This window comes from Prorops nasuta, unplaced genomic scaffold (genome assembly GCF_024137725.1).
Source record: "Prorops nasuta isolate Cenicafe-Biocafe unplaced genomic scaffold, Cenicafe_Pnas_1.2 PNAS00005, whole genome shotgun sequence".
Lineage (NCBI taxonomy): Eukaryota > Metazoa > Arthropoda > Insecta > Hymenoptera > Bethylidae > Prorops > Prorops nasuta.
In genome coordinates this window covers 6,866,430-7,079,400 of record NW_027116802.1, presented here as the reverse complement: position 1 = coordinate 7,079,400, position 212,971 = coordinate 6,866,430, and the positions used below count along the sequence as shown (strand labels likewise).

The 212,971-nt window shown below is 35.7% G+C and overlaps 14 protein-coding genes and 1 pseudogene across 48 annotated transcripts; 7 read left to right on the top strand and 8 right to left on the bottom strand.

Annotated features, from left to right (window-relative positions):
• Positions 1 to 77,228: 77,228 nt before the first annotated feature.
• msn (serine/threonine-protein kinase msn) lies at positions 77,229 to 106,268 on the bottom strand. 16 transcript variants are annotated; one of them, XM_066727566.1, is made up of 21 exons: positions 105,306 to 106,268; positions 104,311 to 104,376; positions 96,420 to 96,476; positions 95,179 to 95,223; positions 94,810 to 95,092; positions 94,500 to 94,711; positions 94,196 to 94,424; positions 93,859 to 94,119; positions 93,584 to 93,762; positions 93,129 to 93,149; positions 92,035 to 92,220; positions 91,608 to 91,711; positions 91,057 to 91,148; positions 90,876 to 90,952; positions 89,158 to 89,979; positions 85,576 to 85,716; positions 82,294 to 82,507; positions 81,997 to 82,217; positions 81,592 to 81,909; positions 81,211 to 81,510; positions 77,229 to 81,117 (listed from the first exon to the last, which is right to left on the bottom strand). In XM_066727566.1, the coding sequence occupies exons 1-21, from the start codon at positions 105,369 to 105,371 to the stop codon at positions 81,034 to 81,036; spliced, it is 3,978 nt and encodes a 1,325-aa protein (XP_066583663.1). In that variant the 5' UTR covers positions 105,372 to 106,268; the 3' UTR covers positions 77,229 to 81,033. The 16 variants fall into 16 exon arrangements, with proteins under 16 accessions (XP_066583663.1, XP_066583667.1, XP_066583669.1 ...); XM_066727570.1 differs by having other exon boundaries at positions 82,294 to 82,462; XM_066727572.1 differs by having other exon boundaries at positions 89,158 to 89,838.
• A 444-nt stretch (positions 106,269 to 106,712) lies between these two features.
• On the bottom strand, positions 106,713 to 116,101 carry MBD-R2. 4 transcript variants are annotated; one of them, XM_066727563.1, is made up of 17 exons: positions 115,158 to 116,101; positions 113,981 to 114,500; positions 113,768 to 113,902; positions 113,624 to 113,650; positions 112,865 to 112,965; positions 112,632 to 112,717; positions 111,605 to 112,007; positions 111,396 to 111,510; positions 111,034 to 111,320; positions 110,125 to 110,826; positions 109,920 to 110,051; positions 109,707 to 109,787; positions 109,197 to 109,482; positions 108,362 to 108,499; positions 107,884 to 108,281; positions 107,564 to 107,788; positions 106,713 to 107,467 (listed from the first exon to the last, which is right to left on the bottom strand). In XM_066727563.1, exons 1-17 carry the CDS (start codon positions 115,501 to 115,503, stop codon positions 107,343 to 107,345), a joined length of 4,107 nt encoding a protein of 1,368 aa, XP_066583660.1. In that variant the 5' UTR covers positions 115,504 to 116,101; the 3' UTR covers positions 106,713 to 107,342. The 4 variants fall into 4 exon arrangements, with proteins under 4 accessions (XP_066583660.1, XP_066583659.1, XP_066583662.1 ...); XM_066727562.1 differs by having other exon boundaries at positions 107,564 to 107,818; positions 115,158 to 116,097; XM_066727565.1 differs by lacking the exon at positions 115,158 to 116,101 and adding an exon at positions 114,566 to 114,870 and having other exon boundaries at positions 107,564 to 107,818.
• A 590-nt stretch (positions 116,102 to 116,691) lies between these two features.
• On the top strand, positions 116,692 to 118,022 carry RpLP1 (Ribosomal protein LP1). The gene is made up of 4 exons (XM_066727583.1): positions 116,692 to 116,912; positions 117,203 to 117,353; positions 117,605 to 117,706; positions 117,921 to 118,022. Exons 1-4 carry the CDS (start codon positions 116,841 to 116,843, stop codon positions 117,932 to 117,934), a joined length of 339 nt encoding a protein of 112 aa, XP_066583680.1. The 5' UTR covers positions 116,692 to 116,840; the 3' UTR covers positions 117,935 to 118,022.
• A 1,902-nt stretch (positions 118,023 to 119,924) lies between these two features.
• On the top strand, positions 119,925 to 129,442 carry LOC136773954 (uncharacterized). Of its 2 annotated transcripts, XM_066727954.1 has the most exons (12): positions 119,925 to 120,167; positions 120,597 to 121,186; positions 121,495 to 121,605; positions 121,679 to 121,929; positions 122,008 to 124,226; positions 124,309 to 124,438; positions 124,536 to 125,030; positions 125,103 to 125,243; positions 126,248 to 126,939; positions 127,027 to 127,434; positions 127,520 to 127,755; positions 127,825 to 129,442. In XM_066727954.1, exons 1-12 carry the CDS (start codon positions 120,110 to 120,112, stop codon positions 128,035 to 128,037), a joined length of 5,544 nt encoding a protein of 1,847 aa, XP_066584051.1. In that variant the 5' UTR covers positions 119,925 to 120,109; the 3' UTR covers positions 128,038 to 129,442. The 2 variants fall into 2 exon arrangements, with proteins under 2 accessions (XP_066584051.1, XP_066584052.1); XM_066727955.1 differs by lacking the exon at positions 119,925 to 120,167 and having other exon boundaries at positions 121,082 to 121,186; positions 121,462 to 121,605; positions 127,825 to 129,439.
• A 539-nt stretch (positions 129,443 to 129,981) lies between these two features.
• LOC136773956 (cilia- and flagella-associated protein 410-like) lies at positions 129,982 to 136,494 on the top strand. Of its 4 annotated transcripts, XM_066727956.1 has the most exons (10): positions 129,983 to 130,587; positions 130,796 to 130,861; positions 131,183 to 131,350; positions 131,433 to 131,595; positions 131,750 to 131,821; positions 131,938 to 132,054; positions 132,218 to 132,322; positions 132,509 to 132,769; positions 132,918 to 133,007; positions 133,088 to 136,494. In XM_066727956.1, exons 1-10 carry the CDS (start codon positions 130,508 to 130,510, stop codon positions 133,196 to 133,198), a joined length of 1,233 nt encoding a protein of 410 aa, XP_066584053.1. In that variant the 5' UTR covers positions 129,983 to 130,507; the 3' UTR covers positions 133,199 to 136,494. The 4 variants fall into 4 exon arrangements, with proteins under 4 accessions (XP_066584057.1, XP_066584053.1, XP_066584054.1 ...); XM_066727957.1 differs by lacking the exon at positions 131,750 to 131,821; XM_066727958.1 differs by lacking the exon at positions 132,218 to 132,322.
• Positions 136,495 to 136,702: 208 nt separating this feature from the next.
• On the bottom strand, positions 136,703 to 140,294 carry LOC136773957 (calcium channel flower-like). 4 transcript variants are annotated; one of them, XR_010822691.1, is made up of 7 exons: positions 140,075 to 140,293; positions 139,867 to 139,987; positions 139,459 to 139,666; positions 139,283 to 139,390; positions 138,668 to 138,875; positions 138,485 to 138,523; positions 138,288 to 138,395 (listed from the first exon to the last, which is right to left on the bottom strand). XR_010822691.1 is itself a non-coding variant. In XM_066727961.1 (6 exons), exons 1-5 carry the CDS (start codon positions 140,075 to 140,077, stop codon positions 138,749 to 138,751), a joined length of 567 nt encoding a protein of 188 aa, XP_066584058.1. In that variant the 5' UTR covers positions 140,078 to 140,291; the 3' UTR covers positions 138,258 to 138,395; positions 138,713 to 138,748. The 4 variants fall into 4 exon arrangements, 2 of the variants coding, with proteins under 2 accessions (XP_066584059.1, XP_066584058.1); XM_066727961.1 differs by lacking the exon at positions 138,485 to 138,523 and having other exon boundaries at positions 138,258 to 138,395; positions 138,713 to 138,875; positions 140,075 to 140,291; XR_010822690.1 differs by lacking the exon at positions 138,485 to 138,523 and having other exon boundaries at positions 138,263 to 138,395.
• A 2,458-nt stretch (positions 140,295 to 142,752) lies between these two features.
• On the bottom strand, positions 142,753 to 156,605 carry LOC136773427 (uncharacterized). 5 transcript variants are annotated; one of them, XM_066727114.1, is made up of 10 exons: positions 156,473 to 156,605; positions 155,314 to 156,357; positions 155,027 to 155,092; positions 154,068 to 154,252; positions 151,870 to 153,758; positions 147,013 to 147,239; positions 146,798 to 146,930; positions 146,404 to 146,706; positions 146,126 to 146,285; positions 142,753 to 146,032 (listed from the first exon to the last, which is right to left on the bottom strand). In XM_066727114.1, exons 3-10 carry the CDS (start codon positions 155,027 to 155,029, stop codon positions 145,186 to 145,188), a joined length of 3,747 nt encoding a protein of 1,248 aa, XP_066583211.1. In that variant the 5' UTR covers positions 155,030 to 155,092; positions 155,314 to 156,357; positions 156,473 to 156,605; the 3' UTR covers positions 142,753 to 145,185. The 5 variants fall into 5 exon arrangements, with proteins under 5 accessions (XP_066583211.1, XP_066583212.1, XP_066583210.1 ...); XM_066727115.1 differs by having other exon boundaries at positions 155,339 to 156,357; XM_066727113.1 differs by having other exon boundaries at positions 155,354 to 156,357.
• Positions 156,606 to 156,808: 203 nt separating this feature from the next.
• Positions 156,809 to 158,201, top strand: LOC136773204 (small ribosomal subunit protein mS40-like). Of its 2 annotated transcripts, XM_066726658.1 has the most exons (6): positions 156,809 to 157,107; positions 157,196 to 157,316; positions 157,389 to 157,533; positions 157,631 to 157,728; positions 157,845 to 157,975; positions 158,048 to 158,201. In XM_066726658.1, the coding sequence occupies exons 2-6, from the start codon at positions 157,251 to 157,253 to the stop codon at positions 158,199 to 158,201; spliced, it is 594 nt and encodes a 197-aa protein (XP_066582755.1). In that variant the 5' UTR covers positions 156,809 to 157,107; positions 157,196 to 157,250. The 2 variants fall into 2 exon arrangements, with proteins under 2 accessions (XP_066582755.1, XP_066582754.1); XM_066726657.1 differs by having other exon boundaries at positions 156,809 to 157,316.
• Positions 158,202 to 158,260: 59 nt separating this feature from the next.
• Positions 158,261 to 159,779, top strand: LOC136773202 (pyridine nucleotide-disulfide oxidoreductase domain-containing protein 1 pseudogene; annotated as a pseudogene).
• A 112-nt stretch (positions 159,780 to 159,891) lies between these two features.
• LOC136773201 (kinesin-like protein KIF14) lies at positions 159,892 to 180,744 on the bottom strand. Of its 3 annotated transcripts, none has more exons than XM_066726654.1 (12): positions 180,389 to 180,744; positions 179,742 to 180,287; positions 179,114 to 179,660; positions 178,790 to 179,017; positions 178,585 to 178,713; positions 165,651 to 165,811; positions 164,243 to 164,461; positions 163,163 to 163,441; positions 162,037 to 162,109; positions 161,798 to 161,967; positions 161,235 to 161,697; positions 159,892 to 161,101 (listed from the first exon to the last, which is right to left on the bottom strand). In XM_066726654.1, exons 1-12 carry the CDS (start codon positions 180,493 to 180,495, stop codon positions 160,388 to 160,390), a joined length of 3,636 nt encoding a protein of 1,211 aa, XP_066582751.1. In that variant the 5' UTR covers positions 180,496 to 180,744; the 3' UTR covers positions 159,892 to 160,387. The 3 variants fall into 3 exon arrangements, with proteins under 3 accessions (XP_066582751.1, XP_066582752.1, XP_066582753.1); XM_066726655.1 differs by having other exon boundaries at positions 164,243 to 164,446; XM_066726656.1 differs by lacking the exons at positions 163,163 to 163,441; positions 164,243 to 164,461.
• Positions 180,745 to 182,035: 1,291 nt separating this feature from the next.
• On the top strand, positions 182,036 to 185,444 carry Uev1A (Ubiquitin-conjugating enzyme variant 1A). 2 transcript variants are annotated; one of them, XR_010822696.1, is made up of 5 exons: positions 182,036 to 182,289; positions 182,711 to 182,853; positions 182,925 to 183,050; positions 183,129 to 183,334; positions 185,043 to 185,444. XR_010822696.1 is itself a non-coding variant. In XM_066727998.1 (5 exons), the coding sequence occupies exons 2-5, from the start codon at positions 182,265 to 182,267 to the stop codon at positions 183,267 to 183,269; spliced, it is 435 nt and encodes a 144-aa protein (XP_066584095.1). In that variant the 5' UTR covers positions 182,054 to 182,140; positions 182,222 to 182,264; the 3' UTR covers positions 183,270 to 185,036. The 2 variants fall into 2 exon arrangements, 1 of the variants encoding a protein (XP_066584095.1); XM_066727998.1 differs by lacking the exon at positions 185,043 to 185,444 and having other exon boundaries at positions 182,054 to 182,140; positions 182,222 to 182,289; positions 183,129 to 185,036.
• A 141-nt stretch (positions 185,445 to 185,585) lies between these two features.
• Positions 185,586 to 187,883, bottom strand: Cyt-c1 (Cytochrome c1). The gene is made up of 8 exons (XM_066727997.1): positions 187,796 to 187,883; positions 187,160 to 187,207; positions 186,839 to 186,987; positions 186,638 to 186,770; positions 186,410 to 186,574; positions 186,223 to 186,336; positions 186,002 to 186,136; positions 185,586 to 185,943 (listed from the first exon to the last, which is right to left on the bottom strand). Exons 1-8 carry the CDS (start codon positions 187,865 to 187,867, stop codon positions 185,836 to 185,838), a joined length of 924 nt encoding a protein of 307 aa, XP_066584094.1. The 5' UTR covers positions 187,868 to 187,883; the 3' UTR covers positions 185,586 to 185,835.
• Positions 187,884 to 188,829: 946 nt separating this feature from the next.
• tral (trailer hitch) lies at positions 188,830 to 196,000 on the top strand. Of its 2 annotated transcripts, none has more exons than XM_066727792.1 (7): positions 188,830 to 189,060; positions 190,616 to 190,770; positions 190,845 to 191,142; positions 192,053 to 192,236; positions 192,323 to 192,604; positions 192,857 to 193,036; positions 193,136 to 196,000. In XM_066727792.1, exons 1-7 carry the CDS (start codon positions 188,940 to 188,942, stop codon positions 193,443 to 193,445), a joined length of 1,530 nt encoding a protein of 509 aa, XP_066583889.1. In that variant the 5' UTR covers positions 188,830 to 188,939; the 3' UTR covers positions 193,446 to 196,000. The 2 variants fall into 2 exon arrangements, with proteins under 2 accessions (XP_066583889.1, XP_066583890.1); XM_066727793.1 differs by having other exon boundaries at positions 188,831 to 189,060; positions 190,845 to 191,037.
• LOC136773823 (uncharacterized) lies at positions 195,490 to 202,360 on the bottom strand. Its single transcript, XM_066727735.1, has 19 exons — positions 202,105 to 202,360; positions 201,907 to 202,033; positions 201,651 to 201,757; positions 201,372 to 201,545; positions 201,147 to 201,292; positions 200,880 to 201,016; positions 200,687 to 200,724; positions 200,451 to 200,579; positions 199,555 to 199,650; positions 199,068 to 199,138; positions 198,760 to 198,867; positions 198,452 to 198,511; positions 198,240 to 198,373; positions 197,952 to 198,115; positions 197,731 to 197,857; positions 197,556 to 197,662; positions 197,265 to 197,438; positions 196,975 to 197,129; positions 195,490 to 196,875 (listed from the first exon to the last, which is right to left on the bottom strand). The coding sequence occupies exons 1-19, from the start codon at positions 202,195 to 202,197 to the stop codon at positions 196,641 to 196,643; spliced, it is 2,382 nt and encodes a 793-aa protein (XP_066583832.1). The 5' UTR covers positions 202,198 to 202,360; the 3' UTR covers positions 195,490 to 196,640.
• A 463-nt stretch (positions 202,361 to 202,823) lies between these two features.
• On the bottom strand, positions 202,824 to 210,237 carry LOC136773822 (uncharacterized). Its single transcript, XM_066727733.1, has 21 exons — positions 210,219 to 210,237; positions 209,909 to 210,049; positions 209,686 to 209,812; positions 209,467 to 209,573; positions 209,199 to 209,372; positions 208,969 to 209,117; positions 208,764 to 208,892; positions 208,594 to 208,698; positions 208,426 to 208,474; positions 208,093 to 208,200; positions 207,858 to 207,984; positions 207,668 to 207,774; positions 207,420 to 207,593; positions 207,182 to 207,339; positions 206,985 to 207,103; positions 205,316 to 205,413; positions 205,124 to 205,250; positions 204,896 to 205,002; positions 203,911 to 204,098; positions 203,688 to 203,828; positions 202,824 to 203,526 (listed from the first exon to the last, which is right to left on the bottom strand). The coding sequence occupies exons 2-21, from the start codon at positions 209,999 to 210,001 to the stop codon at positions 203,388 to 203,390; spliced, it is 2,526 nt and encodes an 841-aa protein (XP_066583830.1). The 5' UTR covers positions 210,002 to 210,049; positions 210,219 to 210,237; the 3' UTR covers positions 202,824 to 203,387.
• Positions 210,238 to 212,971: the final 2,734 nt, after the last annotated feature.

Below are 212,971 nucleotides of genomic sequence, written 5' to 3'. Positions count from 1 at the left end.
TCCGCGTGTGCGCATGCGCACTCGATAAACCAGCAGCGTGTGCCCTGATGCCCGGGCTCCTCTGTTCTGCCTGTTCTCTGCCTGCTTGCTCTCTGCCTGCTCTTCCACCACTGCTATCGTGTGCTTGTGCCTCCTCTCTCCTACCTACCTTCACAAATCTTTTGCCACCGCTACCACCACCACCACCACCATCACCAAAGCCGTTTCAACCTGTCTGCCTGCCAGCCTGCTGCCTGCTACATTACCTACCCCCTCCCCCCTCCCCCCCCCCTTTCACCAAACTCGTCCTTCGCATCCTTGCTCCGCTAAACCGTCTCTCCTCCACTTTTTCTTTGTCCTAAACTTTCCTCTCAATCTCTCCTTTTCTGCTCCCTCTTTATATATATATATCTGTTTATCTATCTATCCCTCTCTCTCTCTATGCATATCCTCCCCCATCCCTGTCCTATACCTGTAATCTCCTCTTTATCGAAAAAACTGGCTCTTCTCTTTTGCAACTTGCCATATATTTAACGTCCGTTCGCAGATATAATCACTTTTCAGCAAATTCTCTTTCTCTATACATTTTGTCGTAGAAATAAGACTGACACGGTAGGCATCTATGGTGTACCAGCCCTCTACCAAAGGCAATGGCATCTTTTCTTTATTTCCACACGTTTTCCAAAGTTGCCTGCATACGAATATGCTTTTAAGCGTGTGCATCGAGAAGTTTCCTTTCCGGGTAACGGCGCTCTTGGAATTTCTCTTGCAGTTTTCGTCGCGCTTCTTTGTTCTCCATTGGATCGCGTAGCCAGAGTGCCGGAGTGGAAGTTATGGCTTCGCGCTGATTTGTTTATACGCTGATGTTTCCAGAGCACACTGAGAGAGCAGATCGCCTGCACGAATCCTTCGATTCCAGCGGTTGCACTCTATTATTTCTCTAGAAACCCACCCCCACTCCCGCACACACACACACACACACACAAATTGACAAGCTATTACCATTTTATCGTTCTCCGGTCAGTCTCGGTACCCCCTTATTTCTTATATAGTATTTTTCAATTTCACTAAATTTTCTATACTTTTCCATTTATACGCCTATTATGAATCCCCCCTACGCTCTCGCTCTTTTATAATTTATTATAAATTCTCCGCTGTACACGCAACGCTCCTCCATCGCGACCACTTTAAATCGCCACTGAACGATTTTTTGTCTCGCTTCAATCGCGCCGCATTTTTCTTACAGTAGCGCTCTTTAACTAATTTACTTTTGCTAGTTTTGTTTGCTCTTTTCATTCTCGCTCGGTTCTCCCTTTTCACGATCACTGTATATATATATATACACACACACTATATATAGTACAATTGCGCCTTTTTCCTCGACTCTGCACTGGCACTCCATCTGGATCGTTTACTATACGGAGCTCGCTTTCAAAGTCTGCTCTCTTCATCGTTGCTCCACTTTCTTCTCCCCCCTCCTCTCCCCCTTTCCCTCTCTGTCTCGTGAACTCATCAAGGGGAAAAAAGGATCAATTAATCTGACAAATGTTTTTTATTCGCACGCTCAGCTATAACAATAGCAATTCTTTCCCATTTCATCCATTTCCATTCTTTTCCGGTGAGACTCGTGGCTGGTCGACCGAGTGCTTTTATTTCTTTCAGTTTCGCATCGTCTCGATCGCTTCCTCCCTCGATTGACTCTCAAACTGACTCGTCTGTTCTTCCCTGCTGACAGGGGGGAAACGAGTTTTATTACGCTGGACCGGGCGTCCCAACAGATCGGTGACGCCAATGGCGAGTGAAGACTATATAGCAGACTCTATTATCCTGCGACGAGAAACAGAGAATGAGATATATATATATATATATATACAAAGGGAGGCGGGGGTGGAAACGTCACAAACTGAATCGACCAAATATGGTTATTACATCGAAAGCTAGGAAAGAAAACTTTTCGATCTTCTCTTCTCCCGTTCTCGGCTCACCGCATTACGCCTTCTTCTTTTTCAAATTCACCCAACTGTATTACCGTTGGCATTCTGCATCTTTTTCACGTTTGCCTCAAATTTCATTTTAGATATTTTACTCCATCGACTACTTTTCGATATTACTTCGTACACGATGCTTCTTTTCATTCGCCCTAGCACGCTTCTGCCCACCCCGAAGGAAACGCGAGAATCTCGTTACGGATTTGTCCTATTTTCCAATTTTGCATGCGTTAACGTTACAGTTTTTATAAATATTTTTATTAATGCCTTTAATTTTAATACGACCATCGATCAATGTACGTATACTATACTTGATGGAGGAGTTGTGTACCTATATATAGTTAATTCTTACCAAATCGAGAAATTCATCACAAACGGAATATACGACTCGAAAAATATAATTCTTATACCATTTTGTAAAGATAAACATTTATTGAAAAGTTATAAAAAATTATAAATTCATTATATTTCGAAATCATTGCAATTAATCCTATATGACAAACTATAGCTTATCGAACATGGTACTTTTTGGCAGAAAATCTCTAATAAGGACAAAATTGTATTCCCGATTAACTGTCTGCAAAATTAAGGACTGCGCAAAAAGTATGAAATTTAATTATTACAGAAAAATTGACTCTTTATGAAATGTTCAATTTGGCAGATGTTAACCGGGCACCGTGTACATACAATTATATAGACATCCTTGCCATTGGATGAAGCAAGCAACGAACGAGCAATCTCGTCCAGTTTCGACTCGCCAGCCGTTTCTCCGTCCCAGGATTAGCCTCTTTCGAGCTTTTCCATCGACTAACGAGTCACGTCGAGTTTCTGCAGTGCCCTTGTACAGTTGGTTGAACGGTTGGCCTGCGCAAAATGACAGCTAGGTCGTCCCTGTCAACGTTTACATCGCGAGACATTTGCGTTATAACGAGGAGAATTATCCTAAAATCACAATGTAAAACGATCTCTCATTGGACGTTGCGACACGCTTATTGAAAAAACATTCGTGCTATATCGTGAAATCCATTTAGGCAGCATCCTGCTGTCGCAATATTATTTTCCCCTTGGAGAGATTCGCTCATTCGTATTAAAAATTGGCCCAATAGCGGACACATCGAATTTCGCCGGAGGTCCTGGAACTTGCTAAGGGAGCATTCACAAATCTCTCTTCTCTCTCCGTCTTGCTCGATCCTTCCACGATGGCATATACTATACTCCCCTATCCTGGCGTATTCTCCCTGCATCCTCTAGGACCACCCCCGCTGGGTAACGAGTTCCGTTACGACAGGCCGAGCACAGAATCGTCGTTTCTGACGGGCTCCTCTCTCCCTCTCCCTCTTTCTGTATATATATATAACTAGTATACCATTATATATACTATATATAGCACAAGAGAATTTAAGCTGACTGCTGGTTCGCGTGCGTTAGTTCCTACTACGTACAGAATTAAGAGCGACAGAGGCGATTGTTCCAAAAATTACAGTAAAATTTTCTTACCGGATGATACGGCAATCGCTGACGGAAATTGCTTCTCAGACGGAGCACCATTGATACGGTATATATATATATATATATATACTATATGTATAAACGCGTTATGAATAATTTATAAAATCACTCGGGAGTATCAGATATAATTCTGGAAACGGAACGCAATTGTACACGTTTTCCTTCATTGCAAAGCCTTTCGGCTGGATCGAGATTGATCTTCCATTTGTTTTTCCAACAGTCCACAATATACTGTATATATATCTATATATATATATATAGATAGATAGTAGATGGATTAAAGTTCAGCCGCATAGTGCAGTTTGGGGTGGGAAAAATCTCGCCAATGGATATTAAGATTTCAGTAGTTTCCGTTGAGCGACTTTAATGAGTTTCGGTAGCGGGAGACGAGATGAGGAATTAAGGCCGATAGGAGCGATTGTTCGGAAATTACGAGGAACCATTCTGTCGTTAACGCCTCCTGCTACCCCATATGAACCTGGCTCGCCATTAATTAAACTTGGACGTATCTGGATAAAAATGCCACCCAGTTTCGTCTTTCTTTTAAGATTCCCACGAAATGTCATCTCGAGTCATCTATATATACTGGCTGTCTAATCTATAAAGATGCGAAGACAATTTAGATGGAGCAGTTTAAGAGATTCTTTAGAAAATAACTTTATACATTTTTTTCGACAGTTAATTCTACTTAAAGAAGTTATACAAAGTTAAAAACTCTTTGATTTGAGGTTTTATATTGATGGAGCAATAAGCTGGTTCTGTTGTATCATGGTACATTTATGTTGGAGCTGCAAGCATATTTGTATAGTGACAAGAGCGTCGATGAGAGGGAATCGAACAAATTTCCTATGTATTCTATATGGAAACGTTCTCCTCGCCGGTGCACTTATGGCTATTATCTCTGCTATAAAAGCTGCGATATAAACATATGCTTATAGTTATACAGACATTCTTAAGAAACATCAATTGATATAAATATATACAGAGTGCTTTTAAATTAGAGAATCTTCAATGATTAATAACTTTTTAATTATAAGGGCCAGGTCTAAAAATATTATAAAGATTATTTTCTTAAAATTACCTTCTCTATACAGATTATTCCTGTTGACATTTTTCAACGACACGCCCTGTATAACATTTGTATATATATATATATATATATATATGAAATAAACTGCCTATATAGTTCCGTTTTCTTAACAACCGTTAAAGACCATGAAGAGCATGACATGTACCGATTCTACGAAGTGTATATAATTGCAGACAATTCTCTATTGGATAATAAAGCAATTAAAGGCAGAAGAAGAGCAAAGAAATCTTATATAGATATACATATATCAATTAATAATTTCATTTGCAGAGAAATATAGGAAAGTCACGTGCATATAATACTGAAGCTGGGTGCTAATATCCGATACTTTGCTTCAAGTAGTTTCATAACTATTTGCCATGACCCTCGGCTCTACTGAGCGCTTATTAACTTGCCTGTTAGGCGAGAATGTGCCTTCTTTCTCCCTCATCTTTTTCTCTCTCTCTCCTTTATTATATATATCCAATGGAGCGAGGTTTTGTTTAATAATTAGCGTCTTGTCACGAACGCTTCGAGCGATTGGAACCTGAGTTGAACAGTCTACGCCGACTACTGCGATAACAATCAGTGGGATATCGGAGAAAGAGAAAGAGAGAGGGTAGGAGCGAGGAAGAGAAAGGGGAAGGGGGAGGGGGAGGGGAGGGGGGGGGAGTTGAATGTAGAATATGCAATTAGAAATTTCCATGTATGTATGGAATTGGTTCGTTGACACGTTAAATAGGAAATATCGCAGTATCGGCCGATATGTATCAGACGACAGCTCGGTTACAGATCCATTCTGATCCATTCTCGATTATTCTGGCATCTTCGATACTCCAGATTTGTTAGCGAGTCCTTTGATCCAAACACGACTACCCTTCATCAGCCCTGCTCGATATAAACCCACACGTGTACAACCTTACACCATTCATTCTGTAAATTAATAGAAATTTGCTCTCGGCTCCTTCCCAACTTCAAACTTTATTCCTATCTCGTACGATTTTCGAATAATATCAACAGATTCACGTATATACAGTCTTCTGTATAATAGCAAAAGCCGCGGGAAGAAATAATTATTTACCTTGCAGTAATAGTGTACAATGTAATTATTCGAAATTGGTTAGTTGGGTAATAAATCCACGTGGACACTTAACTGCCAATTTTATAATGGTTTTAAGGATAGTTCAAAATTGCAAGTAATTACGAGCTAGTTTCGAAAGAATTTAAAGCTACTTTAAAGTTTAAAGTTTGCCTTGTGCAGCTTGGCCTGTCACGCAACCTGTATATTAAAGTCACCGTTAACGCTTAAAGCGGCTGTAAAATCTTCGCGAAACTAGCGAGGGACGCATATTGCTAACCATATCTGGAAAGTGGCGGAAATCGTTTTCTCGTCCTGACGATGGAGGGAGGGGGGGGGGGGGGGACGTTGTTTGAAAAGGGCTGAGATCAGAGAGTGTGGCAAGAGGGCTACAGCGTGGCAGAAATCTATAGCGAATCTTGCATTCACGTGCAAGTCAGTCTTATTGATATTGGCTCGCGATGCTTATACAGGAAGGACTCTGCAAAATCCACCACACAGCGTTATATATTTATACGCTCGAAGCTTTGTGCCAAATTAAACAACTATTCTGCTCAATTAACAGTAATTTCACTGAGCGACGAACCTCCTCGTGATCAATCTCCTATAGCCAAAACCGCACGATTCTATATTTATTATGATGACAAAATTCAATTAGAATTTTCTTCAACACGATCTTGCAATAATTGGAGCTTCGTTCCATATACGAGAATATAAATCTCAACGACATTCGTGCATGTGTGTACGAGTCTCCCGAAACTCGCGTTGGTGTAATACTACGTGTGCAAACCTAGAGTCTGCTTTCCTACAAACGCCTGGAGGGTTATGCAGATTCATCGCGTGCGTAAGTACGTCTATAAGACACGAATGTAAATCAAATCTGAACATATGCTCTGCTATACCTAACCTAAACTCCCCCTCTCCCCCCTCCATCTCACTCTCTCTTTGGAGCCAAACGGACTTCACCGTGTCGAGCACGCGCGCAAGAAGTTCGTTAATTACCTAATTAATAATTCGTATAATGTCCAGGCAAAGTTTGCACGAGGCAAAATCGAAATGAACTTTTGCGAAAGCACCGACAAATCGTGCTCGCAACGGTGAAACATCGTTTTCCACGATTTTTTTATTCTCCTTCCCACACGCGAAGAATCCAAAGTTCTTTGGCGTCTGAATAATTGCGCGTGAGTCGTTTAGAATTTCGAGTTTATATCGTTAAATTGGTCGATCTACCAGACTTTTTCCATGCATACCTTGATGATCAATTCGAGTCGAGTTGACTTGCGAATACGTCGATCGTTTATAATTCAACCAATATCCAATCGAAATCTCGAAACATTATTATATATAATTAAGATTTTATGATTCTTCTGTTTTTCTCATCCAAAAGGAATCGAGTTATTTGAACGTTCCAATAATCACACTCGAGACTCGTTAATAATTTAGGTATACACCAGAAATGAATAAATTGTACAAACTCTCGTGGTGATTTTCTCGATAAAATTTATCTTTAAATCAGGGTCAAAGTTATAGGATTATCCAACAGGCATATATATGTATATATAAGATGATAAGAGAAGTTTTCCATCTCGTTTGATATATGGTTATCATTGTGAGACTCGGTTGATTTGCAAGTGCGTCGCTTATAATCCAATTAATAGCTAATCGAATTCTGTTCGTAGCTGGCAACACGTTGTTCTCTTGCCACGGTGATCGGCCGGCGTGCTACAATTACGTGCCCCGTATCCCAAAGTGATTTTCCGTATAATTCTGAATGGGGAAAAAAGGAGATTGCTCTCCGGTTGTTATCTAGCCGGGTAATTTCGTTTTGTACGCGCGCGAGGCAGGCGAGCGAAATGAAACTAAAGACGTAAAATCGTGGTGAGTCAGAGATCGAAATGACCCGCATAAAGATGGAACAGTGAAAGCGTGCAGTGATATAAAATGAATGCTCGAGAGAGCGACGGTGGGGGGGGGGGGGGGGAGAGGGAGATGAATTGCTGCTTCGAGTATGGGAGGATAAGAGAGAAAGAGGGAGAGAAACGTCTTATGGGATATTTTCTAAATAATCTTTCATAAGAGTTTCGAAGCGTGAAAAGTGCGAGGGAATTTCGAACCATTGAACATTAGTCTGCGAGAGTCAAGCGACTCAAGATATTTTAACCCGACGGTTATATCTCCTTCTTTCTCTCTTGATATTGTTCTAGCATGCACGGTGTGCACGATCAAATATAAATGATAAAGGATAGCGACCCAAAGCAATTGGTTATATGGCCGACCCAGAACGTCGTGTCATTTACAAACACGGAGGAACAGAGAAATTCTCATGCTTGGGAAATGAAGGAAAAAAGAGGATAATAAGGAAAAATGGAAAGAAACAATTTTCATTAATATGAAGGTAATAAAAAATGTGCACCATGGAGAAATAATAGTAACGCGCAGTGCTAAGAAAAGCAGGAAGGGAGGAAAAAAGGGGGGAAATTTATATATATATATACATATATATATAAAATCCTGTTTTGGAAGGGGTAGCAAAGAGGAATTGCATAGAATAAAAGAAGATTGCCACCACTTGTTATTCAGCTGTTGTTTCATTTCACTCAAACGCCAGCGTCAGACTCTACTTGGCCTTAACAGAATAGTATAAAAATTGTCTGTAGGTACTGTATGTATAGATCGAAGTTGACGTGATAATGGAGGAGCTAGGGGAAGGAGGGGCGGGGGGGGGGGGGGGGGGTAAAGTTTGCGTTAATAAACGCGCAATAAAAGTAGCACGGATCGGCGGGTGGTGGTGGCGGAAAAGATAACGGAAGACGTGAAAAATGCGACACGAGATATCTCGACACGAAGACGTGTAACATGAGGATCGTACAGCGTGCTGTGGCCATATAGAAGATTCACGATCCTTGAACACTTACGTGCTCGGTGTACCTACGTACCGCACGATGGAGCACCGAAACCAGTATTTCTATATAATTTCTCCCAGAATGTTTATACATTCTTTAATAGCACGAATATATAAATCCCCCGGAGAGAGGAAAGAGCAAACAACCGGAGGAGAAAATTTGCCCCAGGGTCGATATCACCTTTGTGAGTTGTGCTATCATTTCAATCAAGCGAAATAATTAATATGGCATTAATCGATTTGTACGCCACGCTGATAAACTCTGCCACTTCGAAGTTGATCCCGTTTTATATTTGTAGCTTTCTATTAATATTTCCACGAAAATGTCCAATTGATTTTTCATATACGCGCAATTAGACTGTAAAGAGAGAGAGAGAGAGAGAGTGAGGGAGAGAGAGAAGGGGGCGAGGGTGGATTATCAAAACAAAAAAAAGGAAGAGATTGGAGAGTCCCAGAGCTCGTAAGAATTCATGATCCTTAAACACTTACGTGCCTGGTGTACGTGCTGTGACGCTGGGGCCAAAAGACTGGGGTAATTCTCATTGAAAAAAGAAACGAGTAGTATATAAGGAGTATAGAAGGGGGGATTTGGGGGGATGGTGGAGAAAATAGGAAAGCGAGGAGGAAAGAGTGAGCGTTGAGAGGAAGAGTCGAGAATAGTTTAGCGGCCAATTACTACTGGAATTTTTACGAACGATTTAACGGTCCTTACTGCTCTCGGTACGTGAACGCGCAACGCGCTCGAGCCGAGTGGAATCCTCGTGCTTATCCGTTGCTGTTTGCTTGGTTTGGCCATTGTCTCGCGTACTGTGTGGCTCGGTCAGGAAACTGGCGATGAAGAGTCGGAACGAAACATTGGCGAGAAAGTATTTGGTGGGTAAAAGGAAAACGAAGAAAGAATTAACTGAAACCCGAAGGAAATCTGGCTGGAAGGAATTTCCATGTGGAGTCTCTGCTGAGGATTTAGGAGAAGGGCCACCTGGGAACGAAGGAACGTTCTTTCTTTCCCTTTTCCTCTTATATCCCACACCACTTTACCCCACCATACCCCTTAACGTCTTATCCTATCGCGAACACGCCACATTACCGCTCCTTACATTCTTTCCCTCTGTAAACTACATATTCAAGATTTCTCCTTCAAACACGAGTCTTCTACACCTCCAAAAAATTTATCTCGCTTTCCACCCACGCCGATACTCTTTCCTCTCCGCCTGTGTACCTCGATTCTCTACCCCAATAGTCTTATCATTCCTTCCTAATTTTTACCAATATGTATTTCTTCCTCGCTTCATACTTGTCACGTTTTATTTTCAACGAAACCTCTCTCTCTCTCTCTCTCTGCTCGATTCAATTTACAACTTTTATATTTATCGAAACTCGTATCTTACTTTTCCTCGCTATACTCAAGTTTTTCACTCGTTGCTTTTTAATCCCTTTGTGATTATTCTTAACAATATCATCTTTTTCTGCCTTTGAATTGTCCATGTTTTATAATTAAGGAAATCTCTCTATTTGACCAATTATATTTATATATTTTAATTATCTTAATTTGTCGATCCCATAAAACACAAGCTTCGTTTGTAAAAAAAGGCGGCAAGTACGTAAATCGTCTAACATAATTAACATAGTAAAATAAAATATTTCAATTAAAAGAATTCTATTGAAATCTGAATGTTAGGCAAATATATATTTGTACCTTGGCAAAAGTTAAAACTTGGAAAAAAAATGAATAGATTTGCTTATATATAATATTGTTAAATATTTAATCAATTAAATTTTATCTATTAAAATGCTTTAATTTCAATTAATATATCTATTTAATTGTGTCCAGCATTACTAATAACAACCCTACGGCTATGGCTATTTTCACTAGATCCTCTTCGTCTCGAGCTTTATCATCCCGTCAGGATTAGCAACAATATATATGTTTTTCTCTCTCTTGACACATTAACCACGTGTAAAATATTCAAGGAATCCTCGGCTCTGTTTGCACAATGAAATTGATACAATAATTTATAATTATATCACGATTCGTTTCGCTCATGTAAGAAACGATAAACACGCGTGTTATTGTTTTCTTTCTTATGATTCCTCGAGGCTGCTTTCTTTGGGCTTCTCGTGGAAAACACACTTAGTCGCGGAGTAAAGTATTATTTACTTTTTCGTTGTTCCTCGGATTTCCTGTTATTCGTCAGGAACATTCGCCGCTGACTCGATGTGCAGTGGCTGGTACACATGCTGCTTGCTGTAGAATCTTGTGCATTCGAGGGCTCCGAAGTCGGCGGGAGTACAGAGCAGAGCATGGAACGACAAACGGAACCACCGAACCACGTAAGAGAGAGAGAGAGAGAGAGAGAGAGAGAGAGATGCGACAGATGCGGTGCCTTTGTCGTCCGGATTTTAAGTACAAGCAGCACGCAAGTGCGCGTTTATTTGCTTTACGTGTAGTACAGAGGAAGTGTCTATATATATATATATTATATATATATATAAAGGAATAACAACGGCGTAGCAGCAAGGGCAGTTGAGATTGCGTTCCAGGACGACCGGAGCATGCCCCAAGACCACCGAATGCACCCCCTGATGAATCGATAATTCTCATGAATAGTAAATGTTACGAATTTTCTCGTTAGTCCGCTACATCTTGTCGCTTGAAAATTTATAATGGCCGCTCTTCACTCCTCTCTCTCTCTCTCTCTCCTTCTCATTCCATTGTCACTGCTTGTCCGCTGACATTGGAAGCAGCAAAGTAATCCCCCACTCTATACAGTAATCTACGGCGAAAAAGCAGTTTTAGCTTTGTAATTATAATTATACTTTCGGCATAACGTTATCCTCAAACTGCTACGATACTGATGGTACTTGAGGAATAAACGTTCCATATTATTAGTTTGTCCCAGTTCGTATTCCAAAAGTCGTTAAAATAAAATGCTATAAAATAATGAAGTAAATTTAAATCCATTTCAAGCGGAAGCAGATTAACGAATCTGATTTTCAAGCACAACTTTCTCAAAAACTAGACAAACCATTGCGCGCCGCAGTCAAGATTATAATAACAGGTAACGTTATCACGATTACACTTTTGCATGCGTACTCTAATCACAATTCCACGTGCAAACCAGGCTACCTAATTACCCTTAAAGCACACTATTCTCTCTCTGTCTGTCTCTCTCTCTCTCTCCCCCTTTCTTTCACTTGGCTAACGTCTTAAGCGTGATCTAAAAAATATTTTTCAAAGTACCCCTATTAAATTTTATGAAGCTTTTTCAAGGAAGCTCGGATCTCCTGTTTTTATCACGATATCGTTAAGCCTAAACGCGCATACACATACACACATAACTATGGAATATTTATTTTAATTTTATACCATAGTATATACCTGTTTGATTTGCATAAAAGATTGTCAAGCCTTTCCCAATGAATCTTTTTTAATCGATGATGAAACTTGTAGTTAAGTTTGCCAATTTACACCAATTTCCTAATTAATGGTCGCACTTAAGTGTAAGTGAACTACATCGATAGACATAAATTTCGAGCTCAACCAGCCTCTCGCGCGGTATTTCCAACGAAGCCCGCAGTTCAAGAACAGTTAAAGAGCTGTAGATCGCTTTCCGAATAATATGCCGAACCTATACGTGCTATAGAAATTTTAACAATGGGACGAGTTTAAATTAAATTGAAGCTGAAATCCTCTTTCAATTTAATGTGTTGATCTTTAGCCGTTCGACAATGATGCTAAGCTTTTCTATATATATATATATATATACAATCTTTCATCAACTCTTTGCAAGAAGCAACACAAATACAGTTTATGTGACATAGCTATATATGTATATATATATATATAGGTGGTACATATATACATGTAGAGAAAGCTCTTTGAATCAAACGTCAAAGTAAATTGATAAATTGACTTATCCAATGAATAACCTCAACCGTCCTCATATTGGCTTCTTGATTAACGCTTTAATTCTCAAATGGAGGGACTCTTTCGTTCGCTGAAACGCTAAAAAACCTTTTATATTATTTCAAAAATAAACATCTGAGAAATTTAATTACTTAATGTAAATTTCAATTATCGGTTTATATATATATATAAGTATTCGGCTCTCATAGAAATAATTAAGTATCGAATTAAATACATCGCATTTGAAAAGATGGGATAATAAAAATCCTGCCATTGATACAAGTTTGGTTTCTCGAGTCGTTGACGAGAGAGGAGTTGTACGCGAGTGTAAGAGTCTGTACAGTAGCGCTAGGTCAGTTAAGCCTTTGGGGATTGAAACTTCTAATAGCTACGAAAACATTCGAACGTTTTAATACCGAGCTAATACACACTAACTTATATGAGATTTCGAAGGTACGCTCCTCGATTTTCAATCTGGATAATATGAAATTCATCGATAGCTGAGAAATAATAATTAATCGAAAGAGACCACTCGCCAGAATTTGCTCCATAAAATCTTGCCAATGTTCGAGAAAAGTTTTACGAAACTTTGACATCGACGGATTAATCTCTCAGCGTGATAAAATCTTTCCTCTACTATTATGTGAATATATATATATACATTTAAGTAAATGTATGTTAACATTTAGCAGCAATTTATTGCTTGAAGCAAGGGATGAAATGAGCAGCAAGACGATGCGATGAGACGAGTGCAACTGGTAAATACGAGCAAACTATTTGGAATTCGTGACACCTAGTTATCGAAATAGTTGGCTAAGGTCCGATGGTAGCAAATGCTGGGTTTACCTTATATCGAATAGCTTCCTATATAATCAATGTCAAATTTATCTCTCTCGTTAGAGGACCTCCTCAATTAAATTAATCCTTTGCAAGGACCATAACTATCTCTTACTATACACATACATATTCTATACGTGCTTCCGGAAATAAAACTGGTACATCCTCAACTTGTGCCAAGCCATTTATCGCATTGATTTCTTTTCTCAAGATAAGAGAGTCATATTGGCGATGCATTTGTACATTTAAAGCCATTCCGCATTTCAAGTGACTGGGTACATTTGTGACTCGATAACAATGAAATCAGTTGGAATCTACTTGAATTTTAAAGGACGCTGCGCAGTATACAGGGAAAAGAGCACTTTTTCACACAGATAGCTCGGAGTTTTAAGGCTAAGCTAGCCATGTAGCTGCGGGTGAGGCTGATCGCGCAGGGCGCAGGGGAAACCGAGGTTGGTTTGTCGTCTCCGGTCGCTTGACAATGACTCCTCTCTCCCTCCCTCGTTTCTACCCCCTCAACCACCCTCGCTCACTCCGCCTTCGATTTATCGTCGAACGTGCTGACGGATTTTCCTCGCAACTGGAAAATTCTCAGTTCAGTCACGTCGTCACAATTTTACACGCAATATTACGATTTCCATTTTCTTCTGGGGCTTAACGCTAAAAGTTTCTGTCCCCCTAATGAGCTTCCTCAGGGGAGACTCGCGTTCCGCAAAATACGCTAAATCCCTAAAGTGGGGAACATCGGAATGAGTCGGCCGGGCCTTTCAGGGCTACATCCACTGGAAATTAGTCTACTTTGGAAAAACATTAACAGATTATTTGGAACGTTCTCCCTTGTATAAGGAATGGATATGGGGTGAAAAGAGAGAGGGAGAGAGAGTGTGTGGGGAGAGAATGGGATTAGGAAACTGCGGAAGTGACGTATGGCAGTGCGGTGGTAGTGGTAGGCTGGTTAAAATGCAGAAGCCGGCATTGATACAGCGAGAGGATAAAAGGTAAGGTAGCCGTGCGGCGACAATGGGCCACGTTGAATTTCAAAGGACGAGAGGTCCTGGCTGGGATGGGCGATGAGGTCCTTTCCTGCTGGGGAGGAGATTCGAAAGAGTGGAGTGGGTTGGTGCGGTATAGTGGGTTCGGGGGATGAGGTGGAGGGGGAGGGGGGGGGGGTGGGTGAAGGGAAAGCTTTAAGGCGACTAGCGAGCACTGGTTGGCAAAGGTATATAAGGGTCTGATCGCGCTGCGAGGGAAAGCAAGCTTGGTTTGCCGTCTCCCCGTTCGCCTGACAATGAGTTCCACACTTCGATTTATCGACAGGAGCCACCCTTACCATCTCTCGCCTCCATCCTAGGCTGCTGGCCTCCGCTGCCTCCAGTTCAAACAACCTAGGGAGCTTCGCAGCCTCCACTTTCGGGGGGCGGAGACTCTCTCTTTCCCTCTCTCCCTCTCTCTTCAACCTTCGCCATCCCGACCCTTGGAATTTCGATGCGAACTCGCCGCAGGATTTAGGGGCAAAGCTCGAAGGAGCCCCGAGTTGCTCCAGCACTTGCTTCTTCCGTGCCGCGCGCGCGGTGCAGCTTCACAAATCTCTCTCTCTCTCTACTACTCCCCTCCCCCCCCCCCCCTCATCGCATCCTCCCTTTCACGTTCTCCCACCACTCTATACATCCTGTCGGCGTAACAAGTTTCGTTACAACGGGGACACGATGCTCGACCGAACTTGCGCCATTCCATCTCTCTCCAGTCTATTTCTCAATATGTATAGCTCCCTGCCACCACCATGCAGCCCATATATATATATACACCTGCACTACTGCCACCGTCGCATTGTCACGCCACACACTTTGCACCAAAACCCACCGAACTAGCCCCCAACTAACTTTACTACTTTTTGCCCCCAAAATTTACTTCTCCCCGTCCCGTTCCTTCCATATTTACTTTCTGCAGGCAAATAGGTCACTGCGCGCGAGACAACACTGGCAGGGTAAGGACAGAGATAGAAATTCAGGGAATTGCGATAAAGCGAAGCATATGCGGCAAAAGGAGCACCGCGTGCAAACCGAAAGCTCGCGATTTACCCGTCACTGTTAATAAGGCGTCACGAGTAACTTTATTTTCATCGACGTGTTCATTTTGCCCCAATATTGGAATTCAATTATAACCTTGAATATAACGTTGTACGTTCTTCAGCTTTCTATTCCGTTTCTTGCATGGTTTTATCATTTTAACTTTTTATACGTGGGAAAGATAGAAAAAGTACTTTTTCCAAATCCAGGTTGAGGCTAGTGTTGCACCACTAGTACATGTGTGTCATACTCTGTATGGTATTTCAAGCTGTCTGTGAGGCATTGGAAAAAGAGGAATTATATTTTTTAGCATAGCTGAGGGTGAATGAAAGGTCTCCCTTTCTCCCATATATACGACATCGACAGTTGCTCAAGCCGCAACACGCAGTGAGCAGCTTCACAAATCTCTCCCACTCCCCTCTTTATCCCGTCGACGTAACAAGTTTCGTTACAAGAGGGACACGATACGTGGCTGGGGAGGGAGTGTGCCATGTAGTCATGACTGTAGGCCCTGTCGCATTGAGGAGCATCTCTCACCTAGAGTCTCCCATGCCTATATATATATATATATATATATATATACCTTCCCAGCTCTCTCTCTCTCTCTCATTATATCGCAAAGCAAAAGTATTCACCGGTCAAAATCCTATTCCCTGCTTAATCCCTATTATTACACACATCTATATATATATATATATATATATATATATATATATATACACGAGAGCAAAGGCTAAGAGCTCTCATTCGTTCATTTCCATTTACAAAAGTTAAAATGTTTTCGAGGCATGCTGGAAAAAGCCAGCGCTTTGCAGGGGAATCGTATTTTCACTCTTGTTATTGGTACAGAAAAAAACATTTCGGACGAAACTCTAAAAACTTGTATTTTCGTAGGGAAAAAATCCCCGATGGAACTTGACGCTTCGATGGAGCAGGGGTGAATAATTTTTGTAAGAAAAGTTTTTGTACCATCGGTCGTAGATAGCTATATTTTTTTCGGTAGAAGGAAATTAGTCATGGAGAGCAATGTTGATAAAGTAGAGGCAGGAGAGTTATTACGATATGATTTACTGCATGCTCTTATTGTATACAAGATTATTATTTTTTGTTGTTACAGGTTTTACTGGGCAATTTTGGACGGCGGCAGGCATTTGCTTTCACCGCGACAAGGCGCGGTTTCACAAATCTTCGCTCTCCACGCGTTCCGTCGACCCGACGTAACAAGTTTCGTTACAACAGGGACACGATGCTCGGCCGAACTTTCCGAATATAAGGCCTCGCTGTATATCTATAGCGAGGACATATAGATATGTACAGAAGAGAGGTAAGGTCCTGGGAGACCAGGACGAGCGACGCAGAATGCCATTCCGGTGCGCGCGTATACGAGGAGAATTGTCGGAAAAGGGAAGCAGAAGACGTATAGTATAGCCCACTGCTGTTTGCGGAGAACGGACAAACGAGGACAAAAGACTGTGTTTCCAACGACTCTCGGAATGTACCATTGATAAAATATTTTTATATTTTCCTGACCTATAATGGCTACTTTTTTTTTCATCCGTTTCCTTCTGTCCGCACAAAGCTTCGGGCAACGATCCATCAAATGGATCATTTTGTAGCAAGAGGGCTTCCTTCCAAATGATAATATCGCTCTTTCAACGTTAATTGGTCACTCGATGTTGACTCTGAAAGTTGGTGCCTTCGGAAGGTGACTGGAATTTCTGCGAGTACAAACGTTTCTTTTGGTATAGGATTGAATTAATTGTCAGAATAATTTGTACACTGAGATAAAAATTATTTGAGTTAAATAAATCTTGCATTGATTATTTACCAATAAATATTGAATTTAATTTTCATAAATATTATTTACACCAAATAAAATTTAATTTAAACGATTTAAAGTTTATTTAATTCAAATAATATTTATCAAAAATTTAAGGTAAATATTTTCTCTTGAATATTCAATGCAGCACTTATTCTAATCAAATAATTTTTTTCTTAATGTAAGTATGGTAAAGTAAAATGCTTGGTGTGAGACAACGAAAAGAATGAGATATTTTTATATTTTCATAATCTCTATAATAGCTATTATTTTATTTGTTTTCTTTTGTCTGGAAAAAAGCTTGAGGCAATAATATATCGAATGGATTATTTTATAGTGAAAGGGCTTCTTTCGAAATGATTCTGTCAGTTTTTGAACGTTTATTGGTAGCTAGGAGTTGACTCTAAAGAAGTTGAAGTTGTACCTTGAGGAAGTGGAATAAGTAGATAGGAAAATTGACTGTGAGTAAACAGTTTTCTTGCCAAGATTAAATTTTTATCCAAAGTGCTGAGAAAAACAAATAATTTTATAAATGTTTTTCTAGTCTATTTGTATTAAAAAATTTTTCCCTTATTTATTTCAAAATTATATATATATAATTTTAATAGAAATAGTTACCCAGTTATAGTTTGTATACACATTTTGAGATGTGTTGATTATAATATAAATTAGTTTAATATTATAACACGCTATTGTTTGAATATTATATTCAATTTACCGAGCACACGCCAAAGTGTGTTGTAATAACAGTTTTAGGGAGAAATGTGTTTAACATACAGGATTGATATAGGAATTAAGGTAGTATAAAATATGTACAATATAATTGCATCTAAACATACTTATTTGTACTAAAATGAAATTTTCTGATTTGCAGAGTATATTTGTACGTTAATTAGTGGCTTGCAACTTGACCCTGAATAAGGAAAGTTAGTAGCTTGAAAAGGAGGAGTAAGTTTATGGGAAAATTGGTGTGTGAGTAAATATTTCTCTTGGTAAGGTCGAATTACGTATGCAGGATGATTGGTGGGCGAAGCTCGGTGAGATGTTTGGTACGATGCGAGGATGGAAAATGGTGAGTTGGCCAGTTTGGCAGGATAACGAAGAACGCTTCAAACTGATACCGAAATGGTATCCTTGAATAAAGCCAAAAAAATATTATTCTATTCTTCTAACCTATAAAATAACAATTTCATTAATATTCTTTTCTCTTTATTCCAAAACACAATAGCCTCCATTCCAATACGTTAATTAGTAGAAACAACTAATTTTCTCTTCATTAAAAAAAATACATGCCACTACGCTAATTGGTGATATACAGATTGACCTTGAAGAAGAAGAGTCGTTACTTGAAGGAAGTTTACGAGGAAATTGGCGAGTGAGTAAACATTCGAAGAGCTGTCGGTATATATGGTTGATTTAAACGTATGCAGGATGATTCGTAGACGGACGAGGTTCGGTGAGATGTTTGGTGCGGAACGAAGCGAAGGTATAGAGGAGGAGGTGGTGAAGGGGGGAGGGGGAGGGCGGGGTGGGGTGAGTTGTAGGAAGGGGGAAGCGGTGAGTTGGCTAGTTTGGCAGGATAATGGAGCGCGCGTCGAACGGTGCCAAAATTGTTCCTCGGTTAAGTCGAACACGGCTTGGGTCGATCCAATCGGAGGCCGTATTACGATCGCATGCTCTTCCGCTGAAGTTTGCGGAGAGACTCCGTGCTCCGTTAGGATCCATAAACTCAGGCGGACGTGTTCGACAGCGCTTCGATTGGTCGGAAGGTCGAGCTCGTGATCCGAGCTGCTGCCGGCTAGCTGATACTGTCTGGTCATCAAAACCCACTAACCAAACTGGGAGCCACCATGCAGCTACTGCGAAGAAATTTCCTGTTTACGACGGGAACCTATACAGGGTGTTTACTTTAATTCGTCCTGGAAGCTCGACACAAAAATCCGCTTATCTTCGTAACTACGGAAAATATCGATTTTTCACCCTTTACCTTTTAAAATCTAAATAAAAGACAGATTGGAAGAGGTATCTTGGAAAATTTTCGTATCTTCAACGGTTACGGAGATAAATTGAAGTTTTATACCTACTCTCTGTAGCAAATTGAAATAAACACCCTATATATATATATATATATATACTGCACAAACTGGCGAATTCTCTGCATCGTTTTTTCTCGGTACAAACATCATCCGATGCAAGTACACATGGAATTCCTTCCTCTCGACAGGCTTAATATCGTCATTACGACGTTTATAATCGAATAAAAGCTTACGCCGCTTTTTATTCTCCTCGTGCAAAGATCGAGCTCTCGTGCAGTAGCTCGATCGTACTTTCATTATCCCGATCTTGACTCGTCCAGTAATCGAAATTGTTGCTGCAACATAATAGCACGCGGCATGTAATGAAAGAGTCTGTAAAGGCCAACTGTCCCTCGGAGTACCTCGATCTCTGCCTTTCGAAGAAGTACTTGGAAAATTTTTCAAACTGTTTTCTCCTCCCCCCCCCCCCCCCCCCACACACACACATCCACACGTATATACTTCCCCTGTACCAGCAGAATTGACTTCCACCCACTTACGATAAGGAGCGAAGAGTGAAAAATCAATAAAAGACTTAACCTTTGCCCTCGATCATTATTTCACGTCGCGATAAAATCGTCTGATTCTTATCCACTCGCTTTAACGCAGGACACACGAGTTGAACTTATTCAATCGAGTATCCACAAATAAGTGAGCCGGGGTAAACAATCTTTTTGTCAAAGCGGAAAGGAGATGTTTGCTCCGTTCAAGCGCTTTTAGTTGCCGCCTTTACCGAGTAACGTACCTTATATGTAGTATATATATATATATATATATATATATATATATACATTAGACGCGTACGTGTATATACACCACAGGGTGTGTGTAAACACGTCACCATCACGGATACCCACCATAATATCAGCGCAGAAAGACATTCTTTCGTCGAAGCATTTCCTTCAGCTTGGAAATCAAATCTTCTCGCGTTCTCGACCACGTTACGCACGAGATTTTCCAATAACCGGATACTCTTATAACCGGTTTTACGATCTTTCCGACGTCAAGAAGGCGTCCTTAACTGTTTTACCGCTTCCTCCTCGTACTCGCGATGCGGGATCCGCGCTAAATCCACTGCCGAGGGATTTCGCTTATTCTCCGATCCCAAAACAACCCCTCGCAAACTCCCCCTCTATCCGCGATCCACCCAGCAACCCGCTGGCAATATATTTTACGGGAAGGAAGCTTATAAGGGGACAAATTAAAACGGAGTAAAAAGAGCGGAAAGGAACGAAGCTGCTGCTGCTTCGTCGTGCGAGAGTTTGACGCTATAATTAATTCTGGACAAAAAGCTCTCGGACGCCACTAATACCAATGCAGCCGTCGCTATGTCGCTAAATACGAAAGTGGATTCCTCTTCTCGGGCTAAAGCTTGAAGGCAGAGTTTACACGCTAAATCCTTCGCTAAAGGTATAAAGCGCCGATAAACGGAACGAATGACACAGTAATGGTACGTCAAAAACATTTAACACTCGCTAAATCGCTCGTAACACACTCCCTCCCCCCCCCCCCCTCCTACTCAATCAATATAAACGTATTCCAACTCTACTTTTCTCCATGCGAAAGTTTTTCCTTCATGAAAATCACTTTCAATTGCAAAATTACAACTGCAGCGAGTGCTTTATTGTAGTAGAGATTCGTGAAAATTATTCTAGAACATCAGCGGGGTGAAACAGGAATTTACGTAAAGAGCTTGGTGTTTGTATTTAATGGTGGGGAGGAGATTGAAGAGAATGTATATTGGACGTATTTTTTTTAATAATAATAACTGTCAGGTATTTAGCGTCGATGGAACGAAAGTGGAAGGAAATTTAATAGTGTTGTGAAAGGAAAGGTTTAATCTGCATAAAAAGTAATAAATAGAATTATAATAGTTTTGGTGGTTGTTTTGTAAAGAAAAGTCGAGGTGGAGGGTATAAAGATAATTGATCGTTTCGCACACCCCGCAGAAAGTGCTGGGCTTGAGTCTTTATGGAGTTTGTCAGTTTCAACGTATACAATGGCATATTGCTTGCCAGTAGAAACTGAATCTCGTTGTCAGACTCCGAGTGAGAGCATAAGAGTTAATTAATGGTTATTCCGAATTTCAATATACGCCAGGTGAAACTGATACCCATCGATAATTCCGCTAGTTAGAAACTTACAAGTTTCCACTTCTGATTGAATCCTCTATATCGATCTATCTCACTCGCGACTGCGATTGTGGTAATTCCAAAAACTTTCTCTACTTTATATACTCGTCCAACACACACACACACACACACATACACATATATGTGCATGCATCAAATTTATATAGACTCCCTTATCTGGTTTTTCCTAACGAGAGCCCACGACGCGTACGTCGTATACTAAATTGGCCAAGATTCCTTTATCAAGTTCTCTCATTTTCACCCCGAGCATCCAGAGCGATCGAAGAACGGATAATCGAAAAATAAACAAGGGCCTTTCGACAAACTTCTACTACTTCTAGCTTGGTAAGCACAATACCATTCATCTTTAAAAAGTTCCAACTTTTCGAGAGAATAATGAAATAAGATCCAAACAAGTTCAAAAATAGAACCACTCCTATCAACAATTGATTTCCAATTATTAGCCAAATTGGAGAAACTTCTGAAGAATTATTTCTATATTCATTATACATAAGAAAAAATTATATTTTCATCATGAGCGTATAAGTATGCATAGAGCGTCGTAACGCGCGTTATAATTAAATCATTTTATACTTTATATAATCTGTCGCGACTAAATCTACGCACATAATATTTTATTAACAGTTATATACAAATATATCATTTCTCTTCAAGATTCATGTAAACTTTAATTCATGATTAATTAGCCAGCGATATGAAAGGAATGTAATTTCTCATTGAGCATTTTGCATGAAAAAGCTAGAACTCGTTAGCTTTTCGGTCTGCGGCCGGTCTGAGTTGTTGGAATTCGAGAAGTTGGCCAAAAGTGGAGCATAAATAAGCGCGTAGTAAATGGAGATGGTGCAAAGGTGGAGTACTTAGTAGTAAGGTTGGTCGCGTTGAGTATTTGGTAAAGAGTGCCATACAGAGAGAGAGAGAGAGAGAGAAATATGAAAAATAAAGAAAGTAGAGAAAAGGTCAAGTAGTGGTTTGTTGAAGAGGCGGTGATGCGGAGCAAAGGTGAGTCGTAGGAAATGCACGTCACGATGTAGTAACAGCAGATTCGTGACAGCAGGGCTCTAGCAGACATTATCGATTTACCTGTAGTATAGGTGATGGCAGTGGGCTACCACGATTGTCCATCAAGTTTCCAGCATCGAGGGAAGGCTTGGTGTGCTCTTGGAGGATCAACTATAAAATATATATACGTATATATATATATATATCAAATGTTGAAATAGCGATAGGAGAAACGCGAGCGATTTCCGAAACACTTATCAAACGCACCGGTTACGTACGCTGTTTACATTTTACTTTTGCTTTCCTCTTCCACCATCCATATCACCTTCCCCCAATCCTCATGCCCCACTCCATCAACTCGAGTAGCTTTATCAGTGCTCGCTGCTGCACTAAATCCATGCCACGAGTCAAGGTACACACTCGTGACGGACGTAAAACCCAAAATGAACTTCCTCGCTTACGGGGATTGCTGTTTTCCCTTGCGAGAGGCCAGCCTCGTCTATGTACATGGTTTAGGCGAAAGCGTGTGCGCGAGGGAGAGAAAAAGAAAGCAGGAAAAATGATGGGAAGCGTCCTGTAGTCTGAAGAATGGATAAAGGGGAGAAGGGACGATCGAGGGAGAGGTATGAAGATGGAGGATATAGGAAATAGGTGAAGAAGAGTAAGAGACGAGATGGGACGGTACACTTGTGGTGAGCCATCGGGAGAAAAACTTATAGTGTGCATGTGTTGTATTTAGGGTTGTACGTTTGAAGCGAATGAATACTGCAAGAAAGAAATTAAAATGGAGATAGCGAGGGGAAAATGTGAGAGGAAAGAGAAAGAGTCTGGTTGATTAGTCTGCCCTCGACCATAGCTTTGGTTGTATACTAAACTCTACATATATATATATATATATACATATATACAACACTAGAGTAAAAAAATGTATGAGTTGGAAGAACACGTGGCCAGCTGAAGCGATCTCCTCATCCCCGCAGCTCATCATCGTTTCCTTCTCCCCTACTTGATACAAGTTTCATGCCCCTCCATACTTTCTTCGCTTTTACCTCCACCCCCCCCCCCTCTCTTACATCTAGGTCATTTATGAACTCGCCATTTTTTAACTCGATTTCTTTCAGGCCTTTCCACTATATTTTTCTCCACTCTTTACCACTCTAGCAATTTTTTCCCTTTTCTTAGATCTTATTCTTTGCCAAATAGGCTTAGTCCTGTCCCCTATGTCCTTTACCACCCCACCTAACGCCACGTATGTTCCAAGTCCTCCACTCTATTTTTCTACCTTTTTGCCTCCTTCCTGCAATTTCCTCAGTCCCTTATCGCGCGCGATTTTTCCCCTTTAACCAAGTCTTTCTTTGGCTCTCGCTGCGACCACCACTAATACTACTTTTCATCCCTATAGAGACTTCCCACCATTACGGCTCCTCCCCTCGCTCTCGCCACGATTTAAGCTTTTCCCATTGGCTTTCATTAACCGTTCATGGACCTACGTATACACGTAAAAATATATATAAGTATACACGTAAAATCGCATGATCCAAACGTATATAGACACGCATACATACCTATACATTAAAGGAGCAGCTCATCGATTACCATGAATATCGGTGGACAAAACGAGTGACCCAGGTAAGCGAGAGTTCTGTGCGGGGAGATCAATAGTCGAGAAACGCGGAGGGATGAAGAGGCGGGTGAAGAGGAGGAAGGTAGGAGACTAGGAGATTGCGATGGGATGAGATGAGATTCCTCGGGGAGATTTTTGGATAATCATGAGCGCAGCCGTCGCGCGTCGGGACGTCGGACCGCAGTCAGAGACGACGCTGTCAACAGGTGCGGTGACTTCCGTGGAACGGCTGCCATGCCGGCACACTTCAGCACGCCCGACGTGTTCTCGAAAGCCCGAGAAAATTATGGAAGCGCGACTACCGGAATAAATTCCACTTGGATCTCTCTTTGCAGCTAGGCTTAGCGTCAGTCGACTTACGCAAATCGCCATTCTACAAATATTACAAATTATACATTCCAATGCTATACCGGAAGGAAGGCCTGAGAACCTCCTCCTCCTCCCCCCCCCCCCCCCATCCCTCGACCCTTTGCACAAATATTTACCCAACAGTCTAGAGATAGACTTCCCTAATTGCGCTATGCAAAAGAACCATGATGCATGCACCTGCAGCTTCGACTCTCATTCTTAGAACAATTTCATCCTACGCAATAAAGATACATAAATTAAAGATATTCGTTAGAATCGATCAACAAAATGACGCTTCTTCCATTAAAACTTCTTTTTCCATATTCCACTTGATACTCTTGAAATATAAAATATACTTTCGAATAAACTGTGAAGTTACAATTCTTTTTACGGAACAATTTTATCCTGCAGCGAAGACTCCTAAATTAAAAATGTTCATTAAAATCAATTAACAAAATGACAGTTTCTCCATTAAAACTTCCTATTAATTCCATATTGTGCTTGAAACTCTTGAAATATAGAATGCCTCCAAATATTAATGATAAAGTTATAATTTTTATACATAATAAAAGATTACAATTCGAATTATTAAGACTTTTATTTCCAATTTGGACCGTTTGGCTCCTTCATCTTCACGGGTTGATGACTTTGGTTGATCGCTTTTATGAAATAACTTGTTAAAGACATTTGGACCCTTCGATCGGCCCGCTCGCATTTGTTCTCCCTGTCACTTTCACGCTGGCTGAATCCGTCGCCTCTGTTTCCCCTGCTTTAATGTACTACACACACACATATATATATATATATATAGTAAATTGAGGCGCGTACCGATATCTGGCGTGTCCTTCTGGTTCGTGCCTCGCATCCCTCTCTTCAAGCACGACAAGCCAGAGCGACCACAGACAAATGTACGCTGCTCCAGTTGTGTGGGAATCGTGGCCATGCGAACGCATCTCGTCGAAGCTTGTACATCGGTCCGAGTCTCTCTTGCAGGAGTGGGAGTGGGGGTCGTTTGTGTGAGTGCAAGGGGGGAAGCCGTTCGCGCGAGCGCATTCGAATTCGGTCTCGAGCTACGCGTTATGCTTCGTTCGACTCTCCGAGAGACTACGAACCGTGACCAACAAACTATCCACGGTTTATCACATATATATATATATATAGAATTCGTGGTTGAAGCAAGGGAGAACTAGAAGGACGAATGGGATGGTCGAAGAATAGCTGGAAGATGGTGAAATCATAGAAAATGGTACGGAATATGCGGATGCCCAGAAAGGAGGAATTCAACTGGATATATAGTGGAGAGAGAAAGAGAGAGAGAAAAAAAGAGAAAGGGAGAGAGATTCCTTCCTCCCCACTCCATACAGGAGGTAGAGGCGATTAGGAGACCAGTACTCTGCGCGGTTGTACAGTGGTCAGGATTACAATAGTACCGATGCTTTCCTTGCCTCTTAAGGGAGACCAGCTTTCGGAACCGTTCGCTACAGTATCGCTTTATCAGATGCCACAGCCTGTGTTGGGACACTTACGCCAGACCCCATCCTCCCCTCTTCCTCCCCTTTCCTCTCTCTCTCTCTCTCTCTCTCTCTGACTCTTTCTATATAAATCCTATACTATACCCTGATCTTCGACAAATCGATCCTTTATAAATTTAACTCGATCTCAAACTGAAAATACTTTGAACACTTCACCGAACGCTCTTTTTCAGTAAACTTATATCAATTGTCCAATGAATATAGCACACTGTACATTTACTTGGCTCTGGATGGCTGACGGCTGATTTGTTATTTTACTCGAGCGATACCAGCGATTCCAGAAAATGCAACCGATGCAAAATTTATATACGCTGAAGATAATTAATGCAGCGAGTTAATAATAGGTCCCTCGACCTCTCAGGCTAGACGATGCGTCACGTTTCTGATCCGATCTACGCTCTCCACGACTCCCTCTGTGGCTGCTTCGCGTACTAAATTTCTCCGTTCGTTGAACATATCGTACACATGTGTATAACGCTCAGATACGTGGAAGAGCCTCGTGACTCTGCATCCACAACTATTGAAATTGGATGCAAGTAGGGACGGAATTCTATTACACGCTGCATTATCGTGTTCGGTGACGGGTCGGTCAAACCACAGACGGAGAGGAAGAGAGAGAGAGGGGGGGGGGGGGGATATGATCATTTATGAATATTGCTGATTTGCTTTGCGTGGAATCGCTTCGACTCTATAGAAACATATAATGAAGCTTATACAGAGAGAATCTGGCCAGTCGATCGTAAAAGCCAAATAAATTTTATAAATCTGATAATAATAGTAAAACTGTTATGCAGACTCGAAAGTACTAAGGATATCATAAACGCGAATTCTATTACATGCTGAATTTCCGTGTTCCCTGACGACTCACTCGAACTATAGAGATAAAAAGAGAGGGAGAGAGAGAGAGAGAAAATAAAGGTTTGTGATTATCGATAAATCGCTTGGATTAGAAACGTATAATAAACGAAGCTTAAAGAAAATGCAACGAGTCGATCGAGAAAATCTTATAAATTGTCTAATCGAAGCTCCAAGTACAATGGCATGGTATATAGTTGAGAGGACAGGGGCTACAGTGGCAAAGCTATATAGGAGTACAATGGCGACAAGGTGGATGCTTTCGTTGCAACTCGTGGTGGTAGAGGGAAGAGGGGGGGGGGGGGCAAGAGGAAAGCAAGCTCTTCCTAAATGTCGGCCACCGGACCTTTCTATACCGTAAGGTTTATCAGACAGCGAGGCTAGCTGCTACCGAAATGGGGAAGCATTCACGAGCGTCACCCTTCGCTGATCGATCGATGTACCTATTTCACTCGGCTCGATCTACGCTCAGCTCCATTCTCCTCCTCCATTCTGCACCGTTCTGTTTTGTTCCGCTCTGTTCTGTTCTACTTCGCTCCGCTCTCCATCCAGGTGGCAGATTCACCCGCATTGCACACCAGGCCACCTTGGCTACGTTCTTCCGTAAAACCACCCCCTTGTATTCTCTTATCGCTCTCTTTCAAATTTTTCTCTCCTCCATTATTCATAAACACCACAGTAATTACTCCAATTCGATCGATACTAATTCAGATTGCCCCAATTTTACACTGGCATTCAGTTTTAATTAAAAAATAAAAACCATTGCAGGCTACAGCTTCGCTATAGAGCCCGATGTAAAGCCGATCCCTCCCTTATTCTCTTATCGCTTCTCTTCCAAAAATCTCCTCTTCTCCATTATTCACAAAAACTATGGTAATTACTCTAAATCCGTCGATAATTATTCCAACTACCCCATTTTTAAGCCGGCATTGAATTTTAAGTAGAAAATGAACATTATCAGAGATCAGCTGCTATAAAAACTGAACTGCATGCTTCTGTGAAACACACTTTATTTTTTCTTACTGTATTTAAAAAAAAAAAACTCCTTATTCTGTGTTATTCATTAAAACTATATAGTAATTTCTTTTAATCGATTGATAATTACTCAATAACTGCTCCAATTTGGATCGACATTTAGTTTTAAGTAGAAAATGAAAATCTTTGCAGACTAACTTTTATATGAATATTGCATATTTTCTGTACTTGAATCTTTTGCAATTTGAGAGATCGCAAGGTTCATTTGCAGTTATTGTTGATAGCAAATGGAGTAATAAGGTAAAATTTTAATATTTAAATATTTTGCAAAATTTCTTGTGCAGCCAGCTTTTTGGCGAATAAAAGTTTGGTGAGGTGGGGGAAAGTTAGTTTTTTCCGATTTAATTTGCTGCGAGCGCTGACAGCTTTATCCTGTGTGAAGTAGGTAAGCCGTCAATGTAGATGAAAATGGTTCTTAATTGACAAAGGCTCGAGAGAGAATAAGAAAGATTGAGTGATGAGCACTAATGAGTGTGTTAATCAGAGAGCTAGAAAGAGCTTTTTCCACTGCATTCATCGATACTGGACTGAGAAAAAAAACGTAGTTAACGTAAATAAATATATATATATATATAAATTCTTAGTTTAATAAGTAACAGATATATTGAACGAAATATAATAATTATTTAAAACCAATCAATTTTAATCCACATTTAATTAAGTCTCATTAGTCTTTAAAAGGCAAGATACTTAAAATTCGATAAAAAGCATTATAAATATATAAATTTCTTCATATTAATACAATGCTGACGGAATATTATTCTTTTATGAAAGACCTATCGAATAAATTTTTAACTGTTCACTTTAGAGCCATAACTGATTAATGGTGATTTTTTAAATAAAAAAACGTTGCGAGTGTACAGAACAAATATTGTATGAGTGCCATGCAGAGATTCATACGGCACTTTAAGGATTAATATGAAATAAATATTTGATTGAGTCGATTTAAATAAAGATTATTTGAATGAAACGATTTTTTCCTAAGTGTACAGTAGGGACAAACTACAATTGGCCCACAAACTGAGACATAAACCAACGCACACACAATTCAACTTCTCGTAATTGTAGCGTTGAAACGAAAAGCCCATAGAACGGTATCGCGAGAAACCAACGGATGTAATACGCACTTGCATTATATCTCTATGTAGGATCAACGAGCAGATAGACAATGCTATCGATGTTTTAGCCATTTCTGCTTCCTTGTCCGAAAACGAGACGACCAATGTCGTTACTTCGATAAGTATACATGTGTAATCACAAGAATATTCTAACGAATTTAGCGTACGTGTTAGAAAAATGCCAATCTAATTAGACAAACCCTTTAAAAAAATCGATTTTCGCACGCTTTAGTCTGTAGTGGAAGTAAATGGAATTTACATGAAAAATGCAATTTGCTAGCAGTGCTATTCCTTCTCACAATTTTCCCACACACAGTTTTCAGTCCTCCGTTTATTATTATTTACATAGCATTGCAACGGAATGATAATCTTCCGTGAAATGTGGTCAAGCTACCCCATTATGAAAAATGCATGATTCTTCTATTTTTCGTATTTCAATGTGAGACGTACATTACACTGCACATCGTTGACTGTATTTGAGTTTTAATCAAGACTGTTACCATTGAAGCTTCCAGTGTTATCGATGCAAACATTTTGCATTTCCACATTCATATTTGGCAAATAAAAATAGAGGACTCGTCCTGCACAATGCGATTGAGTAAATACGTAATGGTTTAGCGTTTCCCAGTGCTGCCAATCCATTGTACTTAATTGTTAACATTTACACGGTTAGTTGATGAAAACAGGCTTGGAAGCGGGTCCTAATTAGGACTGTTTATGCTTCGGGCTATGAACATGGAAATGTCAACATTGAGGTGTGCCGTGAAACGATTGAATTAGTCGCCATCTCCTATTCTAATATCTATCTACGTTATCATCGGATTAGTATATATATAGGAGCAACGAGAGCAGCAATCATTAGTAGACATTTTTTTATTCATACCTTAATCCCCAAGTATACTAATTAGACCATTTGAAAATAATCTAAGCGCGACGAAGCGAAGAATTCCTTCTTGTGCAATGTTGGACATTGATAATATTGATAAAAGCTCGCAATACTTAATACTGGCAGAGACGAAAAGTAAATATTATTGAGAGTGAGCTAAATAGATGAATGTCACACAGCTATGGTGGAAACACAATGGTGAGCTTAATAACAAGTGTGGCCAATCATCCATGAACTGTTTAACCGTCCGTGGACGGTTACTCGTTATCGCTATTGCAATTCTAATCCTTTTATGTGCTGTTGCTGGTGAACGCCTGCTATTTTCAACAGATACAGCTCGTACTCGTATAACGTCAAAATACAGCCCCGTTTCGAATTTTACACACAGCCTGACACAGATAACGCAACGAGACCGAAAGCACCTCGTAAGATCTACCTACTGCAGCTAAGATAACGCCCCCGAAAACCAAATTCTACAAGAAGCCTTTTTCTCCGCAATCGGAACGAAAGTACCGCGAAAAAAGCCCATTATTTTTCCGCGTTAAGGCCAAATGTTCCCCATTCGCCTTTTCTAAGGTGCGCGCACACACACACATTTATATATATATATATATACTGCTGAATAAACGCTTCGTCCGAGTATTATAGTATTACGCGCGATGTAATAGTATATACTGTAAATTTATATATATATATGTAAATCAATACCACGCTATAACTCCATTGACCTTTAACCCACCTTATTAAAGCACGCTATTTAACATTTTTAATAACGTCTTAAACATTGAACAGCTTCTTTGAAAGTTTCGCACCGGTCTTCTTTCCCTCTATCGAAATTAATGAAATCCACGTAAAGCCGAGAAAGTTCGCAAAGACGACCGGCTACCAGTGAAACTTATTAACACAACTCATGTTGTCGTGGGCATAAAATTTTCATATCGCAAAGTTGAAACTGCGAAAGCCTGTTATATGTCACTGCGGCCACAAAAAATGTTATGTTAGCATAAAAGTACTGTATAAAGCAAACTGAAAATACATTATATAAGAAGTAAGTACGGATGAGCGCCATTTCCGCGTCGATTCTGCAGTTCTCGACGAACGGTGCAACTAATTTTCAACGAAGCATCTGAAAAAAGAGGGGAAAGAGGGATGAGGAGAGAGAGAGGGAGAGAGAGAGAGAGGGAAGAAAAGGAATTCAACCGAGGGAAATTACCGGTGGAATTAAAATAAAGCATGAAAATGTCGATGGAACGAGTGGGACGATCCTGACGTTTGGAGACGAGGTTATTAAAACTTGGATAGTTGGTACGTGCAAACGGTCCTTCGGAATGGAACGTGATTATCGTTGTTTACGCTGCAGGGATAGAAATGGGGTGGGGGAAGGGGGGAAGGGGGGAGCGAGGGGTTAGCAATGCAAGCAACGCAGCTGGTATAGTATATACGAGTAGTGAAAGTGTATAACCAGCCAGACAAACGGAACGTGGTTTGCGTAGTCGTCTTATAAAACGACCGAATTAGTTGAATTACCCCCCTCACACCCACCTTCTAACCCTTCTCAAACTTGTATATATATACATATCTACCTATTGTATCTCCGTGGCTATTATCACCGTGAAACGTAGATTATCGGTATTAAACCGCATCCGAATGTAACGCTGAAAGACGTTACTCCTGTGACTTTACTGTTACAGCGCGCAATTGTTAGCAGCACCTATTTTCCCGGTCATAACAACTGCGAGTAAACCATACTAGCCTTTATGCAAAAGGTACATCTACCAGCTCTTTTTACAGTATTAATTAAATGCTATCCGAGCGCGCGCTCTGTAAGATTATCTTACACCAAAACCAATAAATGTGTAACGAAGGCCAAATGTTGTAATACAATATTTACAAGCATGCTTTTTTTTCATCAAGCGCGTATAACGTCACATCAATCATCGCGTTTGTCCTTGTCACTGTTTACGAGCTAGGATGTGTTATATAGAATTATTAAATCGGTAATTACCTTTCTCCCGTGTGTTTCTGTTAATAGCATATAATATCATAACGAGACTGCCGCAGTTAAAGGAGGGCGCAGAAAAAAAAACAATGTAGAGTATCGCATTCGCCCAATCTAATTACAAAGCAGCTCTAATTAACTTATGTTTCGCATTTATTGCGGCGAGTCTCTAATTTTATGAATGCATTATTTTATATATGTATATATATATATATATATATATGAGAAGTGCGCCGGAAAATGGCTCAACTAATTTTATAGCTGTTTTCTCGCATAAAAATGGAAAAATTCGATGCGTTAGAGGGGACTAAAGCTCGAAGCTCTTCCAGATGATAGCAAAATTGCGAGACTCGAAAGGACTAAAAATATCATAAACGATTTATGACGTTATATATTTACTTACCAGCTACAATGACAAAGTTCAACATCTTAGGGGAGGTAAAGAAGAGTGTAGCTTATATAATGAAGAATATTGAAACAATGAACACCGTCTCTATAGTGAAAAATAAGCTTTTCGCCAGCTACCCGATAATTATTACAATTACCTTTCTCTCGTTACCGAAGTGCAGCGATTAGGGTCATTCGGGCATTATTGCTCTCGCGCCATTGTTCCTGGAATATAGCATACCTGATGGAGATGCATTCAGTTCTATGGAATATTGATGGTTCGCGTTAAAAGTGGGATAATAAAAAAGACCATGTTTCAAGCGTGCTACGAAAAGGTTAAATGGGAAATATTGCGGAATAATTGACAAGAGGAACAATAAGGCTGGGAGTTGTCATAAATTTAACATCGAGGTGATGCAATAGCCTAATTTTAATTTGATTTTACTCCGCTGGGCATTAGTGATTCGGGGGATGAAGCCTGCGAGATAACATCTTCGAGCCAGCTCTCTTCGTGGGGGGAGGGGGGAGAATGGAATGAGTGAAAATGAAAGTTTGGCCAAAGATGCGATCTAGTCGATTGAATTGTCGATTACTTTTAGCGAGCTGGAACTTCTGTGTGGGGTGGGGGGAGGGTGGCTGAAGTTCGTGTTCGATTTCACGCATCTGTGAGAGCGATCGGGCGATAAGTCATCTACGCTCAGGCTATACTAGGATATCCTTTACGAGCGTGGCCAGGAGGAATCGATCTCGGTGAACCAGTTGCTCGTTCAGTTAACTGGTCCACCGATCGAAGCTTGACTCTCATTATACGCTTTCCTTTCACTCTGCGTCAAATCAGCTGACGCATGCAATTGCCATGAAATTAACGTAGCTCCTGCTGACCGAGAGAACTAAATGAATTATTACCAAAGGTTTTTTTATAGACGATTGAATTAGAAATATATCAACACTCTCAGTTTGTAGTAGTGCAAATAGTAGTGGACTTTTCAGAATTGGTCCATGATTGTGTGTAATTGCCAAAAAATTGACACGCTGACCAATTTGCCAAAGAGCAAAACGACTTATTCTCTGTTTTTTTTTAAATATATTTTTATCAATATCCAAGATTGGAGAATTGAAACGTCGACTCGTGTATTTGTAGTCGCGACATGGTGAATTTTCTATGATTCGCATACGCGATTATATATAATTAATCAAAATTGACACGCTGAGCAGTTTTACGAGAGAGAAAACTACACTTATTCTCTAGCTTTTCTCTCTTTATGATTACATCAACATGGACGATTGGATTCGGAATATCGACTCTTCTGTGTGTAATTGCAGCACGGTCGATTTTCCTTGATTCGTCCACGATTATTCTCAAAGTGGAAAGATGAGGAGAAGAGGGTGCGCGATGGTATAGTATGAGGGTAGGGGGATAAGGGAGGAAAGACGTAGGTTGGTGCGATTAACGAGAAGGGAGGCACGCTGCGCAACGACAGCTGGTCGCCAGGGGTTGAAAGCGGGTGGTGGCTCGGAGGAGAAGGGGAGGGGGGGGGGGTGAGGAAGTAGAAATTGGTAGAAAGGGGATACAGGGGGTTAAGAGGGTGAGCAAGCACGACGAATCAATTATGCAGCTTTCTAGGTATAACTCATGAAGCTACTATAGAGAAGACGAACGGATATCGACTACCAGCTCGATTCATCTAGCGATTTATTATACTCAAGGACATATCTGTTCTCCAAGTGGTACAAGCGAATTTCACTGAAACGCATTTGGTTGCTGAATCTATGCAGAAGCGAGCGCGCAAGCCTGGCTACTTCTCCTCCTACACCCACACACCATTCCCCCTTCTGCAATTTCCAATGGCCCTCTCCCCCTCCCACTCAGAATTGTATCTCTTCATCCTCCATCCACCACCTGCAAAATTTACATCCACCCCTCTCAACCAACTCTACAATACTATTAGAGACTCGGATGAGAATATTTTCGCGCTTCTCGCGCCAGCTATAACTTCATTGATTCGATATTTCCGTGTGAATAGACGGAGATTTTAAATGGGTCAACAAAACTTTTATATGATTGCGCCGCGCACCTTGAGAATATTCATCAAATATGCTCTTCCCATGCCAGGCTTTGAAAGGCTCGTTTATATTAAAGCGATTCCTAAAAGGGAAATGCCAGTGGCATCAATATTGACGCTAACAAATCTCGAAATAGTAAATAGAGTACGCGAACGAATGATAAGTAAACGGAATAAGAATGTTAAGTGAGGGAAGAAGACGGTCTGAACAAAGAGGGGATGAGGGATGATACGGAGAGTCGAGTAAGGGATAGAGAAGCAGTTTGAAAATGAAAGGCGAGGAACGAATGGATCGAGAGTAGGAAAGATTTTTCTAGTTTTATCCTCTAGCTGGATCTGTTTCATCGCGCTCTGGGTCTCTCCTTTTATCTTTCTTCCAAGTAGAAGCAGGAGTACGAAATAGATGCACGTGTAAGTGTATTACTATTTCGTCCAACCTTCTCCAAGGATTTAGTTTTCGAATGCCTCGACCGAACGCAGAGTTGGCCTCCAAAGGATGGAAGAGCCTACGAGATCTTGGGGTTTCTATATACGCGAGAGAAGGAATTGAAGAGGATAAAAAGCAAAAGAGGGAGGGGGGAGGGGGGTTGTGAAATGGGGTAGAGGCCAGTTGATGGCTAGACGATATCTCGGACTCTGGCAAACTTACCGGTTAGGCGAGCTCGCCGAAACTTTCCTACGTCTTACTCCCTCCCCCTCCCCCTCCTCTCTCTCTCTTTCTAGCTCTGAAACTCCTTGATAGTTAAAAGTTTGCAGGCTGGTGTTGATCTACTTCACCCACGGACGGATTAATCGTGATTCCAGCGCATGGCGAACTGCGACTTAAGGGAATCTGGCGACAGTATGAAAATTATGATGTAGTACCTGCTTAATTGAAAAGGCGAAGATACCAAGATCGAGCTAGCGAAAGAGGAGACTGAGGATTGAGGGGCTTGATATCCTTCCCTTCCTTATATACTATATATATACGTATAATATACCTTATAACACGCCGAGTGCGATCACTGAGAATATTTCCAAGAAAGCCAACGTGCGAATGAGCACACACACACACACACACAGGTGCACGCATACCTATTTACGATAAAATTATATGCATGGGAAATTCATCGGGTTTGTAGACATGGCTCTTCTAATTCTATGCTTGAGTAAACAGCGAAACTCAAAGGAGAAAGTTAAATGAGCGCTGCTCCGTATGAATTTAAGAGAACCTAACTAAGGAAATTGTCACTTAACTGCTTCGTTTCTCCCTGTATTCTCTTTTCATAACTGGAATAATGCGATAAGCGTATACATTAAGCTGACTACTTTGAAAGTTTTTCATTTATCAATTAAGTACTCAAGTAAGAAACTTGATCGTCGCTATCGTACCGATTCCTGTAAAAGAAATAAACTTTATCGTGGACAAGGCAAAGAATTTAAAGAACAAGTTGTGCGATATCTGTTCGATTTTGCGGGGTCTAGATAGAGAGAGAGAGAGAGAGAGAGAGAGAGAGAGACCGAGTTGAAACACGTATAAGGGTCTTGAAAATTCGTTGGTCCACGCGATAGTTTGGATGGACTTGTGAAAAAAGTTCCTACGAGAGTTATCAACTACAGGATATCGATGGTGGCAAAAGCACGATTGTAAATATAGCTATACACCCTGAAGCAAAAAAATCAAATGTAATTTTAAGAGTGGCTTATATAAAGGACCAATAATTAACTTTTATTTTTTCATCTTCCATGTTACTCCCCTCGTTCGATTTTGATATTTTGTGTATCCTTATACTATATTTTCATGATATTTGTTCGACTTTCGAGCTCAAAAAAGAAAGAGCAATGCAAAAGACTATATAGTTTGAGACTTGGAAAAAATGATCAACTGCGCAATATCGACAGTGACAAAAGCACAGTTGTGAATATAGCTATAAACACTTTGGAACGAACAAATCAAACTGTTACTTTCAGTACATTCGTTAAATGGACTAACATTTAAAAGAGAGTTTAATTTCTAATCACTCGTGTTAGTAATATTAACTGGATCCACCTCGTACCATACTTGCATGACATCTGGTCAAATCGTCGAGTCGAAAGCAGAAAGACGGAATAACAACGATGCGAGAAGCACGAATTTGAGACTCGAAAAAAATGATGAGCAAGAGGATATCGACAGTGACCAAAGTACGATTGTAAATATAGGCAAATGGCTCGAAGCAAACAAACCAAAATGTAATTTCCAATGAGTTGGTTAAGCGAACTATCACCAAGCAGCTGAACTAACTTTTATATTTATCACCCATGTTAGTCCCTGGTTGATATTAACTTGTGCATCCAGCTTATACCATAAATAATCTCTAATAGCTACAAGCAGCTGCCTGTATATATATAGAGATATTTACGCGCGCACGCAACGTGCATCGCCCGGAATATATTTAATAGGAATAAAGTCATTGATAATTAGAGCAGCATTAGAGCGCGCGACTATATACATATAGTTGAACTCTGGAGAAGTTTACGATTAAACTAGGCTTGTAGCAGGTCGTTACATGGAACTTTCGTCGGGATTAGCAAAAGCTCGATGATTCGTTAGGTTTGATATCGGTGCGATCGAAAACTGGTCGGGCTGAAAGTGGTAAATGTGCTGTTATCGAAAATAAGAGAGAAAGGGAAGAGGATATTTACGATAGGACCACAGTTTTCTGCAGCGAGGCTTCACGCGATGTTGCAGAACGCCGCGCCGAGCCGTGCCGAGGTGGAAGGGGTCGACTGGACGATAAAGATTATTCGCCGTACGTACGGTTTCCCGGAAACGCTCGACAAAACGTATGTCCTCCAGCTGCTCGCGGGACACGCGATGTCGTACATGCAGTAATAAACGATCCGAGAAGTGCGCAGTGAGAAATCAATAACACCGTCGCCTTTCTGCATTTTATAGTTTCGGGATCACACGTATACGTAGCACACATACGCGCGAGTAAACGCGGACATTTATGGACTTACGAGAGAGAGAGAGAGAAAGTGGGCGGACCGTGCTCGAATCCAGCTGGGCCGAGAGTTTAGCACGAGCTCCTTGCAAGTTTCTCTATATAGGAAGAAATAAAGCCTGCCTCTGGTCAACCGAGAGACGAACAGAGAGGAATCGAAGGGAGAGTCTAGAAATAAGTGAAAAAATAAATGAAAGGCCATACCACCTCTCCCTCGTGACCAAGCCTGCACGATTCGCTATTAGATTACGTAGCCCATGTGCGCGAGGAAAAAGAAAATTACAAAGAGTGTAATACATTTGTCTTTGCACGGGGAAAGACGCGGGGGGAGGGGGGAGGAATCCAATTAGTCGTATTTTCGTGGAAAAGAGACTCGCGGGGCCTATGCAAATAAATTTGCCGGAGAGAGGAGAGCACTCGTCTCTCGTGTTTTTTTTTTCTCTCTCCGTTACCTCCCATCCAACTGCTAGATTGATCCTACTGGCCTAGGTACACACACGTACGCACATACACATATAGCTATACGTTACTCTCCCTCTGTCTTTCAGTTTTTCAAGAGACTCCAGCTCTAATTTCACTCGTTACGTAGTAAAGTCGTCGTTGTCCCCTGGGACCACTCGATTCCGGGACATAAACAAGAGGATTTTCTTCCGGCCGTGCGATAATTTCTTCCGCTAAAGCGCCAGCGAGCTTCCAGGATAATGGCCGGCCGGGCCAGGCAGGACTCGCTCGGATACACGTACCGTATATACATGCAGTGGCCTCTCGGAAAATACGCCAGGATAGAGTTATGTAGGTTGCATGCCACGCCATGCCACGCCACGCCACGCCACGCACCGCCCTCCATAATCGCAACGTAGCGAGTTTAACTCTCGGTCGCTCTCCTCGCTTCATCCGATTTAACTTAACTCGACGCCCGCACGTTTATCAGACGTTCTGCTCCCGATCCCATCCGTCGCGTCGTCGGACGGACCAATCGTGGCCAAACTCTTCGATAAACTCACGCTCCGATGGATCAGCCGCGCCCCGATTATCGTCCGCGATCAAATTAGCCGACGCGTGAAAATTAGTCATCGCGCGATCATATTAGTCTCCTGAAGCAATCATTAATCCTCCGGACCCACCTGCAAGAACGATTTGCCCCGGCTAATCGCATGGAAGATTGCTCCACGGACTATATATATATATATCTATTATACCTAGCTTGCTCGATCGAAACTCGCCACCAGAGAGATATTTTAGAAAGTATAGTTTTCATTCTTTCATTCCTGATTTATTTCATGTGGATTACTCTAACTTGTCTGAATATCGAGCCAAGTTAACGACACAACGCTGGAACTATGTAAAAAGGTGGAAAATTATATAGCAGTCTTCGGTTAAGTAGAAGAGGTGAACCATAAGGGAGACACTGACATAGCTAGTTTCTCTCGGACAATTTTTTAATTTGTTTTGAAAAAGAAGCAAACGTGGGTTCTTTTTATTTTGTATTTAAGTAGAAATGAAATTTGTTGGAATTAAAAATTTTTCATATTTAAAATGTTTTATTAAATATTTTTCTGATATACCGTGAATTCTCAGATTTTATTAAAATATATATACCAGCATTCAGGGAAAGATTCGTTCTGGGTCGAATAACTCACCCGGTGCCGTTTATAGTTCCGATCGGATCGAGAAATACGAGTCTTGCTCGAATTTCTAACGATTCTTCTTCTCGGCAGACATTCTTTTGTAACAATTGTTTCGAGTATTTTGATAAGTCGAGACACATACCAAGATTGCTCTTGGTCTTTGGAAAGTATATCCTTCGTTTGCTTTCCTTAGTGAATTTCAATCAACGTTTATAATATTAGAATAAGGACGACTTTTATGTGAAGAATCAATCTATTTCTTCTTCTTAGCAGAAACAAAATAATCCTTTTAACGATTATTTCTATTATAAGTCGAGTCGTCACAAACAAGAATTCTTCTTTTTATATCCATATTAAATAAGAAAAGATTTTACGTGCATGAAAAAAAAACAATTTTTTTTCATAAGCATTCAGATAATAAGAAATGTTTAAAGTATATCGTTGTAAGTTGAATATAATGACTGGTATTCGGTAAATCGTGACTAACAATACAAATGTAAGTCAATGTTCCAGTGTAGTAACACACACTAGAACGTTTCTCTCCTAGCGGAAAGTGTTCTCCATTTGGCCCGAGTCCTCCTTTGGCGAATTTGCATGAGCATTTATTAGTTAGGGTGGATTTCATTGGGCGTTCATTAACCGTATCGTCTCGCTTGGTGGAACACTGCGGAAGGCGCGAGGGAAAGCAAGCTTCTGATTATAGCTAGGCCAAAAATTAGGCTACTAATGCAGTGCAGCTGCTCGATGCAATTTGTATGCTACGCTCATCGATCCATTGGAGCCTCAAACGCATTTGCAAAAATAAAATTTACACGCAGAGAGATGTGTCTGAGGATTATAATTATTCTCATGGCTGTGTGGGTTTTTGTATTTTATCATTTATTATTAACTGGAGATTTTATGTGGCATATATTAGCCGCATTATGACGTTACACCTGCGAATTCGCATGTACCGCGTATAGATATATAGGATGGCACAAGTAAACCATAGAATTTCCCACTCAACCGAGTCAGCCGCAATCTTTTTACTGCCGCGTAGCCGCAGTATCGATTAATGAACGTTTTAAAATATTTTTATTAACATTTTGTTGAGATTAATTTTTTCCTCGCTCAGCTTTAACGTATTCGTTCTATAAATTTATCTTTTTGATTTTTTTACTCCCCCTTCTCCTTCTCTCCCTTTAGCATGAGGAAAAGCCCGAAATACTTTAAAATATTTCCAGGAGTATAATGAAACCACAGCGGCGTGAAATAACGCTTTTACCTCTAATTATTATGACAAAATTCGAGGGGTTTCTACGAAACTCGTGTACATATATATATATATATATATATGTGTGTGTGTAGGCGCAGTAGTATAGGAATATTTTATTCGTTATTTATCAAGTAGTACAAGTCGATAATTTTGACCACTGTTCCAGACGAGTGTGCGCTCGTACAATAGTCGAGTAATTTCCTAGGGAAAATATGTTATCGTCTGGCTCAGCGAGTAACCAATGAGGGTCCTTTTACCGGTTTAATTAAGCATTTATTATACGATTTAGAACGAATTTAATTTCTCGTCCATTAGTCAAATCAGATTGGCTCTCTCGCGTCTTTGTCCCTCAAGCGAGAGATTCGTCCAGAGCGCGGCGAGCACAGCTAGCCATTCACCTTAGCTTTCATTCACCCGATTAATAATAATCCCAAACGCGCACTGCAGGGGTGTTATTAACAACGTTCGTTGATCTAATTGCGGTTAAAAGGATCGATGCAGAGATCAATACTAATTATAGCTCGTGAACAAAGTGGCATTCTATCCAAATGGGGACAATGACGATGATCAGAACAATTGCCACGATTAAATTATGGACGGACCATAATGAAATGATTCTCGCCATGAAGAGTCCTTTGCTCGGGTTATAATCCAGTAGAGATTTTACCGCGTCGACGATAAAACGTTTCAATTCGACCCTAATAGAGCGATTCCCCTGTGAAAATTCTCATAAAACATCGCGTGACGCTCTGTGCTTTATTTAAGCTGGTAATTACAAGGGGCAAATTCCATCGAGATAAATTCATATTTATATATAGTGATATTATATAATACTATATATATATATATATATATATATAGAAATTACATGGATTTTATTGAGCTATCGCTGCGTGGAAGTGTTGCAGGGGGTTAGGGATTCCATGGGAGGAAGGAGATCACAGCGTGATATCCCGTATCGAGTGAATTCTTTTTTGAAAGGCGGTCGGGCTCGAGGATGAGGAAGGAAGGGGAGGGTGGAATGAAAGCAGGGATGATCGTGACTGCGGGGGTGGAGAAAAAAAACTACTCGGATGGGAGCAAAGAGCAGAGCGTTCAGGAGCAGCACCCGCTCCGGCTGGCACCCCTTTATTTATGATCCGATTTAGGGTCGTGATTCTTGTTCATGGGCCAGGACAGGAGGGAGCTGCTAATCCCTGGACCTTCCAAGGAGAAAGGAGAAACTCGCGTCGTTTTAACGGCGCTCCATTTATTTTCCTTGAATTAGCACCCGTCCCAAGTGCCTCCAGCTCTACGACACATTCTTCTCTTAATTCCACTACGCGTCACTGCACCCATATACGCTCCCTCATTCAAACTGTCAACCCAATGACTGACTCTTGTTTCAAACGCGACGCGAACCAACAAACCATCACCGATGACGCTGCAACGCTTCAACTGCGCGACTCCGCCTATATATATATGTACGGTGTATGACGAATCGTGACGTCATAATAGAGTCTATTAAGGGATTAACCGGGTCAAAAACGAAGCTTTTATCGATTACTATATATATCAATGATGTACCAAACAGCCTGTGCGATCCGACCAATCGAACCCAATGAATATATATATATATATAGAACATGGATAGTATTAAATAATACCAAGAAGCAAATTTCCAAAAATATTTTATCAAACATCGCCAGATTTGTAACGATAAAACGTTGCAGTAATACGCGATTAACTGTTCAAACAATTGTGAAACAAGTCCAACTCTCGAAATCCTTCGTTTCCGGTTTAGAAAAAAGAGCTTTTGCAGAGCCAAAAATGAAACAACCCGAATGGATATTGAAATGGCCAATTAGAGCTCCATTAAAGGGTTACACGGGTTTGACGGATTAAAAGGAACAAGCAGTACCAACACTTTCTACAAGTATCGAACTCCATCATTGCCAATCGCTGCTAAATCGTGCTTTGCTTTTTTGTCACCTTTTTTACAGCCTGTTTTACATTGTCATTGTGAATTTACGAGAAGGGTAAGAGAGAAAATCAAGGAGAATTGCTGCGTAAATTCAAGCCTCGTAATTTGATAAAAGTCGATTAAATCCCGTTGGAAGATTTTTTATTAATGTCATCGGAATTTATTGGTAGAAAAATCGAGAGAGCTGGATGTGTGTGTGTATATATATAGATATATAAATAGACAGTTAAGATAGAAAGGGAAGGTCCTCCATCGAGTTGACAGTGTCCAATTGAGTCGCAGGGTTTGGTTGGTTGGATCGCAAATCGCAAAGGTTGAATGCAAGGAGGAAAGTAGAAACGTTTGGAGAGAGAGAGAGAGAGAGAGAGAGAGAGAGAGAGAGAGAGTTGGGCGTTTGGCGTCTGGCGTTGCAAGTCAATGACATCAGTAGAGAGGGTAAAGATATGAGCAAACGTAGTGATATAGGTAGGCGCTTTGCGGATCTATCTGAGCAAATCGTTCCAATGAGAATTGCCAAATCCCCCCTCCTCTCTTCCATCGCACATATAGACACACATTCTCCATCTCTCTCGTACTTTCTCAGCAACCTTATTGGCAAATACCGATAAATTTTATGCCGCCCTACCTAGCAAGGACCTGCACGCACATGGATTTCCTCCACTACCTTTTTCACCCTCGTATAACCAAACGCATTTAATGCCTCTTTCCTTCACCGTATATCACCTCGATTTTTAATCAACGCTCGCTACCAAATCAACCAGCCTGTCGCACGCTAAAAATACACCCTCTCACGCGAAACAAAATCAAACCGTTGCACGAATAGTTCTGTGTTGGGCTTATCTCGCAATGCGAAAATAAAACAGGCCTTTTAACCCGATGAAAGTTTTACCCAAAGCGACGTTCGCTGCTCGTTCCATTCTATTTCTGCAGCTTTTATTAAAACCGATCCAACCAATTCGACTTTCCCGGACCCACACATTCATGTTGCAATTAAAAGTCACTCATCGTGTCGTCAATTATCAATTATATAAAAACAGCAACGATGAATCAAAGGGGTGAATAAATTATACAAAATAGAACATTCTTTGGTCTTGCAACTTTTTGCGAAATTCAATTCGTACTCTGTAAACCTACAAGTTATATTTTAACTCAAATAACTATGTAAACTTGTAGCTGCTTTATACAATTTCTAACGTCTTTTCTCCCATATAAATCATGAAATTTGAATATGCGTCTCTTTCCAGAATTGTTATTGTATTAACGGAGTAGAAATTTTATGCAGTTTAATAAACAATATTTTTAAAGATAAAGTGTTTCGTATAATTACACGAATATTTATAATATAAAATATACGTATGAGAAAGTGTATATAAAAAGTAATTGGAATTATTTTCGTTAAGATAAAAGTTTTATATTTTCAAGCAATGAATCAATGTAACCATGAAAGAGGGTGGAGTCGGAGTCACATTTTCTAGAGAATAATTCGTGAGGTTGCGAATGGACGATTATATATAGTATTGGCTGTGATCCGAAAGGCAAGGTCAGCAGACAGTGTGAACAAGTGTGCACGTTTGATAGTGAGAGGGAATGAACGATATATACGACAATAGGTGGAGATCGTAATTGCGCCAAGTAGCCATGGTGAGCGTATTGTGTGTCATAACAGTGGACCGAGATGCCGAAGGGATAGAATGTAAGGTATGAAGGGGCTTACAGTGAGGTGTCCATGTCAGTAATAACGAGCCAGCGAATGCGTTGTTGGAAATGCATCGGATGCTCGAAATACGTGAACCGAACAATGGGTCACGAATGAAAAATTTCCATTATTAAGGTGTCAGAAGCGTATAAAGCAAAAACCCTGTCTGCAACTTGCAAAGAAAGTATCAAGGCGATCCAACGTCATGCAATAATCAAGCATGAATTTTCCGCTCGAAAGTTGTACTTTTTCGTGTTTCGCCCTTGTTGCGTCTACGAGCGAAAAGGAAGAATGGGAGGGGGGAGGGGGTGTATTTCAAGGTGTTAGAATAAGACGCTGTGCGACCTCATAAAATAAGGATGCTGGCCGGGCGTCAAGTAGTCAAGTCGCGAGGCATACAAGGTTAGAGACAGCGCAGTGGAAAATGCCTGTTGTGGCAGGACAGGAGTATGAGACACGTGCGAGAAAGGGGAAAGGGACTGTACCCGGTTAGGCAAGGTGCGGCTGTGCTCGTCTCTTGCTCTGTGGCTGTAACTACTTGTCAGGAGTCAAAGCGCGGACGTGGCGCGGCGAACGCGTCAAGTAGTCACGCTACGTACACGCCAGACCAAAACTTTGCCAGTATTACGCCGCCTCTCTCTCTCTCTCTCTCTCTCTCTCTCTCTCTCTCTCTCTACCCATTTCTGTATCAATCTCTTTTAATCTATCAAATCCACTCAACCACAATTATACTTTTATTCTAGTATTTCTATATAAAATCACGAATAATTTTTTAATTTCCCATTTACCGACCACCTGTTTTTTTCGCTCGTTAGTGCTTTAAAATAACGACCAACTGCATTATTAAATATCATCGAGAGACGACTGGCAAAAATTTTAAACTTTAATGACGTTTTCTCTGAAATTAGGCTGCGGGGGTGGAAATTTACTTAACTCGAGTTATTGTTGGATATCTGTTTAAATTTTTGAGAGCTTCGTTGATCGAGACTTTCAAGATATTGAAAGTTTTAAAACGGTATATTAGTATATGTCTGGAGTCGTAATTAGGATACGATAGGAGAATATAAAAAGTATGATGTTTCGATGCTCCAAGTACATGAAAGAAGGAGTATATATATAGGTATAGGTTTATACGATGTCATTGAGAAAGGATGGATTGACAGAGGAATAAATTGAGAATAGCCCGCGGTAAGAGAGAGGCATCGTTTGGCTGAACAGCTAACGCTTCTTCGCTTTTGGAAAACACACTCCTTTGCTACAAACGAAACCGCTGCGCCGTCTAAGCCTCGGGCCAATTCGCTTTGTGCCTGCTGCTCATCGATACAAAAAGTCACGTGCCCGAAAGTTGCGCGAAGAGAAATGGGAAAAAAAGCAATGCGCGCGCGTTAAGCGATCTCGACTGGAACAGATATATTCCAAACAGGCCGACGTTCATATTCAACGAAACGCCAGCTCCTACTTTCCCCAGGCAGGGAGGCCCAAAGCGACCTGCACCAACACGCTGCAACTCTTTCACCCAGTTCCCACTCGTAAAACAACATTCCCATTATATATATATATATATATAGTGTTACAAAATCACGACTCGTTGTTTAAATAACGAAAGACTTCAAAACTCCATTGTGAAACGTTCGATCGGTTGTCAAAAAAATTCTGACAAAGTTTGCAATTTCGAAAACGATCGCAAGACAATTTCTTTCGGTAAATTAGCAAAGGGGTGAATTTCTGGAGAACGGTAAATAGGGTAGTAGTGCTGCATATATACACATAGGTTTTATCACGTGGTTAGACGGTACACTCGTCAGAATCGAGCCTTCCAGGTATAATCATAGGCGAATGGCAAAAGCAGCACGAGGGAACAGCTGCGGGCTAAGAGTGGGGTCGGGGGATCTGAAAAAAGAAAAAAAAATAAGAAAAAAGAAAGGGAGGAACGAACGAAAAATCCTAGGACGTGCGAAGAAGAAAATCTAAAGTGCAGCAGGGAGTGAGGGACTGCGCGAGTAGTGGGAAAAAGGAAGGGTGAGGAGCTGGGCGCGGAGGAGAAGGGGGGGGGTAAGTAGATAAAGTAGGAAGAGCAGAAAGAAGAAAGAGGAGGAAAGGAGAAGGGGTGGGTTGTGAATCGACTAGGAGAACGAGGCAGCAGCATCGATTCGAGCATGTCGTATACATAGAGAATGCAGCGTTCCGCGTCGTGCTGTGATCCGTCAACCGGAAACGACGCAATTTACATGAGGAATCGAGGCAAGGCGTCTCTAGTGTAAGTAGCTAAGCCACAGGCACGTACGTAATTCCCCATGTACAGCACGTGATATGATGATATCGATGGGTCGATACAGCAAGTGCAGGAGCTAGCTGCGAGTCCACGAACCGACCAACCAATTGCCTTTCGTTACAAGATCCAACATGGATATAGCTCCTGATGACACTCATCAACCAAGATCGTCAACGATCGATCAGAAATTCTTCTCCTCGCCTCGTTTCCCCTTTTACGAGAACTTCTTTCTTATCGCGATATACTATATCCATCCCGAAGCTCGCACGAAAAATTCAATAACCCAACCGAAAGCAAAATAAGCGGATCCGATTTGGCCTGAAAAATATTATCGGCTGTTTCTCCCTCTTTCTGAATAAGACATCGAATACACACTGCCACTTTGCTTGATAAACGGATCGTAAAGGGTATACAGAGTTTTACTACTTGTCGCATCAAGTACTGCGATGTTAACTATTTTCTCGATATAATTAATAATTTAATTAGCAAGATTTCTGTGTTTCAGGCAGGTACTTATCGAGTTAGTTATTCTCTTATGGTAATATATTGTAATTTTGTTACGTCATATGTTGCAATAGGATAGACGAGTTTTTGAGTATCTTGTGTTATATAATTAACCGCGATATGATACGATATCCTTTACTAGACGTGCGCATGTTAGGAATTTTAAATTTTATTGCTTTCAAGTAATTTTTATAAAATACATTTAACAGGTGTAAAATTCTCTTATGGTAAGATATTTTAATTATATATAATATTGTATTTCGTGGGAGAATATATATATTTATATAGAAAAGCTTTCAACTAGCTTGATTTATATTATTAACCGTATAAATATATATATATATATATATAATATGATGAACTTTTCCTTTGTCTTTTGCGATGTTAAAAATTACTCAATTTATCGTTTTTCAACAGATTTTACTTGATACACTTAGCAGGTGAGAGATTCTGTTAAGGTAGTTTAATGTAAATTTGTAATATTATACCTTATGATAGGATAGAAAAGCTGTTGAGCGTCTAATTAGTGAATCAATCTGGCTTAGAATAAACTTACGCTCGAGGAGCTTGATTTATATTACATCTGATAACTGTGTGTGTGTGTATTATGAAGAATACAGCTTTGCCAGCAGTGATATTAGAAATTCTAGTGTCAAATCTTTTGGAGTAATTTTTTTATTCGTTAGACTCGTACATTTCAGTTAAGAGAAAATAGCTTATTACTTGCATTGGTTATATAGTAAAAGAAATCTGAGTAAATCTAGATATATAATTAAGTAAAGTTAACTATTGAACTGCATGATTCATAGGAAATTTGTACAAGTGCTGAGAAAGAAACGCATTACCGTTCTATCAGCAATGGAGACTCCGATTCGTTCTTATCCCGTCCAGTATCTCGCGCCAACTGAATAAGATACCAAATAAGATATCGAGGAGGATGGTGAAAGGAGACCGAGAGAAACGGAAAATGAGCGGATTACCAAGCTAAAAAGAATATTCGCCTCTTTGATACGTAGCTAAATATATATATATATATATATATATATATATAGAATAAAACTTAACGTAACGTTAGCTTGGCAGAACGACTCGATTACGCGCATCTTCTGCAGGCTTTACCGTAAAATCATACTTTTGCAATGACGAGCTAATGGAATCCTAGAAAGCTAATAGTCGACTGAATTGGCCAGACTGGCGCAGCAGTCAAAGGACATCAGACCGCTATTTATTCGACGGGAAGAAAATTCTGTTGAAAAACGTGAAATTTCTCGTCTCTCCACGGAATCCTCCATCTTTTTGTCTACTTACTTTTTTGTCGTCTTGACTAAGGGACGGAAAAAAGAGGAGAATTTGAGGGAGAAACCAGCAGATCATGTTGCCTCGTACATAAAAATATTGCTAGCTTTGTGGCAATGCCACTGCAGCTGCGAGCCGGATGAGAAAGTCCCGGAATGAAATAGCCGAAGACAGGTGACTGAATCAAGACAACTCTCTATTTCTCTACGAGAAATTACACTTTTATGATCCCCCGCTGGTAACTGGAAATCGAGGTCGCGCTCTTCCAAGCTTAGCTACTACTATACATTGAAAAATTCAATACCCACGTCGAGTCGCTCTTTCGATACCTCGCGCTTCGCTTTTCTTCTCCCCATTTCCGAACCCCTACTGAATAAGAAGAACCTGCGAAACATTGCTAAATCCCGTAAAGTCAACAATTTTCCTACCCCAAGAAAATTGCAAGCCTTCGACTATTTTATTATCACACGATCTCTACAGTGATACAATTTTAAATAATTCCGCCTAATTTTGCTTTACATAAGAGCGAAAGTATTTTAATAGGGTTGAAAGGTTTATATATACAATACTATAGTGCAGATTTGTGTTTAGAATGAATGCTTATGGTGCTGCACCTTGGGAATATTTGTCTTGGGTCAGCGATGCGTTAAGATTTTCACTGCGTTTTTATTCATAAGGTATATATATATATATATATATATATATATGTTATAGCGAGGGTGGATCGACGCATTGAAATTCGCCATGATATCCCGTATAGTAGACTAGGTAGCGATAGCCTGTTCACCAGTGGCCTGGCTATCCTCGCATCAGCATCACCGTCCAAGTCCATAAAAGTGCAATCTCTCGTACGAGAAAAAAGTAAGCAAGTCAGGCTTGATCCAGTCACCTATAACCGAGGATGGTTATCCTTTGGAATATCCTCGTAGGTTTTCCTGGACCGATAGCGTATAGTCGAGTTATTGCGCCTCTTCAAAGGCAATATTTTTCTGCGAGTATCGCTTTCAGCACGTCGCTACCACTATCATTGGCTTTACCCCCCTTCTGTCCTCTTACACCCCTGCCACTAGCAGCAGCAGCAGCAGCAGCAGTGCCTAGACTTCCTTCCAATTCGCATTCGTTGCAGGAGCTCCACGATTTGCCGATCGCCACATCTCGCCACTGCTTCGATTCGACTTATCTATCTACCACTACCCCCTCTCCTCCCCTTCATCGATCCACCGAATTTTCACATTCATGATATTATCCTCTATCGACAATTGCACTCCCTTCTTCTATATATGTACTACTCTCGTAGCTTGGCCGATCAAAAATGTATTTTTTCCCTTGAGAGAGAGAGAGAAAGCTGCACCTGTACCTTGGAAACTGCACTGCATCAGATGGCCTCATCCTGGATAGAAATATTACATCGGTGCAGCAACATTAATCAAATAAATTTACCACTGCCACATACCCTGTTTGTATATTTTACATGTATATATATATACATTCTCCGCTAAACTGAAAAATCTCCTGATGCTATTTAATTAATGCAATATCTCATTATCACTATATAGGTATATGTATAATCTATTTTACACAGTTACATGCATTTCCGTTTCATTTGACTTTCATTAATATCGATAAGTAGCGATCGATTATTGACTCGTTAATTAAATATGATTGGATATACTGCGAAATTTTAGTGGAGGCCTGCACGCTTGGATTTTCATCAGGATATCCGTTATTGAAGTTAATACCGGAGGGACGCATAGTTTGAGATGTACGTATGGAAAAGGGATCACCGTTCGCTCGATCGTAAATAAATATAGGAACAATGGCTGACATGGCTCTCCTACTGTAACTACCGTTCACTCTCCTCGAGCTTTATTTAAATAAAATCAACCCGGCCCAGATGTCATTTGCGGAAGCTCCGATAAAGGAACGAGTAGATTTTCACTGTTTTCTTTTGTCTACGCGTATACGCTTCACCGCCACTATAATAGCACTGTCAGAGGGGCTTTTTGCGACTGTTTTAAACAAATATTCATTGGCCCGTCCATTTTCATGAATAATATAGCGTATAGCCTTAACGGGGGTCCTTGAAGCTGGCGACACCTCCGCTTCCTGCATACAGCGAGCATTCACGTTAAAATAATGTATAACATCATGTATAAATAAAACATTGGCCGTAATAAACCGTACGTTGAATTTTTCCCCCTTTCTATGTATATATACCACTGCCACGATTTGCTCAACTTTATAGTATACGCCATAAGCGTTGTCCGACGTATCGCGTGGATTTGCTAGAGCGAAAAGGATACAAACGTTGAGTAAACATTCTCGTATTATGGCGTATCTCAATGTTTATTTCTGCAAATTTGTTGTTCTCTTGGTATGCGTTTAATATGTGTTTGGCTTCTGCAGTGTGCGTCGGAACAAACGTCTATCTCTACTACTAGATTTAGCACTTGATCAAACAAACATTACTCTCTCGTCAATATCTCTACTGGACAGTAGAGGAAAGTTGGATTGCTGATATTTTTTTGTGGTCTTTTGAAACAGCCATAAATAGTGTGTGTGTGTGAGAGAGAGAGAGAGAGAGGTAGAGAATCGGATGTGTAAACGATAAAGATGATTGCACGAAAAATTAAAATGGCAGGAAACAACGAGCGAAGGCAGGAAGGTCCGTTATATCATCAGGGTGTAGGAGAGAACTCTGGAAATTTTATTTGAAAAGACAAGCATTGGCTGTAGGAGAGCGTAATAACTGGATGATGTAACGCGCTGCGCAATCTGTCCTGCTCGATAAGGATGAGAGATGGGATAACTGGCGATAAAAAGATGGAAGCCAGTATCTCGCGCTCTGCGAGTACACACATTCATACTTACCTATTGTTTATATATATATATATATATATATACGCTAAAGCGTCCATTGCATTCCTCCGTACCGGCATGAACGTAACCGTGAAATCACGCTTTGCTCATCCGTACTGCGTAAAATTATTTATCGTCCTTCCTTTGCAGAAGATGCACCTTCGAAAAACTCGTAGAATAGAAACATTGATATAATCCGAAACAGAATGCGAGAAATTTTAGTATTTCTAACGCAAAGGGAGGAAATCAAATCTCGATGGAATATTGTCATACATATTATAAAAATATATAGTATACGTAGAAAGAATTTTTCAAAGTATTTGAACATTCGCATGGCTCAAGTTACTATAGCGAAGCCTTTAAGCGAATTCTCTACGAAGAAACGGTCTTTTCCGGCTACATTGAACATTTTTTCCTGTTTCTTGTTTGTTCCGCTTCTACTAGTGAGGATGAGGATGAGGGGGGAGGGGGGGGGATAAAAAGATGGGAAGAATGGAGCAGTACCGGCGCGACCTTTCCTCCCTGGAGAGATAGTACAGCTCTATATATGTATAATACACAACAGTTTCAACTGTTATGGCACTGCAGTATACACAAAGCCAGCAGAATGTTATTACTGGGACAGCACGCGTACACTTGTAATTTTCAACTTTTAAGCAACGATATTATCATGATTGTAGCAGCTACTTTACACGCTCGACACGCTCCATATCGCACGCGTTCAGACCCTGCCAATTACCCAACGCGACTCTGGACGTTCCAAAACTCTCCATCACGTTTTGTCCTCAACTTCGACACGACACCCTAAATACCTCGATACCAGATATGAAGTTGTAACTACGTAAATACCATTCCATGCTCAACTACTGCCAGTTTATATATATATATATATATATATAATATGCAGTAATTAGAATGAAAATTAGAGAAATTTCTTCCTCTAATTATTTACGAAATATATTATCATAGTTAAAAATGTTTTCATAAAAATTGAAAATTCTATAGTGGAGTCGGTCGCAATTTTTCAAAGCTCATTGTACCATTATAGTACATATTCCTGAAATGTTTGATCGATCATGACACAAGATCCTGAGACACTCGCAGCGAGTAGAATATAACGCGTCGACCACAGAGGACTGATTTATGCGCGCATCAGCTTTTGATATTAATCCAGCTAAAAGGGATAATGTTGAGGAATATCGCGTAACAAAATTTTCTGAAAAATAAATGTATGGTGAAGCTCGTCTCTCGCAGTGGATCCAGGCTTGAAAGGGAGAAATACAAATAAACGACGCGACGCGACGCGACGCGACGATGAGGCACATGCTGCAGGTGCTTTTCGAATAGTGATTTTGGAAATTCGGTTCGAGGGACGTGTTTTTATGGGCCATATATATATTTCAGGATAAGGATATAGACAGTCTGCAGTAATTTATCCATTGAAGTTTGCGTAACGAGAAATAACAAATTAGCGCGTAATTCCAATCCAATTATCGCGCGGAAAATGACGGTTAATAATCTCGCATTGCGCGACACAAAGCGAGTCCTGCCAAAGTTGTGCCGCGCGTTGCGTATAAACGCGCACGATCGCCGCCAATAAAATATAAACAGGGTCTCGTCGATATTCGGCCTGCAATTTTTCAGGCGCGGAGAGGGGGGTGGGGCGAGAGGGGAATTATAAAACCCCGCGTCCTGCTCGGAATCGTCGGATAAATATTCCCTTGGTCAAATTATGCTTTCAGGCTTTTACATGAAAAACAATATTTCGGCTTGGCTGCTAAAGCGAGCTGCGATATATCAAAGCTAAATATTTATTCCATCGTGGGTGATTGGTTGTTTACGGAAATAACCGATGTTACGCGTATTTTTTCGATAAATTTATTTGGCAATGCATATTTCGAGCGTGGGAGCTCTGCCAGATGTAAAGTTCTCCACCTACGAACAAATACCAGTGTGAAATATAAATGTGTGTGTTCCGAAGGTGCAATGGAAAAAAGAGCGGCTGAGTTGTGTGGTAAGATAGCGACATGGCAGAGGGGGGTGGGGGGGGGGGGACGTGTCAGTGGGTAAACTGGCGAGGAACGAGCTGTATGGTTGTTCGGTTGTTACGTCGCGTCGCGTCGATCGAAGATTAGGAGAATCGTATTGGAAAGCTAAGGGGCTAACGTCACGTGATGTAAACCGCGCGCTCACGAACGGATTAACGCGTCCTCGTTAAGCAACAATCGTGCGTGCGGTGACGTCGAATAATATTAAGTTACGAATTCCGCTGGGTAATGCCGCTTCTGCTGCTCTGTCGAAAATCGATTTCCGCGACAAACTAGTTTCGTCTCGCGTAAACCCCTTTTCAAATCCCCCCATCCCTTTCCACCAAGTTCCTCGACCAACCTCATCGAATACCAGCCGTTTCGAGGGCCCTAACCATTCGCGTCACACCCCCCTAGTATTCGAAGCTTCTTCTTGGAAGAGTATAAAGTTTTCCTCATTCGTTAATTACTGCCAGACTTCCACTTTGAAATTGCAAGATCAATAGGCATTTCTGTCTCTGATTTATCCTCGAAAGAAACAACTCACCCCCTTTTGATCAAGTCAAATTTCATTAACTCTCTCAGTTACCAGCACTTTATTCGAGTTACAATGTTACAGAAACTTGGCTTGGCCTAACCCAGTATTTTTAATTACACATATATGTAATTGTATAATGTATTATTTCTCGAGTGTATTTTCTTTCCTTGATTTATATGCTGGATTTAAGAAAAAAGGAAGAGAATTGGGCCAAAATGCTATAATTATAGGTATATATAGGTGTACTTGAGGTATTTTATTGAGAGAATTAAACTAAAAAATGTAAAACCTTAAATTCTATAAAAATTGCTGGGATCCAAGCGCGAATGTTAATTTGGATAATATTACGTTATTGACATAAATTGGGTCCTAAATTATAACGTTACATCCCTTGTTAGGAGTGTGAATACCATCAAAGTGACATGTAACTGATACATATGTAAAAAAAGTTTGTCCAAAATTTACCCATAGATAGAACGGCATTTAATGTAAACGCGTGCTTGTATTTACAGTGGAGAAAAAACAATTTGTGACTTGAAAACAAAATCTTTATTTGAATAATCGCAATTAGTTATATTACTTATGGATTTAATAAATATCTAATTCTAATACAGTAGAATTTTATTTAATAAGTAAATGTCAATCTATTTAATTAAATTTTATCATAATATCAAGTAAAGATTTATTTGAATCAACCGATGTTTCTTCTTACTCCACGGAGCGAATGGCATTTGTACAGTTTCTTTTTGAAAGACCAAGGTCTTCCTGATTCGTTAATTGCAGCCAGACGTCAACTTCGAAACTGCAAGATCACATTTCCGAGATTTCCCCTGAAAAGAGATACCCCACCTCCTCTCAACAAATTTCAGTTTCATTAATTTGGAGGACACCCTGAAGTCAACAACGTCGCTGCTTGAAAATTCCCATCCGCACCCGGAGATCCACTCGAAGATTCCTATCAGAGAGGCAGCGTGGAAAAAGAAAATTTCCTCGAGACATTTAATCGCTAGCTATTCGATGAATATCGAGCAGTCGTCATGCGAGAGCTTAACCCACCCGAGTCTAGACTCTGTCCTATCGGTAACCGACTGTGAGCGGTTTACCCGATCAAAACTAATCGTCTCGATTAACCCCACTCTTCCGTTTTCCTTTTCCACAATCTCTTAGTTTTTCCAGCTTATCTTTTTTCCATCAGTACACCCCCCCCCCCCTTATCCTCTAACCTAACTCTGCACTAATCACTTCTTTTTGCATTGCCATCCTTCCCCATTCAACCAGAAATACACTTTTCGAATCTTTACCCTCTGCGCCCTTCAATGTATCGAATTGTTTCAGTTGAACCAAAACAACTGTTGTTTATTTCGTTTGAACAAAAATACAAGAAAATTTTGGATTGTTTGGCCTATCCGTAATCGACTGTACGTGGTTAACCCATCAAAACTAATCGTTTCGATTAACCCCACTCTTCCGTTTTCCTTTTCCACAATCTCTTAGTTTTTCCAACTTTTCCTTTTTCCATCAGCACTCCCCCACTCCCTCTTTTTACCCCAAATCTACACTAATCGCTTCTTTGCTTCACCACGTACCTACCCTGCCCCATTCAACCAGGAATTGACTTTTAGGATCTCCACCCCCTCCCGTCTGAAATAAACCTACCGATTTCTACTTGACCCAAAAATGTGACGAATTTCGGGCTCATTTTTAAATGCAAAGAGTCAAACGATATATAATACAGAGAATGGAAAGAATATGCGCGCATTTTTACAAGACTATTTCTCGCGTAGATTAATAAACGTTCAGCCTCGATTTTCCCTTGAACGGTTTCAACAAACAAACAAAGCAACGTTTGTTATCGTTGATTCGTGGAATATATATCTATATATATATAAAGGAACGAGCGAATCGCTCGAGAAGGAAAATGGACGAAATTTTTCACGCGTATATCTGCATCTGCGTTGATACGAATAACCGTGGAGCGGAGCGTGAATAATTTCGCATGTAAATATAAGTGAATATCGAAGAGTGGGGAGTGAATTTGATCGAATGCCGCGCGTGGATCTCTGCTTCCTTTTTTCTCATATTGTAAATCTGGATTATCCGATATAGAGACGCGAAATAAAAATAAATATGTGTTTTGGCGGTTGGTTTTTCTAAAAAAATTTTGTCGCGCCATTAACGAATTTACAGTGGGCTATTGTGGTCAAGAGGCGCGCGGCGTAACTAGAAAATTGTCTAATTCGTTTAAATGAAAAATCCCGACGTTCGAAACAATGTATATGCGCTACAGATTGATGAATTATCAAGCTGGAGTGTATAAAGGGTATAATGGAAATTGCAAACACGAAAGCGTAGCAACGAGCGAGCTAATGCCAAAGGCGGAATAAGTGCGGCTTGCATTTGTAAATTAATATATTTAAATTAATTTATTACAACTGAATTGCATGCTCGCGCAATGAAATTTGTAATTCATGAGTATCCACGTTCGTTATTTATGGGCATACCTAGCTAGCTCGTGTTAGAAAAAGAAGAGGAGGAAGACTTTTTCAAATATCAAATAAATCCACTGTGCAGCCGATTAATAAAAAGAGGGTAAGGAAAAAGGGGTGGGTGGCTGGGTGGGGGTGGGGATAGAGAATGGGAAGGCCAGGATAAAAAGAAGAAAACCAAAGTGAAGCGTGAACGGTAGAGAGAGAGAGAGAGGTGGGGGGGGGGGGGTACGAGGAGGAGAGAAGAGTCTGGAAAAATGTTGCGTAATTACTCTCGCCGATTTGTTATAAATAAATGAGTAAATTGAAGAAAGGATAATTGAAAATAAAAACTAATCGATGAAACAAATTAATAGCGCTATACACGGCTGGCTGGCTGATGGGCATTTCCGATAACAGTCCACGACTTGAATGTTTTTGCTAAATATTTACTCGCCGTTTTAAAAGTTGATTACCGAAATAAAGAGCAGTTGTGATATAAAAACGGCAAATAAATTTCATCCACGGAACCAGCAGCAGCAGCAGCAATGGGCTATATAGCTTTGTCTGTGTAGGTTTTTGCAAGTTTTTTATTTTCAAAGAGCATAACTTTGGCACGAGGCAAGAAAGGACCACTTAAGGACTTAAGGCAGTCAAGGAATTTACTAGTTTTTTTCTTCTCGCGATCCATTATGTCGACGGGCGCGGCAAACTCGCTGCTTTTCAGGGCTTTTTGTTTCTCACAGATGTACAGCGTGCTGTGTAGTACACGCAGAGCTTGGAAAACTTTGAAAGTCGCTTCTCACGCTCCGCTGCTGTATCGCGTAATTTATCTTTGCTCGGGGCGCTCTGGTCCATCGATACGTCACTGAAATCTTTCATCAATCAGGGAAACGCGCGAGACAAAAAGTGGCTGGGCTCTCGAGAGACCTGGAAAAATCGCAATTCGACCCACCTGTCATTTATTCTTCCCACTGCAGCGAGAAGGACGTTGTAAAATTATTACCATTGTAAATGTCAATGTAAATACTCCTTCCCTATATATTTATATATTATATATATATATATATATATATATATACACACATATATATAGGATGTGTAACCCAGAAAACGAGGCAGTTTCATTTTGACTACTACTGCCGCTGCTGCTGCTGCTGTTCCGTTGTAATGTTAAAATTCTACGGTTGAGCATTCATTACATGCAAAACACTGGCCATCCTCGAAACAGTTTTGTACTCGGAACAAAAGATCGGCCAGATTAATACGCTGGCCCTCCGGATATAGAAAGCATACATTATTCGTTCGTGTAATTGCTTCACCCTCTAATCTCACAGAGCTTGATCATTATCCCTCATCCCTTTCTCCACGGACAAATTCTTTCATCGATCAATTTTAATAACGCCCTGTAAAACTTCATTTCCTCCATTTAGTGCAGTAATCGCTCCTTAATCTTATTTCCGCAGGTTTTTCGTCCTGTGCTAAGAAAACATTGGACAAGAAATTTTTAGAATTTTCATCACGGAGCTCTCCCTTGGCGGGAATCTGGTGACGAAAGAGGCAGGGGTGGTGGCTTCCGAGTGATGTGGAGAGGGGGGGGGGGGTAAAAGTGCTTTCTAATATTTCATATATCGCTCGATACTTTGGAAGATTAATTCTTCGCCCCGTTTTTCAAGCGAGATTCATTGGTAATCTCTTTCCGGATAGCAACGTATATGTATAGGCGAATCTCTAACGCACTTTAATTTCATACGGCGAACGAGTCACAGATGGTTCTCGCAGGGGACGGAGGAATCAGACCACGTACTTTCTTGTCTCTCTTCGAATCGAATATCATTTATTTCCAATAAACATCCCAACCTTTTAATTAAGAATATATTCCCTCAAAATCGACCAACTTTTACCTAAATTGCAAAAAACCCGATCAAAGTTTTTTATTATCTTTTTAACAATTATTTCTTCTCCAATTTATTCTAAAAAAGCAAAAATAAATCAGTTAGAGTTATTGTTATCAATAACAATATATTAATGATACGATCGGTGAAAGCTTCGAGTTTAATTATTGCGGATTAATTGTTTAACGTCGAGTCAGCTAAGCCAGCAAGAATCGTAGCCTCTTAATTGTATAAGTATTTTCCCTCAACATAGTCAAAAAAATGATAAATTTCACCTAATTGTGCAAAAAATTTGATCAAAGTTTTTTACTACTTTTTTAACAATTATTTCTTCCTTAGTTTATTCTAAAGAATCCATTCTCACTTTAAAAAAGAAACGAATCTGAGTTATTGTTATCAATAATAATATTAATGGTATAGGATCAATGAAAGCTTCAAGTTTAATTATTGCAGCTTTAGTCTTTAACGTGTAGCCAGCTAATCTTGCTCTTGGAAATTGTAGATGTCTCATAAAGATAAGCGGGTAAAGGGCGCGGAATCCTTTGACTGTGCCGAATATTAATTTCACCCAACTACTCAATTTAATTAGGGCAATTCATTTAGCCCCATACATAGTGCCTGTACAGCTCGTATCCAGCGAGTTCAGAATTACAATCGCAACAATCTTCCTACAGGATAGGCGCCAACTTCCTGGCACGAGGCAGCCTGCGTTAGGGGTTACGCCAGATTTTACACAGCTCTCCCCCCCCCCCCTATCCCACACCACCCCTCTTCCCTCCATTTCTATCCGCAAAATCACGCATGCGAGTCACGTCCGACTGATTCAAGAACGAATCAAGACACACGTGTGAAGCAACTACGTCTCGCACGCTGACGACTTCCGGAATTCTCCACGCCTACTTCCGGTACCATCTCTCAAATCTCAACGGATCCCTCAACCACTCCATCAATCGCAAACGGTAATTTTCTATAAAATCCTAAAGAAGCAAGAAATCTCTATAATTTATAATAATTGCGAATTGCCATGGAATGGGAAATAATTAATTTGATTGGACAAACGATATAATCACTAGCGATTACCCAATTGGGTTTGGAGAATCCCCGTTAAAGTGCGATTTTCTAATTTTCATAGTTGGAGTCTCTCGCTAGAGTTGGAAGATTCTTAGAGTTGGGAGAGTGGGAGCTTAGAGGGATTCTCAGCTAGCAGACCTAGCAGTTATTATAACGACGCGAGGGACGGGAGATCGAATCATGAAAAGTGCAATTGTGTCGCGGAATTTCGCTGGCGGAGAATCGAGAAGCGTCTTTTCCCGATGTTCTCGGTAAAATGTGGTAATTGAGATGACTGAATGGATCTTGAGGAACGGAAGAGCTTCTTAAAATGCCGCTGGAATTCGCTCGGATAAATCCCAGCAGGCGCGTTTTTCCGGAAACATTCCCATGATGGGTGGTGCTTGGGCCATTCGACGTGGAACAATGGTCCGCGACGAAATTCGAGTGGATCTCAGTCCTGTACACCATTCGGGCACGAGCACTCTCGCTCGAGTATTTGTACGCTGCGATTGTGTTGGTGCAGCGCGAGCTGTGCATTTCTGCGCTCAATTCATAGCTGGTGCGTCCGTTGTAACGCGCTATCGAGAATGTGCTATGGGCAACAGTGCCACTCTCGAAAATCCATTCCAAAAGACAATCTTTCTAATTGCAGACATTCGAGGATGCAATGAAGCTATATTATCGTAAAATGTTAATTAACGAATTATTCCTTTTCTTTCACATTGTTATACTCGTAAAAGTGTCACTTATTTACCATTCATTCGTGTCACTTAAAATAAATAAATACTATATCCGATTATCTTATGTGCAAAAAATACATTACTCGGAACATCCAAAAGTTTTGCTTTAATTGAAATAAGTGTGAAATCCTATATAGTAGAGACTATGCGGAAATTCTGACAATTTCATATTTGCAGTTTTTTATAATTTTATTATTAAAATTTAGTCTATAACGACATGGATTTAATACGGTGGAAAGGATACACACACTCTGTTTACAGCAGTTATTAACAATTTCTATATAGTTATACGCAAATTAGAATTGTATGGCTAACAATTTTTTAAATGTGTCTGGTATATATATTGTTTCAAACTCCTCTCTATATATACAGAATATGCTTTATATATATTTTCTAATGAATCTGTTTTTCCATATATATATATATATATATATGTATATATATCCTACAATTAAAAAAAAATTCTCTCTAAATTTATTATTTTAACACTCTAACAAATGTAATCATAGCTAAACAAACAAACTTTTGAAAGAATAATGTTTTATTTCATAATTACAGGATTTCGTAGTAGAAAGAAGAATCAAAAGATGCGCAAAGTGATTAAATGTATATTCGTATTAAAATAAAACTTTAGAATTAATATTTAAAAATGAAATAAGGTCTATATACCAAATAAAATGCGTACAAATATTCCTTGATACTTTCGTATATACAGTAATTTGTTTAATTGCAAGAGGGGAAAAGGGTGAAGAACGTAGGTGAAAATTTACAATTGTGATGTGTTCATTGTGTAGCAAAGTTCATGGAGAATTTGCAATGGGCATGCAGAAACGGAGCTCTAGGCAATGCGGTGCAAAAAATAATCTTTAATTGAAACGCGAAAAGTGAAAGAGCGTGGATGAAAATTTGAGCAAAGTATATGATGCGACACACATATATATATTATGTATTACGTATTATTGGAAAGCATGCACTTTGCTAGAGGTATATTTGCCAGATGATTGGAACTGCAGGTCTCTCGTGTGGTAATGGAGGTATCAGGAATGTGGAGTCCACGTTCGGAGAAGCAAACGAGGGCAGTCATACGCGTATTAGGTGCAATCTGCGCATCCACTGACAATCACGACCACACGCACACAAACACCCTAACCAGGCTGATTTTATACTTTTTGTTCCGTCAAAACTACCTCTACCACTACCAACAAAGGTATAGCCACTGTTGCACGATAATCCCATTTGGACAGTGCGCGCTTTGTGCGTTTGGCGCTATTGTTAAACAGTCCGTACCATCAGCCAAAAGCCAATATCAAGCTGGCTACCATATTGGCATGGAATATTTCACATCACCTGACATATTTTAACAAAATAGACACTCGCTAGTTGTGCAGGCATTAATCTTTCATGCCGCTTCAATTATAAGGCTGCTCCTTTGGGATTTCAACGTTTCGATATAATGCACGTAATCAGAATATTTAATGCATTCTAATCCTCTTAGAGAATATTAGACGTTTAAGCAACTCGAGTAGATTAGTAAATTCAAGGAGCATAATACGCTTGAATTCGTGGCAACATATCAATCACCGACCTCCACAATCGAGAATTTTACATTTTTCATTTTCTCAGCTCACCTTTATTCTATTAATTTTTATCAAATATCCAAGCTCCGGAATTTTCATAGCTGCGCTTTATTAAATAACGCTTTTATATTATATTTGATGCAGTGAACTCTGTATCCTCCTTCGCGTAGCTCTAGGTTTTCTATATACGATGAGCGAAGGAGAGAGGACTCGACTGAGAGGAGCTGTTTTTAGTGACGACAAGTGCACTTTAAAAATATACAATATCTAATACGATCCAGCTGGGTATTTTACAGAAATTGACGTTGAACAAATTATGCGATAAAACACTTCACGTACAGCCAGTTAACTCGGTGGTTTTCGCTTCTTTGGTAAAGGATCATAAAACATTAAAAAAATTTTAAACGCTCGAAAATGCCCGCTTCGCTTTACGGAGAATAATATCGCGTAATGGAGGTGAGTTGCAGAAGGAATAACGCGCCACTTTTTCTAGCTCTTCGATGGAAATTTTTAAGTGACTATTTAGAGAAGCAGTTGAGAAGTTTTGGGTAATTTTGCACTTATCATTAGGAAGGCTCTATGCATCGGTAAGCACCGCGAGATTTAATGTATTCCAGTATATATAGTTAAGCTTGTGTATATATATATATATATATATATATATATGTGCGGAATGTATTCATGCGCGTGACATACGGTCACATAACTTACATATGACACTCATACAAGCATACTTACACCTACAGGGCTGGGTATACAGGCTGCATTTCGTCGACGTCTCCAGTTGAAAGCCACGCCAAGCCACACATACCACACGAGAGCTATGCGAGGCTAAATCTCAACATACGCGTAAAAACCCAGCAAATTAACTAGCGTGTCGTTAAAGCTCGCACAGAATTCTACAGACTGTTTACAGGACTTCTTAAATAATGCAAACTACCCATTTCATCGTAATCCTTTTGCCAAATTCTCGCAAAAAATTTATTTAACAATATCCTACACCTCCCAAACAAAATTACTTGCACGGAAAATCTCGTTGAAAGATTCTCCCCCCACAGATTCTCGTAAAATCCTTTTTTCGAGTCTCACTTGCCAATAGCTGCAGCATATTTACAGAACGAAACGTCAGTATAAATACGATCTTTCAAGCTGCAAGTTAACGATCTTTCATTTTTCACCCTATATCAGAGATTTTTCAGCAATTTTGCGCCACGAATTCTTCTCGATTATCTCGTGATACGATCTTCGTAGAATTATTCGCGTATAAACAATTTCTAGGCGAGCCAGGTGATTCTGTTATTAGTTCGGGAAATAAATCCGAGTTGTTATGAGTATAGGAGAGGGGGGAAGGGGGAGAGATAACAGAGAAGAAGGAAAGCGGTATTCGGGCGAGAGGGGAAATTTCGCAGCTAGCGGAAGAAGTTGAGAAACAAGCGAGGCGCAATTTGGACAGGTATATCGGTATTATGATTTATACACAAGGTGTGTGTGTGTGTGTGCAACAAAACTTGAACCAATTTACAGAAAGTTATTTCTCAGATTCGCGTCGGATTACAATTTCTAAATCACCGTTAAAATCGCCACGCTGATGGTCAGCTGATCAATTAACCTATCACTGCATCGTGACGTCACAGCGTGCGGCGACTAAGTTTTATAGGTCCATAACTCGGTAACCGCTGCTCCGATTTGAATGGGACTCGAGGGTTTTAATTAGAAAGTCCTCGGGAATCGCCTCCCTTAATCTGACACGATCGTTTAGTGGCACCCTGTATAAGCTATATTTAGCGAGACCGAGAGAGAGAGAGAGAGGGAAACGGAGAATCACGAGCACCAACTACCAACCTATATATACACATATATAGCTGCGCAAACACTCACGGCCAATTTGATCCGCACATACGCAATGCGATATCACCTCTTTAGGTAAGCCCGTTTCCGATTCATCAAACAACTGATGCTACCAGATTTATGCTGCACATGACAGATCAAATTTATCAAACGGAAGATCGTTCCATTAAAAATCAATTGCCAGTGAAACGTTTTACCCGGATACTTTGCGAGAACTTTTATTATCTACAATTTTATCCGACTGCTTCGTTTATTCCAATTTATATTTCATTCTGATTGAAAATAGAAAGTGGAGGGGGTGGACGTAGACTGAGAGAGAGAGAGAAAATATGTGATTAATACACACATTTGTTATCACAATATTTAACGACTCTATTCGAGTAATCAGTCTCTTTATGAAATATTTCCACGCGGTTATCGGAAATTTCGAGTATATTCCATTTACTCTTTTCGTTTTATGCCGTGATTATGCGATATAATTGTTTATTCGTACGATTTCATTAGGCTGGCTTCGGTCGGTTCGGTCGATCCGTAGCTTTTAGGGTTCCAGTTGGTTGATTTGGAGGGGGGGGGGGAGGGAGACAAGATGGAAGATCGAAGCTCGCGTGAGGTTCGAGTACCATTGATGCAATGGGGGAGGTAGAAAGGAGGAGTTTTTCAATGAAACTCTCGAAGCTGACCAGCGCGAATCGGCCGGTGTGTGCCATAATGGAAGGAGCATCGCAACTGAGGGGGGGGGGGGGGTTGAATATAGCGAACTAGCCAACTATCGCTGAGTTCATTTCGCTCGATCAAAGCCACATTCTTTAGCCGCTCTCGAGATCCTTCCCTTAACCGGGACACGAGCGATTAATCTTGACGAAAAACATTTACGGGTTTGCGCTCGGAGGTAACTCGAAAAAAACGAAGCTCGAGTCGCGCAAGGAGCAATAATTGATGATTCGCCAGACCGGCAGGGACGTCTATAACGAGTATACCGCACCGTTTCGCCACTTGAATCTGATCGAAATAAAAAGTCTTCTGCCTCTCCAGCTCCTCTATTTTCTGCACTTTCACGGAACCAACGACAATCGAGCATCGCTTCGATCTGATCGTACTCTGCAATATGGAAATACAATTTTATTTTCAGACAATTCATTATGACTTTTTAACAAGGCAAGATACAGTCGAGTGCTTAATTACATATTTCGTGCAATATATTATACATTTGAGGAAGGAATTGGATGGGGGGAACAAAGGAACATTCGTGTGACGTGTTCAAACGTGAACATTGAGAAGATCAAGAGAGAGAGAGAGAGAGGGCAGGGCTCACCAACTACCACCATACAAATTTCCTAGGAGACTTTGACCCCGATCCACCTCAACCTTGCCTTACCACCCGTTCATTTCTATGCGCGGAACACGATTAGAGCGTGCAATTAGCTGGTACTTGAAGCCGAGTACAAACATTAATTAGCATCTCTAGGCGGATCCCGTTACGAACCAACCCCTGCTTCGTTTCCCTGAAGTCTAACTGACCCCCCCCCCCCCTCCTCCACCTCTTCTTCTCCTCCCACACCACCTCCACAACCCTATCTCGCTTGTTTCCTGCTTACCTTCCCAAAGCGTAAAACTTTCCAACAAAATATTTAACGTTGTAGCTCGTTGTACCAACCTGGTCGGACCTACCAGGCCTCCTTCCTCCACCGTTTCTACCACCCTCGAATTCTGACTCAGGAAAAAACTTTGATACTCAATTAAACATCTCTCTAAATTAATGCTTCAATTACTTCTCTTTCCCTCCCAACCAAACATTTCTACTCGACGCTCTGTTGTGCATGGACAATGGAAAAAAATATTCATTTCGTTAAAAAACAAATCTACCTATATTGGTAATGATTTTGAAAATCATGGTATAGCAATTAGAGTTTTGTAAGATTGTTACACATGAATTACTATAGTTTGGAAGGAGGATTAAATAAATTTCTGCTTCTTTAATAAAATTTTGATATTCAAATAACCATCCGTTTAAATTAGTACTTTAATTTCTTCTCTTCTTTCGCACAACCAAAACTTTTAAACTCGATCCTCCGCTGTGTTCAATGTCAAGAAAATACTTATTTCATTAAAAAAAAAAGCTGTCTTTTTATTAAAAATCATTGTAAAAGTCAGTCGTAAGAATCGAAATGAACATTGAGAATTATTCCTTGATGAAAGAGTGGAAATAGTTGGTAATATGCATTATTACGGTTAAAGGGGGTAGGGGGGCTAAATAAATTTTGCGTTTGTTTAATAGCCGTGTAATGCAGTTGCGCAAAGTGGGAATAATATGGTCAGCCGTGCAACAGTTGGCACTGCCATTCTTACTCGTAACTTCTATATCATTGCATAACTATGGCGTTACCGTAGCGTAGAACTAGTTTTCTTCAGGGATTGGAGAAGTTTCCACTACACGGTGGATAACTCAAGTTTGTTAAAACGTAACTTTGATCGGTTTCCAACCGAATTCATCGAGCCGTGCAGACATCTTTAAATCGTGGAAAAATTACGATTTAACGACCCTTTTATTTCCACAATTTCACCAATACTATATATTTCGACCTTAATATCTCTCCACAGTGGATAAAATCATTTATGCAAATTTCACTGTTCCACGCGCGTCAACGAGTATTGCTTTTGTTTCATATTTTATCACGCGGGCAATCTCTCGCATGGCGTGCATATTCCCATTAATATCAAGGATAAACATTGAAATTTATTAGACTTAAGGTGCTTCGCAATCCGACAGCTGCTGTTAATTTATTTTTCAAAGGACACAGTGAAACAAAATTACACAAGATAATTCTTGCTAAATTCCATTATATACATATGTATTATATGAAAAAAAAATATATATAGGTATAGTTGCAAGAAAACAAGCCGAGACATAATTTTCATAAAAATAAACCGACCGATGATTAAAAATGAATTAGTATAGCTACCGGAAAAGTAAAAATATTTTTAGTTAAGGTATATTGATTAATTTCATATCCAAAGGTTGAGAGTGGGAGTGGGTTGGAATCGCTAAAAGTTGCAAAGTATTCATCGAAACCACAAACATCGTGGGGAGGAATGGGAGGAGAGCGTTTTGCATCGTTTTGTCGGATCGAAGTCGCGTTTTCTGCATCAACGAGTTTCTCTCTCCTTCTCTCTCTTTCTACCCCCTTTTGGAAGTTGGTCGTTGCCAGAGCGATTAATCTCGACGGAAAACATTTACGAACTCGTGCTGTCTGTCGTAGCGGGCTTGCCGCGTCAAGAAGGCCAGGAAGAAAAAGTCGCGTAAGTGCAATTGATGACTCGCAGCGGCGTTGCGCCAAGAAAAACGAGCCCCGTGCCACTAGCAGACGCCCCGATAGAAGACATCAACCCCTTCGCATCCCCATCCCCCCACCCCCACTCGACCCCTCGAATTAAAGCAAACTTAAACCCGTCCCAAACAATCTTTTTCCACTTACGATTACACACATCCCTGGCCATTTAAAAGCATTTTCATCTCTCTCCCCTCCAAAACTCACCTCAACCCCCCTCCCCTCCCCTCTCTTCGCAACCCACTCGTTCCCTCGACGCTTACACCCACCTCGATTCACCTCACTCCGAGCTAAGTGATTAAAGTCTTACCATGGCGTATCGATAAAAGCTCCTCGCTCCAAATTAAATCAGTATATAACTGTATGATTTTTGATCATTTCTTTCTTTCAATTACACCAAGTCAGAAATATGTGCCATCTATAACCGAGCTGCATTTGTATAAATAATTCTGAAACAGTCTCGCACGCCTCGGAATAACTATATTCCCATCGGGTCAACAATTTTCCTTAATTTATCAACCAAATATAAAATCCATCGGATGTTAAAAATGATAGACAAATTTAATTACCGTCGACTATATATACACAGAGTTTATTTTCAGCCGCTCCATTAAGTGATATCGTTAGTCGCGCTCTGCACCGAAGGATGCTCCAAAATACTTCTTTTAAATGAAGCGAGTGCCAATGGGAATCCTAGGGATTATTTATTAAAAATGGCTGCATTGCTGGTGGGAAAAAGGTTGAAATTCGGAGGTGTTGTTTGAGGGATGATTGGTTGGTTAAAATTTCTATAGGGCAATTTTCAGCTTTGACGATTTCAAATTGGCGGAACGAGTCGAGAGAGGGCGCGTCGCTGGAGCCATCTCCTCTCTCAACGAGGGTAATTTCGATTCGCACGTACGCGTTACCGTTGTCCCCGAAATCCGGTGGCGGATACGAGGAACGCTGAATTTCCTGAAATTCAACGTGAAAGCCTGAGCTACCCGCTACATCGGCTTCGATCGCGCAACTCCGACACAGACGCTATATAGGCCGGACTAATTATCACCGCTGTTTTCCAATGGACCACCATTTTTCCTACAGCTTCAACCTTGCAGCCTGAATTACCCTCCGCATTCAGACTCGCGAAAATTCTGATATAAATCACGAGCGCGTCTTATGCCGAATCACTCGGGTATAAAATGAAATTGGCAAACTGAAAATGCATTTTAAAAGATGTTAAACGTAACTCGGATGAAATTGTAAAAACTCGCGAATCTTTGAGAATGGAATAAAAGAGATGCTTTTTATTACATCGTATGTACCTGTACGTTATAATATATATATATATATATATTTAAAGTTGTGCCTCTGTAGGGAAAAGTGTTGAGTGACGGAGAGTGTCGGCTCGGTCGAGTGGAAATTTCGAAAGCGCCGCATCGAATCTAGCGATTGATGATTCCTAATGCGCCCGAGTGAGATGGGTGAGTGAAGCCGTCAGGGGGAGGTGTGGGGGGGGGGGGGGATCGACGAGCTTTGAGAGTATACAGAGGATAGTGAAGCGAGCGCGACAATGGGTAGGTCCGTACTGTAAGTTTGTAGGATTGGAAGAAACAGAGAGAGGGAGAGGTAGATGGTGAGAAAGGGAGATGGCGATTGGGTAAAAGTAGAAACAGAAATAGAAGTAGAAACAGAGGTAGAGGATCGAGGGAATGGAAGAGAAAGAGAGAAAGTACAGTTGACTGCGGGTAGCAGGAGCGAGGCGGTGGTTTGTGTTGACGTTTTTACGAGAGAAAGCAGAAAGAGGAAGAGAGAGAGAGAGAGAGAGATGGTGATTGGGCAAAAGTAGAAATGGAAGTAGAAGCACGAGCAGAGGTGGAGGTTTAAGCGAATGGAAGAAGAAAATAGAGAAGAGAGAGGATGGAAAATACGGTTGACTGTTGCTGAAGTAAAAGAGCACTGGTATTGGTGGTACCGCGAAAAAGAGTGAGGAGGGAGGGGGTGTATTGGGGGAAACGGAAGTAGAAGTAGAAGAGAGAGCAGAAGCACTGGCGGAAGTGGAGGATGAAGCAAATGGAAGGGGAGAGTGAAAGAGAGTAAAAGCTAGGGGTTGGCAGAAAGTGGCATGAAACGTGTGTAGGGGGAGGGGGAGGGGGAGAAAGTAGCGGGCTGCGGGAGTACAGTGTAGAGTCACGCTACTCGACGCTACTCTACGTACGGCATGCTACTCGTTTGCGTGATGCTGCCGGCGTGTGTGCTGCCGGTGCCGGTGGTGAACGCGCCCGGACATCGATACAGCTCCGCCGCCACTTTTCCCCTGATCCTCTCTGACCCTCCCTTACACCCTCCCGCGCACCCTCAACCCACACAACGCACGTACACTTCTTCACCATCCACTACTCGCGTACCATTAGCTTCTCCAACGGAACCTGCTTGCTGCCCCTCTTCCCTTACACACATACAGCGAAGCTATATATATATATAAATATATATATATATATTTCTTCTCTCTCTCTCTCTCGCCGCATCTCACACTCTCTATCTTATAACCTCCCCTACCCTTTCTCTCTCCCCAAATCTCTTCTCCTTCTCCCTCCACCTCATTCCCTCGGTACTTGTTTAGAATTGGAGGGAGAGAGAGAGAGAGAGAAAGAGAAAACTGCTGCCAGAGCATCCCTGAAAGCTGCTCGCCCCTACCGCCTCTACCTCGCAGTACTAGTTTGCGGATTATCTGTACATAAGTATAGAAACTCCGAAACAACAACCAACCTTCCCCTCTATAGATCTCCGCAATGGAAACTCGTACTTCTAATCGATTATTTTCTGTTCAGAATTAATACTTCCTCTTTTTTAATTAATAATTTTAGAGTCTTTCTGAAAATTCATATAATAACTGTTGCTCGTCCATATATTTATTTACATCTGTATATATAGAGTTGCGACCAAATGCAAAATTATACACGCGTTGGAATAACCGTGCATCCGAATGCTATATATATACCAAGCCCTCGGTGAATATTTCGAAAACCGTTCTCCATTCGCGTGACTTTCACATAAGTAAACGAATATAATTCCGCCTTGTCACTTTTTACCGTAAATCTGGACCAATTCTGTTACACGAATTACCACTCACCCATCACTCTCGGTTAATCTAGACGTTCCTCTCTCTCTCTCTCTCTCTCTCTCACGATTCTCTTTCGTTCCTCACAGAAATCCAGCAACGCCACTGCAAAGGGAATAATAATTCGCTGGATTTACAAATCTGTGAAAAAAAAACCTTTCTGTTCCATCACTGTCAAGTTACTATTCTTTTATAGATACGTGAAAAATTGCAATCCCCTCGATGGACAAGATCCAACGAAACTTTTTAATCAGATGGAAATTCAATCGCAAAGAATTTATCAAGTTATATATACTATACATATATATAACATACGCGGTTTCACTTTTATCGCGTTCATTTTTCTGGAAAATCCTCGACTTTCCCTCCTGTACACGCCGCAGAGAGAAACGAGAGTAATCATTTCCTCCATTACGAAGACAAAGCAGAGAGTCGTCGATTAGTTTTACACCAACGCTCGCGCACGCTTTGTATAGCGACGATGCGAATAGGGTAGAAAGAAAAAGTGTGAATCTGGCGAATAAATCGCTTTAAAAATTCAATTCGTCAGCCCCGCAGCTTCGTTGTTCCCATCGTGCGTGTAATCCAAATTTAAGCTGCTTGATTTATGCATAGCCGCAAAGCGGACGTTTTCGCTTTCCTTATTAAACGGTGTTAAAAGAGCAATAAAAAGGGGGGGGGAGCAGGGAATATAATCGGAGCAAATCAACCATCATGAGAATCAAGTACGCATTTTTTGAGGATTCTCGTTATTAGTGGGCATGTGAGTCTTTCCTGCTCACTTTTTCAGCTAGAAATTTTGTGGCGTTAAAATTGCAGATATATATATATATATATATATACAACGTGTCAATTTAAAAATGCATCACCCTTAATGTCCGACCTTTTATTATAGAAAATGTAGAAACTGCAGCAAGTCTTTGATTTTATTTTTAAAATTGACATTTTCAAGTTTTTATCTTATTAAATTGCACAAAGGCGTCAGGGAGGGTGGAAACATGCACTAAAATCTTAAATGGGTGCACTGAAATATCGAGGGTCGTACGAATTCGAATTGACACGCTGTATATATTATATACTATTATACGTATCACGTGTATTACCCTGCTGTGGCCAGCTACACTTGTACACACGTTACAACAGACAAATGCACACTTTGCAGCATTCCGTTTAACAGTGCAGTGTCACCGTGCCATTAGTCCGAAACACGGTCTCCCCTGCTTTATTTCATTGGCCAGAGTCCCCCCTGGACACTCGTTGCTCGTACTCGGTCATTCAAATGTACATACATCCCTCTACGAGCCAGAAATAATTCATAAACTAATTCACGAGGCCTCGTGAAATAGTGTGCTGCTCACCTTTTTTTTCCAAACGCAGTTTTTCCATTTTCAAGCTCCCTTCGTCATTGGTTTCCGGTCTTCCACTAAGCTTCCGTTCAACAGCTAGAAACAAGATTCACGAGGATAGTAATTATTAATCCATGCTGGTTTGAAGAACATTGTGCAGGGGAAAGCGTTGTACCTTGGGACATTTGTTAAATTTTATTAATTCAAAGGATCTTCTAATTAAACAAACATAAAAAATTGGACCATGAAATTTGAAACATAAATAGCCTATTAATAAAGTGAATACATAAGAGAATATTGATAAAAAGAGAGTTTTCTGCAAGTTAATACACGATAACATAAGAATTTAAATAAAAGTGTTGCAAGGTACAAATCTCACTTTCCTATAGGTCGGTCGATAGGTACACTTACAAGTGTAAAATATACAGATGGATGGATATATTATTGGCACTCGTCAGAATTGTAGTAAATTGCGAGAGATGCATGGAAGTTTTGTCAAAGCTGGGAGTTTGATTTATAAGGAATGCTGGCTGCGCAGCTGTTTAGCCGTTCACGTCACGAAGTCGTTGACCAAGCAGCGTCTCAAGCTTGGCCAGCTTTCGTGAAGCATCCGTGGAGAGCACGAGATAAATGATCCACGTGTCAAGCTGACGCTCGACTTGACGATAACGAATACTCGCATTAGCGTCCATTTGGTGAACCAAGAACGTCGAGTGTCCATCGATTTCTGCCCGGTGTCGACCAGTCGTCAAGGGGAAAAATTTGAAGGATACTTTAGCTAAAATGTATAAAAATGAAAGGAGGAGAAAATATAGAACATGCGGAAGAATACTAACTTCCGATTTCGTTCGCTTGGATAAATAAAGGAGAGACCATGTAGGACCTAAAGATATATCTTACATTGTAATTTTTGTTTATGACACTAATTTAAATTTACGTGCATGTGTGGTCTGCCAAACTTCAACGCTGTTAATAAATTTTTAGCTAATTTCTATAACAGTCGTTAAAAAGAAGGTTCTAAAGAATATCAGCAGAAACGTAGGATTGAAAAGAAGAAAAGGAACAATAGATAGAAGGATATTATTCCCTTTGGTTTCTTCCGCTAAGATAAATAAAGGAGAGACAATAAAGAATCAAACGATAACCCTTCGCCTCTTAGTCGATTTTTCGCTAATTTCTGACACTCTTTAAGGAGACAATTTTCAAGGGTATCCTCAATATAGAAACGTAGGAATGAAACGAAGAAAAAGAATAATACGTACAGAAAAATACTAACTTTCGGTCTCGGTTACTTAAATAAATAAAGGAAAGACAATGCCGAATCTAACAAAAACATTTCTATTATTAACAGATTTTTAGGTAATTTTCGATACTCGTGATGGAGAAAAAGGTCCGAACGATGAAAATGCAGAAATGATATAGGAAAAATGAGAATTAATTGTAGAAGAATTAATATTGACTTCCGGTTTCGTTCAGTAAGATTAATTATAGGAGACAAACTAAAATCTAACGATAACACTTATAAAGAACATCAATTGTTAATGAATTTGTAGCTACTTTCGACTATTCGTAAAAGGAGAAAAATTAAAAGAAATATATATATATATATATATATATATATATACAGGGTGTAACAGCAATAAATATAGAAGGAAAAGAATGTCGGGTGATTTCGTTGGACAATTTTTTCAGCATTTTCACTATTATTATAAGTAGCTTTTCGAGGTGGAAACGAATGCTCTTTCATATATACTACTATCCGTACACACACTAACGAATATTTGCCACTCGAATCTCCAACATTCTATACGAGCCCTACGATTTATTTCGGATTCCACGGCGACCTTAACGATGTCGACTTAATGCGGCAGTATCACGCCATTTGCAGTTAACGCCTCCTTAGCCGTCGATTCCAATTAACCTCCCCCCCCCCCCCTATATATATAAATTAATATCAAATGAATATATACAGAATCGTCTCGTTTTAATCCAGAAATAATCTTTTCAACGAAATATATATTCCCTCGTCACACAATTATAATTAGAATCGCGTTAATTGCGAATTGCATTTCGCAATTGTATCGCAGTAGAACGAGCTTGACTAAAATGAAACACGTAAAATGCTACGTATCACGTGGTAAAAGAACAAGGAGAAACTACCCAGTCAGACAACACTCGTTTAACGCTTGAACGCGACTAGTATTATGCTCGTGGCCCATCCACGAAATTCCACGACTCGACAATTAAGCTCCGATTCCACGATGCTTTATATAAAACGACTTGAATTTAACTCTCACGAATATCAACTACGCTCTAAACTATAGAAACTAGCTCTGATTGTTTCGCTATAAATTATTGCCACTCAGTGATCAACTCATTTCGACCTTGAACGAATACGACAAAATCGCTGAAGCATTAAAAAGTGCAAAAATTACTTGAAACTTTATCTATGATGGTTACGTCATCCCATAATGATCATCGAAAGTTCTGCTCTGTTATTGTTGGCACTTTTTTTACTCTATTTATATCCCGATAAATTATTCCCATGCAGTAAAAGAGTACTACCGACTTTGAAAAAAAAAAAACAGAAATTCCCTAAATCTTTGGAATATATATACATAAATAATAATCGTTCCTTCATTCCCCATGGCCATCGAAAATTGCGTTTCCTTATTGTCGAGAGTTTTAATCAAGCTGCATTGTTAAAGATTCGAGGGATAACGAGGTTTAAAATGATTGGTGCCCCGGCGAGAATTATCCAAGGACGAGGGTTGAAAAGAAACGGAGGGGAATGATAATAATAACAATATAGCAACAACAAGAATAAGAATAAATTCGGAAAGGAATGTTTGCGAGATAAATGTATATATATATATATATATAGAAAGAGAGGGCTGGTCTAGCAAGGAAAATGTATTAGCGAGAGAAATTTGACTGTGAGAGAAATATACACTCGACAATAATGCGCGCAGAGATTCTGGTTTGCCCGAAGCGTCTAAGGAAGATTCGAAAGCGGTCCCGTAATTTCCGCAATCTGCTTCGGGATTCCGCGAGCGCGAATAGCAATTTCTCTGGTGGAACGGAGAGCTGCTGTATTTTGAGCGTATATAGGAAGGAAGGAAGTGAGATATGTAGAGAGAGAGAGAGAGAGAGATGGACAGACAGACAGACGAGTGAGTACCAGTATAGGTATAGACATAGCAGTACGAAGAGGAGAACTATATATATATATATATATATATAGGAGGCAGTGAAGCGTAGGAAGAAACTCGGCGTACTCCGGCTGCTCTCACGCTGCTCTTATCCAAGATCAATCAAAAGGGACGCGTAATAAGCGAGGAATCCTCGTAAAGGTAGGAGGAAATCGCTCGATTGTGTCGTTTAAGGATCCGGCTAACGAGTAGACGCGAGTTCCTCGAGGTAACGAGGCAACGCATAGAGAGGAGGAGGGATTAACCGTAATCTTCGGTAACTGGATCTTGCGCGAGCGACTATCTCTGCATCAACTTGCTAATCCGAATTAAAACTCGAATGGGATCGCCCGGCCGGTGCTGGTCAACTACGTGCCTCCCTCCCAATGCTTCCCAGAGTGTGCTTCGCGTTGGCCCAACCAAACTGGCCACTCTCGCTCGGCCCCCTCGATGCAGACCTTCGACTCGACTCTCGCTAATAGCCCACACACCTCGCGTGCCCTCTCCTAATCAAAGTAACCCGTAAATCCCACAAGTTTCTCTGCTTTCTCCTACGGCAAAGCCGCTAACGTGACTAACGCTCGTCCGGAACCCATTACTTTCGCCACGAATCACTCGCTACACCTGCGTACCCCTGCAAAGTCCTCATCCCTAATTACGCTTACACTCGATACGATCGCTTACCCACCGCAGCCGCCACAACCCCCTCCCCCCTCTGCCTTGATTCACCCGAGAAATTTATCCAAATCTTTTTTATCATTCGTGTCTGTGAAAATAAGAATATTCCGCGCAGGATGTATATATAATACCTCCTCTCCTTCGCGAGCTTATCGAAACGTGCTCGAGAGGATTTCAAACTAATGAGATTGGAAGAGAAAAATTTAACGCTGTTATGTGGTCACGGTGATGTTATACCTTCCATCTGGGAAAGATACGCGATTATTCACTGCTTTCGAGAGACCCAGAAGTATATATATCTGTGCGTAGAATATCATATCGAGTGAGGAAAAAAAAGCTGCGGATATAGCGCGAGGAAAAAAGTATTCGCAAAGTCAGCCAGAAGGGAATTTTAGTGGATATATATGTAGAGTGTATAATATAGGACTTTGGAAGAAACACGTTTCACGTCGGATGTAAAGCAGCATTTTTAGTAAGAGCCAAAAAGCATTTGGGAAATTATTTCGTTTCGGTGAAATTTCTCTTATATAAAACGTAACACTCCGTTATTAATCATTTACATTTTATTTCTCTCTTTTTTTCTTTCCCTTTTTTCCTATAGAAACATCGTGAAAAACTAATATTATACTATATAGGACGGGATCAAATAAATCATACATCTTTTACAACACACGCCTCGCACATGCAATATACACTATATATATATACACATGCGGTATATTTGTAGCGATATTGGATTTTGCTATGATAAAGATTTCTATCATGAGTTTTTCGTTGGATTCGATATGCAATCTGTGACGCATTCCTTATTCGATTTTCAGCAATAATGCAAAAGTGGCAATCGAATGGTGACCGGAAAATGGAGAAAACGTTATATCATCGATGCTAACGGTTACCAATAGTATAGTATGGGATAGTGGAGGAGAATCGAAGAGAGAGAGAGAGATGCGTGGATCGCGCGCACTACGACGACGCTTTGTCAGTATCCAATATATAGATTGCACATTCAGCATTTGGTCACTCCTCGCTAAAAACGAAATCTGACCGGATGATGAGTGTTCCGCCACACGAATTTAAAAAAACATCGGCAGCGCGATAAATTTTGTAATTCCACGATGCATTTTTCCATGAATAAAAGTTTGCCTTTCCATTCTATATATGCGAGTTCACGAATTTTTCCTGCCTCCCTCGCACACGATAAGGAAACGCATGCACCCCCCAATGGGAGAAAAGTTTTCCTCTTTTCTTTCGGCCCTCCTCTCCGTGCTCGATATCCTCCTTCCAGATCCTGATCCACAGCCAGTCCCCGATCAGGAGGACCACGGGGATTATGACAAAAGCTCACCACTGCCAGAGTGCCAGCAGGCTTTGGCCTTCGACCACAGCCACGGTTACGATAAATTTCAGCCCTACTGATCGATTAATCCCGCGGGAAAAATTGGTCGCGTTGACTTTCAAATGTGGCAAAAAGCTTTACCATTATCCCTTCAGCTTCTACCCACCCTCCCTATATACAATACCCTCTTCCTATCCTCCTCCCCTCTCCTAACCATGCAACATCCACCAATCTAAGCACTGCAAGTCAAATTTTATGAGAATTTTAAGTACGATTGTTGTATGAATAGTATGTGTGTGTGTGTGTGTGTGTGTGTGTGTGTGCGCGCGCGCGCGCGCGTGTATACCAAATTGAAACATTATCATTTTCTGTGTTCACCCACGGACGAATGAATAAAAATTGTCATGTCGTTCTCTTGAACGTAATGCTGGCGCATTTATTAAAATAATTCCTCGCTAAATCCATGTACTGTGTATACGTATATATAGACATTGCGGAAAAATCTGCAAGTTTATTCGTCGCGGGAGATCTCGCTTGTCGAGTGTTCGTTCAGTTTTTCTATGTTTCATAAATATTTAGTCTGAAAAAGTGACACATTTTATGAAAGCGATTTTCTTCTTCCGCCGCAGCGAACTTTAAATAATTGCAATTTGTCGCGCTAAAAGCTAGATCTTTTTACAAGTGAGCTCTACAGCGCGTTATATCAATTATCGAGAAACACGAAATTGGCCAGCAGTTATAGTGGAAACTCCAACGGAGATATAGCACTATCTCTATATTTGGTTTAACAAAATTAAGCTGCTTCCACTAGTCAAATAAAGCTCGACTCTGTTTCTGATACTTTTAAGACTTTTAGATTTACGCCTGGCTAGATTTATCTTTCTCGCGGTTAATTTCCCAAGTATTAAATAAAAGGCACTGTGAGCGTATCGTTAAAAGGAAGGATAGTAAAGGGAACAAGTGATAATTTCTATTGAACGATAGTTTCAGAGTAAACAGAGCGAGCAACCGTGTACAAACACAGTAAATGGAGTTATATGGGCCTTTATACGAGTAGCAGGGCGATTTCCTGGCTTTCCTTGGAGGCCGACCGAAGGTGGTGGTGCTTCGCTGCACAGATCGCGGAGCTTCTGCGTAGGGGGTTCATAGGGGTTGATGGGGGATGGTGGGGGGGGGGGGGGGGAGAGAGGTGCCGAGTTTCGTAACGATGCCGTAGGGCGAGAAAGCGGAAATTGGTAAACGATTAAGCTGTGCTTGCTCGCATGCAGTATACACTGATTCCAATGGCTGAGAAACATATGCAGAGCCGAGGCAAGCTGCGTTAAATTTCGCATCTTACTACTTCGACGCGGAACCCCATTCCATTCCATTGTCTCCCCTGCCAAATTGGTTTTTAATACGTGGAACAAAGGTAGGGATTTAAAAAGCAACACAATTTCTTACGAATTCTCCGTATATTTGACCTATGTAATAGTAATAATGGTAATAATAGTCTTAATAATATAATATATTCCGCGTGTATCGATGACCGTAAGAATACGAAAAATAATTCGTCATTGTAATAATTATACAAGTGTAATATATTGCAGTAATAGCTGTTATTGTTTTTGTATAAAAAAATCATCACTACCATCTTTAGGAGAAAACATATAAAACAAGGAGTTATTGAACGAACGACAAGGATCAGGAATGGGAGGGGATGAAAGGGTTTAAAAGGAGATAACAGATTTTTTCTGTATAAAATTAGTCGCGGGTTTAAGTAATAATATTATTCTTATAATATTATTAGAATTCTTGTCAACCCTAATTAACCACCTGGTCGTGTGTAAAATTCGTCGTAGAATCACTTATAGTTCACTAGTATGTCTCTCTCCTTTGATAAAAAGCTTTTTAACTGGTAAAAAGCAGTCTTTCGTTGCACTTATTTCGGGGCGTCTCCCTCTCCTACTCCTCCTCGCACATATTCAGCCGCTGTATACCTTATAGCGATTAACGTAAATACTTTGATATGACGGTTAATAATTAGTAAAAATTCAATCCATAGACTCCAATTATTTTTCCTTTCAATTTTAATAACGGGCAAGAAATATTGCAAGCGTGGATCAATAAGTTGATTATTGCGAGCGTGAGTATACGTTTTTTCATATGTGACCAAATTAAAATCAATAATAATGACTGAAACATGAATTTACATAAAAATTCGATATTTCTTTTTTTAATAAAGAAGATATACAAAGTTTATAATGTATAAATAAGCTATGTTGTAGCGGCACAAGCTTTTTCATTTGTCAGAATGAACAAAACAGTGCAGAATGACAAACTTATTGTTAAGATTTCTGTAAACTCGTAACTAGCATCAATTAACAAGTAAACCATCGCGTCTTAAAGCGCAGCTACAAAGTTTCTGTTCTTTTTATTCATCGTATTAATTTCACAAGCTTTTAGCTACTTAACTGCGCGTAATACGGATTGGACTGGATCAAAAATACCTAATAATGCGATTTTACATAGTAGTGTGCGAAAAACGCTGGTTTTGCATATTAATACGTATCTCTCTCGCGTCACAAATGCTGAAAATCTAACTGCTTTGGCTATATATGAAAGCCAGTAAACGAGCATAAGTATGAGCACGAACAAAACTATTATTAAACGCGAGGATAAAAACCATTCAGAGAGTCCGCAAATCCGCTTGTATAGCTCCAGCTTGCAGTTGCCAGACTCCTCTGCCTCTGTTTTTCCTCATTATCCCTATACATCCCTCACACTCACTCCATATCTTTACAACCAGTAAGGAATTAGCGTATCTCACTAAAGCCGATTTTACGATTGCACAAAGTAATTTGTTGGACAATGAAAAGGCCATTCTTACTAATAAACCATTCGAATGCTTTAATCATGCCACGCGAGCTGTCATTAAAACAATTGCTCATACTTATTTCTCGTTTGAAAAACACGCGCAAAAGTAATCTTCAATAAATACTCTCAAATAGTATTTTTGAGTCAAAAAACTTCTCTTCTCCGTTACTACTTTCCTTATGTACAAAACATTCACACCCAAAATTTCGAATCATGTATCGATATTCTCGGATGAAGTTTGCGATTAAAAATACTTCCAGTATAAAATTTGCACGGAATCGATATTCACTAGTTAGTAATAAAGTATCGTTATACGTACGTTAGTATGGCGTGATTTTTTTTTATATTATTACTAGTAGCCCCAATAACGCTGGAAATGTCCTATCGTGGAAACATCGAACTTCTTTTCTCCGCTTCAACATGCCTCCCTACTAGCGATTATCGTAAGACCGTTTAAGTAAACTGTCGGAACAATCCAGCTTGGATGAGACCGCTCTTCGATTTAATTCTCAAACTTTTTCATTGAGCTTCGTACTATCTTTGAGATTACAAGATTAGTTATTAATAATATATTTCAAAATGAGACACCTATTCATGTATATTCAGCAAACGAACGAGGAGAAGGAAGGAGAGAATTGTCCTGTCCGAGTGCGCGTCATACTGTCGCTAAATTACAAATTTCTTACAAAAACTCTAGGCATTTTACGATCAACCTTACACTCTAATCATCGAAATAGAGAACTGAGACGCAAAAATCTTATAAAACGCCAACAACATAAATGTGTGATTTTAAATTGAGAACATGGTACATGTAACATATTAAAGGAAATAAACGAAACGTGGTAATTGAATCACGTACATCTCGAATCTCTCTAGTACAATTACTCTATTGTGTGTAAAAATTAGTCTCATAAGATACCAGGCGTCACCATTGCTTGTTCATCGTCATCAGGACCATCTCTTAATCATGCTAATGCTTGTTTTCCTCGACAGCACTGAAAGAGCAGCATACGACTCTCGTAACTCGCTAAAATACTATACAATTAATAACATTAGTAATTATTTTGTCTCGACTTTAACCCATTTGCAAAAAGATAAGGTCGAACTTTTAGACAATTACGTACGTAGTCTCGTAAAAAAAAAACAATGAATAAAGTTTTGATGTGAGCTAGACTAAACTCAAATACTATCATAATAATGACCACCCATACTATATAACTATGTCATTAATAATGATATATTGATATATTGATAATAATTTGTTTGTAGTTTAGTACACACCAAAGTTTTGTTTTTAAAAACTTAAATATTTAAATAAAAAAAAAACATAGTTCGCTGTGCTTATTTCTTCCTCCTTCACGTATTTCAAATTGGAAATACATGAAATCATCGTAATGCTTTTGCTATTGTAATATTGCTTGACTCGTATTTAATAGAAAAGTTTCAAACTACAATAGCGAAAATGTACTTCATAGACCAAAGCACCAATATTGCACAAGTATGTAATATCTGATAAAATTTTCGATCAAGTGATTCTTATGATTGCTACTGGTAAATCGAAGTCTATCCTCATGCATCTTCGCTATTAGAAAATTTATTCATCTTGGCGAAATAAAAAATATACTGATCGAAAAGGCTACAGTCACACAAGTCTTAATGGTATATTGTAAAATGTAATTGAGAAAGACTTGTAGTAAAATAATGGTGTTACGTCATGCCGTTGACTGAGAGTAATATATAAAAGAAGAGCAAGGAAAACAACATGAATCACAATTATTTGATAAGTAGAACATAAAAAGAATCACTATATGCACGTAAAAATTAAAACGCAATTTACCATCGTATAACATTCGCACAAATACACTGCACTCCTATTAATTCATTCCCACATAGACTATAGGAGTAAAAAAAGAACAGCCGTTTGAAGAAAAATCGGCAAATGTGGTACGCCAATCAGCATCATTTCATACTCTACATGATGGGCATGTGAGAAAGCAGAGAAATCTTTTTACGAGATGATTCACGTAAGTTAGTGTCCCTGATGTACCCCGCAAGTGCAGTCGAGGATACCATCGATATTTTTCCCGATTATATTCATCTTCATCACAGTGGCTCCGATTATATTGATTGAAGGAAAAACGCTTGTGCCAATAACGTTGTTTTTCACGACGACGATGATGACGACGACGATGACGATGGTGATGACGACGACGATAGTGATGATGGTACTGATTTTGGTGCATGCATTTGCTGACTTCCATTTCGCTCAAATCTGGCAGTGGAGAGCGATATAGAGCTTGCACCGGCGTGGAATAACTCAAGATGCGTGATTGATTCCGTGTTGGTAATTGCATGGGTAATTGCGAGGCCAGATCCGGCCGCATTCGGGATCACCAGTTAGCCATACCAGGTTTGTTTAGCGTCATGAAATAAATCTGGCACGAACTACCACCTTTCGCTGACGAGAAAAATACCTGAGGGGACAATAAAAAAAATATATATAATGATTCGTACACACATGCTACGGACAAAGGATGGGGACACATAACTCAGGATCTATAGAATACCTTATCGTTACGTTCACAAAGGAACTTGAGCCGTTGAGCCTTCTTGTGCATAAATACACCGTCAAGATGTCCGCTTTCTACGCTCCTAATCTCGATGGCCTTGTTGCCCCAACCCATAATCTGACCTGTACCAATATATGCCACGCTCGTAGGCATCTCACCCCATTGTAGTACCATAGTCTTGGAGACCCTACCATACGTGTTCACGTATACGCCTTCATTATCGTAGCAAAGCAGAAGCTGCATACCGTTACTGTTCGGTAATGCAACGATGCAATGCGGGCAAATAGGACCTTGTGTCTGAAACGCAAAGATAAATTTGAATGTTAGGTCAAATCCTTCCTTCTAAATATAGTTTTACAAATGAAATTTATAGCTTACATGCTTGGGCAAGTAAATATCGTAAACCATGGCTGAATCAAGATCAACAGCGTGAAATCCATCAGCACTGCCATAAATAACCTTCAGCCTAGTGCCTTCCTCCACTGTAAGATCAACTAACAAAGGCCTGTGTGCCAATTCTCCAAATGATTTAAATGCCATAAATTTGTGGTACGGTTTCGGTGCCCATGCGTATATCTCTATCGAATCTTTCAAAGCGATTACAAGGAATTTTATTCTTTCATATTTGACTATTTTAAAATGCACTGCACCCTGAAGATCTCCAACATTGATCCAACCATTGCGTCTCTCCACTTGCTGTAAGATTAATAATTTTAAAATCAGTTGCGATTTGTATACAAACTTAATTGCACTTTCTTCGGTTTGGTAATAATGAATGCTTACATCACTATGTCCATCAGTTCGAAGAATTTTACTTTTTAACCAGGAAAGGTAGTAAACTCTGACTCGATTTTTCTTACCGCTAATGGTCACTAAGATATTTTGACCTTCTAAGACCTCCATTTGCTGAAACCGTCTTCTACCTATTAATTGATAAACTTTACCCTGACCGCTTCTATCCAGAAGCATTAAACCGTTTTCAGTGCCAATTAACAAATTTACGCCTAAAACGAGAAAACTTGTTTTGTAATTCTGTACAAAGAAAATATAGTTTTTAAGGTATTACAGAAATGTACTTACCCCACAATGCAGCGCAAAGGATTTCACTGTTAAAGCGTTTCTTATACTTCCGGATTTCAGGTGTATCGGATGCAAGATCATGGCTAGTGGGTGTCACATTAACATTGACGTGAGATTCCCTTCTAGCTGGACCAGCTCCAAATCCAAAGGTCAGGAAAGATCTCTGCTTCTGTTGAAGTGCAAATGGAGGGGGGGACTTAACCGCTTGTCGATACTGTAACAGAAGTAGCTTAATGATTTAACACGAAGATACTCGATTAAATTACAACAAAATTTTAGTAATAGAACTTATCAAAACGAGCAAAGTAGTGAACAAAAAAATCCAATTCCAAATAGTTTTGAATTAAAAACCCATAATGCAATATAACAAACCAATAGAAAAGAACGTTAGGCTAAAACGAGCAACGAAGTCAGAAGAGAAGAAAAGTGAGAGAGTCTACGAAGAGACTAAAAACTTGTTAATACAATATACAGTGACATGCAGTAATTGGTGGAAGAATGAAAATAAAGATGATATAATCGAGCATACAAAAGTGGTATACAAAAAGACATTAAACATAGATATATGTATATATGTATGTATATATATATATATATATATATACAACAAAAAATTAAATCTAGGCAGTCACATTTAATGGTATACATAGGAATAAATATGGATGAGATACAAATTAGAAGAAACAGTTTATTGTTACGAATTCATGAAAACTGTATTAGTAGGTCAGTAAATCACAGTACGGAATCCACCATATTCATTATCTTTCCTCCAAGTATTACTAACATTTTCAGTTTTTAATGAAGCTGCAGCAAAATTATATTTTCGTTTGATAAACATTATAACAGGTACATGAATTCGACTTAAAACTAGTACTTCTATCAATACAGAAATTTATGTACTATCCCAGAATATATAAACCATAATGGAACCCCGATTGAAGACGAGAAAAAAGAGGGGAATAGAAAGAGAAATAAAGAGAAATAAAAGCTACGTTATTCGCGTTAGTGTTAGGAAGTCCGTTTATAGCGTGACGAGAAGGAAAGAGCCCGAAAACCAAAAGGATGGGAGAGTTTAAAGAAAACTAGCATTCCTTGCGCGATGCGGCTCTGCAAAGCACAAAGATCAAGAGAAAGTAATGCTGTTTTGCTATGTGTTTGCCATCCCCAAATCAACGCGCGAGCACATTTTCCCGTGAGAGTAGGAAGAAGCGACACTGAATTGACGTACATGGATGAATGAATACTTACATTGCAATTAGTATGGGGATTGGGATGGTCAGTAGAGAGGGCCCTGCCCTTCGGGTTAGAGCTCCCGCGTGTCCCACAACACACAACATAATCCTGAATTAGTCACGCTGACAACCGTCAAGTGTTCATTTGTGGAAAGTTTCACAAAATTGAGACGTATAACAGACAGGTATTTCAAAATGTGTATTACGCAACGAACCAACCGTAGCATGTAGTTTTTTTATCATTACTCCAATAATTGACTACTCGTTATAAGAAAGGAATTTACACAAATTGTTATTCATCATTTACGTTGATTCGTATTAATAAATACATGGGAATATGTTAAATTTTGGAAAAAAAGCAAATTTCTAATATTCAGATCGTATAAGGAAATTTAATTATATTAAAGAAGAGTAATTTGTTCGCCCGCTGTTCTCTTTTAAACTTTATCGATATACGAATCAGTTTATTTAAAAAAAAAAAAGCAATTGTAATTTTGAAATATTAAATACCCAAAAATATACGTCTCCATTTGAATGTGAATCGCAAGCGTGGCAAACTGTGAGCACTACGCGATGTGTCGAAAATATATCTTATTTCTTTCAAACATTTTTTGTATCTTCAGCAACCACAATTTACCTACCGACGAAAATTCAGAATAATATGTTCGCGAAAGACGATTTATTTCATTTGCCGGCGCCAAGCAAGAAAAACTGATAGAATTAAAATAAAACGAGACGAATTAATCCTAATGATAGAAAATAAAATAGTTAAATTTTCTGCAAAAAGCGCATGTTAACAAAAATTCCTTCGCAAAAAATTGACAGATCGTCTCATTTCCACCCCGCCCAATATTTCTCACACAGTCATACACGTACAAACACCCTTTTATAACCTCCCATTTCCTCTATCTTTTTTTCTATCTAGCGCACTCTGGCAAAGATGTAATAACAATTAAATGAAAGAAGCAAAATAAAATTGGCTAAAGACATTTTTCAAGCTTTTCTTGTAGACTAGTGAAAACTTATTGAAAAGCTATAATGACAACGAAATATCAAATCTTTTGATATGACTATAGAAGATAATGAAAAGCTTGCGAGTGCTCGATAGTACAATACCCTATTTTTTAAATGTCTTAGAATCCAAAATAAATATTTGCCCATAGTATACTAAATTGATCAATGTTATTAAATTTTTCACACTAATTTTTAATATATTTAGGCTCCACGATCTCTAAAAAAATCAGATAAAAGAAATCAAAATAAACTCTTTCTAACAAAAAGATAAACTACCCATTAAAATACGATAATTCACAAAATGCATTTGAAAAATGAAACTAAAGCAGTCGCAAGGTATAAGTTCTAAGCTGAAGCTTCCTTAATGCGTGTTCTGTAATTTAAACATGCCACTCTACTCGACTCGACTGATTTCATTGATACAGTCCATTGCCGAAAAGCTTATTGCAATTGTTTCCACTAGCCTGATAAAGTCTTTCGATAGTTTGCACTATGCAGCGTACTGAATCAGGTTTGCGGGTGAACACAGTACTATACGCGTAACATTTTTACGTGATCTGCCTGCGTTTATCATGCCAAAATACATTTACCAATGGTGCCAAATTTTCATATAAAATCGTAAGAATTAAGCACGCGTCTATCTGTATAAAAGACAAAGAACACTCTTATAATTCACAAAAGAAATGTATTAAGCGATAAACGCAGTCAATAATGATAGACACCACGACGCTCACATTACTCAAGTTTCGACGAATACACATATGTTTGTATTGAGATGAATATGTTTGAGAATGATTGGCAAGTGTACATGTCTCCACATTTTACTAAACACGTTAAAGGCAATTAATTATATTATCGTAAGCCATGGGGCTCTAATAAAGAGCATTCGTACAGGTTTTGAACGTGTACACATTTCCAAAGTAGAGAAGCTAGATTCTTGGAAGCCTCTTATTGTATATCAATAAAGAAGCATGTACAAGTGCGTCCATTTGTGTAAAAATATGAAGAGATCAGTGGTCAAGCAGGTATATCTGACCTCTTCGCTGGTAGATTTATCCTGCCGTTGACCTGGTGATGAAGTTAGGAGGTCTGGCAAAACTGAGCTGGGCCTTGATCCTGGTGAAGAATCTGATCTCTGGAACTCACCACCACCACCTCCTCTAGCGCCATCCCGGCTCTGCAAAGCATCATTTTCTTTTTTAATAAAAAGCTTTATTATTTTTAGAAGCTAAAGGTTGCAACGGAAATAAGACTAGTAAAAAACAAGCAGGTTCTGAATTTAGATTAATCTTATGCACGATTGTACTCTATTGAAACTGAACAAAAAAAAGAGACAATTTTCTAAAGCTCATTATTCAAATCCTGCATGATTATAAAAACAGAGGAAAGGGTAGTCAAAATAGCAATAGGAATACATGCTGCTTTATTTAGAAATTTGAAGTGTTTATGATAAATTGGTGAAAACGTGAAGTTTGGAAAATGATTATATGACAGTGTGATAAAAAGGATGATGGTGAATTTGAAAATGTGATAAAAGAATAGATTGCCAAAAGATTGTAACAAGTAGAAGAAAGGTGTAAGAACAAATAAAAATTTGTGCTATCATCCTTTGTCAATATTTAACATAAGTAATAATCATTGTTAAAAAATTATATTATTCTTAATATCGAAGTAAACTACTTAGTCCACGTCAAAATAAAATTAATTACTAAATGTAAAAGTGGTAAGCTCATGCACTTAGAAGGGGCGAGTTACAACGCTGACAGCATTTTCAAAATACTTTCAATAAGCCTGCTTCTGATCAGACTTAAAAACGAAAACCATGAATATACTCTATTTATCGTATACTTTTCCTGATCTATCTTTCTCTATTCATAAGAACGTGCAGTAACATAGAACACAAAACTTGGCGAGAAGAATGTTTTAAGCATATTTGGTTAAAACAAGCAGAAACACAAGCGTATGATAGTTAAATTCATTACTCACTATAAGGATACTGATTTCAAATTATGGCGCATAAAGTATAATTTTGTAGTTTTGTGGTAATGAAGTATAACTTTCTATACACAAAAAGAAATTATAATAGGGCTTGTTATAAGAAATAGAAATATAACAGAACGCTGCTTATAAACCATAAGAAAATATAAGACGCATTATTGTATGATTTTCATAAGTAATACCTAAAATAAAAACAACAAACGTATGAAAGATAATGCTTAGCAACAGAAACATGTTCAGCTGTAAGTTAAAATTAATTTAAAAAATAATAGCGGTCGAACAACACATTCATGAATATGTTTCTATCTTGCTAACGATAAACTTAACAACACATAATAGTATAACTATACAATCGCTCTTCACGCTTCATGCCATAACAATACATAAACAGAAGGCATGCCTCGCGCATGCTACAATATGAAGAAACGAAGCACTAATATTATTTCTTCAAACACATAATTGAAGGCCTTGAGGTCGACAAGATTAGAAGCGTCATGCAGCACGATGAACAAATCATCATCCCAGTCTCGTACGCTGATTGAACAATAATCCATATGAACTTTTTACATCAGCTTTTTCTCGCTTCTATCATTTCTTCAATTTCCTTTCAATAAAATTTTCTCCATCTTCAATTTCTTTCTTTTCTCCCTTCTTCCATTTTCCAGCTCTCATTACAATCCCACTATTGATTCACACTATCTATATAACATAAATCTGCAATTAAAGTTTTGCGTGACGAAAAAACAGATTTATTTCCTCATCCTTCACACTTACATTTCTGTGTTCTTTTTTTTTGTAAGTAATGAAAAGTTCACAGTTAAATATAAAAGTGAGAATTTTTTCTCAACAAGCAAAGCACACTTTAGAAAGACGATTTTAGTAAGCTCTTTAATAATAACAATTAATTCTTTTAGACAACTAATATCATCAGTTGGATGAAATATATTAGACAGGAAGATTTGGAGAAAAAGTTAATATTCATTAGTAAAAGAGTTTCAAAATCACCATTTATCAAGCAATACTGAGGTAGAAGCATTTATTAAGCTTTATAAATATTAGTATGGAAGTAGATCGTCTCGTCGTGCTTGCGCAAGTCACATTAATATCATGTTACCTACGCAGTCTTTTATATGCCATAAAAGCATTCTAGCACTTTAAGTTTCACGATTCTCAACAGAGAGCCTTCCTGATAATTTTAGACTCTTGGTATAAAAAAGAAAGCAACTTAATTCCCATGTGAGTGTGTACTGCATAAGAAACCGTGATATCAAGATGACAAAGAGGGACAAGTTTTGAATGCACTTTCACAAATGTTTAGCCACTTTTATCCCGAGTCCACCGACGTTTTGATCCGAAGCTGGTTTGGTAGTAATAGTAGCACAGTCCGTCTCCACATGTTGGTCTAACGACGACACGAGTCGAGGGTCCCCAAAGAAAATCCATGCGGTTAATCCTCCGTCGAGACCCAGATTCAAATCGACCGACGTTCTGGAAGTGACGCTTGATTTTTCTCAATATTATATTATTGCGTCACTCGAGAAGGAGAGGAAAGGATCGGTTCTTTCACATTTTCTTTCTTCTTTTCTCGTGGAAATGCAGGAAATCGATGGAAGGAACTTTGATTAAGTTTCATTTGTAGAGAAGTAAATAATGAACTTTGAATTTTCAAATCGAAACATGCGTGTGAATTGCAAATCCCGTTACTTTTCTCAAAAGCTCGCAACATTGATTTATAATTAGCGTAAAACTACGTTTTTGAATTGACTTATATTTAATCACCAAAGTAGTACAAGCAAAGAAAGCTTCCTCGTTAATAAATTCAAAAACGTAGATCAAAATTTGGTTAGGTCCTTTCTGCTCTACAAAGTGAAAAATAACAAAGCAGACTTTCCCCAGTTTTGTGACATTTTAATATTGAACGGAGTTTTATGTTAGCGACGTTTCAGTTGTCCTAATCATAGATTTATAAAGAGACAGTAAAAGTGATAGATATTACGCTAGTAGAAGTAACAGTAGATTAGTAAATAGCAATAGTGTTATAAGTAACAATGGTACTCTCTAAAAATTTGTCTTAAAAATTTCATAGATTTTAGTAAGTCTCAAGAAACTAATAGAGAAGTAGAAGACAGTAATATTACTGATAATATTAGAGTATAAAACTAATAGCACTATCAATTAATAGTAAATCGCTGCTAATCGTAACAGAGCTTTGAAACTCAACAACTGGGATTAGAGGGGTATGCGCCTAAGTCTCGAGCGTAGCTGGCTAGCTTTCTATGAAAACTTTTATATATGCTGTTAGATGTTCAAAAGTGGACATTAATGCTATGAATGATGGAGAATGAGTAAGGTGTTCTTCGATGCCAATATTTTCAGGCTGCAATACGATTAATTTCCCGTATCAGATTATATCCATAACTGATCAAACTGTCCTTTTGCAAAAACTACAAATTTCAAAGAGATTATTATGAAAGACTTCGAGTAACACCAATGGATAATGAGGAAGTAAAGAAATGGGAGGAAGGGGAAGAGGATGAAAATGTGGATAGTGGGATAGTGGGCTCAGAAGGTTTTGGATCATCAGACAAGCACTCAGGCAGGACTCACAGAGGGAACTGACCTGGGTAACAACAGGGCTGTATTCGCTAGCCGTCGTACTGGCCGTGGACTTAATAGTTCCTGCATCGTTGCCAGCAGCCGAAGCCGCTTCGGACGGTCTACAACTGCGTCTTCTTGCAAGCTCATCGTATTCCCGACCAAACTCCATTTTTCTCGCTTCGTGCCTGTTCCCAAAGACTATCTCGCTCTCTGTCTTTTCTCTCCTCGGTCGTTGAGGGCCTTCACGGCCGAAAGAAAAGTCGGTGAGCACTGGTTCACCAGAACTGAGGCCATTACCCTTTTTACCAATAATACCAGCGACGCTAATCTCGCTACCGCGTCGATTCCCACTGGCGAATATGCTCGACCTCGAGGAATCGGATTTTTGCAAATAAGCCGAGTGTCTGGCAGAAGGAAAGAAGTCTGAATTCTCGCGTCGGAAGGCACGTGCAAAAGCGCTAGAGGCATTACCGAGCTTTGAATCGGACTCTTGCCGTCTATGTACAGATTTTAATTGTTGCTGTTCTTGCTTTAACTTTTGCTGTTGTTGTTGTTGTTGTTGTTGCTGCTGCTGCTGCTGCTTTTGTTGCTGTTCGTTCTTTCGACGTGTTACATCCTGCTGTTTCTTCAAGGTCCTTTCACTGGAAGACGACTTTTCCTCGTTGGTCGGCCTTGAAGGATTGGCTGCATCTTGATGGTGATCCTGTTTCATTTTATCCAACCTTTCGTTAAAGCCCAGGAAGAAGCGGGTAAAATCCCACTCCTTCAAGAGCAGCTGCTCATCTATCTCTGAGCGTCTGTTGCTACTCGCCGCAGCTCGTTCATCTGCAGTCTGACTAAGTTTCTAGGGACGCGCACGACGACGAGGATGTAATGGTACGATGACAGAGAAAAAAAAATAAGAAAAAGAAATGCGTGCGGTAATAAAACTGTGAGATGGCTTCTGCTACCGATACAACCTTCGTAGCTGATCAATCGAAAACTAAACTTCATTGCAGCAATGCTGAATTTCATTCAAAGTAAAATTTACTGAATTGTATATACAATTGTATTCCTATATACATGTATAAAACTAATCATCTCATTGAGAGAAATATATATATATATATATATATATATATATATACAACATTGTCAACACTGATGCAGTGATATCTAAAATGTGTACGCATTGCTCGTGTACGATTGAACAGATGTACAGTACCGAACGATTGAAGAAAAAGTAAATTAAGTACAAGGCAGTGCATCAATAGTGCTTGCGTCGAATGTACAATAATCAGTTACGATATAAAGGAATGTTGAATCAGCACACGTAATAAGAGCGAACGAACGAACGAACGAATACCACTGATTTAATCTCTCAAATACAATTCAATGTAAAGATAAATGAAACTAAGAGGAATATGCAATACAATTAACTATGTTTCCCCCTCACAAACCTGATATTAAATTAGAACCAACTATGTACATGGAGAGCTCTATGTTATACAGTTAAACGCCAGTGCAAGCCTTTTTACACAACTGATCGTTAAAATTTGCAAGGAAACCTAGTCAATCGTATTGCGCCTTCTACTGAAGTATTATACACGACACATTGATGAATAGCTTACACATACATTCGATATTATAAGAGAAATAATTAATTATGATATTATCATCTTTGCTATAATGAACATAAAGAAGGGTGTGACTACACGAAGGTTCGTTAACTTGCATCATTAATAAGAAAGATTTACTTACTCGTTTCATGACTAGTGTACGATCTCCCGATTCTTCTTCATCGGGGGTTGGTGGTAATGGCCGATTTGGTGCTCCGCCTTGAAAGTTAAGATAGCGACGTTATTCCATACATATTTCAAGTTTCAAATACTAGGAAAAATTATAGTTAATAAGAATAATAATAAAACGGTCGATGTCCTACCTTTTGGCTTACCTTCGTGGTGCGAATTCTGGGCATTGTGCGACGAAGACGACGAGGAATCCGAGGATGGCCTGAAAGGAGAAAATTCAGGACTGCAGCGCAAAGAGAGAGACGAACAGGTATGACACGATGAGGTGAGACGACGCATGAGAATGTATTGATGAATGTTGCGAGACGATACGTCGAGGAGAAGACCAAGTGAAGCGAAATGTCGAAGCATGGGATAGGCATAATGAAAGATGACATAATATTAGTAAGATTAAGATCAACGTTACAAAGCAATATACCGATATGTATTTTTTCAAATAATTAAGTAACCAATATTAATTTTCTGTCCATCAGGTATGGTTAATGCTTCAACTTTTTTTTTACCACTGTCATGGATGAAGCGAGATAATGAATTGTTAATAAATACAATTTTAACGAGTGAAAGTCTTTCTAGTAGCGATCTATGCCTTAATATTTTATCAATGATCACAAATTTATATTAAGAAAACATTTTTTTTTTTCTGTTGCTTTTCCTTTAAGGAGGAAGCACGAGAGATACTTACAGAGGCTTGGGCGGATCACTGGCCAGCAATGTACCATCGTTCCTCGCGTTATTTCCAGTGGCATCCTCGATATCGTCATCGCTATCGCTTTCAACCGACAGCGCCTAGAATAAAAAGTCAGAATATCAATATTCGGCAAACAGCTTAGATTTGTCTACTATATAAAAAAAAAGCGTGTATAATTATTTCTAACATTACGTTCTATAATATTTATATACATAAATATGGTATTTTGCACAATTATACAGTGAGGGTAATAATACGCAGTCTCTATTTTACCAAGGGATCAATGATGATGAGAGTAGAATGGAGGGTAGGCAAAAAAGAAAGTGGAGAAATAAGAGAGAAAAGAGAATTTTAAGAGTATAAGATGGAGAATAGAGTGTGCAGTAAGACGATCGTAGCAACACGTGGTCGTGACGCTTACTTGATCGAGAATACTGGAGGATTGCGGCATCTGTTTGTTGTTCTGATCGTTACCACCTGCAGGCTGCACTGAATTCGGTGTGGCCGATGCAGCAGGCCCTTTATGTTGCCTGTTGGGCCTCGGCGGGGCCTCGGGGCCCTGTGACACACCAAGCTCGTTGAGTTGAGCGGCCAGCATGTCCAAGTCCTACCACCCACACGCACACACGCACAACCCCGTTAGTCACTGTTCCGAGATACCTCCGAGAATTTCATTGAAACCACCGCTAGGCAGCCTAATATTAATTTGAAAGCCGGAAAATTTTCGCAGGCAAATACTGCGCACAAGCGATCTTTTAGAAATTCCAATTTAGTTTTTTTTTCTTCTTTCTTTTTCATTATTATCGATAAAAAGCCAATTTCTTGCGTTGCAGAGTTATACTGGCTCAAGCATTTCGTTATTAAAAACAAGCCAAATGTATATGGATTAAAGAATCACGAATTGTTAATTATTGTATTGTAAAAATATTGAAAATATAATGATTCGATTGCGGTCGAAAGCTGAAGAGATCGAGTGATATTAGAGGCCATTCGATCATGCACAAACAGATGTAAATCACGTTAGTCGAACATTCTCTCACTGGTCGAGCGAACGAAATGTCAAGTTCGGTTAATATTACAATATTATTGATCAGTCTCATTCTCACAACTCTCGAAACATTAACAAACGTTCGGTGTATGCGTGTTTGACATTATCCAAAGCTACTTATGTATGACAAAAAGTCCACTCGAATGATCGGAGTGAAGCATGAATGAAGTAATACTCGAATGCTAGGCCAAGCGACAGGACATTAAGAAGATATGGTATAAAGATAGTTATTAGGTTTATGAAGGATTTACCAACCCACGTGACAACATTTCAAATATTTCCTTCCCTCAAACGTTTTATCTCCTACTTGTAAAAAAACTAATCTCTATTTTAGCTCTCTAAGAATTACACATACTGTGTGCTCTTGGGTTTTATAAATCGATCATTAATGGTGAGCGCATATGTACACAGATTATTTTGTTAATGTGATTTGCGGTAAGAAGAGTAAAGCGTTCGTGTGATCTTACCTCAGGCCTCCTTGGGGGCAGCTACGGTTCGTGTGAACATGGAAAAAAACAAAAACCAAATACATTCCAAGATTCGAGTGCAAGGCATTCTTAGAGCCCGTGTAAAGTGTCAATGTATCTGTGTCAGCGTGCACGCCAATGACGCAACAGCAAAGTGAAACGAAACTTCGCGTGCAGTAGTAAAAATACAAAGTGTACGATAGGTATAAAGAAATAAAGAGAAATACAGAAAGAGCTATACGCTGTACAGAGAATACATTGGGCTGGTAAAGGCAAGAATGTTTCAAATAAGGTCCTCGGGTTATTACGTCTACGTATTTTATCACCGGAATATATGCGTTTCTAACAAATTATTATGTAACCTCGACTAGTAGAGGTTGAAGCAATCGGGTCCATGGAGTGGAAGGAGGTCGACGGAAGGGGATATCTGTGTGAGAACGGACGACGAATCTTACCATAGGTTTGAATACATTGCTATTTCGTTGAGGTGGAGCTTGTTGTCCACTGGATCCACCGCTACCCGCGGATGAGATTTGATGATTGGAGGGTGGGGTCGAAACTTTGTGCGGTTGCCTAGGATCGTCCCTTGGCGTTGGAGGCAGTGGTCGAGACGGAGGCTGCGGATCCGGCACCACTGCACACGCAAGTTTACGTCAATCGCAATATATTTAAATGAACACGCTCGCAAACGCTTTTAAAGTGCTACGCTTTGTAAAATCGGATAATCGACCTATGAGTCTGTGTGGTATTGCGAGTCTGGCCGGCGGTCCTGGCTCTGGAACTTCCCGCTGAGATCTTCCACTTGGTTTTTCTTTAGCAGCTGGTGCCTGTCCAGGTACATCCTGCGTCAGCGTTCGGCCTTCCTGTATTTGTTGGAAATTACGTCGCAACGTGTCTCCACCAGGTGCTTGAACAATGGACGACGGTTCACCAGCCAATGCTGGTTCGTCATCCTCGTTCTCGCTTCCGCTGTACCGGTAATCGTCTCTCTCTAAAAATACGGTAAATTAATCATAAGCGTTGAATTTTCTAGAATAGTCTAATTGTTGAAGAATAAATATTTTTACCTTTCTCCTGCTTACGCTTTTTACAGCGATCAATGTGATCTTTCAGTTGTATTCTAACTTGGCGTTCAGTCGGTTGGTCCCGGATGAAAGGATGCTTCAATAGCTGTTCCGTGTAAGGCCTCTGATGATAATCCTTCACCAGTACTGTTTCGATAAATCCATGAAATTTCTTTGCCCATTTTTTCGATTTTAGCCTCGGCGGTGGATTTCGAGGTATCAAGAAGAGAGCCTATTTTTGAATACAGTTTAATATTCATTGTTATCGATTTTTCACGGGGAAACTCTTTGGGCTTTAAAGGCTTACTCTCATAGGGTGGAGGTCGCAGAGTGGTGGCTGTGATTCAGCCATTTCCAGGGCAGTAATACCAAGCGACCAAAGGTCACTTCTGTTATCGTAGGTAGCGTCTGGGTTCTCATCGCATGCAATAACTTCTGGTGCCATCCAATATGGAGTACCAATGAATGTGTTTCTTCGTCCAATTGTCCTATCGAGCTGCGCACTGACACCAAAATCAACTAAAGAGGAAAAAGGATAGAAATATAATAAACAAATCATCGTCGAGAGACAATTATTAATTAACCCGTTGAGAAATAGAATAAAAATAATCGATTACCAAGCTTGACTTCTGCATTATCAGTGAGTAGGACGTTTTGACCTTTGATGTCCCTATGTATTACTTTATTACTGTGTAGGTAACTGAGTCCTCTTAATATCTCTCGCGAGATATAAGCGATCCACTCTTCCTTAAGGCTTTGGCCCTTCGTTGATTTGACGAGATCCGTTACGGAGCCAGCTCCGCAATACTCCATCACTAGCCATAGCTGATCATCTTTACCAGGTGCAGATTTTTTTACAAAAGCACCGTAATACGTTGCTATATTTCTGTGATTCGAGTACTGCAATTAAAAACAAAAGAAAGGATTACTGATTTACTCTTAAACGATTTTCTATGAATAGTAATAAAATTAAAGGGTATGCTTACCCTCTTAAGGACGTTGATTTCCAATTTGATTTCCTCCTCCTCATCCTGTAAAATAATTAAATTAAAGGTTTTAATGGTGCGGGAGAAAAGCGAGAGATAAAACTCGTTCTACTCGCGTACAAAAAGCGAGGAGATATGTGAAAATTCTCGTTCGATATAGGAGGCTACGAGAAGCTGCGTGCCATTCGCTAAGTAGGTAAGTAGAGTCGAGACTTACTCGCGAGGGACAGAAAGAGAGAGAGAGAGAGAGAGAGAGAGAGAAAAGAAAACGTGTAATCGTAATCGCATCGCTGGATTTCAACGTATTTCCATGGTACATGTGAAAAGGAATTCCTAGCTAACACGCTGAAACTATTCATTTTATAATATATGAAAATGCGTTCACACTGCATATTCATCACACTTCCAAGGTGTTTCATATTTGGCTGACAGTACATTAGAAAGCTTGCCAATCGAGAATCAGTAATTATTACGGATAGTCTACGCGTTAAAAGTGATAAGAATATTTCTCACAACGTTCGAAGAAAGATTTAATTAGGATTTATGGCAAACTTGTAATTTCTCTAAAAAGAAAATGTCGAAGAGACGATTTTCCTAGAAAACCAATCATTCCACGCATGATTTGATTAAGAATCGAGCTCGAGCCTCGAGTGAGCGAAGAAAAGCTTATTCATTATTAGGAAATACAGCAGTGGAGCGTGACACATGGGAAGTTCGAGCAATCGCAGACTATTAAACCGTATCTCGACCACTCACAACTTCGTAGAATCTTTCTTTGTGTTTCGCTACCACTTGCGATACGCTGTAGTAATTATTTCCAGAATCGTATCGTGTGTCACTCTCTTCTACCTCAGCAATGATAACGCATTATCTCGCAGGACGGCATGGAAGCGTCCACTGCGCCATTTTGTTTTTTTCAAATGGCTGAAGGAACAAATCCCACGTCGATTGTTTGTCAACAGCTTTCCATCCAATGGTGGTACTTTGCAGAGTTCTTAAGGCAAACAATGGCAATTTATGAGAATCGGCCAATAGGAACCGTTATCAACATTGGCGGGAATTTTCACATTCTCCTCGGGCACGAAGGAAGCAGCGAATGTTGTCAACCGTTACGTCACACGTCAAGCTGTGCAGAGCTTACGTAAGTGATTTACATTCAGTGCTATGCACGCGTAGTAATCTTGCGTGAATCGAACGGAGAATTATCTGTATCAAAGTACACACAGACTCCGTATGCTTACCTCCGTCACGTCCATAACCTTGATTGCCGCCAGCTGACCGGTTTTAGTGTGACGGCCCTGAAAACAAACCAGAAGAGAGTTAGTTACCAGTTGTACAAAATACTACAATAGGAAAAAAATGTAGGTTTAATTAAAAGCTGGACGGAGCATAACGTCTCTTGGCCATAAATTCTGGTCTACGAGCGTGTATAACTTTTCTCTTTCTTCCTCAATACGCACTTTTTACGTAAGCTTGTAAGTCGAGCGTCGGGGAAACGCACAGGCAGCGAACAAAGTTGCTTGTGAATCAAAGCATCGGATGAGCCACAACAGTACATAAATCACGGGAGAAACCGGATCAACGATTAGCTCTCCAAACCGAATAAGGTAACTCGAATAAGCCCGGTAAATAAATTACTTTAATAGCTTCATTCGAAAATCTCGCTTCCTTAACTTTTATCCCGCTGTTGAACTTAGCGATCCGTTCGATTCCTTTATATATATATATATATATATATATATATAGCTATATCTGCTCACTTCACGCCAGTGCATCCTCCATTGATTTTCGATAAAACGCATCCTTGAATAATACGCCTCGTTTAACGATCAAGCGTATAAAAAGCGGTAAAAGATTTAGAGCAAACTTGGCATATCTATCAGTTTATTCGAAAAGGGATGCAGAGATAAAGATAAACGGGAGTGGTATTTTGTCAGCTGAAAGGTATAAACGAAATTATCATGGCAGAGAATGTGTGTAAATAAGAGATACATAAGTTGGTTTTAGTTGTACACAAAAAGCTCTCGACAGGGAATGCCTCTTTCTTTTGAGATAGATGGAGGTAAAGGGGAGTAGGAAGGTGAAATGATGGGGATAAAAAACGTCACCACACTCTTTTTATATTCAGGCTTTTTGCTCGACAAAGGAGAGCATATTGCACACATGATACTATACGGGTAGTAGACGCCCGTGAAGCGTTCAGCGGCGGTTGAACGAGGCTGATGCGAGCGCCCCCCCCCCCTCCCCCAACACACACTACACACCCCCCGGCCCAACCTCCTGCTTGCTTTCAAAGAGGATCACCAGCAGCGTGTGCAGTCCTCCGCGCCTCTCGCCAAATGCAGAATAAAGGCCTCCTACCCTGGTTGCACTACTTGTCGGATAATATACGACAGTTTCGTGCTAGGTACTTCTAGCCTTTACATGCACCGAACTACATTTGTCTCTTAAAACTCCGCTACAATGACTCGAAACAGGTCGGAGCGTAAAAAATATTCTGCCACATCATCAATTTTACTCAGCACCATTTATACCTAACCAAAAAGCTGAGACGCTACTCGCATAATGCACGAGAGCGCGTATATTTGTCTCTCTCCTGGAATGGCCTTACAATAGCTCGAAAATAAGCTCAACGAATGCTCCTCGAGATAATCGATTTCTTTTTAACTCGACAATAGTGGAACGACTGGCTTGGAATTGCTGTAGACTTTTTAGAAGCAGAAAATATCCCAGTGACGCTCGGCTAGTTTATAAATTTAGCTTTTTGTGCAAAAGCTGCGCTCCAAGACTTTTTCGCGTTATTTACTCACTTCGGAAGTCAAGCGCGAAACTGACATTCACGGAATTCGTGAAGTATTGAAAATAGCCGGTATAGCGTGGAGCTTGCAAACATTGGCTTTACGATCGTTTCCTCGGTCGAATGACTTTGTCCGGATACTGCAAAAACTGCTAGAGGGCGGGGCTGCTAGAGATGGTATTTATATATAAGGTGGCACCATCGCATGCAAATCTAATGTATTAAAAGCAACGTTGCATGGATCGAGAGCTACTAGAGAGAGAGAGAGAGAGAGAGAAATTAGTGAACAATTGCAGTGTGTGTACATAAGGTTTTATTATGCATTCGCTCGATGTTCTACGATTACGCCAGTTTCTTCGCGATCAATCGTTAGCGTGGGTATACTCCACTCGTAAAAGCCGGAACTTGCCGTATGCAACCGGTGGCCAACGTGCGAGTATTCCCGCGAGATCTTTTCTACGTACACATTTTCTTCTCCCACTATCAATTTGCGCCTTTCAATCCATACTTTTTCTCCTAACCCAACCCAACTTACCACTTTCGTCTATCCCCTTGATGAAATAAGCTAATTTATGCTTATGCTCTCTCGCTCTTAGAAGCAACGTACTTCGTTCATCCAACTCTTAACCGACTGAATATATATACATACATAAAAGTAATTTGCCCCTTTGAATGTTTTCTCCTCACTGCAACCAGAGCACTGCAGCTTAAAATTACCGATTAAATTTAAAACGTCAACATCGTATCATCGGTATGAAACTAAGTCGATTAAAAATGGAACGTTATACCACCAGACGGTAGATATCATTTTTTGTACGAGTAGTTGATTCACCAACGCATACTACAGTAATCTAAAAATATCCCAAAGATGCTGCAGGGTTATGCTTGACATGCCTTGATCTTGTAACAACAAATTCTTTTACAAACCTAAGTTTACTTTTTGAATTATGAAACATAACAAACACACATAAATAAAAACTTCAATTATTCAAGTACCAAAGCGAATCCTAATGAGAAGTTGCTCAAATTATATGAACTCTTTTTTATTAATCAACTCTAATACTAACAAAACATACATGTGCAGCAAGTAAACAAATCTGTAATCTCAGATTTCAAGGTTAACCTTGTCAAACATATCATTCAGAAATAATTCGCTTGCTTATCGAAATTTAATGTACGTTTATAGTTTAAACTTTCTTTACTCAGCACTTAAACTCAGTAACGTGCTATGTATTTCGAGAAGGCAATTAAGATCGATAAGACATTAGAAATTTTCCAATCTAAAAAGGTTATACAATATAAGGGAGAATACTAATATATTTATACTGTGACGACTCTTTATGAATTCTCATTAGAAAAGCATTGGAGACATCTACACGAAAAATTCTTTGTGGCTACCAAATAATGGCCCGCGGTCAGTAACCAACGCTTCCTCTTTCGATTGAGTAACGCATGCATATGGACTGATATAGATAAACTAACCTATTACACCACGTTCTTTCCACTCGTATAAATTCAATGGAAATCGAAACCCAACTTTCATTGGATATTTAAGAAGGAATAATAAACCTAATCAAACGTTAAATTTCCCGGCTCATCCGTTTAAAAACTTTCATAGTATGAGTCACGCATGCAGTAATTAAATAATTCTTCCTCGCTTAATAAGGGAAATTAAATTAGTATAAATTTCCGTCTTTTGTCTTTCCCCAGAATAATCACTAGCAGCTCGAATTAAACTAAACTTTACTCCTGCCATTTCTACAAATTAAAAACAAAACTGATTATTCTTTCGAGATAATTAAATTAACATATTAATCCACGGCGTGTCCATTAACTTTGCAGGTTTCTGTATATGAGTCAGTCCAGAGAATCGTGTCCTGCGAAACGGGAGGACAGGGGGGGGGGGTCACTGATAGGAGGAAAAAGTCAATAAAATTCCAAGTGTTTCTGGGCTTTCCCCTCAAATACGCAAAAGGATCGTTTGCGGAATATTCATTCAGAAATTGCGATGAATTAATACAAAATGTCCGTTATGGCGCAATCGGTATGCCCGTGTCGACAGAAATGACTAATTTAGCGATTGCGCGCAATATTTCGTGCAGGAGATAAGTTGGGCTTAGGCGCGAGTATAATCGAGGGATTTTTCTGGTGGATCAATGAACACTGTTATACAATGGGGAAAAATAGATTTGTTGGATCCGTCATAAGCACGTTTATTGGGCATGCAGGCGTCGATTGGCGCGCACGCGTATTTAGTTAATTCTCTTCCGGCGTCATCGGCAGCGGGTCATCGTCCTTCCCACCCCCCCCCCCCCTCCCTCCTCCCAATATCTCTAGCCGTCTCTATCACACTCTGTCAAAGCGTCGCGCACACGAAAGTAAAGCCCGATGCCGCGCGTATAAAGAATGGAGAAGGTAATGAATTAATTAATAATAAAAACGGAACACTAAACAAGTGTGCCGGAAACATGCGTGGCGCTTACCAACGTTTCCAATACTTATTACCCTCCGCCTCATAGAGATTCGACTTACACCACAACGGCGTTAGCTTATATACATATGCGACAGCTTTTGATTTTACGATTACAATCCTCGCACTGCAACTTTTGGACGCTATTTCCAAATATAGTTGTATGGTAGATACATAAATACGTTGTTACTGTGATTTTATATTGATTGACTCTATTGCCGGCCGCTATTTATACAATATCGATAATGCGATAAGGCGAACCCAACGCTGAGAATATTTATAACGCTCGCTAATAACATTAATGTTGGATATTTTAATTGCCTATGCTTCCAGGCGATGGAAAATTGATCGTAACTCTTCGGTTATGGCACGAAAAACTCAACGTAACATGTGGAGCTTGAAGAACGAAGAGCGCCGCATTGGCCGCGTTTGTACAACGTGAGTTAATTGTGCCAGAACAACTTTCATTTTAATGTTCTCTAGTAGGGAGGGAACCATGCCCCGGTGTCGCCAGTCATATTATGTATATGATATTATATACGTGTGTGTACTATGTATACCTATACACATTCTTCCCTCTTCTGCCCACTCCGTTTTGCACGAAAATTGCACGCATTAGCACACGAGCTTCTTGCCACTTATGCAAATTCATACCACCAGCGATATTTTATACTAGCTAGCATGTAATTCGAATGACAGTTATGACGCCCTAATAAAAATTTCTTTCCCATCCTTACCACTCCCCTGTCCTCCTCTTAATAGTCCATCATCGACGTTTCGAGCCTTCAAAATTGCAAGACGAAATTACACAGGGGTAAAAGGCGTGGTTCGTGGTTGGCTATCCAACAAACGTGTGACGAGAAGGATAAGTAATGAAACAAGAGTTTGCTTTTTTTCTCATGGCAGCATTAACGGCTCTACGTCCTTCCGGTGGAGAGCCTATCTCGGCCTTCCACAAGAATGTTTTTCGCACTCGACTGTTCTCAGGAATGTCCTCGACGAGGAAGATTTTTTCAAGGTGAATCACACTACGAGCAGTAGTCTCTCTCCACTCTGCAGGTGAGACATCCACCTTAACCTACTACACCCCCCCCCCTTCTCCCACTCCTCCTCTAACTCTTCACAGCCTTCCCATAACCCTTGCTCCCCCTTTCTGTCTCGAATGCTCCGCTAATTAACTACAATTTGTAACCTAATTCAAAATAGATCGGTCACGTAGCTCGTATCATTAACTCTACACAGCCCAAGCACATTCCACTTATCTTACAAACTCGCTTTCGAATCAATGATCGAGTATATTAACAATGTTTGCTTATAACGGTTCACCAACTGCACGTAAAAATAGCTAAATATACAAATTCAACATATTCTTTATTTAAATTGTCATAATCCACTGACAGAGCATAATTGTCAATGGAATGTAAAGTTCATCGATTCAGATTTTTCAGTTTCCAGTTCCAACATTATTTATCGAGCAACGATTGCAGCAATTTATCAGTGATACTATTTTAGAATAGAATAGTACAGATTAATGCTATTTTTGTATTCATTAATTGAACGTTCTGATTATGTAGTTCAAAAAAAGACATCACGATTTGCATAATTCCTGTACTGATTCATGCTTGTAGGGCCGGATGACCGTCGGAGAGCCAGTATATTTCCGCATTGTAGAACGGATGCCTCTGGACAATATCGTCATGTCAGATCTTATCGTGTTTTCTCACTGTATTAAGCTTCGCTCATTTGACACGAGTGAAAGAACATAAAATTTCAAGCTTCTCTCTCTCTCTCTCTCTCTCTCTCTCTCTCTCTCTCTCTCTCTCTCTCTCTCTCTCTCTCTCTCTAAAAATAATTCAAGATTATCGATATTATTATTCGGCGTTAAAAATTGGATGAAATTGATACAGATAAGGATACGAATTGTATTTGAGTTTGGTTCAGTCTATTCCATTTCCATGAATGCTACTTGTTCTTACTCGTCAACGAACACACTGTGAAGCATGATTCATCCAGCTCACGCGATAGTTGGGTTCCTTCCATTTAAGAAAAAGAATCTTCTCATAATTATATATTTTAAGCATGTCCACCACCACCACTACCTTCACCACTACACCCTTGAGCTTCTTCCGCAGCCTTGTATTCTTAAGCTACACAAAACAGACACAAATATAATGGAATATTATTTACACCTTTAAACTTTCTATACATTAAATATCAAATTTTTTCACCCTTGCAAATAATTCATTTTTATACTTAAAGAAAGAATATATATATGTATAAATTATCCGTGGCTAAGAAACCGAGTAGGCACTCTATGAGCCGCAAATACATTTTAACCTACTCGCGTTATTATTCAAGAAAGCCCATATTGCTAATTGGCAGTACAGGTAACACGTTTGAAAAATATTTCAGCAAAGTAGTCGATGGTAATGCAAGCGTTCGAATGCACGCAAAATTTACGTAAACCACGTAAAGTTAATAATGCGAGTCGAGAGAAAAATCACTCATACACACAAGTAGTATCTGCGGGATAACGAAGCACACCGTATCCTCACCTCGCATATATTTAGGATGTTACTTCGTGCACAGTCTTCTGTAAGTATTTAGATCTCGTATACGTGGATAACTTCCAGTTTACCATCTAAACGAGACACGTATATAAGTCATATTTAAAAATTCAGTAGTTTCGGTAAAAAATAGAAAATATAACTTTAGATATATAAACACACGTGTAATAGTATCAGACATGTTCAATCGAACCTTATCTATCAGATTGAATCGCTTAAACAATTTTGATACGCGTGATAATAGTGCAAATCTTACTTTCAGTGTAGAAGTAATTGTTTAATTTTAGAGAAAATTACAATTAACAGGCCAAATGTTATAAAGAGTTTGTTTGGAGATCCATTAATTGAGAGGAAAAATAAGTTTTTCCCAGAAGCTCCAATGCCTTGGGCAATGTTTTAGAAACATTAACAATTTTAAGAAAGGATTATTTTTTACCGTCGTTATATAAATGAAACTTCAAAACTTCTCTAAAATAAATCTTCGTGATAGCTGAGAGGAATAATTGGTTTTTACAAATTTAACAATCTCGAGTCAGTATGTTTTTAAATTTCGCATGAGTATTAACCCCGGGTCTGTTTTCTGTCGCTACACCGTTGAGCTGGTGCAATAAGTTGAAGTAAGACAAGTACACCTTTCCTTATTCTAGCCTAATACCCTGGTTCAGTAATGGAATGATAGAAAACAGAACTTTGGTCTCTCAAAGTCACGTTTAACAACAAATTGAATGAATGAGAGAAAAACATGACATTAGAAGCTAATATTAAAAGGTGAAAAAGAAAATAGTAAATATTACCATAAATAAAATACGGTCGATTCACTCACTGCATGTATAAGAAAGATCAGATAGAAGGCTTGAAAAAGCCACTAGTCATGATTTCGCGTAAGAAGCGTTCAGTTGTATTAGGAAGAGCTGAAACTAGACCGCAAGGACGATCAAGGCATACGTAAACATTGTATGGAATGGGGGAAAGAGAGAGAGAGGAACGGGACTGGAAGGAGGAACAAGAGGGGAAGGGGGGTGTCTTAGCGTGGGAGACATCGCCACATGCCAAGGCTTTTCCATCCAACTCTTTCGCTTCACAATTCGCATTCGTTCTTTCGAGACTCGCTAGAAGACACATGGCTTTTACTTTACCAGACTTCACATTGTTCATGTTCGTCATTTCGGCGTCTCTTTAACTCATAGTAATAGGCTTAATAAATTGCTCAATGCTGCACTCCCGTCGCTATGTCGCGAAGCGACGTGACAAACGCAACATTTAACTCAAAATTTTCCCAAATCATCAGTTCTACTCACTTTGTAAACCTGACCGTATGTTCCATTGCCAACCACTTCGATCAACTCGAAAATTCCAGCCGGCTCCTAAAATGCAAAAACATAATTAGCATAAAGCGCAGGGAAACAGAAAATTCAGATTGTTTTACAGTCCAACATAAATGCTTATCAATTCTATATATCAAATATCGACTATCGTTTTTCCACTCGGTAGCAACAAATGCTGGCTGAAACTTGCATTAAAGCAGCAAGTTTTTATAGAACAAAACACTAAGAGCATTGTTAACCGTTCTTATCTTGCAATTATTATCTGGAAACAATTGATACGGCTTAATAGGAATTTAAGAAAATTGAGTTGTATCTATAAATGTGGCATACATATAGTGAGCGGTCTAAACCGCCGATTATTTGTCTTTGTGTGAATAAAATAGGATTACACATGGATATTTTTATTTATCTGTATTTGACTAAGTTAGGATCTCCAGTCCCCATTTACCATTAGAATTTGCTACAAGGGTATGAAGCAGGTTAATAAACAGGATTTATGAAAAGATCGCAAAGTACACGATGAAACATTTCACTGCATTTCACGTTTTCAATGAGTTAGCAAGATAACCTGTCAGTGTGGAGAAAATCATACTTATGAAAGAGAAGTTATTTATTTATATGGCAGGTGTGTCGTTGGACGAAATCTACTTTGGATGGATTGAGAAAATCGTTTGTATTATGCAGCGTAAGTATTTAATAATGAGAAAAGAATTCAAGGAGAACCTCTCCCACCCTTTGGCTTGACCGGCGAGGAAGGAAACCAAAGGAAACACGGACGGAGAGGGTCGCTGTCTGTTCGTACGAGGTTAATCACCAGACGAAGAAAACGAATGAACAGATAGACAGACAGCGCGATTCCTGGACATACATTATCATTGTCTCTCTCGCAAATGACAAGAATAAGAGAGGTTAATCAGCATTTGCTGGACTTCAGGCATTTAAGAAAATCTAAGAAAATCTTAACGTACCTTTAGGGCGTTCAGGTCAATGTCGTCGAGCGAGCAGTTGACGCTCGGTGCCAAATTATGCGCCATCTTGATACGCTACTTGCGCTCCCTCGCGTGTTATCTCTCTTTTGCTCCAACTCACTGTACCAGCGACTCACCGAATCTGTCGTCTAGCGCCTCTTCTTGCTTTTTCCCTGAACTCTTCCACTTACTTTCCTCTTCTCTCTTTCTTGTATCGCTCGTTACGTCTTTCTTTCACTGTTTTTCTCGCTGCACACAGAGCCCCTTCTTTCTCTCTCTTTCTTGCTAAACAGGGAGCCGGACAAAAATACAAGAAGGGTGAAAGAGTGTTGCTCGTTCACTGGCACCAATACACTCACACAAACACGAGAGCGAGAGAACGGTACACAGAAAAAGAAAACACCAACAGAGAAAACGGTCGGCTTTGTAGAAAAGATGGAAAATTATTTCTGTGAGACTACTCGAGAGTGATCCTCTGGATGATGGAGATTGGACATGCGGAGTAGCGGCGGCACATGGCGTAGAAAAATGCAATAGGAAGTACTTTAGTTGTTTCGGCCAGGAATTGTAGGATTGGATAAATGAAGGAGGAAAGAAATTAGTTTGAAGAGTACAGTAGAGTTGGAGTGTATGTTAAAAGGATAGCGAAGCTAAGGAGAATTGAACTGTCTGCCAGTCAGGCCGGGCCGCGACGCACCTCCATCACGATTTTCTGCTCTTTGCTTCCCTGTTTACTTGTCGAACAAATCACACTATTTACTGTTGAAAATTAGCAGCGCCGAGCGCTGGATCACTGTATCGTCATAACGGATGCAAGAGAGCCGAGCCCACTCACTACGGCGACAGCCGTTCCACGTCCTGTCCTATTCCTATGTCTCTTACGACGACTTGCCTTGCCTGCCTTTTCTCTTCCTTCACTGTTAGTTGCTTTTCCTACGTTGCTAGTGTTGCTACTCTCCTGCCTGTCGCTGCACGCCTTCCCCATTCTCTTTCTCTCTCTCTTTTCATTCCCCTCCGCCCTCGCTATTCTCTCCCTCTCTCTCACTTGTTCCCATACACTACCTCACTCATACCCTTCTCTTTCTTAACAGCGCGCGCATGCACGCCACTCTATCTTTATCTCACTTCATCCTTATGTATCTTTTAACATTTTCTTTCTTTCTCATTGCCCGGTGATCCGATAGCAGAATAGCACACAGTTCTCTGACGTCATCAAACAGGCTTTACCAACATAGCGGCACTCTAATCACCAGCTCCACCATAGTTCATGCAACCCCACCCGTCCCAACCCCTTTACAATTACATATTTTCACAGATTATTAGAATTATAAATCATTCGCAGCCCAACAAAGCCCATGTGGCCATTATGAAATTGTCAAGGATAAAATCATTATTTATTGTATAAATAAGATACACTGTTTTAAAAAATTTCATTTGTTTTTCATCTGCTTTTTTTGGTTTCTTTCATGTACTATAATGACAATTTTGGAATATACATTACACTTTTTTACATTGAAAGCATGTGTTTGTATATATACATATATATGTATATTAAATATATATATATATATATAGATTTTGTCATTTATTATAAAAAGCTATTTCACTAAGAATATCAGCTCTGGTTACAATGTTTTTTCGTGACCAGCAATTAATAATATTCTTCATCGTACGGATTTTTGTAAATATTAAACTTAAATTATTATTTATATTATACAACTAGTTATTGTAGTAGCTATCGATATAAATATACACTTTTACACTATACAAGACGGAATATATACAGATATATTACATATTATTCATTTTAAGCCTAGCTGTCTTGTTATATTGTGTCATTTTAGTAAATTTTTACATTTTGTCTAAAGTGATTTTTTAGTTATTTTTTATTTTATTGCTGCAGACCATTTGTCGATTCTGTCCATATTGTCCAAACTATCCATTCATTTGTTTGTCAACACTATTTTGATATCTCGCTGTGCAAGCATAATGCAATAAGAATATTTGCTGTAAAACAACAAAAATTGGGTGAATCTTTTAACACAATGATGCTAATTTTCGAACAGTATTTAAATCTCTTAAAAGCATCTGCACTGTCTGCTTAGTACGGGATTGTATATCTACATTTGGTATAATCACTTCAGGGTCCATAGCCTCTAAAGCTGTAAAGAAAATTGCATCTTTAATAAATGAGAAAGATTCAACAACTAGCGCTGAAAGTATTATGAATAAATTGAAATTGGTCCATATTTACATACCGCTAACTTGTGCTTCGATACTAGTTAATCTGGAGTCAATATGACTTTGAAAATGTTCAATATGCTCCAAAAGTCTCATTCGGCATTCAGTTGGATCGATTGGAGCTTCAGGCTCAGGTATAAAGGGCTGCAGAGGTACTGGTGAAATTTCATTAATAAGGCTTGGAACATCAGTACCTTCTTGTAAATTTTCCCCAAGCATCAAAGATGCTTCTGTAGAATTATCTATCGAAAAGATTTCACCCGTGAGTAAATCTATAAAAATTATAAAACGTTAGAAATAGAAAACACAATTAAGTAAAAGTCTAACAAATACCTACTTGTATCATCATCTCTAATTATTGAAGATTCTATATTTGGCTTCTCTTCCAAAGAATCATTTTTCGTCAATGCATCTAAAAGGATGTGAGTATCACTCTCGCTCACCTCATCCTCTTTTTTTACATGTTTAGACTCGTCAGAATGAGTACTATCTTCCTCTAAAATCTTCATTAATTCTGAATCCGATGCAATTGATTTTTCATCATAATCTTCTTTTACAATTAATCTTGATTCAGATTTCACCTCACTATATTGAGTACATTCAGTATTAATTTCCGTAGATTCAACTGGTGGTCTCGTAATTTCTATCACTGGTATTGGATCAAGTTCTGGTTTAGGAATTTCAATCTTTTCCCAATTTTTAGCCCACAGATACAATTTCGGATGATCCTTTTTTCTGTTTAAATGCATTTACGATAAAAGAATCGACTAAGGAAATCGATTTGTAAAATGGTACGATATTTAACTAATACTTACTGCGCTACATTAATTTTAACTCGCAAGCTGTGAAGGATTTGCTGAATTTGTAAAAGAGCAGCAACTAAATCGTACGACCGCTTTAGCATAGCCGTTCTCTTATTAATCGAATCCTGATTTTTTGTACGGTCAGACAAACTATATGAAAGAATACATCATATCATATATAATGTTAGAACAAATATTCTACAGGAGGTCAATAATGAAATTAAACACCTCTGAAAAGATGTCAAGTTTACAAGAACTTTTGTCATTGTTTTAAAATTAGATCAAAAGCCAGATAATCAGATTATAGATCAATTTAAGTCTTATATTATACTTAAATAATTAAGTGCCGACATATGAAGGATGTACAGTTAATAATGAAATATTTTCTAAGAATAGACTTCTTGAAAAACTCTGTATAGTTATACTCAAAATTGATTAATATACTTAAATAATTCGATTTTTATCACTCGAAAAATTACACTGCATGATGTTTAGTCCTTTTGCACCTACCAAATTATTCTGCATAATACCATAAAGAACTAGTTTAAATGTTGTTATTTGGAGTGAGTGCTAGTCTAAACTGCTTATTAACCAGTATCTATTCAGAATGTCGATTCCAAAAAATGTTACAATATCATCATCAATCACAATCTATCAAAATATTAAATAAGCAATAGTACCGAAATTGAAACCCCTAAGTGTCTTTTCATAAATTAACAATTATAATAACTGAGAGATTATACTCTTCAAATAAAAATAGCGATAAAGGATTTTTCTACATCACTTGTTCTTAGAAACATAATTTCATTATTGACTCCTAGCACCGAAATACCTTGCATATACTTACATAGGTAATTTTCCCTCTTTAATCCAATCTTGATCATGATAATATTTTTTAGATGGTCGTTGTCTATATGGGTGTCTGCAAATATAACAAACATATTTGTCAGGAACATCCTTTTCTCTTTCGATAGCATTGCAGTGACCATGTTGCCAGCATAGACAAAGATCACATTGTATCATTAAGCCATCTTCTTCCATAAATCCACAAGTACAATTTATGATTTCTTCCCTTCGCAATTGCTCTACTTTAACCATTTCCCCATTAATTAACATCATTACCCCTTCTCCCTCTAGAATAATTATAAAAATTCATTAAGATGAATTTCCTTTTTTTTATCATAAATTATACTAATTCATTAAAAATACCAATGCAAAATAGGGGAAGAAGAAATTTAAAATAACAATTTGATATAATACAAAATAATCAATTACTTAAGTCAGTGTTAAAGGGGAAAAAGAATTAGCAATCGTGCGAACATAATTGGTTTAATTAAAAAAAAACTAAAAAATATACCTTCGGGATCATTATTATCCCTTTTGAGAGTGTCTTTTTTCAAAAGATCGTCTTTTTCAAGACGAGAATCATTTAGTTGACCTAAAGAATAACGTAAGTATAATAATAACGGTTAAGCTAATATTTTTAATTTAAAAATAATATGTGGTTGAATGAAATATAAATAATAAAAAAATAACACTAAGCAAATTAATATCTAAATATATAACTCACTATTTTGACTATTTTCATCGCTCTTAGAATCAGATTTTCGATGGCTGTATCTATATACAAGTCCGGTTGGCCCTTCAGCATCTACAGTACTATCATCTAAATCAGCATATGACTCCAATGCTTCATGGACACCTATAAAAATGATGTTATTATTTGATACACTAATCGATTTTCGCACTATCAATTTTCTTAACAAGTCACTTGCCATGGCGCTTTTTCCCACGAATCGCGGTTTCAGTGCTATATTCTGATAAATGTCTTTTTCTTTGAGCTTTAACACGATCAACGTGTATAGACTCATCCAAGGATTTAGATCGATCTTTTTGAACCTCCGTGGATGACCTTACAGGAAGAAGCGTCTTAATCCCACTTTGCGTCTTTTCTTCTCTCAATTTCATGTCAAATAAAGTTCCTGGTGACATTGCACACGCATTTTCACGTTTCATGTGAAGATCACCATTTATTTCGAAACTATGACTTGACATAGGTGACATTGCATCTCGTTTTAAAGAGTCTTTCTGCAAATCGCTGCATTTTTCGCCTAATAAATCTTCGGTTTCAGAAGATACAGCTAACGACGGTGATGCAGGTTGTAAGGAATTAATTGCTTGGGATGTGGTCGAAGGCGATTTGTCTTGAAATTTCTTCCTTCCTATTTTATTAATTTTGTCTAAAAGATTCACCGATTTTTTAGGAATAAGATCTTCTACAGACTCTCCGATGGTTCTTGCATAGGCCAAATCGGCAACGTTTGGCGTAGATCCGAGAAATTTTGAGTATTCTGGATGATAATGCTTAATGTGCATTTGTAAAAGATTCTCCTTCCTAAAATTTTTGTTACAACCCTCCTTGGGGCATTTGTAAGCACTATCTTCCATTTCCACACGAAGGCCGCCAATAAAAATAGCTGCAAAACCACAAAAAGTTTATTGCTTTAATAACAACAAAATAAAAAACACACATAATAATTTAATTTAAAACGTTTTCCTCTTAAGCTTCTTTTTTTCAATCTACTTACAATATACCATTCCTGTTTTTCGAATTTATTGCAAAAAAAAATATCATAACCATAACTATGTGTATTATGTAAGATTATCTAAAAAATATAACTCACCACCATCATTAATTGGAGGAGTAGTTGGTGTCAAAACAGGTGTAGAAGGAGCAGGCACGGGTGGAGATGTCAGCTCTGTTGTAGTAGGGGCTTTAGTTTTAGGAAGTAAAGTTTTAATCTTCCTTGGTGTTTCTACCACTGGCTCATGCCTTATCCTATTAACATGCCCTTTCTTCTTACGATGAATACAAAAATCAAATCTTTCTGGATCAAAATCAAACTGTCCTTGGTTTTCCATAAATGCTCTAATATCGTTTCTGGACCTGAACTTCTTTCCGCTAGATTTGCTATAACATGAAAAATAAAACATTGATTATGTTTAATTAATCAATGAAAATTAGTGTCTTACTATTTCGACTTACTGTATAAATAAAACATCCCATTTACCAGCCGAGGTCCCAGCTTTTCTTTGCGTAAAATGTTTCTGCCAACCTGGTGGTAATCTCTTATCCTGAACGATAATTGAACGTCTAGGCCCTAATAAAATTAAGGTATAATGACAGCAGTCAATGTAAATTTGAAAAAATAATACATTCCCTTTTATTGTAATTACAAGTCAAACATTACTTACCATCATTACCATCGACAATAAAAGACTCAATTCCCTGAGGTTCACCATTGATCCACTGTGGTCCTACATCTTCATAATCAGTCTCATGTCTTATGATTTCTTTTTTATTTCTTTTGTTATTAGTTTTCATCTTAGGTATATTTGTATCAAAACCTCTTAGCAAATCAGTACCAGCATCATAACAGGGGCCGAACAAATTACCATCTAAATTAACTCTATTTTCAGAAAAATATTCTAAATTTTCAGCAGTATGCGAATCTCCTTTTCTACCAGTTTTATCTATATCATTCTTTACACGTTTCCTTGAATGAGTATGAAAAAGCTCCATAACCGTGTGTTTCCTTTTCTTATCCCTCCTCTCCTGTTTACTTCCAATATAGTTATCCCCTTGAATTGGCTGTTGCTACAGTTAATAAAAATGAACCATAATTAAACAATAACACAAAAAAAGTATAAATTATCTGTTATTATAAAATTTTACATAAAACAAATTTTAAAATAGATTGCCTATTTACATAAACTTCAAACAATAAATTATATAATGTCTAACAACTGCTAAAATTAAACAAATGCTTTATAATTGTTCAATATTAATTATATTTTTTGTAATACACACAGGTCTGTAATGACTATATTACATTTCACATAAAAAAAAAATGTTAACGATCCAATTGTAGTTCAAGTATTATTTTAATAATCAACATATAATTAATATTTTTCCTAAAGTGAAACATAATCTGAAGCTATTATTATTTAACAAATTTCACCTAAAGTTGAAGTATTTACCCTTTTGTTAATAACTGATTACTATAATAACTCATGTATTTATGAAAAATGATTATTTATTTTACTCATTTTAAAACATCCCATTTATATAATAAGATATGTAAAAGTTTAAAATAAAATAAATTAATAGGAGTCAAGATGTAATTAATTTTAATAATATTGTTAAAAGCATTTGTCACGATAAAACTTTGATACAAGGTAACAACAACATAACCTTTAAATCAGGTTTGAGATATCATACCTTTAATGGAGCTCCAGCAATCCTAGTCATTTTTGAGGATTTGACCACTTTACCGTATCCATCATCAAAAAGTACATCGTAATTATCTGTAAAAAGTGAACGCGTATAACTAAAAAGAATATACTTTATTGTATGGTAAAAATTGTCCCCCAAGGGGAAACGTCAAAACGAGTAATGAAGATATGATGTCTCTCTCGCTCCTGTACAAATTAAGGTTGGGTTAGGGCCCTTACCATTTCCCAAAACTGCATTCACTTTGGCTGGATATTTCCTGCCGTCAGCCCAAGTAGCGAGGATCCTTTCTCCGACGGAAAATTCTCTCATGTTTGTTTCCCTGAAGGTGTCAAATCCAGAAATTACCCACGCGAAAAAATGGCACTTCACCACGATTTCAACTACGCTTACGCTAAATCGTCATTTACGATGGCATTTTTTTTTTCTATTTCTTTTATTTTCCTCTAACAATTCTATATAATTCTACTGACTTCATATTGTTAGATCAATTTTACTGTACCTATATTTCCATAGGAATTACATAAACATATAAATTTAATAGAAGCTACTCTCTCATCCCCTCTCTGTACGTTTTCATTAGATACCGTGCGTATTAAATAATCAACACAGCGCGAATTGTATATTTTCAAAATGAAAAATAAATTTAAATGAAATATAGGTACATTTATGAAAACTCTAAATTATATTATTTTAATTGTAATATGCGGGTAATTTTGTATACAATTGATATTAATGATATTTGAAGCATGATAAATTAAAAGCCTTTTTTTAGATTTTACTAATATTTAATATCACAGTCAGAAATAAAGATAAAATTTTAAAAAGACGAGAATAGTTGAGTTTAAATTGGTCTAAATGTGAAGAGAGAAGGAATGAAGGTAAAGGAAGAATCATTATTATTTAGAAAAATTTGAATGGTATGGATATTGTATAACTGTGTTTTGTTGTGTATGTGCTATAATATTATATCCACTTACAGAGGTGGCTGATCCCGTACTTGCTCACTTTAAACAAAAATGAAAAGTTTCATGAAATTTACATGGCTAGTTTAAATTACTTTCAACTGTTCGATACATTTTGATAACTTACTTATCTACAGTATAAGCAAAATTATGGATTACCTTGGTGGAGATTGCAAAATACGTAGTCTGGAACTATCCATGGGTATCCATTCATCAAATCTCGAGCTTAGTTTATCAAAATGTATTAATACTTCTCTCTCAGCCCAATCTGTTTCAACTACTTTTGCCGAATACCTATACATATAAATTTTAAAATAAATTTCTTATTCAAACACTGCAATATGAACTAACTCTGACTCATGCATTAATTACCATTTATCATTGAAATCTTTTGCTTCCAATTTGGCACCAGGAAAAAATTTTATGCCACCTTTACTGGTTGATTTTGGCTTAAGATCTACGGAACTATCAAACTTTTTATCTTCTGAAGACTTTAGATCTTTTAATTCTTCCTTTATGATTATATTATTTGTCACATTTTCCATAGCCACTTCTGGCTCCATAATACCTAATTGCACTGCCATAGTATTGACTTTAATATTTGAATTATTCACAGCTTCCACTTGTTTAACAGGTACAGGATTTTCTTCTGGCACAGGCTCTTCTATAGATTTACTGTCATTTACTGGTGTTTCTTGTTCTAGCGGTAGGAAGGAATCCGTAGAGGATGCTGGTCTAGAATAGCACTGTTCCCCGCAACTATCAGATTTTGGAGTTGCTTCCTCTGGTACCGATGGCATAGAATGTCCCAAATTCAAAATTTCAGAATTAATAAGATCAAGATCCTCTTGTGCATAAGATGTAGAAGACTTCAGAGACATTATGACTGGATCTGCAATAAAATAATATATTATTATATCTATTAAAATAGTATTACTAACATTATGTAATAATTACATCAGCATTATTGAGAATGATTTTGTCAAAAAAGTACAGAGCTTTCTACAGATTTATAGCAGTACACGTTATTTTAGCGTACATATATCATCAGGAAAGTAAACTGAAATTTATACTGCTAATACGTGTTTGTAAATAAAAATAAAGTTCGCGTGTAAACATAGTCATTTCTTAATTCAGATTTGATGTAATGAGACCTTTGGAGAGTCGTTAGCTTTCGAGGCATAAAAAATATTCGAAAGAACGACAAGAAAAGGTAAAATTGATGCTCCAAAGTGCAGCTGAAATTTGAATACCGGCAACTCGGTGATCTCGCGCGCACGTACGTAGTAATAAGTATACGTGTGTGTGCAGACGATGTAATCGAGCTAAGCGGAAACATTGGTTGGACGGGTAGTGGAGGGGGGAGGAAGAAAGAGCAGAGAGAGGGGGGAAGGGGACACGAGGAAGCAAAGAAAAAGAAAGACAAGAGAGAAGAGGAACGAGGGAGCGAGGTTTTATAGTAGAAGAAATCTGTAACACCTGATGGATGGAACGGAGTATTGTCAGTTATATGCGCGTAAATGATGGATAAAGATGGAAAGACGCTTGCCTGGATGGTTGTCATAGTCGGCAAAAACCGATGGGACACTGCCTTTCCTGAGTAGAAGCTTGTGGCCTTTGGCGGCTTCGTAATCGGCTCTTTTAAAATGTTTGTGGCAAACGAGTTGGCCGGGTGTCGGCTTGAAAGCCTCGTCGAAGCCACCGCTGGTGAGCCACTTCGTTCTCAGGATGGGATCCTTGGGGAAGTGGTGTAGCGGCAGGCCTTTGGCGCGTGCCTCCTGCACGTCGGCCTCGCAGCTACGCACGCAACATTTGCGCGCCATTCTCATCGCCCCCGCAGGCGGTACCTCCTTCCTAACACGCGACCGCGACCGCGTTTTACGCCGCCGCTTCATTTACACCGGCACTACATAGCAACGAACAAAGAAAGAAACATCGTGGACCTAGTAGGAGACGGAGACGGAGGAGCCCAACCTCGCGGGAGCTTCTCCGTCTTGTCCTGCCGAACCACCGCACCAAAATGATATCCGTGTGATATCCGTCGTTGTCGTCTCTTGCCTCTTTTTCTTTGATCGCCCCCTGACCTGACGCCCTTCTTCTAGTCTCACTTCACCACTTCCACCCAATAACTATTTCACTTGTTCGATCACGCACCCTTTATTTCCTTCCTCCTTTCGTTCCTTTCAGTTCAGTCCAACCACTCGTTCTATTCTGTTCTCTTCTTGCCTGCCTACCTAGTGCCTATCCTTACCTTGCCTTCCTCGCTTCCTCGCTCACTCACTACTAAACTAGTACTAAAAGTACACCAGTCGATTGTAGACACGCCACACCACACCACTACTCAATTAGCGACAACGTTCGCGCAAAACTCACTAAACACACTGCTGCCACCACTTGCCTAGTTGCCTCTTACATTTATAGTTGCACGAGTTGCGCCCATCTTGCTGCGCCTTTTTTATTTTCATTATTCTCTGTTGACTTTTGTCTTTATTAGAATTCCTTCGTTTAACCAGAGACCTAGCTTTACCAAATACTAAACAAATCCCAACACTTCAACTTTAATCGATCCGTAATCATAATAGTATATATAGTACGTACTTTAATAGTGTACTTTATACATGTAACTACCAGCAATAATAATATATATATTTATATATATAATAATAATCCAATATAATATTTTTCCGATCTTTTCGTCTCATCGATATATATTTCAATTGCGATAAATATATCGCATAAAAATTAATTTATTTTTATCGATATGTACCTGCAGTCGATAATCGACCCCATAATCGATATCAGTCGATACCCGTAATCGAATACCCAGTGGCGCTTTTTTCTCGTCTAATAATTCATGAATCAAGTGAAGTCAAATGAAGATCTGTTTCAATGCTAGCACATATTTTTCTCAGATTTCATTTTACTTTCAATATTCATCAATTGCGTTTCATAATTTTTTTAAGTTTTCCTATCACTCCTGATTCTGTATATATTAGTTTTTCGTTTCTTAATTTTATATTTATTTATCGCTCATGTTGTAACTTACAGTTCCGGCAGTTCCAATGGACACGTGACTTCCGTAACTTCCGCTACCCGGTAAGATTCTTTTTCTTTTCCGTCGGATCGAGTGAACGTGTGCTTGTTCTCTCTCGTAGAGCTAAGGCCGAATCGGCAACTTGCACCTTTAAAACGATCCATCTTAACTTTATTTAATAAAAACTAAAAAATAATCATGACGACCAAGGCCGAACTCGCTTGCGTTTATTCCGCATTGATACTGGTTGATGATGACATAGCTGTTACTGTAAGTATTTCTCATGCCTTCTTGTTTTCGATTTTCAGTTATGTTTATTTATGTTGAATTCTATTTAATTAATTTTTGCATTATTAATCGTTTGTGATAGAGATCATAAATGTAATTTAAAACTGTATCGAAATTAAAGACTACTCCAATGTTTATAGTTTTTAATATAACCTATAGTTATTTATTTTATTCTTATGTTACTGGATTGAATCCATCAATAAATTAAACATTTCTTTGTATGAAGCAAAGATACGGCTGTATAGTTGTTAATTTATTCACTATTTTTTTAGGGTGAAAAAATTCAAACCATTTTAAAAGCAGCGAATGTAGACGTTGAATCTTATTGGCCTGGTCTTTTTGCTAAAGCACTAGAAGGAGTTAACATCAAGGATCTCATCACAAATATTGGATCTGGTGTTGGTGCTGCTCCAACTGGTGGTGGTACGTATATTATTATTCTTTAAAAAGAGAAAAGAAAAAATCCTCTTCATCCACCAGTCTAGTTAATGAGTTACTAGATAGGTCAGCAACTGAGGAAATAATGAATGTAAGATAAATCTAATACTGCTTGTATTGTATTATTAATATAAGCAAGATTTCTCAGTCAACAATTTTTAAAATAGTAATGAAATTTTGTTATACAATACTTTAAGTATTTTATATTTGTTTATTTAAAAAAAATCTACTTATAGCTCCAGCTGCTGCTGCACCAGCAGCTGCTGAAGCTGCTCCTGCAAAGGAGGACAAGAAAAAGGAAGAACCAGAAGAAGAATCAGATGATGACATGGGCTTTGGTAAGTTAGATATTTATTTTAAACTTAATTATAAAAAGTTTCTCAAAATTACAAATTGTATACTTTTATATTAGAAACTCAATGATTATTTTTACATGTATTAGCTACTGAAAAATGTGTTGAAAACTTAAAAATGAGACAAAATTTAAGTTTTACTTTTTGTCCGTCATTGAACATATATTTATACTAATATTCATATTTTTGTTTTTTACAGGTCTGTTTGATTAAACTCAGGGATCGCAACATGTTGGTCCATTCCTTTTATTAAGTACAGTTATATTGTACAAAAAAAATAAAAACTTTAAAAAGTAAAAAATTCCGTCTTTATTTTTACCATTTTATTAATTTAAATAAAAAGGTAAGGTGTGAATGAATATTAACTAAAGTTGATTGGATTAATATAAAATACAAACATTTTATTGTTATGGTATTGACAAAATAATACTGTTTTGCAATTTTAGTGCACTGACAAAACATTAGTTTGATTATTTTGGTAAATGTTCCAAAATTAGAAATTGTTGAATAAGGAGAATATAAATGTTAGTATAAGTAATGAGAATTAATGATGACACAAACTATTTATTGAGAATACTGTTTATACTTAGAAGTGATTCCATTTAAGTGTAATTAACATTTCTAAAAGAAAATTGTAATAAATTTATTATAGTAGCCTAAAAAGAGAGTTTACACGTATTCTAAGATTCATTTGTAATCAGCTTCAAGAAAAGCTTTGCTGATTCTAAGCTTTAAAGTTACTTTATATGTATCAGTTTACACAGAAGAGAACTACCTGGCGAGATGTTTTCACGATCAAATTTTTATATATATATATTATACATAGCATACTATGTTTCTACACTCTTTCCATCTAATTCGACTTTCAAGCATAAAATTATTAATTTGATTACTTTGTTATAAAGAACAGTTTCTCACTTAAATTGCAGCATCACATCAAAGAGTTAAGCATGCGTGCATACAAATGCTGGATTTGTTTTGACTAATCAGATTTTTATATCTAGTTCACAGCTGAATCGTTATTGGCTTTTACAAATGTAACAATCTTTCTAAGGACCGGTTCCACAAGCCTTGTTTAAACTGGATTAAGTTAATAATGCTATATTCTATGTGACATAAAATATAGCAAAATGAACTTAATCCAGATCAAAAAAGGCTTGTGGAACCGGGCCTAAATACAAAAACTAGCATAAAGTTTGGTGTCCACGATCCAAGAAATCGTTCTGAGTTCTAATTCCGACAACTGTTTAGCGAATCAATGTACGGCTCTAACGGAAAAGTAACAATTCAATTGGTTATATATTTCTCGAAATTATACTCGGAACAATTTCTCGGATCGTGGACACCGAACTTAACTCGGGTTGGTGGAATAGGTTCAGTAGATTCCGTATTCTGTAACTTTAACGAACATTTTCGGTGTCGGTACGAACCGAAAATAATAAATATAGATATACATTTATTTTTGCACATACCGATATTTATCGTTAACTTCTGCTTAACGATACCGAAATTTGTCGGACAGAATTGCACAGTTTTGTTTGTGAAAAGTCGATTGATGTTGCGAATCTGACACAATTTAATTATGCAGCTGCACTACGCTAATATAGTTTTCCGAACGCAGCCAAAATGTCGATCTATATTCTGGATGCTTTCCAATTAGCTTAGGGTGAGTCCGACCAAAACCTGTAAGGTAAAATTTTACCATGTAGGATTGCCAATTTTTCGAAAATACGTATGCTGATTGGCTAATTCACAGCAAATTGGCAATCCTACATTGTAAAATTTTACCTTACAGGATTTGGTCGGACTCACCCTTAAAAATCGACACAATCGGACACAAATGGTATATTGCATGTCACACAAACTATACATTTGTGTCCGATTGTGTCGATTTTTAAGCTAATTGGAAAGCTCCTTCTATCTATCGAGTAACGAACGATGAAAGCGCAGCATGTATACACAAAGCGGTAAAGATGATGAACTAAATATGTCCCCCACTACTTCACCCACTACGCACTTGTCTGACTCTTATACCGTAGTGTAGTTATACCCATACATTACCTACTCCTCCTGTCTACGCATATACATATACATATATATATATATACCAATATATACATATATACTATCTTATTACACCTAACACATCTCTATTTATACCATTTACGTATACACTTACACATACACGTTAAACTGTATACATGCACTTGTTGAAAACATCTCTCCTAAGAATTATTGACGGAGTGGGGTGACAATTGGAACGATTGCAGAAAAGAAGAGCCAGAGAGAGAGAGATCAGTTAATGCAAGTTGGTGCAAGTCAGTGCAAGTCGGTGCAAGTTGTAAATTGTTCAGTGTTTTTCTTAAGAAATACATATATGATTAAGTTATGGCGTATGTTAATGTAGCAGAGTGGAAGACAGATCAAGTATGCGAGTGGTTAAAAGGTGCGAATTAGTGAATAAGCCAAATTCATAATTATCACAGCTCAATTATTTATCGTTAACCTTTTTCAATAATTGTAGCTCAAACAATCCAAGCTTAGCCCTATCGGTTGCTTAAACAACTTCTGTCTTCACACGCCAGCGGCTCCCCCCACCGCCCTCCTATATACCTTTCCTTTGAGTCCGTCAATTCATTAATGAAAAGACTAGCACCTTCATTCATTCATTGATTTACATTCAATGTATCTTGCACGTTTTAAATATCTATGTGCCTAAATATGTATATAATTTTACAGATTCAAAGTAATTTGCTAAAAATATTTTCATAAATCTACTATTCTATAAAGAAAATCTTTATGACAATTTAATAATCTATAAAACTTGTTTTTTTTCGTTTAATCTAAATTTGTTTACAAATGTCTTTAATTTCAGGTTTAGACAATGCTGTTCTTCCATACGTTCACAGCTTTATGAATCATAGCGTAAATGGACAACAACTATTAAGTCTGAGATCAGAAGATTTAGAACATTTAGGAGTGATAAAACTTGGACATCAAGAAATTATCCTTGAGGCTATTGAGTACCTGAGAAATTTTCATTATGAGCTAGATCGTGAAAATTTACAGCTATTAGCTTTAAGACTCTCGTGTCAGGCTCATAGTTTACATAATGAGCTTTCTCGTCAAACTGATTCACAACCAGTTACAACTCAAACGTTGTCAGATGTAGCTGCAGTGGTTATGGCAGTAAAACCATTAATAAGATGGCTAGACCGACCTCCTTTTAGTGGGCAATTAGATTATAATGACAAAAAAGCTGAATTAATGAAGCTATCTTTAGAAATGGCTACATGTGCTCAAAGAGACAGATTTGCTGAAAAACCTATTGAAGAAATAAGATCAATATGTGGTCAATTGGCTAAATTAGCAGATTATATTATACAAGATATCTCAGATCCAATGATTTTACAACCTGCTTGTTTAGATTTGGCAACTTTAAAAAAAAAGCCGGGAGATGATTTGGTAAGCTACAATTACAATGGATAATCTGGGGAATAGTTAAAATTTATCTTTTTGCAATTTAAATTTCAAGAGTTTTTATTTTTTCAATTCTGTCAAATTTGTTTCCAACATTGTTCTCTGTAATAAGTAATCAAAGTAAACATTTTTCATGCAGATAAAAGAACAACTAGCTCATAACATGATTGTAGCTTCCTGTGTAGATAATTATGTTACACTTATAAGAGAAAAAAATAATTATTTTATGTACATTTAACATAAGCTTATATTTTCCAAAGTATAATTAAATTTATAGTATACACAATTTTTAGGGATTCTATATTTTACCATCATTTCATGGTGCTCATCAAATTGCTGAAATTAAATTTGGTTCTGCTGCTCATCAATGTAGTAAGATGGAAGAAGGAGATGAAATTGTTCAAGTGATTGATGTTTTTATTTTACTAATAATTTTCAATTATACAAAGAGCACTATTAAATTATAGTTATTTACAGGTAAATTACCAGACAGTAGTTGGTTGGGAAAGAAAACATGTTCTTGAATTGTTTCGTGAAAGTCCAAATGAAGTTCTCTTGACGTTAAAAAGAAGACCTAGGCACACCAAGGTTTATGGACAAATTTATATTAAGCCCTACAGACTTCCAAGTAACAAAAAAACTCCATATACAACAAGGTGGCAGCACAATCTACCTTCTCCGAGACTTGAATTATTAACAATACCTGATTTTACAATGCCATTACCTAGGTAATACTTATTATTATTGAAATTTAGTTAAAATTTGATATTGCTTACATGACATTTAAATTTATTATTTATTTTAAGGCATATACCAAAAAATCCTAGTCCAGAGCCTGTAAGCATTCTGGATACGGTCAGTAGTATGCTGGATACAATGGCAACAGATAGCAGTGAGTCAGATACAGAAGCAGACCCACCTTTGTCAATTCGATTATATTCAGAAAAGCCTAGAAGTTTAGTTCAAAGAAGAGCAACAATAACTGGAACTAGCCCTACTACTAAACATGGAATTGATATTGAACAGTTTTGGCGAGAATTAAAGCAAGAACATAATACAACATTTCAACTAAGAGATAAAGCAGCATCTTGTGCCCATGGATTAGATACTGTACCTTCAAGTCTTAGACCACAAACTTGTTTAGGAATAGAGCAAACAAGAAGAAGAAAAAAGATTGATGGATTAGAAGATAAGACAGTACAATTTCAAGAAAGGTTTAATGAGTTGGAAAATGCTCATCAAGATGAGACCAAAAAACTTAATGATTCTAAAAAAGGTGTGCAATTTGTACATAACTATGCAAAAGATGCAAGTAGTAGCAATAAAATAAGCCATGGTCAAGTTCCTCAAGAAAATAATGATATTATCAATAATTTGAATGGAGCAATCGTGCCTTTGGGTGAATGTATTAGTTTGGTCAATGATAAATTTAATATTAGTCAAATTATGCAGAGCAATAAACAAGCAAACACATTCAGTGGCAAAAAAAGAGGGAAACTAGATAAAAGTCATAGCACTCCAGCATATGATTTTGTAGAATCCAGTGAAACAGGGGAGAAATTGAAGTCTCTGGAGAATAATCATAATAAGACAAATTCTTCTAAAGCTGACTTAAAAAATGTGTCTACAACAAGTTTAAATAAGACTGATTTTCACAAATCTTTAAATAATCCCGACGACATTAATAAAGTTTTAATTGAAATAAAGCCAGAGCAAAATGAAAGCATCTGCTTAAACTTTACTGGAAATGTCGCCCAAAAAATTAGTGACTTTGAGAAAACTCTTAAAAATAGTAATAACTCAGAAGAAAAAACAAAAGTGCCTGATTTGAATGATTCGCTTAAAAAGAGTTTACATATTAATATTAACGATGTTCCCAGTAAAAGCAACATAGAGGTAAACCAAAGTAGCATTATATCACCAGTAAAGACAACTGAAACATCTCATAACAATATTACAAATAATATACAAGAAAACACAGCAAAATTAATAAATCTTAATCATGGTAAAGAAGATTCAGTTTATATGGATAATTTAGATCGGGAAAAATGCAAAGATGAATTAAAATTTGCAACTTCATTAATAGAAGAAAGTTGGAAAACTGAATATGATGTAGATCTTATGAGATATGAAAAAATTCTACAAACCATAGATGATACAATAACTGACCATTCAAAAGAAAAAGAAAAAGTTTTCTCTAAAATAAGTATTAAACAAAGCAATAATAATTTAAATGAAGAAAGATTCGATGAAAGTCCAGTTTTGGCTATAGATGATTTATTGACTGTTCGAGAAAGTACCTTCTTAGAGAACACTTTGATAGAAAGTAACAAGGATCTTAATTTAAAGTATAATGATCAAGGCAATAATTTACAAACCTTTCGAATTTCGGGACCGACAAAAAAAGAAGCCAATAAAAAGCTTGAAGCAAAAAATCCTTTAACACCTCCAGAACCTCCACCACGAAAATATTTTACAAAACCTGTAGAGGAAGATCCAAAGCCAAACATTGCGCGGCCTATGCCTACTGATCTAAATAAGCTTCAAGCAGTTGAAAAATCTAAAAAAAATGATTATGATTATTCTCAAAAATCTGATCGTTTTGAAATTTATACTCATGTAATGGAAAAGTCAACAAATTTCCTTGATGAACATAATTCAATTATAAATGAATCAAAATCTGTTTCAGCTTCAAATACATTTGATAATAATGACAAGTATTTGAGAGATGAAAAATATGAATCCTTTGTAGAAAAATTTGGAGGATCCAATCATTCAACACTTGATCATTATAAGTGTGAGCATGTTCCCAAAAACACAGATAGCCCTGATGGCTTAGTTCTTTCAAGGCAAACACATTCTCCTGATCTTAAAAACAAATTTTTAGAGAAGGATAAGATCTCTGAAAAAAGTGTAGTTAATAGAGCAATGATGGTTGCCAGGAGCATTGGCTTACATGGAGGGCTTAGTAAAGCATCTGGTAACAGTCCTAAAAGTAATAGAAAGAAGAACGTTTTATTATCAAGTAAGAGTTAAGATTAAATATTATACTAAAAATAAATTTTTAACTACAGTGTATTTAATTATGTTTAATTTTATTACTATAGAAAAAAGAAATGTATCTGTCAAAGATATGGGCGTTGGAGATTTGGAAGGATGGCTTACGTATCGTAGTAGAGGCGCTGGTGGAGCTTGGGCGAAAGCTTGGTTCATTTTAAAGGCCTCTTCCATGTACAGGTAACAATGTCAAATATTTTACTTGATTATAAATACTATCAGAGAACAATTGTACATATTACTCAATTCATTTTAAAATTTATATTTACCTTTTTAGGTTCAAAAATCAAAACAGTTTAAAAGCAGATTGTTTAATAGCGTTAACAGGATTTACAGTGTCCCAGGCACCTGAAGTAAAATCAAGAAAATATGCTTTTAAGGTCTACCATACCGGAACAGTATTTTATTTTTCGGCAGATATGGAGGACTCTTTAATAATTTGGTTGGATGCTATTAGTAAAGCTACCCTAGGGGCGGATTCGCATAGCCGTAACAGTGGATTATTTAGCGAGACAGACGAAAGTGATGGAGAGAGTAAAACGAAAATAAAGGGTTTACATTCTGTGGATTATAAAGTGCCTATGGAAAAATCATTTGGTTCCCTAAAAAAATCTGTGCGCAAGGAAACAGGGTTTAAAGATCATGAAATGTCTGGTGCGAGTTTGGACAGGAAATATTTAAGATTTCTTGGAGCCCGCAATCAAAATGTACCTGTTCCAACAGCTCAGTTTAGAAGTTACAGAAGAGTGGTACCAACATCAACACCAAATAAGTTAGTTCATCAATATTTATATAAATATATTTAATAATAAAATAATGTTTTTTGTCATTATATATTTTATAGAAAGACGGATATACCACATTCTCCAGATTTGCAAAGAACAATTGCTGGAAGTACTTTTTATGGTTTGAGTGCATCCCAAAGTGCAACAGACATGTTAAGTACTAATCAAACAATGGGCGATTACCGACACACAACTGATAGGTGTGTTATGCCATTATATTCATCACTCTTATAAACTTAATTATGTTTAACAATAATCATTATTTATCTAGTAATTCTTTATCAGCAAAATTGTTATTGTAAAATATACGCTTTTAAAGGACCCCTTGGAAATCTTAAGAAAAATAACTTTGCCAAAATGTTCTCAAACTTTGCAAAAACGTAACTCTCAGTGCGTAAATTAAGTATCAATAGACATAAAGCTGTAAAGATTCAAACTTCTGATCTATAAACATTTTAAAAGGTATATTTTCAAAGTACTTCGTATTGAAATATCTTATGAATGGCAGGGTGAAATGATAAATCAATATAGTATATTGGAAATCTCTTGAGATAAGTTACAAGAATGTGCGGTAAAAAATAAGATATCTCTTTTCAAAAACTTAAGATAACTTTCATATTTTCTTCAATTTGCTTCTCAAATTTCAACCAATACCGTTTAATAGATTTTTAAAAGTATTAAAAATAAAATTAATGCCCTTTTCCTAAAAAGTATAGTTCTCGAGATAATCAAACGCATAAAACTTTTATACTTACTCATTTATTTGCAAATCTTCACCTACCTAAGAGAAACCGCATTACTTAATTTCAGAATATGCAAAAAATCTACTGCTTTAGATGTCTGTAAATAAAAATTTGAAACTTTTAGAGATTCATGTTAATTCCAACTTTTAATCTACGTGCTAACAGCTACCTTTTTGTAAAATTTCAAAACACTGGAACGAAACCAATTTACCATAAGGTTTCCATGAGATCCCTTATAAATATGCATGTTTTGAGATTTGGTATTAACACTTATAGCAAGCTCAAATGAACCTTCCTGCATGATAGATTGGGTACAATAAAACTTATCTGTTTATTAGGTAAGTGCTATGTAAATAATATGAGTTATAATAACGTAGCTTCGTTCGTATTAACATTAAATTATATTTTTCTTTTATATATTATGTAGCAAAAAAATTATTATTTTGGTTTTGTGTTGCTAGATGTCTAAATAGCCGTGGTCGAAGACCAGAAGATCTTCATGGTTTTATTACATTAGAAGAATTTATGTTGTCACAACAAGACGACGAACAAAGAAGATTAGCATATAATTTGTCTACATCATCACATATGACGCCACTTACTAATGATCATGTACATATTCAACATAAAAATTTTAATGAAACTGCAGTTTTAAATGAACAGCTAAACAGCAGTATTATTTATGGCCCCATTAAAAATATAGAAGAAATGCCATCATCAAGTAACAATGTTTACTATGGTCACTCAAAAGTTTCAGAAACTTTACATTCATCAAACGCATCAAATTTCGAGCTTTACGGAACGCGAATTGAAGCCAGGGATGAAGCTGGAAGTGAGAAATCATTAACCAGATGTGGTAATTTTATAAAAAAAAAATCATGGGAATCTAATTACAATCAAAAACGTCGTTCTTCAGAAAATTCCAATGTACCTACATCAAAGCAGAATAATAAGAAACACATGTTATCTATAAACACAACAAAGCTAGAAACACCAGATTACAATAACGAATCTCCATATGAGCATCATGGTCATAATGTACACTCGTTAAATAACACGCATAACTTTAAACCTGCTGACTATAGCCAAGCAAATGACAGATATTTATTTAATGATCTTGAACCTTTACAAAGAAGACTAATTCGTCATGACGGTATAAACGAACCTATATTTAATTTGATTAGTGCTTGTCAAATGAATTCTGAAAAATTAATTTAATTTGTCTTATATTTAATTTCAGGGTACTGTGGCTCGAGTGGTGATCTTGCATGCCACACGACGTCTGAAACGCTACATCACATTAAGAAAGAAGTTTCCATAAGTCGTAAAGGAAGTTTTAATTTAACAAATCGCCGGAAGGAGAATGTTACAAATTCTGATAAAAACTGGATAGATGCTCTAAGGCGTACTGATAAGAAAAACAATAACCACGATAAAAAAGGTTTAAAACATGTCGCACAATATCAACCTCCACCAATTCCAACATCACCTTTCGAACAAGACCGAATGCGAGCAGCATTTGAAATGCATCTAGATAAAAACGATCAAGTGCAGAAAGCTAATCGTTTAAAAAATTTATTTGGATCAAAATCACAACAAAAACCATCAACATTAGATTTGCCGAAAGATTCTCAAAAGACGTTATTAGGTAATATAAATTATTAAAACATTATTCGCGTACCACATATCGATGATAATAAACTTACAAAATATAATTGTTTTGAATTTATTAGGCTCTCCAAGATTACACAGAGCCTTTTTTAGAGATAAAGGATCGCAGCAAGTTCAACAACGATTTTCAACTCGCTCCGAAATTCAGAGTCCTAGTGATAGTGGAATGAGTAGATCTTTGAGCTCATTTAGCGCGAACAGTCAATCTCAAGCTTTAAGTCAAAGCTTTAGTTCAGTAAGCTCAGTTAGCGACTGGAGTCTCGATCCCTCTACTTCAAATGCACCAAGCACATCAACAGTATGTCACAAAAGATATAACGCTTTACTAATCGTTTATAACACAATTAATGGATTAAATGTTTTTTAGTGTAACTCAGGACACTTAAATTGTCAGAAAGGATATACCTCTACTGGACGAAACTCTTTATCACCGCCAACATTACCGTATATTTCTCCTCCAACATCACCGCCACCTGACTATCCAGGTTTAGAATATCCTCCAATATTTGAGCCAGGAACATATTCTCTTACTGATGCTTCTCTATTAAAGAGTCGAAGCAAAAATAGTCAAGTCTCTTAAGTAAACTTAACATCAATATTTTGAATATTTCCGAAGCGAGCATTAAAAACCAAAGATAGTATTTTTTTAACGCAAGTTACACAGGCAATTCTTATATTCTGATAAGATCTTACCTTATAATATTTATTTTGAAGCGCGCACACACACACACACACACACAATTTAATGTTTGCAAGTAATTAAAGAGGAATACATATGGTTATTTTTATCATTCTAATTAATTTTATCTTAAGTAATCTTTCTTTCTATGTAATATATTAATGTTACTTTAATGTGCAATCCGTTGATTTATATTTTTCTATATATTTTTAATATAAAAATCATTTAGTAAAAACATAAATTCTAATATTGCTCATTTGTGAGTCATTTACACAAATATAGAAGCTGTAATTTGTCTTTCCAAACAAAATATTAGTTTTTAAAAATATATACTTATTTATAAAACTATAAATAGCTTAGGAAGATATTTTAATTAAAAATAGAAATACCATTAATCAGTTAATTTACAAGTATTTTTATGTAACCGTCCAGTTTTCTTTTACTCAAAAGTATAAAAGTATATCTGCTTAGAAAATAAGTATTTTATAAACAAAATATTGATGAAGTTAATTATCAAATTTAAAAATCATGTTGAACAAAGACTGAGAATTTTATAATCATTAGCAATTATATTTTAATCTCAGTTATTTTCAATGATTCCAGTAAATCAAGAGACGTGATAGCGTCTCGACGGCAAGTATTATTGGTACTACAAAAAGTACGTTTATTTAAAAAGTTTTTAATGCCTGAATGACAAATCACTTAAATTTTTAGATCCTAATTCTTCAAAAAAGACATTTAAGATTACATTATTTAATGAAGATTGATCATAATTGCGATTTTGCTGTTTTTCTTAAACAATCTTCATATTAATATATAAATTTATACAATATTCTAAAACAAACTATAAAAAGACTACAATATTATACATATGTATTTTGTGAAGAAAACGGTTTATATATATATATATATATATATATATATATTTAACAATACTATTTAATAAATAGATAAAAATGTGTTTGTTTAAAAATTGTTAAACGACTTGTTATAAATGTAGTGTCTATGTATATATGTATTTTTAAACCTTTTGTCGGTAGTGCTTATATACTTTTTTATATTCTTGAGAGAGAGAGAGAGAGAATACATACAAACATATACCAGAGCATAGACAATATTAAAAGTTAACAATTAAAGTTGCACCAAGTATATTTATTATTAAATATAATACTGTAAATGCAATAATTCATATCTCCCATTTGGAACTGTTATATAGTTAAAAATTAACTATATATACTGTATAATTTATGCTCAATATATTTTTGAGAAAGTATTATTGATAATAAATAATACCAGCTTACATATATATGTAAAAATAATTTTAATTTTGTATTCCTTTCTATGAATCTTATTTTCAACTTAATTTTTCAATAGAGTGATATTAATGCAAAATGTATTTATAACATTAGTAATGCATAAAGAAACCATGCTATTTACTACTACCCTACATCAGTAATAACGAAAATACACCACCCCCTACTCTGACTATTATTCCTGTGTAGCACACAGTAGCACAGGTAATGGAAATCGAAATGAGTGGGAGTAACGAATTCCTGCTGTCTAGTCCGTCTATCATCATTGCTCTCTTGCCGCTCTTGCTCTACAACAAACAACCTACCTATATGCAGTCCTATACAGTGGCTGTGGCCCGCCCCACACCATCTGTACCTGTGCAAAATTGATTCGTGACCTTTCAACTAACTTCACTCGGTACTTTCTCCACCAAATTTCATATTTATTTTCTATTTTCGCTTCGTGCAATTAAAAACATACATATATGTAGGTGTGACGGAACCAGCTGAAGGTGGCTTTAAAGCCAAGGTCGACAGCACACGATGTTGAATCAGTTCTGGATTGCTTCTTCTGGATTTAGAATGCTGAATGCTGATTGGTTATAATAATGCATATATCCAATCACCATTTCACCATTTTCAATCTAGTAAGCAATTAATCTAATACGGATCCAGTAATCCAGCATTGTTTATCGCCGACGTGAGAAATGAAGGGAGTGTGGTGACTGTGATGGTGAGACTGTGGTTGTGGACTACTCACTAGACTCACTCGCTAGTGGTCACGGTGGTCACTATTCACTAGTCAGAAGTGGTCAGCAGTGAGTAGTGTCGAGCTTGGTCAGTTTGGTGTGGCTTGGTAGTTCACGGTAGTTGGTGTTGGTTGAGTGTCAAGTGGAGCATGAATGAGCGTAATAAACTAAAACGGCACTATGTTAGTTGCTCCGAATCAGATTTTGAGGTTTTAAAGAATCTTATAATAAATTTTCTGTGATAAGAATAAAAATGCTCTTTCCTACAAAATCTCGATAGTTTATCATTTTAATTTCAACGTGTACACAGTTTTTTAAACGAATGACATTATGGTGAAGTTGACTGAAGAGATGGTTGTGGCTCGTACACGAATGTCCGATTTTTCTACTGTAAAGAAACTTAATTGCTGGTACGTTCAATGCTGTTTAGTTTTGTATTCATCATCATTTGTTTTATAAAAACAAAATTAGAAGCAATTAGAAGCAGTATAAATAATAGGGGTTTTTCAAAGCAAAGATAAGAGGGTTAAATTATCATTTGTATAACCCGTGATTGTAATATATTTATTGTGAATATGTTTACTTAAAACAAGAAATTTATTGTTTTCTTTATTACAGGGGAACAGAATTAACGGATGTTAGCATCTTACGTAAAATGAAAAATGTGGAATTACTGTCATTCAGGTATATAACCAATATTATAAAGCTATTTCTGCAAGTAAAATTTGTCAGTGTTAAGTTAATACTGATGTTGACAAGCTTTTTGCTTGGACTGTAACTATAATGCTTTTCCTTTTATGGATATGTTTATGCTGAACTCATGGTCATACTTGACACCCACATTATCAGAAGCTGTTTTACCCACTCACTATATCTGATATGACATAACATCTCCTAATATAATGTTATTCTTCTTTGATTAAATAGTCAAATTAGTAAAATAATCTTTAAAATTAACTTATTTATAAGAAAAATGTAACAGGTACTTAGTAATTGTTATTTTAGTGTAAACAACATAGAGACACTTGCAGATTTTCAACATTGTCTTTGTCTGCAAGATTTATTTGTAAGGAAAAACAATATTAAGGATCTAAATGAAGTATGCTATTTACAAGGACTACCCAATTTAAGAAATTTATGGCTAGGAGAAAATCCTTGCGCAGAAAAAGAGGGGTAGGTATAGATATCTTATTTGTTTAAAAAACATTTTGGTATAGCAATATCCGAGATAACGTAAATTTCGTTACACTATAAGGTATCGATTAGCAGTAATAAGAGCTTTACCAAATCTTGAGAAACTTGATGACAAAAAAGTGACCCCTGAAGAAGTACAAACTGCATTGGCAAGAGGGCGTATTCTTATTCATCCTCTTGACATGGATGCTTCTCCTAATCAGTTAAATCTAGCTAGTCCAGAGGTAATATTTCACTGTTAAATATTTATTACTGTAGATATATTAAATATAAATTAGCTTTTACTAAATTTAAAAAAATGCTTTTTTCATTGTTTACATAAATAAAATTTTATGTAACTAACTGTTATCATAATACTAAAATCATTGACATAATTAGGATATCCCTACTGAATATGTAGATGAGCCAGAATTGGAGCAGCAGAGAAGATATAGCTCTTCTAGTGACCAGGTAAACTAACTTGCTTTGTGTTAATTACAAATACTTTTGTATGTACTAATGTGAATTAATCGCTTGAACTAATTTATTTGTTGATTCTTATTTAATATTTCTTTACATAATTTTAGAGAAGTTTGGAAGATGCTCCAGTCCAAGAAGAATATCCTGATCCAGATAAAACAAATGCCAACTACGGTGAATCTTCTCCTCATTGTTATTCACAAAACAGTCAATATGCATATGAAGTAAGTGACATAACTAGGCTAAAGCTAATGAATTCTAATTATAATAAGTAGTATCGACCATAACACAGTTCTATTAGTATGAATATATATTCAACTTTGAATAGTTAACACCTTAACATATGTTCACATAAATAATAGTAAAATCCTTACTTTTAACTAATAGCTGTTCAATGGGCAACTAAAGAATCAAAGCAAACCTGAGTCAACATTTACAGATGTTCGAAATAATTGCGATGCAGTAGGTCCTAACAATCTAGACTTAAGAAAGGTACACACAATAAACTACTTGTATTCATCAGCTTTATTCATCAGTATCAAATAACATGCTTTTTTTCAATAATTACCACTATTGTAGCTATTATTTTTTTTATATTCTTGCTTTATTACTAACTACATAATTTTATAAGCTGTAAAAATGACATCTGTAAAATGTTAATCATACACTAAATTTTAGGATTATGATGATAGACAATTAGCTTCAAGGCATAATGGGGACTATGAAGATCGAAGATATATTGAATATGGTGGAAATGAAACAGCACAACGACAATATGCCCTTATTTCACCACGTGCACAATACCCTTTAAATGAATCTCTTGATGAAAGACGTGTGGATAGACAAAATTATGAATTTGAAGATAGAAGGCAGTTAGAGTACAGTGATGCACAAACACCTTTGCACTCAAGACGAGCATCTTTACATCAAAATGATAGGGTCAGAAGAAAGAATTATTGCATTTTTCACGTGAATCCAATTATTCACTAAGCACTTTTTGCACGCTTTAATCCTTTTTATTTTCTAACTTTTATATGACTTTAATGCGAAGACATTCAAATTGAATTTTAATATATAAATTTTATAGGAAGATACTCAAATTCCTGGTTGGGTGAAACATTCTGGTAAAGACAAATGCAGATCGCAATTTCATTATCATAGACGTCCAGTAACAAGGGTTAGTATTGTTTAATAATTATCGCTTTCAAATATTAGTGACTATTAAACATGCTGTTCTAATTGCCAATTTAATTTTAGAATTCGAACATTTTATCTGCTGTTTTATGTTTGGTAAAAGAATTGGATTACCCCAGCCTTGAAGTAGTAGAAATGGCTGTCAGGAATCGAATGGATGAATTGGAAGAATGATGTTTCTGACGCCGTCCTCAAAGCTCCCAGGGGACGGTGCCCATTTACCTTTCTAATTTATCACCTGCACCAAGCTCCGAGTTTTCAGACTCACTTGATTCTACCATGACTAACACCCACCTGAAAAGCAAATCCAATTTTCATAATCAATCACATCACACTGCAAACAGTTCAATTGAATGTGAAAATTTAGACAGACCCGAAGCATCTCATTCACAAAAGTCGAGGAAGAATTTTAGCGAACAAAGTTTTACTTATATAAGAAACTGTCATTCTGCAGATAAATTTAAAGAACCTATATGCGATAACAGTTCTAACACATATACCAATAAAACACAGAATGTTGTTCAGAAAGTCGCTGCTAGTAGCGATAGTATTTCTTACGACGAAAATAAAACCGGTAAACATTGCAACTCTAATAGTCACAAAGATTGCTTGCAACAGTCACAAAATTCTGATACTAAAAACTTTGTGAGTTCTGTGAAATACATTCAGTCTGCCAAAGGAACCTGGACTTTTAATTTGTAATGATAATTTGAAATGCTTAATTTCTGAAAGATGGTGTAAGAAATTAAATTTATATTGTAAAATACCAAAATTTTGACATTTTTGCAATTCGCAATATTTTTAAAATAAATACATTTATTAAGGGCTGCTGTGAGAATTCATATATTCTTAGCGAATATAACATAAATACTTTTTTAAATTAAAAGTCATGTAAATATAATAGGTAATAAAAAAAATTGTGCCTGTTTTTTTTTTAATTAAAAAGTAGACACAAGAAAATCAAAAGATGATTGTATAAATTATCTCGCATGTAAAACTGTAGTTCATACAAATAATTATACTGTACTGCGGGAATTTTGTAAAACATATTTACATATTTTTATTGTTTCTCTTCAAATTGAACTATAAGTTTTATCGTCTTAAGAATTCTATATAATGAAAACTATTAGAAACATAATATTATACAAGAATATTATTGGTTGTAGATAATTCGTTTTACAAATTTGAGAAATGATATTCTTATGTTTAACATTCTATTTCTTACATTTTTCTTTGTGCAATGTCCTTTATGTTCAACATTTTAATTAAAAAGTGGTACAATGGGTTTCATATATATAATATATATTTATTTTAATTTGATAAAATATGGAGTATGTTATATATATATATATATATGTAAATTAATAATGATTTTAATACCCTTCAAACAAACAAAGCAAATAATTTTGTTTATAGTTTAATTATAAAAATTTTCAAAGTTTATTACCGCAATAACGTTCTAGATATTTAGTTACATTGTATTTTCCTTTATATGAGTTAAAATTAATACAAAAATGAAGTTATAATTTAGATATGCTTTAAGTTAACCGAAGGCTGTCTATTAAAAATACATGTAAAACTATTATAATGAGCTTTGAGAACAATTATTAATTATATATGTATATATGTGCTCCATATGTAAAGCTTATATGCAAATGACATAGCTGTTGATTAACTGTACATATAGCAACGATATTGGTTTAGCTGTCTATTATTGATATTTTGTAATTATATATATACGGTGTTTTTTTTTCTAACTGCGAAATATAGTAAGTGACTTCATATTATTTGACTATGGTATTTCGTTATTTTATATTTCATTCAATTCAGTATTAAACGAAGTGATCATGTATAGTTAATAGAAAAAGATTAAGAGACACAGTAGTGTCTCGACGGCAAGTATCCTTTTTTTTACAATCGAAGCTTGTTTTTCTGGGATATTTATAATATGAACAATGAAGGCTATTGAACGAAATTAGTAGCAAATTTACACTTTTAAAATATCATAAAAAGTGCCATAGTCAATTAATTCGAATGCTATGTTCCGCCATTAGAAAAACGTTCTGTACAATGTATACACACAATTACTCATTAAGTATTATATTTCTACTTATAAATTAAAAAAAATTGACTATTATTTTGAGTGCAATAATATGAATAATTTGGAAACAATAAGACAAACCTAGTAAAAGTTTTGTGTATACAACTAAGATAATAGTGTACAATGAAAAATTGTTTTTATTAATTGTTGTCAACATAATTATGTTACATTTGAGCTTAGGACTAGTTTGATCAATATGTTGTTAGATTAAATCTGGTTAAAGTGGTACAGTTTAAAATAACATGCATTATAGCTCTTAAACCAGAATCAAACTAAATATATGGGTTGGTGAAACCATCCCTTAATGGAATTCCTTATACTGATATTAAAGAGTTAAAACGTTTGTCAACGATGCGGCATTATTTGTATACTAATTTCATGCTTATTATAGTAGTTCAGTGATTTTGCGAATTGATGTTTCTAGTAAAACGGTCAAATTTTTGAGAAAAAAACGAAAAGAAAATATTATATTACCAAAGGAATTTTTATAAAAACTTTTTTTTCTCTTCAAAAATATGGTTATTTTTCTACAACGAACAGCTGGTAACGTTACTAAAATGCTACATAAGTTTGAACTTGGAGATATCAGACCGTTAAATATTGCCATACCGTTTAACACGCGTTTTTTCAGCTTTCATTCTATAATATCAGTCGATATGAAGAATCGGAGCAATAAATTTTATTTACATGAATGGTTTCCATTTCTTAATATATTTTTTACCAGAAATAATATTGTAGCCTAAATAATTTATCACATTTCATAACAGTAACCTACGATTTCTCATTATTAAAAAGTCGAGCAGTACTTAATATAATTTTTGTTTACAAAGATAATAGTTTTAAATGGTAATTATAATATCCATAATTGCATTACAATTTAATCAATTTAATTTTAACTAGTTTCTAGTTATCTTGTGGATACAAAAATATAGAATGCGGTCCTTTGGAAGGCATTGAATAGAACAATAATTAAAGAATCAAGTATTCAAGAATATCCAAGGACCAGAAGAAAACTTAATTAGACTGATTTATGGCAGATTGTATTTCAACAAATATTTATTATTAATTAATAATTGCATAATAATAAGGATTTGTAACCGACGCATCAAAATTTGAAAATTAATAATCCTCAAAATATGAACTTTTTAAATAGATTTAAGAGCTCCGAAATATTTTACTACAATGTGTAACCGTTCATTTATGCATTAAGTTCATATAATTATTAACTCTTATTTTACAGATACTAATTAAACTGATTGTTATATTTCCAGTTGTAACTATCAAGTAACTATGGTAAAAACTTATTGTAGAACTTTTAAAGTGAAACAATATTATCTACTTTAGGTTTTTCAACAGTTATTAATTAAACCCTGAAAAGTTATGCATTGAAATTTTGTAAAGAAATCATCTATTCGTTTCTTATAATAAATTTAATTGATGGTTATAAATGCACTTGATTGATTTTTACCTGCTTTTGAATTAATACATATAATTTAAAAAATAAGTCAAAAATAAAATATTTTCGGTAAATGGATTAGTTTTAGAAATAAAATTGTTTCAATTGATGGGCAATACTAATCTATTTATTGCTTTGTAAAGAAACATTTTCAATATAATTTTCATTATACGTTTTCCATTGTTAAATAATAGTTTTTTTGATATGGATAGTGTTTTATCTTCTAAGAAGATACCAGTTTTTAATAATATTAATACAGTACTGTCCAAATACATTTATGTGGCAATATTACCAGATAATTTTTTCTTAAACAAGTCTTATCTTTATTTCGTAACTTGGAATGAAACTGTGTTTTGAGTTTTTAATTATAATAACTTACTATTAAAGTAATGACAAGGATTTCCAATCACACACAAGTTTTCACTTCATTTAATGGACTAGAAACTATAATCTAAAAGTTATTCATAAAATACACTAATTTGTCATCATTTTAAAATTAATTTTTTCGAGTACACGTCGCTGTTATAAGACTATTTACATTTTAAGTTTATCACTTTACACATTTCAATTATTTTTCATAAGTTCTAAATATGTATGTATATATTTTTATGGTAAAGTAAGAATAGTATTACACAATGAACACTAAACAAACAATAGAATCATCTGTGGCAATCTGTATTGTAACTAATGATTGTATTGGATGGTCATAAATTAAGTTTTGATAATGATTTCGTACATAAATGCATAATACCAAAATCATTTAGCGAGATTAAAATCTAATTACATAAGATTTAACATCTTATAGTCTTACACTCTTAATAAATAAATAACTAAGAGACAGGAATGTAAAAGCCAGAATCAATTTTAACAATATTGGTACGGGAATAATTGCTTACATAGCTTGAAAAGCATATATTAAATAACTAATAATTATGACAAAAATCGCAACAATGAAGAAGCGAAATGAGCAATAACTATTGGCACATTCTGCCTAGGAGAAACCACTAAACATTTGGATGTTTGTATTTTTAAATTATACAGAACATTATACACATACAGTAAAAACAAATATGAACAAGATAGTTCATGTACCAAATAAATTAAATATTTTATATTGCCTCTCTGCCTTATTAAAATTATTGGTAGCTAACAATATATTTTAACAATGTTAATAAATAATTTTGACACAATACCATTTCATAGTCTATAAGCAAGCAAGCTTTTTCAGTCTACCATAGCAAAGGAATAACATTTGAATAAGATAACATGGAAGAGTAAGTAGGCAGGCTCTGAGGGGGCAGAGAGATGATATGATATATACAATTTGTGTGTATGAACATGTGTAAAATTAATTAAAAAAGGAGCAAATAAAATTTTATCTAAAAACTTCAAAAATACTTGTTGCCTAAAAACATTAAAGTTCAATGATTTTGGAAGTGGCTGCTTTGAGATTTAACAGTACATTTTGATACATATTGAATAAATAGATAACCAATAACTACTTCCAAAATACAACATATTGATAGCAGCTTTAAATACTCTAGTAATTGATAAGTCACTAAAAATTTCGTTATACTGTTCAAAGGCTGTCAATAGGTTATTCAAATTGGTTGACTTCAAACCAGGTCATCACTCAATTATATTAGGAAAAACTCATTAATATTATTTTTCTTAAATACTCGTTAAGTCAAACAATGCTGCCTGGTACAATACTAAATGCTGTTGGCTGCTCATTCTCCACAAGATTTGCCTTCAGATTTGAAGAAGGAAGTGGCTGGTCAACTGTTGATGTTATCATTTCATCCAGTGATGCCCTGTAAATTCATATTTTTTTAAATTAACTGAATTAAAAAACAGATTTCAAATATAATAAAAAATATATAATTTACTAAAAAATTATAACCTTAATAAATTCTGTCATTTTCTTAGAATTTAAAAGTTGCTGAAAATAAAGATGTTAAGAATAAAGCTTTGTATTAAATAAAATTGTACTGAGCTGTAGAAAAGAACAAAAACAAAATAAGAAGCTAGAATTTTCATAAACAAAAGCACTTTGTACCAAATATACTCAAAGATGCATACATACATATAAGCAAAAAAGCATTGATGTAAATATTATATTTGTTATTGCCTGGTTAGTGATGTCTTGCAATGAATATCTGATGATTTATGTAGGTTTCCAAACATCAGGATCTTCCATTAAGGTAACATGATGATCTGAGGTAGGAGGTACGGTCCCCTGTGGGGAACCTATACCCGATGGCTCCATCCCTGTCTGATCAGGTCTTTCTCCTCTATTATATTTTTATCCATGCATTAGTGAAATGACTTTTATACACTTTTTTTAAGACATAAATTGCAAATTGATTTATTATTTTCAGATTAAATATAAAAAATAATCCAAATTTATAATTTATAAACACAGGAACATATAAGATGTAAACAATAATATTATAATTAAAACCTTATAGACTTTCCAAATACCCCGTAATTTAAAGCAATTATCATAAAACATAAAAAACAGGTAGAAGTGAGTCTTTATCACTTCAAAGCAATCTTAGCTCATGATTAAATACTACTTAAGCTATTTTACTCTTTTTTTTATTTGTTATATTCAAATAATTATTTGTATCATGGATTTGCAAAAACCATATTTGAGGATTAAAAGAAAATTTAAGTAAAAGTAAATTATACTACTTACTTTTTTCCTACAGCCATCATGCCATATACCACACCTGTTAAAAATATTAGGCCACTGCCAAAGTAACTACTCATTCCTGGACATAGAAAGATTGCTGGAATAGCTATTCTGTAAATATGAATATAAAATAAATATAATTAATTGGATTTTACATATTAGATAATCAGAAAACTTACGCGCAATAAGCAGCTGCCCTATTCCAATTAGGTCTTCTTTCCACCCAGTCACTTAAGTTTTGTACAAAGTCAACAAACATACAGCAGCATGGAGCTTCTACCATCACTACTAAAAAGCCTGCTACCATTTGCCACATGCCACCAATTAAACAATCTATTTGCGCAAAAAAGATCCATACACAATTCCATACTCCAAGGAATATTGCGACTAGAATAAAAACATAATTTGATATATCATTTGTCATGTACAAAAAAAAGTCAATGAGGAATATCTTAAACAATTATTTAAATTGATAGTATCAATAGTTTCACCGATAATGATAATGGAATAGGTATTTGGAAAAACGAAACATATTTATATCTATGCATATGTACATACATAAGTTTTGCTTTTATTGTTCAACTTACTTCCACCCCCTACAGTACCAAGCGCTCGACCACCGTACTTCATCCACCAAGGCACATCATCTTTGGCTATCGGATCTTGCCCAGGCCTCGCCATGAGCGATGCAATTTTCTCACCAAACGACTGAAAAGAAAATTTCCATCAGTATTTGTCTCAATTAAAAAACTTATTAACTGATAATCTGAAAACTTTTAGCTACAAAATCAATACCATTTTCACACTTTTCACGCTTCCTGCTGTCTGTCAGCTGACAGCCACTGACAGATCCGACAGATCGTCAAAATCTGTTCTCTATAATGTACGGAGTATGGATGGATGGATGGACTACGGACAGTAAACTTGAGTAAAGTAACGCAAACGCCAGTACGGTTGTAAGTTGTAAGAAAATCGACCCTCGCTGTCGCTCGTACTTAGAACTTCGAATTATAACCGTAGTGATGAATGATGGCGCCACTTAATTTGAAAACTTCTAGTCTTCTTCACTATTAATATAATAATTTTTAGTTATTATACTATATAGTTCAGAATAAACAATAATTATACCGTATCCATTAATTATCAACTATTATAACACAAAATGGGAAAAATAGATAGTTATTGAACGCCATAGGGAATTAATTAACTGCAATTGAAACCTTCAATAAGGCAAAAAATAATATTTCTTTCTTTATATTAGTTTGAAACAAATGTTTTATTAATTTTGTTATGCATTTTACTTAATAGAGTATTAGTTAATTTACTTACAAAATGTAATAAAAGAATAATTGTGTTTGTTATAAATTCCAAACGTTCCAATCTGAATAAAAATCGGATCTGCGCATGCGCTTAAATATAAGCCAATAACAATTTAGCCGCCGCTTTTTGTCAACAGCTTTGTCAAATTATGTATATTAGTGTATTAAAATTTTTGAAGGGGTACATATGAATAAGATGAAGTATACCTGAAGAGAACAATGAGAGCAGATATTTTCGGCATTGTGGCAGAATGGTGAGGGGAAGGAGAAGGCTATATGCCATGACATGTGTTCATAGATATAATATATATAGTTATAGATAGCACATAATGGCTCATATATATATATATATATATATATATACCATTATGCCATTATGTGACATGTCTATAAACACATGTAATGGCCACTCATGGCGGCTAGCCTTTCTTTCCCTCACCCTTCTCTCACAACTCTCCGCTCCAAACAAAAATAGGGCCTTATACTCTCTCCAGAGGTACTTCGAAATTCGGATACTTCGTAGAACTTCGTATCACCAAATTCTCTTACCGTCTTTTACTAATTTACTTTATAGGCATCTTGCGCGAAATACAATGATAGTGAATTATTGAGAGTGTATTTGCTTTTTGTAATTTGTAAATTGTAAGTATACGAAATGCCTAGTGAAAAACTTGTTAACGCCTAATAGCGCTGCCTATCGTTAAAGTTTTGCAGTTTTTCACTGGTCATTCCGTATATTCATATAAGTTAAAGCAACACATTCTCTCTTCTCTATCGGTGTATTCACACACGCTATTATCGTTGCAATTGTTATATGAATCGTTACAACTCAATTTTGACTTTTTTATAGCTCGTTAATAAATATATGCTATATATATTATCGTTGCAAACACTATTTTCTTACATATTTGGGAAACTAATAGTACATTCTATGTATCAATTTTGATGAATATAAAAGAATAGAACATGCAAATTATATATTTACGTAACAGGAATTATAATAAATTTGAAACTATTATAATTGATTATTATAAAAGTATTAATACTAATTTTATTAGTTAAAACAGTCATTAGTATTAATAATATCATAAAGAATAACAAATTATTGTAAAAAATCATACCAATAGCTCGAATGTAATCTGGATATTTTCTGTTAATTATTAACAATTGTACAGCTTCTAACTGCAGTATAATTATAACAACTAAATAATAGAACTGAAGGGACTAAAACAAAAGACAATAAACAATTGCTGATGCTCCGTCTCTATAGCTTCCAATGCGTTTTTTTATATAACTTTGTCTATATACAGTTGGCCTAATTGTTTTTATTCAGCAATCTATTTTTAAATCAATATCGTAAGAAGAATAAATTAAACTATTTTATTTTGTAACATTTGTATAGCAACATATTTCTCCATTTATAAGCACGTATAGATCGAGGATTCTTTTCTAATTAACATGTATCATGTTTCTTCCACATTGCTAACTAATTTTTTGGTATTCTGTCAGAAGCATGTTATTAGAGCAAATGATTTAACTCCAATAGTTTTTTTTGAGTCGCGTAGCATTTCTAAAGTTATTACATTTGATTATAGGTGAATATATAACATATAGAAAAATTGATAGTAAGGAAATATTTGACGTAATGAAAAGATTGCGGAAAAATCATTAAATATTTCATAATACATTCATTCACTTCTTATTGTATTTAAAACGATTCTACAGTATAACTGACCGCGTTTAGGAATAATAAAATTAAATTTTTTGCTTTCGATCATTAATAAAAGATAAAACAAAGTTTTATTAAACTTAAAAAAATTTCGACTACTAACTGCAAATCAGTCTTTCACATTAAAGTTCCTTGTTGGTAAACACGTACGCTTCAACTTTAATTAATGTCTGCCTAAAATGAATTCTATTCTGAAAACGATATGCTGTGTTTATTATATCATTATAAATCAATTAATGTTTACTTATAACCACATTTCCATCAAATGTGTTTCTATTGTTTCAGTCTTTGAAATAGTCGAAGAATTCAATGTTATTTACAATGAAAAATTAGTAGGCAATTGCAGTCAAATCTAGATAGTTTTTTATAATGATGAAAAACATTATAGATTTACATGATCAGAGGGATAAAATACTATCATAATGTCATATTTTATTCAATAAATTTATTCAACATTTTTTGTACAATAATTAAATTTTAAAATGAAATGTAGATAATGGATTATTGCCTAATAACGGAAGTAAAAAATAATCCATTAATGTATTATGCACATCAGGTAAAAGAAAACCTGTAGCTTTTATGCATAAATACGGTAATGATATTAGTTTGATCTCATTTGATCATATTACTTATACTATATTTTTTATGACAAATAAAATTGAAGGTGGATAAAATTCCCTTGTATTTATTAATTCGAAATATGCCGTTTTCAACAGATTATCATGTATTTTATCGAAACTACAAAAGATATATTTAATACAACAGAAACACGCGTGTCTTAGCATTTACAATAAGTTGATAGTTCTAACAATTTTAGCTTTTGAAAATATTGTAGGAATAAAAGGAAATGTTATATCAATAAATGGAATTAATCTTTTAAAGTTTCCAAAATTTTCACCCCTTAATTACCATATGAGAAATCCAGTTAGTTATTATTAATGTACAATATGAAATGGAATTGAAATATTTTAAGCAAATTCTCTTCTAGAATAAAGGGCATTCATGATCAAACTAGAATACGCTTTTGTAAACCATTCGAATAATTAATCTAAATTGCCTGTGTATGTAGGTTTAGATTACTTCTTTTTCTATTTTCAAAGTTTCGTGTTACTAAATTCTTAGGCGATGCAATTAAATGAAAAAATTCAATATATACACGACAAGAAGGGAATGAAAGTAACGCAAAGAAAAACAATGATTTAAAAATATTCCTAACTCATGTATTTCTTCAAGCAATTTTTTTACAATAAACATTGTTATTTACAAGCACAATGCGATCAAACATGTACAAAAAAGTACCTGTTACCTATTATAATCGTACAAAATTTTTGATACAATACTATTGTATTGGCGATCTGAGCTACATTGTTAACGCATTTTAACATAATCGCATGTCACTTGAGATTTTTTATCTGGTATTTTTAACCTGCAAGTCAAATCATGCTCTCTGAGTCCTTGAAGAACTTAAATTTCATTACATTCTATTGCTGCGTACAGCCTAGATCTAAAGCAGTCTCTCTCTTGAAATATGAACTAGTAATTTTATACATGATAATACAATAATATTTACAATTATGTACATGTAAAAGTTCACAGTGCAGAAAACTCAATTTCTAAAGAAAATAGGCTGTTTAAGCTTCAGTTAAAAATGTGATTTTTCTTCACTAAAGTTTTGATTAGGTAAAGTATTTATTCTTTCTTGTTAGCAATATTTTCATATATATGCGTAAATTGTAACATAAATAAGACTTCCCAGATGTAAATAAAGTATCAATTTCACAGCTTTAAAAATTTAGGTTTTTAAAGCTAGTAGAACTATAGAATGATTGTTATTTACATTATTGCATCCTTACTCTGACAAAAGGAAAGCAATTATCATTACCCATAGTTACTATGCTTTATCGTCAATACTAAAAGTATTTAATGTCACACAATGAAGTGACATTAAACAACATTGTGAAAAAAACATAGCAACAGTTAGGATGTTGAAAGTTGAAAAGGAAGACGAAACAAATTACTTGTATATAAAATACTCAACAAGAATAATAGTGGCTTGACAAATACTTCGGTCATGTTTCTTTATAAAATTTAGGAAACTAAGCAAAAATATATTAAGGTGATGATTAAGAATCATTCGCCGTCCAGCAGCTTCAGAACCTATATTATCTTCTCACTGCCCTGTCGATCTTGGCGAAATCTCTCTTCTCGACTTAAAAGGTTTACTGTACAAAACGTATACATTAGTTCCTTCAGAATTCGGGAAACAAATCAGAAGCATTATCCTTCGAAAACTCATAACTAACAAGATCAATGGACAATGAAGGATTCATCGTGTACTTTGATATTAAATGACACGTCTTCCTAAGAAATAATCAATTATCAAAATCGTAACAAAATTGCACATTAAGATTAGATCACAAAATAAGAAATAATATCATTTAAATTTCATGATCGGTGGATTTAACGTCGCAAGAATCATATATATCGAGCTTTGTTAACTGTTTATACTGAAGTATATAACAATGGGGAGCTAGTACAGAATGAATATATTGACAAATTTTGCCAATGAAGTTTCATTTTTTTCTCTACAGACGAACTCCGATATTTTTGTTATCCTGTACTAAAGCTTTTAGGACTTTCCGGTAAAGCCCGTGTCTTCTGATCATATATTATAACATGATAAGCGGTTTTTCAGCCGGCTTAACATCGGTGGTCCCGTTGCACCTAGAAATCTTAAGTCATTCATTTCTTGGCCAAGAACTACTCGAAATGATTTCATTATAAATTCTATTGTCCTCACAGACTAAAATAGAATTATTTTTCAATACTTTCATGCCATCAACCGTGTATTTGTTGACTTAGAACGGTGGGCAATTCACGCCCGGATGAAGATATTGACACTTTTCCCCAACGCGACAATACCCATTTTTGGAGAATTGCCTGCAGACTGGCGGCTGCTTTCCATTGCCTCTCCAACCGCCTCCGCCTCCTCTCCATCCTCCCCTTCCTGGAGGACCACCGCCACCCCTGAACCACCCAGGACCAGGCCCTCCTCTTCCACGATTGTGCATCGGACCTCCACCTCTGTGAGTTTGAAAATTTGGACCGGGTCCGGGACCAGGACCGGGACCAAACATAGGTCCAGGTGGCCCCTGAAAGTTGTTAGGATTCATATTATAGCCCATATCGTCTGGTCCCATCATACCAAAGTTATCCTGCTGTTGGTTATATAATGGTGGACCCATCATACCAGGCGGAACCATAGAATTGTTTTCTATTGCTTGAGGAAATCCTCCGGACAAATTGGGAATAGGATTCATTGTCACATCGGGTACCACGACTTTTCCATCCCCAGTTCTCCAACCACCACCACTTGCTGGTATTGGTCCCGTGAGATCGGTGCCTATCGGGGTCATATGAGTTTGCTGCATTATTTGCTGCGGTATTTGCGGCATCTGACCCATCGTCCCTTGCGGACCAAGTGGTGGCATCATTGCCTGTTGAGCATGTGGGAATGACTGGAAGTGGAAATTAGTCATCGGTGTTGGTTGGGGTGCCAATTGGGGTTTTGGCTCTGGCCAAGGGACACTAGTGAAGTCCTTTTCGCTTTCCTTGTTTCCTGTTAAATCGTCCAATGGTATTATCTTGGGGTCCGTCAATACATGATGCCTTTCTTCATCCGGCTCCGCAGCGGAGTCTGGAATCCTATTGGAAAAAAAAAGAAACGATTCTCCGTTAATTTCTTGTTTTCTCTATCTCCAAATATATATAAGTAATACTATGTAAAAAAACACATACATGCTGCGATTAAAATAGAGTGCCTGCAAAATGCCTTTTTCTCTAGCATATTGAATGTCTTTTTCTCTACTATCCTTTCCAGGGTCTACAAGAGGAGGCGGTAAGTCAATTGGTATCAATGGTTTCCACCTAGTCTTTTCCTCCATCAAATCTTCATTGCCTGAAAATGAAGAATCAAAAATATATTAAGCGAAGCACTATTATTATCTTTTTCTGTTAATTTTTTTAATTCATGATAAATTCCAGCATTGAGAAATATGAAATTTCAAACTACTTACATAATTTCCGAGCCATTTGGAATGCTTCTCTTTCATTTTGTTTCTCCATTTGCTTCATGTCTGTAAATGTTTTCGTCACATTGACCCTTTCCGTTTCGTCTAGCTCGAAATACCTAATCGATTCCAATTCGGGTTTCCACTTAAGCGTTTTCTTTGGTCCTTTACGTTTTTGGAGTATTAAAACACTTCTGAGACCACCCACATAACGTATTTCCGAGGTTCCTTCCCTCTTAGATTCATCAGAGGAGCCTTCGTCCGGAGAATTTATACCTTTTTCATCCAAATCATCATCCGGTGTAGGCGCTGCAAATACATGTTATTAATAAAATCGGTATACACTAACTTAATTCAACAAAAAAAAGATAAAATACAAAGACTTAGCATCTATACTCACTGCTAGTCCCTCTATCGTCATCAATATCCCTATCTCTCTCATTCTCATCATCCTTCTCTTTCTTCTCATCATCGTCGTTATCCCTGTCTTTTTGTTCTTTATCTTCCTCGGTCTCCAGTGTGTCCTGATAAAACTAAAATTAAAGGTAACAATTGACGTCAATAATTTTGAATAAAAATATACTTAGGTGTCTCGCAATAAGAAATAGATAATACCTTAAGAGTAGGTTTGAGAACAATTGGAGATTTCTCATCGGCACTAATAGGTGAAGATGGTGGCGGTGTTATGTCGCGATTTTCTGTACCGCTATTTTCTTGCTTTTTAACTTCGCTAGGACCGTCTTTCGTTATGGACGTTCTCCGTTTCCGCTTCCTGGGCTCTTTGCTTTTCGTCGAAGCCGTTAAAGCATCCATAAACATATCACTCTCTTGCAACACCATCGCTAAACAAAAAATTATAAATTACCATTAAGAATCTACATAAACTAAAGCGTCTTCTGTACTTATATCAATTTTTCAGAAAATCAGAATGGTTCCGTCATACAAGCAGGCATTATACTTTGCATTAAATGAATATCCAGTTTTTATTGACCAAATTACAATTAGAAGTTAAAATAATTAAACAATTATAATAGCAATTTAATTAAGTCAATAATTATAAACAAAGACGCTCCTGCAAAGAAAAAAATACAAATTAAAGATAAAAATGCGAATATATTGTATGAAATCTCGTACAAAGTCTTAATTGGAAAAGTACATTTGAAGGTACGTTGTACATTTTTTTTACAGTTCTTATATTAAATCATGAACTATACTTAAAATACTGAAATAATAATATCCGTTAATAGAAAATATCGCAAAACAATTCTGTAACTCTATATAAATTACTGATATTTATATTTTCTTAATAATAAAAATGTTACATTATATTCGTATAAGAATACTCCATTATATTATACTAAAAAGTATCTTTAAATTAAAATGTTATCATTATATAGTTATGTGGTTCTTATACTGTGCATGTGACTGTATATATGCCATGGCTTTAAAAATCCACTTGCTGCACTATTTTCAGAAACAGAATGACTCATGATAATTCTTTTATACTCAACAGTATTTAGAGTATAGGATTTCCTACAATAAATGCACACTCAAGCAAAATATTCCCAGGCCTATTAAGTCTTAGTTATTTAATTCACCGACGTATTATTTGTGGTGTACACAAAAAATATCTTTATTAAGAGGAATTGAAGATAACATTGTGGATTATTTAATTAATAAAGAAAAAACGTTCATAATATGTCACTTCGTTTATGAAAAAATATCTACTTTATACAAAATTGATAAAAAAGTAATAACTGTTCTAACATATATGTAAAGGATATCTGTTTGTCGATTTCTTAGTATTTTATTCGTCATCGATGTGCACATAAACGTCGATAAAGAGCAAAACTGTTTTTCTAACTAATTTTTATATTTGGCCAACACATGAAAGTACCGAGCCCTAAAAAGAATTATTTTAATAAACCTTTATTAACGAAGATCTTTTCATCGTATCATTTATAAACTTTCATATATATATATATATATATATATATTCATCATAAAATGAATGCAATACAGTTAACAAAGAAAAGCATAAATAAATAATTTTTATTAGAGAAAATAAATAATGATAATATCTTAGAATCCTTAAACTTTCATAAGTCCAATATATTTAATATAAATTAATTAAAGACTATAATATAGTTTACATATGTTACAAGATGTCCCTGAAAAGGACATGGACATAATTAGAACATAAACTACGTTAAAAAGATCTGCTTCAATTTGTTCAAATTAGGAATATTGAAGTTCATAAATCGTAAAGCTTTAACATCCGCAAAAATTTAGAACGTAAAATAAAAATTAATTAATGAAAAGGCAAATCTTCAACGTTTAACAATGCAATATTTAAACGCTTTTTAAAAAAAGATCAATTGTTCACGGTATAAACTTTAAATCTTTACATATTTAGTTTTTACTCAATTTTTTTCATAGGAATAATTAACCGCGTAGTTATAACATCAGTACTGCAGTAAATAATTAAATATTTTAGTATTGCTTTTGTTTTTGAACGTATCTCAACTGAAAGTAAATTTGTAAACAAGTTGTAATGTTTTTTAAGCAAGTGCTGTGTTCAAATGAGGAATGACCGAGTAAGAGATGATGTTTTGTGAAAGGTTAATACGTAACGGTTTACTAGGCAAGAGATAGGCCGTGACGCGGATGTATGTATAAACCATTGCAAAAACATCGACCCTTCCTTGAGGAGAGTAACGCGATTCATTACGCAATTTTACAAATTTATAGAAAATAATTAATGTAAAAAATGACTTATTTGCCTCTTTCAAATCAAGTTCGATATCCTCTTTTGTCAAATTTTAGTTGTTATTCAAAGCTTTACATTTTTATGCTCTATATAATTTCAACCAATAAATATTTCATACCTTCGATATCTCTTTTAAAAAAATTGTAGGAAAAGGATTATATTCGAACGGGTCTTGAAATTACTACCCTAAACATTTGTTGACTTTGTTTCATTACCAATACCTGCATTTTAAAAATAAGACCTGTATTTATCAGCACTATTTTTATTTAAATCTCTAAAGGGAATAAAAAGTTTGTAATTGCTGAAATGATAAGATTATGTGTTTGAGCAATAACCGTTGGCTTTTTTTTTAATATATAACTTGGTAACTTCAAGTCTTTGTGAAATGCTTATTTTGCTTGCTTCCTGCGATAAGAAAAGGAATTCACTATCTATTTAATAACAAAAGGAATAATAGAGGCTTGAAGAAAATTGCTGGTTATTGCCCTTTCTTATCCCAATCAAAAAATCCGCGACCGCTTCTTCACCATGTTCGACGTCATAGCCAGAATTACGAAGTGAAGAGGCCCGATGGTTCCTACGGGGACTTCTTGTACAAGGACGCCAACGCCATAATCTCTCCCTCTCATGTTTTGTCGAATATTCATTCTGAATCCGTAGTCCATTGCAATTCACCGAATGGGATCCTTTGAAGCCTTCCTTGTTGCACTTTTTATCTACCTTACAGCCATTCATACAAACATACGATACCCATTTTCTCTATCTTTCATCCTTATACTTTCTCTCGTCCTCTCATCGCATCCACTTCGTACTACTCTTCACATTTCACTCTCCAAGGGTACTCAGGATCTGTCATTCCCAAGCAAATTTCAATTCTCTCTAATCAATTAGGTAATTTGTGTCATGAATAGGCTGTGATAATAACCATGTACGAATCAATACTGAACTCTTGCTCTTCAGAGCATTCTAATTAAAAAATTTGTCCCTATTAATGATTACGTTTAAAATGGTGGGCTTTTAATTTAATTATAATCAGTATTAGAACATGGAAAAAACCCAATACCTTCGATAAAAAATCTCAATGGTAATAAATAAACTGAATAGCGTTCAAAAACTTCTCTAAGTTTAATTCGTTCATAGATTTTCCAAACCTTTTAATAATACACTTTTCCTTGAATAACACCATTTTAAACGTTCCACTGATACTATAAAATTTTATTCAAATTTAATGCAAATTCTACCGAGAGGATGGAAATCTGGATGGGTCCGCAGTAAGAGCATTCGCTTTATCAAGCATTCAGAGTGAGCAAGATGTATAGCAGAAACCCAAGTTCAGTATTTCCAGATTTCTGATTAATTTATTGAAATGCTTAATAGGGTGTACATGTACAAGGGAAAAATATGGACAGATAAGTTTTTATAACCTTACCTAAGTAGATTAGGTACTATCCGTGATGAAAAAGTTTAGAGCATCAATCGAATGATAAACGGTATTCTATCACACACATTTCAAGAAACAGCAAAAACAAAATTAGACAAATTTTTTGACGTAATGTTCAATTTTCGCGTTTCTCGGTCAATCGATTCCATTGACGTCGAAGGAATTTCACGAACTTATTATTAGTCGTACGGCACTTTTAGTTATAATAGCTTTAGTAATATCAGCTTATAGTTTCAATAATAATATGTTTTAATGAATATTTTATCGAAGATTACCTGCTGAATCTTCTTACTATATGAAATAAATTGAAGTTGACTTGATCCTAATATTTCTTCTTTGTTCTTCTAACACAATGTTTTTATAGGTTGAAGTTCCATCTCCATGAAATCCAATAGGTTTTTCTTACATCTTGCGAAAAACTCTAATAATAATTTCTTTAAAAAAGTTTGGGGATTATGTTAAGGAATACAAAATATGATAAGCTCCTGAAAGAAATGTTATATTAATAGCATGTATAATTAAAAGTTTGTAATTGGAACCATAAATTTAGCACAAAACATAAGTATAAAATATAAATGCAAAGTACTGTGCCTGCCTGTATGTCTTCCGGAATGACCCACCTGAAAACTCAATATTTGCAAGGTTAGTAGTAAATTTTGTTTAATTGTAATGCCAATTTTCGTAGCAATATTATTTCTCGTTCAATTAGTCTTTGATGCTAGGGCTCTGACTAATATTATGTTTTCTTAAAATATATTAACTTTATAAATTCATGTATATATATATATATATGTAGTTGAAAAATAATGGAGATATATAAACGTATATATATATAAGCAATTTCCAGATAAATTATAAAAACATTTCTTTGTTGTTAAAAATAATTACAGATTAAAATAATCATCGAACGCGTAGATTTTGATCGTAAGGGCAATAAAACTGAAGTATTACTATTATAAATAATGATATTTCTAGATTTCAAGAGAAATAACAAATTTCTATTCTTTAACAGTAGATTAAAAATTAATATTGGCCAAAATGTAAATTCTAAAAGAGCTATCGAAACTCGGCATTACCCTAAGCAATTCTTATTATTACTTTACTAAAGATAAATTGCCGCATACCTTACAAGAGAAAAAAAATCGGAGTTAAAGGTAAATAGATTCGACATGAAAAGAGGAGCATTAAAGCGATGAAAGACTAATACTGAAAACAAGATAATAATAAGATACAGGGTAAAGAATTAAAGAAATATACTTACGTTTTGGCTTAGGTGGAATTAATTTGATGCCTCCTTTCTTCTCCTCAGTCGGCGTAATAGGCGAGTCCAAAGAGAGTCTAGCCCGTTTATCAGTGGGTTGTGCAGTATCTCTCAAAGGTGATGGTCTTTTCAGCGCTGGTAATTTCAAGGGGATTGATTTCTTCTCAGATGTTGCTGTTGGCTTCTTCGAATTTCTCGGCGGAGGAGGCTTTACCTCTTCTTCCAAACCCGTAGACCTGAACTTAGAATTAAATGTTTTAACAGTTTTTGGTCGCGAAGAGTCCTGATTATTTTTTCTATTCTCAATGGAGATGGAAATATTTTTCTTCTCGGGCAAGTTGTTAAGTTTCTTCGCATCCTTGTCCTTATTCTCCTTCAAATCCTGCGATTCCGTTGACGATTTCTTCTGATCGGTCTTCTCATCCTCAGACTTCTTTTTTGGGATTTTGCCGAGCTTTGAACTCAATGCTTGAGCTTGAACTTTCTCAAGAGTAGCCTTATCTTTTTCCGCTTGGTCCTTTTTCTGTTTCTCCTTCTCTTTCTCCCTTTCCTTATCTCTCTCGGATTTATTTTTGCCGCTGCTACCATGTTTCGAGGACGAGGAGTGCTTTTCTTTATCCTTGGAAGACTTGTCCTTGGAACTGGAGCTTTTCGAGCTCGTGGATGAACTGGAACGATGACTGCTAGATCGGTGACCGGAGCTACTGCTGCTACTACGATGCGAAGACGAGCTCGTGCCATGCTTAGAAGAACTTTTCGACGAAGATGAACTGTGATGGTGACTACTGCTCTTTTTATCTGAACTACTAATAGACTTCTTTTCATCCTTTTTACTAAAGTCCCGATTCTCTTTGTCACTAGACTTATTACTATCACTACTAACAATAGGCTTTACATCTTTATTATCTTTAGCTTTAACATTTATAACTTCAATATCATTGACATCATTAGAATTAAATATGATTGACTTCACTTCACTGGGCTCTTGGTCCAAGCATTCTTTCGTCGCATCATTCGTTAAGCTAACTTTATTATCACTAATCACTCTTTCACTAACAGTTTCTCGTGTGCTATCTCCTATCGCTAATTTTTCATCATTAATTGAAAGAGCGTCTTCGACCATGATATCGCCATTAATATCTACGCTTGTATTATTTGTATTAAGAACACTATTGATATTGGCAGGATCAGTCTCGACTTTTGCCAAGACCTGTTTGCCATCACGAATGGTAATGGTATATACAGGGACAGACTGCGAAGATGAAGATACAACAACGTAAGATTGCTTCTTCATAAGCTGCACCGATGACTGCTGCTGTTGCTGTAATTGAATCTGTTGAGGCTTGCCAATAAACTGCAATTGCACTGGTTGAAGTTGTACTTTCTCTGGTAAATGCTGCTGATCTTCGGAAATTTGTTGCACTTGGGAGGCAGGGACGCTTGATACTGCACTTTGTGTAAATTGCAAGTCCTGAACTTGGATAGTAGCATTTTCCAATGAGTCTGTGGATTGAAGACCACAACTTAATGAAAACTGTTGTGGCTGTTGAAGCGTCGATTGCACCAATAGACTTTGACCCATGTTTGCATTGTTTTGCAAGGGGACTGTCATAATTTGGGCTGGAACCGAATTAGGCGCAGCTTCTCCTTTAACTATCTTTAACCACTGCTCAACCAGACGACTTGCTAATACACGAACACCCTGGTGACTGCCCTCTTTTGACAAACCTTTTATCAATTTTGGACAATTGTTGCTTTTCAGTCTTTCAATGTCCACTGGACAAAGTAATAAAAGTTCTAAAAGCTCTTGGATTAGAGCCCAATTTTTTGCTAAAATACCATCAGTAAGCCACATATGAATGAGGTTCCATCCTCCAGCACCCATAAATCTACAATAAAGAAAAAGAGATAAGATAAACCAATATTAGACTTTCACGCTATTTAGTAATATTTTTTCAAAATAACAATGTTCCCTTATGTAATAATATTTGTGAAACTTATATCAGTGAGTATGGTCTATTAATTATAACCACCCTATGGTTCTAAGCCTCTGTTTTCTTAATTTTGCATGTTATAATATTTTTGACACAAGTAAAATAAAATTTGAATTGTGTGTTTCTACATGCATCACTATTAAAAGAAAAATAATAACTCAACATTTCTAAAGCAGAAAATTGAATATAATAATAATAACTTACTGACTAAGAAGCTCAGTGTTTGTAGTCTTAAGTATTTGAATATAAATGCATTTGGAGACCAGTTTCTTGGAAAACTTAGTCATAAGATTTGCCAATCTATGAACTTCTTCTTTACTTTTAATGCCACCAGTGGGACCCAGAAGAACACTGAGGCACTTGAGCAATGATAATGGATCTATCCGTGGCTATATTTATGAAAGGAATAAAAAATAAATATTATTGACATATATTTTATAAAAAATGCCTTTTCCTAGTTTATAAATTGGATGGAGACTAAATAAAATAATATATATGAAACAATTATAGCTTTTACTTAAAATGTAAGATTCATATCAGAAGCATGGTCTTGTAATACAAACCATCCATGGTTCAGAATCTCTTATTTATTCTTGCATGCAGTTTATGTATAAGAATACAATAGAAATATATTCTTGTGTACTTTTACATGCATTTTAATCTCTCCATACTTCATTATCGGATAAATAAAATAGAAAACAATTAAACTTCTTAGATTACAGTAGAATCAAAGAAAACATTCGAAATAATGTAGTTCTATTAAATGTTCAAATAATCAAAGTCATCTAATTTAGGGCAAAAAAAAGGAAACATTATATAAGCAGTATTCGCAAAACTATATATATAATGTTATATTGATTTGTGTGAGTACAATTAATTTAATATTATTTAATAAGTGCGAATGATGAGGGGCATCAAGATAACAAATCGACGAAAATAGGATATCGGGTCACAGCGCGGAAGGTTATTGATCTTGAAGACCCCTCGCCCTCCCCCCCCCCCCCTCCCTTCAATATTTCCATGAGCATACAATGCATCAGGGATACTGTGGCGCCATCTATCGCAATGAATTCTAACGAAAGAGATATTGCTCAAACGAAATGTCCATCAACCAGCCGAACAAATACTTCAAGTAGATGAGAAAAAAAAGAATCAAAACTCACCATCTTGTACAATCCTTGGTGACTTTAGCGTAATTTTGCCTTGTAGCGTATAATCATAGCAACAATCTGCAACGAAACACAAAAATCTGACTTTCCGTGCTAGGATTCACATAATGGTAATTGGGGTTTTATCGCAAGAAGCGTATTAGCGCCATTTTGTATAAGCTTCGTCACGAACGACCGAATACGCAAAGCGAAACACTCGACTGATCTTCAAAGTTCTCGTAAAATATTTTAGCGATTATGCTCAAATTGGCTCTAATAAAGCTCGGAAGTATTGGATTCACCAAAAAATTACGAATAGTTTATAACGTTTATGCTTCTCGCCTTCTTTCTTTTCCTCAAGTTATTACGTAGCTCCTGATCAGTCCATACGTGATCAGCTTACTACGTCACAGTTTACTCTAGCAGGCAAAAATGTTTTTCTGCCTACCGAATTAATTTGCTCTGTTTTAATAATGCTAATTGTCATTTCTTAATCAAAACTGACTGGGGCTACTAAATTCAAAAACGATACACGCTAGATATGGCAAAAATGCAAGTGTTAGGTACGAGAGTCCTTCAGCAAACGAGCCTCACTACAGAAGCGACTGCCGAGCCGCTTACTGCGCACAATTTCTGCGCACATCCCACCTTCGGAACTGTGTCACTGGCCAATCGGAGTGAAGGAGCGGCACGACATTTGACCAATAAACACCGTTATCTCTCGCCCTACCATACGTCACAATTTCCGCTTATTCTATTAATATACCGTGTAATTATGTAGCAAATGTAATCCAAAATACCAAATTTTCATTCCAATTTAAACGAAATTATCGTTAAGCACTGTCCAACACTGACTTGATCGAAAAATCAATTTAATCGTTACTTATATCAATACGGCATTCTCTTTTGGCTTTTACGAAAGTCCTGTTATTATCGAAATATCGATCGGATATAAATGTGGCAATAAATATTGTGCGAAATCATATCCGCTTCCCATTTAATGCCGTATTGTATGCGATTATTTTGTAATCTCTTCATAAAACGCCTTGATATGGTGTTTCGAGAGACAAGGAAGCCTTTTTGGAAACGCCCCAAGAAACTGATCGCGTCTATATATATTTTTGTACTTTCATATTATTTTTCTTTTCTTTTTGGTAATCGGTAAATCACTCACATTGAAATATTAAAAACTAAGTCCTTTTTATGGGAAATAAATATTCACAGCAGCGTATAAGAAATTGGACATTTTCTGTACGGAAAACGTGGCGTTATGGCAGCAAATGGGCTTCTCTTCGAACGCTATTAACGCCTGTCAGAAATCCGTGTAGATCTCGCCAATCTTCCATCTGCAAGCAGACATTTGTAACGATTTACTTCCATTTACCTCTTTGTCAACTTTTCTCGTATATCTTGCAGTTAAAACTCGAAGATTATTAAAACTTTTGATAGATAATAGCTCACCTAACCACGTAAGCAGCATCTGCTGCTCGTCGATCCGGAAATTCCTTTTTCCCTTTCGTCTTCCTGTTTACCCTTGTGATGAGTCATAACACTTACCATTTTATTTCGAAAACTATATTTATCCTTCCTGGTAGTTTGTTATTGGATCAACTTACCACAAAAATTAAATTTTTTTATTAATATTATTAACCAATTTCATAAATTATAAATGCATTATACATTTAAGCAAATCAGCATTAGTGTAGTTTAGTATTTATTTTGATCCTTCGTAAGTTCAATAATTGAACGCTGCACAACTCTATTGTTTTGTTCGGACACTTCAGAGTTTGGCCGACACTGGACAACATAACATACGCAACACACGATTCTACACATTCTAATATACGGAATTGATTTTAGAACATACTTTTTAAAAAGTCCGTGGTTTTACAAAATTTTTTAAATAAAATTAAATTTATTAATTAAATTATTACTGTTAACTAAATAGTTAAAGCTTTTATGCCACTGTATTATGTAATTATTGTATCCATTGTTTGCGATAAGCTTTCAGGCCAGCATTGTCTTAGCATTTCATTAAAATAAATTTTTGATGGAAAATTAGTAACAAAACTTTTAAAGTATTCGATTCTTTTGTAGTAAGTTATAGGTTTAACATATTTTATGCACATTTTACAATATATCGTATTAAAAAGCTGTATATTCTCGTTTGAACCGTTCAAACAGTGAATTGCACACTGCAACTGTAAATCATTAAATAAATTTTGTAGTACCTATAATAATGTCATTTATCATAAAAAGTTTGCAATTTGCTGGAAGAGCAATTCGACATAATTCTTTTCAAAGAGTAAGACATAATAGTGATATCTGTTTAGTTTATTTTAAAAAATATAATAACATTATTTTACAATTTCAATAGGTTATATCCACACGTTTAATATCTATTTCTTCCGCATCTTTTGACGAAAATGTAGAAGCAGATAAAGATATACTAATTGATGCATCAAAAGACAGGAGAAATCCTGTTTCACCTGAAACAAGTATAAGATATTTAAAAAGTGATGGTAAGATAATCCTTAAAAATAACATTATATTATTATAAAATAAACTACAAATTGAAATAAAAATATATATAACAACAAATTATTTGTTCTTCCATAGCTTACAAAACAACTTATGGTTCAGATCCAGTATGGACTATGTATAGAAGAAATTTCAAAGGTGCATTTGCACCTAAAAAAACAAGAAAAACTTGCATTGTATGTATTGAGCTTTGATTTATTCTTTAACTATCAGCATAAGACGCTAAAGCAGAAAATATTGTATAATTTTCTAATTTAGTAATGCGTTTGTAATGTAACATTTTCATTTTTAGAGAGCAGGAATAATTGCAACTGGGAATCCATGCCCTATATGTAGGGATGAATATTTAATTTTAGATTATACAAACATTGATTTATTGAAACAGTTTATATCAGATATCAATGGTTCTGTTTTATGTTACTCGTGAGTTATTAACTTTTTTTTGCTAAAGGAATCTTTTTTATTTTGTCAATAATACTTTCTTCTATTATACAGAAAAACTGGTATTTGTCAAGCTCAACATAAAAAACTGTTGTTAGCTATCTACAAAGCTAAAGACTGTGGATACATTACTTTTGATCCTCCGGTTAGAGAGTACGATTACTCTGAATGGTATAATCCCGAGACAAAAGCTGATATTAAACAATAATTTTAGTATTCAATCTAATTGTTAAGTAAATCTTATCTATAAAAGTATTAAATACTAATATGGAAGGAACAGAAATAGAATGTACATTTGCAGTAGTGGGGGGTGGAATAGCTGGAGTATCGTGCATTGAAGGTTTAGGAATTGTTGCACCAAAAGAAAGTGTTGTTCTAGTGACAACTAGCCCTTTGATCAAGCTAGTAACCAATATTATGCATTTAGGAAAAACCTTAATGCAATTTGATGTAGAGGAGAGGAATATAGATGCACTGGCCCAGGTGAACAAGTCTTCAAAAGTTTTACAAGATACTGTAATAAAAGTAAACAGTTATAAAAAATTAATAGAGACTGAAAGTGGAAAAATTATACATTATAAAAAGCTTTGTCTTTGTAATGGGGCTAGGCCAAAGCTTATTGAAGAGAATAATAAATTTGTAATTGGAATTCGTGATACTGAATCTGTAGTTCAATTTTCTAACAGAATCGCATCTGCCAGAAAAATTGTAGTTGTAGGAAATGGCGGTATTGCTACTGAAATTGTGCATGCTATTGAAGGGATTGAAATTGTTTGGGTTATTAAAGATAAACATATATCTGCGACGTTTGTAGATTCAGGAGCAGCTGAATTTTTCTTGGATAAATTAAATAATGTTAAGATATCAACTGACAATGTTAAACAACCATTCAAAAGAATAAGATATTCCTCAGTGGATTTAAATGCAAAAGGGGGCCCAGCACTTGGTCCTGATTGGCATAATTCCTTAGATATCAAAGGAAACTATTTTAAGTCTAAGAAAATTCAATTTGAATATGAATGTGAAATAACAGATATATTCAATGAGAATGGTGAGAACACAGAAAGGTGGCCTGTATACGCTAAGTTAACGAATGGCAAGATTATTGGCTGCGACTTTATCGTTTCCGCTACTGGTGTAATACCTAATAGCAATATATTTGGTTTAGAAAATTTGCAAAAAGGAGAGGACACCGGTTTTTTAGTTAACTGGCAGTTGCAAACATCAGAAAAGGATATTTATGCTGCTGGCGACGTTTGTACTGCTGGCTGGCCTATAGCGGAGCAATGGTTTCAAATGAGACTTTGGACACAAGCACGTCAAATGGGTTGCTATGCAGCGAAATCCATGGCTCTTTCGTTAAATAATGAAGAATTTCTTCAGGATTTCTGCTTTGAGCTGTTCACTCATACGACTAAATTTTTCGGTTTCAAAGTTGTCTTACTTGGATTATACAATGCTCAAAAACTAGACAATGATTATGAAATTTTATTGAGGATGACAAAAGGCCAAGAATATATAAAGTTAGTATTAAAAGATGGAAAGATGCAAGGAGCCGTACTTATCGGAGATACGGATTTGGAAGAAATGTGTGAAAATTTGATTTTGAATCAGTTGGATTTAAGTATATATGGCGAAGATTTACTGAACCCAGATATTGATATCGAGGATTACTTCGATTAATTTTGTTTTCAAATAATGTAGTTGTGTTTACTCATTTTTATTTGATCATTGTTATAAAATATATTACATTAACATAAAAATTCAATACAAATTTATAAAAATATTATATCGTACTTTATTTAATACATCTCCTTATTGCCCTGCGCGCATTAGTTTCTTCACATTATAGGTTTTCATACTACAATTATAAAGTTAGAATTTTTAAGTATTTCAATATTATGCTCGAACACAGTCTTTTTATCTACTTCATATAAACTCTTCAATGTATGGCATTCATTGGCATGCATTTAGAATTGGTATTAAATTAAACATTAAAATTTCTTTGGCAAACACCGCAGTATGAATACTTAGAGTAAAATAAAAAAAAAAGTTATGAGAAATACGCGAGAACATAAGATGAGAGGTTTAAGAATTATAATAAAATAATTTAAAATGTACATTAGTCTGTACATATTTTTTATATTGCATGGCTAATAATTTATACTATTTAAACATAAATATATATTAGCAATACACTTTTAAAGGTTAATTTGTCAAAGTGCTAAATCGCATAGGCGCGTCTAGAATTATGAGAAATTATAGTTATTTTAAACATAAAATAAAAGATATCTCCAAATTAAAATTTACGTCAAGCTCATAACAAAATCACATGGACAAAATGAAATGATATTAATTAAAAAATTCAATTTAAAAATGCAAAAAAGTAAAATACTACTTTTTACTACCGTCATTTTTTTCAAGAAACTTTACTGTTTTTTGAACAACTCCATTTTGAATCCAAAGACTGTTTTGTCCATTACTAGAGGCTAAAATTTCAGAAGTATTAGATTTTTCAATGACGGTAGTATTTATACTAGGGTTAGAACTCGAACTCTCCTCATTACTTTCACTAATATTTTTACTATTCAAAGTACTCTTTAAATTCTTTATAAGAGCTTGAATTTCATTAACAGATTTTTGAATACTGTCATTAATTTCTTTATTCTCATTTTGCTGACACAGCTTCACCAAAGTTTTGGAAGCCAGTTCCATTTGAATAAGGCATGCATTGACATTTCCTTGAATTTTTGGTACAGCTGAGTCATCAAAAACTTGTTCTACGAATGAGCCGTCGATTCCCGATGTATCCAGAGAAAATTGAAATAAGCTTTCATTAAGGCTTCTCTTAACGGGTGTAATGTTGACAGAAATGCGGCTGTTGTTTAAAGAATCCTCAAACATCTCACTATCTTCATACGGCTCCCAATCACCATCGACGTCACGAAGCTCCTTTATCGAATCTTCTATATCATAATCTCGTAGTTTATGTACCCAATTGATAAATCGCATTGGTTCCCAGAAAATTTCCATCATACAGTCTCTATCGCGGACACGAATGCAAGGCTTTAACTTTTTGTCCACGACTATTTGCTGCTGATTAAATTCCTGGAAAACAAATTGTTAATTATTCCTGGTTCTGCTTAAATGCCATTCCTATACTTTTTTTGTATCTTTTAATAAAAAATAAGATGACAGATAATAAATTAAATTCGTCAAAAATGTATACTTTATCACGTACATATTTAAGACCAAATTCTCTACAACGTTCCGTGGCTTCTCTGACTAGCATTTGCATCTCGTGCAAACTGACTCCACCCGCATAAATAGAGTCTTTAGTAATATTTGTTTTAAGCGCGATTTCCACATCTGCGGTTTTCTCATTTAATATACTTTCAAGCTCTTGCAGAAAATTCGACTTGTACGGCGACAGTGTTATTTTAGTCTCTTCGAGTTGTATCTTTCTAATTTTATTGTTTGCTTTCAATTCCGTAGCTAGAAATTCTTTTTCCAGTTCAAGTTCCTGTTTTTTACGATTGATCTCTTCTAATGCTAGTTTTTGCTCCTCAAGAGTTGAACCCAGCATTTCGATTTTTCTTTCATAGATAGATTTTTGTGAGCCAAGCTGCATTTCGACCTCACGCTTTGCATTTTCTAATTCAATTATTGCTTTACGTTTTGATTCTTCCAGTTCACCCTTCAACCTGTAAGCAAAGACACGCGTTAAGCGACGAAAAAACGTATAAAAAAAGTATTATTTGAAATTTATAAGAAAATAAGTAAAGGTTCTATTATGTAACATACTTTTCTTCCTGTATTTTAAGAATTTCTTGATGAGCAAACTCAAAATCCATTGGCTTCGCAGTAACTTGAATACTCTCCGGATTATCGTAAGGATTTGAAACTTTAAAGTAATGATTGCCACCAATCACTAAACGATCTCCATGTTTTAACACAACCTTTCCCATAACAGCCTATTTGATAAAACATTAATGTCAACGTATGAAAATTTTCGTTAAAATTGTTACACAATATTGATTTACCTGTCCATTTACATAAGTATCTGCATTTGACTCTGGTGAAAGTATAAGTTGACCATTCTTGTTCTCGATAGTGCTATAAACAAAAAGATCGTCATAAAAAATACAGTCTATGAAATATTAATACATTTAAAATCGATTCACCCCCATATATTAGGTGTATAATGATCGATAAAATTAGTTGCAATACAATACATATTTGTTAGTAAAATACAAGATCATCTTGAATTAAGAAAATTATTTGAGCCTTGAAAATTTAAAAAAATTAGCAATGAAGGGAGAAGATAAATGTATAAATATATTTAAATTTTTAAGTTATACAGATGTACATTCAATTCCCATACAAAATAATTACAATAAATTGTAAAAATGTATGAATAATTACAGATTAAGATAAAGAGTGTTTCTTGAAAATCAAGTCGCTGATAACTTTTAAATTGGACAAGTTATTTTCCAGTTGTTTTTAAAGAAAATAAATTCAAAGTTGTCAAATATAAAGAAAAATGGGAACCTTTGCAAACTTGAAATTTATTTTCTTTAAAATATTAAATGTAATGACAACTAAACAAATTTCGATTTTTCATTTTAGACATAAGTGACGATCGGTTCCTATTATGTTCATTTTCGTGTTTCCAAAAAATAAAAAATGTCTATTTCTTCACGAAAGCAAAAAATTAATAGAAATCAAATACTTAAATTATTTCCTTTACTACACCAACCATTTCATTCTCAACCTATACAGGTATTCTAGATAACAGTTTTCAGACAAATTTGTATTTTAAAAAGTAGATAAAGTTTAAAGTGCGTTTTTGAAGTGATATTTACAAGTGAATCCGTATTAAAGTAAGAAGAGGAACTGCATAATATGAAGGGAGCTGATATAAACAAAATCTGGATAAATTAATTTAAAAAATGTTGTTAGTAAAAAAAGAGTAAATAGCTATGAATAAGCGTCGTAGGAATTACTGAAGCTTAAAAATTCAAGTGAGATAGAGTGGTAAGGTCAAAAATTATCGTCGGTAAGCTCGATACAAGAAGTCTCGTGATAAAAGAATGAATGATCGTTGCTATTAACAAGGCACATGGTTAAAGTTGTAGCAAAAAAAAAAATACTTTGGCTATCACTAACCAGTGTAGTGGTCTAACCAAAGGTCCATTCAGTACAATGTCCAGATGCTGACCAAAAGTTGCCGTTTCGATTTGGCTATTTTTTCCAACATGTACCAAGCCAGGGGGGATGAGATAAAAAAGAGTACCGGATAACATTGGATCAGCAGCGAGATTAATCAAGCAAGGCTGCTTTTTCATCTCGTTGACGTCAAGTTCAATCGCGATTCCACAACGTCGCAAATACTTTAACTCTGATTTTTTCTTTTCTTCGGTTTCCTCCAGCTTCTCCAGCCATGTTCTGAAACGATTTTTTGAACTATTAGTTTACATGTAAAACGTCTTAATTAATTAATAGAATTATTTTTTAAATCTTACTCTGAATGAAAACAATAATAATATTTTTCGTTCCCTCGAGAACTGAATTATATTATTATATTTAAGTCAAAAAAATTACTAATATATTAACAAAAGTAAATTATTAAAAATTGTTTTATAAGAGAAAATTCAATTTTATGACTGTATTCCTAACGGTGTGGTAAACTTGATCCACACGAAGATATTAAGTTTAATACAGCGTAGTTGAATCTGATACTTCCTCCTTAGGTAAGTACAAAGTTTTTTAATTAAAAAAAAAGGTACTGATAAGAATATTCCCGAAGTCCTTCATATAAGGACTGATTAAATGCTATCTCGAGAGGTTCGCATTTATTTTGATTTTTTGTCACCTCGAAAGTATAAAATTTTTCATTTACTTATCTCATTTCTTGTACGCCGAGCACTATATTTACATTAGAGTGCTCATCTACTCAAGAACAATTGAAGAGAAAATTGAATAAACCACCGAAGGTACTTATATATGAAAAAATGGGAATAGAGTCCAAGGATTTTCACAAGAAGTACCGCAACGTATAAAATAAACTATCACGTGTTGAGATTGTTAAATAAAATATTATTAGGTATAACAAGAAATTCCTAACGACTGATTGTCTTATTAAACAAATAAAAGGTGTGTGACAACAGTCGAATCGAATAAAGTAAAATGTTGATACGACCAAGTGTTTGAATTTCGATGGAGAGAAAAATGCAAGGAAAAACTTACCTCTGATTATGGACGAGCTGTTCTTCCGTCTTCTTCAACTGTTCTTTTAATTGATCGATTTCTTTTTGCTTTTCATCGAGCTCCTCGGTGGTTTGTACTGGCACTGGTTCCATGCAATTAACCAGCCGACGGGGATGCATGCCCAGTTGTCTTTCGTATCCATCGCGGACGCCTCGCAAACGGATTACTTCGGCTTTTAAATCGCTAATAAAGGTCATACTTATTAAACCATAATTAATTAATTTTTGTCTACAGTAACCAACAATGGGAATGCATCGTCCTATCAACCGGTTATACGCAAAATCCGATTCAATTCGGCCGTGCTTCACCATTTTCTTTTTATTATTCAATAAACAACGGATATAAGTAACTTCAACGATCGACAATTATACACGAAACTTTTTCCAAGCTTCTTGGAAAATTATTTAACAGAATGACTGGGACTTTAAAATCTCAATGTTTCGCCATTGTGCCTTACCGATCCTTTTGGATACTGGTAGATACATTTTTTTTCAACATATTTCACGCGCCAATTGAAAATAAAGACTTTTCTTCTGCTCCATTAGTGAAATAAGTTGAAATAAGACAAATGTATGTTTTCTTAATCTAACTTGTCAAGCCAGAACAGTGTTTTTTTTTTTTTTAAAAGAACCGATTTAACGAGTAAACCTGACCAAGTAGCAAACACGAAATTTGCAAAAGCTTTCAGTATTTTGTAGCCTTGGTTTACGTAAAAGATAAGTATTTTTGATACGTGTGCCCGTACGACCGCTTAAGATTTAAAAATTGTAGGAGGGTGAGGGAAGTGTAAGGAAATTTAAAAAAATATAAGAATTTCCTAAATTGGAAAAGCCATATTTTATAAAGTATATTAAAGGTCATATAATCTATGCTTGAAGCTATTTTTAATACCTCTGTCTCTCTCTCTCTCTCTCTCTCTCTACACACACAGTATTTAATTAAATAAATATACAAAATCACTTTATTCAAGAGTTTTCATCCTTTTAGCAGTCGTACAGTCAAGTATAAAAATACGCGTTTCTTATTTTGTGCCCAATAAACAAAATGGTAAGCTTTTATAAATCAGTGTATATGTAGCACTTAATTGGTTAGATTGGCTTGTAAGATCGTTATAGGTCTTGGGAGACTGATGGCCCAGTATCCATAATCCAAAAGATGAAAATAAAATTTTTGTAATATTAATGGGAGTCCATTGATATGAAACAATATGAGGTGGTTTGTTTAAAACGAAATATAAAATGATAATACAATAACCAAAAAAACTATGATTGAAATAAAATTGCACTAAGTGATGGGCAAATTGTGCAATTGTGGATTAAAATGAAAAAATTCTGACGGAGAGTAAGGAGCGACGAAGCTTGGCTAGTTTTATTACCTCCTGACTTACCGAATTAATTTCTCGTGTGGATCTTCGTTAATGCGAACACGATTTATAATCGCTCTAGCTTGGCAAGCGTATCTTAGGGTGGCCAAAGTTTCCTCGAGATGAATACTCGCTGGTGATATAGTTCCAAGCATGGCAGTTTTGGAATTACCCCCCAGACTTTCCTACAAAAAACGAAGAAAAATATATTTTTTAATCAATTTGAAAATTAAATATTGCTCTAATTAATTGAAAAACTCTACGAATAATTATACAAATAAAACAATAATGTATTTCTTAATACATAAACAAAAATATTGAAGGAATAAAGGAATTTAGTATATAGATTATACATATATTGTATTTGACGAGAATATACAAATGTTTTGTCTCTCATAAAATGAAGCTTCGTCATATTTTATGCACCCTGTTAAGTGATTGTGTAATAGGAATTATTTTGCGTGGTTAATCATGGAAGGAATATGGTATACTGGTCCCTTGGCAAATATTACTTTAGACTGTATTACGCCTGACGAGAATCGGTAAATCGTAAACATGCAAACTAAATGCATAAATACACAGATTTAGCGTTTTATCGAGATAAGAACATTAATGTCACATCGTAGGTATTTGGGTCCCCCACCATATGTCTCTCTTTTGTCTATTAAGATATGTACTGAAAGTGATAGCAGGGATACACATTACCCACGATCTGACACCACTAAATGAAACGCTTACATTGTAACGGAAATCATTTTTTGTCTCGTCTAAATTACGTAATTATGAAATATTTTCAGAAATTAGATAAATAAATCGAATGCACGTTAAACAAATATCATTAGCCTTTAATCAATGAATTTATATCGCGTAAATGGTTAACTCATTATTTTCATATTCCAAAAAGAAATAACTAATATGAACAAGAAAGAACATCTGCTTTGTATTAAAAGTTTCGTAAAGGGAAAACCCAAAAAATTATAATCAAGCACCATCCAATCGATCAATTTATTAGCTTCAAAAATATCATTTATAAATAAAATTTTCTTATAGAAATCGCGAATGAAACTTCTTATTCAAATCGAGACATATCAAATGATAGTATAAGAATAAGATAATTTTTACTTTGCCCCCTCCTTTCCTCACTCGATCGATCTCCCATTATCGCTGCAATGATTAATGATTCGAGTTTGAATGTCTCGTTGGATGAAAGATCGTATTTCTAGCTCAGTAAAGATTACGGACTTGGTTTTATCGCGGGACTTCACGAGGCGAATAATTAATAAAGTCTTCTTTTCAATAACGCTATCAGCCCGTTATCACGTTCTTCATTTATATCATTATAATTATCTGATTTTTACATCTTCTAACTCATAATTAGTCTTAAGCTCTTACTGACTGTTATATCAGGTAATTCTAAACTGAGTTTGGAAAGAAAATTCTTTTCTTTGTAATTCGATCAGAGATTCGTCTCTTCACGGTTTTTCCATCCTCTGGTCGCAATTCAAATCCTTTTTTTATCAGATTGTAATTGCTGCTCTGAATTAAGCATAATCGTTAATGTAATGTAAAAGTACATAAATGTTTAAGATTTTTAAATTTTCAAAGTAAAAATTTCTTTCATCAACACAGAGATAATTCTTAATAAGTTTCCTTCCTTATCTTGAAATATTTATTACGATAACTGGTAGAAATTTAATTGGCTTCTTTGTGAACAATTTAATCTGCAAGTGGTTTTGCGAAATATTCATGAAAAAAGTCCTTCTGCGAGTAAAAAAGACAGCTTCACTAGACTTTTGAGAATAAGACAATGAAGCTTTTAAAAATATATAACTAAAGGAATTCTAATTTATAGTAATAAGTATTGACTAGCGCAAAAAAAATATTATCGCTGCTGATAATACTTCAAAGTCTCCTTAATTATCTGTGCAAATACCGTAAATTTTAGAATTATTTTAATACTTTAATGGAAAAATTCAAATCTAGATTATAAGTAAATTTTTATAGGTGGAAAAATTAGTATAAGGAGTGACAATAGAGATCCAGTGGAAATAATTAAAAATACGAGACGATGGAAGGCTATAGGGATCATTATAACTAATTAAAATTGATTGATTAAAAAAAACATTGAGCACAATTAGCACGGATAAAAAATTATACTGCGTTGCTGTGTAAATTCCTCATGCGAATCTTATTGTTCAGAAAATTTTGTTTTTTTTTCCACGAGTTTATTATCAGCATTGTTTGTTCGTTCATCCATGTTAACCACAAAAAGGCAAAAAAACCTTGATGTATCCGTAAAAAGACAGATTTTTGTGCCAACATAAAAAATTATGACATAACATTTGAAACGAAATGTAAGCAGTGGATACGAAATAAAAATAAAGATTCCTCAGATGATTCTAATTGTTAACTTATGCCAGTGCAAAACTCGTCCTACGGTAAAAAATTCGATTTTAGCCTTTCACTTCGTTGTAAGAATAATATTTTTCATGTGGAAAAATCACCACTATAAACTATTAATAGAGACTAAAAGGATTGGCTAGAGTTCAAATTATTCAAATGACTCGACGACCACATTTCATTCATTACACATTTGCGCCGAATAAACATTGCGCTCAACTCTGCGTTGAAGGCGTTCAAGTTTCGACTTTTGCTACAAATTAGAATCAAGATAATCGAAATTAAATTTATTATTAATTTATCAATCAGTTTATTCCTAGGAAATAATTCTAAAGCAGGACAATGAAAAAACGATAATGGAGGAAAAACAACAATTGCTTTATTAGGTTTCTTACAAAAAGATAAATGAGTTATACAAAGAAAAAGAGCAGGTTGAAAGATTATTCTGATAGTTGTCGCTGGCACGAGAAAAGGAACAAGAAATTGTTATTTAGGGACGATATCGAATGCTAATGAGAAATATAAAGGATTCTATTTTGGGAGTAAAGAATGAGGAGAAAATAGGTGGAAGTCGAAATACCGGAGGAATGCAAAGATAGAGGATGCTGCGTTTAGTAAGCAGTCAATACAGGGGGATAGAGGGAAGTCGATGGAATGAACGAGATAGGATTGGGCAGGAAGGGGAATGAGAGTGTGGTGGGGGGAACGGAGCGTGAAGATAGCACCACATGTGCAACAACAGCAAGAGCAACAACAACGGTGAAGGGGAGTTTGGAGGTAAAATGGTGTGGAAGGGGAAGTACCTTCGCGTGTGCTGCGCTGTGCTGTGTTCTGCAACAACAACAGACAGACCCTGCGATAGTCGCAAAAGAGACGAGACGAGACGAGACGAGACGAGGAACGAAGGGGATCGAGACGTGTAGTGGTGCGCGCCAATGTGGCTCGCGCGCATTCACCGACACCAAACGAACGAACGAACGTTTACTGCACACGTTCGCCTTCGAGGCAGCTTTCCTCACTTTCAGCTCTCCGCCACTCGCGCTCGCCAGTTTCAGTTAGTTCCGCGCAGATTGCCGTGCAACCGTACCACACCACGAGCATACCGACCGACGCCCTAATTTCCCCACATTGTTTACATCCGCGCATTCCCCTCTAACCCTAAAACGACACTCCCACAAAACCACCTGGAGCTTGTACACCTCGTGGTAGGACTAATAAACGACGCGCAATTTCCAGTCGTCGAATGTCGCATAAATTCCTCAAACGGTCTCTCCGCTCCAGCCATTTTACAACTGGACTCTCTCTTCGTCGACAAGTACCTCTACGAAACTCCAACGTCTACACAATTACCAACAATCGAATTCACTATCGAACGCGCTACGCCAATTCTCTAACCTAGCAGAGTTCTCGAAACATCCTTGTATCAACTTCAGCATCATTTTATTATTGATCGCGATTGTCCTTTCTCGATGAGAAACCGGATTTCCTCGCTTGGAAAGAGATATCGGGCTTGAAAAGACGCTCGAGAAGTTGTGGAGAATCTTCAGCCGGAGAACAGCAGAGTTTTCGTTGTTCCGAGTAGAATAGAATTTGAACAAAATTCGCGCTACAACCGAAGATCGTTTTGCTGCATTTTCCCGCGCGATTCAAAGCGTTGACGTTCATTGATTGTCTTCGCGAAGCATCAATACTGACCTAACGCAAGCAATTGCAAGTTTACCTTATTTGAATCTATAAGAGATTTTGGAGACTTTGTAAATGAAATTCCCCCACTGACGAAGAATTTCTTTTCTACGCGTGAAAATGAATCAATAGAGAATTGTCTGTTTGAAGATCAATTTTACGAGAAGAGGTTAATTCTTCGGAAAAAGGGAAATGAGATCAACCGTGAATCACTGAAGAGTTGTAACTGGGATTTTTTGAGGAGATTGTTCACAGTTCCTGGTATTCGTGTACTTCCTAAAGGAAACTGACGAGCTGGGAGCTTCATTATTCACTGAGAAACCAACAGCATAAGGTTTTTTGATTGTTATACTTGGAAAGGAGCAAAGATGGATTTGGTATACATTCCCGAAGTGCTGACCGGTGGATCCTTTAGGAGCACACAATACAGGGACTACGAACAGCCCTGGAACAGGGACTATTTTAATTGTGGTACGTCTCACTTAATTAAATCCAATAAAATTCTTATAATTATTTATTAAAACTATCCAATGTGAAAATAGCAAGAACTAGACTTGATGTTATATTATCTAATCATAATATCAAAACTTTTTCGTGTGTCTCACAGTTTGCCATCATTCATTGATTTATGCGCGGCGCGAGCATAATAATAGAAAAATGATCATCAGAACGGTTTACGCTCTATGCAATAGCATGTTTACGTTACTCCGTGTCGTTTTTCAAAATAACCTATTTTCATGTACCTTCAAGAAACATTCAATACTTTTCTGCGACGGCTCTAATCGTTATTTATTATTCTAAAGTAGACTATAACCCCTCTCATTCTATTTGATATTCGATGTATTCTTCAGCCATAGGTCGTTCATCAATCGCATCGACAGCTTATCTTGCGAACCGATTCGATACAATAGTTAAAAATAATTTGAAATTCTAACTATACGAGATATGCCAGTAATCGCTGTCTAATCATTATTTATCATTGAAATTACTGTATAAAAATACGTCATTCTTTATCGCAACTAAAAAATATAATACTCCCCCCCCCTCTTTAAAATGCACTCCATAACTCTCATTATCGATAGCATTAGTAGTTTGTTGTTATCAAAAATTGATATTTACTTCTCGTCAGACAGGTTAAATTAATTTTACCTGCGTAGCAATCAAATGTCAAGCGTTTTGATAAATGCCAATAATTTTCGTTTATCACAATACTGTTGGAATTTATACATCTGCAGTATCTAATTATCAGAAAAGTACTTGAAATCTACGTTTTTTCTATAGACCACCTCAACCTATTTTGTGACAGTATATTTTCGTAAAGAATTTTTTCGAAAAAAATGTGATTTACGATTCGAGAAGCCTGCTTATTTCTATATATAACTACTTTTGAGAACTGTTTCAGAAGATAAAACAGTGATTAATCCAACGTAATATAATAATAGGTTTTCGAAGCGCACGAAGGATATACAAAAGAGGTCTGACACACAGTGAAATGAATGAAAGATAAAAATAACTTCATTATAAAAGTAATATTATAAATAAAGAATCTCTTCTATTGATGTTTCTAGCTGCAATTGGTAAAACAAATATATAATTTCAATTGGTTGGTGCTCTAAGTGTGTCAAGTATCGAACTCAGCTTTAACTTCTATGAATGTGAATCACACAGGCACAAATAAAATTCCTTTAGTAAAATATTGCTGAAAGTCAGAAGTCGAAAAAGAGAATTTAAGGTATTCTCGTATAAGGAGATTAGGAGCAAATAAGAATACATCTACTTTCAGAAAAAATCTATAAATAATTAGATTTTATTTATTCGGTTTTGTTAAAACTACTTCGTTTATAACATATATTTTAATCAATATTGTCGATCTAAAACCGCTACTGAAGTATTATCGTTTTTTTATAAAAATTGATTTGCTCCGCAGCTCTTCATATTTGTTTCGAAAGAACAATAATAAAAATAATAATAATAATAGAAATAATAGAGATATTAATCTTGATGCGTGCGCGAGGCTTGAAAACACGTGGCACGTGCTTCTCTTACTACACAATCAGCTATAGCTGTTCGCGCACTGTATTGCAAATCTATTTTAGGCTCTCGGCCTGCTTCCACTCCTTTGATCGCTTATGTGTCATACTCACATTCTCCCTTTCTTTCTATCCTACTCTAATCTCTTTGCTCGACGTTTATGACTCGTCTGGGCAAACCGCGAGAAGTCAAGTAGCTCGAACTCGCCTGTATAATCACTTTTCAGCAAAGTAACCAAGGAAATGCGTTACAAAGAAAGCAGTAGTATCGCAATTGAATATGCAAACTGATCATAAACGTCAAACTTGAAAATAAAACGAATCGAGAAAAATTACAAATTTGATCATTTCTTTACTCGAAACTTTATGACTTGTCTGGGCAAACCGCGACAAGTCAACTCGCGCGAACTCGCACTTATAATGACTTTTGCGCAAAGTAGCCATAGAGATACGTAACAAAGAAAGCAAAATAAGTATCTCGACTGAATATGCAAATTGCTCGCAAGCGTCAGACTTGAAAAAAAAAAAAAAAATACATTCAGAAATTACAATTTTTATCTCGGAATGTCAGATAAAATTATACACAGTCCAGAAAACAAGAGCCACTTGATTAGTCGATAAAAAAGAATTAAAGACACAGGATTCTTATCTTAAAAACTCTTTTCTCATGAAATTACCGTAAAATTGTTAAGGTAGGTAAAGACTAGTGCATGTCTGTAATAAGCGTCGTCGGAAATAACACGAAAGTTAGCAGTGTTTTATTTTTACCCCAGGCAAGGCATAGACTTATAAACAAGTCGCGTAAACAAGTGTGTTAACCTTTCATATTACTCAATATTATTTCTATTTCAATGTTTAACATATTACGGGATATTTAATTATATTCCCCCGTTAAAATTTATACTTTTTAAAGCAATTTTAACGAATGCGAAGGCAGTTGCAAAGATTGAATAAAATTATTAATGAAATATTTTGGGTGAAAAATAATAGTAGAGAATAATCCATTGTTCAAACGCAACCTACTTTCTTCATTCCGCGTTACTTTTGAAGCACGCTCTTGATAATATTCAATATTCACATTTGTACAAGTGGAAATACTTTAGCAATATTAACAAGTGTATGTTAAGAATAAATTAGAGCCGTATTAATTTGCGATATTTTTATTTCACGTGAAAGCAATTTATTTAAAAGTGAGAATAACTTGTAGTGAAAAAAAGGAAGGCTGATTCAAAAGTGGATTGTTCTCACAAGGTTTCTCGGTAGTCTTTCTGTGTACTTTCAGTAAAATACTGTAGTACATGCAGCAGTTCGAAAAGGAAAAGCAGCGATCATTCGTGAAGAAAATAAAATTTAAGAGAAGATTATTTAGAAGGTCCCCGATCCCTTTTACGAAATGACCTTTTGCGAAAGGTCGTTGGGAAGCACGAGTTGGGCTACGTGCTGGAAGACACGTTAGCCTGGTCAAAAAGCCATGGCTGTACGCTATTTACGTCTCTCTTGAGCCAGCCTCGTGTTTGAAACAGTTATTTAAGTGTTATATCTCTATTCTCCAAAATTGATTGAATTTTTATTTTAATTCATAAATCAACCAGTAATAATCTGATCTTCTCACTCCTTATATCACATACTGTATCAAATTATATAACTTAGCAACGGTTATATATATATATAAATATATATATATATATATATATATTAATAATCGTCATACACAAAAAAGCAATCATTGATAATTCAATAAGATGACGATAATACCGAATTTATTCGTTAGATCGAAAGTATCTTGATTTGAGTAACGGTAAATTTATTAATTTCAAATCATATTCCGTAATATCGTTGTTTTTTAAAATGTATTAAATAACTGATTATTTGTGATAAATATCAAGAAGGAATTAAAGTGCTGAAAGGAATGTCAACTCGATTAGAAATCGAGAATTGAAATAATCTTTTCCGTTCTCTCTTACTACGCAGCAGTTAATAATTAACATTGCACAGTGCACACCTGCGTTTCATGAAGTAATGCCTTCTACATATTAATTACGTGCAAAAAAGATTCTTCTTTTTCCATGACAATAAAATATGAGGAATTTCCAATATATCTTTATCTAAATGCTAGATAAGAATACTTTAAATCAACTTCCGTGTTTAATTTGTTCCATATTTGCAAGTACTTTATGGTTGTTTCTATTTACAAACAAATTAAGTGAAAAATTTATAATGAAATATGTATTAATTATTTATTGAATGACGAAAAGTTAATTATTCGCTATGGAATATGACGTTTATTACGAAACAAGAGTCGACACTATGTATACGAGACTACAGGAATAAATGCGCATTTCCCAGATAATTGTCTAATGGTAAGATTTACCGTATCTCAAGGACAGTCGATAAAGGTAGATCTTATTCGCGTATAAAAGTAAGTTAATAAATAAAAAAAAGGTATTGTTTGTATAAAATTGAATTTTTCTAATAACTAAAATAAATTATAAAAGTATCATAAGTCGGGAAAAATACTATCCTGCACAAAGTAAAAAAATAATTACGCTTTTGTATTACATATACAAAGAATTATATGTTTTTCTAGAAAAAATGTACCATTTTCAGAAATACGTACATAGGAAAAATTATAAGGGTAGTTAGTATTTAATGGTACTTATTATCATAATAGAGCAGCGATACTGTTATCTAAAAAAGGTTTAGTTTCCTCTATTTTATTTACAATAAAAACCATTTAGTAATTATTCAAAATAACATAATTATACCACTCGTAGTATTAACGATAAGTCTCTTTTTTTATTACAATTTTTTTATTCAGTTCGATCCAAATTTAAGGAAATTTACTGCTACCCTTGCAAGCAAAAATTTTTGCAAAATTTAGATGCTGATAAAATTGAAAAAACAAATAAGTATAGACTCAGTATTTTTTCCCATGCTTTAAGATTAAAAAAACGAGAAAAAAAATGGAAATAATTTTTTTTATTGGTTTTCTAAATATGTCGAGCTCGCGAAGGACATAATATAATCTACGGATATGCGTAATCGCGGTTCAATGGCACGTGAAGAAGTAACGCTGAAAAAATTATTATTAAGGATCTAACATAAACATATCGATTATTTATTTTATTATAAAAATTCATAAAACCGTGGACTTTAAATTGGTACTATTTTTCCTTAGAAAATCATATTGAAGATCATTTTTGTTTTCAGGAAAGTCACCCACGCAAACAATTCACGCCTCTCAGCAACAATTATATCAAAACCAGCAACAAAAAGCACAAATAAAGGAAAATTGCCATTTGTGTCGTGAGAGCAAACGAAGAAGCTTGGCTACGTATATAAGAAACAAATCAAGAAAAAATTCTTGCCAAGAAATTCACGAGGAAGAAGAGAGTGAAGCTTCTTGCACCGAAACGAGTCAGCGATCACAAAATAATAAATCTCAGTAACAAAATAATGCTTCCACCATATGCGACAGCTAATCCTTCAATAAGCTTGTCTACTAATTTTATTACGATTTCAAGCCGAAGAAACTATTGACTTCAAATGATATACTTAGCTAAAATGATAAATATCAAATTAATCAAGAGTTTTTTCCAATAATCATATTTCCTAAAATTAACGTTCATTCAATTTAAATAAGACTGTTTTGTACTTAAAAACATAGAACAAAAGTTTTTATCAAGCTTTGATAGATTACTAATAACTTTTGAATAATACAACGTACAATTACTACTCTAGAATTGACCGTATAAGACACAAAAATCAATAGATCCTTTGAAATAAATATTATAACATTTTTTTTCTTCAACGAACATAAATTTATTTTAAATAAGTGTAGCATGCAATAGCAATAAATATATGTTCGTTTAAGCAAAAAGACAGCGTAAAAATATTTAATTCGTGAGATTTATTCCAATTTTTACAATTTTGAGAGTAACTATATATTTTAAATTTCGTGTAATTTGGTAAGTTTAATTAGCAATTAATTATATAACTATATAATTGTATATAGTAAATATATAATTATTCAATAAAATCAAGGGAAAATCGAATATTCGTTTTATAAATCTCGCGTAATATTTTTAAAAGCATATTAAAGTTTGTTAAATTATTAAGTAAGCATTGAAATTTTATATCGACATAATATATTACATTTTTCTGCAATTATAATTTTTAACTGTATTGTTTATAGATATATTCTATTTTCCTCATAACCTTTTACACTAAAAGTATAATGTAATTTGTGACTTTCAGCAATAATACAATTATTTATAATCATTAACCCTTAGTAGGCGAGAGTGGCTAGTGTATAGTCGCTGTACACAAACTTGACGATTTTACATATATATATGTAAGGTGTAAATTCAATAGAAATATAGCTTTTCTCCAAAAGAAAAATTCGATTTCAATGGAAAAATCACATTCATCTAAAGGTTAATGAAATGATTACGAAAAGCTTAAATCATTAGATATTGTATGAATTATAACGGTTGTGGGATATTCCATAAGACTGATTATATATTATATGAAGCTAAAATTGCGATTGCTAATACAGCTTTAATTTATACGAATAAATTGCATTCATTATCTGAAACACAAAGAAAGCTTGTTCTTTTTTATAAACCAATTCAAAAACTTATACATATATAATTGATGATTTCTAATTCCTAATCTTAAAGTATAGTCTTATAAAAGTCAGTTCTATAAATAATAAACAAAATTTAATTATGAACTCCAACTTTCTATTCTATAGAATAAGTCAACATCTTACACCGAAAATACTTTAAGGTAGCTTGAGGATTTAATATAATGTCTAATAGGAGCTTTGTACAAGGGGGAGCTACAATTTATTTGGAAAAATCTTTTGGAATGTATTGACATTATTTATGCTAACATTATCTATGCAAAAAGAGCTAAATTCATCCTTCCTTGTAATGATCTACATTTTTATATTAGAATATGACGCAATTTCATAATTTATCCTATAAGGCTACAGGCTAAAAGTAATGTATATGACATTGTTTCTCCAATAATTTAACCACTGACTCTAAAATTTCTTTACAACTTTGAAGAATTTAAAGGTTTAAGAACATGTTCGTAAAATTGAACAAGATTTATATTTTTCCAAAAAAAAAAAAAAAATCGCTTAAGCGACCTTAATGAGATTTTTAATTTAAAAAATAAATATCTTTACATGACATATTTTTTAATTTTAATTCAGAATTTCTGCTTATCCTCGCGGTTGTTTTAATGATTGGTGGTCTTTCGTGTAAAATATAGAATCTCCTTGAAAAAAAATTATTCATTCTTAGTCCAATGATCGTTTTATTTCAAATTTAAATTTCACTCCAGATATTTTATCGAAATTGAATCGAACCTATGACTTTTGTAGTTTGGGGCCTGACTTTAACCGCACAGGCTGCTATCCGACAATATTCAATGAAATTTTAATAATTTCATGTATGCAAAAAACTGAAGATAAAATTCATATCAATGTGCCTAAAAATAATGAGAAGTTTGATCTCTTGTTTTCGAAATAAATGTTTTTTAGCAGCAAGGTATCAAAGAAGTTCATGGAAAAATGTGGAACAATCGAGGTGAATTGAGGTTTGTGATTGTGCGCATTGCACAGTGCACAGTGCACACCGTACGGCTAGTAAGGGTAAGGTTAGATCAGATCAAGTTAGTTTCTCAGTTAAAATTAGTGTCGTGTGCAATACTCGCGGTTTTATACGAGTTGCATAAAAACCGCTACGTGTGCACTGGCACAGCGAATCCTTGAAGATTTCAAACGCAAAAGAAGAGAAAGCAGAACCAGAGATAAATTACATCGAACGCAACTATAACAATAATTACATTTGAATAAATATTGTGGTAAATTTAACAAAATGGTGTGGAGTATTTTGAAGAGTAAACGCAATTTCGAGAAAAGTCAAAAAGGTAATAATTTCAGCTTTGTCTATTTTAAGTTACTGCCAGTGACAGTAGATATTAAAAAATAACATATTTTTAAATGTGAGAAATATTTTAATCAACATTTTTTATGAAAAGAAACAAGAAAGAAAAAAGTTTATCATTAATGATTAAAAATGTCATTTTGATTAAATTGAAGCTTTCATTTTTCTATTTTTAAACTTCAAATTTTATGACTAGCATTTTTACAACAAATGCTTTAATCAAATTAAACATATGTTTACATATTTCAGATAAAAATAAACAAGAGAAAAATTGTGGGAATAATAAATGTCAATGTGGTCCAGCTTGCACAAAATGTGGAGACAATTGTAAATGTTGCACAAAACATGTAAAGCTTCGTCCACCACTATTTACATATTTTACAGATACAATGCATTAAGTTTTGTTATTGAAATTTGCAATGATATAAAAATATTCAAATACTATATATAGCTTTTTTTTTTAATCATATACTTTACTGATGTAATTACTACTCTATTTGTAATTTGTTACAATGCAAAAACATCAATTATTAAAATGTTTTGTAAATTTTACCATTTTAAGTAATGATGTTTTTATAATATTCATATTGAGCTGCATATAATGAAAAATTTATACATTTTGTTTCCAATAAAAAATTAATGTAGAATATTATTTAAATATAAATGAAAATAAACTATTCCATTTTTAATGTTAAAGTCTTTTTGAATCTTCTACCTGCTTCTGACTATTTTTTCAATATGTAATTGTTTTAACACTTTCAGATTTTGATCAAAACAGACACTGATATAACTTGTTTCTGAGCTATCTTTTACTTAGCTACGACATCAGAGAGAAATTTTTTAATGATTTTTTATATTATATGGAAATATTTTAAAAAGACTTACCTTTAGTAGCCAAGTCAAAACAGACTCTCGGTAAGGCACAAATCCCCGTTTACGATTGTTGGTGCTTTCTGCAAGAGAAGCAATCACTTTTCCCAGGATAAGTAAGGACTTGTTGATAGACACTCCCTCCTAAAAACAATTAACTTTTATAAATTTTATGTTTACTATGAACTAAAGATATAATGGTATGTACTGCAGTACATACCTTTAGTCTATCTCCACTAGCACAAGTTTGACTTAATCTTTCACTGCCAGCTAGATCAACTAAATTGATTTTGCTTCTCCAACTCTGGTCGGTTGATTTACTTTTAGAAGTTGCATCCTTTCTTGCTCGAGTTAAGATAATGCTAAAGATACTGTGGGATCTTGAGCTCTTTTCATTCATACCAGTAGCAGCTGTAGCTCTTTGAGAATTCCCTACTTTCAGCCATGTCTGTGGAAATAAAAATGTTTAAAATCAATATAATAATAAGTTATACACAGTATAACTTACTTTTTTAGTAAAATACTTTAAAATAACATCAATTACCTGCAGATCTTTGTAGCTTTGAACACTGTGTTGACTCAAATCTACTATATAAGGCCCAAAAACAGGATGTTCCCTTACTTTCAAAGGGGCTCTTTTAACACCAACATTTGTGTTGGCTAATAGATCATGAATTTTTTCATTATAAATTTCAAAATAGCTTATTTCAACAGTACTCTCAACTAGCGGAGTATTAGAAATTTTTGTAAAAATTTCCTTACAAAATCTTGGGATAATACCAGCCTCTGTCTCATTTACCTCTAAATCTATTTGTGATGGTTCCAAGCCCATCATGCTGTAACTTTTCCCTGATCCTGTTTGACCATATGCAAACAGACACACATTATACCCTTCAAAAGCATTGGTAACTAAAGGTGATACCATAGTTTTAAAAACTGTTTCTTGAGTAGCATGATCAGTAGTGCTGTTATTTGCATATGAGGTAAAGCAATGGTCATATACAAAAGTATGTCTAACAGAGTCATATTCAACAGTTATGTTCTGTCCATCAACTTTTGTTACAGAAGTGATAGTTGGATCATTTAGTTCCCTGCAAAAACCAAATGAAATAAAATTGTTATTTCTAAGTAATTGTGATAATAATAAAAGATCATAATTTTGTTTTACCTACTTCAAATTTAAAGGTCTAATACGTATTCCAACTGTTAAATTACTACTTTCTTCATCATACATTGATGTCTCGTCACTAATTGTTTCCATGGCTTGACACTGTGGTGTTTCTACTTGGACCGCATTAAAGCAATCTGGTGTTGCTTGAGTTAAAGAATGATCACTGAAGTATCGTTTTAAAGGTGTCCTATTAAGAGGTAATAAACCCACTTTGAGATTTTGTACAGGTGTATAAGTTTTAATTGTTTTAGGAGTTGAAAAATTAATTGGTGTCTTATCTCCAGGTGCTCTAGCATTTCCACCTAATTTTACTGGAGTTTTAGTATTAATATTACTGTTACAGGCCACAGACTCTTGTTTTTGTAATTTATTAGTACATCTTGTTTTACTACTACTTGATACTGTCAATTTGCTTGTGGTAACTAAACGTTGTGTTATTTCATTTTTATTATTTGTCTTTTGTTTATTTGATTGCACATTTGTTAATTCATTCTTTTTCCTAACTTTACTTGAGGGTGTTCCATAAACAGCCCAGTGTCTCTCATTTCTATAATAAAAAAGCTTAAATTAATATTAGATTAAAATAATTTATCCTTTAAAATTAGTAAACGATTAAAAAAATTAAAACAATTAACAGAAAACACTTACGTTTTATCAGATGGTGTCATATTCTCTTTATTACATTTAGTGGGTGCACTTGAAAAAATAGCAGTACAAAATCCATGCTTTCCATGTGGAGAAGCATTATGAGACATCGTGGTACGAGCAATAATTTATAATTAAACAAAAAACAATTTTCTCTTAATAACCGTTAAACATAACCTTTCACGCTAGAGTAGTTAAAATAAATGCATGATCCTACAGACAATAAAATCGGAAAACAAGTAAACCTTAAAAATAGGAACAATAGCTTTTTTATGAAAACACTTTCAGCTTTTGTGTAGTGTTAACATAGGCTAAACCTAACTAGTAAATTGAATTTGTTTTTTTAAATACTAATATTAGTATACAACAGTATAAACAATCATTTGAATTTGACATCGCGGTTGATTTAGCTGTATTCACGCTTATTCGCATTCCAAATCGCAACGTTCGTAGAAATCCGCAGCTTGCTTCGCACTGTGTTTATTAAAGGCACAGAATAAATTTAATAAAGATGTGCTACGTACTTCGTAATTTCGTATACTTGAAATCTTGAACTCTTGAAGTTGAGGGAAAAAATTCAGGAATAAATTATTCTCCTCCCAACAATTTCTGCTGATAGAAAAGGTTGAGAGAGAGGGAGAGAGAAATCTCTCTCTCCTCCTTAATTTAATTACTTATTTTCAGGAAGTTGATTTGTGAACATCCTTTCATGCAAAACTAAAGGCTGCCAAAGTGCCACACGTGAAACATGATGGCAGCCTTGATACTAGTTGATACATACTTGTTGGTACATTAAAAAGTTTAACTATTTTGACGGTTATATATCATTCGAAGTATTTTTATTAATCTCGAAAGCAAGCAAACCCCTGATAAAGTAGAACTGTTTGGTTCGGACTTGTGTGTATAAAAATGTAACTCTTCCCTTGATAAAATGTTATTTAACCAAGTTGACTAGCAACGGACTGATTTAAAATGGTATAATTCATGTTACAGGAACTATATCACTTTAAAGTCAAAACTTTTGCCTAAACCGACTTAAAGTTTACACTCAACTTGATTTGGTAAAACTACAAACTACTCACGCTTTTATACCTATGTATATGTATAACTTTTTTCAGTGCTGATATAGGAAAAACAGAAACTATATTTGTCCACGAATTAACTTTCCGCACTGTGCGTAGAATAATTTAATTAAATTAAATTTGTATAAAAATTTTTATTATTTAGTATTATATTTAAAATGTATATTATTCCTAGTGGTTGTTATTCAGTAAATGGTAACCACAAAATTTAAAAGTGCAAATATAATATTGTTACTGATGATGTTTGTTAAAAATACATTAATAAAGTTGAGCTATTCAAATTAGAAGGCCCTAAAGGCACCATATAAGCTTTAAAATTAAAGAGCATATAATACATATTTAATTATTATTTTTAAAATTATTATAATAAAAGATTTTAAATATTTACTTATTTCAAGTAGGTAGGAAAATAAAGAAATATTACTTGTTCTAATAATTTTTAATTCTTTAAATGTATGTAAAAGTGTTGAGCTTGAGCATTAAATTGTTGAAAATGAAGATTAGTATAATATACTGGCTCACTCACATGCTCGCTTGCACCTTTTGCTCTTTTTGCAGATCATCTAGATTTTGTATAATTCGTGGAAACAGACGGCCTCGCAGAGGTTGGCCAAGTTTTCGTAAAGTGAATTTCACTTGAAAATTTGGTTTAATTTTATTTCCTTTAATTTGGGTAATGAAAAGCCAATGCTCTAGTTGATTCTGATAGTTTGATAGAAACTAATCGGCGGTATTCTTTGGTGTTACTATTTAGATTCCCTTTTGAAAAATATAATTTCTTGCAGAAATAAAAAATAATGGCGGTACCCACAACCGGTGTTGGTGAGTCTTATTTCATTCTGATTTAAATATAGCTAATGTCAAGTTAATCGAATGTTTTATGTATTTCTGCCAAAGAACAATTTTAGTAAAAATTTCGTTATATTCCATTTAGTTAAAACATATTTAAACATGCAATTTATTGTGCTGTTATAATTCGTAGTCGTCACTTTCGTATCGATACATTACCATAAGTTTTCTTAGTAATTGTCGTTAAATCAATCTGTTTGCAAATTTTGTTCAATCCAGATTTAATTCAACTGTTAGATGTAATTATAGGAGTAATTGGAAGAAAAATAATTTTTAAAAAATGATTTCATGCTGAGCTCCTTGATGCATAACCTGCATTAACTGTAGACAATAATTTAAAAGCTAGGTAATAAAATGCTCTTGCACTCATATCTTTTTTTTTTTATTAATGCAGTTGTACCTAGGAATTTCCGTTTGCTTGAAGAATTGGAGCAAGGTCAAAAAGGTGTAGGCGATGGTACGATCAGTTGGGGTTTAGAAAATGATGATGATATGACCCTTACCCATTGGACTGGAATGATTATTGGCCCACCTAGGGTAAATCATATATTCTTATTTAATACTAAATTTCAGTTTATATTATTTTAATTATCTTCATATGCTTTTAGACCCCTTATGAAAATAGAATGTATAGTTTAAAAATTGATTGTGGACAGAGATATCCAGATGATGCTCCCAATGTCAGATTTTTAAGCAGGATTAATATGAATTGCATCAATAGTACTACTGGAGCTGTATGTATTTATAGATGTCCAATCTTTTATTTTCTTGTTAAAATATTTATCATAATAGTCATGTTTTTTGTATTGAAGGTTGATAATCGCAGTGTACCAGTATTGGCAAAATGGCAACGAGATTATACAATTAAAACGGTTCTTCAGGAGCTTCGTCGTCTAATGACTCTAAAAGAAAATATGAAGCTTTCCCAGCCACCTGAAGGCAGTACTTTCTAGCCTAACCATATATAAACTGGTCACCTCTTCCTTTTTGTGGTAGAATATGGTGAAATCTTAAAAAGGTACCAAATAATATTAAACTGGTGCCGAATGAAGATGTATGTTAAAAATTATACACCTTTTTAACAGAAAGGTGATAATAGCTTGACAAGCTGAGTCTGTATCTTTTTAAATAAGTATTAGCCAAGGACTGTCGACCAGTTACTATTTAGACAGTGTTTATTGATTGAAAATGTTTTTATAAGAAGTTACTTGCAATACTAGTTGATAAAAAAAAATACTACACTTTATTCATTATATTCAATCCAATAAAATGAGTGCATTACCATATGGACATTACAGCATGGAGGTAATGTATTCATGGTTTAAAAAGGTACTGCTTCAGCTTTTTAAGCTACAACAATATAAAGCAAAGTCATATTTTGAACTTAAAAACAGGAAACACAGACTGTGTAATAAAACAATAATCGCTAAGAAAAATTTATGCCTTTAAACTTTTTTAAACGGAACAAAATATGTATAATGTATACCCGTAATGAGTTCTATCGGTCGTGTAAATGCCGCTTCGCAATTTTAAGAAGATATTTCGAGAAAGTCCATTTGAGCCATAATATTTTGTTTCTTTTATAAAAATAACCTTGAAAAAGGTACTAATACAATAGCTTTAAATGTGCCTTTTTGCATTACTACCATAGAATGATTGCATTTATGTTGGTTTATCTCTTAATTTTAATGTAGTTTTTGAGCTAGATATCTATTTTACTAATCAAACGTGTCTCAAAATTAATAAATGAAATTCTGTCTTATAGTCGAATTATTAAGGCTAAAATATCAAATAATAGTTGAAACAGAATTTAAAATGACATATTTTACTTTTATATTTATATTGGATGTCATTTTAAAAGTTTCATATAGAAAATTTTTATATATAAGTTCAAAAATAAAAATGAAAAGCAAATAATAAAATAGTACTAAAGAAAATATGAACATGAAATATTTTGTTTTACTTTGTGTTTCAACTATTGTTTGATATTTCAACACCAATTATTCAATTATAGAACAAAGTTTATTTATTTTAGTTTTAAAGCATGTCAGACAATAGTACAGTAGATATCAGAGCGACAACTACCTTAATCGGAAGACCAATCGGTAAATATTAAATTCAAGAAAAGTGTTACGATCAAAATCATTATTAATAACCTACATTAGTATAAATAAAATTAATAAATATTTTAGAAAATAGTGGAAATGTGTAACTTTTTTTTAAATAACTCATATTTAACAATATTCAGGAATATCTTCTTCATCATTAGAAATACCGGCTCTTACATATGTTTGCTTTGTTTATTGAATGAATAGTTATGCTTCCTTAGAAGGTGCCTAAAAATATTTGGTTTCCAAATAATTCCAGATGAAGTATCATTTTAGTGTTTGATATAAGCTTTCTGAATTTAACTACAGAAATAAATTCCACATACAAATTTACATTTATAAAGGAAATGTTACTTGGACTGTATTAATCTCGATGATCAATTTAAAGTGTAGAAATATTATTTTAATTTACGATTTTAGGGAGAATTACATTAAAATAAATTATGACGTGAAAATGTAATTTCCAACATTATTTGTTCAACGAGATTAATAATGATCAAATTATATTTTAATTTTTTGTTTACATATACTGACACCTTTCCAATTTTTTTAATATTAGTAATGAAGTATAGGCTAACTCTGTTTAGGACAAAGTATACATTTTTAACATATTTCCAGATTTATTACAACACATAATTACGAAATTCAACACTACCTGAAATATTATACATACTTCTTCATCAGCTTCGCATTTTAATATTACACTGTGAGTAATGAAATAGTGTAATTTAATACATACTGCTAAAGCATTATGAAGTAATTATAAATCTATGTCGATGACGTAAAGCTTAAAATAATAAAATGATTTCTTTAGAAATATCTTTTATCTTATATTTATTTGAATCTTATTGTATATAAAATGTTTTGTTTAAACAGAGCAACTCTTCATTAATATAAATTTTGTACGGTATTTCTATTAAAATGAAATGAATTTACCTCTTAAAATAATTGGTTCAAGAAAAAATATTTTTTGCACTAAACCATTTAATAATTATTTATTTTAAATATAAATATTATCTTAATCCAAATTATTGAAGCTTGGTTTTTAAATTATTTATTTTAAATCTCAGTGAATAAATTTCTAGTAATTTAATTAAAAAATGTATTATAAGATATAAGATTAACTATATTCAATATGGATTGTGCTAGAAACATACTACATGATGTTCAACGATTTATTTATACCAAGTGATCGTATTTTGGTTGACAATTATGTACAATATACAAGTTTAATTGAGGGTATAGGACAAATTTACGTTCTTCTGACGTATGTAGATATCCTTTCGACTCCGATGAACAGCGATAGTTCTGTAAATTTGTTAGAAGCCGGGAATCTACACTTCGCTTCCAGAAACTATAATTGTCGAAATTTTTGATGTCTTCTAAGTGGATTAATACCAGCGCAAATTTACTACTTCTTTTTAGGGATAAAAGCTACTTTTAAGCTTTTAACTGTTGTCCACTTATGTTTCTTCAAATAATATACGGTACTCATAAGTAGTGTTATTATTGTAAAGGCCTGAAAATAGTTTATTATATGAATATGGAAATTAATTATATTGAAATAATGAAATTACCTTTATAAGAAGAAGCTTTCTTTGATCATGATCTCGGTTCGACGTCCACATGAGGAATGTGGATATGTCCTTGGCTATTTGAGAAGCAGTTGGAGGTGTACCATCTTCAAATTCTAACACTTCATCGTATATTACCTACATAACACAACAACTGTTATTAAAGATAAATCCAGAAAACATGCAATATAAGTAAAACTTTATATAAAGATTAAGAAACCAACCTGAGCCATTCCAATGGCACCACCAGGGAAATATGGATTAAAGTTTTGTCCTTCCCTAAGTGTAACACCAGCAGGTGGATCAAAGTACCCAGTTAGTAGAGAGAAGATATAGTTCTGTCAAAATGACAAATATTATGTAAAAATGATGTAAATTTAACATTTGTTTACTATTTAACATTTGTAATACCTCTCCATTATGCCTAGCATTTACAATAAGAGAAAGATCTGGTGGGTATGCACCATTGTTTGCAGCTCTAGCTGCTTCTTCGTTTGGATATGGTGATGGAATTGCATCAGACAAACGTCCAGGCCTCATATACATGGCTCCTGTATCATCTGGACCATCTTGAACCTATCCACAAATCACTCATGAAACATTTAATTATTATTAAATCATATTGTATTAGAAATATACTTCTATTTCTTCAGCAAGAGCTTTAGCTTCTGCTTCTGTATGGGTGACATCAACTAATTCACGATAATGTAGATATTGGATGCTGTGGCAGGCAGAGCATACATTTTTGTATACTTCCCATCCTCGTCTCATACTATACAAAATGGTAGGATTTAATATTGCAGATATATAGATTGTTTTAAAATATTTGTTTAAACATACCTTGCATGATCAAGTGAACTAAACAAACCATAAAAACTCCATTGATATTTAGGAGGATGAAGAACTAAATCACTAGCTTTTACAGACTGTTCTAATGCATAAATTAAACTTGCTACACCTCCGGCAGTGACTCCTAAACATGTTAATAGCTGAAAAATAAAGCATAGCATTTAAAATATTTTTTAATTAATATATAAACAACAATAAAATAGGTTTTAGTAAAACTGTTTTAACTTACTATACATGCATTTTGCAAGATTAAAACATAGGAAGGGATGGGATAAGGTCTTCTTAAAATTAATTTGAAAGCAAATAACCTACCACTTTGCGGTTTTGTGACCAATCCCTAATAGTTGAAAAACTGTTAGTCTGAAAAGTGAAGAAAAATATAACTTATTACCTTCAATTTCCATACAAAGTCTAGTAATAAAAAGAAATATTAATGTTTAATTCGACATTAGCATGACAAAAGTCATACAAAAAAAAGTTATGAATATAATTTGACATTTATAGAAAAGTTGAAGGTTCAATGAATTTTATCGTTAAGTGTCAAGTCTTTATTAATCCAGGTAATTTCTCACATGTAATTTTTAGAACTTTGAGATTAAATTTATTTAACAATAAAAACGTTTTATTACGCGCATGATGATCATGGCAGCATCAATTTTCGTATGAATCAGTATTACATAACATGTATTAGAAGATTTGTAGATACTACCTCTAGTTTGATTAATGGATAAGTATTATATTTTTCAATCCGAAATATAACCAAGTAAATATGACATTATATGTTCATATAATCTATTCTAGCAGCCGACAAGTAAAACTTGTGTAGAATTCGCCTGATAAGCAGGCAACGTCAATATTGTATGAAACCAACAGAATAAACTAACATAAAAGGTATAAAAAAGCTAATCGTATTGGCGTAGAAAATAGTTATATGTAATAATGGCATACCTGGTTGAATAACGTTCCGTAATTTGGCTTTAAAAGTCCTGATTTACAAATTCGTCCTAGCGTAGCCGCCATGTTGGATAGAGGTATAATTGCAATGTTCAAAAGGCGCTAGTCAAACGAATAACTAATAATAGATAAATTTTATTAAATTTCACTAAAGTTATTTAAATTTTTGTTATTTTCTTTGTGTATTAATAAAATTTTCACAACAAAAATCAATTTACAATTCCTATTTTTTCTCGCCAAAGCATGGATTTTTGTTATTTAAAGGCTAATATTATTCTTATTGTATATAAGTATAATTAACAATTAAATACATTGTTAATTTTAAATCTCTATAGGTAAGAAAAATACCATTATACATTTACATTTTTATTCTTTTTTCTTAAAAATAGATTATTGGATATATCTTAATTTTATTAAGATTACTTCAAAAATGTATAGCTTAACAGAGTGTAATTGTATTTTTTTATCAAAAAATAAGTTACATAAATAATAGATTAAATGGAAAAAGTTACATAAAGATCATCCAGTATACCAAAATAATCTGCAATTTTTCATGAATAAATTTACGCTAAACTTTAAACCGACGTATATATAGAGTATATATATTAAGTAAAATTTGACGATCGATCATATTAGAAATTATGATTAAGCTTCAATTTCATCAAACAAATAAATAGTATAAACATAAATTTTATTTGAATGATTTTTTGTGATTTAACGCTTTATCGACTGTGTTTTTAAAGTCATTTTAAATAGCACAATCAGCGCGTAAAATTTTGCAAAAAAAAGTAAAAATCTGATGTATGAGTAAATAATTAAAAGATACCGCAGTACAATAAGATAAAATAAGAATAAGTTCTTAAAACCCTTTAAAGTTTGGTAAAATCTGTAGTATTGTATCAGACGTGTATAGAGAGATGTTTCGGAGTAAAGTCTGAAAATTAACGAAAAATTCGTGAGAGGTGTTAGGGACTGGGGGTGACTAGCGTTGGCGCATGCGTAAATTTATTTGCTAGACTACTCGAGTAGTGTCTGTCGACCATTCGTGTCAGCTGGTCTTTTCGTCAGAGAGTGGTCAGATGGTATCGTGAATCCTCTTATATCACATCGATCATTACGTAGAAAGAAAAGCTTCAAAATGAGCGGAGGAATGCCGGAGCTGGGCTCGAAGATCAGTTTAATATCGAAGGCGGATATCCGATATGAGGGTCGTCTTTTCACCGTTGATCCCCAGGAATGCACAATAGCTTTGGCTAATGGTGAGTCTAAATTCAAGATGGATACCCAACATAGTTTTGCCGCTTCTTCATTTCCCGGCTTTTCTTATCTCAAATCTGTCACAATTATTTACCGTTCAACCGTCATTTTTCACTATGTTTTTTAATCCTCCCGCTAGCTTTAAATTACATGTTTGTTAGGCTTATTCTTGTAGTAAGACCGAATGTTCGCAAAATTTATTTTCTATCCGTGATTTGTTCAGTAGAAGTTTTCTTCAACCGGGGTCATTCAATACTCGTATAACGGATGTTCGTTTCACCTACTTAGGATATTTTTACATATACTTACAAATTTTCCTCTCTCATTTCTCTTTTTGTATTTCTGATACTTATACTTACAATTTAAAGTACACTCTGAAACCTCACTGTAGCATTATTTTCAGGTTGCTATCCTCGATGATTTATACTATTCGTTTCTCTAGCATTTCATCGTGACAATTTTGAAAATATTTAATTCTGATAAAAATTGTTTCCAAATTTCTAACTTTTCCAATGTATGGGCTAATTAAATTATTTCAATTTGTTTGATTTATACCATGGTTGTATCTTATAGAATGATAAATTAAAAAATTTATTGCTTAGTTATTCAATTATAATTTCGATGTGTTCATCCTCTTAATGACACAATTTGTTTTATAATAACTTTTGAGAGTCATTATAATAAAAAAAAATTAATAGTTATTAATTAGTTACAATTTTAAAGCTATTGTTTCAAATCCAAGAATTCTATTATGGCTTTCCCTATTGTTTCGTGTTAAATGTATCTATTCAACATTATTTAGGTAGCATATAGGATTAGTGTATGGGATGTTTGTGATTTTTTCTTCATTGGGTTTACAGATGCCTTATGTCCTTGATCTTTCAAACAACTGTACATTATATATTTGTTATGAATTTAAAGCCAGTTATAGGATGTTATTATTTCAAATTCAAAACTGATTTTTTCATATAGAAGTATCTGTAAAGGCAATTAGGTAACTAATCTTAATCATTTTTAATTTCAATGAATATCTTATAAAAATGATCAAAAATTAATATTTTTGGTGATTAATTTTTTTGTATTAATGATTCTAATACATCAATCTCATTTATTTCTTTTTTAATAATTGTAAGTGCAAATTTAAATTACTTTCCCTTATATTGTTACATTACAGTGTTAAATTATATTTATGTTTTTTTTACAATATTGCAATTTCTCTAAGTTATCATGAATTTTACAAATAGATGCATAAACTTATAGTTTGTCACTTTCACCCATTTTTAATTTTTTGATTATTACATTCTAGGTAACTCATTAATTTCATATATTCTTAAATTTTTATTTATTCTGTTTGCACAACTCCAAATTTTACCAAAAAACTTGTTTGTCTTTTCATAAAATATCTTAATACTCTGTAAAATGTTCTGCTCTTATTATGTCAATACTGTTTTCTTAAGTTTGCTTTTGTAATATACTTTTATTTATATATATATACTTTACTCTATTTAAATAAGTATTCATTCATACTCTCAGCTTTATTTAATGGCATTTTTACAGTTCGTTCATTTGGAACTGAAGATCGTGAAACTCAATTACCAGTGGCACCACAAAATCAAGTTTATGAATACATTTTATTCCGTGGATCTGATATCAAGGATATTAGAGTTGTTAATAATGTGGGCTCTATACCTAATGATCCAGCCATTGTGCAGGTAATATTGGTTTAAAAAGGAATTTGGATTTTTTTAAGGTTGTCAAGGTATTCATTGTTTAATCTTGTTTAAAGATGCAACCCTCCATGAATCAACAACAGTCATATCAACAACCACCAAACTATGGCCATCCAATGATGGGCCAAATGGGTCCAATGGGAGGACAATATGGAGCTCCTTATGGTATGCCAATCGGAGCAATGGGACCTGTAATGGGAATACCATCAGCTGCTAGGGATCCTCGTGGTCCGATGACTAAACAGCCAAGTGAGTTGAGCTTGGGCCCTGGTGAACCCAACGCCATCTCTATCCCAAACTCACTACCAACGGCCAACGTGAACCCAATACCAAAAGACCAATCTCTGGAAGATGGTAAACTGTTTTTGCTATGAACTATTCCCTGCCAATGGCATGCTGCTGCTTCTTTGGTAACGCTTGCTCAAAATTCTTCTCTGTAAATGAGATTTTTTCTTTATAAATTTTTATTCTAACATGGCTTTTTCCAAGCTTTTTAACACAAAACTTGCATCTTTGCTAATTATATTTATCATAATCTGCTTACTGGCTCTCTAATTATTGGTGTTTTTCAACAATTTAAATTTAATTCTCTTTATTACTATAATAGCATATGTGTGCATCAATGCTTTTTTATTCTTGCATTTATTGGAATAGTATTCACACAAATCTTTTGTTTCCACGTGTATTAGACCAATGCTGCATGTTTTTTCACTAAAATTGTAGGTTTTGAAATTAATTTAAGGGCTATGTTTATTTTCCCAACTTGGATATATTTGCTATGTACTTATTCATGAAAATGAGTATCTATCTGAAAACTTTTTATGTTAACATTCACATTTATTAGTTTTAGGTAATTATTCTATAATAGTATAAAGATTTAAAGTTTTAATATTTTTTGTATAAAAGTTGATTTCTTTTGTATATATGTAAAATTTTCCATGTTTATTTATTGTAATAAGTGACATCAATGCATGAAAATTTTGCACTTTTCGCCATTACGCAGTGCAGCGTTCAAGCACAACGCCGTAGCAAGTAACAAAATAGCAAGAACAGTTAAAATTATATGTGTATTTTATTTAAACAAAGAAAAGATTGTTGTGTCGTGCATAATGATAGGCAATTAGTACATTGACGAAACATTGAGATGGAAGGTCTTTGTAGTAAATTAGATATTTTTTTGTATAAATCCTTGGCCTGGCCGTTTTTGATTTGATGGTGAAATGTTTAATCTAAAGTAATGTTTTTATTTACTTTGAAAATCTAGGTGTATTAGATCTTATTAGTGGCGGATCTCGCTCGACAACGCCAACTTCAGCTTTGCTGACAAGAAAAAGTCCAACTATGGACCAAAGTGTTCAGGTAGGCCATCAACAACAGTCCAACAATCTTGGAAAGCTTGGAGATAAAGGAAATGTAAGAGCTGTTCAACCTCGTCGTGATCATGATGGGTAATATTATTATTGTACACGTTAAATAACAATCTGCACAATCAATGAATCAGAGATTAAATGTTTTGTATTATTAATGCTTACAGTCATGGAGGAAACAAAGGAGGAATGGGACCTTATCGTGAAATTCGAATGGATCGTGATATGAATAAGCAAGATGGACCAATGCATCCTCAGGGTAATCATGGGCAGGGTGGACGAGGTAATCGTGGTGGTTGGATTAATCGTGGAAATATGCGAAGCAGAGGTCGAGGACGTGGTGGATTTAGGACTCCTCCTGGAAATGCTGGAGCTAAGCCGAAAACTCCTCTCAAATTTGACAACGACTATGATTTTGAGCAAGCGAACACTGAATTTGAAGAATTAAGGTGTGTTTTTTTGTGTTGTGTGTGCATGCGTCTATTATATCAGCACAGCTGTGCCGGATCCATTTTTGTGTTGAAAATGGTGAATGTGGATGCTGTGCAAAATTAATGACATGCAATTTTTAAAGCAAATATTCTGCGCATTTTGAATATTTTGTTTACGCGTTGCATCAACATTACCAGTGCATTAATGTTATGCCAATGTTAACGTTCGTATTCGTAAGAATGAGTGAAGCAAACGATGTTTGATTATAGATCACAATTAGCGAAAGTAAAGATTGATGCTGGTACCGAAAACGAAAAGAAGGATGATAGCGGTAACGAAACAGGTGCGGGTGAAGGTGAACCCGAAGAGGAGCCAGAGGTTGTTCATTATGACAAATCTAAATCATTCTTCGATAATATAAGTTGCGAGGCTGTTGAGAGAAGTAAAGGGTTAGTATTTATTTTGCAGAAATGATTGTTTGATTATGTATTCCGATTGATACTTAAAACTCTCATAACTGATTTTGTTCATTTGAAATGTTTTAATAGAAGATTCCAGCGTACGGATTGGAGGACGGAGAGGAAATTAAACTCCGAAACGTTCGGTGTTGCGTCAACGAGGCGCGGCAACTTCCGTGGACGTGGATTTTACAACCGCGGTATGGGTGGTGGTATGTACAGAGGAAGTGGAGGTGCTGGCGGACCAGGAGGTTTCAGGGGCGGCTACAGAGGTAATAGGGGTCCAAGTCGTAAGCCTCCCAATCAACCCCAGAACAATACTGGAAATCAAAACCGCCCGACCAACGAACAGTCCGCGCCACAGTCTCAGCCGAACCGCCTTGTCACCGGAACGGCATAAACTGCAAGATATGAGAAATCAACAACGCGATACTATATATATATATAGAAATATAAGTATTCACATTTAGATATTAAGATTTTTACAATACGTGCTCTGCCCTTACGGACTGATATGGATATAAATTTGGCAATTGATCGTAATATAGTAGACTATCGGAATAACATAGTATATTAAATAATGGAGTGCGTTCGCAGTTGTAAGCTAACGTACGTGCGGATAAAGCCGCTAGAATTCTTGAGCAAGGACTCTACTGGCGAACAGGACACTTAACTTTTGTCGTTCAAGATGAAAATGACGTAAAAGAAGAAGGTGGATCTTTGGCTCGCACGAATGATCACGGCTTTTTACTTTACCCAACAGTATTCATCGTTTACTAATGACTAATCTCACTTTTCTACTCGTTGATTCGAGCGGATGGAGAAACAACAACAATAGGGACTACTAAAAATTCTAATTTGTCAGATTCGTTTTAAGTCCTTGTATGTGAGATAGAGTGATATGTGAATCTCTCCCAATGAAGTTTCAAGTCAAGCGTTTTAAGTGGGATGACAGAGAAGATTTAGAAGAACAAAAAATTAGTTAAAGTCGTGATCATTATTGTGCACGAACCATAAGTGAAGTTGACAGTGGCAAGCCAGAGATAATAATGTTCAGGTTTAATTACATTACCGATTGGTAATAATGGCGATATACCCAATGTTGTGCGAGTAAGGTAAAATATTTAATGAAATGGTATAAAGTTGGATGACAGCTAGATGCTGGACATTAAGGGATGACTGGATTGTATCTGCATAGCAGAAGTTGAAGGTATATTATTACTTAAATGCACTTATGCATCTTACCCGTGTATTCGAAAGCTGGGTATGTCCTTCGTATTTGTGAAAAATTCAAAAATGTGACACTGTAAAGGGAAGTTGTTATTGTAGGTAGATATGCGTGTTTTATTTTTTGAATATTCAAACGAAAAATTTTCAAATTTCCTAAAATGAAGTTTCTAGTTTTATGGAAGACTAAATGATGCAAAGTACGTCTGCCGTAAATTTTTTGCATTAGTATGAACAGAGGTGTGCTGTGGCAAATATATTAATAAGCGTATTGTGTGAGACTCGTGTATAGGGACTCCTAAGAAACTGAATGTCAATCTTGTTATAGTAAATTTTTCCAGCCTCATTCATATTTTGAGCTGCCATGTCTTAATATCTTTGTCGATCGCTTTATCAGTGTAATTTTACTTTATCAGTTGTGTGGGCATAGTATCTGTAAAATAGGTTATTTTTAATTAAACCTTGCCTAAATCAGTCCAGTATAAATGCACTTTGGAAAGTTTAGTTCTTTCAGTGACATACGTACTCGTTTTTGAAATTTTGTGTATTCGGATATTGTATTAGTGTTTCCTGAATGCGCGTTTCGATTATCTTCCTCGTAATATCGTAAAATATATTGATACTTATTATCAGCAGGTAGGATGCATCACATGCTCAAAACTGTTTTTAAATTCTTATAATGCTGCTGTCGGTTGATAGTTTGTGAGATTTTTTAAATTGAGCATGTTTTGCAAGCTTCGTAACTTTACGATTTTACGTGGAAGAAAAGAATGTTTAAACGGGTATTTGAGTGATCGTAATAGTAAAATTAATCAATGTAAACGTTGTGCGTTTGTATTGGGCGAGATTGATAAAAAGTACATGGCGCTTTTCTAATTTTTTCCCCAAAACTGAAGAAAACGGACAAATATATCCTGTCGCCAGTAGATTAGAAAAATATATAATTTTTCAAAGAGCCAAAACGTTATTTATTTATAACAGTGACGGTAGATTTGAGGCAAAATGAATAACTATTCATTCTTTTACTTTTATATAATACTTAAATACTTGCAGAGTGAATATTTAATTATGCCATTTTGAAAGCCACATCTGATGTTAGAATTGTTCAATTTTATATGAAAAATGGATAGATTTAGACGTTCCGATATTACGAGTGCAAGTGCAAGAGCAAGAGCAAATGTGAAATAGAAAATGTGCAGAGAATGGCTGTCTCCTCTATACATTGCGAATGTATTTAAACAAAAAATGCCTACAATTTTCACGTAAATTTTCTCACTCTTGCTGCACAAAAGAGAGTTGCAAAACTAAACGTGGCGTTAGAAATTAAACTATAAAAAGTACACTAATGACCCTTGAGCGGAGTAAAAGGAACAGAATGAGTATATTGTTTGCGACTATTATTTTTCTATGACTCGTAGGGAGTCAACTATATACATATAAATATTATATATATATATACTTACAAATTTAGTTAAATCTTCCAACTGGAACCTCCACGTGCTTGCAAAATTTTTTGAAAAAAATTGATTAAATAAATGGAAAGAATTCGGTAGAATAGATTAGGTAATAATGTATGAGACAGAAAAAGAAACTATATTTTAAGTTTTATAAATTAGGCGTTTGGAGGAAAATAGGATATGCACGATTTTCTGACATTAAATTTTTCTTTTGTACAGCGGATATTGTGATCAATCGATAAGCTGAAATAATACTGAGGTAATTAAATTACATTCTGCGTATTCTTTTTACCCGCATCCTAAAATTCATAAATTTTCTTTATAAAATTACAAATAATTGTAGATTTCGATAATAAATTGATATAAATTGTATACAAAAGCTATGTTTTGCTCTATTTACCGATTCTTCGACTTTTTTAAAGTAGAATGTTCTAATCTATTGAAGTAAATCATTCGCAGTTCAATATTAATTTGTCTTTTTTAACAAAACATTGTTTATTTTTAATGTATATATATAAAGACATCTATTAACATAATATACTATCTTACGAATCTAACGTATTATACATAAATAAGAGATCTTTTTTTACTAAAGTTTAACAATAGATTTAGAGTAATAAAATATCAGTAATCTTAAATACTTCTTATTTTTGCTGAATCTTTTTTTACGCCTTGTGCGACTTGATCGATAAATTTAAGAGAGTGAATGCCAGTCGTATGCTGAATTATTTAACGTTAGTACAATTTCTCGTTATACGTATCAGTCTGGAGACACGGAAATTGTTTTTATTAGCTCTTGTCCATTGAGCTTCTCGAGGTAAACAAAGTTTTCAGCGAACTTTAACTATTAGCGGTTTCGCGCTATACGAGTGATGAAGAAATTATATTTGACGTTCCGTGGTCTCGATTGGTCATGCGCAGCTCATAAGACCTGTTCTCGAATCGTCACAGACCTCTCTTATCTGTCGACCTCGTCTGATCTTTGCACTTTCAACGTAAGTGAAATTATTCTTATAATGACGACGCAAGCTTCGTGGATTTGGAATGTAAACTTCGTAAGGGGGTCTACCACTCTCAACGACCCATATACTGCCCGATTCACCCAATCGCAGTACGTTCATCAACCCTTGCGCCACCACGTAAGGCCTAAAAACAATCAGTTATGCATAAATAAAAACAATTCTTTGTGACACGTATAAGGAGAGAAACTTGTTTGTGCTCTGAGTGAGAGGAGAAATCACTTACGTTTGGATAGAGAATTGCTCCAGATTTTTCACAAAGTCAGCCTTCATCACCCTGGAGAGCAATCTGTTAGGGCTGTCGATCGTAAGAGCCGTCTCTGTCAAGCCAGGACACAGTGTCAGCACACGAATTCCAGTTTTCTCGTAGTAATAAGGAGTCTAGGATTGTACAAAAATACAATAAATAGTCGTTAGATTATTTAAAAAAAAAAAAAAAAAAACCATAGCATCTTTTACTGTGGAATAAACGTTTAACTTGAAAGATATAACTATATGAGAAGACGGTTTGCTTACAGAGAGAGACTGAGAGAGTCCAATAATTGCACTCTTTGTTGCTGTGTAAACTGGAAGTTGTGCAGTGCATCTGATATCGATGTGTTGGCACATGTTTAAAAGCGTTCCACCTTGCGCCCCGTTATCCTTACTTAGATATTTTTCAGCCAATAATGCAGTGGAGATCATTCCACCCTGTGTAACCAATCAATGAGTCTCTTTAAATTCCCAGTGAAAATCTTCCTCACCCTAAATTACTTTCCATAAAATAGGTAGATTATTCAATAGACCAGCCAGTTCTTTCATACTTACGATATTCACAGCAATTTCTCTCTCCCACCTTCGTTCATCTAAAATCCCAGCGTTGTTTATCACAATATCGATATCGATCAATAATCTGGATGCCTCTTCGAAAGCCTCTGCGAAGAATCGTCAAAGTTCACAAAAATTCATTCAACAGAAAACGGGGATAGCAAATAAAATTTACCAATCATCTTCTCATGTTTCGATACGTCCACGTGGATAAATCTGACTCTCCGTTCGCCACACGACTTTGCAACAGACGCCTCAATGCGGCTCCCTGTCACTTGGTCAATATCGAAGATAACGATTTTCTGGAATATCACGAATAAAGCACAAAGTAATTAGTTATCGTGCCAAACATGTCTAAGAAAGGAAACCTTGTTTCTTTCAATTCGCAAAACTCACATTTGCCCCATGTTTCAAGAAATGATTCATGAAAGCAAATCCAAGGCCTGCAGCACCTCCGGTGATCAAAATATTTTTACCACTGACGAAATTTGTAATTTCCTCCTGCTCCTTCATTCTCTCGGAAGTGGAGGACCTCCTTCGTTTGCCAATTGGAGCAGCAGCTGAAAATATAGCGATATTTTTAGAAATAAACACCTGTAAATGTATGTAGAACTAATGAAATAAGGCGTAACAGTATATATACTAAGAAAGTGTACGAGCTATAATTTGCCTTATAAAACCTACCCATTGTTCGACAAAGAAATGAAAATTTGGCGACTACGAAGCTTCGCGAGTAGCCAAAGAAACTGAAGCTGCAAGTGTTTAGCGAATGGTATTTATATGTGATAAGAAGTGACACGCTGTGGCGTTCGGCGATTCATGCTGTAATTACGATGCGCAATGATTTTTTGCCTTCGCCGTTCAGATTAAAGGAATTTGATTATGAAGCATCCCACTTTGGATTTGTCATTGATTCGTCGCTTATCAGCACAGATAAGCTTTCCACCTTGCCACAGCTTTTTATAACAGCATTTCAGGTTACAAAATTAATCGATATGTGCATGAAAAAGGAGAAATTAGTGGCAAGATTACAAGGGGTAACTCGATTTTCAATGAAATTGATATTCTTCGTAGTATGATTTTGGGAATATACGGGGCCGTTCTTAAGAAATATATGCGCTCCAGTGAAAATTGGCGTGGCCGAGAGGGTGCAGAGATTCTAATTAACAGTTGCCGTCAAAACTAATTAATCTCTCGTACACACCGCATTCTTATCAAATTCAGTGCAGCTTGATAGCAATAATGCACATTATTAGCGAGTTCTCCAGAACTTCGAGCAGCCTCGTGGCGGATCCTGCTTTTTCTCGATAAACTTAATCGTATAGAGACGTAGAGAGCTTATAAACACAGCCCTAATCGCTATTGCCGCCGGCTATGATGGTCGTCATTTTTTTCCTCCAGACGTTTAATTGCTGAGATCGTTAGTTTGTAAACATTGAATCGTTAAGACCATCTCGCTATACTTTAAATGTAGTCTTGTGCGTGTAGGATTTAAATTTAAAATACCACTACAATCGTAGGATTAAATTATCATGTCGATCTTCAATTATATCATCAGAGTCGTGTTCTATGAAGATTGTTAACTATTGATATTTTATTTTCACAAAATTTCTATCTTATAACGAATAAAGTACACATTTATGATTATTTGGCAACGTACAGTTTAATGCATTGAAAAGTAGAAGAAAAAAAATGTACAGTTTGAATGGTCTTTCAGATGACGAATCAAGATTAATCGAGGGTCACGACCTACTGCGACGTTGATTTTTATCTCGGGGTCTTTGCACGTATGTATAGTTGTGATAAGAATCCTATTCTACGAAATTGTAAAAGTATGACGTGAATCAATCTGGTGCGTCGACCTGGGGGAGAGGGAGGGAGGGGGGGGGGGGTAGTGCTAAAGATTTTGATAAACGAAAAATTGGATGCAGCATTACATCACGGTACACTCTTGACGCAAGCACTGCTTCTATCGAGCAAGGAGTCGAGGGCCAGAGACTGTGATGCTGTTGTTTCTAGGAACTCGATCGAATTTTATGGATTTCCTAGTTGCACAATGGGATCTCCAGGCTTGATATTTTTTCTTCGTGCTTATCTGCTAAGCACAATCCAATTTCACTGCATCGGCATATTCTTTTGCAGTTCATTTCATTACTGTGTATCGAGGGGGATGGTGCGATAAGAGAAAAACTTAACGAGCGCGTATATATTTTTACTGATAAGAGAGTGGACTTTAAATTCTTTGGATATTTGGGGGGGGGGGGGAGAGGGGGTTCGGACAGAAATTCGATAGTCGCTTAAAACTGTGTATAAGAGAAAGTGATATTTCTCCCGATGGATTTATAAAGAATAAAAATAAAGCTAATTGATCGGGGCTGTGAGTGATATTCACGTGGCGGAAGTTTGGAGTTTGGTATATAGATTGCTGGAAGGTCCCGCGTCGCACGACACTTTTCTTTGTGGAAATGATGAATGGCGTTAAAGTCGTGTGGCAGAAAGAAGCGACGGAAGGCGGACGCGCGCTTAACTCGTGCTCACCCTGCTCTATCAGTGAAAAAATCCCCTTAACGTCTGTCTCGTCTCGCCAGAAGCTTCATAAATTGTATCTATGTATACGAAGCACGCGTTCCAGACGATATTTCGATCCGGCTAAAATCGGTTCCCACTGAACTTTACCACTTAACAATATCCCAGAATTATCTCTATAGCTGCTCTGATGCTACCCCTCTCGTCAAGGAGGAACCAATACAATTCCAGCTTTGATTCTAAACAAATCGTATAAGGATTTATCTGGCCTATGTATAAAATCGTGTTGAATATAAAGAAACTTTAGCATAATACGTGAACACTCGCACAAAGTAAACAACTATCCCTATCAGTGGGCAAAGCTTATACAAATTGCAAAAATCTCCAGAATAAATGTAAATTTTTCTTCAAGATCGTTGACAAAACTATAAAGAGTGTCACTGGGTTATCGCTGATGTCGCTTGAATAGGAACGAATGATTAAAAAACATAAAATATTCTACAAAATGTTTTTATTTCGATACGATAATACAGTTTGGGGTAGACCAAACTATAGATGTACACACTCTCGCGTTATGCAGAGATAATGTTTGTAAACATTGTTACATAAGTTAGGCCTCTCAAAGATAATGTCGCTGTGCAAACTTCGAGCATAAGGATATGTATTGACAGTGTGATATAAAAAACACACAAAAGCTTAAACGCATCATATATATAAGAATTTTTATTTACACGCTTTCTCATTAAAAGTAAGTTAAAAGTATGCTTAAGGATACTGATTTCTAGATTGGTTCCTAGCTTTCATCTACAGGCTTCATAGGCAAAGAATCCGGTAACTGAATCTCGTAAACTGGTTTCCCATCTTCGCTTATCCAGATACTACCATTTTGAGCACACCTTATTACGTAGACCAACCCATGAGCTACACTTTCTACCCTGTTGATCAGGTTATTGAGAGAAATTACATCATAGAATCGTTGCATCACCGGGAGACGTAATAATAAACAAGAGGGAAACGGTAATGTAGAGAAAGCTAGCTTCGACATAAAAAAGAGGCTATTTTTACCTTTGAACTTCAGGATGTCCGATGGACGTCATGAAATCCTCAGGATTTTCCACGTTGCTCTTGAGGTCCTCCAAGAGGGAGGTTGTGGTCAGTCCAGGACAAAGAACCAAAATTCTCACTCCACTTTTCTGATAATGATATGGTTGCTGTAAACAATTGAAAAAGTTGGTTAATCAATTTCGAAGGATCATCGTGCTGTGAAAATATTCCGAATGGTGCACTGACTGCAAAGGAACGGCTGAAAGTGATGACGGCGTGTTTCGTTGCGGAATAGACCGGAAGTTGGGGGTAGGCCTTCAAGCCACTCATCGAGGCGATATTAACGATCGCGCCACCCTTGTAGCCCCCATCCTTCCGCATTTGCTGAATCCCCAGTAGAGTGCCACGAATCACAGCGGTCTATTGAGAAAATTCAAAAACCTAGAAAACTTTCTTTCCCTGTGTTCGAGCTGAGGAGCTTCCACCAGAAAACCTAAGATTCGTGCGTCGATATTCCACTCTTACCACATTTACGTCGATAGCTTTTGAAAAATCCACCTCGTTTATTATTCCCGCGTTATTGATTAGGATGTCCAAGCCTCCAAGAATATTCACTGCTTCTTTGAATGTTTCTGCAAGCAAAGTCCACGTCAATAAGAATTACGCGTTTCATTCATATATCATTTTTCTTATGCGTTTTATTTATTAATTAGTAGGGCCATTTGTATAAAACTATAAGTCCTTATCGAACGGTTTAATTAATCCAAGCTGCATTTCGTACCATCAAATTGAGAATTATTAGTAACGTCGCATTGCATAAACAAAGCACGGTTTTTTCCAAATTCTGCGTTGAGTCTTTCCATCGCATCTTCTCCGGCTTTTGCCTCGTTATCGAGCATCGCCACGGCCTGTTGTGAAAGTCAACGAAAATTCTCTTTTATTTATAATTTCGTGTTACTTTTCTTTAAACAATACTCACAGCAGCTCCATTGCGCAGTAATTCTTTCGTAAAGGCCAGGCCCAGGCCATTTGCAGCCCCAGTCACTATGGCTCTTTTATCTTTTATCTGCATTTTCTTTGACCTTCGGTAAAATACAAGATCACTATCTGCAACACTTCCTTTTTTAATTTAGAGCACTGTATACTATCCGTGTACTCTCGATACCGATTACAATTTTCTTTCGCTGGGTCAAATTGAACAGTTACCTATATAATTGTCACGTCTTATTCATTTGAGTTTCTGACTGTTTCTGTACTGTGAGCTGATAATGGAGGAATCCTCTTACGGTCCTCGAACTCTGACCTCTTCCCGCCATTTCAATTCGCTGCCTTCGTTCACCGGATCCAGATACGAGAATTCTCTTGCACAAATTTATGTAACTTTTTCAAGACCTTCAATCCTTATCGAAGTCAACTATTGACTTCTGATCTATCCAATCAAGGTCGACGCTGAGATTTTCAGATAAATTTTCAGCAACGAACAATGGTTTTCTTTTATTCTATCATACTACCGTATTATTTAATTCGAAATTTTATCGTGAACATTTTCTACAATATTATACGCATTTAATCAAATTTTTCATTTTTTTTTACAAACCCAGTGAGCTAATTAATTCTATGAAATGATAATGGTAAAATTTGCAGGAAAATCTGCTGTGGATATATTAGGGAAGTACATAATTGTAAACAAAAAAAATATATGTTTGATTGATTTATTAATAATGAATTAAACATCGTTCAATTTTTAGATCAAACTGCAGTGAACTATTACATAAGAAAATTAGATGAAGAACCTGTATTATTTATTTTTTTTAAATTAAAATAGCTGTGATTAATGGATTTGAAGTTTCACCTACGTAATCTAGATTAATTATTACAATTATCTTGTCAGAGTGAAAGCTGTCATTTGGATTTAATTTGAATTTCCATTAGCAATTTGAAACATGATTACAAACTTGTTTAAAAATATCGATAATGCAAATTTCTACTTATGTAGGTATTCGTATTACTGCATTTAAAAAGCAATATAAGTAATGTATATTATTATTTTCCAAATATAATGAAAGAATAATTTAAAATTCGACCATTACGGTGTTTTTATTTACTCTACTTGATAATTAAAGCTATAAATACATTCAGATAAAATACGAACAAGCTTATATATTGAAAAGTATACAATGTTTATAAAACTGTCTTCGATTTTTAATGATTAAAAGCATATAAAATTTGTGGATGTAAAAGCATTTGGTAATGACGATGAAATTATTTTTTTATAACGGAAAGTGTGCTGTAGTGTGGAATTTCCACCACGTAAGGTGGTTCTCCCGCCTCGCTAACCACAACACTCCCATTATCCTGGTTTTCAATCAGATCAATCATCGCTTTTGCAACGTTATCCATACTGAAACAGTTATTCAATTTTATAGTTAAATTAATAATTTTTTAGCATAAAAGTTTTCATAGCAATTTATAATTTATTCTATATAATTAATATAAGAGAAAGGATTTTAAATATTTATTGTAAATAGGCGAATAAATGTTTATAATTTTAACAAAACTTACTTTTGCCTTGGATAATTGGAAAGCTGTTTTTGCATAAATTCCTTAGACATGAAACTGAGACGATTTTCGAAAATTCCGTTAAACAAATCTGTTTCAGTTACACCAGGACACATAACTAAAACACGGACGCCAGTAACCTCGGTATAAGCCTAAAATATTTATATTTTAATAACAAGTTATTATAAAAATAAATATATGAAATCATCTTTATAAAATGGTTAATAATGTTGCGCTTACAGCGAGAGATTTACTGAACCCACGCACAGCTTGCTTAGTTGCTGAATAAATAGGAACGGATACTTCTGGATGTAGCCCAACGATCGAAGCTATGTTAACCAAAGTTCCACCTTTGCCTCCATTATGTTTCCCTACCAATTCCAAAAATTCATACGAGCTTCGCACAAGAGCTACCTGAAAATTAATCAAACTATTAATACACTGATCTGTTAGAAAAATAATTATTTGATTCAGACTAATGAATGTAAATCTGAGTCAGGAATTTAAAAATTTTTCATGCAGCTGGATCGTTGAAAACAAGTAGCTTATCTCTTATTCTTACTATCAAAAAGGTGTTTTGGTGAATCGTATACCACTTTGCATTTTTGAAATGGACTATACTATATTTTTTACAACCAAATTAATATGAGCGTTTAACGATTCTTAGCTTTAAATTTGACGAAGAATGTGTGGTATTTATATTCATTTCCTCAATATTTAAATGCAAATGTTTCATTTAACTGCAGGTTTTAAATTATTGAAATTATCTTTTACTTTTACGGCGAAGTATTGAAGGTTTCCTTAGTCAAACTATTAGTAGGATTGAATTTTTAAATTAGATTCTAGGAAAGCATCATTTTAAGATTTAAATCCGATGCGTGTAGAGGTAAGAAAGGACGATTTTGTTATATTCATAATTTAACATGTTTTTTCAAGTTAATATTACAAAATTTAAAAAGACAAAAAAAAAACACGTTGACCTTTATCAAAATGCCTTCAACTACAAAAAATACAGACTACATATTGTGTACCCAACTGAAATATGCAAATATATTTTTTGCCATAATATTATATATTCATATTTAGATGATCAATTGTAGATAATCTTTATATTGCTATGCTGTTTCTACTAAACAGTTTGAAAGTATATATATATATTTATTACAAACGATTATTTAAAAAAAGTTATTTTTAAATGTTGTTTCACTTACAAAATTTATGTTGATCGTGAGTTCCCAATTTTTTTCATTCAGTATTCCAGCATTATTTATCACGATATCCAGTCCACCAAAAGCGTCGTAAACTTCCTTGAAACTTTCTGCCACATAATAAATATATTGTGGATGTATTTAATGAGAAGCAAAATGTCATACTATATGCCGACAGTCGACTAGTACTCGCTAGACGTTAAATGTATTCAAATAAAGATATTAATTTACCCTTGAGTCTATCAACATTTGTTACATCAACAGGGACAAATATTGCAGAACCTTCACCAAATTTCTTTTGCAACTTTTCCTCCATTGCTTTTCCATTTGATTTTGGCAAATCCAAAATAGCAACTTTCTATTAAGATAAATAAAATTTATGCTATATCAAAATCATTTAGAAACGTTATACTTTAAGCTTACCTTTGCTCCATTTTTCAATAACTCCTCGACATACTTAAAGCCCAAACCACCGGCTCCTCCAGTTACCAGTGCCAATTTATCTTTTATATATCCCATTATTCAAGAAATCTAATCACAAACAATTAAATTACTCATTTAATTAATCCATTAAAAATAACAGTTATAACTTTCGAACGAGAATTTACACTTTCTCACTGTTTAACAGATTCTTTTTTTTTTTTTATAAATTTAGGAAGATAGTCAACAATCCTTAAAATATTAAGATTTAAGATTTAAAAGAAAACTTTGATGCCTCTTATGGGACGTTGATAAAACGTAACTTACTTAAAGGAGATCCGGGTGTTGTGTGTTTAGCTCGAGAGCCGTTCAACTGGAATGGACCGATCAACCAGCAAGGAATCGCGTGGCGGGAGGTGAACAAGTGACTAGTTTATAGTAAGACAAGACGTGTTTAAATGAAGGATGGTGATATAACCACTCCTCGTATGATTGGCTAAAGTAAATAAGTCGATGTTCCTTCAAAACGCTGAAATATCTTTTCAGCGTCATGGAACTTTAATGTTCCTGACTTTAACGCTAATAAAAAGAGGTCATTTCCTGCAGCGACACACTCAGAAATTATTCTTGTGGACGCAACAATCCACCTGGTGAACCCTCCAAAGTTATAACAATAAACAGAACAGAGTCCTCGCGTTAATTACAAAGAATTTCATAATTCGTATTCTGAAATTGATGTCAGTAATCTATTCAGCTGGTAGAATGTAAGACTTTCAATAGAACATAAAATTATATAGTTAGAAAGTTACAGAAAGAAAAATGCAAAATTACTCAACATTCCAATCGAGGATTTATTTAAATATTATTTAAATTAGCACTGATCATACACGTATAATTTGTTATATCGCTTATACTAATATTATTCTTTATTTTTCTTAGTTAACAATAGAAGATAGATTAAAAATAGGCAGTTACGACGTTGAAGCTTCTGATTAATATGTTTGTACCATTATAGTACGCTTGGTGAGTTTCTTAAATGAAAAAGCGTGACAGTACTCTGAGAGCTTCTGCGCAATTTCTACTAAACATTAAGCATACAGAATTTTTTTCCACTCATCTACGAAGCTAATCATTTATAAAACAAAAAATTCTTTTGTTAATATGTCAAGCTTTAAAATGCATTTCGTGCCATTTGTATAAAGGCTGCGTAATATTATTAATTATGCCTTTTTCACAATCACACTTTGCTTGAAAACTGCAAAAACGAAAATTGTAAGTTGAATGTAATAAATTTTCTTTTAAATAAATTTCATGGAAGATTAACGTAAAACGTGTCACGAGGAAGACGAAAAATATAGAAATAGGATAGCTTTTCAACTAATACATTGACAACAGCTTGAAGCATGTGTGTTCTTCTTAGTTATTGGTTACGTGGAGTAACACTATATCTTAAAGGTTCTATATCCAGTTTTGAAAACAAATGTATAGATTGTCGTCAATGTATTTAATCAAGCATTACACAAATTGATTTTGTATAGAGTAAATAAACGAGGGTCACAGGCTTAAAACTTGAAATTAGTAATGAGGATTTCTTAGTGCACGGTTGAGATTGAATTTGCACAATTATTGCATTAGCGTTTTGGAGACTCTACACTCTATAGAGGGATTTTGCAATCAGAATAATGAGGAATATCCACAGCATAAGGTGGAAGATTATTTTCACTGACGACCACTGTTCCATTCTGTCCTTTCTCCAGCAACTCGACTACTGCTGCAGCCACGTGTTCAGGCCTAGGCAAAAAATCAACGATCGATCAAACAAAATATTACATAAGGATACAATAATAATAATTCTTTTGTTATACTCACGATTGAGATTGGTATTTCACCATCTCCAGTTCTGCCATTTCATCATCGAGAAGGTTCAAGGCCCTTTCCTTACTCGCCATAAATTCACTAGCTAAACCTGTTTCTGTTAATCCAGGACAAATTAACAAAAATCTCACACCAGTCTTCTCGTGATAATGCTGCAAATATTTAAACTGTGATAGTAAAATCGAAACATTTGTTTTTCCTCGTAACATTCGAGAGACACGAAAATACTGACCTTGAGAGAGAGAGTAAATCCAACAATGGCTTGAGTGGTTCCAGCGTAGATTGGAGCAAGTACATTTGCATAAAGTCCAGTAACTGCGGAAACATTTAGAATCGTGCCTCCTTGACCTCCGGAAGTTTTGGACATATGCTCCAAAGCTGCAAGGGTGCAATAAACTACCCCTTTCTGACGTTCAACATTCAATATTAATGACGAATCTGACACATTCAATAAATTAACGACGAATTTTGGTAACTTACGAAATTAATATCGATCATAGGTTCCCAATCGGCATCGTTCATAATTCCTGCATTGTTGATGAGAATATCCAAGGTCACAAAAATATCAATAACCTTTTTCACAATATCTGTAAAATAATAAGTTATTGTATGAAAAACCTTTAGTCGATTCGCGAATAATAATTTTGCAATTGTTGTGTCTTTTAATTACCTTCTACTTCTTCCTTTTTTGAAACATCCCCAGCCATAAAAATTGCACGGTTCTCGCCAAATTCCTTCTCCAACTCAGCCACTGCAATTTCTCCGTTCGAGTCGCTTAGGTCTAAAATAGCAACAGCCTAAAAATATAAAATTTATTATCTTGCTTTTTTAACTCCATTTAATTTTGTCTCTCGAATTATTGCCTTTTTTTTCATTAAAATTTGTCATTCTTTTACATCGATTACCTTTGCCCCGTTCTTAAGTAATTCTTTAACGATATTGAATCCAATTCCGGTTGACCCACCGGTGACCAGCGCAGTTTTATCGATTACCTCCATAATGACAATTTCCGGCTAAATCTTCAATTTATTATCGCAGATTGATTGACGATTATAAGGAGGTTGAAATAACGAGCACTGGGTTTCGGAGCACGTTGTTTCAGAATGCGAGGTCCAACGAGAAATGCAAACTGCATTTTCAGAACGTTAGAAAATTAGAATGAAACACGATCGTCTGTCGATGATCAATAGTCGTGGATAGAATATCCTGGATGAAATGGATAAGATTGGGTAACCAACATTTTTCTCCATCTCGTAAACAAGATCGTATTTATAATACGCCTTTGTCCTTCGTTAAATTTAGTACAAGGTAAAAAAAATAGAACGGGATTTCGAGCAAAATATTTTAATTAATTATACTAGTAGAACAGTTACAAAGCGATTTGTGCCTAAATCATTTTTTTTTACTCATAACTGTTTTTATCCACCATGACAGATAAAGAGAACTTTTTTCTCACATGAGACTCAACATTTTTCTTATCGGTTAAAAAATTGCGAGAGCATCGCTGTTTACTAAAAATGAGATACGTACAATTTTCGCCTATGTATTTCAAAGTGTCGAAAAATTTAATTAAAACGGCTTTTTCATATCTTTGTAATTTGTAAATTGAACTTCGTAAAGCGGTTCACTGTCTTCGCTTACCACAACTGCACCATTTTTTCCTCTTTCGATCAAGTCGACCATTGCTTTTGCCACGTGGCTGGTACTGGAACAAAATTATCAATCTCTGAAGAAATGGCGAAAACTTTAAAATATATTTCAAAGAGATAGGAGATATTTACGGTTGGCTGTAGCTGTTAGAAAAGAAATTTCTCGCTTGTTTTGCATCGATAAAATCAAGATATCGGTCGGACTTATCATTGATTAAGAACGTATTTGTTATGCCAGGGCACATCGTTAAGATTCGAACGCCATGATTGTCGTAAGATTGCTATATGAAAATTAGTGGCAATGAAAAAAAATGATTAAAAATTTTATATAATGAAGAAAGAAAACTCCTTTATAGCCATACCGCTAATGAACGACTGAAACCAATTACAGCTGTCTTCGAAGCACAATAAATTGGTACAATTGGACCAGCTATCAATCCAGCTACTGATGCTATATTTACGATGGTACCTCCAGCTCCACTCTTATGCTTCCCCATTACATCGATGCCTATCAAAGATGAGCGAATTAACGCATTCTGCAAAGTCACATATTTTTATGTTTATATTTAATGTTCAATTATTTAAGGCTGAAGAACCTGAGAAATTCCAATTTTTAGAAAAAATAATTACCACATTTATATTTAGCATAAGCTCCCATTCGCTGTCTTTCATTATTCCTGCATTATTGATCAAGATATCCAATTGTTTGAATTCTGCCGTAACTCTTCTTATACTGGCTGATAAAAAGAAAAATAAATAATTTAGTTGTTCACTTGATTCATTCATCTTTTAATACAGTATCAAACTTATAGTTCGCTCTTTAAAAATGTACAAAAGGTTTGCATTAACCATTGAGTTGCTCAGGATTAGTCACGTCACAAACGACAAAAATGGCTCGCCCTTTGCCGAATTCTTTTTCCAATTTTGCCACTGCATTTTCACCGTTTGACGTTGCAAGATCAAGAATTGCGATCGACTGTATATAATAATAATAAATAGACGAATGATAGAAACTCGATTATATAATTTAGAAATAATAATTTTAAGAAATCAGAAAATAAATATTCGATACCTTGGCATGATTTTTCAATAACTCCTCGGCATAATTGTATCCAATTCCATTTGCTCCACCGGTAATAAGAACAGTCTTTCCGTTGACAGGCATAATTGGCGCTTGCAAATTTGCAATTAACGACTGTTTCCAGGCTTCTCGCTAAACGAGTTTCGGTTTCGCACAAATAAAGCCATAATTTATGATAAAACGTTTATATGTATAAGTGCAGTCACATTTTACCGATGGTAGATAAGATTAAACAATCGTTTACAAGTATTATAAATAGGTCATACTATTGTTTTGAAATTTTAGATTTTCTCCTACTTACCCCTGTGTATTTGCGTACAGTTGTTAATTACAATTTAACGTAGTAGTAGAAAACAGGAATAGCTAGAAAAATGCTTTATAAACTTTATGAATATTATGTTAAGCCCTGTGTCCACGATCTGAAAAGTCCTTCTGAGTGCTAATTCCAGAAACTGTTTGGTCAAACGATTTACGACTTTAACGAAAAAGTAACAATTTAATTAGCTGTATATTTCTCGAAACTAGAACTCGAACGGTTTTTCGGATCGTGGACACAGATCTTTACATTTATTATCTTACAGTTGTTTTTGTTTCATTATACTATTCACCTGTATATGCATTTATCGGATAAGATAAACATAGTTACATTAATCTTTCACTTGTTTATTATTTACGTGTATATTAACTTTCTGTAGGAAAAAAAATGTTAAGAAAATTTGTGCATTAATGTGGCGAATAGAGAATTAATTGTTATAAGATTTACTTTAAAATTTGTGCAGCTGTGATTCAGGAATCTGAATATTTGTCGGAGTTTCGCATAAGGAATCATCTGGCTGCATTACCCAGACACTACCACTTTTTGCATAATACATCACGTGGCTTAAAGCCGTACCCACCTTCCAATATCTGAAGAAACAATTTAATTATTATTAATAGTATAGATGAATATTAGTGTATAGGTATGCCGTATAACGATCCCACCGATTATTAAAAAAATATTCATACGAGAATTTAATTCAATTGCAATATTTTACTTTGATATTTTGTAAATACAAATTTTCTCTCTATTTGCATACCTGGTTCAGAAAAACATTAAAAATATAATTTTTATAGTAAAAATATTTATACTGTTTTTTTATACTTAGGACAAATGGTCTGTTTGTAAAGTTTCCTTTAAATTTGTAATTATAAGTAATGTAAATAAACTATATGCACAATTTTAACATTTATCACACAGTTATACTACACACAATTTGTTTTTCTTATCTCCATTCTTCCTTTCACCTGTATTAATGTGTGTTTAAGAAATTTTACTTACGAGGTAGGTATACATGGAATATCATATAAATGATTGTTATCTTTGTTATTAGGAAAATCTGGTATTCCGATATTTGAAATGTCTCTATTTGTTGGGCAAAGAGCTACTATTCGTACTCCAGTTTTTGCCTCCGGATGCTTCTTCTGAAAAATGTTAAAAATAATCCTTTTTTCATTAATTGAGATCAATTAATAGGCATTCTTTTAGTGACATTTAATTTAAACAAACAGAAAGCTCTATAGTGTTTTCTATAATGGGCTCCTTTTTGCAATAAACTGGTGTCAAATCAGTAGGCCATCCCATAAATCCAAGTATACTGGCACAGTTTACTATCAGTCCCCCACTTTGGTCATTCTCGTTACTGAGATACTTCAAACATAACTCAGTTATCTTACTACAGCAACACTGAAAAGTCATACTTAAATATAGCCAATTACGATTGTCGTTCGTTAAAAAATACATGCATGTACAGCGGAATACCTTTTCATTTTCTGGATTGCATTTATTAATTAAAGGCCTATCTTTGTCCAAATCATTAAATAAAATGTGAATACTTTTATGTTTAGTCATAGTTTGTGCTAAAATACCTTGAGAAATTAATTGCAAATTTAATGTAGTTAAGATGAAAAAATATTGTTTATTATCAATAATAATAAAGAAAATATATTTAAACCATCCAATTTCTCCAAATGTCTTATATCACATTGATAAAAATGGGCTCGGTTTTGGCCAAACGAGTTCTGAAGTTTCTCGGTGGAAGCTTTGCCCTTCTTTTCACAATCATCGACTAAGATGATCCCCTTCATTACAAATAATTGTGATTATTAGTTAATATAGTGATTGCTTCTTATTTTTATAAAGATTATTATTTGCACACCTGAGCACCGTTGCATAACAAGTAATTAGCAGCTTCAAAACCATATCCACTTGCGCCGCCCAAAACAATAGCAACTTTACAAGCTGGCTCCAAAAGTGGTTTAAAGTCATTTCTAAAATTTTTTTGTTTAAAATATACTGAACATAAGATTATACATTAACATCGCACTAACTTATCATTGAATTTTACTATTTGTAATTTTTTATCTTTAATTCTTTCTTTCTTCTTGAAAATTAGACATTTTCGTCCCTTCTTTTCTTTCTTCCATAATAATCTTGAAGTACTGAATTTCCAGGACGTGTCAAGAAATTGATTACTATTTAATAGACTACGTGATGTAATAAACAAGTTTCTATAACATATATTTGACAGCATTTTTTATATATATTTTTCAATTTGCACTAGTAATAAAGCATTATACTATAATTTTTTAATGCAATATAACAGATCAAGTTTAACAAATTTAAACAGGAATTTAGTATTGCACGGTCAAACATTTTTGGTTAGATTGTGCTTAATCATTGTTTTTAATATAACAAAAGAAGGCACATAAGTTAAAGTATCAGAGTGGCTACGTTTTCATCGAGGAGTTAAAATCGAATTAAGAGTCCGGTCAGAGCTAAAGTTCCAACAATTGAAACTGTTTAGAGTACAATTCTAACCTGATTTTAAATTCTTGATGAAAACATAGTCAGCGATACCAGGGTAGAAATTTACTAAAAAATTCTTGAACGTATCAAAATGAAGAACTCATTCTACCGAGTAACATATTCATTTTAGTAGCTGCTGACAAGCGTGTGTGCGTGTAGTAGACGAATATCTCCCTTCAGATATCGCTGATAAGTATATGCAAATGTTA

Excerpts from the sequence above, each read along its gene's own strand:
- LOC136773954 (XM_066727954.1), top strand. The coding sequence starts at position 120,110 with ATGGCGTATGTTAATGTAGCAGAGTGGAAGACAGATCAAGTATGCGAG. Across the intron at positions 120,168-120,596 it reads AGTATGCGAGTGGTTAAAAG|GTTTAGACAATGCTGTTCTT; the intron begins GTGCGAATTAGT and ends CTTTAATTTCAG. Across the intron at positions 125,031-125,102 it reads CCAACATCAACACCAAATAA|AAAGACGGATATACCACATT; the intron begins GTTAGTTCATCA and ends TATATTTTATAG.
- MBD-R2 (XM_066727562.1), bottom strand. The coding sequence starts at position 115,503 with ATGAAGCGGCGGCGTAAAACGCGGTCGCGGTCGCGTGTTAGGAAGGAG. Across the intron at positions 113,651-113,767 it reads ATTTTGCAATCTCCACCAAG|TGAGCAAGTACGGGATCAGC; the intron begins GTAATCCATAAT and ends TTTTGTTTAAAG. Across the intron at positions 111,321-111,395 it reads TGGGATGTTTTATTTATACA|CAAATCTAGCGGAAAGAAGT; the intron begins GTAAGTCGAAAT and ends TTCATGTTATAG.
- RpLP1 (XM_066727583.1), top strand. The coding sequence starts at position 116,841 with ATGACGACCAAGGCCGAACTCGCTTGCGTTTATTCCGCATTGATACTG. Across the intron at positions 116,913-117,202 it reads ATGATGACATAGCTGTTACT|GGTGAAAAAATTCAAACCAT; the intron begins GTAAGTATTTCT and ends CTATTTTTTTAG. Across the intron at positions 117,354-117,604 it reads TGCTGCTCCAACTGGTGGTG|CTCCAGCTGCTGCTGCACCA; the intron begins GTACGTATATTA and ends ATCTACTTATAG.
- msn (XM_066727566.1), bottom strand. The coding sequence starts at position 105,371 with ATGGCGCATAATTTGGCACCGAGCGTCAACTGCTCGCTCGACGACATT. Across the intron at positions 94,120-94,195 it reads AAAGCGTAAGCAGGAGAAAG|AGAGAGACGATTACCGGTAC; the intron begins GTAAAAATATTT and ends CCGTATTTTTAG. Across the intron at positions 93,150-93,583 it reads GCAATGTATTCAAACCTATG|CTGCCCCCAAGGAGGCCTGA; the intron begins GTAAGATTCGTC and ends CACGAACCGTAG.
- LOC136773204 (XM_066726658.1), top strand. The coding sequence starts at position 157,251 with ATGTCATTTATCATAAAAAGTTTGCAATTTGCTGGAAGAGCAATTCGA. Across the intron at positions 157,317-157,388 it reads GACATAATTCTTTTCAAAGA|GTTATATCCACACGTTTAAT; the intron begins GTAAGACATAAT and ends CAATTTCAATAG. Across the intron at positions 157,534-157,630 it reads AAGATATTTAAAAAGTGATG|CTTACAAAACAACTTATGGT; the intron begins GTAAGATAATCC and ends GTTCTTCCATAG.
- LOC136773956 (XM_066727956.1), top strand. The coding sequence starts at position 130,508 with ATGGTGAAGTTGACTGAAGAGATGGTTGTGGCTCGTACACGAATGTCC. Across the intron at positions 130,862-131,182 it reads GTGGAATTACTGTCATTCAG|TGTAAACAACATAGAGACAC; the intron begins GTATATAACCAA and ends TTGTTATTTTAG. Across the intron at positions 131,351-131,432 it reads CCTTGCGCAGAAAAAGAGGG|GTATCGATTAGCAGTAATAA; the intron begins GTAGGTATAGAT and ends TTACACTATAAG.
- LOC136773201 (XM_066726654.1), bottom strand. The coding sequence starts at position 180,495 with ATGTCTCATAATGCTTCTCCACATGGAAAGCATGGATTTTGTACTGCT. Across the intron at positions 161,968-162,036 it reads ATACTTATGTAAATGGACAG|GCTGTTATGGGAAAGGTTGT; the intron begins GTAAATCAATAT and ends TTTATCAAATAG. Across the intron at positions 161,698-161,797 it reads CTTAAAATACAGGAAGAAAA|GTTGAAGGGTGAACTGGAAG; the intron begins GTATGTTACATA and ends CTTTGCTTACAG.
- LOC136773822 (XM_066727733.1), bottom strand. The coding sequence starts at position 210,001 with ATGCCTGTCAACGGAAAGACTGTTCTTATTACCGGTGGAGCAAATGGA. Across the intron at positions 209,574-209,685 it reads TAATCCTGAGCAACTCAATG|CCAGTATAAGAAGAGTTACG; the intron begins GTTAATGCAAAC and ends TCTTTTTATCAG. Across the intron at positions 207,340-207,419 it reads GATTTACTCTCTCTCTCAAG|CATTATCACGAGAAGACTGG; the intron begins GTCAGTATTTTC and ends AAATATTTGCAG.
- Cyt-c1 (XM_066727997.1), bottom strand. The coding sequence starts at position 187,867 with ATGGCGGCTACGCTAGGACGAATTTGTAAATCAGGACTTTTAAAGCCA. Across the intron at positions 186,988-187,159 it reads GGTCACAAAACCGCAAAGTG|CTATTAACATGTTTAGGAGT; the intron begins GTAGGTTATTTG and ends TTTATTTTTCAG. Across the intron at positions 185,944-186,001 it reads GAAAGCTTCTTCTTATAAAG|GCCTTTACAATAATAACACT; the intron begins GTAATTTCATTA and ends AACTATTTTCAG.
- tral (XM_066727792.1), top strand. The coding sequence starts at position 188,940 with ATGAGCGGAGGAATGCCGGAGCTGGGCTCGAAGATCAGTTTAATATCG. Across the intron at positions 190,771-190,844 it reads ATGATCCAGCCATTGTGCAG|ATGCAACCCTCCATGAATCA; the intron begins GTAATATTGGTT and ends TCTTGTTTAAAG. Across the intron at positions 191,143-192,052 it reads AGACCAATCTCTGGAAGATG|GTGTATTAGATCTTATTAGT; the intron begins GTAAACTGTTTT and ends TTGAAAATCTAG.
- LOC136773427 (XM_066727114.1), bottom strand. Across the intron at positions 146,931-147,012 it reads TTCTCAAACCTACTCTTAAG|TTTTATCAGGACACACTGGA; the intron begins GTATTATCTATT and ends CTTTAATTTTAG. Across the intron at positions 146,707-146,797 it reads TGACGATAGAGGGACTAGCA|CGCCTACACCGGATGATGAT; the intron begins GTGAGTATAGAT and ends ATGTATTTGCAG.
- LOC136773823 (XM_066727735.1), bottom strand. The coding sequence starts at position 202,197 with ATGCAGATAAAAGATAAAAGAGCCATAGTGACTGGGGCTGCAAATGGC. Across the intron at positions 199,651-200,450 it reads TCTGGAGATTTTTGCAATTT|ATAAGCACGAAGAAAAAATA; the intron begins GTATAAGCTTTG and ends TGTGCTTAGCAG. Across the intron at positions 197,663-197,730 it reads GAAACATGAGAAGATGATTG|AGGCTTTCGAAGAGGCATCC; the intron begins GTAAATTTTATT and ends GATTCTTCGCAG.
- Uev1A (XM_066727998.1), top strand. The coding sequence starts at position 182,265 with ATGGCGGTACCCACAACCGGTGTTG. Across the intron at positions 182,854-182,924 it reads TGATTATTGGCCCACCTAGG|ACCCCTTATGAAAATAGAAT; the intron begins GTAAATCATATA and ends ATATGCTTTTAG. Across the intron at positions 183,051-183,128 it reads TCAATAGTACTACTGGAGCT|GTTGATAATCGCAGTGTACC; the intron begins GTATGTATTTAT and ends TTTGTATTGAAG.
- LOC136773957 (XM_066727962.1), bottom strand. Across the intron at positions 139,667-139,866 it reads TGGTACTGTAGGGGGTGGAA|TCGCAATATTCCTTGGAGTA; the intron begins GTAAGTTGAACA and ends TTTTTATTCTAG. Across the intron at positions 138,396-139,282 it reads ATGATGGCTGTAGGAAAAAA|GGCATCACTGGATGAAATGA; the intron begins GTAAGTAGTATA and ends ATGAATTTACAG.